A 288,358-nucleotide genomic window follows, 5' to 3' on the forward strand; every position below is an offset into this window, starting at 1 on the left:
CGGCAGGTGCTTAAATGTTTAATGAAACTCAGCACTCTGTTCCTCCCTGCTCATGTGGAGGGCAAGGCTGGTCTTCTGTGACCCGATGGAGCTGAAGTGGAAAGATCTGGCTTCTATAAACTGTCTCATGAGGAACAGAAGACACTTCGGGTTTCTTATGAAGTGCAGAGTCAAGCACACAGTTGGGGACCTGAAAACCACAGCAAGTGACCTTCTCCCGTTTATTGAGTACTTGCTATGTGCCCATGCTCTGCCAAACATTTAAATGACCACCTGTGAGGTAGGAGGTGTCAATATTCCTACAAGGAAACAGGCTCAGAGAAGTCAGGTGACTTGTCCAAAGTCACTTTAAGTGGCAGAGTAGACATTTGATCACAGGTATATTATCTGGAGTCTTCTAAGATGAAAGGGATAGAAATCCAACTCAAACTAGCTTAAGCAAAAAGAGAAATTACTGAATTGAGTCCGGGGTGTGTTTCAGGCACAGATGGAACTAGGTGGGCAAAGTCTCTCTCTATCCCATGGCTCCCTGTGTTGGATACTTCTTACAGTCTCTCTGCGTGGAAAGGTAGATGTTATCAGCTTTAGTCCTTGAGAGTTAGAGTTTATAACTCAAGAGAAAAAGAGTTTTTTCTAATAACCGCAGTAAAAATTCAATTCCACCAGTATGCTTTGTGGCCAAGTTTAACTCACATGCTCAGCCCTGAAGCAATCACAGTTAGCAGGGAAACAGACTTATCAGACCCAAGTCACAAGGCTCCCACTAAAAATAGCGAGGTACTGGGATACCAGCATCCCTCTCTGAATCACACAGGCTGGGCAGAATTACCGCAAAATGGAGAGATGGTTCCACAAAATAAGGAATATTGAGCAAAAACGTCTCTTAAAATCTTGCCCTCAGCTGCCCATCTTTCTTTCCATAAGAGTAATTTCATAAATTCCCCTGTAATGTATGTATATACTGTATCACTGAGACACCTTTTTAGCATCAGGTAAAAGAAAACCTAAACCCAAGTAAACTTGGCTTGATAAAAAAGAACATTTGCACCCAGGTTCGATCTCTGTCAGGGCTCATATGAGAATCAACCAATGAATGCATAAATGGGTGGAGCAACAAATCAGTGTTTCTCTCTCTCAAATCAATAATAATAATAATTAAAAGAGACCTTTCTATCTTACATAATATCCGAGGCTTTTTCCCTCCTTGGTTGGGGATCTGGTAACTTCAGGGACTTGTTGGTTCAGCAGCCTGAGTTAGTGGCCAGGAAAAGGAAGCCGGGCAGGGCCACAGGGGAGATTTCAAACTAAAAAGCCCCTTCCCACAGCTGGGACGAGCCCGCAAGCAGTGGCAGGCCTTCGGGCGGGGCGTCTGCGAGGCCCTGGTCCTCCTGGCCCTTTGGTGAGACAAGGGAGAAAGCTGACGGCCACCGCTGAGGCTGCTGCCTAGGGGACATGGTCTTGCTGAGTAACTCGAGTTTCACGGTGCTTTCCGGACAAAACCCCGCCCCATTTCTTGCCCAAGAAGAGAGGCTCCAGTGGAGATTATACCATCGGCCATCTGGATGCAATGCCTCCCCGTTGGCCCACATGCCCTTGCCCCACATTGGCATATTCACGGCTCCAACGTGTCCCGTCCCTGCCCCCAGACTTCTGCTTGCCCCAGTCCTGTGAGTGCTCTGCCCCGGCTTCCTTTCTCTGTCTTGCTCAGGGCCGGATCCAGGCCCAGCCTCCGCAGTGCAGTCCTCCCCAAGGGCCCAGCCTCCTTGGGTCACTTTCTATTTTAGACGCCAGGGGCATTTGTTGTCTGCTTGTGAGCTGATGGTGGTATTTGCCATACAGTGTCAGCGGGACTTCATTGCCTTTTCAGGCAAGCTATGCCAGAACTCCCGCTCAGAGGACGGGGCAGGCAGGGTAACTTGCCAGGGGTGTCAGGGTCTGGGTGAGAGGTAGTTTGGAACCTGCCTGGGAACACATTCCACACGGCACCGTAACTCATAAAACATCCTCTGAGGATAAACATCAGCATGCAAGCAAGTGCTTGTTTTTTTGCAAGGGCCCTCATGAGACATCTTCCAACTGCAGACTGCCAGGCACTAGGGACCCCAAGAACAGGAGCTGGACAGAGGGAGGAAGGTGAGGGGTTAGAGCTGTCAACGAAACAGGTGACCCTGAGGCAGGGAGGTCAGCTGGGGCTCTGGCCAGCCCAGTGGACGCTGTGTGGACCAGGCGCAATGGTGGCATGCCCCCAACTTCAAACCGTTGCCACACTTTTAGCCCCTAAATTCCTGGTGCCTCATCTCCCATTTTCCTCTCCTCTCTCCCAGTCCGAGTCCCTCCCCTGGGCATCTGCCTGGGCTGCTTCCACTGATGCTGTTGAGTCAGAGGGCCTGGCTGTCCCCCAACCAGCTTCTGGAGGAGACAGTATGGAAAAGCAGGGCTGTGAGGGCCACCAGGGAGGGAAACTGAGGAAGAGGATAATAGCCAATGAGGAGAAAACCAATCCAGCACATAGGCTTTTCATAAGAACTTTATTTCTCAAAAAGGGGGAAGAATCCAAAGTATTAAAATAATCCTCTAATTTTATTTTGGAGGGAAAAGATAGGATGACAATAATTCGTATAAAAATTTCAAGCATAAATGTTGTAGATACATCATCCTGACACTCTGCGCCTCCAGGTCCCAACTGCATCATGGGTACTGCTGAATCTCCTGGGCCCAGAAAGCGTCCGAAAGCTTATTTATATTCATTCCACAAATAAATACAACGATTGCCCTCCCAGGGGAAATGATTTGGTCCATTTTTGTGATTGTTTTTGATGAGAATGCTGAAGAGGCTGCCCCTCTTCTAAGTTCCAGACCTTTCCTTTTCAAAGATGATTACATGTGAAAGAAAAGAAATGTGGAAACAGTAGGTATGGCTGACTCTAGTACCAACCAAATGCCAAGGGAGACTTGACCTCACTGAGGCAATAAAAGGGGAGAAGCGGCCATAATCTTTCCATTGCCTCTTATGTGGGGAAACTGGACCTGTCTGCTTCTATCACTGAAGAAAACTGGACCATGGGAAGCAAAGTCCTGATCTGGAGCCATTAAGCAAAGTCCCTACCCATAACAATCATTTTCTAACTTAACAAAGAAAAAGAAAATAGTGAGCTGGATTTGGAGTCATTAACCAAGACTGATGCTGCCAAACTGAGCCCAGGAGCCCAGGTGTACGTTCCAACAGGAAGACTTTCCGGGGCCTGGCTCACCCGAGATTCTGAAGCCGAGTCTGCCTATGAGGACCTCTGGGAATTTCCCGGCTCTTCTCTGCCTGCTTTCAGTTGGTGTTTCTCTGAGGAACAGGGAGGTTCTCGTGAAGATATTTTAAACTTCCATGCTCTGAGAAATCCGAGACCACGTGGTCCTGCCCTCGCAGCAGCCACTTAGTAGTAAGCAGTCCCTCCAGTCCTACTGGTCCCCGAGCGTGGATCCGCGAGGTACTGATTCCCACTTCAGCTCCTGCAGAGAGGCACAGGTGAGAGTGTGGCTTTTCCTGCCTCTGCTTCCTGTCTGCCCACCAGCCCCCTCCCTCCTCTCACTTGGCACCCTCGCCCTGCACACTCCTGCCCATCCTCCCCATGCCAGCTTGAGTCCCACTGTCTGCACGTGTTCTCTGGTCGCTGTAAATCACACCAAGCCCCTTTCTCATGAAACACAACGTATGGGCCTCCCCTTTATACTTTATCAGAAGTGCTGTGTCCGACAGATATCTGTTTGGTGTCTGGACTGTGCATTTTTTGAGGTGTATAACAATGTTTAGTATGGCGGTTCCATCTCCCTAAATATTTTTCAAATCCTAGAGAGGGATATGTTCTCAGTCCCCCAAAATTCTTAGCACTTGCGCTCTCACTAGACTGAACACATGCAAGAGTGCTGCTCATCTCCCACCCCCTCTTGCTCCAGGCTTACACGTGGGGACATCGGGGGTCTTCCTAGGTCTGGCTCAGTGCTCTGCACCGCACAGGCTGGAGGCAGGACTCTGGTGTCCACCACAACTGTACTGAGCAGAGCATGTACTGTGCAGGAGGCCCTGGGGATAAGGGGGTAACTGCTACAGGTCCTGTTTCTGTGGAGCGTATATTCTTGTGGGCAAGGCAGCCAAGAACATCCTGGGTTATGGGTGAAGGGTGCAGTGACAGACTGCGTGGTGGGTGGGTGGGTGCCTCCCTGAACCCTGAACAATGAGGTGCTGGCGGCGGAGGGGCAAGTGGAGGTGCTGCAGCAGAGGGAGGAGCAAAGGCAGAGACCCAAGGGGGGCTGAGCTGGGGGTAGCAGTTGGCAAGGAGAGTGAGCACCAGATTCAAACCCTGGTTTAATAATGTAGAGACCACATGACTCTGGGTGTGTCACCTAACCATCTTTCGCGCTTTAGTTTTTTTTCATTTAAAAAAATGAGAAAACTAATAGATCCATGATGTAGAACTAAGTGAGATACTGCATGTGATGCACTTAACACAGCGCTGGGGATACAATAAATGCTCAATAAATATTACCTGTCACTACTACTAATGCATTTGGCTCAACCAGAGTCTGAGCTGCTGCTCTGAGCTGGGGGCGGAAAGATGATGGAGGGTCTCTTGCTCTCCCCACACCTTCGCTTTCACTGGAAAGCTGGGTGCCTCAGCCCTTAAAAGTATGCTGCCATTTTTTCTTCAAGGCCATGGACTACAGAGATCATGCAAGTGATGTGATATTAAAGCAAAACCCCAGCATAATAGAGACAGGAAACCAAAAATAAAGTGTCTAATGACTAAGAACTGAGTAAAATTCCCTTTAATAACCTTTAACAATTCAGTGAGAACTATTTCTCTAGGCAGGTCATCTATCCAAAAGTTCGGAGGGATTAAAATGTTTCCAGTGGTTGAACTACTTCTCAGGTATCTTAAGTGCCTGACTGGAGCTCTGTAAAATGGTACCCCTGAAAACCAGACAGGGTCTGAAAAGTCCCTAACTGCTGGGGATGGAGATTCCATTATTAAAGTTGGATGGGGCAGAAGGGTGTCTTTCTGAAGCTTTTTATTTCAGTCTGCTTTAGAAGTAAACCTTGCACCCCTGGGCTTCCCTGCTTGTTTTTGGTGCTAACAAGTAAGCCCAGCATAGTTACTCACACCTTCTTTTGTCCTGTCCTCATGGGGAATTCCTAGCTCTGAGGCAGCCTGGCTGTGTCTCTCTAAAGTAAGTCTGCAATCGCAGTGCTCTCAGGGGACTCTGGTGCATATACCTGTCACACCTGCGTATGGAGACAGGCTGTGGTCTGCTCGCACTGTAGTGGGAGCAACCCCGGTTCTGGGCTCGCACAAATTTGGGTTTGATTGCCAGCTGCGTGACTTTGTGCAGGTTACTTCACTTCCTTGAACCTCAGTCTCCCCAGCTATGGAAAGGAAAATGTAAGTACCTGCCTTCTTAATATGTGAAATGCCCAGAGTACAGGACTTTACCAGCTATTATTTTCTCTCATGTCCCCACCCTCCCACAACTCTCTACTATCTTGATCAAGCATGTGACCACAGAAGAGAGCTGTCTCCTCCACCCTCACCACGCTCCTTAGACTACACAGTGGTTCACAGGGACGCCTTTCTCCTATGACTGGAGTCCTCCTTACCCAGTCCGAAGCGGTAGCCATCCGAGAAGCGGGTGCTGGCATTCCAGAACACACAGGCACTGTCCACGTGCTGGAGGAAGAACTCTGCTGTTTTCTCTGCAGCAGAGAGAGCAGAAACTGAGTTAGGACGACCTGCAGAGAACACCCTGCTTCCAGCCCCTCACCAGGGACTGACTGGGTGGGGTCCAGGACCCAAGGGGCCTCCCATGGGTTAAACATGGATTTTTAAAAAACCTAGAGGAAGAAGGCAAACTGGCCTCACCAGTCACTGCTGTGGAAGGTAGATGCCTGGGAAAGACGGGGATGGACCCCGAGCTCCTCTGCAGACATACCCTCGCTGCTGCAATGGCCTGTCCACACTATTTATTTAGAAGCTCTGGAGCCAGAGTGTCTAAGTCTGAACTCCAACTTCACACCCACTAGCTGGGTTATCTTGGGCAGGTTGCTGAACCTCTCTGTGCCCAAGTAGAATGGGGAGCGACACTATGACCTAGCTCACAAGGCTGTAAAGAGGGTAAACTGACTGACACTGCAGAGCACTCATCGGTGTCTAGCACACAATAGGTGCTCTGTAAATGTTGGCTGTTACTACTGGTAGTGCTGTGATTCCCCAATAAACTGACTGTAAATCCCCTGAAGGGGCCGGACTGGCTTCCTTTATCATTGGGTCCCAGTGCCTGACACCTGGGCATGTGTTCCAGTACATATCTGCACAGTGGATGAACAACCATGGAGCTGATTCTGCCCTTAATCCCAACGCTTGGTTTCCTCAGCTGTAAAATGGGTTTATTCCAATAACATGGAAAGACTGTTGTGTGGATTAAATGGTAACACCTCTAACCCAGAAGAAGTAGTCTTTATTTTTTTTAACCCTCACCCGAAGATATTTCTTCCATTGCTTTTCAGAAAGAGAAGGGAGAGAGAGAAAGAGACAGAGAGAAACATGGATATGAGAGAGACACATGGACTGGTTGCCTCCCGCACCCGCCGCTGGCCAGAATTGAACCCGGGACCCTTCAGTCCACAGGTGGACACTAACCGCTAAGCCAAACTGGCCAGGGCGAAGGCATCATCTCTTCCCTGCCTCCTCCCACGGGGCCACTGTCACTATATAATGAGGTAACAGATGTGAGAGTACTCAGCAAACCAGCAAATGCCACCGACAGCAGGCATCATCACTTGTCTGTTCAGATTATGTTTCCTGCGGGACAAGAGGGACTGAGAGGAGCAGAACCACCTCGGAGGTGTAGGCAGAGAAGGCGGATGCCAGATGCTGAAGCGTCTGCCCACTGACCGTTCTCCGTGACGATGACCTCCGTGTGGGAGCTGCCGTACTTGTGGATGTGGTCAATGGCCTCCTGCACGCTGTCCACCACTTCAATGCACAACTCCAGGTCCCCATACTCAGTTCGGAGGGACTTCACTTCCGAAGGGCTAAAGGTCAGATAGGAGGCGAACTTGGGGCCTGCGTGAATTTTCACCTGGAACAGAGGAAGTCCAGGGGCAACAACAGAAACACAACACGAGGAAACAAGCTCACGCTTCCTCCAGGATCGACAGAGGGAGGGGCCTGCAGCTGAGAAGGCCAAGGCTCCTGTGGCCTGGACACTAAACTAGTCCCTGCCTTCCTCTCAAGGGCAGCCTTCTGACCTCCAGGACGCCCTGCTTTTGAAAGTGCTGAATGACCACTTGCTGGCAACAGGCCCTCAGCAAAACTAGAGCAGGGGTTTAAGGAGGAAGCCTCTGAATGTTAAGATTGTGCCAGGCATTGAACAGGCTATCCACATAAGCCCCTGACTGCTGGCATTTTACTAACACAAACACCTAACTATAAAAACCCCGTTCCCTGCATATGGAGTATACATACATGTTGGAAATTTACTAGCATGGGTTGCTCACAACCTTACTGATATAGTAAGAGAATAATCTCAGAAAAAGAGAATATTATACAAATTGTTAACTCCCAAATACCACTGTATTAAGTGCATTAATATTAGTAATTTGTGCAGGGGTGGATACAATAGATTCTTGGTTTGAGAACATTTCTGCACAATCTTTTCAAATCATATCCAAATATCAATGTGTGTTCAGACACACAAACTTCAAACCAATACCGCCTAAAAAAAAGCTGCCAGAAACAGTCTATTCAGTGGGCTGCCCTGTGATCCATCTTATCTATGAACCCTCTTAGCACTAAACACATTCCACTCTGTAATGAAGCTATTTGTGTGGGTTTCTCCCACCCACTAAGGGGCAGGGGGCATGTCTCCATGTCTTACTCATCTCTGTGTACTTAGCCCAGAACTCTGTATACAGCAGATGCTCAGAAATACTGCTTCTTGAATTGCCTCACATGGTGCGGCAGATGCTCCTGGTCTAATCCCACAGGCTCTCAATCTCCATGTGGAAGGCAGGAAGGGATGTGAACCCTGTGGGCTTGTCTTACCTGTTCCACTCTCAGCATGTCAATGATCTGGTCAAACAGGGGTGTCCTTAGGTGGTCTCGGTGGATTAACAGTGTCTCCAAAGCATTGCAGGCAGCTGGATATTCACATTTAGAGTCTCTGACTAAAGAAGGAGAACAAAGAATTTTTCTATTAACATGATCCAGAGCCACAGAGGATTTGACAAATATTTTGCCCAAAACAGGGGACCCCACCCAGCGCACCTAGTCTGGAGGCTTTGTCGACACTGGCCTCTGAATCCACGTACATGTGGCAGATCCCTTCACTGTGCCCCATCACCGGGATCCCCTTGGCGGCTTTCTGGATGTCTCTGACCAGCTGGGAAGAGCCGCGTGGAATGATCAGATCTATAATTTTGTCTAGTCGGCAAAGGTCTTCCACTTCTTCTCTGGTATTCACCTGAAGAGGAGAAGGAAAAGATGAAGAGGGCATCTTCTAACCCCACAAAGTATAGGAGCAGCAACACCTCCTGTACAGACAAATATCTGCACCTCCTGAGCGCTAAATCCACTGAAAACTTGCTCCAACACAAGATTAGTCCCTGATCACGGGAATTGAAGTTGTCCAGCAAATGCGCACCAAACACTGCACATCAGGTGCTGTGTTCTGCATGACAACATCCAGGACCAGACCCTGCCCTCCAGCAGCTCAGAGTCCAGAAGGAAAGACGGGGCTACGACATGACCAGTCATCCACTGGGCAGATAATTTTTAAAATGCCAGGAGAGGTACAAGTGCTATCTCTGGAAGTTAGAGGAGGAATAGATTATGCCAGGCGATGAGGATCGCAAGAGTAAGTGGCTGCCCTGGTGGTTCTCTACCCAAGGCCTTAATGACATGTTGGGTCTTGCTAGGGAGTCATGGTTCTTCATACCTTCTGCTGACCACCTCAACCCTGGGATGCTGGCTGGACTGATGAAAGAGCTTGTGTTAGGACACTGGTATTATGGGCATCATTTCGTCTTCTTGATTTTTAATTTCCCCCTATATGGTCATGTTACTTAAAAGAGAAATACAAAAGCACGTGTACAAAAATGATCATAGCAGCTTTAATCTGCACAGTCCAAAACTGGAAACCACCCAACTATTCATCAGCAAAGAAAGGCTAACCTGTAGTATGTGCATGTGAATGGAATAGTACATGGCGGTGAAAGAGAAAACTACTGCTAAAGGTGCAGCAATGTGGATGAAGCTCGTCACATAATAATGAGCAAAAGAAATGCAACATAAAAGAGCGCACTGTGTGATTCCATTTATATGATGTTCAAGAACAGGCAAGAGACTGAATGTGAAAGAAGTAAAACAGTGGTTACCTGCTGGTGAGGCAGGGGCATACTGACTGGGAAGGGCACCTGGGAGCCTCTGGGGTGTTGGAACTGTTCTGTATCTAATACGTGTGTGTGTGTGTGTGTGTGTGTACACACACACACACATATATATATATATACATACAGACAATAATCACACAAGGTCTGTATACTTACTGTATGTATGTTGTACATCAATGGGGAGGAGGGAAGGGTGGAAGCCGGCTGAATTAAGCTAGGATGTGGTAGAGCTGCAATTTGAATCCCTAAAATCTGTGGTCTCTCCACCATGAAAAAAACCCAGACTCTCATCAGTGAGCATGTGATGCAGCAGGTTTTGGAGACCCTCCCCCAGCAGCCCAAAGAACCCTGGAATGTTGGGGCGAGTGGGCCTTGATGGAAAAGGGAAGGATTTGGAGCCAGCCTAAGTCCAAATCTAAACTCCACTACGGACTGTGATTTTGGGTGAGTTACTTAACTTCTGAGCCTATTTTCCCCCATCTATAAAATGGGCCTAGTAATTGATATTTTTCTCGTAGAGTTGTTGAGAGGATTAAGTGAGATAAGGAAGAGCCCACAGTAGCGCTCAATAAATTGTAGCTCTTGCTATCTAGTTCAGAAATTCCATTTGACAGTTGAAGAATATAAGACAATGGTTAAAATAATGACCATAATAAGTAATGGTAACAGCATGACCTAATACTTACACGCTCCATGACAGTTTATGACAAATTTCATAAAAATTTATCTCATCTGACTTGGCCTAAATCACTCCGCCAGTGAGCAGAACCGAGGCCTCACACTCTAGCTGTGGTATTCCTGTTGCCTGTGACCTAAAGAATGAAGGGCTAACAGGCATTCCTGTATGTCAATAGTGCCAGGACACAGCTGTGTGAGAGCGGCCTTCCTAAGCCACTGAAGACCCATCTGGCATTATCCAATGTCAGCAGACACACAGGACCTGCTGCCACTTCAGTCAAGCCTGCCCACAGAACTGGATTGGACTTACATGGCCTAAACTTTGTTTCAAACACTCAAAGACCTGACCTGGCTCATCCTCAGGGACCTACCAGCTGTACGGCCTCCTTGACTCCATGGGTTGAGAGGGCCTCCTGGGTCAGGAGGTGAAGAATCCGGTTGCTGTGTGCGGCCTCCTTCCCTCCTTTGAGTAACAAGCCATTACCACTTGCAATAGCCAAGGCTGCCACCTGCAGATCAAAGGGGGAAGCAGTGAACCACAGGGAAAAGATAACAGCAACAGTAGCACTCACTGGGCACTTCTCCTGTGCCAGGCACAGTGTCGATCATTTTATAAGGCCTATCCCTGTTTAATCTTCACAACATTCCAGTGAATTAAGTACTGTATCTATTTTATCTCCCAGTTTACAGATAAGGTCACTGAAGCCCAGAGATGTTGGTGACTCTGCAAGGACACATAGCTTATAAGTGGCAGGGCTGGGAGCCCTAAATGGAGCCAAATCACTTGATCTGGGGAACTAAACTCTTAATTCTTCCTCCACACCATCAGCAAAGTAACCTGAGTTACGTGGCCATGGTCACATGGCCCCCTCCCTACAGTGGTCACGATGATGACCGGGTGCTCAGCTGCCTCCTGCCTCAGGTGCTTGCTCACCTGACTTGAGCCGAGGCTGGGCAGCATTTCTGGCCACATCTTACCCTGTCACTGTTGTGAGAGCTCTAAATGCCTGGTGCTGAGAACCTGGAGAGGACCAGAGCTCCCGCCAGCCCCTGGATAGCTCTGGCAGGAATGCTGAGAATGGAGCACAAGCCTGTCTGGGTAGGAAAAAGCAGGCCATCCAGAGGGGGGATTCAGCCACACTCCTAGAACAAAGAACTCATTACACTGACCTGCTCGCCCAGGGCATGGAGCTTAACTTTCCGAACACTCTAGGAGTAAATAAGAATCTTCCTGTTTTGGTTAAGTAGGGAAAGACACTTGACTAAAAAACCGTGCATGAGTATGTTCATCTCCAGATCAATGGCTTCTAATCTTTTTTTGTTGTTGCTCATGAACCCTTATAAAAGTTATATAAACTTTCTCCAGAAAAATGTACAAACACACTGAATTCTGCATACAGCTTTTAGGATTCAGGATCCTGTGATACTATCCAAGGTAAGACCCCAGGTGAGGAACCACAGCCGTAGTTGGCTAAAGAGGAAACCTTTTACCTTGGGAAGTGTCAGCTAGTGTGGCTAAAAGGGAGCAGAGAAACTTCATGGACAAGGCCTGCATAGAGACTAAGACCCATTTCTACCAGCAGAGGGGACTGTGCAGTTCTCTCTGGGGCATTTCTGAAACAGGTCAGAGGGGCCAGATGGTATGGGAGTGCCTGGGTGAACAGGCTGGTTTTAGGTGGTGTCAGGGAGAATCCTCCACAAAGCATTCTGGATTCCCATGGTCACTTATGCCCTGTAGTAAAGAGTGCTGAATGTTTGTTTTTTAAATAGACTTTGTCTTTGAGACTTAGTGGCTAGGTCAAAAAAAGAGCTGGTATCATCCTACTGGATAGTCCAATGGGCGATAGTCCCAGATTTCTGGGAGAGTTTAAGGCAACAAGAGCATGGCTACTGGCAAGCTCTTTAATACATGGCTTCTCAACATTAGCCTGTGATATGTCAGATTCCTGAAGAGGATTATATTCTAGTTTCCATCACTACTAGATATTCTTTTTCTAAGATGTACCTACAGGAAGCTATCTGTGATGCTGATAATAAAGGGGCCTTTTTCACATGAGCAAAACCAGATCTGAGATGAACGACCTGCAGAAGGCAAGCAGGGGTGAGGGAACAAAGTGCCCAGTGAGCTAAATTATTTGGAAATGTGCTCCCGTGTCATGGTATGGGAGACTCATCCAGGCTCGAGGCCCAGATCCATCCTTGTAAGTTTCACAGTAATTTCTATAAACTTCAGTTTCTTCAATGGCAAAATGCACATATATAAACACCTACTTTGGAATTACTGCAAGAATCAATAACATAAATTACCTTAAGAACAACCTGAGAACAAAGTCTCAAAAATTATTTTTTTTGGGATAAAAAAGATAAAACTTTCTCACTTAAGAAAAAAAAAGAATCTTTGGGAGATTTATCTCAGCATTAGTCACGGACCTGGGGTAGACAGTCAGGGCGAGACTCAAAGATGACCAGTAGGACTCCGATTGGGACAGTCACTTGTTCTAGTTCCAAGTTTTTGGCAATTCGGGTCCGGCGCAAAACACGCCCCACGCTGTCCTGGGAGGAGGCAGCAATCTGCCGCAGACCGATGGCCAGGCTGTTCAACTTAGACGTGGAGAGGCTCAAGCGTTTCAGCAGAGGGGCTGCAAGTCTCCCTGGAGAAGTGCGAAGAATATATGATAAAGGAGCAGATCTGGCATATAAAGGTATGTAAACCCATATCCTTTGTACAAGCCAGTTCAGTTCCAGAAACATCATCTGCGTGAATAAACTTGCATGTAATGAGGATACTTATCACAGCATTTTTATAATGGGAAACTGGATTCCAACTATAAATTCAGTTAACATGAAACAGCCGTATCAAATGATATGCAAAGCTGCTCAGAGTATAGCTTGTGAAAAAGTAAAACTACAAAGCGGCATGTATGACAGGATCCTATTTATCAAACATGACATGGATACATGTCTGGAAGGCATCAGAACAGTGGTGATCACTGTCTATATTTCTGAATTATTTCAATCTTTTATAATAAATGATTTTCATAATCAGAAGCAATGAAGACGTTTGCTTTTGAAATAAAAACTTAAATAGAATTATAAGTTCATATATACAATTTTCTTTAAATTTAAATACGACAGTATGCATGGAGTGATTCTCTGTACATACACATGTACAAGTATATGCATGAATACATACTCAGGGAAACCATACGGAATCACATATCATAAATCATCACTGTAGTTAATGCTGAGAGTATGAAAATGTTCCCTTTCTTTTTTATAGCCACACCCACCTAGATAATAAAAAGATTTCTACTTTGGAGAGGAAGAACCAACCTTATATTAAGAAAAATACTAAAGCATCATTCTACCACACAATATCAAGATCATTTAACTATATCAATTAATTTCCTTCACATTTCCCCATGTGCTAAAAATCAAGTTTTAATTATAATGCATGTTAAATGTTACACTCCAGTTTTTCACCTTTCATTTTCCATGTTGCAAAATTACTTTAATGACTATTAAATATTTCACTGAGTTGATACAGGTTAATGCACTTAACCACACTCACGTTATTAGACATTCAGGTTGTTTCCAGTTTTCAGTGCAATAAAGAATCCTGCTCTAAGAATCTTTACATAGAGCTGTTTTCTCCTCTTGAAGTATTTTCTTGGGGTACATTTCCTGAAATGGGCCTCCTGAATCAAAGGGGATTACCATGTTCACGTCTACCCAGGACTTTGTTCTTAAGCCACTGTGTATCCTCGTGAATTTCCAGACTGAAGTAACTGGTATCTGAAGTCAAGAGTTCTGCCAACCACTAATAGTGTGAAAAACAGCTTTAACCTCTGTGGGTCTTACTTACTTTACTTTAAAGAACTAGATAAGATGTCATCAAAGATTTCTTCCATTTTTGAGAGTTTATTTTATCACCTTCCAATACTGCAAAAATTCAAAAGACTAGATGTAAACTACAAAGGAAGTTCCAAAGCAATGGCTCAAACGTGTATTGAGGAATGAAAATAATGTCGATGAGCCTGCAAGGTTTCTTTGAACAAAGCAACACTACTTTGGATGTTTAATTTACGGTACATTTATTCAAGAGAGAAGAAGATTAAAAAACCCCCAAAATCAACCCCCATTATTTTAGGGTGCCAAAGGCAAGGAATTAGGAAAAGGGTGAGAAAGAGGGAGAGGGCCCACCTGGCTCTACATAGTTAGTTTTCTGCAAAGTGCGTTCAGCCATCTCTCTCCTCTATATTAGCACCTCGAGGGCATTTCTGGTTGGCACCTGTTGCTAACCCTGGTTAATTCACTAGGAAATAAGCTGTCTTTCATTACAGGCTGCATCACCTATTCTACAACTATTTTACAGGCACAGTCCATCTGGGTTTGAATCCGGATCTGTCACTGGCCATATGGTTTTAGGCATGGTGACAACTTCTCTGTGCTTTACTCTTCTATAGTAGCTACCTCATAGTGCTACATTGTAAAGATAAAATGAGACCCTGTCTGTTAAGCCCTTAGCACAATACCTGGCAACACAGAAAAGCAGCAAGAAATGTTAGCTGCTGTTAGCTGAATGTCTACAATAGTGAGGTCCTCAATTTTTTTCTTTTTTGCCTTGAGATTGCCATAACAGTCATGCGGGGAATGAAAAAAGCCCCTGTGGGGGTTGTTTTAGAATATCTGGGAAAGGGGATGGAAGTAGTGTGTATAGTTTGAAAGAACCCAAGGAACACTAACCACCAACCCTCAGTAAGTAGGATGCAAAACATACAATTTCTTCTATAAGGATCGTGACTTTAGGTAGACTATGATGTAAGACTTAAACAAAACCCTCCTTAACATCAACCCCCAAATTGCCTGGTATTTACCCTCTGCCTCCTCCAAGTCTTTCTTATTCGCTGACAGGATTTCATCTCGATGGTCCGTCAACAGATCAGCCAGATGATGGATAATCTCTGCTCTCTAAAACATTAAACAAGCAAACATTATCCAAGGACGCACGCCTGCTCCTTTAAATCTACCCTTCTGAGCATGCCAGGCCTTGCTCCTAAATCCAAAGTCACCAGGGAAATGAGATCTTTTTATTTCCCATCATTCATTTCCCACCACTGCTCCTCTCTGTTTGCCTTCCCTCTCACTGTTAAGCTCCCCCTATTTCTTCTGACTTCTCTTCTTCTCTACCACTCCTGGCCCAAGGTGCGGAAGGGGGAATGATGAATTATACAACTTATCCGTGAGACAGGGCCAGCACTTTGCATCACATCTCCACACATTTAATACCACTTGCTGTATATAGTTCATTTCCCAGGTAAGTTTTTGAATCTAGATTTTCTTTTTTGAAAATTATTTATTTCATTAATTCAAAGGGGGGTCCAGTCTTGAATGTCTGAGGAAACCCCTGCCTTACCCACCTCAATTAGGAAATGTAGGAAGTCAGTGTGGTGATTACTGAAGGAGTAACAGTGGTTTAACAGACAGAAGCTAAGCTAGGCTCTTCCTCTGCTTTCCTTTTTCCATTTGTAGTTATTTTAGATTCTCTTTTCCTTTCTCAGGCCAAAGTACTCCTCAGAGGAAAGCTCTATACATCTCTCAAACCCATCCTGAACAACACAAGCCTTGGGAAGCCAGCCCCCAGCGCCCACCTGACCGTCCCGAATTTCCAGCCTCATGGCATCTGCTACTTCAACTGACATTCACTGTGGACAGGGTGGGGGCTATGACTATAAAGCAGGCCCTTGGGCTTCTATCTTATAGGTCAGTTAGAGGATTTGGATGATTGGATGAGTCATTTTCCTATGTCTGCATGCCCAGTATGTGACAGGATTAGGGAGCCTCCTCGGTCTCATCACTTTCGTGATGTTTTTGATCAAATCATCAGGATGATGAAAAGCTACCTGAGGCCTCAGACACAAAAGACAAAAGGGAAAATAAAATTTAGAAAAAGACAGAAGGCAGAGTGAACCTGAATCAGACTTGTAACTCGGATAACTCTGGGGGACACGAGGAATAAAGGGGGAAACAGCAGGCCTGTGTCCAAACCTCACAGCATGACTCACTCTGAAAATGAACAAAACCATCAGCTAGGGTGGTTATTACCTGCTCTGGTTCCAAAGTGGCCAACATCCGCCCTCCTGATCGAGCCATTTCTCCTTGCTGCTCAACGGTAGGGCCTGCAAGCACATTTGCAAATATCAGATCATGGTTAGCTTAGTTTCCTGTCACTATCTCAGCAGGTACACAGGCTCATCACATGCGTGGGCGATACACTTGGTGTCTTGCTAGTCTTGTTGCATGTACAGAGACCACTCTGACCAATAACATGGCAAAAGGATACACCAGATTAACTCAGGCATGAACACAAGAAACTTGTCTGTATTCCTGGGGTAGACAATGTAACTTCTAGAGTTCAATTCCACTTTGACTTACATTTTCTAATGTGTCTACATTTCTGAGTGCAGATTGTAATGCGAGTATCTCTGTGAACATGTAAGGGCAAATACCGTATCTTAGGCATCTCTAGTGTTTATTAGTGTCTATTAGTGTCTGGCACACCGCATGGGCCTAGTATAATGTTTGTTGATAAAACGGTTGCTAATATTCTTTAACTTAGTGATCTTAGAGAACACTAGGAGGCCTAGTTAGGCTGCTTGGATAAATTTTACAAAAGCAAAGCAAAATCCAGTTTTGCAAACAGTATTCAAAACACCACCACATTTCACAATACCGGCAACATCAATTCCGTGATCTCTGTTCCCAGACTGAGAGCTCAGTCTTCCGTTCCATCTAAGCCATGGTGTCACCAGCTATCTTCCACAGACCACAGGACTCCACAAAGGACTACTTACCTGCAGGCTTGACTTCAGAAAAGAAGGTGCCGACTTTCTTTCCCTCCACGATGTCTGTGATGACATGTCCAGACACTTTGGGGTGGGTTCCATTGGCAATAACGACAGAAGTGCCGCCTTGCAAAGCCCAGAGGGCTGCTTTCACCTAAGAGGAGAGGTCAGTCAGATCCAAAGATGAAATTCAGACCTTTGCAGGGTCTAGTCACCTGCACTATACATTTGCAAAAAGATATAAAATGCAATGTGATGTGCAGCAATTTAAGTATACGAAGGACTGTTTCAGAAGCTCTGAAACACACCCAGCCCATCACTCTTCCCAGCCCAAACGTGGCACATGATGCCTAAAGATGAAGCAATCTACCCTTCGTGCTCAGCATGTTCTGACTCGCAACATCCACATCTGACATACTGTGCCTCAACTCGGTGTCTGTCCCGTCTGGTGTTTGGCCAGAGTGTGAAGCTGAGAACTTTTAGCTTTTGTAAATGGGGCTCTGTCCTCATTTCTGCTATTGCTATGTGTGATGCTGTACCTTAAGAGTATAGCTTCTTAGAACGATTAATGGGAGAGAAGAATTTTTGCAAGATTTCATCAAGAAATATTTGAGCTAATAACATTAGAGGATTTATGAATTATGAAAACAATACAGACCTTGCCCTTAAGGAGTTTACAGTATGAACACACTCTTTATGTAATATTAATAAAAGAATGCATATACAACATGAATACAGGTACACAACATGCATTAAGCCTGTATTTAGATATGTGCATGTGTAATTGTGTATGTGCCTAGTATGTGAACCATTAGCCCACAAACAATTACAAAAGTAAAAATGATGGAACGGCATTTTGGTTTTATAACTGTTAGAGGCAGTAAAGGTGCCAGATTCTTACCTTGGCTTCCATGCCACCCATTCCCACTCTCGACTTGGTTCCAAATGTCACAGACTGCTGATCTCCGGGATAAAATGTATCGATGAGCTTTGCATCATCTGACCCTGGGGGGCTGTCAAAGAGTCCTAAAAAGTGAACAAGGGTCAATAATACTGCTTTAGTGGAAGTAAATGTCCCCCAAGAGAGGCCTCCCAGGCTCTGCCAACCACTCTGTACTTAACCCATCCAGATGGATTCTGCTGTTCCACCAGCTCTACCCAGAAAGGAGAATGCGGGACCGAGGAGTCCACCCCGCTGGGAACAGCTCCAGGACTCGCCTCGCATACTTTATAACCAGCTTAATAAACGCACATCTGCCAGCATCAGAGCATGGCCATATCCTTGGTACAGAATTTATTAGCCCTGCCCACAGTCTACCAGGAAGCTGTCCCCATCTCTGCCATTGCTACTTGTGATGCTGAACCCTAAGGGTGTAGCTGAAAAAGACGAGTGACTACTGCAGAAACAGCGCAGCAGCCTTACGCTGTTCAATGTGACTACTTCCCAGTGGGATGAATGTGAAGCAGGTTCTCATGGACTCGTAGTACCCTAGTCACATGCCCCATGTTATGGGCGTGCCCTGGTGAAGGTCAGGCTGAATCAGCAGAAGAGAGCATGACTCCTGCACTCAGTCTGGACTTATCACCACAGAGCCTGCATCTATTTTACAACTGAGCAGAGTGACATAAAGAGAGTCACATGAAATGTTACATGCATACAATCCAAGATTAAAAATCCTCACAATTTCACCTTGAGCAAGTCGGGGCCTTGGGAGGGGAAAGAGGGGCTTGAGGAGATGGAGTCGGGTCAACGACTGAGGTGGGTGCAGACAGGGAGGACTAGTGCATGGTGGGAGACTGGCTGAAGGACACTTGGGGCAGTGCCACTTCTGGTTTTAACTCACTGCCTTGCTTGTGCTGAAATACACCCCTCCATTCCACTGTTCCAAATCTTTAACACAGCCCTGCAGTGGTAGCAGAAAAAGTCACCTCTCACAGCCTCTGCACCACCACCCAGCACTTCACAGCTCTTAGGACTTAGCGTGAGCTCTTCCCAGAAGACACTGTGTACTGAGGTCCCAGCCTTGGATTCTGAGGCTTTTTGTTTCATACAATAAATGGGATAGGCAAGGTAGGAAAAGTCTAAGCCAAACCTTCTGCAGAGACATCTGAAGAGGTTCCTAGCATTCTGATATTCTGTCCACTCCTCTTTTTCCTTTACAGCAGCCTCTCAAACCACTAAGAGGATATTTAGAATTCTGATACTGTTCTAAAAATCAGCACTCAGTGGATAACCAATTAGTTACGAGCACAAACCTGTGATGAGCAATTTTGGTGTATGGGGCTACATTCACTAGAGTCCAGTTCAAACTGGGTTTTATACATTGATTGCTCACATTTACATCCTTCAGAAGGAAGAGTGCAGATTTTTTATTTTTATTTAGAATTTTTTTTTTTTGGAAAAATGTATCTTTATTGATTTCAGAGAGAGAAAGGGAAAGGGAGAGATGGAAATATCAATGATAAGAGAGTCATTGATCGGCTGCCTCCTGCACGCCCCCTACTGGGGATCGAGCCCACAACCCAGGCATGTGCCCTGACTGGGAATTGAACTGAGATCTCCTGGAACATAGGTTGATGCTCAACTGCTGAGCCACACCAGCTGGGAAAGAGTGCAGATTTTTTTAATTGAAAGGAGTAAGATCTGAAACTGGCCTCTGCCAAGTACTAGCTATGTGACTTTGGATATACCATTTAACTGATGTGAACTTAAATTTTAATTTCTTTACCTGAATAATTGGGCTACCCTACCTACCTCACAGAGCTGTTATAAGGATTGAATAAATTGACATTTATAAAGTACCTAGCATGGTATTTGCGCACAGTAGAAAATTTTAAAAATCTGATTAACTGAAATGCTTTCTTCTCCAGGGTGGCTCACTCTTATCCCAAATTAGCCGTTCCTATCCTGAGATTTCAAATTTACAGTGGATAAACTTGGTACCAAGATTTATTATAGGTAAAGACACAGATGTGTAAGTATGGTATCTCTGACCACCCCCACAGGCGGGGGACTGACCGATCCGCCTGTTTGCCCCTGCTGCCCCTACCCTGACCATACACAGCTGGAGTGCTAATTGGAGAACAAGCCTGGCCACGTTGAGCTACCTGGGGTGAGTGCTGGGAATTAAACAGACTTTTCTGACCTCCTGGGAATGTAATGGGGGACTTTCTGAGATCCTATAGATTTTGCCTATTTCTGACACAGCTATTATACTCCTTATGGGTCAAAAATGTAAATAGGAACAGCTCAGAAAAGTGGGAAGAGTGAAAGGAGAGCCAAACTAGAGTCACGAGGGGCCCCTGCATGAGGGAGGGAGGGAGGACTACAGTAACACATAAGCCAAGGGGGCCACACAGCCTGGATTTTCTGCAGTGGCTCCAATTTAAAATAATCTGTCTCATTAATTACATTAAAACCTGAAAGGGCTCAAAACCATAATGATGTATCACTTCCTACCCACCAGGACGGCTATCATAAAAAAGGCAGATAAGAAGAGGTAAGTGTTGGCCATGATGTGGACAAACAGAAGCCCTCACACATTGTGAGTGGGGATGTAAAATGGGCATTTTATACCATCCTGGAAGTGGTTTGTATGGGAAATGGAGTATGTGGTTTGGAAAAGTCTGGCACTTCTTCCAAAGGCTAAACATGGAGTTATACCACATGATCCAACAATTCTGCTCCTGGGTAAAATAAAAAACATGTCCACATTAAAACGTGTACATGAAAGTTCAAGGCAGCATGGGGGTATGATTTCATTTATATAAAATATCCAGAACAGGAAAATCAATAGAAACCACATAGACTAAGATTGTACAGGGCTGGGAGTTTGTGGGGAAGTGAGCACTGACTGCTAATGGGGATGGGGATTCTTGTGGTGGTGATAAAATGTTCTAAAATTGTGGTGAGGGTTGAAAAACTGTATGAAGACACTAAAAACCACTGAATTGTAAACTTTAAAGAGGTGAACGGTATGGTACGTGAATTATATCTCCATAAAGCTGTTATAAAAAACGCAACTAAAGCGCCTGAAAATGACAACACTTCAGCATTTAAACTGCACCTCCCAGACTCCCCCACCTTCTTCTGAGTCATAAAAACCCTGACAGACCACATGGTTCAGAAAATAATGGTCCACAGTAAAAAAAGATCAGAAGGACTCAAGGAGGAAAACTCGTGCTCACACATGTTGTGTTTAAGACAAAGGCTGGATTAAAGGAAAAGGCGTTACTTTGTACCTTCCACATCTGAAAGTACAATCAAGAGGTCAGTTTTCATTTCCACAGCCAGTCGGGCAGCCAAGCTGTCATTATCTTTAACGCTAATAACCTGGAACGTAGGTAAAAAGTCGTTAGTGAGGTGGAGTTCAAAAGGAAGTTCAGAGGCACTCAGCCAGGCTCCGGCAGGCAAAGCTGATGACCGCGTATGTGGATGACAGCATATGCAGGCCCCTGTCTGCAAAACACCATCCCTCCTGGCAACCCCCCTTTCCAAACATGCACCCTTCCATCCACTGACATACGCAAGCCATGCTCACAGCAGCATCTTCAATCACTATCACACCTCACCCTGCTGAATGAAACCCTCTGACCCCAGAACTCATGTACCACTGCTCATGGTGCCACCTCTCTCCCAATTTCTCCACCTCGTTAGTGCCAGCCCTCCGGTGTTAGTAGTACATGCAGCACAGCGTGGCATTAGTGTCTCCAGCATGCTTGACCCTTAGGAGTACTGTACCCACATTTACCCCCTGGAGATCACTATTGGGCTCAGCTGGGGGGACAACAGCGTCGTTTGTGTTGACAATGGGGACAATGTTCATTCGGAGGAGCTCATGAAGTGTCCCATTGAGGTTCCGGCGCTTCTGCTCATCGTGGAAATCCAAGTTAGTCACCAAAATCTAAGAGGTTTTAATAGATAAAAAATGAGGAGAGAGAAAAATGATGAACTTTCTAGAATAGCATACAAAAGATGCTAGGACTGGAGGAGTTAAACTTTGGGCTTCTGAGATCCCACACATTGGAATGGAACATACATCTTTGGAAGGACATTTAACCCATTTTTCTAGGGATGGGGAAAAGGCTGGAATCACTTGGAAGATTTAGTGATGTTCAGGATTTTTTCTAAAGGCATTCTAAAAGTACTTTAATTCTCAGAGAGCTACCAAATCTCATCCATTTCCAAAATTAAGAAAATTAATGCATCTACTTTGGAGGGATACTGGGGAAAGTAATGACTGCCATTAACTTCTAAAATATCTTTGTATCTTAGCATCTGATTCAGGCACAGAAACATCTGGTGAGCAAATGAATGAATGGTCTTCCCTGCAGGGACGTGTCTGAGATAAAAGGAAACAAGGCTGTGTCATCACTGTTCTTGCTCACTGTCCAGCAGCGACCACTACTGGAGTTTACGAAGACTATGTGAGCATATGGGGCTAATCTAAGAGGTTGATAGAAGTGAATCTTTAGTCACAAACTGAAAGAAGGACTAAACATAACTTAGTTCAGGGGAGGGGATGAGCATACACGGCTCAGAGGTAGAGTGGAGAGCTGGTTGTCGGGCTAGGGGTCAGCTCTGCTTCCCTGCCTGAATCCAAGTTTTCAGCAGGGCTCAGCAGGAGAGAGAGGTAAACAGGGATGATGGGAAGAAAGTAAATGGTAACAAACCCTGAAGCTCATGAATAAATGTTTCACCCCCAAGCCCTCTTGATGTTTACAGATGAGGGTTCCTGTGGTGTAAGGCAGCTGGAGTAGGAATGGCTGGAGGCAGGTGGTCAAGAAGGAAGGGACCAAAACAGTGGGAAAGGCTAAGCCCTGAACTAGGATCTGGCTATGGTAACTAAGGTAACAGCAGCCTGAATGATGTATAAAATGTGAGTGATGTAGACAAAATAGTAACATGTCTAAGAGAACTAAGTCACTCATTCACTTGATAAATTTTTACTGAGTACCTCTGAAATGCCAGGGCCCATACCAGCTGCTGAGATGGAGAGTACAAATGTGGGGAAGATGGAATGGGGCATAATTTTGTAAGGAGAGATCATGAAACTTTTTTTTTGAGAAAAGTTTAGTCCTGTAGGAAACAGGACTGAGTCAAAGGCAAACATACAGATTCTAGTTCTGGTGGTAAAAGGTCAAACAATAAAAGTAAACACGTGTGTGTAGGAGAGGCGAGCAGGAGGTATAAAGGTCCAGGGAAAATACCTACTTGTTGCTCAAACAACTTAACAAACGAGATAGGAGACAAGAGTCCTAAGAGAGAAAAGCATGTGTCTGGAGAAGGACAACCTGTGACCTCAGAAACCAGTATTATGCCTATGAAGAAAAAATAAGCTGCTGTACTTAAGTCTTTAACCTGCCAGACATCTTACTGGAGATTTCCAAAAGCCCCTGGAAATGGTCTTCAAAACAGGATTAGTAAAGAAAATAACGAACCACAGGATAAAGTGCAAAGGGCAAAGGCTTCTGGTAGATAAGATCAGTGGGGAAGGAGAAGGTAAGAGAGAAGGCGCCCAGGGTGGATGCTCGTTAGACAGTGGAGGGGACAGAGCTCTTTCTTCACGCCAACATTAATGGAAACGATGGCTAATGTGCACTGACTTTTAATGTGTCATTCATTAAAAACACACACACCAAAAAAATTTAAAAAAAATCAAACCAGGGAAAAACCAAAACAAAACAAAAACAAAGTTCCTGGACATAAGTTTCCTCACCTGGCTCCAGGCAGTTTTAAAAAATTAAAGACTAAAATTGTCATTGGATTGTAGCAGAGGAGAGAGCTAGCTGATAGTAAAAGATGGCAGAAATAGAGATTTCCATTGAACTTATGCTAACAGAAAACAACACTAAGATGACAGAGAGTGGGGTCTCCAGCCACAGGAAACAGCTCCCTTTTTCAAGGACATTCTGGTATAATTCTAGAACATCAGTGAATAACAACTGTGAAATGATGGGGACACAAAGCAATAAGAAGTAGAAGAGAAAAACCTGAAAGGATGGGTACGTAACATCACCTGTGAAAAAGAACACTTATGTAAGTAGGTCAAGGGCAGCAAGGGAGTCTGAAAATAACAACCTGGGGAGTTAGATTTTTTTCAGTTGTTTTGTGATATTTAGATCTATCAGTATTTAGTTGATGAAAAATGAAATTTAAAAAAATTCTGGAAATTTAGGTAAAAAAAAAATGTAGAAAGAAGGCTCTAGAACATTCAGAGGTAACCACTAAAAATTTTTAAGTTCCATGAGGACTGGAACCATGGCTGATTTGTTCACCACAGAATCCCCAATGCTTAACAGATTCCTTGGTACACCAAAGGTGCTCAAAAAATATTTGCTGAATGAGTGAAAAACTAATCAACCCCCAGCATTTCCTTTTATCTTCAATGCTTACTAGATATCTATAAGGCAACCAGGTGCTAAGTGACACAAGCCACCTGTAGTCTAAGTAGCCAATGAAATAAAGACATCTAACTTTTCTATCTCCAGGAGAATTAGCTGTCGTAGTAGCCCTAAGAGATATTAGCGTAACAACCAGAGCTAACACCTATGGAGAGTACACTGTGTACCAGGCACTGGGTTAAATGCTTTTCATATAGTATTTTCTCATTAAGCCCATCCAAACACCCTCTGAAGTAGGCACTGATATTACCCTCATTTCTCAGATAAAGAGACTGAGGCACAATAGGTTAGACTTAAAGACTCTCTCCAGATCTCCCAACTAGCAAGTGGTGAAGCCGAGACTGTCTCCTGGAGGTCTGGCTCCAGAGCCTTGCTCATAATCTTCTTGCTCCATGGGAATCACCCTCACGGGTCCCACACCCCTTGGCCAAGGCCAGTCTCTCACCTGGGCAGCACAGATGCTGTACTGGGTAAACATGGCTTCATACAAGGCCATCAGTCCACTCTGTCCCGCGGCTGCACAGGCTCGGGCCTCTAAGACAGGAATTGCCTGGAACATACCAACAGACAAGGTGTAGCTGGGAGTGAGGGAAGGAGCCTGAGGAACCCTATTACAGAGGGTGGGAAGCAGCACTCACCATCTCCTTCAGCTGGTTCTGGCCCGAATGCAGAGCCTGCCGCACACTCTGAGATAGAAGAATCTCGTGGCGCAAGCGCTGCTTGCCAAAAGCTACAGCTCCACTGGTTACTAGCATCATCTCTCGGCCTTGATTCTGTAGTACTGACACCTGACATCGAGGGAGAAAACCACACAAGTCACTTGTAACATCTTTTTCCTCTCTTCACAAGAAACCCAGGTAGGATGGACAATTGAGTGGATCCCAAATGCTGGTTTATGAACCAGCACTGGGCTGGCCCTGGGGAGAATCACCCAGGTTGCTTGGTAGAAATAGATTCCTACTTGCTGACCCAAATCTGGTAAGCAGGTGGCAGATAGAAATCAGAAGTTTTTAATAAGGGATTCCGGTGCATAGTCAGGTTTGGCATCTACTGGGCCTGATGGTATCTGTTTTAGTTTGGTACCTGCAGAAGGCCTAGTTGTTACAGAAAAAAAAACCCAGAAGAGAAGTCTGGAGCTCGGAATTGTAACACAAACTCAGCAGATGAGTTCTCAAATTCTAAGGCATGAACTGGAGAGATGAGGCTGTTTCTGGTGCATGTCTGATCCCCATGATCACCACCTCTGACTAGACCAGGGGCAGATGCTCGCCCTGTTCAGCTGTCTGCCCAGGACCTGATCACTTTGCCCCCTACCTTGGACAGAGCCACATGAAAGGATCAAAGATTCAAGATGAAAATAGAGTCAATATTCCTAGCCTGTCCTTTCTTCCTGATGCTTGAACCCGATAACCTGGTTCAGGAACTCACAAAGTTATTTTAAAAAATAACTTTTTATCACTGAGAATCTCATACTTAACCAAAATGCTAAGAACAGTATTATGAATTCCCATGTATTCGTCACCCATCTTCAACAACTCTCTCTCATGGCCAATTTCTCACTTTCCAATACTCCTTGTATAGCTCCACCATTATTTCACTACAAATCCCAAGGCTCCAGACACACGATTTCATCTGTAAATATTTCAGTAATAATCTCTAAAAGACAGGGAATATATATGTATACATCCATAAAACCACTGTCATCTAGAACATTTTAATAACTCCTTAATATCAAATATCAAGTCAGTGTTCACATTTCTCCAATTTTTTCAGCTTGCTCAAACTGAGATGCAAAGTAAGCCCACACATTACAATTAACTGAAATGTCCCTTACATCTCTTTTAACCCATAGGTGTCTCTTCCAGCATTTTATTCCTTTGCTATTTTTTGTTAAATAAACTATGCTGTTTGCCCTTCAGGGTGTCCCAGCCTCAATTTTTCTGCCTGTGTCCCTGTGGTGTAGTTTAATACTGTATTCTATATTCCTGCAAACTGCTATTAGGTATGGAGGCTTGATTTGTTTTGTCAAGAATTTACAGGTTGTGGTGTCCATCAAGGGGATATACAGTTCTTAATTATCTTTCTTTCTGTGATGTTAGCAGCTGTTTATGACTGTCACTAAGACCTATTAATTATTAGGGCTGTAAATGCAGATATTCTAATTCATTCTTTCTTCATTCGTAGGCTAAACACTTCCTTAATGGGAAATTTTCCTTCATTAACTATTTGGTGACCTTAAGGTACATTTTGTTTATGAAAGGCAGGACAGATGTGTCTCTTTCCCTTTATTTACCAGTTTTCAAAATAATCAGTAGGTCCATCCAAAGATGACCAATGAGTTATTTTAAAGTATCATTATGAATTCATGGGTTTAAACATACTCATGTGTTTAAATTCATTGCAGCAATTATCTCCCCATCCTTGGCCAGTGGAAGCCATTTTAAGTTGGCTTCTGTGTCCATCTAACATCAGATGTCTTGGACAACGTATATTAGCACTGCCATGATCTAGAAAGCTCTTCCGTTAGGTCCATGGGTATCTCCAGACAGGGAGCTGGTGACCTAAGAAATCATTACCAGGTTGTCCCCACCATTTTCATCAACTTTCTCATTTGTTCAAAATCTTCAAACTGCTTTTGAGGTTGAACCCCAACTCCTCTACCTTGCCAAAGCCCTGCCTGAGGGAATGATCCGCTTTACTTCCCATCCTCCGCGATGAGATCACTACCACTGCTTACTAGCTCACCCCCTCCCTGGCCCACCAGTGTGCCATACTCAGTGCTGTTTTTGTCCCCCATCTGGAATCCCCTTGTAGAGCCTCCTCTCCTCCAGAAGCACTGGGCTGCACAGCTCCAGGGGCACCCCTCAAGCCATGCACTTAGAAGCATGGAACAGTTCCCCTCTGCTGGTGCAAATCCAGCCAGCCGTAAGGCCCAAGCTGAGTCCCAGCTCTCCCAGGAAGCCCCAAGAATAACCACACTGTCTTACTTTCCCATGTCTGGGCCCATCAGTCCCTGTCATTTGGGCCCACTCACCTAAATACTTTACTGCCTTAAACAATTACCTGTTTTGGGAGTCCCAGTTCTGGCTCCCTCAAAATGTAGCCCTTAGACAAATATTTGTTAAACTGAATTGATCTGATGAACTCAATCTGGGAGACAGATTTGATAATAATTGCTTAGTATAGAAAATATAAGATGCCATCAAGTTTCAGGTTAGCAGTTTCCTAATACCAACTCCTCAGTAAAGTTGTTATAAAAACTGAAAGCACAGTTATAAAGGACAGAGGTGAGTTACAGCCAGAACGGGAAAGCTGGTCTTGGTCAGGCCCCCGCAAATGATGGCCTGCAGGTGAAATCTAACATGCACCAGTTTTTATAAACAAATTTTTACAAGAACACAGCCACGCTCATTCATTTACATATCATCTAAGGCTTTCATGCCACAAGGGCAGAACTGAGAAGTTGAGATACACACTGTATGGTCTACAAAGTGTGAAACATTTACTATCTGCCCTTTACGGAAAAAGTTCACTGATCCTTGCTCTTGGCAAAGAAAGATAAGGGTAGTGGGATTTGTGACATGTTTAAAGTCCAAAACTCCTATTGTCAACCCCCAAGGTCAGTTTCTTTACTGATAATTTGCGGTCAGCCTGGCTTGACTGAATGGCCAGTGGAGCATTAAATCCTCACCGGAAACTTCTGCTTTGAGCTGTTCCAAAGCCAAGATTTCTTACCCCAATCACCTATGACCCTATCTGGAGACAAAGTGTGGTCCCAGTCTCCATATAAGGACCCTGGGGCTTGTGCGTAGGGGCCTGTCTCTCAGGCCACCAGTGTTTGCTTGCACTCTCTCCTGCTGCCTGCATCCTCTGCTTTTAAATGAAAGCCTTACATGGGTATTTTCTGTGGAGTCTGCTGAGTACTCTTAAATATCTGGACTTGGAAAATCTTTGCAATGATAGCTCATACTTATTTCAAGATTACTGGGCTAATTAAAAAAGGAAAAGTCCTGCAAAACAGGAAAAAGTTCAATATTTATACACATCCATCCGAGTTCTCAACCCCAACTATGTATTAAGAGTCATCTGGGAAACTTTAAAAACTTGGTTGCTTGAGCCCCATCCCAGAGATATATATAAATGATTGAGTGTGGAGCCCAGGCACCTCCAGGCTTCCAGATAATTTTAATGTGTAGCCAGGATTAAGAATCACTGACATATTCAGCTCCTTATTATTAAGAGGCCTTGACATCCCCTTTGCTTGCCCTAGGATGCTGTCTCCCACTGGCACCTCCAGATTGGGTTAAATCTATTACACTCAAATCAAGATTATTTGCTCAAGCTGATAAACCTGAACTGACATCTTAAAAACCCTATTTTATTTTAGGTCAGTAGAATTTTCCACCTTAGTAATTACCTGCTCAACAATAGACGCCAGGCGTCCGAGTGCCAGACCACATTCATCCCCTCGGGTCACCACAGCACTTCCGAGTTTCACCACGATTCTCTTGGCATGCTTCAGCTCACTGCGGTGGGCAAAAGATTTGCCGTGTGCACGACTGAGGGGCACAGTGATAAATGGGATGTTGCTCCAAGAACGAACATTTCTGATGGCTGAAGGCTGGATACGATCTGTAGCCCCCAAACAAAGTCAAATGCCACACAAAAAAAGAAAACACAATATACTGTCTCACTGAAGAGATATGTGCACAATATTAACCAGTTTAGCCACCAAAAAATAGCATTAGCATTCTCAACCGCGTAAAAGCAGTACATCAAAAGCCATCTCTAGCATACTCTTATTCTAGTATTGGGTGGAGTTTGCACCCACTACACAGGTCACAGGTACACTCAAAACACTGCTGGTAAAGAGTTTAAACAAAACAATCTTTCATGAAGATATGTTGGCAAAATTATCAAAAGCCTTAAAAATGTTCACATCTTTTCATCCAGCAATTCCAAGTTCATTAATTATAAGAAACTAATCAGAAATCAAGACAAAGAGATTCATTAGAAGGCTGTTCACCAGTGCTATTTATAATAGAAAAAATCAGCAGATAAATGTCCAAAAAAAAAGAGCAGATGGATTAATGAACGTTTTTAGAACTTTTAATAACACAGGAAAATGCTCATGGTATGTTTCATAGATATGTCTAAATGCACAGAAAAGAGATGCAGAAAATAAGTCAAAATATTAATATTTTATCTACTGATGGATTATAGGTGATTTAATTTTCTTCTTTATTCTTGCCTATGTTTTCCAAATTTATGCAGTAAAAATGCATTGCTTTCATAATAATAAAAAACAACAACACAGTATGTGTGCCTTAAAAGCCACGACACTATACAAAGAGAATGAGTCTGATTAGCAAAGACAATTAAGAGCAAAGTAATTAGTATGAGTAACAAAAAATTATAACTAATCTACCCATAAATTTTCTCTCTGATAAGGCAGCGTGAATCCAGATGCTGTAATAACAATAAAAGAAACTGGTCAGCTTTATAAGGGAAAAGTAATGTTGGAATCAGATACTTTTTTTCTATCCCTTTGGACATCTGCCCCTAAGCAATCCCTTCCTGATTCTTATTCTCTTTTTTTGCAAAGCTGTATAACATTTCTAAGGAGGTAAAACAAAACAATAAACAAACAAAATGTGATTAAAAAGCTGAAAATGTATCTACATAAGCCAAAAGCACTAAGACCTGGATGTCAGGCACTGAACCCCTTCACCACTTCTCAAGGGTCCAACTCTTCCTGCTAACTACCTACCAATTACCCACTCGCCCTCTCTCACAAATTACAAGGTTTCCTGTTTTGGCAGGGTACGCTGCCACCAGTCAAAAAGATTACAGTCCCCAGGCTTTCTTGCTCAGCTAGACCGGGCCATGTGGAATAAGTTCTGGTTAATGGAATACATATGAAAATGTTATGTGGGACTTCTAGGAATTTCCTTAAAAAGACAAGTGTTTCCTGAATGAGATCTGAACCCATGGCTGCCTGACTTCAAGCTGCCAACAGCCACATCTATTTATGCCAATTCATGGCAATAAATAGTAATTTATTCCTAGATAAACCAAGGGTCAGCAGCTCAGAGCCCTCCAATTACTCTCTATATGTAGAACTATTCTGCCTCTTAGAATCTCTTCTGACCCAGTGCTGTGTTACCTATTGATGCCTTTTTGACTGAAACTACATTAAATGTGAACAGAAAAAGGAAAAGTGCTTCTAGCTTCCCTTCGTCCATCCTGCTGCTTGGAATGTGGGTATGAAGGCTGGAGCTCAAACATCCACATTAGACCATAAGAAAACATGGTAAGAACCACGAAGCAAAAGACAGGAGTGTGGGAGGTAATGATTTCACATACTGCTCTGCAAGCCCTGGGCTGCCTCCCTTCTTTTAGGACCCCAGGCATCTCTCAGGAGAAAGAGAGAAAACAGACTCTATCCTGTCTGAGCCACTACTATTTTGGGTTTTCTGTTACATGCACCTGACCTAACTGTAAAAGATGCAGAGGAGAACAAGTGCAGAGGCAGCAGGGCAAGGGAGGCCTGCCCGGGGAAGGGAAGCTGTCGTGGTGCGGGTTGTTGGCAAGTGGTCCCACTCGCTGCAAACAGAACTTCACTTGGTGGGATCCCGGATTGTAGGAAGTGAGACAACATGGGCAACAGGCAACATGGGTTCTCAGTGGGACTAAACTTTAGGAATCCCCTCCCCCACCAAGAGTTCTCTATGTATCACTTCAGGCATTAATGAGTTACTAAAAGTAATCATTTCCAAGCCACCTTTTGGACCATTCTTCTATAATTGTACTATTATAGAATAACTTCCTCCACTTGAATCAAATTCTTATTTCTTTAATATATTTTTATGATTTCCGAGAGAGGAAGGGAAAGGGAGGGAGAGAGGGAAACGTCAATGATGAGAGTCACTGACTGGCTGTCTCCTGCACGCCTCCTACTGGGGATTGAGGCCGAAATCTGGGTTTGTGCCCTGACCAGGAATCGAACTGTGACTCCTGGTTCATAGGTTGATGCTCAACCACTGAGCCATGAAAGCCGGGCTGAATCAACCATTACTATCCATGTTTATATTTACAGACAGATTTCTCAGAATTTCCCTAGACCTACCGCCTCTACCTCCTGACCACGGACACTAACTCCTCTAACTGTAACCCAGCTTCTTTCTTTCTCTATGCTGTAACAATGGTGGGCAAGGCAGGCAGAATCTCATTCTTTGGACAGGAAGACCGCTGCGTGTTCTCCTTCCTCTCTGCCTCTTTCACACACGAATCTTCCCTCACTCACATGACCATTTTTTAAAGTGACTATGTTTCAAGTCTGCTGGAGATACCACGGAAGAAACGGTCTTTTTTCACAATAGGCTTTCAGTCCATTTGCTGGCAGGAAGCTGCTCACCTGGATAGACGGGGCGGTTGGCACCCTTGCACGACCCACAGGTGGGCTGTCTCTTCCTGCTGGCAGAGTCCCAAAGACTAAAGGGCTGGTTTGCTGTTTGGCCTAAGTTTCATGGAGAGCTCCCTTTCCTCATTAGGTTCATCAATATAGGTGCCCTGGCTCAGTCTTCAAGGATATTATCTATCCTAAGCAATATATACACCTAAGTCTAAGCATAAAAGTTGTATACATAACAGTTCTGGCCTCGCTGACCTGACAGAGAGGTGGCAGAGGGGAGACTTAGTCCCCTGGGGTTTGGATCTGGGATCTTCAGTGGCTGCAGAGCTCTGAGTTGCGCCCAGTATTCCTTTGACAGCTCTCAGGATGGCTATCTTTCTCTCCTGTCCACTACAGGGCATGTCCTCTCCTGGGAGCATGCTGACATGAGTGGGGCAGCCTGAGAGGGCACCTCAGGGACACAGGTAGTAGCACACATGTCAGTCCAGGTGATTGGATGGCAGAAACCAATCAGAATCTGTCAGGCCCGGTTCGCATGAATGAGACACCTGATGCACAGTGTGTATCAGCAGAGGGTGGCTCAGCTCGGTGCCAGGCAGTCAAAGGTCACTCTGGCTGCTGGCAACTGGGTCATCACAGATCAGTGCTGTGGTGATGGAAATGTTCTTATCCTCACTCTATCAAAGTCAATATCCTGGCTGAGATATTGGAAGAACTGTATTAATTCTTATAACTGCAAGTGAATCTATAATTATCTCAAAATTAAAAATACTTAGTTACAAAAAAAGTAATGAATAAAAATAGCCTGTAAAAAATTTGGGGGGAATGAAAATAGGTAACACTTTATTTAAATTTTTGTTTTGAGTTTTTATTTATTTGACATACAAAAAGTCGTACAAAATTAATGTATACAACTTGATAAGTTTGGAGGTAAGTATATACCTGTGGAACTATCACCGGTTTCTATGCCATAAACCTATCTATTGTGTCCAAAAGTTTCACTTTATTTAAAAACAAACACTTAGAACATTTCACCAGTAGGCTGCTTCCTTGCTTACTGTCTTTGTCCAATTCTGCCATTTTATATTTTCCCCCTCCTGTAAAACCTTGTCTGAAACACACACTGACCAAACTTCTCACATACTTCTAAGTTTCCTATGATACATACAAGATCTGGAGAGAGCTGTGAACTGGGCCCAGGGCAGGAGACGCTGGCTAAATGGCTGGAAGCCAGAGCGGCAGACTTGACTCAACATGGTGCGATGTGGACACTGATCGAAGTACCTGCAGGATGCATTTTTTAAAAAATTGAATAATGAAAAATACTAGACAATTCATTTCCTTTTCCTCTACCTCCCCACACTCTGAGTAAAAACTTGACCCTCCTACTCCAAACTCCTCTGTATTAGGGAAACTCCTACCTCCTCTGTATAGTGTAGAAAAGAGAGAGAGAAAAAAAGGCTCCTACCCATGCTCCAACTCTACCCTTCCTTTCCAAGGCTGCCTTAGTTGTTAAATAAACAAATGGTATTTAAGGATTATGAATATCATGAGTGACAAATGTTTATATATTGATACTAAATCTTCACTACAGTTCCTATACCACTGGGGAGTCTCCAACAGATCAAAAACAGATCCAACAGGCCGTGGGCGGGTAGCTCAGTTGGTTAGAGCATCGTCCTGATACACCAAGGTTGCAGGCTCGATCTCTAGTCAGGGCACATGTAGGAATAAACCAATGAGTGCATCAATGAGGGGAACAACAAATGGATATTTCTCTCTCCCCCCACCTCTAAAATCAATTAAAAAACAAACAAAAAAAGATCCAGTATCCAACAAGAGCCATCTCCACCTTCCTATTATTAACCCCCAACAGAACTCTGAAAATCACATATGTGAAATGTCAGCTTAATCACTGCTGCATGAGGAGGGGGAAAGGGCCAAGAGGCTGCTGCTATGTCTTTGTTGTTTTTTTTTAATATATCTTTATTGATTTTAAAGAGAGGGAGAGAGATAGATACAGAAACATCAATGAGAGAGTCACTGATCAGCTGCCTCCTGCACACCCCTTACTGGAGATAGAGCCTGCACCCTGGGCATGTGCCCTGACCAGGGATTGAACCACAATCTCCTGGATCCTAGGTTGATGCTCAACCGCTGAGCCACCCAGCCGGGCTGCCATGTCTTTCTTCCTGCCAGCCACAGGAATCTAAGGCACACTCTTACATCCCTTGGAGGGAATGGCAATGTCTGCAAATGGCTGGCGTTTTAAAGGACTGTGGGCATATCCCATGGAAGACGAGTACATGCTAGAAACCTCAGAGTTAAGAACATGGTGGTTGTGGGCATTTTCCCACCCTAGGTCAAACTTGAGGCTTTAGACAAAGAATAATTTATTTCACAGAAAGGTAGGGAGCTCCTTCCTATACATATACAGAGAATAAGCCATTTATTATTGTAGCTCGGACACTGCTGCTTTCACAAGATAAGAAAAATACTGCAGCTTCTTTGCTTGCTGGGGCCTCCTTTTAACTTTTGCTGTATGGATTGGTGGACATACTCCAATCCTCTTAAATGTGCCCCAAAGACTAGCATTTAACCCCATGGTGAAGAGAAAAAAGAAGTGGCATGTACTGCTCTTCCATTTTTACTGCACAAAGGCACTGAAAGGAGAGAAGAGACTGGCAGGATACATCTGTTGTAAAAGCTATGGCATCTAATAGGCAATAGAAAGTGCTAAGTGCTGTCTTTGTGGACTTCTGTGTTTGTGACAGTCTGGAAGATCCCAAAAGAAAATTATTTGCATTATACTGAAACATGATATGAGTCCACAGTCTGTTTGCTTCTTGTGTAAATTCCTTCAGTAATTGTTCCTAAACAATTATTTCCATATGAATTCTCCAAAATACTCACAGAAGAGCCAACAGGGTAAAATAATCAAGTAGCGACACTAAAATTCCAGTTCCCCCTTCCTCATGAAGCTTCCCCAGCAACTGCAGCATTCAAAGTTGGCTTTACCTGTTACTGTTGCTTTTCCCAACTAGGTAACAAACTTCCTACTGACAGCATGGTAAAGAGGATGGGAACACAGGCTTTGAAGTTGGACAGATTTGGTTCAAGCTCTGTACTTGCTAGCTGTGCGCCTTTTGGAGGGTTACTTAACCTTTCTAAGCCTCGGGTTCTTCATTTATGAATCAGGGACAATAATAGTAAGGACCTCACAGAATTATCGTAAGAATTAAATGAGACAATGCATGGAATGCCTGGGTACAACAGATGGTGAAAAGATGTCAGTTTTCCTTTTCTTGTCTTTTAGGCACTAATGGTATCTTATATCCATTTCTTTCTTTCTTTCTTTCAGGACCTGTCACAGGCACAAATAATTCCATAAGGTTCTCTGATGGATATAGTCACAATCAGACCTACTGACTCTTTACTCATATCTGAGTGAAAGCTCGGACTGTTTAAGGTCACTAAGTTATTAGGATGAAGACTGACCTAGAAACCAAGCCATCTGGCCTCTGACTGAGCCCTTCCTTATTGCAAGGAATGGTTCATCCTGCCAGAGTTTATTATGCCCTTAAAGAGCAGAGAGCTGATTCCAGGGGGCAAAGGGTATGTGTCTGTGTGTCTAGACTCAACGTCATCAGCTGACAAGAGTTCCCATGTTTTGACTCAGGTCATTTCTCAAGTACCCCTTCATAGGTTCTAAACAGAAAGCCCTTATCTTACTGCCTCGGACGGAGAATGAACTTCAGTCCTAACAGACCTCACGCAGAAACACGGGCTCGGCGTGCGGTTCACTTAAAGACAAAGACCCGACGAAAAACTTCACCGCCTTAGAGAGCCAACAATAACGGCGGCGGCGGCGAGCGGGGCACGTGCGCGCTCCCCGAGGTGCCGGGACCGCGCACACACCGCACGCCACGCTGCAGAAGGCGGTCGGCGCGGGCTCCGCGGGGGCTGGGCTGCGCGGGGGCCCGTGCTGCACGCAGGCCCCGAGGGTCGGCGGCGGCCAGCCACAAGCCGGGGCAAAGCATCGACACGAGGCGGGTGCGCTGGGCCGGGAAGGGGTCCACCCGGGCCAGCTCCTCTACTTCAATGGCCGGGGAGGCCGGTACCCTCAGCCCCCGCAGACCCCAGAGCCGCCGCGTCCGCCTCACGGACCACGCCGGGGCCGCGGGGCGCACCCTGGGCGGCCCGGCCCGAGTGCATCCCTCCGCGCGCGCCCGCGCCCGCGCCCACTGCCACTCGTGGGCCCCGGCCACACGGCTCCTGCTTGGGCGGCGCTCCAGCAGCCCCCACGGGGACGCGCGGCCCGGAGCGCACACCTTCCCCGCCGCGGCGGCAGCGACCCCCGCAGGGACGCAGGCGCCGCGCCCCCCCGCCGTCCGCCGCCTGCCGCGTACCTGCCTCGCCGCCGCCCCGGCCGCAGTGCACGCGGGGCCCACTCCGGCGCCGGCTTACTCCGCTTTCCTTCCGTCCACGTCCCGCAGGATGACGTTACGTCACCGGCGTAGGCGTCAAGCCAGGCCGCGGGGCCTGCGCCGTTCACGTGGGGCGCGGGGCTGGCCCGGCGCCGCGCGGCCGCCTCGGCATTGGCGCCTTCCGACAGCGGGTCCGCGCTCCACGTGGCGGGCCCCGCCCACCGGGGCCGGGGCGGCGCGGGAGGCGGGGCTCGAGTGCTCCCGGGACTGGCCGCGTCGCGCCTGGAGAAGGGGTGGGAGAGTGGCCGAGGGCCTCCCCCTGGGCTTCTGGGGAGGCGGGAGAGAGGTGCGGGGCCCCTCAGCAGCTGGCAGAACCCTTTAGGCGCGTGCTTCACACCAGGAAAACACGGCGAGTCAATGCACGCATATTTAGAGCCCACGGCCCCCGCAAACTTTTGCTGTTTAAATGGGAAGATTTTGCCAGGCGGGCGTGGCTCAGTGGTTGAGCATCGACCTAGGATCCAGGTGATCCGGGTTCGATTCTCAGGGCATGTGCCTGGGTTGTGGGCTTGATCCATGACTCTCTCATCACTGATGTTTCTATCTCTCTCTCCCTCTCCTTTCCTCTCTCTGAAATCAATAAAGGTACATTTTAAATAAGTGGGGAGATTTTGGCACTGCGGCAAAACACGTTGCCCCCTAGCCGTCTGCAGGTTTTCCCAAGGCCCCGGCCTGCCCTGGACCAGTAAGGGTATTTGTGAGGATGTTGCCCTTAAAGGAGCTGTACTTACACCTGGGCGCGGGGGGCGCGCTTGAGGGGAGCTCGCGACTGAGCAGCCCTCCGCCCGTCCGCAGCCGTCCCTGAGGACGTCCCCTCCGCAGCCGTCCCTGAGGACGTCCCGGGCGCGCTCCCGCGTCCCCTCAGTCACTAAGCGTGGCTGCGTCCCGCGTGAAGCAGCCCGTAGGCGCGGAGACAGACGTGCGCGCCCCAGGGTGAGTTCGCAGCCTCCTGGGAGGGCCGGACGTGGGAGCACTGGATGACGAGACGGTGTGGTTAATTCCGGAGGAGGGCCGCCCAGGACGCAGGCAAGGCTTTGAAGAGGGTAGACGTTCGCCGTGCGCCGTGCGAGGTTCGCCTAGAGGTCAGCGGTTCACCTGCGAGCGGGACAGGCGGCCGCGGGAGGAGGGAACGGACGGCCGTCGGAGGCCCGCGTCGCACCGGAGGGAAGAGGCCGCGCGTGCAGCAGGCGGGAGAGGCGGGGCCCCCTTGCAGAAGGATCTCGGACTCAGGCGAAAGGTTTTGAGTTGTCACCTTCAGAGACAGAGGACCATGACCTTTAAAGTCCTGGAATGCGTGATGAGACTCGTATGTGAGCGATCAGAACCGCGGGAGGCTGGACGGCACAGGCCCGAGCAAGAAATGCTGGCTGGAAAAAAGGCTCCCTCGGGCGTCGTGGGGGGCGTAAAGGAGGGGGAGCTGATAGCGCTTATACTGAAGGTGGGGGGGGAGGAGACGAGGGGTCCCCGCAAAGGGTGCGGCTGCAGCCCCCTGAGTGAGGAAACGCCTGGGCGAGCGGCTCTTCTGCGTGAAGAATGACAACAGCAGACACGTGTTGAGCTTTGAGCGCTTTGGGTTTGAAGTAGGGCGGGTGATACAAAAGAAACAGAACTGCCCTCCAGTAGTTTCACCCAGTACCTCGGCTTTTCTTTTGAGATTCTCATCATGAACTTAGAACAAATTAGGCAACTGTGGGTATAGCTAACGCCATTAGGGACAGAGGCTTTCTCCACTGGGGAAGTCCTGTCCTTAATGTGTTTTGAACTCACATGTCACCTTATGGTGATTGCCTGTCTGCCTTCCTGCTGGAATTTAAGCTCCTGAGGGCATCGAAGTATATTCTTAGCACATAATAGACACTCAATATATATTTGATAAATGAAAGAATTTAATTTCTTTGGGCTTAGTTTTCTAAAATAAGAAATGAGCTAATAACACTGTCCTTGTCTATTCTAAATATTTGGCTATAGGGTTATTAAGAGGATCATATATGAAAATCTTTTAACATTGTCCAAACATTTTCTATTTTACTTATTACTGTTAATTTATTTTCATTACAATTTTACTATTAATATTCTACTCCAATATACAGAGAGGAGTGGGCTATGTGATTATGGATTGGGAAAAATCGAATACCAGAATTATCAGCTAGGAAATGATTCAGCCATGATGTTTTTCCTGCATGATTTTTTTTTTAAGTGGCTTTTTTTTTTTTTAATTGCAGGGATTTAACTTTTGTCTCAGCAAATGGTAATCGGGCTGGACAAGACTGGAAAGTCATGGAGGAAGTGAACTGTTTAGAACTGGGCTATAAGAATGCAGGACTGAGGACTGCTTTTTGACATGCCACAGAGCACTAGGTTTAAGTTATTTAAGTCCTGGGTTCTTTAATTGCTAATAACAGAATCTTACTCAACAAGGCAGTTTACTGACGGAGTAACTTAGTCTCCAAGAGCAGGAGGTACAATGGATCTCTTAAGAGGTGGGTACAAGGAACTGGAAGTTGGGAACTAAGACTGTCCTCCATGTCTTGGTCTCTTATTTACCGTTCTCTGCACATCTGCCTATTTTTTCTCCTTTTAAGTAAGCCTCTTCATTAGTGAACATTTGGTGGAGAATGGCTTCCTCAGTCCTAAAATATTCTTAGTTAGTGCCTACTCCTGACTGACTTCTAGACTTGGCCCCAGTTCCAAATTCCTGGAGAGAATATCTTAGTGGCTTAACTTGGTCCAGAAATCCATTTTTGGTCAAGTCAGTGGTGGCAGGGAGAGTAGGGGACACACAGGTTATGTGAACACCAAGCTGAGCACCAAATGATGGGACTTCTTAGAGAAAAGGAAGCAGGCTAGGTTGGTACACATATCACATGAGTTGGCAATGATAGGCCAAACACTTAAATGAACCAGTTTCAGCCACAGTATGCAAAATCACTTTGTAGTTTCGCAAACCACACTGTACATCAGAAGCTCCAGGAGAGCTTTGGAGAAATACAGATTCTTAGAACCCCCCCTTCCCACCAGTGAATTAGAATCTCCAGGGGCAGGGCCCAGGAGTCAGCATTTTTATAAAGCACCCCTGAAGACTATGATGGGACTGGCATTTCATAACCCCTGCTTTATGTTGTTGATTTACTGACCATAGCCATCTGACAGGTGCAAGGTGATTCTTACTGTTTTTTAAAAATTTATCTTTATTGTTGAAAGTGTTACAGATGTCCCCTTTGACACACACACACACACACACATACATACACACCCCAGCCTTCACCTCACTGTCTGTGTCCATGGGTTATGCATATATGCATATAAGTTCTCTGGTTAATCACTGCTCCCACCCCCTTCGTCATGGAACAGACTGATGAATCTCATTTTTTAATTTGAATTTGGTGATTGGTGATGTTGAACATCTTTTTATTTATTTATTTATTTATTTATTTATTTATTTAGAACATCTTTTTATATGTCTGTTGGCCATCTGTATGTCCCCTTTAGAGAAGTGTCTATTCATGACCTTTGCCCATTTTTAAATTGGGTTGTGGGTTTTTCTTGGTGTTGAGTTGTATGAGTTCTTTATAAATTTTGGATATTAACTCATAATATGTCCCATTGGTGAATATATTCTCCCAGTCAGGGAGCTGTCTTTTCATTTTGTTGATGGTTTCCTTTGCTGTGCAAGAACTTTTTAGTTTGATGCAGTCCCACTTATTTTTTGTTTCCCTTGCCTGAGGAGATGTATCAGAAAAAATATTACTAAGAGAAATGTCCAAGATTTTACTGCCCATGTTTTCTTCTAGGAGTTTTATGGTTTTGAGTCTTACATTTAAGTCTTTAATCCATTGAGTTTACTCTTATATATGGCGTAAGAAAATGGTCGTTTCATTTTTTTTGCATGTATCTGTCCAATTTTCCCAACACTGTTTATTGAATAGACTGTCTTTACCCCCACTGTAAGTTCATGCCTTCTTTGTAAAATATTAATTCACCATATAGGCATGTTTATTTCGGGGCTCTCTATATCTGTTTCATTGATGTATATGTATGTCTGATTATGAGGGTGTGGAGAAAAGGGAACCCTTATGCACTGTTGGTGGGAACGCAGATTGGTGCAGCCACCACCATGGAAAACAGTATGAAGGTTCCTCAAAAAATTAAAAATGGAACTCCCTTATGACCCAGCAATTCAACTTCTGGGTATATATCCAAAGAAACCCAAAACACTAATTCGAAAGAATATATGCACCCCTCTGTTCATTGCAGTTATTTACAATAGCCAAGCTATGGAGGCAACTCAAGGGCCGCCCATCAATAGACAAGAATGTAAAGTGGTGGCACATATATACAATGGAATATTACTCGGCCATAAAAAATAAAACAATGAAATCTTTCCATTTGCAACACCATGGATAGAGCTAGAGGGTATTATGCTAAGTGAAATAAGTCACTCAGAGAAAGATAAATGCCATATGATTTCACTCATACGTGAAATCTAAAGAGCAATATAAATGAACAAACAAAATAGAAACAGACTCATAGATACAGAGAACAGACTGATGGCTGCGAGAGGGGAGGGGGCTGGGAGGCTGGGTGAAAAAGGTGAAGAGATTGAAAAGCACAGATTGGTAGTTACAGAATAGTCATGGGGATGTAAAGTACAGCTTAGGAAATATAGTCAACATTTTAATAACTATGTATGGAGGGAGCCAGGTGTACTGGAAATATCAGGGGGAACACTTTGTAAAGTATATGATTGTCTAACCACTGTGCTGTGTACCTTAAACCAATATAAAATAATATTAAGTGTAAACTGTAATTGTAAAAAAACAGGCCAAAAATTAGCATTAAACAAGTATGTCAGTAGAAAAGGTGGGACATGAAATTCAATAAATCTAGGAGCTTTTTTTTTTTTTTTTTTTAAATATATCTTTATTGATTTCAGAGAGAGGAAAGGAGAGGGAGAGAGACAGAAACATCAATGATGAGTCATTGATTGACCCCACAACCCAGGCATGTGCCCTGACCGGGAATCGAACCCCGATCGCCTGGATCCTAGGTCGACGTTCAACTGCTGAGCCATGCCCAGCCGGGCTATAGGAGCTTTTTTCATAGCTAATTTTTAAATTGATAATTTTGTATGGCCCGCGAATGACATTACATATTACCAAATGGTGCTTGGCAGAAAAAAGGTTCCCCACCCCTGTCCTAAATGCTCTCTGGTCATTAGCCAACATAAGTAGGCTGCTGTAGGACTTCCCACAGGGAAAATTAAAATATGATTCTTCTCGCTCTGTTACTTAGTCTCCAGGCTGAGAACTCCAAGTAGTAAGAGAGACAGGACAAGGATGGGAGAGACTGAGCCTTTTTGAGAGTCTGCTCCCTTGCTGAATGCCACTTTGAAAGGAAAGAAGAAGTCGAACGGCAATTTCCAGTCGATTCTGGGTTGGCCCTGTGGAGGCTCTGGCTTCTGGGTAATGTCCACAAAGGTCACAATAGTTGTCAAAGACATTTCTGTTAATTGGGAATCCTGCAGGAAGAAAGTCCAGGTCAGTACTTGATACCAATTCAAATAGCCCTCTACTTGACTTATTATAACTTTCCCTGAAGAAAGACCAAAACTAAATTGCTCTAAACAAGATATACCTTTTTCTCATATTGGTCCTATGTAATTTTCTGAGACATAGGAAAGGAATTTCTTAGCAACAGTCCATGACACCAGAACTGTGAACAGTTACACTTACCTAAAGACTGACTCCAGGTTCTCCCAGCTGGGGAGCTGCCTGATATCAGAGAGGCCAGATGACAAAACTGCTATGATGTGCTTAGTAGCTCTACCTTATCAGGTCCCAGAAGGATCCAGGCTCACAGGGAAAAAAGGCTGAACCTAAAAGCCTCTGGGGAGTAGAAGCTAGCAGAGCTTGGTAGAACCTTGAAAGACTCAGTAACAGGAGATAACAGGGAGGCAGGGACAGAACATGGTACTGAGTGAGACTCCCTCAATGCAAACAAGCAACAACTCCTTCCCCACCTCAAGAAGAGACTGGACAATTCAAGTCAGAGAAATTCTAGATTTAGAGATGCTGGGCATAAAGAAAGGCTGAGTGAGGTACAGAAGTAAAAACAGGGAAATTACTCTGTATAATGAAACCCTTTCCTCATCTAGTTCCAAAATGCTGAGAGATGGTCTTATAACTTCACCGTTCAGCAGGGAGGGTCTTTTTCTGAAGAAAATTACTAGTTCTAGCGAAAAGACACAAAGATACTGACATCTGGCAGTTCTATAACGTTTTGGTCAACAACAACCACACATATGATGGTGGTCCCGTTAGATTAAAATGGAGCTGAAAAATTCCTATTATCTAGTGACATGGCCCTCATAAAGTCATAGCACAAGAAATTACTCGCCATCTGTAGTAATGCCGGTATAAATAAACCTAGTGCACAATTGTACCTAATTGTCCTATAGTAAAGGCCACAAGGCAGTCTGTATCACTCATTAATGACCCAAGAATTTTAGATCTTAATAGCTTACCCCCTCCCCTTTTTAAATTTTATTTTTATTTTAAAAGATATATATCTTTATTGATTTCAGAGAGAGGATGGGAGAGGGGGAGAGAGAGAAACATCAGTGATGAGAGAGTCATCGATCGGCTGCCTCACAACCCTGCATGTGCCCGGACTGGGAATCAAACCTCGATTTCCTGGATCCTAGGTCGATGCTCAACTGCTGAGCCACGCCCGGCCGGGCCCCCTCCCCTTTTTTTAGTAGCATCTGTGTAAGAACCTGAGTTTATTCATACATAAAACAAAGCTGATCTCAAACACACTTGAGAGTATAATACAAAAATTTTAGTCCTATATTTCAGGATAACACAATGAGAATAACTGATTATGAGTGTATCTGTTTTCAGTACCACATAGAGAACGAGGTTTCTGAGTTAAGTTCAGTGTGTGATATTTGAATTCTAAAGTCTAAATTTTTTCTATTTGCATTTTAAAAATTATATATAAGCAAAATTAGAAAATCCACTGTTTAGCATGAGCAGCAAGAACAGTGAAAAAACAAAAAAACAAAGAAAAAGATAACCTCCCTCAAAGTTCAGTCCTCTCATTTCTTTTATCACGACAACAAAAGGCACAGAGCCAAGTCAGCTCATTTCTTTTACCGGGGATTCAGTTGTTATGTATGGTTGATTTATTTCTACCTTAAGATATAATATTTTATGATGTTTACTTCAGAAATTGCCACCAACAATTCTGTTTTATCTTTTTGTGAAGTTTTAGGGGATTTTTTTTTGTTGTTGCTTCAATTCAGTTTACATGCAGCAAAATCCATTGTCCCCCCCAAAAATTTACTTTATAACAACATGGAAAGTTTGGATTAAGTTTTGTTTGGCTTTGGTAATAAAAAGTACATCCTATATATTACTATATTACATTTTTATAATCTCAATTTTTAAACCATTATTTGTAAATCTGCATGTCAAATCATTATAAATGAAAATTATCATTATCAGAGAAAAAGCTGTGGATTCCATCTCTTTTATGTTTTGTAGCTACATATTTCAGACTATGAACTAGGACAAATTCCTCTTTGGCTCGGGTGTGTAAATCATTATTGAGCTGTAAGAGTTCTTTATTCTACACATACAAGAACTCTGTCATGTACATGTATTGCAAATATTTCCCCCTAGTCAGTGGTGCTTTTTTTTGGTCTTTTTGTTTCATTTTAACTTTTTCATTGAAGTATAATTTATATACAATAAAATGTACACATCTTAAATGTTCGGTGTAATGAATTTTGACAGTTGAATGTGCAATTAGACCACCAACTTGCACCACACACAAGAATAAATTCAAAATAGATAAGTCATGAAACCATAAAAATCATAGAAGAAAACAGCAGTAAAATCTCAGTTATCTCTCGGAGCAACAGGTTCAGAGACTCAAGTATGTGACTGGTGTGACTGTCACATTGAATATAGAGTGTGGCTGGAGAATATTTTCTGTGGTTGAATCAACCAGTATAGTAATAGTGATATGATAATTTTTAAAAAAGATTAAAATGGATTTATTTTAATAAAATTTAATATCAAAAGTACACTGGTACAAAATTAGAAATTGGTTTACTCTCATAAAAAAGACAGTTTTCTTAGATTAATGGTCTGCTCTTAATACGTAGCATGATGATTTAAAAGAAATTAACCTATACTGTAGCCTGAGTTCAGAATATTAAGAAAAACGGAGAAAAGGGATATAGATGTATTCACCACGACAACACGCTCATTTCAGTAACCAGGCAGGGGATGGACTTGAAAGTTAATCATGTCAGCCCACTCTAACCAAACACTGGCTGGTAGCATACATAGATGGGCTCTCAGAGGTAAGAATTATCGTCATCAAATGGCTGAAAAGACAACCTCAGTGTTGCAAGGGTTAGTGGTCCTGTATGAGCCATGGCTTACCTTTATGGGCTGACACTGGTACAGGAATCGTGCTCCTGACACATGAGCCTGTGGGTTGGACTGGAGGCCTATATACGCCCACAGTACCTGGATCTGCAGGGACACTGGTATGACACAGCAGGAAGTGCAATGCATAGCCTGCAGAAGGGTAGAGAAGCATCTGCTTGAATTGCTGATGGTGCCTATAATCAGTCACCACGCATTAAACAGCCACGGTTTCCTAAACATTATATAATTAACAGAGAAGGCAATGTGGCTTAGAGAACACAAAAGGTCACAACAGACCATATTACTGCCCTTGACCTTAGGAGAATTAAAATTCTAAAATGGAAATTACTAATATAGAGATTATAAAACGTGAGCCCATTTACAGTGGCTATAAGAAGTGCTCAGTGTGCCTGGCTGCAGCGGCGCAGTTGTTTGGAGCATCGTCACCGTGCACCGTAAGACTGCCGGTTTGATTCCCGGTCAGGGCACATACCTGGGTTGGAGGTTCGATCCCTAGTTAGGGCATATACAGAAGGCAGGCAATCAATGTTGCTTCCCCTCCCCGCTCCCCCTGCCCGGTCTCTCTCCCACAAGCAGCATGTCCTTGGGCAAGGATTAAAAAAAAAAAAAAAAGAAGTGCTCAGTGAGCAGTGCATAGTCAGCATTGTGGAACGCCAGAAGAAACAGCCATTTCTGGCTGAGGATAGAACTGGGATGAGTAATATGTAACTGGAAGAAATGGTGATTTAGTGATTAAAAGAATTCAGGTAGAGAGATGGCACATAAAAAAAAAGTATACAACTAGAACAGAATAGAGGGACATTCATTGATTAATGTGAATCATAGTTACTGAGTGTCTCCTGAGTCCCTGGCATGTACAAGGCACTGGCCTTGAGCAGACGCTTGACTAACACAAAGGACTTGAACACAGGAGCAGTGAAAGGTTAAGGAAGAAGACATTTTAGTAATTATGAAGTCCAACCAAGTAGTCTGACCCTTTGGTCTAGAAATTCTACTTCTAGGATTTATCATATAGGTGTCTTTTTGTTGTTTTTAAAAAAATGCAGCTTTATTGATTTCAGAGAGAAGGAGGGAGAGAGAGAGAGAAACATCAATGATGAGAGTCATTGATCGGCTGCCTCCTGCACAACCCCGACTGGGGATCAAGCTCGAAACCTGGGCATGTGCCCTGACCGGGAATCAAACCAAGATTTCCTGGATCCTAGGTCGATGCTCAACCACTGAGCCACGCCCAGCTGAGCTATCATATAGGTTTATTCTCACATGTATGATATGTACCTGAATAAGGTTATAAAATGCCACATTGTGTATAATAGCGAAAGACTGGAAAATACCTGAATGTCCATCAGTAAAACTGGTTAAATAAATTATGGTTCATCTGTATAATGGAATATTATGCAACTATACTATGCAAAGAATGGGGAGGCTTATTATGTACTGACATGGAACAAACTCTAAGATCAAGTGAAAAAAGCAAAGTGCAGAGCAGTGTTCATGATAACCTATCAGTTGGATTAAAAAAAGAATATAAGAAGGAAAGAAACTCGTAACTTTGGTTGCCTCTGAGGAAGGGAAGAGCTGCCTGGAAGAGAGATTTTTACGGTGTACTTTTTGAATTTTTCAAGTCAAGTGTGTGTATTACTTATACAGAAAAATAAGTAATTTAAAGTTTTAAATAAAAAGAAATAAAATTAAAGGTACAGCCAACTAGAATGAGAAGGTAGGGGTAGGGTATAGGAGGATGAGACAGAAGAGCACAGCAGATTTTATTTTAGACTGGAGTCAGGAGACACCCTGCTGTGCACTGATCTAGTGGGCCACTGACACAGTGAAAACAGAAACAGCTGAATGAGGTAACTTCCGGGGACGGGGTGTTGAGTTTTTTAAAAATTTAATACCATTCTACATGGTATGAATTTTTGACCTGGTAATGTACTTTTAGTAAATATAAAAATAAAAAAATTTATAACAACAGAAAGAACGCAACTTCAACCTCAAAGACAGAATCTGTGCTGACCAAATATTCAGGAAGGTAAGAACAATTGAAATATATATGAAATACATTTTTCTCTTACTATGAGTAAGGTTGGTTTTGAACCACAGAGCAATCTCTGAATTTTCTAACTTTAAGTTTTTCTCCTCGTAAGGAAAGTAAGTATAAACCTAACCTGAAATAATGACATCAGATGGGCATGTTTCTTGTATTCTCATGACAAGCATTATCTTCCTTCTATAATGGCCACATTACTGATGGAACAGGGCTGGTTTTAATTTCAATATTCACAACAAAGGGGGAAGTGAGTCAGAACAGGTACTTCTCTCCTTACTGAAACACTGCAGTTCCTGCTGAGGATCCTGGTCCACTCTCCCTTCTGGGCTGGGTCAGCGTTACCGAAGATGGCAACGTGCTCTGGTCTGGGCCTCCCATGAAGAGTCTGATACATCTCTTGCTGCAAGTGGCTGCAGTCCACCTTTTTCAGTCTGAAATTAAAACATCATGGAGGCTGGAGTCCAAAGCTAACATAATATTGTACCCATATTAGTAAAATAATCCAAATATTAGAAATAATAGCATAAAGTAAATTAAAAGAAAAAACCCTCACTAGATATAGAGAACTGTCAGAAAACTCTTAGCAATGTTAATATTATTTAGATTACAAGACTATTCCTAACTAGAAATCTCTGAACTCTCATTCAAAATATAAAAGTTGCCATATCAACATAATCCCTAGAGAGAGACAAAATTGTGGGAAATGAAGAAGAAGCAATGAATTACCTGAGTCTGCATCCAGACATTGCATTCACTCCAAATTGTACTTCGTGTCTCCTAACAGAGCAAGTTCCATCACCCTTGCTCTGCAAGAGGGTCATCTGAGGTGAAAAGTGATGGTCAAGGAGATAACAGAAAAAAAATGTAGGCAGACTGGAAAATTTATGCTCTTATTGTTTCCTTAACACTATATTTTATTAATATCATGGTATCGTTCAAATCACAATTTGTTTTCTTCTTCTAGTAAATAAAAAAACACAGAGATAGTGTTTTTCCAAAAATGGTTAACCACACACCAGCATATAAATGCCTCATTAAAACAAAAGTCAGTCATGATCTTCACCTTCAGCCAGTCTAATGTAAGTTTGAAAGTCTTTGATCGTAACATTTGAGAACGCAGTGTATTAATGGCTTGGTAAAGGAAATCCTGGACACCTAAAAAATGGGGGACCGCAGAATTGGAAAATCCAAAAGATCAGCAGCTACAGCTTTTCTCATTAGGCTGCAACAGGCCACTTAACTCCAAAAAGGATACTGAGTGACTTACATCACCAGTTAGAGCCAAGAGTGGCTTCCCAACAATATAGCCAGGATTGCCACTTCTAGGACCAGGAAGAGAAGCGGCTGTGCTCTGAGAAGCCTGCAGAAAAAGCAAAAGAAAAGTCAGTTACAGAGAAAAACATACTCTCACACCTCCCACTCCTTGGCTTCACACCCTTCCTTAAGGCAATGCAGGAAGTTAGCTGCACTGGACAATCTGGCTTCTTTCCAGTGTAGGATTCTGCAAAAACTTCTGCTCCAATGACTTTTCCTTTTGTATCCCCTAAAGTAATCCGGAGTGATGTGAATATTGAAATTCACAATATAAATTGACTATATGCTACTTCTACCAAGGGTTACAAACAAGGATCTATCAACCCTGTTTTTAAAAAATTACTATCAATTTAGAGCTATGTTCAGCCTGGCTGAAATGAGAGGAACTTAAATGTAATTTATAAATATATTTTAATTAACAATAGATGCTCCAGAGATGAACTCTGACAGACATGAGGCTTGGTCGATCACTTGAAGGCAGAGCTGAGATGAAACTGGACTCGGCTAGTTTTAAAAAGAAGAAAAGCAGAAGAAATCCAAAGGTAGTGATCAAGATTGGAAACCTAGGTTAAGTGGGGAATAAATAAAACACCGAATGCCATCACATTTTTTACAACTTTCATAAATACAGGCAAATATTCATGCTCACTATAAGTATGTAAGCTCAAATAATAGAGGGAAAAAGTGAAAAAAAGATCTGCTGAATGCCCAGAAATATGAGAAAAGCCTGTTAAAGAATTTCTGTGGGATGATGGCTGAATTTATGACTCAAAATGACTATTTAAAAAGAGTTCGGATTTGAAATTGAAGTCCTGCTTTGCTGGGGCCAGACAGAGAGTCAGAGAAAATGTTAATGAGCAAGCATCGGTGAACCCCTGTCACTTGCAGTTAAATGATGGCATATTAAACGCTGAGGCTTTTTGCACGGTGAACACCAAGTGTGCCATATAGTTAGTTCCCCTGGCTTTGACTCTGGGCTAGAGCAACGTCTACTCCTTCTCTCCGCACTGAAGGGACTATTCATCCTTTTAAGTCTAGTCAGAAAGTCAGCACATTACAAAAAAAAAAAGTTGAGGCCTCAACTGACAGACTGAACTAGGCCTTCACCCTTGTTCTATTTCGCATGTTGCAGATGCCTCCCGCCCCTCCAGGAGAAGGGCCCTAACCCTGAAGCGAATGGTGAAGTGTTGCTGTAAGGAAGCATCTGGCTCAACAGTCAGGCTGGTCTGTCCAAAACTGACAGAGACTTTCTGGATTCCAAAAGTCCCGTTGGTCTCTATGTCATAAATGACCTGAAATACAAAAGTAGAATCAATTAATAAAAATTGTTTAGTGGGCCAATTATGTTTTATGTAAATTTTTGGTCTTTAAGGGTTTTATTATACACTATGGTGACTAGTTAACAATATTGTATATTTGAAAGTTGATATAAAAGTAGATCTTGAAAGTTCTCATAGTAAGAAAAAAATCTGTGTAGTGATGGTTGTTAACTAAACTTATTGTGGTAATTGTTTTGCAATGTATACAGGGTTGGGCAAAAGTAGATTTATGGTTGTGAGTGTGGGAAATAATTTATTCTTGTATTATTATTAATTAATGTATTATTTATTTGTATTACAACTGTAAGCCTACTTTTGCCCACTCCATACGCCTATCAACTCAAGAAACGAATACGATATTATGTATTAATTATACCCCAATTAAAAATACAGCCAATGAGGGAGAATAAACAAACAGCCTTAAAAATGCCAAACACAAATACCATGAGAAGATAAAGCTGACCTCCTCTTACACCCACACATGAGAAAAAGAGACTGGGTAGAGCTCTTTGAAAAGATTCAAGGGAGAGGTGAGTTTTAAGAATTGAAAGGGAAAAAAAGTAAGTTTTGATCGTGTACAGAGGAAGGTGAGAAGCAGCACAGGCAGGTGAGCATGGAGTGGAAACCTGGTTTACTTGGCGGTCCGTGTCTGAGGATGAGCAGGGGTGGCGGCTGGAGATGGAAGTCAGAAGCAATTGAAGGACAGTATCCTTCGATTTTTGAGCATAGTTTAAAAGTATGCTTTAAGATAATTTTTACTTCTGTAGGTTGATTAGAAGAGAGAGAATAGAGGAAAAGTTGATCAGTCTATTTCAGATTATCAGATGATACTGACTCTGTTAACAGAAGAAAATGTGGTAAGAACCATAACAGACTGCATCTGAACAAAGAAAGGAGTCAGAAATACTCTTAATGTTCTCGACATGCAAGACGGTAGCAATGGAAACAACTGAAACATGGTAGGGAGGAAGGGGATGCGCTCAATTCTTGACATGCTAATTTTCAGGTAATGCACAAAAATCCATGTGGGGTTGGTAAGGTACTTAATAGAAGATGGGGCACCTGGAAATGGTGATCAACATACATCAATCCAGAACTTGAGGTCAGCATCCCTACCTGGGAAACAACATTCTCACATGTGTTTCCAGCCAACAGAGGAGAACCAGCCTGTGAGACGAGTGTTACAGGAACCTGGAACTAGCAAGGGAAAGAAGCAAATTAACTAAAATTGAAAGCAGCATTTTCTCTTCTAGCTACATATCATGCCGAAATGAGTATTTTTCATTTTGACCATCAACTTTCTCCTTCCATTGCCAGCCTAGAACTTAAATTCAAGTCATGACAAGTCAGTAAGTCTCAAAACATATTTCTCAAAACGTTAATTCTATTAGTTATAAAATAAAGGTTCCATGGTCAAATAAGTTTTAGAAATACTATATTCGATACCTGCCTCTTAGAGATTAACAAGGACCTCAAGCATATTAAAGAGTCCAAGAAGTCCACCCTAATTATAGTGTTTAACTTTACTTAGCCCAGTGTTTCCCAAACTTACCTAACACCTTTTGAATTCCTAATTCTTACGATGCTTATTAATCATATAGAACACACATGGAAAACATTGTTTTAGATTCACACTTAACATTTTGATACATCACAAATACATTTTCTTTCACCACTACAATCTAGACAGAAATTGCCTTAGATGCAAAGGGACCAAATATTCTCTTGACTTTTTCCTGATGAACAACATCATACCTTCATATTCTGCAGATCAGTCATACCTCTTGGAACCTAGAATAAGAGAAAAGCAAGAAACTGAGTATGCATATACCTTAGAGAAAATTTCCAGGAGCTTGAGGTTTCATATTTGGGGGGGATCAACATATTAGAATAATTTGTTTCCTCTCTTCTACCTGATTCTTCTTTACACTAACATGCCAGGAGTAAAGCTGAGTGGAGGTTGGATGGATTGCAATGCCCACCTACTCGGAGCAGAGCTCTCCTGAATGGCAAAAGCAGAATTTTGGTGAAATAGTAAGATGTCACCCCTCCCAAGCCAATCCCATTAGCTAGGACGTCGAGAATCTCTTATCATGGCTATACAGCCCTCATTCTTTCACCTTCCTTCAGATAATAGGGTTTCCAGGCCCTCTGCCTTTTATGTAGCTCTTGGGCATTTTGACTTTCAGATTAATGCCTTTCCCACAACCCGACAATGGGAAGCGTGTTGATTTTAAGCCCACAGTGGTGACATTGGGGAGACGGGATACCCACCTTCAAGACCGTGAAGTTGTAGTAAGAGGCAGCATTGAGGGCTGGATCCAGGGTGCAGCTGTTTGCCAAGTTCTTGAAGAAACGAGCACAAGTTGTACTTTTACTCTCTAAGAAACCTTAGAACACAAAGAATCAAGGGGGTGGTAAATGAGAAAGCTTACTTTAACTTGAACAAAAACATTGGCATTTCTGCTCTGGACTCACCTGCAGGATTGCTCTCGGTACAGAGTCCCCCAGCTCCAACTGCTGCAGGCTGCCTCAGCAAGCTTATTACGGACCACTTGGAGAAGTAAGTCAAAATGGGGTCCCCGGCCTGAACAAAGCACAGCACAAATTTATTCACAGTAAGATTGGATGAAAGTCTCCAGAAAAAAGAAGTAGAAACAAAAATTAACTCAGCAGCTTGCTAATGTGGACAACTGCCCTCCCAAAGAACAGACAAGGGTTTACTTAACTGCAGCAGGGTATTGCAAAGAACCCAGTCAATTGTCAAGTTATGAGGGAAAAATAAAACCAAATGATTCCAGCCCCTTCCCCAGGCTCACCCTGTAAAAAGGTGGGGGTGCCTGGCTTTGGAATGTTGAAGTGAATGATTTGCCTCCAAACTCTGTAGCCAGGGCCTGGAAGTTGGATGCATTGACTTTTTGGAGCTCCTGGAAATAGTTTAATTTTGCTAAAATGTTTTTAAAAAGAAAAGGGGTTTAGATAAAAGAAAAACATTTTTTAAAAATATCTTGCATGCCAAATAACTAATTTTAAAAATATTTTTATTGAGACATAATATATACACAGTAAGGTTAAGTATACAAATGCACTAATTTTAAGCATAAACTCAAAAATATCTTTACAAATTTATATACGTACTTTTATTACTACTACACAGATTAAGTTATAGAACATTTCCCCAGAAGGTTCCCAATCAGTACTCCATCTTCAGAAATAACAATTCTGATTTCTATCACCTTCTAATTTATTTGTAATCTGTTAAATGGATTATTGTTTTAGTCTTAAGATATGAGATAAGAATATGGCCAATACTATGGAAAATAGTATGGCAGTTTTTCAAAAAATTAAGAATAGAGTTATCACATGACCCAGCAACCTCTCTTCTGGGTATCTATCTGAAAAATTTGAAAACATTTATTCGTAAAGATATACAGGGTGGGGCAAAAATAGTTTGGTTTACATTGTTCATGTGGAAAACAATACAGTAATTAATAAACAATAATACAAGAATAAAGTCTGTGTTTCACATACTCACAGCTGTAAACCTACTTTTGCCCCATCCTGTATGTACCCCTATGTTCATTGCAGCATGATTTATGGTGGCCAACACATGGAAACAACTGAAGTGTTCTTAGATAGATGATTAGACAAAGAGGATGTGGTACATATATAAAATGGAATACTACTCTGCTATAAGAAAAGATGAAATAGCACCAATTTCAACAACATGGATGAATCTTGCAAATATCATGTAAGCAAAATAAGTCAGATAAAAAAAGTAAAGAACTACATGATTTCATTCAGACGTGGGATAAAAAACTGAAAGCAGCCCAGCCGGTGTGGCTCAGTGGCTGAGTGTCGATCCATGAACGAAGAGGTCATGGTTTGATTCCCTGTCAGGGCACATGCCCAGGTTTTGGGCTCAATCCCCAGTAGGGGGAGTGCAGGAGGCAGCCGATCAATGACTCTCTCATTACTGATGTTTCTATCTTTCTCCCTCTCTCCCTCCCTCTCTCTGAAATCAATAAAAACATATTTTAAATAAGTAAATAAATAAATATCTAAAAGTTCTGCCTAAAAACCTCTATCATCATACATGGTATGCATTACACCTAACAGGGCTTAAAGGTATTTAGACTTAGATGGATACAATTCCAGATGTTGAAGAAAGCCTAGAGACCATCTGGCCCAATCCCATGAGGAAATTTGGATCCTGAGAGGTAAATGAGCTGCAAAAGGCCACAGAGACATCTGGCAGAGGTAGGAGTGAATCACAGATCCCAATTCCTGGTCTCCTTTTTCTCACTCCATCATGCAGACTTTGACTAAGAACATCCATTACTGGTGATTATTATCAGCAAATATTAAGCCCTTTGAATAAACAGAGATCTGGTCCATCCTTTCTAGGTGTTGATAGGTGTTATTTTGGGAGACACAATGTTTATATAAACTGAACAATTCTAAGTATCCTATAGTTTCCAAGGGAGTGACTCTCAGGTGTTGTTGGGGCAAGTTCAAAACTACTGGTCCAGAAGCAGTGGCAGGAAGGTATAGGAGGCAAGAGGGGAGATTAAAAGCAAGGAGGACTAGTTGGACGCTCCTACAATAGCTCTGGAGTATAATCTTAAGGCTGGAACTAGAAGGCAGTAGGAGATTTGGAAAGAATGGGGCAGTTGCAGACTTATAATAAGTTCCCCCAAGTCAAAAATTGGTTGTTTTCTAAAACGAATCTAGTTTTGCTATTTCTTTTCTAAGCGAAATCAGGATCAGTCAACTTTCAGGGTGTTAGGGACATTTAAGTCTGTCTATTTTGCTTCTTAGATATTAAAGAGACAGATTAGCTTCCTATCTTTAGAAATGTTATAGTTATAACCAGCAAACTTCTAAGTCTATTTAAAAACCTTAATAATAACAACCACCTCTCATTGCTATTGCACTCAAAAGTTACAGAGCACTTTCTCATCCAGGGCTAGTGTTGTTATTTCTCATTTTGCAGTTGAAGAAATGAGACTGGAAATGCCAAGGGATTTGTCCAAGTCTGTGCAGCTGGTAAGTAAATGGCATGGCTAAGAGCTGACTCTAATGCTCTTTCCCTTACAGTGTTGCTTCATAAAATAAAAACAAGGTTGGTATGTACTCATTTTTCAAAGACATTCATTCAAGTATTATTTACCTGCTATGTCTCACTTACTGGAGATTCAGCGAGTGCCTTCATGGAGGTTGTATCAAGTCAGGGGATAGAATCTATCTGTAATTATCTGGGCTAACAGGGATGATTGAAATTAAAAGTTCTATATGCGTTTTCTGACTGATAGCCAATAGGGGATAAAAAACTGCAAATGTTCACTAACAGGGGGTGGGCAAGTGAAGAGGCAGGATGATAGAAATTCAAAGGACAAGAAAAAAGTTAAAAAACAAAACCAAAGAAAGAAAAGGACAGAGACAAAGCCAGCTTTCAATAAATGTTAGGCAATATACCAAATGCTTCTACTCACAGTTGTTTACATGGACACAAAACTGTCTAACTCCATTTAAATCCACAAAAACTCTTGAAGGAAATGGGGAATTACTCCTGAAGATAAGAGAGTTGTCCACACACACCCAACTTGAAGACCTGTGAGGAAACAGGATGAAGAACAGATACATTTAGATGTGCAGGGTTAGGTCCAAAAAAGGTTGCCCCGTGGGTGTCAGTTGCTGAAGAGAGGACTCCTTGGGCAGCCACAGGACAGCACGAAGGCCCTAGCCTATTGGCCGGCCCTGCTCTAAAGAATCCGAAGAGGAATGCCAATCCTGGGAAAAACCAGTTTAATTACACTTACAGGGTTAGAAGTGGGGGAGGAAGGCAGGAAGGGTAACTTCTTACTTCCAAGTATCACCCATTCCAGGGCTCCAATCCCCTGTAGGGCTCACCCTGCGCAACACAGCTCACCTCACGCTTCCCGGAAGGCAGAAGGAGAAAACTGTTCTCGGATGGAGGAGATAGCAGTCTCTGTCGCAGCAGCAATTTATATCGCAGGTACCAGGAGTCAAGTCACAGACACAGGTCGGTAAGACTATGGAGGTACGACATAAAGCAGAGCGAAAGGGGTGAGGAGCCCTAAATTCTTCCAAGTGCGAATTCCCCTCTTCTGCCGGCCCCAATCCTCACTTCGTAGCAATTCACTTTGCTCGCAGCACTTTAGATCTAAGCCTGTAGTTTCCATCCCCACATCTCCTCCTCTCACCTGGGAAGAGGTCCGTGGTCCCATTGCCAGGCGCTGAAGGGGTCACGACAGTAGGGACGACCGTGGGGGTCCCAGGCACAGCCCAGGGAGTCTCAGTCCCCTCCGAAGAGGACTGAAGGGTCCCGCCCTGCGATCCTGGCCCCAAGTCCCAAGGGGTGGGCACTGCCCCTGACGGGGAGGTGGAGGGCTGAGGACGGACGCCCTCGGGGACCATCAGGAAGAACACCTGCAGCAGCACGCGCGACGCGGTGCACATGGGGCAGTGGAGATCCCCAAGAGTTTACGGTGGGTTTCAGCGGTCGCCACACGCGCCGCTAGAGGGTGGAGGGGAGTAGTCGCACAGCGTCTGACGTCACCCGTTTGCATCTGCTCATTGGTTCACGGAGATGGCTGGGAGCTCCTCAGCCAATAGAAAGCGGTGTTGTTATAGCTCTTTCAGCATCATTTAGCCTGCGCCCTCCTTCTAAGACTTGGCCGGACGCTGCCTCCGTCGCTTGGCAACCGCCAAGCGGGCGAAGGGGCTCTTTCAGCTTCTCTCCGCTAGGGGACCGTCGAGGTTCAGCGGCGGGAGCGGTGCTGCCGGGGCCGCGCGGCCTCGCGGAGCGGAGGACCGAGCCGCCCTTCGACGGAGGGAAACCCCAGCGTCTGGAACTAGAATTGCTCTCTTTTCCACCCGGATTCTAAGTAAGGAGACTCCCAGGAAGGAAAGTACACCAATTGTACATACTTTAAAAAACAGAAAAAGAGTCTCATCTAAATATTGTATTGGGGGGGGGGGGGTGGAGGAACATATTTGGAAGATTCCGCTCCTTAAATTTTAACATTGAGAAATTACAAAAATATTTTAATCTCAATAAGTGTATGAAATCATTAAATGTGGCCGGCACATTTGTTACTACAAAATATAGGGAAGGGGGCTGAAAAATGGAGGCGGGGAAGATGTGAGAAGACAGAGAATGGGTAAGGAGAAGAGAAACTCAGGAATGGGAATAGCCAAACGATGGCGCGGGAAACTTAATTTCTGCTGTGACAACCCGCCGCTCTCCGTAGCCTTGTTTGGCAGTTTGGGGTTCCCGGTGGCGGCGCCCGTCTGGTTTCCGGCCCGGCTCTCCCCGTGGAGCTCCCCGCGGGGCTGGGCCCGCTGGGTCCGCCTGGCAGGGCAGCAGCCGCGGGCTCTGGCCGCGCGCCTGGAATGTGGCCAAGGTGCCTGAGGGGCTGAACTTAAAATTTTTAATTCTAAGTTCAATAACTGCACGTGACTAGTAGCTACCACACTGGACAGCACAAGGTTAGGCGATCGAAATCTTGCTCCAGCTAGACCCAGTGTTTTCCTCAGTCTGCCCAGTGCTTACGTCTGGAGTGGTTTGCGGGTATAGATTAGGATCTGGTAGGAGTTATCTTAGATCTGGTACTCTTCCCTAAAATCTAGCCAGTACCTCCTTTTCCAAGTGAATCGCTTTAGGCAGATAAATTTTTTGGACACCTGACATTGTTCACATTCTCTAACCAGACGTTGATATTCTAATGTACCTTTGTGTTATAAATGTTCTCAAACGTATTTTCATATGATTGTGTGATGCTAAGGAGATATCTATATTTGTTTTGGGCATAAAACATTTATCTATTTTATTAGTAATTTCTGTAGGAAAAGACCCAAGTTCAGATTATCCAAATTATACATATTTATTAGAATATGGGGTCCACAAAATGGGTTTTGTGTGTTCTGTTCACTGTTGTATCACATGCCTAGCTAGAATTGTGCCTAGGTGTGTTATATGCCCATTAAAGATTTTGTTAAAGATTTTGTTGAACTCTTCAGATTTAACTTTTTGGACATTTATAGTTTATATTATTCCATGATTACATTTCTTTATATAAAATTTCTGCTGTATGACCAATCAGAGAGTATTTTAGATTTCAAAGTTTGGAATTTACGTAGTAATTCTCAATCAGTGGTACATTTTTCCTTAATTTATTAGCATTGACAAAAGAATCTGTTGAGTGTAGGGAAATTACATTTCAGGATCTGAATTGCTTTTTCTTATTTTTGAATTTCAGCACTTTACAAATTTTTTAGAATAGTTTTTTCTCTTTTTGTTATAGTTGAACAAAAATATTATTTGTAATATTGCTGTTATATGCTTGTCGAAATCTTTGTACTACAGAACTTGCCATTCTTCTGAGATCTCATATTAAAATCTGAACGATAATTTTGAGGGAGGAGAATTAAATTTACTCACATGTGCCATGCAGATGCCAGTTTCAGGGGACCAAGTCTTCAATCGAAATAGCTTAACATGACATCACCTCAGACGCAGAGGTTTCCAAATTAGATCATATGATACTAGCAGCTGTCTGTGTTTGGTACTGAAAAGTTCAATGTGTGCTTAGAAGTTTAGCCAAGAGACTGAATCAACATGGCAGATGGAGAATAAATGCTGTCCTCTCCTCACTCCTACCCTCTTTCCAAAATCTCGAAAAATTACAGAAAAGTTCGATGGGTACACACACTCATGTACATCCATGCACCTACCTTCATGTGGAAAAACATGAAGGGATGCTCTCAGTGGACTAGACATGAGAATCCTTGAAATATAGAAGGTAGATGGGCTTGGACTGAAAGTGGACAAATAAAAGTTGCATAACAGAAGCTTAATACAGAAGTGGGGGTGGCTCTTGAAAATGTTCTAAGCACACAGTAAGAAGCTATTTGTATCAGTAGGGCCCTTGGACAATTGTGTGAGTTATTGATTGAGGTACCACTGTAGGAAGAGTTAGGTAGGCCAGCCTCTCAGCCTTACTCCCACTTGTGCGTGCAGCGGGTAGCAGAAGAACTTGTTCCTAAAGGGGGCAGGGGCAGTCCATGTAGACACTTTTGCTGAAAAGACAGGACAGTGCCCTGGATGGCTTTTGACATCTGGGACGAAGCAAGAGACCCTACATCTTGAGGACTGGTACTAGTTCACCTTGTCAAGCTGCATGTACAGTTCTCCCTCCTCCACAAGTCCTGAAGGCAGAATGCAAAGAGAACGTCTACAAATAAATGTAGGTTTAAAAGACATTGCTTTCAAAAGATCAACAATAAGACTCACTCCTGATTTTTTAAGAGAAGTAAGGAAAACCATAAAAAGTGGAATAATGTCTTAAAAGAAGCTAACCTAGAATTCTATACCTAGCAAAATATCCTTCAAAAATGACGATGAGATAAAAATGTGTTTAGAAAACAAAAACTGAGAAATCACCACCAACACACTCACATAAAGAATTGCTAAAGGAAGCTATTCAGGCTAAAGGAAACATGACCCCAGTTGGAAGCAAAGAAATACAGGAACAAATTAAGAGCAATGGAAAGGATAACTACAGGTTAAATATGTAAAACTCAATTGTATTCCTATATTATAGCAATAATAAATTAGAAAATAAAATTCTTAGGTGATAAAAAGCAATAATATGCAAAATTAAACACCTAGGAATAAGTCTAAAATAGTGCAAGATTTCTACACAACAAACTGTATACTGTTTATGAGGAATTAAAGAAAACCTAAGTAAATGATGGCTACATCAAATTCATGGCTAGGAGGACTTATGAATGAAAACATGTCAGTTCTTCCCCAATTGATACATAGATTCAGTGCAGTTCCAGTAAAATTTCCAGCATTTTTGGTAAAAATTGACAAACTGATTTAAAATTTATATGTAATTGCAAAACACCAAGAAAAGCCAAGAAAACAGCCAATCTTGAAGAAGAACAAAGTTGGAACAGCCACACCTACTATATATCACCTCTTACTAAGATAAAATAATTGTAAGGATAAAATGATATGGCTTTGGCTTCAAGATACACAAAAAGACCAATAGAAAATAATAGAGTCCATAAACAGACCAATATATGCGTAGTCATTTGATATATGACAAAAGTGATACTGCAATGCAGTGAGAAAAGCGTGACCTTGTCATATATTGTGCTGGGTAAACTGGATATTCATATGGACTACAGTGTATCTTGACTCCTAACTCTACATTCCCAAACATCAATTTTATATAGAGTGTATACTTGGGTAAAATAATAAAGCTAATGGAAGATAACCTGAGAGAATATCCTCATGATCTTGGGGTAGGCAACATTTTTATTTTTTTTTAATTTTTATTTATTTATTTTTAAATATATCTTTATTGATTTCAGACAGAGGAAGGGAGAGAGAGAGATAGAAACATCAGTGATGAGAGAGTCATTGATCGGCTGCAGCCCGCAACCCGGGCATGTGCCCTGACCAGGAATCGAACCTTGATCACCTGGATCCTAGGTCGATGCTCAACCGCTGAGCCACGCCTGGCTGGGCAGGGTAGGCAGTATTTTTAAACTGGACAGAAAAATCATTGCTCATAACAAAAAAGATTGCTAAATTATATCTCATTAAAATTCAGAACTTCTCAATAGAAATATTAGGAGACTAAAAAGGCAAACAGTTATTTTTCTTTCTAAATAAGTTATGAATATATGTTGAATCATTTCATCAACTGATATTTTTTAAATTAAATTTTTAATTTTGTGATAAGTGTGGATTCACATGAAATTATAAGAAATAATACAGAAAGATCTTGTATACTGTTTAAAGGTAACATTTTGCAAAACTATGGTACACACAACCAGAGTATTGACATTTATACAATCCACCTATCTTCTCATTTTCCCAGCTTAACTCTTAGGTGTGCATGCACTCGTGTGTGTGTGTGTGTGTATTTAGTTCTATGCAGTTTTATCACACAAGTGGTTTCATGTATCCACCACCACAGTAAAGATACAGAGCAGTTCTGTTACCACAAAGATCACTCCTATTGTCCCATTATAACTATTTCTACCTCCCTCCTCCTACTCCCTCTCTCCAGGATGCATTTTTTTTAAACCATCATTAATCTTTGTAATAACCATGATTAAAATAACTATGTAATTTAAACAGTGGTTCACATGCAATTATCCAAGTAAATCAAATAAGTGGTGTCTACATGTTTAAAAGAAAATGAAAGTTTAGTAGCTCTGAAAGAATTAATTTCCTTGCTTATTAAGAGATTAATAAACAAAGAATACATTATAGAGGGAAAATATGTTTTCACTTTGAAATCTGTTTAAAATTTTCTTCTTTAGCTATTAGTATTTTTTTTTAGCCATTAGTATTAATAGCAAGCACTATACTAACAATACACCGCCTACCATTTCTAAATTGAAGCTCATTTATGTTATCTTTTTCCTTAATGTAAGAGGGGGTATCTACTCTTTTCTCCCTCCCTTCCCCCCCCCCATTCTTTTTGGCTTTTCTTCATTTCATCCTTTGGCCTCCATGTGTTTGAATAGTTTTGAGTTTTTTTATAGTGGTTGATTTCTAGTTTCATGGCATTGTGACCCGAGAAGATGCTTGATATGATTTCAATCTTCTTGTACTTGTAGAGACTTGCCTTGTGCCCTAACATGTGGTCTATTTTTGAGAATGTTCCATGTGCACTTGAGAAGAATGTGTATTCTGCTGCTTTGGGGTGAAATGTTCTGTAAATGTCAATTAAATCCATTAGGTGTAGTGAGTCATTTAAGGTCTGTGTTTCCCTGTTGATTTTTTGTCTTGATGAGCTGTCCAATGCTGACAGTGGGTCATTTCATCCTTTGGAAACGGTCTTTGGCTCCATCTTTTCTCCAGTTCGAATCTGGGTAAATTTCACTTTGTGGCAGAGACTGCTAGTTGCTTACCACATACCTATTCTCCCTTCTCTCTCAAATAAACAGAACTCCAATTTTAGACTGAGCACAATGTAGCCAAAAGATGGCATTTTCCAGTCTCCTTTGCAGCTAGTTGGGATTACATATGTAGTTTTGACCAATGCGAATTGATGGGGCTTTGGGAAAATCTCTTTTTTTCCTTCCTTTGCCATCCTACTGCTTAAATTTTGAGTGAATTGGCTGGAGCTTGAGTAGTCATTTTTGAACATGAAAAGACACGCTAAACAAAGGTAAGCAGCAAAATGGGAGAAATCTGGATCCCTGACAACCATGGAAACTTCATGCCTGCCCAAGAATTCCTACATATGGACTTTTTTCATATTCAAGCTGCATGGCCTTTTCTGATCTAGCTTTAAAAGCCATGTAGCATATGGCGTCACCTGCACTGTACTCTATTGGTTGAAGCAGTTATAAGCCCATCCAGAGAGTATATGGACCCCTCCACCTCTCTATGGGCGATATGTCAAAAAATTTGAGGCCAGTCTTTAAACTTCCACAAAATTATGCAAACTTTGAATATCTTTTAATACAAAATATATCAATTAAAATAAGTGTAAACGTGTAAAAAACTTGTTGTCTTCAAGAAATTGTTTTTCTTCTAATATAATCAAAATGATCTGCTAGCCCAGCCAGCTTGGCTCAGTGGTTGAGCATCAACCTATGGTCCAGGAGATCACGGTTCAATTCCCGGTCAGGACACATGCCCAGATTTCTGGCTGGATCCCCAGTGGGGGGGAGTGCAGGAGGCAGCCGGTCAAAGACTCTCTTGTCATTGATGTTTCTATTGCTCTCTCCCTCTCCCTTCCTCTTTTTGAAAGAAAAAAAAAAATCTCCTAAATTCAAAGGCAAAACATAAATAATAAAGATAAAAATTTAAATTAAATTTATTTAAATACAATTGAAACTTTTAATTCCATTTTTGAAATTTAATTTGGTCCTATTAAATATTTCTATATGCCTAAAACTATTCAAAGTTGTAGTTGCCAATGTGAAGAATAGGTGTTGTGTTTCATGCATGTTACATCTAGACTTACATACCTAAAAATTTAGGATAGCATTGTTTAATATAGCAAATTGTTCCTTAGCAGCCATGTGCAACTGTTGTGAAAACTGTTAAATTGTGAGTAGTGGATATAAAGTGTTCAAGAAAATGGCCGGGCCGGGCGTGGCTCAGTGGTTAAGCGTCGACCTAGGATCCAGGCGATCAGGGTTCGATTCCCGGTTAAGGCACATGCCCGGGTTGTGGGCTGCAGCGGATCAATGACTTTCTCATCATTGATGTTTCCATCTCTCTCTCTCCCTCTCCTTTCCTCTCTCTGAAATCAATAAAGATATATTTAAAAAAAGAAAAAGAAAAAAAGAAAATGAACACTGTGCTCTATTGGAAGATATTTCACTATTCAAAAATCTGTTCCAGTCATGGTATTTGAGAGGAAATGTATGATGAGCTACTTTTTTTTTCCTTACCTAATTATTTCTCCAACTCAAATCCTCATAACTCTGAGGCAGTGTCCAATTCTGATATCAGCAGTGCCAGAGTTCTCAATTCTTCACTTGGACAGTCACCTTTTCCGTCGCGGACATGGCAAGGGGATGTGGCAGAGCGTTTCTCTGGGGCTTGAATGGTGTCAATCATAGTAGCAGATGCATAGGATTGTGAGTTTGCCCAGTGCCATCACTGAGAACTGTGTTCTGAGTGACAGAAGTGCTCATATGACTGTTACCAAATTCATCACTTGTGGCTTTCTTGTTTGTGGGTCTCTCTAGCAGGACAAGGGCAGGGGCCTCTTGTGTGGGTCTGAAGGTGGTGCCACTTCTCTGGGAGCATGAACTTTCTAACTTTGGTCACACTCACTGCCAGCTCTAATTCAGAATTTATAATCCAGGGAGCTTCCAAGAACATGAAGTTCTTTTAACAGTGGTTCCATAGTAAATTATGCCCAGCTCAGGTTCAGAAGTTGATAGGCTGCCAATTTGTCCCATATAGTGCTTAGTCCATGCAGTCCAGTCAAATTGTAGGGTTTGTTTAGGCAAAACATGGAGCTCTAACATCTGGAGATGTGATCACGCTTGGTACTCACAATATTTCCTGACCTTTAGATTTGAGTCATGGTTTTGGTACATTGAATTCTTTTATTTATTTGATGGGGAAAAAGGACTCATTTAATCAAGAGAAAATTTTGTATCAACAAGCTAGACAACCTACAAAACATTTGTATTTATTCTCTAGAAATTTCTTCTCCGTATCTGAGAGTGGTGATCAGAATTCAATCTAGAGATGACCTCAGTGTCTCTACCTCCTGTTTTCAAGTTGTCTAGGAGTTTCATCCAGGTTACATTCAATTTGTACTTTATAATCCTAAGTTTTACTTTAATTAATAGCACTTTCTTTGTGGAAAGATTCTCTCACTAGTCAATCAGCCATAAGAACTCAAAATACGTTGTGGAGAGGACACAATCTCTCTACCCCCCCTCTCACTATTGGTCAGATCAATACTTATAATTCATTAAGTGCAGGCATTTTCTTCTATTTTAAACCTAGAAATTGTACCCATTATTTTTATTTCTCTCATGGCTATTTACAACTAATTGTGGATAGTAAAATAATTTGTCCACAGTTAAAGAAATCTAAGATATTAGCAGGCAGAAGGTAGAGGTATTTTAATTTTGATTGGGGCTCTCTTAGCACCCTAAAATAACACCAAAATAATATTATCTATTTATTTGATTACTCCTAGTAGTGTGATGCAAAAACCCAAACCAATTAGAATTTTCACATTTGTAGTGACACTTGTGTAAACATCGCAGTATTCACATAAGCGTTTTGTAAAGATTGAACTGAATATACCTTCCTTTAAATATTGTTTTAGCTTTCCAGTCAGGATGGCAGCATAGATAAATGGGGTACTCAGATCCTCCCACAACCACATCAAAATTACAACTAAACTGCAGAACACCGTCGTTCAGAACCACCTGAAATCTAGCGAAATGGAAGTCCTACAGCCAGGGATTTGAAGGAGCCACATCAAGACTGGTAGGAGGGGTCCTAGCCCCACATCAGGCCCCAGCCCCGGGTTCCAGAGCCAGGAAGAGAAGTCCCTATAACTTCCGACTGTAAAAACCAGTGGGGATTGTGGCAGCGCGCGACAAAGGTCTGCTGGAGGCCCAGGCAGCTCCTCTTAGAGTCCGTGCATGGACTGACTTGGACTCAATCAACTCACTCCCTGAAGGAAGTGGCAGGAAATAATCAAAGTGATAAAAAGCAGGAACCTATAATCGAGGTTACTCTACCCAGCAAAACTATAGGAGTTCATCACCATCAAACCAGTGTTATAGGAAGTGATAAAAGGTCTTCCTGAAGAAGAAGGAAAAAAGGTTAAACATATGAACAATAAAATGGCAATAAATACATATCTAACAACAATTGAATCTTTGAAACAAAATAAGTGAATAGATTCATAGATACAGAGAACATTTTGACAGTAGCCAGATGGGAGGGGGGTTGGGGGATTGGGTGAAAAAGGTGAAGGGATTAAGTAGTACAAATTTGTTGTTACAGAAGAGTCACAGGGATGTAAAGTACAGCATAGGGAATACAGTCAATAATATTGTAATAACTGTATGGTATGAGATTTATCCAGATGATCACTTAGTAAGTTATATAGCATCTAATCACTGGGGTGTATACCTGAAACTAATATAATATTGTATGTCAACTGTAATGGAAAAATAAAAAATAACAAAAATGTTTTTAATCCTAATATAAGTTTATTATTATTTTAGATATTACAAATTCAAACAATCTTTAGCAAGTTTAGGAATATAAAAATAAAGGCTATCTAATCACTGGATATATTTCATTTTACTCAAATTCTCAGCTCCAATACCCATTCTCTCTCTCAATACATATCAGACATTCTAGCATTTTAAATGGCGTTCCTACCAATCACATTCAGAGAAACACAAATATAGACAATTAAAATTACCTACATGGGAAATGACTTATCATTTTATAGAGATTTTTTAAAAAGTAGTTTCCTTTAGCTTGACTGGGAGGAGAGCCTATGCAGAACTTTCTTTCCTGGAGTAGTCAGTCCTGAGGTGCTTTATCTGTTATGCCTCTTACCAAAGTTCAGGAGGGCGATATCTGTTTCCTCAAGATGGTGTGATAATGGAGTGTTGCAGCTTTCCTGATGTCACCAGAAAGCTAATTAAATGAGAGTAAACTTGCTTTAAGGAAGAGGGCCAAGCCTTTTCCTTCCTTTACACCTACTTATAAATCACCCTGCTCCCACCCACCACAGACTTAAACAATAGTCAGCAATAAGAATGACGTCTTTATGTTCACTTCTACAAAATGTCTTATTTGTTTCCTTAATGACTTTGTCTTCACCTTCCTCTACCTTGTCATGTGTGGGGAAGAGCTGACAAATGCTTGTTTTCCTAGTCGTGGTACATTTAATACCAAACAATCTCCCCTCCCCAAAAGTGTTTTGGAAAACTTTAGGCCAGCCAAATTCGTGACTACGCTGGTTGAGATCTGAGGGCAGTAACAGCGTGATAGACATAAAAGAAATGTTGCCTTTGTTTCATAAATTTCTCTGGGTTAGTGATATCCTGATTCCTGATTTGCAAGGCAGAAACTCTGAAATCTCCATTTAGAAACAATAATTATAGCCCTTGCCAGTGTGACTCAGTTGGTTGGAGTGTCGTCCTGTGCACCGAGGGGTCACAGGTTCGATTCCTGGTCAGGGCACATACCCAGGTTGCAGGTTCTGTCCTTGGTCAGGGTTCATACAGGAGGCAACTAGTTGATGTTTCCCTCTCACATCGATGTTTCGCTCGCCCGCCCTCCCCCCTCCCTCCTTCCCTCTCTAAAATCAACAAAAACATATCCTTGGGTGAGGATTAAAAAAAAATAGAAACAATAATTATGATTATTATTTCCTTAGATTTGGTGAATACGCATAAAAGATGTTCTGCCCAGTATTTCTTACTATAATCTAGCGGTGCCTCCATCATCAAAATCCTACATTAAAAGGGAAGTGAAAAGAGAACGAATCGTGATCTTGGGCATAATTACTGGATCATGAGAAATGTTGAGGTACATAAGGATAACAGAGGAAGTGGTTAAAAGAGTAAAGCACACTGTCAAAAATAAAAGAAATAACTAGTGAGGAATGAGTGAAGAAAACAAGATGGTGTCAGTTAGGCTAAGCTGATTTAAAAAGGAGCCTGTATGGTCAAGCTGACAAACGGGTTCAGACCAAATATGCTGAAGCATAAGGAATAGATTTTATTTTACTTTAGCCTGAGGACTTAAACACTTGAACTTCTCAGCTGTGTGCCAGTGCCTGGAGGTACAATACGTAAGTCCTACAGATAAGCCTCTGAAGAATTTAGGAAAGACTGATCACATGTCCAGACGATCTGATATCCATCATCCAGACCATCTGACATCCATTACCCAGATCATGGGACAGCTGGAAGATGACTGTCTCAGACCAGTTCAGAGGCTAAGAATGCAGGGCGAGTCTTCTCAAGAATGTACTTTTCACCATAAGAACTCTTCACTTTTCTTTCCTCTTCAGAACACTCTGGGTATTGCCTCATTGTGTTTCTGGTTTGCAAACCCGAAGGCCCCCTGAATAAATCTTTGCCATTTATTTCTAGTCAAAGCCTCCTGATTCTTTGTGCTCAGTGGACATTAGAGAAAAAAAAAAAAAAGACTATTTATTAGAAACTGATGTGTAATTAATTGAATGTAGATCTTTTGGTTGGGGGATTAGTGGTGAGAAAATAATTGTATGTAAATACCTATAATTTATTTATACTCTCATTTAACAAAAAAATTTGTGGAGGTAGATATTTATATGAACATCTTCCTAATTGAAAAAATGCAGTGAAACAAAATAGTGACATTTCCTTCCCCAATGTGGTTAAATGTGACGTTGCTTCTCATCTGTCTGAAACAGTGAAGGTGTACTAACAGCTCACGTTTGCAATTATAAATACCTCTGGAACACAGAGCATTTTCACAATAGTTTTGTTAGGTCAGTAGGATCCTGTCCTATCACAGGAGGAGGAAACCGCATGAGCTGTTAAGCAACTTGCCCCAAGTGGCATCAGTTGTAGTTATTACAGCCAGAACTAGGACTTACGTCTCCTCTCAGGCAGGTAGTGCTCTTTCTACGGCTGGACTCACAGATAAGTTTTCCAGCGTCTTTTCCAGTCACAAGTTTCTTTGGTTTAGTGAACATACAAATGTAGCACAATACTTTCAGAGTCAAACAGTGTGTCCAAGATTTTAAATACAGAAATTTGGAAACAGTGGGAGGCAGATGTACTGGGCCCTCTGTTTGGTCCACAGAGCCACTGTATCTCCTGCACCCTGCTGCATGTCCTGGGAGGTCTTCCAGAGCGAACGGCATTAGTGGGCTTCTGGTTGGGTTCAGCAGGAGATTGCAGGGTGGGCGAAGAGCAAGGCTGGGTATCTAGTTCTCGGTTCCTTTCCGGATGGCAGTAGCTATACACCTTAACTGAAGGTGTAACAGACTCTGGGGCCCCCACCATGTACCATCAGTGCTCACCACTCCTTATAAACGGTGCTGGCTTCTTCCTGTGTAAATACCTACCACTTTCTGCCTGAGCCCTTTTTCTGATCATGAAAGCATGCCCAACCCATGCGCAGGGCAGGCCAGAAATGCTGGACAGTTGATATCCCCAGGGAGCAGCCCTTAATCAGTGATATATGGGAATTGGTGGATGAACAACCCCATTTCCTCTCCCCTAGGTTGCGACAACTCCGAGGTGTGTACTTTACCATCTCCCAGAGGTTCCTATCAAGACCAAGTCTGACTATATTCAGTAGTGATCTGTTGATCAAAGCACCCTGCCCTGGCCTCCTTCCAGGCCTTGTCTCATTTACCTGCCCTCTTCCAGTGCCTCCTGGGATTGCTTCCTAAATAAAACTACTTGTGCTGAAATCTGAGCTTCACGGTCTTCTTCTGACAGACCCCAACCCAATACAGAAGCCACAGTTCTTGTCAGGCGGCTGTCTCCCATAGCCATGGCTTACTCTGTGGGTTCCAGGAACCACTTCCTTCCTCTCCTTGCCCCTTCGGGCCAGGCGTAGTCCAGGATACCCATTGTTGCTAGTCCCAGAGTGACTCACCATCCCATCTACACACAGCTGGGAGACAGGCTGGGCAATGTAGTCTTTATGCCGGGTAGCTGAACAATGGATATTCTTTTGGTTAGAAAATGAGAACAAGAGGAGTGAATATGTAGCAGTCTCTGCCACAGAAACACACTTCAAATTCTAGAATTTTTTGGAGACATATTGTGAGATAATTAAATGATTGAAAGCAACACTAATCAGGCCAGTGATGATTACAAGGCAATTGCCACCACAGTGTCAATGAAAGCATCAGGGCTGTCTACGGGGTGCTCTTCAGGATGGTTGCTGTTTGAGAAGAGCTGGCTGTCCTGGCTGTGCTCTTCTTGGAGGCAGAGCTCTTGTAGTTTCTCTGTAGCGCCGATCTGATGACATGCTAACCTCACACTTCCTAGTTACAGCAAAGCTGCTCCACACCCAGCATCTGATGTGCTTTGTTTTACAGCTCAGGCATTGCTGTCACAATATTTATACTCATTTGTAGCAAAAATAAATGTTCTTTTTACACATCAATAAAAATTTGGAGGGACTGCTGGGAAGGATTTGATTTCATGACTGCGGTGGTTGAGAAACCCCATGTTAGGTACTTTAGAGCATATAAATGAGCAATAAACAGACCTTTCTTCCCAGAACTCCAAGTCTAGCAGTGACGGGGGGTAGGGTGAGGATTGAAGGGAGATTTGGGGTGGGAAGAAATAACACCAGGACTGAAGGGAGATTTGGGGTGGGAAGAAATTGGCTAGATACTTTGCTAAGATGTTACTTATTATGAATTTATTGTTGAAATTACGGAAGGTGCCCTGAAGCAACAGGGTGATAGGGAAGGAATAAAGGGGGTAACTTTGAGGGCCAGGAGAAAGCGTGGAAATTCTGGAGCACTGAGGAGGGAGCCATGGGTTGGGGACCCTCTATTGTTGGTGGAGTTGGTGAGCCATGGGTAGTGGGGACCCTCTACTGTTCTGTGATCCTGTCCTGGTTGGTAATATTTCAGAGGATGGGTGTGTGGTGCCTTAGGGAGATTCCACTCCTGGCTTGGTATTAGCCCCTCCCTACTTAGCATTGGAATAGAAAGCCTGTCGCAATTCAAGGATGGGCAGTGAAAATATCAGAAGGGGTCAAGCTAGGTGAGGGCTTAGCAGTCCTTCCCCATTTCCTGACCCTAACACCTCTCCCAGATTCTGGTGTAAAACAGGGAGATAAGGGGACTCTAGTAATGATTGTGATGGACTTTCTTGCCAGCTCAGAGTTGTAGAGATGGAGTTAAACTGATATAAATAACAAAGATAAGCCCGGCCAGGTGTGGCTCAGCGCTGAGCATCCACCTAGAATCCAGGAGGTCAGGGCACATGTCCAGGTTTCAGGCTCGATCCCCAGTCGGGGGTGTGCAGGAGGCAGCCGATTAATGACTCTCTCTCATCGTTGATGTTTCTCTCTCTCTCTCTCTCTCTCTCTCTCTCTCTCTCTCTCTCCCTTCCTCTGTCTGAAATCAATAAAGATATATTAAAAAAGAAAGAAAGAAAACAAAGATAACAAAACACAGACTCCTAAATGTGGTGGCGTAAGACTGAATCTGCTCTGTGCATCAGTTATGAGACAGCCTAACATGACCCTAAGGGAGGGTTCCGTGGGAGGCCCAGTGGTGTGGCACAGCTGCAATCAATCATGGCATATGACCTGCTGTTGGGGAGCACTGCAGTTTCTTTTTCACAAAGCTTTTCCATCTCAGCAGGCGGAGGACCTAAGAGGGCATCTAAACAGAGAAGGGGAGAAGAATTCTTTTCCTCATGGACTCTCTTCTAACTTGCTCCTATTTTATAACACAAAGCGAGTAACAAATAATTGCACACGTGGTAAATACTTACGTTAGTTGAGCATTAATGAAGCATTTTCTGTAATTCCCTCTCCTTTCCCCTGGTCGGATGGAAGCCATGCTGCTCATCAGCCAGGCTATGGAGGCAGGCGAGCCACCTGGAGCCTGAGAGGCCCGAGGGCACAGGGCGATCCCTCTGCTCCCCAGCGCCCTCCCACAGACACTTCTCCACCTGCAGCTCTCAGAGCACAGACCTCTATGCAATTTCTATTTGTCCTGGAAGAAATTATGGCGAACAGGTGAGTGGGTAGGCTTAGAGACACTTTCTTTATATAGTCTGTGTATCCTTGATTCTCAAACACTTGGTAAAGACAGAATTTTAATGTTTTGGAATTCAGCACGTGTCTTGCAGTCAATGTCAAAAGAAACCTGTCTGTTTCCAAGCGGAGCTGTAAGTTACGCTGTGTGTGTCGTGCAGGAGCATGCTTAGTGTTGCGTGGAAGATAATCTTTTTATCTGGTTGCCAACTCAGATGAGTTATTTGTAAGGGTTCTTAATGCAGGTGGATTTTAATTTAATTTTAGACTCCTAGTTGGCTTTTAAAAGCTTTTAAATATTATAATTCAGTAAACCTAAACTTTTTTTAAAAATGAAGAGTGCCTGTGATATGATGAGCGATTAATTTCAAAACAATAGGGATTATCACATACTTTGAACTAGGTCAGAAAAATCTCAGGGTTGGGAAAGATTTGTGTGACCAGTTCACGTTCTGAGAAAGAACTTCACTTGGGAATGGTCCATCTATTAAAAGTTCCTAACTTTTCCCCCTAAAATTTTTATGAAAATGTTTAATATTTAGTGGAGATAATATAAAAATGTATAAAGAAAAATCAATAAATGCCTTCGCCTCCCTTGCATCCGTTTCCACCCTCCATTCCCTGAGCAGAGGGAGGTCCTCCTATGTCTTTTGCATGCTCATGTGTGAGGTGCATAAGTAGGTTTTTGTTTTAAAATGCTGTGATTTATACTAATCCCAAGATGAACTATAGCAGATTTTTCAGTGCTGCCCTCACACGCCCTCAGATCTCGTCAGTTATTTCTGTGCACACCAGCTCCTAGTATAGCCCTCCCCATAGCCTTTCCTGTGCCTCTATGAGTGGGCCCTCAGGTTGCTGGAACATGCTTTGCTTGTGCTCAAGGGGGCCTAAAGGCACCTTAGCATTTATACCCCACCCTCCAGCCCTGGGCTAGAGACTAATTAGGGCAAAGTATAAACTGTAGCTCTCTTGCTCCCTGATCAATATAATTTAGTCAATCATTCCAGGTAACTTCCTGACTTTGTTTTGTTTTTGACGCTAAAAACAATGCTATAATATACAACTTTGTACCGATTTAGGATGGCGCAAAAGCAATACATATTTAGGAGAAACTGTACTTTGAATTTTGAGTTTTGATCTTTTCTTGGGCTAGCAATATGTAATAGGATACTCTCTCCATGATGCTAGGCAGAGCAGTGAGATGATTTTGCCCAACTGAAGGTTAATGTAAGTGTTCTGAGCACGTTTAAGGCAGGCTAGGCTAAGCTATTGGTAGGTTAGGTGTATTAAATGCATTTTTGACTTACAATATATCCGACTTATGGTGGGTTTACCAGGATGTAACCCCAGGATTGTGAATAGAGGAGCATCTGTACATATGTCCTTATATATTTACCTAGAGTTTCTGGGTAAAAGGCATCCTTTACTTGTGTCTACTGAGACTGAGCTAAGTGGTGACAGGGAGGTCTGAAGAGAGGTCTAAGGGAGGGAACCAAAATAATTTTGGTTCTTCTTTCGAAAGGAGGCTTAGGTACCATCATCTTCCAGCACCCAAACTGGGTGCAGTGGTTAGTCAGCTGGGAGCCAAGAAGTCCTCTGTGACTAGAGCCATGAAAGGAAAATTTGGTTGGGGGAATGCATAACCCTATTGGTGATGGGGGAAGACCTATTTTCACTTCAAACCAAGTCCTACCATAAGTAGGCTGGGCATAACTATGATCTCAAAAGTCTGAAAATCGCTTCTATCTTTTCCTGCTCTCTTGTTTCTTCAGACTCTGCTGGCCCCAGTGGATGAAGGGCCTAAGGTAAAGGAGAACAGGGTGCCTGACTTCAGCATTGCCTCCAGGGCCGGTCATCCCCGCTGATCTCTGAGAGGCAGAGGTATTAACAGTAATACTCACTTTCTGCTATAGACCGGCCTGCTATTGTGGGCTATTATTGTCTTCAAAAACTGGCCGTGTGCCCTCATGCTCTTAAGGCCTTGAACAGAAGATTCTGGAAGCCATGTGTTCTTTAAAATTTCCCCCTGCTTCCTAGGACCAGCAGTGTCTGGAATCAGAAGACAGAAACTGATGCTCTTTGGAATCTTGATTGCTTAGCAAGTACAATCCTGGACATTGAGAGTCGGTTAAGTGGTGTAAACTTTTAACTCCAGCTTCTCTCCTTCTCAGAGCTACTTCAAGTTCTCTGGCAGTGCTCCCATGTAAGGGTGGCCCTCTGGAGAAGCATAGGCATTTTCCTTCCTTTTATTATTTTTTTCAAGTTCTGGAACCAGCCGTTGCGAACTCCTTCCTGCCCAACCCTGGCCCCAGAGTTCTGACTTCTCCCCAGAGACAGTTATTTGGAAACTTTCTGAGCCAGTGAAGAATCAGCTTAGGGGCTTTTTTTTTCTCCCCTTTTAGACCAATGGGAATATTATGTGTCATGGATGGAAAGATTTGAATACTACCATTATCACACTGAGTCTATATAACAAGGCTATTTCCGTGTCTTGGCACACAGCCCGAGTTAACTTTGCTTTGCTGGACGTAGATACAATGAATTCTGTTTGAACAAGAAATCATGTGGAACAAATGCTTTTGCAAGACCATGTCCATTTAGCAGTTACTTTAATAAAGATGTGCTTCAGCAAGGGGTTTTGGTACAACAGCTGCATTTAAACACCTATACAATGCTTAACTTAACATTTTAAAAAATAAACTTTTTATTTTAGAATAGATTTTGATTTACAGAAAAGTTATGAAGTAAAGAAAGATGCCGTATACTCCATACCCAGTTTCCCTTATTATTAGCAACTTAGAGTGGTACATTTGTTGTAATCAATGAACCAATATTGATACATTACTAACTGAAGTCCATACTTTATTCCAATTTCGCTAGTTTTTACCCAATGTCCCTTTTCTGTTCCAGAACACCATCCAGGATTCCACATTACATCAAATCCTCATGTCTCCTCTCTCTCTCTTTTTAATCCTCATGTCCTCTTGGCTGTGACATTTTCTCAGACTTTCCTTGGTTTTGATGACTTTGACAGTTTTGAGAAACACTGGCCAGGTATTTGTAGAAAGACCCTCAGTTGGCATTTGTCTGATATCTTTCCCATGATTATACTGGGGTTACATGTTTCTTTGGAGGAGGACCACAGAGGTAAAGTGCCATTTTCATCATATCATATCAAGGATATGTACGATCAACATGACTTGCACTGTTGATGTAGATCTTGGTCACCTGGCTGAGGTAGTGTTTGTTGGGTTTCTCCACTGTAAAATCATTCTTGCTCCCTCCCTTCCCACGCTCCGGCCTTTGGAAGGTAGTCGCTATGTGCAGCCCACACTTAAGGAGTGTTACGGTCCACCTTCTAGATGGCAAGGTTTCTACGTAACATATTTGTAATTCTTCTGAACAGGAACTTTATTTATTCTCTCTCATGTACTTAAATATTCAATAATTTATATCCATGGATTCATGGATATTTATTTTATACTTTGGGTTATCACTGAATAACTATTTTGTTGTTCAAAGTGTTCTGGTTTTGGCTACTGAGAGCTCGTACAGTTGGCTCCTGTGCCAACTTAATATACTTCATTACTGGGGTGTTTCTTGGTTGCTTCCTTACTTCCTGGCACTACAAGATGCTCTGGGCTCACCTTGTCTAGAATCAGCCATTTCTCCAGGGAGATCTGGTTCCTTTTAATGGAGAATGACTTTAGAACAGAAAGTTCCATGTATGCTCATTGCTACTTGGGTATCATTGTTTCTAATGCTTAGAGCAAGGAAACAAATATTCCAAACCTTGTATACACACAACTATAAATATTTGCTATATTTACCCATCTGCATATTAAATTAGAGTTCATACTGATGCCTCCAACTCTAAATCCATCACAACATGGATCATTCTAGCCACCACCACTCATGTGTCTGAAACCTTTCACTCCGACAGTGAGAACCCTGGCTCCTATTTCCATCCATCTACTAAACTGTTTGCTTCCAGTGTATGTGTTTAGTGCTCTCAGAATTATGAACCCGTATTCCCACGGGAATCAGCTTTACCCAGTAAAGTAATGTGGTTTGGTACAATTCCTTTTCCCTTTAGTCTTACATACTTTGCCTTAGGTCAGCGCTTTTCCCCTGCCAGCTTCAGTGCAGTTGTTTCAACCATTTGTAACACAGTTGGATTCTTTTGTCATAATCTGCATTCCATTCTGGGATCCCTTAACCTCCTGAATGTTTTTTTAAAAATCTGTATACATTAAAGTTCATTGTTGGTCCTTTAGAGTTCCATAAATTTGACAAATGCAGCTATGAGTCCACCACTGTGGTATCATACTGAATAGTGTCAGCACCCTGTGCTTCACCTATCCAACCTCCCCTACCCCAACGAATCTTTGGCAACTGCCGACCTGTTACTGTCTCTATTTAAATTTAGCTCTTAAAAACTTTAAGTTAAAAATACTTTAAAAAAGTTTTGGAGCTTTTATAAATTCATTTGGCTTTTATATAGATAGATGGTGAGTAGTTTCTTTGGAAATGGAAGTCTTTGCCCTTAAAGAAGTTATAGCTGTTATTAGGTATCATACCTGCAACTCATGGATTTTTGGGCAGATCTCTTTAAGTTGCAATAAAATTTTATCACCCTTAAGGAAGTGACATTTCACTCATTACCTCTGCAGACTTTGAGATATTTAGAGGAATCAGGGCATTTGGGGTGGAGTAGTAGGATGAAGAAGGTAAAGAGGATGTTTGGACAGAAAACGTAAGAGATTTCAGCTCATGCAGCTAAGAAGGCAGTAGCTGTAGCTCAGGTAAGAGCTTAGCAGCCATTTCTTCTCAGGAGCCTCTCATGCAAACTGCACTTCAGGGAGAAGCCTGCACTGAACTGCCTGCTTGCACTGTGTTTCTGCATCTGAGCCAGTCCTTATAAATGAGCTCCTGGAATCCTGTTTCATCCAGTAGGATTGAGATTTCCCCATCAGAGCTGCGCAGCTATATGCCCGTCGGCTTCCGCACTGACCAATCAGAACAGCTCCCTTTGGATCAATCAAGACAGTGCCTTTTGGACCAATCAAAATGCAAGGATTTGGAGTCCTCATTTGCATGAGGACAGGCCAATCAGGGACCAGGGACTAGGACTTCTGTCTATATAAGACAGCTCCCCGCTGGTTTTGGGAGCACACTTACCTTTTCCAGTGAAGGCTGAAGATTATATTTTCTCAGCTGGAGCTGAAACACCTAAGCTCTCTCAAGGGAGCGGAGCAGACCAGTACATTCCAGAGAAGACTGGAACAGAATGATGCAGACCTGAGCAGACCAGACTAAGGGAGGGCAAACCAGACGGGAATGGAGCAGAGCAGAGCTCTCTAGCTGGGGAGCCTGACCCCACCCAGGCCACTTTATGGACATGCTGTGTCTCAATTGAGCTATTTGCAGTGAATAAAATTTCTTTTTTTGCTGCACCCCAAATTGGGAATTCCTGTTGGCATTGAATTGGCACCCACTACGATCGGTTGACTGAGTTCTCAATCTTCAGGTGGGGGTGTGCAGTAGTATATTTTAAGTGTCCCAAGTGATTATAATGTGCAGCCAGGGTTGAGAACTGTGGTTCTGCTCTGAGAGACAGTGTCTCCTACTTCTCTCCTAAAAGAAGGGAAGAGGCATTTTTTGAACCAATATGCATTCTAAATATTCTCAGAGCACTTTTAGATCCACCCCACCACCATTTCCTACCCCTCGCGAGGGTTGCTATCATCTGTGAATAGCTTTGGCAATCAGATGGAGTGGGGCAGAGGTTATCATTGGTGGTAAAGAAGTACAAATTCAATTGAGTTCATTTAATCCGTGTTTCTCTCTTGATGTGTGTGTAGTGCTGACAGACTGCCAAAGTACAATGTCAAATAGTACGATATGATTTGCAAAATGTGCTGGCAATTCTGTTTGTTGAGTATATTCATACACCAACACCAGAGCACTGACTTGGTATCTTGGTTTATAGGGTGGTTAAGAAGATGGGACTTGGGTCTATTGCAGGTGGGGGGAAAAATCTATGAATTCCTGAAATTAGATTTGTGAATTGCCATATTATAACATTTTACCTCATGATTCTTGAAGTACTATGATTTAAATGTCTGTGGCATTCTTATCAATTGTAAACCCCCACATTTTATGGTCTTTTTTTAGACTTGAAACCAACCACGAGCTAGGACTGTTAAAAAAATATCAAAAGGTCATAATGGTTTGAACACTGTGTCAAAGATTATGAAGAACATTTTAGTTCAAATATGTTCAAATATAATAAAAGCTGAATGGATAAATAAGTGCATTCTTGGAACTGACAAAACATGTAATTTTGTACAATAGTTTCCCTGGACATTCATTTTAAGACACATTAAACCAGAGTACCCCCTTTCATGAGTTTTATCAATGGACTTCTGTTTTAATGGAGAATTAGAAACATTGTAGAGACCATAATGGACATCCTCCACCCTATCCCACCAGCTACCCAACCCTGACCTCCAGTGATGCAGAAACTACCATCACTATTCTGTCCGATTTATGTAATGTCTGCTTTGGTCACTGTTAGGTGAATGGAGAGTGCCTCAAGTCATCAAACCACACCATGGAAATTGCACACTGGACAGAAAAGCACACTGTGGATTTGGCCCTTCTGTTCTCAAACTCAAGGGTTCACCATTTGGGGCGTTTCCTTTAAGAATGAGACATGGTTGTCATTAGGTAGTTTTATTTACTTACAGCAAGAAAGGACATAGGGGATTCATATCCAAAACTCTCCCCAAAGGGAGGCTTAGTCATTGCACACACACATGCACTCACGCACGCACTGGCATGGGCATGCACGTGCACACACACACACACACACACTCACTACTTGGTTAATTACATGTTGATTTCTTCTTTGCAGTTGGCTACACTTACCCAGTTAGGGTTGGGTTCCTGCAAACTTATCCTGTTTACAGCTTTGTCTGCAAAATACTGCATATACTACATTTTAACATTTTAGCAAGAATAGCATTTAGTAAGACACGCCCGGGCCTTGAGATTCTTGTCCTACCTAACATTTCCTGACTGCCACACCTAACGTTACCAGACCTTGAGACTCTTGTCCTAACTAATACTTCCTGACTTCTACATTTAATGTTATGTCCTACAAAGAAGTTTAAGAATATTTTGATATTGCTGCCTGATTATTGTCCTACAGACACATTGCACAGTGAATATATATTTTTTGGCTTACATTGGTGTAACAGCCTTTTAGCTTTGACCAGTTTGTTGTTCCAATTAATTTTCTTTTTCTTGCAAATAATCTTACCTGACTTTGCTCTTTAAACGAAATGGTCAGCTTATTTTGTGATGATCATCTTGCCAGATTATAGCAATTTTTTAAACTGAACCTTGCCATCCCTCAACCCCCAAGCCAATTTTGCATGTGGCTACTGACTCAGTAAATATGTCTTCAGTTATGTTCCTTAAAACCCTGGGACAATTCCCTCATATAACTATTGCATACCACCAGATTATCTTCCACTTTTTAACGTAAGATACTTTTTCATCTTTTATTGCAGAAAATTTCAAACATAAGAAGTAGAGGAAATAGTAAATCAAATCTCCACATACCTATCATCTGATTTCAACCAAGATCACCTCGTTCCTAATCTTGTTTTATCTACACCTCATCTCTCCTTCTCTCTTAAACTAATCCCAGATTTCTCCTGTACACATTTCAGCAAAAGATAAGGACTTGTGGACAGTGATAGCCCCAATACTATTATCATGCCTTAAAATTAATAGTTCTTTAATATTATAAAATATCCCATCAATGTTCAAATTTTTTCAATTGTCTCAGAGCTTCTTTTAAATTGGTTTGAATCAGAATTTAAGGCCCAGATATTACATTTAGTTGGTGTATCTTTTAAATCTCATTTAGTCATAGGTACCTCACCTTCTTTTGTCTTCTCTGCAATTTACTTGTTAAAAAATTGAGTTGTTTTATAGTGTTTCCTCCAGACTAAATTTTACTGATTGAATTCCTATAGTATCTTTTAACACGGTTTTCTGTGCCTTGTATCCTGTAAACTGGTAGTTACACCTAGATGCTTCAATGTTTTGGTAAGACTGCTTCAGAGGGTGTGGTGTCTGCTTCCACCAGCAGACCTACAATGAATATTTGCACTTCCTTTTGTGACATAAGCAGTCATTGATTACTGCTTCGCTTCATTACTTGCTTAGGTGTTTGTACAATGGTGATGCCCTAATGCTATTAATTTTATTCTTTCATTATCTGGAATACTTTAAGGAAACTTGCCCTCATCAACTATTTGGCTGTTTTGTGGTACAGTTTGTACAGCAAAAGCATGTTGGGTGTTGACATTTATTTTCCCCTTTTACTTACTTGTTTTCAGAATAATTAGTTGATGCAAAGGTGAAATGATTTATTTATAGCATCTTGTATGAACAACTGGGTGTCAACATATCTGATGTGTTTCAATCCATTTCAGTTATTTCTAACTGTTGCTCAAATTTTACTACTTTGGCTAGTTGGCTCCTGAGTCTTTTTGATGCAACCCTAGTAGTTTTAGACAGTGTCCTTGCTTTCTAGTATGACAAAATATTCTAGTCTCATTTTTCACACTTCCTGCCTCAGACTTGGAATCAGCATTTTTCCAAAGAATCTTGGTTTATTTTAGTGGAAAATAGTATTTAGAGATCACAATCTTGTGCTGGACTAGAAGGTAAAGACCTATAGGGAATGAGAAAATGAGCTGTGTGGATATTTGGGAGAACAGCATTCTAGGCAGAAGTAACAGCAGGTACAAAGATGCCGGGGCTGGAACAGAGGAAGCAAGGAGGGGAAAGTAGTAGGAAGGAAAGGCAGAGGTGCAGGGGAGCAGGCCAGTTGGAAGGACTTTGGTTTTGCTTGGAGTGAGATGGAAGCCACTGGAGGGTTTTGAACAGAGAAACGGCATCTTTTGTTTTGTTTTGTTTTGTTTTAATTGAGTCAGTATGGGTTCTGGGTTGAGAACAGACTGAACAGGGTTAAGAGCAGAATCTGGAAGAAGGGTATGACAGTAAACCAGGTGACAGGTGATGTGGCTTGGGAGCAGTGGAGGAAATGAGAAGAGGTCAGGTTCTGGATATATTTTGAAGATGGGAACCAAAGAATTTCCTGAAGAATTGGACCTGGATTGTGAGGACAGAGAATTGAAACGTGACTCTGTGGTTTATGGTCTGAGACACAAATGAAATTGTAACATATCATGGTAATGTGACTACCATCTCTTCTGTGGGTCAGTGCCGTGTTTGTGGAGAGTGGGGAAGGACTGAAGAGGGGTCAGGCAGGGCTTCACAGAGGACTAGATAAACTGAGTCATGAAGGACATGTAGGAGGACCAGATGAATGAGAGGGGAAGAGCATTCTGAGCAGAAGGAACAACTTGTATACAGTAAATGCAAAGTCATGAAAGCACTATGGGTTGGGAATTATAATTTGTTTTTAGGGTATAGGGATCTATGGCAGGAAATGAGTCTAGAGAGGCAGAGAGAGACCTTACGTATTCCATAATAGGAATTTTAATTTTATTTTATGGGTGATAAGGAAACTAGAATTTTTTAAGCCTGGGAATGATATTATCAGGTATACACTTTAGAAAGATCATCTGGGCAGCAGAATGAGAACAAAGGTTTAGAAAAAATGAAACTTTAAACATTCTAAGAATTATCAAAGATCATTTTATCATTAAAAGAAAGATGAATATCTTCACCCCACCCTTTTTTTTAATCCTCACAGAAGATATTTTTTCCATTGCTTTTCAGAGAGAGTGGAAGGGGGAGCACTGATGTGTCTCACATCAATTGGTTGCCTCCCCCACGTGCCCCAGGTGGGGATCAAACCTGCAACTGAGGTATGTACCCTTTGCTGGAATCAAACTCGGGATCCTTCACTCTGAGGGTGGACACTCCAACTACTTAGCCAAACTGGCTAGGGCTTCACCTCTTTATAATAAGCCCCTTTATCTCTGTGAGTGAAGTTTTTATATTCTATTTCCTACTACAAATGATGATAATTTTTTGTTCAGATTTAGAATTTTTTTTTTAAGATAAAGTCTCAAGCTTTTAAAAAGATGCACAAAAACCCCATCTCTTTTGTAATTATCCTTGAGTAAATGAGAAGTAGTATTTACTTAACTATCGTGTTTTCATGATGCCAAGGAGGGTGAGAAGACCAGACACTATGATTAAATTGTAGCACAAAGTATGCTACCATAAAAGCATTAAATGTCAAAAGGCTCACATGAGTTGGGGGCTAAAACTATGCTTCTATTATTGTATATTCAACCTGATGAACTTAAAATTTTCATGAAGTACTGCTAGTTATTATGACTAGCAACCAGAAGTTGGTACTTTACTTGCTAGCTTCTCTATGATGAAATTGAAAGAGACTGAGTCAATTGCCGAAGTAATCTTTAGTCAACGATGCAGTGTCCAGGTAGAACTTGATAGGAGTCTTTGAATTTAAATTTTGTTTGAGAGAGAGAACTGTTGCCCCAGCGCCCAAAGTGGGGCTCTCCTTGACATGTGCAGGTGCTGGTCTGTCTGTTTCTTTCACTTCACTCTGGATCTTCCCCTTGATCACTGTTTTCTCCTTTTAGCTTCGATGGTCTGTTCTCCATTCTGTAGTTCACAGGATGTTCTGTAGACATGCTCTTTTTCAAAATTTTCTCCAAAACAATGATGCCAAGACAGTTATAAACCTATTATAAAAATTGTTGGTTTTCCCATGTATCCCATTATATTACTTAAAAACAATTTTACCACAACAGGACAAATATCAAATGTTCTTTATTAGAGATGGAGTTTAAACTGGCTCTAGAGGAGGCATCCATTATTTCCCCCCCCCATTTACTATAATTAGTTGTTATTATAAATGCAAAGTCCTGTAACTGTAAGCCATTTAGTAAAATAGTCTTGTTGTACAGACCCAGATAAAGACATCAAACATTTATTGAGCACATACATAGAGCAGATGCTGTGCAAGGTTACAACAGAGATGCCTAACCTAAAAAATCAGCCCTGCCCTTATTAAAAAATAAAAGTGATTGAAAGTACAGTCATGCACCAAATAACAATGTTTTGGTCAATAACAGACTGCATGTATGAAGGTGGGCCCATAAGATTATAATGGAGCTAAAAAATTCTTATCACCTACTGATGTCATAACCATGGAAACATCATAGCAAATGCATTACTCAGTTGTTTGTGGTGATGCGGGCATAAACAAATGCACTGAGAATCATATAAAAGCATAGCATGTACCATTACATACAGCGCATAATACTTGACACTGATAACAAACAACTCTGCTACTGGTTTATGTATTTACTATACCATACCTTTGTTGTTATTTTAGAGTGTACGCTTTCTACTTGCATAAAAAAGTTTGCTGTAAAGCAGTACGCTGTGTCATGCCGGCAGCAGCCTCCCATGTCCTGTGTGTAGAGCCTCTCTTGATTGCATCATTTTCTCTTGTGCTTGATTTAATCTCTGTTGTTAGTACAGTAGCATGCTGTATAGGCTTGCGCCTGAAGCAATAGGCTCTACCATATAGCCTAGGTGTGTAGCAGGCCATCCCATCTAGTTGTGTGTACGTGCACAAAATCGCCTGACCTTGCATTTCTCTGAATGAGCCCCATCATTAAGTGGCGTGTGACTGTATAGCTAATATATTTTATATACAGAGTCAAATGCAACCTTCAGTGGTCACAAATTTACTGGTTTATGTGAAAAAAAAATGTGTGATGGTATAATTGGCTTTAGACAGAAATTCTCATGCTGGAGAAGCAATATAGAAAAAACACGAACCGGGAATCAGAAACCAGATCTACGTTTCTGCTTTGCTGCGATTCATTCCTTCATTCAACCATTCGTCAAATATTTACTGAGAGCCTACACCGTGGGAGAAGCTGTATTAGGTGCTGGGGAGCAGGGTAGCAAATAAAGAGAGAGCATCTACCTGCTCTTTATCTTTGTGAACAAGTGTGGCTTAACTTTTTCACATCTCTAACCTTAGTTAGACTAGATGTCTGAGGTTTCTTTCAAACCTAAAATGCTAAGGTTTCTGAGAGCCTCTTGTAGGGAGAAGCTGCCCAGGCAGCCTTGGGACTTGAGGACTTACCTTCCTCTCCGAGGATTAGCTCTTGTCCTGATTTCAAAATAACTTCATATACAGTTTTTAAAATCTTTTGGTCATCCTCTTATCTGTCTTTGGGTCATCTCGCCAAAACCGAGTGTGGCAATTCCTGCTCAGAAGGCTTAAGAGGCAGGAGGTCATAGTTTGGAAAAAAGGTGTACAGCTGGCGTCAGTACAGCTAGAGAGCTGTTCCCAGCCCGCAGCCTCCTCTGCTGTGGCACCTGGCCGCGCGTCCAAAAACACGACTTCGGCCACTGCTGCGTCCATCCCTTGGGTGATCCGTTGCTCTTCTGGTCTAAGTCTTGTGAAGGGATTGCTCCTCAGGGACCAGAAGTGATCAGCCTCCCAGGGCGGGAAGAACTGTTCTTGCGTCCCAGTTTTTCCCAGTGGGTATCAAGTTAACAAGTTTCCTGTTATCGGTTTTTCCCAGTGGGTATCAAGGTAACAAGTTTCCTGTTATCTGGCTTCAAAACTGCAATAAGTAAATAGCATTTTTTGCCTGCAGCCGAGGTACATTTCTCAAGGGGGAAGATGGGTTTCTGTAACAATGCAAGAGGCAAAGAGCGGGAGAGAGGTACGGGAACCCGAATGCACAAAGTTACCACCCTGGGAAGCCTGCTTGAGCTTTACGGAAATGAGCAGCTGGCCTCCTTCACCAAGGCCAATCTGTCGTTTCCAGTCAATGAAAAAGACTGAGTTAGAGGTTCCTTCCTAAACGGGCCAGCGGCTTTAGCCCCTCCCACGAGCCGGAGGGTCTGTTATATCTCTGTTCCTTGAGTACCTCTCTCACTGGGACCGACCACAGCAAGCAGAGGCTGAAAAAGTGAGAGCAAAGAGGAGGAACACAAAAGCTGCCAGTGATGGAAGATGTAAAGGGTAAGAGCAAATCGATTCGATCCGGATCCTTAAGAGCAAAAAAACCGAGGAAGAAAGAAAAAAAAAACAACAACCCCCAAAAACCTAAAGCCCAGACCAAAAGCAAGTACTTGAAAGGCCAGGAGGCAGAAAGCCCTGAATGAACTTTCCCACCCTCTCCTTCTGAGAGGAGGCAGAGGAAGAGCTTTGGGAAACTTTTAAAGAAGCAAAGCCTCGTAGTCCTACTCGGGGGGTGGCTCTTGAGGCAGCTGAAGGGGCTCATGAATATTCATTACCATTTGTATTCAGATCTGGTTTTTTAAGAGGTAAATGACTTCTTCCGTCCCCCTGGCAGTTTAAGAGGCAGCTGCCTCATTTATAGTCCAGAGTCATCTCGCTTCGGTCGGGACCTCAGCGCGTTTGCTTGGAGATGCTGGGCTCAGCTTGTAGATTTGTTTTGTTCTCGAATTTCCTGCGTGCTTTCCTGTTGTGAAATTAGCAAAGGCTTCTCTTCAGGGAGTCTGAGAAGTTAATGTGGCCAGAGGCTGTCACCAGAGGACCCCAGAGTATGTCTTGCAAAAGACTGAAAGTTTCTTGGGAGGAGTGTGGAGTGTGTATGGGGGGGGGGGGAGGGGGGGCAGCAGACAGAGGGGATGGAGGGCTGAAGAACAGTTTTATCTTAAAAAAGCAAGGCGTGTTTGACTGACTATATTTAGATTTTGTCTAAAAACTGCAAGAGCAGCCTGCTTTGCACAAATGGTGTGCAGTCGCTGTCTTTTTACCTCTTTTGGGCATTTTCTGCCAGGACGGAAAGCTAGCTGCTTGCCAGTCCGTGGGAGCCAGGAGGAATCTCTGCAGCAGTGTGAGTGTGTAGGATTGCAAAGCTTCACTATTTCTAATTTCTGATAACCCCACACGCTTTTGTCACATAGAACGCGGAGGAATGACAATGAGCAGCCAACGGATTTCTTAATAAGGATAATAATGTTAGCCGTTAACATTTACTAAGTCTTTACTCTGTGGTTAGAACAGCTCCCGGCACGTTACACGTGTTATTTATTACTCACATCAGTTTATGAAATGAGTGCCAAGTTACCATCCCCATTTTATAGATGATGGAGTTGAGGTGGTGGGAGAGTGGCTTGCCTCGGGATCACAGTAAGTGGTGAGTCTGGAGGCAGGCGATGGGACACAGCCTCCGCTGGCTTTTCCGTTCCCTCACTCTGCTGCTCTACTCCCAAGCCCTCGCTGCTGCCCGGACGCCGTTGGTTCCAGGTTTGCAGAACCTTGAAGCTGCTGGGGTAATGCTACTGATAAAATTGCAAGTCTAGGAAGAAACTTGTGCTTTCCTGTCAAGTTCACATACTTTTTTCTCCTTTGGTACTCATGGCCTCCTCTGTGGCACAGCCCAGCTATTGTCATTATTGCCTCTTAAAAAAGGGAGAGCCTGAGGCCAGGAGGGGTTAGGTGATAAGAATCACACAGCTAGACTAGACCAGAAATCCCCTGCCTCTGGTTTCCCTTCCAGGCTGCGGAGTAAGCCCAGTCGTCACTGAGCTTCTGCCCCCACCCCCAGCCACTTTCAGTTCCCAAAAAGATGTTACTTTTTTCCTCCCTCTTGACTGTCACAAGGAGCTTATCTCTGCCTCGAAAGCCTATCTGACTTCTTTCCCTCAGTCTGGAGCCATGCTGCCTGGGTTTGAACCCCACCTCCACCATTTACTGACTGTGTGTCTCAGTTTCCTCATCTATAAAGTGAAGAGAATATAGTATCTACCTAATAGGGTTGTTGTAAGGACTAAATGAGGGATTCATGCAAGGTTCTCAGAGCAGGGCCTATGCATATAGTATATGCTCAATAAATGTTAGCTGTCGCAATCACTCCTTCAGGCCTCATCTTGGTTGTTAGTTTCCCCTTTGAGCCTTAGATTTAACTCTTTCTTGGATGTTTCTACAACACCTCACCACTTAATGCCTAAGGTGGCTCGTCAGACATCTCCACATTCCTGCCCTCTGCATTGCCTCTCCTTTCCCCCAACTATAATTTCTTTATTTACCTTTGAATCTTCAGTGCCTACATTGCTGTATGCAGCAATGTTTAGCATATAATGGGCACTCAATAAATATTTATAAACTATTATTTTAGTTGATGTTCATCCAAGGGTCCAGAGGCTGGTTTAAAAGGGGACCTTTAAGTTTCCTGTAGAGCTCTTGCTGGCACATACAGCTCTTGTGTAATCTGTAACCACATCCCTCTAAGAGAACACACTGAAAAACAAAATGCATCCCTACTAGGTGGGTGATATTCAAAGCTGATGTGGCCCCACTCCTGGGCACCCAGTTTGGCCAGTCTAGCTCTGGCTGAACTGCAGCTCCCCTTCCCCTTCAGCCAGCGGACAGCTGGAGATTTCAGGTGCCTTAGAGCACAACCTCATACTCTCTGAACAGGACATCTGGGCCCAGAAATAATGTTTCCCCAGCCCCATTTTATATATAGCATAGTCTGAGACAATAGACTCTAGTAATAGAAAAAAAAAAAAACACTATAAAGGTTGGCCCTGGGTAAAATCATGAAGTACATTATATTTGCTTCTAGCACCCTCCCTTTCCTCTTCCTGGCATACCTTCAAACCAATTTGACAAATATTATTGTGTCTACCATTTGTAAGTCCCTATGCCAGATGTGTGGGATATAAACAGTTTGCTTACAGTCTAGTGGGAAAGACAGACATATATACAACCAACTCTAATTGAAGCCAGACTTTGCGAAGTGCTAGTAGTAATAGCTGATGTTGATTCAGTATTTATTATATGCCAGGCACTGTAATTTTTTTATGCATTGTTTCATGTAATCTTCAGAATATACCTATGATTATAAGTTTCTGCATTTCACAGCTGTGAAGGGAAGTTATGTGGCCAAGGTCAGACATCTAGTAATAGGCAGAGGGGGATTTTAGACCTATACAGTTAGGCTGCAAAGCCTGGGTTCCTAGTGCATTAAGTTCTCCTACTTCCCTAAGAGCTGTAATACAAGTCTAAAGAAAATGCCATGGGGAACAGAATAGGGAGTGATGATTTCTGAGAAAAGTTCTCAAAGGATGGGACACTTCAGGGGTTCTAGAAAGATGAGTACAATCTGGTCCCCGCAACAAGCCCCTTCCCAGTCTGAGCAATGCTTAAAGATCTTTTCTCTCTCTTTTACTGAAACCACAGCCCAGATTTTAGAGTAAAATGCTCTTTCACCTTTTTCGAGTTCTGAGCAGAGAACCTATTTACATGTCCATCCTGGAGATTTGAGGCAAAAGTGCAAAGTTTAGCCCTGACTATAAATTTGGGATTGCCAGTCATGTAATCAAATAAACCTTTACAAAGCAATCAGCTGCTGCATATTAAATGATTTCCTTAATCATGATTGTCTTGCATGGTAATTAGACACATGTGGTAAATAGGTTTCACAAATGCCAGTGATTGCACTTGCTTTTACTTGGCTAAACTTCATTTTAAGAGTATTTTCTCCCTTGTGTTGTCTTTTGGGTTGCTTCTGCACTCTTTAACCACCAGGGCATTAGCATGTAACTCCCCTTTGAGTTGGGTGGTGCTGGGCCAGCCCTAAAGAGTGGTGAGCCCTAGGACAGTCACATCAGGTCTGTTCCGTTGTGAGCTCTGCTCCCTGAAACAGTTTGGAGCAAGGCCAGAACTGAGGGCAGCCCCTGTGGTGAGGAATCATCACTCCTCTTGATGGTTTGATGGAAGTACAGAAGAGCAGAGGCACTAGCTTCATCTTGGCGAATATGTGTGTATGCTCCGAGGCAGTATTTCTCAAACTTTAACATGCATGTGTATCATTGGGGATCTTGTTAAAATGCAGATTCTGATCCAGTAGCTCTGGGGTGGGACCTGAGATTCTGCATTTCTAATAGACTCAAGTGGTGGTCATGCCGCCCCTCCATAGGCCACACTTGACTAGCCATGTTATAGGGTCATTGCATGCCTTAATCTCAGGGCTTATTTTGGTACCAAAGCCATCACTTGAGTCACTGATCAGCTATGTCATTGCAGGATAACAAGAAGCCTCATTCATTCGTTCGTTCATTTGTTCATTCAGTCAATATGTGTCCAGAACGGGAAGTTAAGGCCCCCTATTTGCCATACAAGAAACAAGTCTGAGTCTTTATCTCATGAAACTATTATTACACAAGAAAAGGCATTTGTTGGATTTCCTAAACCTCTCCCACATTTTCTCCATGGCCCTCAGTTTCCCTAAGCTGCTTTCATTCCGTGCCTCCTGCCTGAGCCGCACTGGAGCAGGACACTTGGCTGCCTGCCGAACCCTTTGCTGAGTGTTTGGAGTGTCGGGGAAGTGGGGGCAGCAGGGACTCAGGGCTCTGAGACTGGGAGCAGCGTGCCTGAGACACTGTCTCCCCAAAGCACAAGTAAGGCGGGGAACATCCCAGGTGCAAAGGCGGGAAGAGAGGGCTGGTGGGATTTCTTTAGGCTCGGAAAATCAAGGGAATTCCGAGGAAAAAAGAAGTCGGAGAAAAGACGAGGGGGCTTTGCCTGACATGCTTTCACCCTGCAGTTTTTGTCTAAGAGACCCACGAACAATGGCAGTAGCCGCCCTATATAAGAGGTGTTTCCTTTTGATTCATAGCAAGAATGTTGACAATTCCCTCCTGTCTGCGAGGGTGTAAGTAATATGGCACATGTCCGTTAAAGAAAATGTGAAAATGTAGATTAGGGCAGAGAAGGAAAACAGTCATTTGTGATAATACTTCGTGTATTTTCTTGAAAGTCCTTTTACCATGCTGGGTTGTTTCTCTCTGAGCATTTACTTGGCTAGGACCTTGAAAAATTGTGAGGTGGCGTTGTGATCATCAGGCTGTATATAGGTATAATTTTAAAGCCTGGTTTTCAGCGTAGCAGTGAGGCACAAGTACTTTCCATCTTACAGCATAGTCTTTGTTAGCATAATTGTTATAGTTACATCGTTCATTTAAATATTCCCCTGTTGTTGACCATTTAGGTTGTTGCCATTTCCAGTAAACATCTTCGTGCTTGACGCTATTCCATATGCAGGCTTGCATGCAAATGATGGAGTCCCACAAGTAGAATTACTGCATTAAAGCTTGTAAATGTTTTTTAAAGTTACTGATTACTATTGCCAAGTAATATCCCTAAGATATTAATTTCTATCCCTAAGAGTGGATCCTTCATGCTCCCACAAGCAGGTCCTGTTTTGCTGAATTTCTGATTTGGTGTTTTTGATCTTGTTTTTTAAATAATCTTACCTACTTTTATGTTGTTTTAGTTTCTTTAATTTTATTTCTTTAATTACTGGTAACTTAAACATTTTTCACATAACGTGCTTCTTCTTTTGTATTGTGTCTGTTTACATCTTTTACCTGTTTATTATTTATTTGGATTTTATGTTTTTAAATTAATTTAAGTGAGCTCTTTGTAAAATAAAGATATTCAAGTTTTCTTGCCATATTTACATTTGTTTTTCTGAATCCTCTCTTAGTGTTTTTATACGGAGACTTACAGCTAAGAATAGATCCCATACATTTTTTCCTGTGGTGTTGTAGTTTTCAAAGTAGTTTTATACTGCATTTTTATTGTCTCTTTAACCCAAGATAATAATTTTTAAGTTCCAAGTGATTGTTATTTTTAATTAATTTTTTATTTTATTTCATAATAGAATATATAGCTTTATAATTTCTGAGGCTGCTTTGTACCTAAGCATGTAGTGAATTTTTATAAATCTATGAATACTTGTGAATAAGATATATTATGTTTTAAGATATAAAATTAGATATTTATAAATCTATCCAGTCATTTCAATTATATGGCAGTCCCCCCCAACCATAATTTTCTCTTATGTAAAATTATAGTATATATGCGTTTACTTTTGTGTACTTTTATTGATACCTATGAGAATTTCAGTTCCAGGGGTGGGGGAGGAAGATGTGAATCATTTTTATATTGGTTTATTAGAAAGGGGGGTTGATGGAGAGCTGGGAATATAAGAAGAATGTAAAGTAGATGCAGAGAAGGAGTCTTGGGAAATAGTCTTGGGAAAGATAAAAAATAAGATAAAGTTCTCAGATGGCACCTTAGGCAGCTGAGCCTTGGATAGTTACATAACTTTAGGAAGTATGGAATGGATGAGAGGGAAAGTTACCGGCTCTTTCCCTCCCAAATGACCATGGCAGACCCAGGAGGCCAGAGTCAGGAGGTGGGTCTGGTAGGCAGGATTTAGGAGGTGGAGGTCAGAATCTCTGAACCATAAAATCAGAGCAGTATTGCTCAGCGGATAAAGACTCAGACACAGTGCACAAAAAGACATCTCAAGGGATGTGTCATCAGCAAAATAATTTTTTAGGCATTACACTTTTCAGGTAGGGTAGGGACGACAGGAAAAGTTTCCAGTGCACAAGGGCCGCCAAATAGTAATTAATAGTGCGGTACTCTTAATTTCTAATTTAAGTTGTGTACAATGTTGTTGATACCATACTTTGATTAATGCCTTTTTTATTGCTTTATTTTGGTGATCTTAGAAATAATCATAAGGAGTTTTTCATAGATTTACTTTCTTTTTCTTCTTCTTTTGGTCAATATAGTAACTAGTAGGCTGCAAAGATTATAGCCCCCAATTCCTAGAATTTATGAATGCTGCCTTAAGTTTCCTGAGTGTGATTAAATTAAGGATCTTGAATTGGGGAGATTACTCTAGATAATCCAGATGGGCCCTAAATGCAATCACAAATGTCCCTATAAGAGGGAAGAAGAGGGAGACTTTTTAAAAAAAAATTGAGATTATTGGGGTGACATTGGTTAAGAAAACCATACAGGTTCCAAGTGTACAACTCAGCAAAACATCATCTGCACACGGCATCATATGCCCATCGCCCCAAGCAAAGTCTCTTTTTGCCCCCATTTATCATCCCTTTGCCCTCTGCCACCTCCCCCACCCCCCTTTCCCTCTGGCTGTCACTGAATTATTGTCTGTGTCTATGTGATATATACACACACACACACACACAAATTTATATTAATCCCTTTACCTTTTTTTCACCCAGCCCCCCAACCCCCCTCCCCTCTGACAGCCGTCAAGTCTTCTGTGTAGCCCTGCTTCTCTAATTTGTTTGTTAAATTATTTTGTTCAAAAATAAACTGACAAACAAAATAGGTCCAGAGGCATGGATGCATGGAACATACTGACAAATCTCAGAGGGGAGGGGGGCAGAGGGAATGGGAAGAGATTAACCAAAGAACATATATGCATATATAGCCCGTGGACACAGGCAATAGAGTGGTGAAGGCCTAGGGTGGGGCAAGGGCTGGGTGGAGTGGGAGGGAAGGGGGGGAGATGGGGAACATCTGTAATACTATCAACAATTTAAAAAAATAAATGAATAATTATTTTGTTTATTAGATTCTGCATATAAGTGAGATCATACGGTATTTGTCTTTCTTTGACTGCCTTATGTCACTTAGTATAATACTCTCTAGGTCCATCTCTGCTGTAAGGCGAGAAGATAAGATTTCTATCTTTTTTTACGCTGAGTAGTATTCCATTGTGTAAATGTACCACAGGAAGAGGGTGACTTGACACAGAAGGCAATGTAACCACTGAAGCAAGGTGCTGTACTGCTTGCTTTGAATATGGCAGAGGGGGCCGCAAGCCAAGTAATGCATGAAGTACCTTCTAGAAGATGGAAAAGAGTGGCCTTGCAGACACTTTGATTTCAGTTCAGTGAAACTGATTTTAGACTTTGGCCCTCCAGAACATGAGAGTAAATGTGTGTTGTTTTAAGCCACTAGGGCAGCCATAGGAAACTAATACAGTAAGCTTTTAATCAATAGAAGTGGTGGTGGCTTTAGTTAATTAACCTATAGGTTTATGGTGTGTATTGGGCCACACGCTGTTCTAATCACCTTACAGATGTTAACTCAGTTCTCAAACAACTATTTGATGTTAGTACTATTTAACTGTCCCTATCTGACAAATAAGAAACTAAAGAATGAGTAGTTAAGTGAGTTACCTAAAATCTCTCAATTGGTAATTGTTGAAGTTAAGATTCAAACTCATAGTTATTCATCTCATTTCAAGATATAATTCACATACCATATAATCCATTCATTTAAAGTCTACAATTCAGTGTTTTTTAGTATACTCACAGGATTGTGCAACCATCACCACAATCAATTTTAGAACATTTTATCACTCCAAAAAGAAACACTGTACCCATTAGCAGTCACTTCCATTTCCTCCCTACCAATCCCTTCTCTACAGCCCTAGGCAAACACCAATCTACTTTCTGTCTAGTTGTGCCTATTCTGGATATTCCATTTCGCATCTTCCATTGTATGGATATGCCAATTTTATTGAACTGTTCATCAGCTGATGGGCTTTGAGGGTGTGTCCACTTTTTGGCATTATGAATAATGTTGCTATGAACATTCATGTACAAGTTTTTATGTGGATCTATATTTTTGATTTCTCTTGAGTATATACCTACAAGTGGAATTGCTGCATCATATGTTTATATTTAACCATTTGAGGAAATGCTAGACTGTTTTCCAAAGTAGCAGCATCGTTTTACATTCCAAAAGCAGCATATGATAGCTTCAATTTCTCTACATCCTTGCCTATATTTATTATGTATCTTTGATTATAGTCATCCTAATGAGTGTGAAGTGGTATCTGGTGGCTTTGATTGGCATTTCTGTGATGGCTAATGATTCCGAACATCTGTTTACGTGCTTAATGGGCATTTGTATATCTTCTTTGGAGAAATGTTTATTCAGATCCCTTGCCTTTTTAATGGTTTGTTTTTTAAGTTAGTGAGTTGTGGAAGTTATTTATATATTCTAGATACAAGTTCCTATTAGATATATGACTTGCAAAAAAATTTCCCCCATTCTGTGGGTTTTATTTTCACTTTTTCAGGGGTGTTGTTTGCAGTACAAACATTTTTAATTTTGATGACGTCCAATTTATGTATATTTTGCTTGGTTGCTAGCTAAGAAACCATTGCTTAGTCCAGAGTTATGAAGATTTGCACTGGTGTATTCTTCAAAGAATTTTGTAATTCTGGCCATTACATTTAGGTCTTTGATCCACTTTTTTTTTTTTTTTAAATATATCTTTATTGATTTCAGAGAGAGGAAAGGAGAGGGAAGGAGAGAGAGATAGAAACATCAATGATGAGAGAGTCATTGATCGAGCCCGCAACCCAGGCATGTGCCCTGACTGGGAATCGAACCCCGATCGCCTGGATCCTAGGTCGATGCTCAACTGCTGAGCCATGCCTGTCCGGGCTTGATCCACTTTTGAGTAATTTTTGTGTATGGTATGAGGTAGGGGCCCAATTTTATGTGAATATCCAGTTGTCCCAGCACCATTTCTCCCAGTGAATTGTCTTGATGCCATTGTTGAAAATCAATTGACTGTGGACTAACGGTTCTCTTCCACAACCTATCTGTCTATCCTTGTGTCAGTTTCACACCGTCTTGATTACTATAACTTTGTAGTGTTTTGAAATCTGGAAATGTGAGTCTTCCAACTTGTTTTCTTTTTTCAAGATTGTTCTGGCTATTATGGATCCCTTGAATTTCCATATGAATTTTAGGTTTAGCTTGTCAATTTCTACCAAAAGCCAGCTGGGATTTTAATTTTATTTTTTATGTATCCTCTGTAAAACATTGGCTTTTAAAATCCAGCTTGAGTCTTTGTTTTCATGGAGGACTTTAGTTCACATTTATTTTACTTGTCATTCTTGTTTTATTCTCCCTGGTGTTTCATGTTTTCTCATATTATGTTTTTTGCTATAAATTCTAGACTTTGTTTGTTTTTATATGTATTTCTACAAAGCTGTGGATAATAGACATCTCATTTTTATTAAATCTATGGGTATCTTAAATACTGAAAGAAAAACATTCCTGAGCTTAAGTTTATTTTAATATCAAAATAAAGAACATAGTAACTTTTGACCCTGTTATGAAAGAATTCAAGAACTTTTGTTCCCTGTGTCCTCCTTTCTTATTTTAGTTACTCTGGTATTATAAATTCCAATATTGAAAATTCTATTAGTCATTTATTTTACAGGGTTCATTTGCTTACATATTTATTTTATCTTCTTTTTAAAAAAAAGATTTTTAATTGATTTTTTAGAGAGAGAGGAAGGGAGATGGAGAAACATCCATCGGCTGTCTCCTGCAGGCCCCCCACCAGGGATCGAGCCCACAGCCTGGGCATGTGTCCTGACCAGGAATCGAACCAGCAACTTTTTGATGCACAGGACGATGCTCAGCCAACTGAGCCACACCGGCCAGGGCCATTCTTGAAGTCTTAATTTTGGTTTCTTTCATAATGATCTGATAAGAATATCAAAGTAATTTTTCAGAAAATATATCAGTGTGATAAGAGAGTAACAACTTGTCTAAATACAGAAATCTTATCTCCCTCAAGTAACTGGAGATAGTCCTCCATTGTCTTGAGAAGTTTGATGCTATAAAGAAGTTTGAGGACAACTTGCTTTCAGCCTGAATGATTTTTCTGTTCTTTATCCCTGATGTTTATAATTTTCACAATAAGACAACTCAGCATAGACTTCCTTTCATAACTTTTGCCTAGAATATGGTAAACCTGCTTGATTTTCAAAATTAGGACTTCTTTTTAGAGCAAGAAAGATTTCTCTTGTCATAACTTTGATTAATGTTTCTGCTTTGTTTGTTTTTCTTCTTCAGGAACCTATTATTTGGATGTCTTATCTTTGAAGCCAATATTTATTTATTTATTTATTTATTCATTCATTCATTCATTCATTCATTCATTCATTCATTCATTCATTTATCCATTCATTCATTTACTTTTCTTTGTATTCTGAGAATATTTTCCCAAGATTGTACTCTATATTACCGATTCAGTTTTCCTTAATTATCTCCAATGTAAACTTTCATTCAGTTACAATGTTTTTGGTTTCTATGACATCTTTTATCTTAGTTTGTTCTGTTCTCACAGCAACATCCTCTTGTATCTAACTAAAAAATAAACAAAGAAAGATTTCCTATTCTTTCCTGCATCATATCTGTTTGGGAGGGAAGCTTTTCCTCTTTCGTTCTTTCTACTTTATTGCGAAATTTATCTAATCTAAAGCCTTATCCTGGAAAGAAAATAGATTCTTTTTTATGAGTGTACAAATGAATATATGTATCTTTATCTTAATATAAAAGACTTAAGGAAGCATTAGGGGAGATTCCTTGGCATCCAGTGCTAGAGGGTTGGAGGGCGTAGCCTGCACTGGGCTCCCTCAGATGCTCTTTGCTTCCTGGAAGAATGCAACCACCGAATGCTAGATTCCCCTTCTGTGCGCGAGAAGACAGTCTTCTAGCCAAAAAAAGCTCATTCAGATCCAAGAAAGAAAACAAAAGTCCTGTCATCATACAGCTATGTTTCAATGTTTCAGAGGATAGAGAAGCTAGGCCTGTCAGAATTCTATCAGAATTGTTGCGCAGAGACATAAAGATTTTAGGAAGGGCCCATCTTTGGGCCCATTTTCTTGCTTTTGCCCCTTCCCCACTGAGGGCAAACCTCTGTTAAATTGGGGAATGAACTCATTCATTTAGTGCCTTACCCAAGTAATGCCTTTTGTTAGAGATCACTTGGAAAGTCTCTTTATACTCATGGTGAATACATGGCTGCCAGTTCACAGAGGCAACAGCCAACACCCAGACAAATAAAACAAAGAAAAACCAAACAACGAACCCAGGGTTTCCCTAAGAGTTCCCATCCCACTCTGCACACTTTTCTCCCACAGTGCACTTTTGTTGTTCACAAGTTAATGGGTGTTGGGAGGGCCAACTAAATTCTCTACTTACTTGGCCTTGGTCATGCTGCCTTGTCTCAGAAGAGGCAATAGTGGCCATTTCTTAATTCGAATGCATTGGCATTTCATTTGGGGGAAAAAAAACACCATTTCTTTTAGGATAAAGATGAAGATTTTCATAAGAATGTGGGAGGGTGTGGTAAAGTATTTTCTTTTATGCTATCATTATACTCAGTGGTCATAAGATTTGGCTTTGTGAGTCTGGTATTAGTCTAGAGAATGAACCAAGAAGTTAATGAGCAATGGTGGGGAGACTAGTATTGGGCTCCTGCAATAGTCCAGTAGGTGAGAGATGATGGGGACCTACACCTAAGGCTTTAAATGGGGGATGGGTGGGAGGGGCTGGATTTAGACAATATTTTTGAGGTAGAGTCTGAGGTAGAGGCCTGGGTGGTTTGTTGGGAGGGAAAGCGAGAAGATGTCAAGACATCTTCAGGTTTAGATTTGGATGCTGGGTGGATAAATGTTTATATATAAAGGCTGGGAATGGGGGAGGGAGTAGAGTTTACAGGGGAGGAAGGAGATGAATTCATCCTAGCACATGCTAACTATGAGTGCTTATAAGGTATCGAGGAAGAGATATTCTGTAGGTTGCTAGAAATTTGCGTCTAGAGCTTGGAGAAGTCGAGCAGAAATTGAGAGAGAATGGGAGTTGGAGTTGGAGCATGGAGTCAGTGGTTAAAGATATGGGCATGAATAAATCACCTTGGAAAGTGTAGAGAATGAAAACAAAAAGAATGAAGAATGAGACTTAAGGAAACACCAATATTAATAAAAGGGTGAGAAGAGAAAGAATTTAAGAAGAGATTCAGAAAGAATGCCTAGAAAGATAGTTTCTTGAGAAAGCTGAGGAGAGAATCTGAAACTTGTAGCCAAGGGAGAGGGTGTTTTGAGAAAAGTATTGAGACGTGCCAGAGTTGCAGAATAGGCCAGAAAGAAAATGAGAAGAGTTGTCTATTTCCTCCTCTTATAGCGGTATACCCCTTCTGTTGTCTGCCCCTGCCCCACAGTGTAATTAATGTGTTTGGGAATTGGGATGCATTTCATAAAGTTTCCTACCCACAGTCTCTTTATCCCCCCTCGAACAACAACAAAAAAACCCCCAAAACTCTAATGGTACATTTTATAGTGGGAGAAATATGGTGATTGGATTTGAAAATTTGGAGCTTATAAGTGTCCTTGGTGAAAACACATTTAGTAGAATATTTAGCCAAATTAATATGTTAAAGGGCAGAAGTTAACTTGCTGACCGGTCATGAGAATACACGTGTTTCTGTGTTCAAAAGTTACTGACCAGTCATGAGATAACTCGTGTCTGCACTTATATTGATTTAAGTACTTTTAAACACCTTGATGACCAAAGTAGCCTGCCGCAGAGGTGACTTCTGGCTTGAAATAGCTGGTCAGCAAGGTGTTTAAGAAAGTAGAAGCAGTGATTTGGTGGAGAGAAAGAGCGAGCTGACTTGTGGGATGAGTTGGATCAAGGGAAGAATGTTAAGGCTAGAGTGAACTTGCTTATGTTTGATGGACAAGAGCCAGCAGAAGGGAGATGGACGCATTCATTCAACAAAAATTTGTTGAGCAAAGAATATGTGTCAAGCACTTTTCTAGGCACTGAGGATACAGCAGGAAACAAAACAAAATTCTTAACCTCATGGGGCTTATGTTCTGGGTGGAGGGGTGGTGGGAGACAGACAATGAGCCAAAAAAAAGTAAAATGTATGATATATTATGTGATGATAAGAAAATTAAAGCAGGGAAGGGGCAATAAGAAATGTTGGGAGATTACAATTTTAGAAAGGATGGCAAGATGGAAGGTGATTTTGAAGAAAGACCTTAAAGAGGTGAAGACATGACTATCTCTGGGAAGAACATTCCAGGCAAACAAGTACAAAGTCCTGAAGAAAAATTAAGTGTTTAAGGAACAGCAAAGAAGCCAGTGTGGCTGGGTTGGAGAGAGCAGGGAGGTGAGAGCTCAGAGATGATTTGGCCTAACTGACCTTCTGTTTAGCCTTTGCTTTTACACATAGTGAAATAGGAAACCGCTGAGGGTTTTGAGCAGAGGAGTGACTTGATCCAATTTGAATTTTAATAGGATTACTCCAGTTGCTGTATAATGTAGAAACTGAAAGAGGGCAAAGATAGAAGGGGAGAGACCAGTTGAGAGAGAACTTCAATAATAAGGTGAGAGATGACCGTATCCAGCCCTAGGTGGTGGCAGCAGAAGTGGTGAGAAGTGACTGGACATTGGCTCTATCCTAAAGATAGAGCCAATGGTATTTTCTGATGGAATGTGACTGGGAAACAAAGGGCAAGGGAAACTGACTCCAAGGTTTTGAGCCTCACAAGAAACTGGAAGATCACCAAGGGAATGAGTGTACATAGAAAAGAAGTCTCAAGGACTGAGCCTTGAAAGCTGGGGGACAAGAGGAGAAACCTTCCAAGAAGACTGAGAAAGAGTGTGAGTGTGTGTGTTAGGGTGTAGGGAGGGGAGGGGATTAAACTAAGAGTATGGTGTAAATTGGGAACCAACTAAAGAGAATTTCACAAAGAGGAAGTGGTCAGCTGAGTCTAATGCTGCTCATGGGTCAAATCAGGTGAAACTGAGACTTGACCATTGAATTTAGCACATCGGAGGGCCATGGTAGTCTTAACAGGAGCCCTTTTGGTGGAGTGCTGGCAGCAGAATTCTCGCTGGAGTTAATCCTATTGCTTCTCTCTCCCCTTTTCCATGCCCCTCCTCCCTCCCTGCACCAGGAGAAATAAGTGACATGTGAAGAACATGCTTGAGTGTGAGGGAGGCATGGTTCCTCACAGGAAATTCAGAGTCGTGGTACCAGAAGAAGGGGAAATGGACTCTTGGCAGACAATACAGCATGCGTTCACTTCAGCTAGAAATAGCCTGTTTTTGTCCTTGGTAACCTTTTCACAGCTTCTGCCATCAGCTATCTGTGAAGTGTTTGAGGAGTGGAAACTTTTATGGGAAGGTGTGTGACCTGTTGCTGAAAGACCATCCAGATTGCAAACGTTTTCTGTGAAGGAAAAGCCAGAGAGTCCTTAGGGCCAGGAAGTGCGGTCCTTCACAAAGGAGTCTTTCTCAGTGAGCTCACTGCAGGATTTAGACTGTGAAGACCCCCCAAACGCCAGGCCCCTACCTGCTGCTGCATTCCCCAGACTCGCCTGATGGTTTCAGAGGGTAGATCTGTTTGCAAACCCAGTGATTTGGGAGACTGCACTTTAAGGGAGAGCTAGGGTAGGGTAGGAGTAGGAAAGCACAATTTAAATGTGTGGTCTAGGTATCTGCATTTGGCCTTTCAAAAAGACTCAATGATTCTTAGTGCTGGAAGAAACTTGAGTCTTCTCAAATCTCTTCATTAAAGTAAAATTAATTACGTTTGCTGTCTTTTAAAATTACACAAATATTACATTTATTATAGAAAATTTGAAGTATGTAACGAGCAAATAAGAATGTAAAAATCCTCTGTAAGTTCCCTACTCATAACTCTTTACCATGGAACTTCCCAGTCTTTCTCTTACCCTCCTTTTTATCTTATTTTGTATTGTTTATTATTATTTATTTTCTAAAAATTTTGGGCCGAGCCACTCATGTTAGGCTAGTTCTCTGATTCATCTATGGGCATAATTTGAACAATTAGAGAGAAACATTTTTTTTTCCATGAGACAAGATGATGTTCCTCAGATACCCTTCCCCTTTAGGGCTATAAATGTTGCCTGCATTAGTCAAGTGCCACTACCCATTGGACATTCCCTCATACACCTGAAGCATTTCTGAGGTTTCTCTAACTTCCTTTTAACTTACCGGTTATATATTTTCCTCCAAAATCCTACTTCACAGCAGTATTTCTCTATAAGAAGGCCATTTCTCAGTGGACTCCAGTGATTGAGTCCCCATCATATCCCAGTTGTGGTTCACTTTGACTCACCCCAACCCATCCAACCAGGCTGGCAGTGTGTGAGGGGGCATGGAATGAAGGAATTTTCTTCTACCCTTCTAGTTTCTTCTGGCTGGTCTTATAACTAAATCAACATGAGACAGATTAACAAGAGAAAATAACTGAATTTAATTACATACAAACATAAGGGAACCCCACATACATAAGAGTCCGAGACCCCGTATACACAAGAGGTACAGAGACAGAAAGTTAAAATGAGGTACATATGGCATTCTGAGCTAAGGCTGAGGTCAGGCATGTCATGGCTTCAGAGGGGAGGAAGGTCATTCTCAGGACGATAAGAAGAGCAGATGTTCAGTAATTATATGTCTGCCTTGCCCTATTAATAGGTCACAAAAAGTTATTTCTGGTAATAACTCTTATTATGGGAAAGGACCTTAATTTAAATTCTTTAAGAGAGGTACAAGTTTTCCATGAGCCCGCAGGGTCTCCATTGCCTTCAGCTCAAAATAATTCACATGCCAGAAGGGTGCATCTTGAGGAGGCCTGTTTTGAGCTCTTTCAGCAGAAGCACAGCAGGGCCGTCCCATTAGAGCAGGTTGTACTGATAACTTTTCCATAACTGAGAAGCTTTTAGAAGGCAATGGCAATTGGGCCAATTATTAACCTATAATACCTTCCTCAATTTTACAAATATATTTCTTAGTCTTAACCATTTGAAATTGACAGTTTTGTAGGTCAAAAACTGTCAAGTATTGGCAATATCTTATGACTCATCCTAATATATAAAATGATTCTAGATGTCAAGAATATACTATAGAAAATACCCCCGTTTATCCTCAAGATAAATTCTGTAAGGCCTGCCATGATTCCTAAGCACCCAGTCAGGGCTGTATTTCTCACATAATAAGAGGCAAATATTTTTTATTTAAAAATTTCCATTGTTGTTGAAAATATGGGGGAAATGAATATTCCCAAATTGTTGGCAAGAGTGCAATGAGTAAACTTTCTCTGAGGGAAGTTTGGCTATAATTATTTTAAGCCTTAAAAATATCCACACTTGCCCAGCAGGTGTGGCTCAGCGGTTGAGCATCGACCTAGGATCCAAGAGACCGCGGTTCGATTCCCAGTCAGGGCACATGCCCGGGTTGCGGGCTCGATCCCCAGTCGGGGGCTTGCAAGAGGCAGCAGATCAATGACGACACTCTCATCACTGATGTTTCTATCTCTCTCCCTCTTCCTTCCTCTCTCTGAAATCAATAAAGATATATTTAAAAAAAAAGGTCCACACTCTGACCCAGCACATCTATGAGAACCTAAGCAAAGCAGCCTGGATGTGTATATTGATGTACCCACAGGATATTTTTTAGAGCATTGTTTGTAATAGTGAACAACTGGAAATAACCTAAAGTAATGCATATCCATACATGAAACAATAACCAAATAATGTAAAAGAATTTCCAAGAATGAGAGAAATAAGTATTGTTAAGAGAAAACCAAATTATAAAGTTGAACAACCAAGATCCATTTTGTCAAAAAATGTTAGTAAATGTAGACATTAAATATGCACTGGAGGAAGACTAGCAAGATATGCAGTGAAAGACTATGGGTGGTCAAAAGAGTGGATTTTATTTTTCCTCTTTTATGTTTTAATGTATTTTCCAAATTTTTAATAGTAAGCATATAATAGTTTTATAATCATAAAAACAATTTTATTTAGAAAACTGTGTCATGGAAAAATTTTAATGTTAAATGGAAACTAATTGACCAATAAAAAATTAAACACATTTAGAAGGAATATGTGAAACAGTAAATTACCTGTTTACCTTATTTTAAATTTTCAAATAAAATTTGGGTGTAAATTTCCCACAAATCTAGAAATATAAGATGTCTCCTTGCTTTCTGAGAGCCAGTGCTGTAGCAGAATATCTAAAAATGAGGTATGAATAGCCCAGAAAAAAAAAAAAAAAATTAAAAAAAAAAAAAAAGGAAATGCACTTGAATTTGAAATAACAAAAGCAGGTGAAAATAAGAATGAAACTGGAATGAGGAAATTACCTTGGATTAAAAAAAGGGCGTGTTTACAACCTCGAAGACCACTAAACTCAGAATGTCAACTTAGTAAGACTGGCCACCATTCTCCTTTGTCTGCCTTGTAAATGAAGTTTCCCAGCAATGACAACAGCTCCACTAGGGGATGTGAAATCAAACAATAGTCTCAAAGCAGAAGAGACCTTGATAATTACCTAGTTCAGTGGCTCCTGGGTTTTTAAAATTGATGGAGTGGCAGAATTTTTCTTTTTTTCTTTTAAAAAAAAATAATATTAATTTTTACCAAAGTGATACATGTGATACAAGGTGGGGCAAGAGTAGGTTTACAGTTGTTTGTATGGAAAATAATACAATAATTAATAAATAATAATATAAGAATAAACTGTTTCACTTACAACTGTAAACCTACTTTTGCCCTGCTCTGTAATTAAAAGTCAAGTTTAATAAAGAACTGCCTTCTCCTATCCCATTACTTTCTGCCTTATGTCTACCCTTAAATCCTGTTCTCCAGAGTAGCCACTTTTAATCTTTTTAGGATTTCTTCTGGTATTTGCACTTAACTGCTAATTTAGATGTTACTTGTTGCTTTCATATTGTGGTAGCTGCGTACTTTGCTTTCTTACATTCCCTCAGGGGTTGCCCTCTCTACACCATCCCTCTATAGCGATATCACAATTTTTAGTTAAATCAATATCCCGTGTTTACCTTAACATGTCTAGGTAATATTGCTTGTGTCTTAGATTTCCTTTCCTGCATGACTTTCTATTTTTACTGGCATTATTAATAAGGCCTCATTTATTCATCTGCTTAGTTTTCCATGTCTCTGTTAGTATTTCTTTTTGCAAATCCTTCAATATAATTTCTTGCATAGTCAGCAACCTTTCCTTTTTTATCCTTCTTTTCCTGTCTATTCTTTTTTAAAACCGCCTTTCTAAATATGTTGCCCTGCTCTGATCGCTTTCCTGGTGCGCCCCATAGTTGCCTTCCTGAGCTTCCCTTGATCTTTCTTCTGTGTTGATTCTCAGTTTATCAACATCTCTTCCTCTTTCTAGGTTCACTACCTCATTTGGGTGGAACACATCCTGTAGTAACTTCCTGAGAAAAGGTGCACCAGAGTAAAAATGAAGAGGACTTTGTGTCTTAGAATTTTCAAGTCCAATGCTATTCTTAGTCCCAATTACTTGTTTGTTAACTTGTTTCTCCCACTATATGTTGTTTCCAGGAAGAGGTTAGAATTTTTTTTCTTTATCCCTTACTAAAAATTTATGGAGATGTACTTTGGGGTGTGTTTATTTTCATCTGTTGTGTTGAGTCTTCAGTGCCTTCCATCTGGCGACCCAGATCTTTCAGTTCTGAGAAGTTTTCTCATATGGTTTCTTTGATAATTTCCTTCCCCTAGTTTTCTCTGATCTCTCTTTCTGGAAGGCATATTAGTCAGATGTTGTCCCTCTTGTATTAAAATTTTAATTTATTTTGTTTTCTCTCCATACTCTCTGATAGTTGGTTCTGTCTTCTAGGATATTTCCTCAACTTTATCTTTCACCTCATTTATTAAAATTTATTTCAGATATTACAGTTTAAATTTCCAAACACTTGTCTTTATTTTCTGCTAGTTTCTTTAAACAAAACTGTAGGCTCTCTTGGTCTCATAGACATAGCATTTTCTCATCTTTCTGAGAAGAGTAATTGAAGTTTTCTGTTTCCTCTGTTTCACTGTTGTTGTTGCTGTTGTTTTCATTTCTGTCATGTTAAAGACTTTTTCACATAATATGATCTTCACACAATTGTCAGGTCAATATTACTATTTTCCTCATTTTATAGTTAATGGATTTTAGAGAATATATCGTTGTATTTTTCTTACCATGGATGCCTAAAAAAGTTATCGTGTACCAACCAAATCCATAGTCCAGCTTCTTCACCAAATTGGATTCTCTATTGAATCCTTAAAGCCTCTTCTTACCCTCCTGTACTTTACCTCCCCTAACCCCCCGAGAGAGTTGTCTTCCTACATGAGACAGTTCTGTTAAAGGAAATCTGATCTTTTTAATGTTTTAAATGAATTATTTCTCCTTCCCTACATCTTCTCCTTGCCATTAGCACTACTAGTTCTGCCTTCTGGGCCATAGAGATGGACCAAATCTAAGTCCCCTTCCATAAGATAATCCCTCAGATGTTTGAAAGGATGTTGTCATGACTCTCCCATGTCTGCCGTCCCCCAGCCTGAAGAAGCCTAGGCTCTCCTGCTGTATTTCACTCTTGTCAAGCTCTGCTCATTTAACATTTTGGAATGCTTAAAGTCAGCTCCTGGCTATCAAGCTCTCCCTTTAAATATGGTGTCTATAACTCAATACAGAGACCAGATGAGCTTTGAAGGCTGAGCCCTGAATGCTGTCATTGTATCAGTGTGTCCCGTATTAGTTTAGTTTTAAACTGGGAAGTTTCATGGGCTCTAACATCTTTTCTAATAGGTGATAGTTTTGATAAGTTTCTCACAAATTTTAATTCCAGGACTGTGGGCCATTTACTTTTACTTCCTTCCTTTTTAATTAGCGTTACAGGTGTGTTGTCTTTGTTGGTTACTGCTTTTACTTTTAATCTCGTTTTCAAGACCAAATGCAGTTGACCTTAGATAGTAACTCCAAACAGAGGGGCAAAGGTGATATCAAAAAATGGAATGATCTTGTTAATGTAATGTGCATAAATAAAAACATAGCATATGAATATTTAGAAAGGAAAATACAATGTAAAAAACGCAGGGGTTTTCCAGGCACCGTATTAAGTATTTTGTACACATTACATTTGACCTTTACAACAATTTTATGAGCTGTGAAATACTGTTATTCCCGTTTTAGAAGTGAGGAAGTGAGGCCAATGCCATATAACTAGGAGAGCCAAAGGTGTGATGCAGACCTAGACATGCCAGACTCAAGGCTTATAGAGATGAAGCTCACACATTACATCCTGTGCTAATTATAGCTGATAGTGTTGAATGTAATTATCTTACACATTGACCCTTGAACAACATGGCAGGTAGCGGCACTGACCCCCTTCGTGGGGTAGAAAATTCACGTGTAATTTTTAACTCCCTCAGAACTTAACTTGTCCCTCGATATCTGTGAGGGATTGGTTCCAGGGTCCCCCGTGGATAGGAAAATCCGAGGATGCTCAAGTCACTTATGTGAAATCGCGTAGAACAATGCATACATATGATCTACTGAGGCGTGCTGCATCTTTCTCCTTTCTTTAACAGAGCATAGCATAGCAGACATAAAAACTTTCACTTGCTAGATCAAGGTGATGACATTGACATCCTGAATACTAATTTTTATGGTTCTTTAAGGGCAAGGATTAGGTCTTATTCATATTTATATATCCAGTACCAAGCGCACTCCAGGCAATCTGTGATTCATATCATTGCAAGCATGAATATATGAACAAGTACATAATGAATGAATTAATGAAAGAAATGATAAGACAGCAATAACTATTAAAGTTTTTAAGTCTATTAAAGTTATTAGACCTATTTGCCCCTACACTAAATCCTCAGTAGACTGCTTTGTTTTATGAGCTCATATATCTGCTCTTTGTAATTTTTTCCTTCCTCACTGTCAGTGTTCTAAATGGAACATCTGTAGACATGAGACATGCCTGAAACTCTTTGCAGATGGGAGAGAGTAAAAGGAAGTTGTCCTGGATAGATCATTGCTGCCAAAGGCGAGGAATAAACTCATGTTTGATCCAGGCTATGGCTGCATTCAAGGGCTTTGATCCGAGGTGTGGGTCCAGCTGCAGGGGCATCTGGGGAGTACATTCTTGGTCTCTGACCAAGTCATTGGACAGGGAGGTTTGTCTGAGTGAGCACCAGGAAGACACTGGAAACAGACCAGATCCTACATGAAAGGAGTGGACTGAAACCAGTAGAGGGAGTCAGCCCCCTACCAATTTGGTCAACATTTGTGGTCAGGCTCTAGTGCTAGGGTGGAAATGAAATGAGGGCGAGGACCTCGGTGGCCAGACAGACTGTTCCATACTCTGGAATGGATTTAGCTAAGGAGGTTTGCCCAGATTCTCCCAAAGGGTGGGTTAAATTTCTTCTAGGACGCTTGCCCTCAGGCATGGGAGCAATCATAGGTTTTCTGATGCTCTCCCACTAGAGTGAAGAATTTCTAATATACCCCAGAAATTAGGCAAAGCTGATATTCAGGAGACAAATGTATTTTGTCTTCATCAGGGCAGGGCAGAGCTGGACAGGGGCAAAAAGAGGACAAGTTGCTGATGGAAATTCTGTGAGTAGGAGCTTCCTTTTCTTATTTCGACCTTCTACCCTCCAGTTTGTTAATGTCTCTCTCAAAATACACTGCTCTGGACTGCAGATAATACTGCAGAGGTAGTGCTACGAACGCACTGATTTGCAGGGATCCATAAAGGACTTATGTTGTACCAGGCTTTGTGCTAAGTGCTAGGCTTTTACTACTTCATTTACCCTTAAAACAACCCTTTTGCCCCCATCAAGATATAGAGCATTTTCATTACCCCACAAAGGTCCCTCCTGATTTGGGACATATTTATTTATTTGTTGGTTGATTTATTGAATGAAAAACTGAAAATCACTTCATGGGTGGTACATTTTCTTTCTGTATTACATTGGAAGAGAGATTTCGACAAGCTGGGTGGGTATGTCCAGAATGAGGAAAGATACAGAGAGCATGTCAAATAAGAAACGTGTCAAAAGAGATCGTGATATGAATGTGATTGGTACAAATATGATAGTTCCAAGAAAAATGGGAAACTTGCTCTTGGTCAATCAGGAAGTTTAGCCAAAGTATTTTAAAGACTCTCCAGTGTTGGAGGAAGGGGTTATTATAGGGCCACTTGGGGAAGTACAGTCATGAGCTGGAAGGATGTGAGGGAGGAAGAGAGAATATTCTGCTCTTTCTGTTGCCTTAGTGACTCTTGTCTTGCATTAGTTAATCTCAGTTCTTCCTGTGTGTTTTTTGCCATTATTTTTTTAAAGGTATTTATTGATTGATTGATTCTAGAGAGAGAGAAAGAGAGGGGGGAGAGAGAGAGAAACATGGATTTGTTGTCCCACATATTTATGCATCACTGGTTGCTTTGGTTGATTCTTGTATGTGCCCTGACCAGGGAATTCAGTTGATTTCTTGGCCTATGGGGATGATGCTCTAACCAACTGAGCTAGCTGGCCAGGGCAGGCTTGCCATTATTTTATCTATTTCTGAGTTTATTCTCTAAAAGCTCTAAGGATGCTCTTTAAATGCCTGGTCCTCTGTATCACCAATCCTATTGGTTTCAGGATTCGTGGATGTTAGTGGGGATGGTGAGGTGGAGACATAGAAAACGTCTAAGATAAAAAGACACGGGCTGGAAGTGGAAGCCTTGGCTGAATTGTATACCCAGCCACATATAGGTTAGGCAAGTTCCCTTGCTCTTTAGTCTCAGCTTTCACATACCTTCAAAATGGGATTGTGTATATGTGTGCATGTGTGTGTGTGTGTGTGTATCCTCTGTTGTCCTAGAGAGTTTCTCTGAGTATCAAAAAAGAGAGTGGACATAAATGTGTTTGCAAACTATTGTTGAGACTATCAAAATGTAAAGTTTTATGAGCATCACTACTGCTATTGTAACACTGCCATTTGGTAGCCCCCATTTAATTTGGAAGCTCCCTAATTCACAGTGACTTGTGTAGAGGGGTCATTACTGTGTTGGAGCCTTAAATGGAGACTTTATCCGGGATTTCTGAAAGGTCATTCAGCCCAGAGTCACATGAGAACAGAAAGCAAATCTTGTTTGTTAATTGGTTTCAAGTACTGTCAGCTTCAAATGGAGGTCTCTGAGGGTCCTTGGTTGGCACATCAAGGGGGCGTTCCAAAGGAAAAAGGCAACATTTGACGAGACCTCAGAGCAAATGTGTACTCTTCTCTTTGCTACTCCCTTTCTGAAAAAGAAAACAAATCCTACTGTTAGCGTGCATGTGAGCCTATGTGTATCAGCTCGTTTTAATCCATTTTCCTAAAGCTTTCCTTTGCTTGTTCCATTTTAAGGATAAAATAATCTAACACCGCCATTTTTACATTATTTTTTATTTTAGGACTTTCACAGTGTTCCTAGAAATTTTGCCCAAGTAGCATTACACCTTCTCTATTTCACAAGTATGCATAAAAAGCCAATATCCATTTATATTCTTCCTGGCATTTTGATGGTAGGAAAAATATCTGAGCTTATTTTTAGGATAAGTTACATGGCAGGAAGAATAACAAATATTTGTGGTTGCCTTGGGGACTCAGCTTCTAGATACTACTGATTATGGAAAGGAGGGACAAATTTGGAGATGAAACAGTTTGGTGACTAAGTAATAGAACAGCAGGAGGCCCCGAAAGAAGGGTGGAGAGAGGTAGATCTATGTAAAATACAAGTTCCTAGTCAAATGTTTTCTTTTTGTCCGTTTCGATTATGCTATCCTGCCTTCCTGAGGGAGGAAGACGCTGGGATGCTTTATATAACCATGTGATTTTCTTCAGCTTTTTTTGTTGTAGTAAAGATCAGGGTAGTAGTTTGATCATTTGCTAAATTATTCATAAGATAGAAGTTATTGAAGGGAGGAGACACTGAAGCCAGGAAATCCAGCTTTTTGTATTCCTGGGTCTTTCTTGGAATAGCCCATCATGTGTGACACCTAAAGATATAGTACCAGCTGCTCACAAATACAAGCTCCTTAGAAGACACAGACTTTATGGGAGCACTAAAAAGGTGTTTGTGGCTTGCTGCTAGCATCCCCAGCAGGCTCTCGCCAGCAGCTCTTTGCTCTGGTCAGTCTCAGAGACGTGGGGACTCTTATGAGCTCTGCTATTTTGTGTAGAGATTAGGGCTAACTGCAGGGTTTAGAGGCCTGGAGAAGATTCTTTCTTTGTTCCCCAGCCACCCTAAAACCTTGGTGGACCTGGAAAGTGGAGGTTCTGGAGGTCAATATTTGTATGGTCTTCTGAGTTGCACACTGCATCCAACTTGCTGTTCCCCCAGGAAACATTTGATGTCACCGGGGACACTCAGGGCCTGCTGGAAAGCACCCCTAGGCCTCTGTGCTCCTTTTCTTCTGGGGCTGACTGACAATGAAGAAGGAAGTTACTCGCTGGAGGGGGAAGTCAGGCTGGAGACGGGTTGGGAGTAGGATGAAGCCTCAGGGTCTGTGAGGCTCCACAGCTCTCCCCACTCCATTGCATCCGGCCAAGGTCATGATGGGGTGTGTTGCAGGGAGTTTCAGCCTAAGGGAGTGTATATGTGTGAGGCACAGATGACAAGGACTGGGTTTGGTTACCTGAGGTGATAAGGGTTGACAGGCTCACATAGAAAAGTTAGGAAGCACAGATAACAGGCTCTACTGCGCAAATCAGCTGGGAGCCCCTTTGATGAGGGCATAGTGCCAGGTCACGTGACTGGACAGCCACTGCAGAAGCCACCTATCTGGTCACTTTTCCACTGTAAAACTCAGCTCTTTCCTGACTGTACTCTATCTGCATCTCCTGCTGCAGTGGCTGGACAATTCCCCTCTGTCATCACAGACTGCATTCAAGAGGCTCTCTTGACTTCCCAAAAAAAGGAAGTAGAGCAGAATGTTCAAGTGTTTAGATGAACTAACCTTTGAATCCTAGTTCTGCCTCTTACTAGTTGTACGACCTCAGGCAGGTAACTTCTCTGAGTGTCAGTTTTCCTACTCCTACCATGGAATTCATATTAGTACTTAGTTTACAGCTTTGTTGTGAGGATTAAATGAGGTAAGGCAAGTCTAGCCCAGGCTTTGGCTCAAACAGCAGTTGCTGGAACAATCTGTGGTGGCCAACATCATAAGGTCACAGGACATGAAGGTCAGCCGCAAAACCCAGCCTAGCAATTTGAGGCAGAAACCACCTATAGCAACTTTTCTCAGAAGATGACTATGTAAGCTGGCCACACTTGGCTGAAGGAAGTGGGCAGGGGGCAAAGAAGACAGAAGAGTTAAGTGTGTGTCAGTTAATTAAGAGCATAGAATTCCCAGAGTCAGACAGGTTTGTGTTCAGATTCCAGCTCTGCACTTCCTGTGTGACCATGAGCACATTACTGAACTTTCTGACCCCTGGTTTCCTCAAGTGCGAATGGGTTAATGATGTCCAGTGTTGTGAGGATTTCATGAATAATGCATGTAAAGTGACTGGCACCCAGCAAGCACCCAACAGATGAGGAGGAGGGAGGGTTGTGAGAATGAAATGAGTGTTTCTGGTCTAGAGTCTTGCAGTGCTGCTCTTCATCTGAGGAGGCGGGAAGGAGACAGGGTGGGTAGTTGGTCAACGGGGTGCTGGTGAAATAGACGTGTCGTCTAGGGCCTCATTTCTGAGCCTCTCTCCTGACTATCCTGTTGCCCTAAAGCCCTTTGCTCCCCAACCATCCCAAGGAGTGGTTTGCCCTTCCCCTTCCCATTCTGCCTCCAAACTCCTGTTATCTTTGTCTAGCTTTGTCACAGCCAGGTTTTGGGAACACAGTACATCTCAACACTTCAGTCTGAGGTGCGAAGGACCACGCAACTCCTTTTCACTTTTAAGGTCACCAGAGGTATTTCTTCTTTAACTCCCCCAAATGGGAAATTAATAGAGTGAGAAGCAATGGAGGATAGGGTACTTAGCACCCAAGGACTTCCATGTTGCCCTGAAAGGATCCTGCAAGGCGAGCCTGGAGGAACAGGCAAGATCAGCAGGGGAGGAAGAAGGTGTGGGTTTTCCCTGCCTCCCTACTGCATCTGCCTTCTTTGCCTGAGAAAGTGAACCCTGATTCTAGAATTTGAGGTTAATGCTGCTCCCCAAGGAAGAGGGCAACTCAGGACCAGTACCCACCAAGCCAAGCTTAGTCCTGGATTCAGGCTCCCCAGTACCCACAGCCAGCAGCCAAAGCTGGCAAATGCTGAAGTGACAGGAATCTTCTCATCCACCCTAGACTTTCCTATCATGAGAAAAAGAGGAACCCTGGAAATTTGGGAAATTTAAAATTTTCAACATCATTTAAAAAGCTTCTGGTTACTTGGGTATTGCACATTCACATACTTGATTTTATATATTGGTTACAAATGAAGTTAGGGCCTTGTGAACTATAATCATCAGTATAAGCACCATAATCACTGAATTTATAGTTCACATGGCAGCTTCTTATACATGATTCAATTCAATTTAATCCTCTTAACAGCCTTGTCAAGTAGGTATTACCATTAACCCTCATTTTACAGTTGAGGAAACAAAGGCTGAGATGTGACTTACTCAAGATCCCAGATCTAGTAACCTCTAGGTTTGTTTTACTTTGGTTTTTCCCCTTAGGTGCATCATTCAGTGTGATGCATAATAAATGATTAATTTCCAGGAAAAGAACTGAGAGAGAAAAAAGGAGAGTACATCTGTGATTCATTGGTACAACTTTTAGGGAATTTGATCAATTTAGTATTTCAAGTTTATTTTGACCATCTCTTTTTTTTTTCTTCAAATCAAAGTTTAACTTACTGAAATTGATATGCTGCTTCTCTACAAAACAGGAAGCCCTACCTGTCACAAAAGGCTTGGAAGGATGGGCCTCCTAATTGATCAAGGGCAATGAAGTCTATATCTTATTCAAAGACATAAATGTTTTAGGAGAGGGAGGGAATGTTAAAGATATTGTTTGTCTGTATAAATATACAGAAACATAAGATTGGCAGCTCCATGCAAGGCTTTGGGTAATAACACAAAAGGGAGTGTGAAAAGGACATTGTTGTATGAGTATAAGATATAAAATACCCCAGTCAAGTAGAGGCTTTGGGTGAAGTATTTTTATTACAAATTACAAAGCAAGGACAGAAGCAAAACAGACTGTCAATGGAATATTGCAACTAAAGGATGGTTTTGCATGTTGGATATGCAAATTATTACTATTTTGAAGATATTCTACCACCTTGGTCTTGAGGAAATTGCTTAACCTATCTAATGGGCATTTTTCTGATCTGTAAAACAGGGACTAACATAGTACTTAACTTATAGGACCAGATCAATGGGGGAAAAAAGGGGACATCTGTAATACTCTCAACAATAAAGATAAAATTTTAAAAAAGAGTATTAAATGAAAAAAAAATTATGTGAAGTGTCTAGTATAAAGGCCACAACAGATATTGGAAACACTTTCCTCCACTACCCCTCACCCCAGCCCCTTTCAGTTATGAAATTCTGAAACACTGTACTTCATCTAGATACATACTGGAAATCTAACTTTCCAAAAATAGAACAAGTAAAAAATTTCTGATTTTCTTTGTAGATACTTTTTAAAAAATCCTCACCCAAGGATATTTTTTTAATTGATATTAGAGAGAGAGGAAGAGAGAGAGAGAAACATCGATGTGTGAGAGAAACATCAATTGGTTGCCTCCAGCCGGCGCCTGACTGGGATTAAACCTGCAGCCTAAGTATGTGTCTCGACAGGGAATTGAACCGGTAACCTTCTGGTGCACCGGTGACACTCCAACCAACTGAGCCACCTGCCCAGAGCCCTTGCACTGTTCTCGAAGATATTAGTATCCTTCTTCCTTGATTTATTTCTGATTCAGAAGAAAGTTGTGGTTAAGAAGGTAGCTCATTTGGCATTAATAATCCTGAAGGAGGAAAGCATAAGGCAACCAGACACATGGCCTCCATTTTTAATCAGGAAGATAAAAAAAATAAAAATATCAGAAAGATGATAGGTGAGGTCTCATAGTCAGATATGCTAAAGAATATGGCTCACTGTCCTGGCCGGTTTGGCTCAGTGGTTATTGCATTCGCTCATGGTCTGAAGGGTCCTGGGTTTGATTTCGGCCAAGGGCACATACCTCGGTTGCAGGCTCCATCCCGGCCCCTGTCAGGCCCATGTGGGGAGGCAACCAGCCCATGTTCCTCTCTCTGTCTCGCTCTCTCTGTCTCTCTCTCCCTTCCATTCTCTCTGAAAAGCAATGGAAAAAATATCCTCTGGTGAGGATTAAAAAAAAAAAAAGACTATGGCTCAAAAAATAAGAGCCTAAAGATGAAATAATCAACTAAATGAGTTATCTGACTATGTAATCATAAGTATTTTTATTGGGAAGAAAAGTGAAAGACATTTAAAACATTTATTTGACCAGAGGGACTTTGATAAGAAACTCAGAAATCATGGGTGAGTTTCATTTTCTTTGATGTATTTCTTTATTTTCTAAAGATTTCTATGATGACCATCACTTTTATGAAATGAAAATGTTTTCCATAAGGATTTGTACAACAGAGAAAAAAGATGGCAAGTAACTGAGAAGAATGTTTAGACACTTGGAGATGAGGCATGCAGGAAAAAATGCTAAAGATAACAAAAAATGTTATTTTAGTTACGGTTCAGTGCTAGAACATGAACAGGAAGAGGGATGCACGATGTAATGGATTATGCAAAGGAACTGGAACCTCTGAACTGCTCTTTTGCTTCAATCTAGAAAAATGTAGCTCAATCAATTCAAAGTAAAACATGCATCAAGAAGTCACTGAAACAGGTGGGAAGTTATTGAGAGCCTTAAGTTTTCTAAATGACTTCAAAGAGCTTTACAAAGATGATGTTCTTTAAATTCTCAGAGTTAGTCACCTAAATCATAAAGAATGGAAAAGGAGGGATTCAGGAAACTCCACATGAAGTTGATTCTTGGCCAAATCTTGAAATAAATATGGAAAATGTGTTAGTATCACTTGAAACTGGCATGGATTCGCTAAATCAAGGCATATCAAATTACCCCGATTTGGAAGATGTGTAGGAGGGTGCTAGAGTTAATAAATTCGTAAGAATAGTGCATTTTACGTTAGCAAGAGGTTCTCAAAATATTTTTACTTACAGAAAATTTCAAACAAAGAGAAGCGTGTAATAAACCTCTACCCACTACCCGTCTTCAACAATTAGCAATATCCTGAGATTTTTGTTTTCTCTGTTACTCTCCCCTCTACCAAGTTTTTGTTGTTGTTGGTACTGGAATATTTTAAAGCAAATCACAGATATTTTATCATTTTACTTATAAGTTCTTAGGTACGAGAAGATATATAACAAAGTCTTTCATGACCTGCTTGAAGATGAGTTGGAGAAATAGGAACTGGATAAGAGTCAACCAAGAGAATGGTATTAGCATAAATCTTGACTAAATCATGTTGGCCAACGGTTTGCAATTGACCTTGAAGATGGGTTATAAGGGGACTGTCCCATGAGGTTTTGTTCTTTTCCCAGTCTTATGAGGCACGTTCTATCAATGATTTGGATGAATATATGTAAAGCATGTTTAGCAAATTTGCCAACAATACGTAGTTTTTAGTGAGTATACAACGTATTACATAAATGAATCAAGTATCATCAAGCAGGAAGGACAGGCTGGGGCCATGAGGTTGACATTTAAATGATACACACACAGGGTGAGGATCCTGACATAGAGGTAGTTCATGTGAAAATGATCTCTGGGTTTTACCAGACCACAATTCTCAACATGAGTACCTAAAATATTAGGCGGTGCCAATTAAAGTTAAGTTTCCAGATCAAGGACCTAATAACTCCACTATATCTGTAGGATTCTCCTCAGTTTAGAGCAGTGTGTTTTGAGAGGGGCATTAACAAACCAGAGGGCTTATAGCAGAGGGTAATTAGGGGGACATGAAACCTGGCAGTCGTGATAGGTAAAGAACGGTAATGGGAGCTGGGGTTATTTAACCTCAAGAAAAGGAAATTTGAGGATGATGGGATTTATATATTGGCTATCATTGAGGATTTGGAAAAAAACTTTTTTAATTGAAGAAGTAAACACACTCTGTGTTTCTTCATAGCTTAAAGCTGGATCAATGAGTGGAAGTTGGAATGAAACAAAATCTTGGGTCAAGATAAGAGCTTCCTAGCAATTACAGATGTTTGGCAATGGCCCCTACTACATGGACATGCTCTTCTGTCCCCATTAGAAAAGTTTACTACAGAAGTTAAATACCTAAGAATTCTGTAGAAATGGATTGGCCACTTGGAAGAAGTTTGAAAGCTTGGCTATACATTGGAATCACATGAAGGACTTTAAAAGTGACCAGTGCCTGGGCCCAGTCCCCAGAGATTCTAATGCAATTGCTCTGGATAGGGCTGGAAAAAGTCCCAGGCAATTTCCCTGTGCAGTCAGGGCTGGGAACCTTGGAGTGCATGGACTCTAAGAATCCTTTCAACTTTGAGATTATTTTTCATCTGAAAAAGATATGTCACTTTCATGGGGTATTTAAAAAGTTAGAATGGTAGAAAGCTTGAAGATGACAGTGAAGTCAGAGACAAAACTGAGCTCAGGGTAGAAAACATTATTGTTTAAGTGACACTAAAATTGCCAGAGGTCACCAGTATTAGGGGTGGTGAGAACAGCACCAGGTGTTAGACCAGTGGGGTCAGACCAGACCTTGGTTCAGCAACCTTGGTACTTGAGTTCTGGCTAGGAAAGAATTTAGAGCCAAGTCTCATACTACAAGAGAAAGTTTATTTAGAATGCCACAGAGGTAGAAGAAGTGAGCAGTAGAAGAAATGGGCTCATGCCCGACCTGAGTGGCTCAGTGGTTGAGCATTGACCTATGGTCCAGGAGATCGAGATTCGATTGCTGGTCAGGGCACGTGCCTGGGTTTCGGGCTTGATTCCCAGTGGGGGGCATGCAGGAGGCAGCCAATCAATGACTCTCTCATCATTGATGTTTCTATCTTTCTCCCTCTCTCCCTTCCTCTCTCTGAAATCAACAAAGATATATTTAAAAAGAAAAAATAGAAAGAAATGGGCTCAGGAAACCAGTTATAGAGGCAAAAGAAGGGTCCTTGGAGCTTAGGAGAGAGAAAGGTAAAGTTAACTTCCTTGGGGGAAGAAATGAGGGAGGGGAAAGGCGGGAAAGTGCCCTGGGTTCTCCATCCTAAGGGCTCTTAAGGGTGGAGATTTTAGGGGAAGTCTCAGGGGAGGATCTCAATAGAATATTCATCAGCTTTCCAGGTGAGTCCTTTCAAGGTCATGGTCTCTGCTGATTGGTTGGCAACAGGACAGGGGATCATTAGTCACTGCAGCTGGTCCTGGTATCACCTGCCCGGTTTTGCTGCTTTTCTGGGCCTGGAGCTGAAATATAACTGAGACCTAGATGTTAACTCTAGAGAGGAAAGGTCAAGGGGTCTAAACTGCATGACCAGTGGTATAAAAGGTCAGGGGATCTAAACCACATGACCAGTGATATACTAGAGGAGGAAAGGTCACCCTGGGGGGGGGAGGTCCTTGTTTTCCTAGTTTTTCCTGTTGCTAGGCACCCAGAGCTTTGTGCCCTGGTGACCTTCTGTACCTGGCCCATCATCCTGGCTCTGCTCATATCTGTCTAACTGCCTACTACACCAGGAGAGAGTTCAACTTGGAGGAGAAGGATTCCTGTATAGTTGCAAAGAAGGTAGTAATGAGGTTGAGTGGGAATGGTACAATGGGAGAGAGGGTGACTGAAGAAGATGGGGGTCTGAAGAAAATGCTAAAGCCAGGATGGTCCTGGACAAACTGGGGCAGGTTGTCACTCTAAGAGTGCCCCGCAAGCTCCTAAATGAGGCGGCACAGGAAACCTAGTTATCCCACTCACTCCCCTTGCAGAGTGAAGATGTGTTGTGTATGCATCTGAATGCATCACATTGGCATAGTGAGCAACTGCAAAGGTTAAAATCCTGTTCACTAGTTGTTTATTCCAGGGATAGTGCCTTGCTTGCTTGCCTGGTATCTTGCCAGGGTGCTGGCGTTGGGCTTAGTAGCTTCCTTTGGGGCGACTTGGAATTCCTTACCCTACTCCTCCCTCCCAACCCCTACTGAAACCTCCAAAATGATTTGAAGCTTGTTTCTTTGAAGAACTTTTAAGAAATTCCCTGGCAGCTATTTCAGTCCTCCTCCCACCATTGTGTTAAACAATCCTGAAGGTGACTTCACAAAGTTGGCTGGTTTCAGGGTGATAAACGAGGGCGGCTGAGGGAACTGTCCATTAGGAACTGATGGGAGACATGCTACCCCCACATACCTTCATAATCTCTTTCTTATAAAAACAGAGAATTATGGGTGGGATATGTTGAGTTGTTTACAAAAATAGCATGTAGAAAATTCTTCTGAAATCATGGGGAAAAGGCTAATGGTCGTGCTTTAAATATAAAGAATAAACTGGGAAGTCTTCACCCCACTGTACCCCTAAGGGGCCTCACAACTGCTCTTCTCTCTGTTTTTTCTTAAATTATCAGTCATTTCCTTGGGGGTAGCTACAGTGAATTATGAGTTAAAGCAGTGGTTTTCAAAGTGTGGTCTGTGGACCAGCAGCAGCATCACCTGGCAACTTGTTAGACATGCAAATTCTCTGGCCTCACCCCAGACAGACTGAATCAGAAACTTTGAGGTTGGGGCCCAGCAGTTTTTGTTTTAAGCCTTCCAGGTGATTCTGAGCAGGTTTACGGTTGAAAACTGGATTACAGAAACTACATTTTTAGAAGAAATGTAGAAAACAAAACTATGAGCCAAAGAAACTTCAGTCTTAACCACTAAGCCAGTGTGGGGAGTGGGGTTGACCTTTGCTTAGTAAAATAGGTCAAGTTACAGGAGAGAAAATCTGTAAGAGAAAAGAGTAAAATTAAACAGAATCAGAATGAGCAGGCAGTAGCCAATCTAATTAACTCATGTCATTACAAAATTAGAAAGACACTAGTCAAATGATTATGATTACTGATACAGACCTACATAAAAAGAAGTTGTATGATATAAATTGAATTTCTTAATATGCTGTATTTTGTTCCACCTTGGAGATGTGCCTTGTTGTGAAAATATTATGTCTAGTGGGCTCTGGCCAGTCCTAATTGAAGCTCTATGTTGACAGGAAAATAGAAACTTGCTGAATTTTAAGAAGATGATTTGGCTGTTACAATTTTATTTTTTTGGAATAACAGATGCCAAAAATGTGAAAAAAGTTATGATCTTAATCATAGCAAATCAACCACAACAACAACAACAACAGTAATTGTAACTACAGTTACCGGTTATTGAGTGCCTATGAAGAGCCGACACCGCTGTGTGTCGGCTAGGGATAAAGTTGTGGATAAGCAGACATGGTCCTTGCCCTCTAAACCAGTGGTTCTCAACCTTGGCTGCATACCAGATGCACCAGGAAACCATTAAAGAATAGCAGTGCTGAGGCTCCATCTCAGTTATTTGGATTTAATTAGTTTGGGGTGAGACTCTGGAGTAGGTACTTTCACAAAGTTCTCTAGTGAATCTAATGTGCCACCAGAATTGAGAATGACTGGTGTGGTGGAACACTGAAACACGTAGATAATTAATTACAATAGCCTTAAGTGATATGAAAAATGAGCTTAGAGTGATACGAGGAGTGCCGGCTAGTGTGGAATTCATGGGAAGGGGTCTCTGAGGCATCCTTGAGGAAGTAACTTTTTAGCTGGAACCTGAAGGCTGAGTAGAAAATAGCTAAGCAAAGGGAGTGGGAGAAGAATATTCCAGGCAGAGTAAAAAAATTGCTCTAGGGCCCTGTGGCAGGGGAGGAATGGTGAATTGAGGGCTAAAGGGAGACCCTTCTTTAAAAAGATTATTTAGCTGCTACAATTTTATTTTCTTGGAGTTATATGGTAAAGAATCACAGATACCAAAAATGGGAAAAAAGTTGTGAAATGTGAAAAGAGTGAAGGGGCAGAACATGTAGGGTCTATGGTTTACATGAAGGATTTTTATCTTTATTCTAAAGTAATTGGGAACTATGAAGTGTTTTAAGGAACTAGTGGGTGACGTGATCAGGTAGACACTTTGAAAGGATTGCTTTGGCTGCAGTGTGGAAAGCACTGTCAAGAGGCAAGAGTGGATGCAGGGATGTTAGGGGTGTGCTGTAGGAGGTGGTAGTGGTTGGAATAAGAAGGGGGCACTGTGGCCTGGCCGGGTGTGGCTCAGTGGTTGAGCATCGACCTAGGATCCAGGAGATCGTGGTTCCATTCCTGGTCAGGGCACATGCCTGGGTTGCAGGCTGGATCCCCAGTCAGGGAAGTGCAGGAGGCAGCCGATCAATGACAACTCTCACATCATTGATGTTTCTATGTCTCTCCCGCTCTTTGTTCCTCTCTCTGAAATCAATAAAGATATATTTTTAAAAAAAAGAAAAAGAAGAAGGGGGCAGTGTGATGGAGGGGGATGGGTAGGCATCAGAGTCTTTGGGAGGTAGAATCTCAGGACTGGATACAAGATCTCAGTAACATTTGCTGACTGAGTGGGTTGCCTGGATGTGAAGGGCCAGGGTGTGGAGGGAAAGGAGGAGGGATGCCATTGTTCTTGGTATCACAACTGGATGATTAGTAGAGATGTTCACTGAGCTATGGATATTAAGATATGGAAAGCTATAGGAGGAACAGGTTTTGTGGGGAGGGGGAAAGCATGAATTCTGTTTGGGTAAAATAGGTTTGAGGTGCCTATGAGTCATCTAAGCTAAAAGGTCGAGGAGGCAGTTGAAAGGACAAGAACACATAAGTCTGTACTAAATATGTTAGAGTATTTCCCACATATGGACAGTAGTAACTGAGGCCATGGGGCTGGTTGGGATCATTCTAATTACTCTTTTCATAGAGAACTTATGTCCTCACATCAACTTCCCAAAGTAAGTGATGGAATTTTAGCCTAGAAAATGAAGATTTAGAAAGGTTAAGTAATTTGCCCAAGTCACACAGCTAGTAAAAGTCAAGGTTGTGATGCCATCCTATTGGGTCATTACATAGTCATAAATAAGAAGATGCATTATTACCCAAGTGTAATGCCTCTCTTTAATCACAGTGACTGATTCTCTGAAACAATGCAGTTAACCATGCTTGCTTAGAAAGAACTAAATGTGTAGTTCCTTCTATTATAAACATATCATTTGAGTCTATTATTTTTGGTAATTCAGTGAGAAAATATTCCATGGAGTTTATGACTAAGCTCTGGGATCCAGGTTTGGGATTTACTGCCCAAACATCTGTCTTCTTGCTTCTACAACACATGCAAACTGAAGTTGAGGTTGCCTGGCAGCTCACTAAAAATAGAACCATGGAGTTAAGAAGTTAAAACACATTTGTAATAATCAAATAAACCTCCCCCCTTTTCTTGATGGAAACCATTGTGTACTAAAAATTCAAATCAATCTTATCCATTCATTTATTCAACTGACATATGGAATACTGACATAAGCCAGACCCTTTGATGGTTTCTGGAGATCTAAAAGGTACACTCTGTTCTCAAGATCTTCTCCGCTATGAGTATGACACGGGTGAAGCGCCATTATAGTACTGTGGGCGGGGTGTTGAGACAGATGCAAAGGAGGGTATTTAATTCATCATTAGAGGAGGGGCAAGAGACTTTCAGGAAGACTTCCTGGAAGTGGTGACACATAAACTGATGATCCTCAGCCTCAATTTCCTCATAAGTTGGAGTTAGCTAGATAAAGAAGAGAGGAAAGAAGAGTGTTTTAAGCAAAAGAAAGAAACAGGAACATCGTAGAAGTCATGAGGATGTGAAAAAGAAGGGCCAATTTGGAGACTTATACCTTGAACTATACCTGGATTGTGTGGGGAAATGGCCTTAAAATTGTTGTTAAAGAGTTTGAATTTTATTTTGAGACACATGGGAATCACTGAAGAAGCTGACACTGGTAGGTAGCATAATCACATCTTCATTGTTGTATTGATCATGTTAGCTTCAAAACTGAGGATGGGTTGGAAGGGGAAGAGCCTAAATGTGGGCAGGCCTCTACAGACATTGTAGGAGTTCAGCCAGAAATAAAGAGTGAACAAATGGATTTGAGAGATATTTAGTGGGTATAATCAATAAAACTTGGAGTCTGATTGAAGGAAGGAGTCGAGAGAAACTGGGGGCATGTTAGTGACTTTCACTGAGACGACAATGCAGAAAAATTAGAGAAAGAACATTAGTTTTAGACATGGTGAGTTTGGCTGTAGAACATCAAAACAGAGATGTCCAGTGGGTGACTAGAATTATAGAATGGGAGTCCAGAGAAAGCCCTGGGCTGGAGGTATACATCAGAGTCATCACTATAGCGATGAGGGAGTCATCCCCATAAGGATTAGGAAGTCATCACCATTCAGTTGGGTGTATGTATATGAAGTGAGATGAGCCAAGGTTCCAAGATGGAGCTCTGGGGTGCATCCCTATTTACAGGATATGAGGAGAAAGAGGAGCCAGCCAAGTAGAGGTCAGAGAAATAGGAGGACTACTAGCAGAACCCAGTATCATGGGAGCCAAGAAAGGAGAGAGTTTTTACTTTTATTTGATTTTAAAAATATATCTTTATTGATTTCAGAGAGAGGAAGGAAGAGAGAGAGAGAGACAGAAACATCAATGATGAGAGAGTCATTGATCGGCTGCCTCCTGCACGCCCCCAACTGGGGATCGAGCGACAACCTGGGCACGTGCCCTGACCGGGAATCGAACCGTGATCTCCTGGATCCTAGGCCAACACTCAACCGCTGAGCCAAGCCCGGCTAGGCAAGAGAGTTTTTACTTTTAGTTTTTTTGTTAATCTTCACCTGAGGATATTTTTTCCCACTGCTTTTTAGAGAGGGTGGAAGGGAGGAAGGGAGGGAGGGAGGGAAAGAGAGAGAAAAAACACACATAGTTGTGAGAGAGACACATTCCCTGGTTGCCTCCCACATGCACCTGACTGGGGAGGGGGAGAACCCGCAACCCAGGTACATGCACTTGACCGGGAATTGAACCTGCGACCCTTTGGCAGGCTGGTGTTATAACCACTGAGCCACACCTACCAGGGCAGGAGTTTTTGTAGTCAGAAGTTAACAGCATCAAATTCTATAGGAAGTGTAAATACTATAAAGCGTCCATTGGATATTTGTGTGAGTGGCTTTAGGGAAATAGTGGAGCAGAAGTCAAGTGTGGTGGATCAAAGAGTGAGTGGGCTGTGGGGAGGTGGAGTTAGGAGTGCGCGGAGTACAAGGAGAAAATAAAACCCAAGTTAAAGGAATTCAAATGATTAGAACTGATGTGGCATGGATCAGCTCATTGGGGATGCTGAGGGAGAGAGCTGAAGGTAAGAAGAGTGGAATGAACATACCAGCACCACATAAAGCTCTAAGAAGAGAGGAGGTAGCCTTTTCCCCACTCAGTCCTGAGAGAATAGGTGGAGGGTGGGCCCAACAGTGTCTTTGTAATTCAAGTTAACTATCTTGTCCCTAAATATGGGTCTACCAATGTGTCATTCTCAGAGGTCAGTTGTAGGCAACGAAGACTTTCCCAGAAGATGGAGTAAAATTTTCCTCTTCAAGTCATATGTTCCCCAGAGTTTTTGGGTTTGCAGGAATTTCTAGAAAGAATTTTAAATATTTTAGCCATCATTTCCAAGAACCATAATATATGCTTCCTTTTGTTGGGTATCCTGAGCTTTAGCTGAGGTGAATAAATAGTTTCCCCTCCATTAAGAACATTATTGTAATTCCAAAGAAGAAAAGGCATATGGAATCACTCTCATCTGCTTTGGCCCTCCAAGTCTGCTTCCTTGTCTGCTGCACTCCTACCTTGGGGAGTCTGTGCAAATGAGAAAGCAGACCACCTGGTTGTGAGCAAGAAGTGCACAGATTGTGCTGTACATACGGTTCCTGTGTCTCTACATTGCATCTGTATTCTACAGGCAGCCTGGGTCTTATAGGGAAAGACAATCTATTTCACCTTGTGGAATAAAAAGAATGAGAATCCTGTGAAACCAAACATGCAAAAGATGGATATAGAAGGCACAACCCCCACTTTTTGTTTAACAGTTTTTTACCCTGTAGAAAAATCATGGCAGGATAGCTTGGTGAACATCAAGTAACAATGGGGGCAGTTAGTTTTATTGTTTTAGGGGGGTCATCTTTCATCATTATGGGGAAAGAACTTTCTGGGAAATGGTGTACTTGAGTCGTGGGCTCCAGACCACGGGGACACACCACACTGACCAATTCTTTTGGTTGTCTTTTCACTCCATGCATATGACCCCAACTCACCAAATTTACACATTCTTTCCTCATTCAAAATTGAGAAGGACACCACTTTCTTAGTTGTATTCTGGATTTGAGGAAATACTCAGGTCAAAAGATTGAACACTTTTTTTTTTAAATTCTCACTGGAGACTATTTTTTCCACTGTTCCTTCAGAGAGAGTGGAAGGGAGAGAGAGAAGGAGAAACATTGATGTGCGAGAGACACATCAATTGGTTGCCTCCCACACATGCCCTGGGGCCGGGGATTGAGCATGTAACCAAGGCATGTGCCTTTGGCTGGAATAGAACCCGGGACCCTTCAGTCCACCAACTGACACTCCAACCACTGAGCCAAACCGGTCAGGGCTTAAACGTACTTTTTAAAGTGTGGGCAGTTTTGGTAGGAGCTGCTCTCATCTGTCATGTGTTGGTCTTACTAGTGTTGCTCAAGGAGGACTCTCCTTTCTCCAAGGTCCAGGGACCTTTCTCTAACCCCTCCCGCCTTCCACCTTATTAAATGAGTACAGAAAATATGCTCTAAAAATATCTAGGGGATTCTTGAACTGCCCCTTCCAAATATTAGTTGTATCTGTCACACCCTTGGTAGGAACTAGATATTAATTTAAGATTGAGTTTCCACATTAGTATCTGAAGTGCCCATACTTAGTGTTGATGGCTGAAGACAGCTGCTGCTTAGATACCAGATATCTGTGACAAAATTACCATGGACATTCAGAAACTTGATCATATCTTATCCAGACAGTGGCCCCTCTTGTACTGATATATATAACAGCAGAGGTGCCTAGGAGGAGGTGCCAAATCTTCCTCAAGATAAAGCTTTGAATCTACCTAAAGCCTGACCAAGTGAGACCTGATGATTCTACCTCAAAATATACAAAAGAGATTACATTGATCTGGAAAGAATGAATGAATGGGGACCCAGAGGTGGCTGCTTGGAAGTAAGAAAGGTCATGTGGTAAAATATTTTAAGAATTGTTCGTGCAGAAGGGAATGAACATGCAGGCCTGAGACTGCTATCCTTGGGGGACCTGCCTGCAGGGTTGGTCCATGGCTAATGTTTGGGAGCTAGTATTTCAGTAGGGTTTTGACCATTCTGAGAACTGATGGGGTTGGCTTGCTGAGCCTGGACTATTTGTGCTGGGCACCTGCTTTCCTTTTGGGAATTTGGAATATTGGTGTATGCTGGGTGGAAGGTGCCTGTGTGACTGGCCCCTAAAGAAAGACCTGGGAACTGGGTCTCTGGTGTGCTTCCTTGATAGACAACATTTCACATGTGTTGTCAAAACTCATTCCCTGGAGAATTAAGTGTGTCCTATGGTCTCTACTGGGGAAAGACCCTTGGAAACTTGCATCTGGTTTCCCCCAGACTTTTTCCTGTACTTTTTTTTTTTCTCTTTGCTGATTTTGCTTCATACCCTTTCACTGTAATGAATGTTAGCCACAAGTATAACTATATGCTGAGTGCCATGAGTCCTCCTAGTGAATCTATAATCTTCTAGAGATGTCTATGCCTTTACCCAATGAGAACACACTGCACACATTATTCTATATCTTGCTCTTAACAAATAAAATGTTTGAAGACAGTTTGCATCAACATTCATGGATCTCAATCTTTTCCATGCCTGCATAGTATTATGTATAGCTGTACCAGAATTTATATAACCAGACCTCAATTAATGAACTTTTAGTTATTTTTAGTCTTGCTATTACAAATAATGCTGCATTGACCACCCCTATATGTACATCTTTTAATACATTCATAAGTATTATCAGCAGGTTAAATTCCCAGAAGTAGAATTCTTGGATCAAAGGATATATGTATTTGACCCTTTGATAGATACTGCAAAATTACCCCCCACCACAGAGATAGTATGAATTTTTACTCTCGTCAACATGTAAGACGTGCCTGTTTCCCCACATCCTCATTGATATATACAATTTCTTTATTGAGTTTTCAGTAAAATTCACTCTTTCAGGTGTACAGTTTATGAATTTTAATAAATATATATAGTCATTTAACCACCACTACAATCAAGAGTATTCTGTCATCTCAAAAAGTTCCCTTGTGACCCTGTGCAGCTAATTCTCTGTCTCTGCACATTTGCACACTGATTTAATTTTTTGTCCTTAGTTATGCCTTTTCCAGAATAGCATATAAATGAAATCATACAGTATACATAGTCTTTTGAGTCTGACTTCTTTCACTTAGCATAATGCTTTTGAGATTCATCCATATTGTTGCATTTATCAGTAGTTTATGCCCTTTTAATTGCTGAGTAGAATTCCATTATATGGTTTTATTACAGTTTGGGTACATTCACTCACTAGTTGATGGGCATTTGGGTTGTTTTGAGTTTTTGGTGATGAATAAAGCCTTTAGAAATATTTAAGTACAGGTTTTTGTGTAGACATATGTTTTTACTCTCCTTGGGTAAATACCTAAGAGTGGTCATAGGATAAGTATATGTTTGATTTCATAAGAAACTGATAAACTCTTTCAAAAGTGTCTGTGCTATTTTACATTCTTAGCAGCAATGTATAAGAGTTCCAGTTGCTCTGCGTACTTGTCAACGTTTTGTAATGTCAATATTTTTATTTTGGCCATGTCAATAAGTATATAATATTATTATATATTTATCAAACTTTTAAAATCTGCTATTCTGATAAGTGGTAAAGGTATCTCATTGTTTTTTATTGACACTTCTTTAATTAAGGGTAATTAGAATATATTTAATATACTGAGATTATATATTTCTTTTTTTGAATTGTCTATTCAAATGCTTTGCCCATCTTTTTATTAGGTGGGCTGATCATTTTCCTAATGATTTTAAATGACTACATATATTAAGGAAACCAACTATTTCATGGTTGTTGTAAACATTTTCCCCAGTATGTCATTTTTTACTTTGTTTATGGCATATTTTGCTGCAGAAATATTTTTGTTGCTCCTGACTTTTGTACCTCATGAGTACAAAAATGAGCAGGTATAAATGAGAGAATTTATGAATGTAAGGTACAGAACACAGAGGACTGTAAGGCTAGTTTACCTGGGTGGGTTCACCCCCACCCCGTCATTACCCCCACACTAGTGATATATGTATGGCCAGTACAGATTTTCTCAGTCTTTCTCATTGGCTACAAATAACCAAGGCTTGTTGAGAAATGCAGCTGCTTTGAGAAACTGTAGAGTCCCCAGGGCATAATTCTTCAATTTCAGACATGGAAGAGGATTCATTTAGTGGAAGCAATGTGCTTACTGCAGAGGCCATCAATACACTAGATTGTTACGCTTGCTGGCTGGGACACAGGGAATTCCTGTCTGCAGTCTCAGTGATATCACTTTGATGGAAACAACCCTCCTCCTTGCCAACCTTATATTTGAATATGGGATTCCACAATGTCCACAAAGACCTATTGTGCTCCATGCAATCTATGGGCAAAATAATTTAGGAGAGGCCAGAGGGGTGTGGGTGAGGAGGTAGACAGTATGGTGGGAGGAAGTGAGGAGAGGGGAGCGAGGGAAGGAGACCCTTACTTCCTTATTTCCCACACACAGAGTCCATGTTGGCATGTGATTTTTGCAGTCATTTAACATTTTTAGAGTCAGGCACACCAAGTGCAAAGTCAGTTACTTGCTGTTAATCTGAGAAGAGCACAACACACAGCAAGAACTGTGGGGTGGAGATCGTGGGGCTGGCAGAATCTGATTGGCAGGAAGAGCTTGTTCCTCCATCCCCCAACCCACGTCTCCACTGCCTGTATGTCACTGGATGGGCCCTTCCCAACCAAAGCAGACCCTCTGAGGCATCCACCCAGGATCAGCCAGGCTTGTTTAAGATAAATGCACTCCTTTTCTTACTAAAGATAGCTGTGAACTGAGAATACAAAGAGGAGAAATAAAAGAGCACAAAAAAAGCAAATAACTTCCTCTGAAGTTGGTGGTTCAAAAAAAACCCAGTAGACTAGGACATGAGTTATTTACTTAATTACTTGTCTCTCTACCTCTCTTTTCATTCGCCCTCATTACCATCACCATCTTTCTTCTGCTCTCATTCTCTGTCTTTCCTGTGTCCATCTTGTTTTCCTTCAGTCTCCTTTGCCACTTGCCCTTTAACCAGCTGGTCATCATCAAAGGAAGTTCATTTTTAGCATTTGTGTGTTTATTGACATTGTATTGACTTCCTTGATTTAAATACAGGCAGGAAAAAAACAACAACCAAATTAAACTCCCTTATCTTCAAACTTGACTCTCGATTCATTAATTGGGAAAATATGGGGGTAAGGGGAACATGTGTGAAATAGACTAAGATCTTTCCCTTTCCATTTGGGTGAGCTCTTTTGCACTGGGTCAACTGAGAAGAAATGAACCTGAGTAATTCTACACGTCTCTAATGCAGGGCCGTGGTTGAAGCAGTAGAGTGGAGTGGAGAGACTAGGACCAAATTCTTCCACTGCTCTTTGCAAGAGTTATGACTTTGAGCAAGTCATCCTGTCTGAGAATAACAATCTCAGCCTCTGACATTTAGCTGTAAGATTCTGACTGTCAGGGACTGAAGATTATTTATTTATTTATTTATTTATTTATTTATTTATTTGGAGGCTTAGAGATGGTGTATTTTAAAAGGTACAACATTGTCTGGTGTCATTAGTGACAACAGTCCAGATAGCTCCCCCAGGCAAGTCATGAGTCATTTTTCATTTCTGGATGATGGGATTGGTTCCCACACACAGCACTCGTACCATGTACCAGGCACTGTATTAAGCCTCAGTCATGTGGTACAGGGTAGGGCGGTGGTGAAAAGCCTAGCCTCTGGGCCCAGGATGCTTGTGCTTAATTCTTGATCCCAACATTTACATCAGTGTAACTTGGAGGAAGTTACTTACCTCTGCGACTCAGTTTCCTCATCGTAAAGTGACAATGATGATGACAACGGTAACTATAACTATGACCTTCTTTAGAAGTAGCGTCTTTGCAAATGTAAATAATTATCTCAAGATGAGATGATTCTGGATTTAAAGTGGGCCCTAAATCCAATGACTGATGTCCTGATAAATGAAAGGAGAAGGAAAAGGCCATGTGCAAACAGAGGCAGAGATTGAGGTGATGCAGTCACAAGCCAAGGAACCCCAGGAGCCAGTAGAAGCTGGAATAGGCAAGAAAGAAATCTTCTCCAGAGCCTTTGGCTCTGTTGACATCTTGATTCTGGACTTCTGGCCTCCAAATTGTGAGAGGATAAATTTCTGTTGTTTTAAGTCACCAAGTTTGTGGTAATTTGTAGTTGATAGTCCTAGGAAACTGATATAGATGATATAGTACATTTACCTCATAGGATTGTAGTGAGGGCTAAATTAGTTGCTATGTTTCAAGTGCTAAGAGCAGAATCTGGAATCCAGTGAGGGCTCTAAGTGTAGACTGTTTGTTACGTTTTGTTAGATCATCGTATCTTACCTAGCAACCCTATGATGTAGGTACTATTATGACTTCCATTTTCCACATGGCAAAATGGAGCTTAGAGAGACTGAGTGAAGATGAGCTTGTCTGGACTCTGCTTTCATTTGAACCACCCCTCAGAAGTCTGTGGAGTTTGGCTTTCTGCTGATGGATCCTGGTGACCTTGGCTCGGCAATCCCTCAGGGTGATGACCTCTCAGCCAATGTTCCTTAGTTTTGTGTCACCAAGACCAGAAGATGTAGAGAAGACCTCCCATGTGATGGTGTTTACTCTTCCTTGATGTGTCTTTGTAGCCCAGGTCTTGGCACAAGCTGCACTCCAACCGAGTCAGGGCCTCTTCTGGCTGTGTGGTTGGCCCATGTTGTGAGCTCACTGGGGTAGCCTCAGTACTTCCTCACAAGAGGCAGGGGTGTGCTGTCTAAAAGTCCACACCCTCCCTGTCCAAGGACTTCAAAAGCCCCCCATGGTGGTGCTGAGTATAGATTATACAAATGACTAGAAATAAGATTGCTTTAGGTAAGGGGAATCTCTCACTGGAACGTGCAAGGCCCTACAAGACATGCAATTGGTTATCCCCCAGATCATCTCTTACTATTCTCCCCCTCATCATTCTCCACGCCACACTGGCCTCCTGGTCAGGCACTGTCCCATCTCAGGGCCTTTGCACATGCAGTTCTGGTTGTCTTAAATGCTCTCGACCTGGAGGTATGCATGCATTCTCCTTATACTCAGTACTCAGTATCACCATCTCAGAGAGGCCTTTCCTAATCACCCTATCCTTCCTCTTCACTCTTCCTTTTCTTTCCTTCCTTAGCAGTTATAATTATGTAATGTACTATAAATTTTACTTAGTTATCTTGTTCATTGTCTTTTCCTCCAAACTAGAATATAGCACCATGAGGATGGGGTCATTTCTCTGTTTTGTTCACTGCTGTAGCTCAGAGCCCAGGGCTGGTCCAGTGTATAGTATAACACATTCAATAAATAACTGTTGAATGACTAATTTAAAGAATTAATGAAGCACAGTCCCTCCCCAACAACAACTGTAGCACTCTCAAACTGAAGTGGGTCAACCCATTAAATATTTAGAGGAAGCCCATGAAGAGAGGACTACGGAACAGCTGAGCTCTGAAGCATATGGAAGGGAGCACAGCCTCTGATTGAGCTTGATTTGGAAGGAAACAAGGAAAAAGACTTGGTAGAGAAAGGAGAATTGAATTCCAAGTGAAGGAAATCTCAGAAATTTCTCAGGTAGTCAGAATCCAAACTCATTTATTCGTCCAGCTGGGAAGACAGCAATGAGCAAGCCAGGCAAAAGAAAACAAGAGAACTTACATTCTAATGGTCGTAATGTTTACTGGAATGGTGAGGTGGGCAGGGCTGAAATTTTGGAAGGGCTGAGAGGTTCAGGTAGACCAGTGTGGCTTTCACCTGGCAGTAGGAAAGTACCTTAGATGCTCGATCAGGAAGTGCTCTGGGAATGTTAACTATGGAAGGTTTCTGTAGCCACACGAAGGATGGATTCTGCTAGGGAAGGGGACAGAAAGGGCGGAGATACCAGAAAGGGCTGTTGTAGAAAAGGTGAGGGTGACTGGAACAGGGGGGCAGATAGTGCCTAGAAGAGGGTGGATCTAAGGCAGCTGGAATGAAGCAACCAAGAAAGGATCTTAAAGCCTGAGTGTGAGGAGTACTTAAATATACCACCAAGAAGAATCTCTGATGGAGAGGAAGGGAGATGGCAGAGATGGTGTGGAGACTTTGGGAATTGAGGGAATGGCAAAGGCAGATTAGGGCCAGTTCCCTGAGCTTCAGTGATTGTTCTGTCCCTGGGCTGCCCAGGAAGGACCATAGCCCTGCACTGTTTGTTCGCCAGTGCTCAGCCATGTTCGCTGTTTTGTGCTCTATAGATGAGCCAAGCTTAGTCCGGATGTGACCCATCAGAAATTGGAAACAATTTGAATCTAGTGAGTCACACTAGATCTACAGAGCAAAACTTTTGTTTTTGCCTGAAACCCACCACATCTGCCAACACCTCAAACCTTTTCATTAATGGAGTAAAATTGTAAGATACTACATCTTTGGTATCATGAAGCTGATATGCTGGGGTTTCTCTGTACAGCAGAATTTTGACAAAGGACAAAATTAAATAAATCTGAGCTTCACTTTAATAGGATACTAATTTTGCTTTAATAAGATGGCATGATGACTGTTTCTGTAAAAATCAAAAACTTTTATTTTTTGCCTCCGACATAGCTAATTTGGCTTGAAATCAGTCTGTCTCTACTCAAAGCTTAGGTTTCCTTCAGTCTTGTTTCTCTGTTGAATGAAGAGCTGAAGTTTCTACCTGCTCTTTCACCTTAAACAGAAAAGCCTTCTCACTTGTCACATGAAAAGAAAAAAAAAGGGGGGGGGGGGAGGAAGTGATAGTCTTAAGTTCTCCAGAATAATAAGACAATTCAAAGGAAAACACAAAACTTTGCCATTAGATATTTTTGGTAAAAATGCTTCTTGAAATTTTTTCCCATTGTATGATAGAAACCACATTTCTGTGATTGTGGCAAATGAAGGGCTTCTCAGGGGAGAGACAGTCACTGTGAATTTCCTGTAGCAGAACTTGACTGCAACAGTCATGGCATATGAAAGAGCTCGGGGGTCCAAGAAGAGGGGGCAGTCATCAAAGTGGTTCCCTTTTTATGAGCACGTCCTGGATGAATCCATCTGGACCCCCATGTCTAGAACCACTTCCTAAGAACAGTCTGGCTTCCTGCATGTGATGATGGCTTTTGAAAACTATCTGCCATAGGCCATAGGAAACATAGTATTTTAATTACTCCTCTCTGGGTAAAATGTAGTCAGTTACAAGAAAAACCAACATAGCCATTATTTTTTTGTTAATAAAACTTTTGAAAATTGTGTATGGAAAATTCCTAAACTTTCTCTCTGATCTAAGTTCTTATCATTTCTTTAATAAGAATATGAAGGAAGGCTTGAGCAAAAGGTTGGGAGATGTGGAAAACGATACTTTCAACTGCTTAGGGATACTAACGAGTTAGTAAATGATCTCAGTAGGAAAAAGAAGAAACAATTAGAGTCACACCCAGCTGATTCCCACCTCAGGACGTTCACAGTTGCTGCTCCCTCTTCCTGAACCTTCTTACTCCTTCCCGTAGCTGGTGTTTAGTCAGCATCGCCGTCTCAGCTCAAATGCCACCTTCTCAGAGGGGCGTTCCTGACCCTCGTTCCTCATCCTCAATTGAATCCTCCACCCCAACTCTACTGCAAGTCACTGTATATAACATTCGCTGGTTTTAATTTCTTCTTAGCACTTATAATGACCCGAAGTCACTTATGTACTACTTTCCTGATTGATCTATCTCGCCAACTAGATTGTGAATTCCAAAGAGTAGGGACCTTGTTGCTGTTTTTTTCATTGGATGCTAAGATTAGTGTCCGGATAGATGTGGAAGGGAAATGAGACGGCAAAATTGTCATACTTATGAAAACAGAAGAACTAAATAGGTAGACCATGTTGAACAGCTTAAGCATTCAGAATTCCACTACAGTAGAAACACTGCTGCAGTGTGCCGCCACTGGGTATTAAAGTTGTAATTGTTCATCCAAAGCGTGTGCTTCGTATGAGATGTGTTTGTCAATATCACAACTTTGGGAACCCTGAGGTAGGTAGTATTGAGGGGTCTCTTCCAGATTCCAGGGCCCTGGCATCAACCAGGACATTTCTGCCACACCAGTTGTATTATAATGTTTGGCTTCAAGGTATTAAAATCCTGACTCTAACTGAGTCTAAGCATAAGTTTTGTGGAAGGACTGGGTCAGGGCTGATTGTTTTAGCAGCTCAAAATGCCATCAAGAACTCATTCTCTCCATCTCTGCTCTGCCATCATTTGATGTCATTTCATCCTAGCAGGACAACGTCTGAGGAAGAAGAATGCTTCCTTTCTTTTCCTAGACTTGCCCCAGCAGACTTCCTTCAGGGTCTCATGGGCCATTTTGGGGTATATACCCATTTCTGAGCCAATCACTGGTGAGGGAGTGAGATTATGCAGAGCAGTCAGGCTTGTCCCTGAGCTGGGGGTTGTATTCCATTCCCCTGACGTGTGTGGGTTGCTTGGAGTAGCAGTCATATGAACATAACTGAGGTTCTGTGGGAAGTGGAGAAGGTGGGCAGTGCTGTATACTTCATCTGTTGTTCCTTTGTTTGGAAGTAGGTAATGGTGGTGTTAAAAGTTCCCCCCAAAGTTCTATGCTGTTTTATCTGATGGGTAAGGACTGGTTCAAGATTCTAGAGGTTGACCTTGTGCACTGTTGGTGGGATTGCAAATTGGTGCAGCCACTATGGAAAATAGTATGGAGGTTCCTCAAAAAATTAAAAATAGAATTACTTTATGACCCAGCAATTCCACTTCTAGGTATTTATTGGAAGAAACCCAAAACATTAATTTGAAAAGATATGTGCACTCCCATGTTCATTGAAGCATTAATTACAATAGCCAAGATGTAGAGGCAACTTAAGTGCCCATCAATAGATGATTAGATAAAGATGTGGTACATAATACACGATGGAATATTGCTCGGCCATAAAAAGAGTGAAATCGTACCATTTGCCACAACACGGATGGACCTAGAGGGTATTATGCTAAGTGAAATAAGTCAGACAGAGACAAGACAAATACCATGTGATTTTACTTATACGTGAAATCTAATGAATAAAATAAATGAAAGAACAAAATGGAAACAGACAGATACAATGAACTGATGGATGAGAAGGGTGAAGGAATTAAGAAGTATAAATTGGTAGTTACAAAATAGTCACAGAGATGTAAAGTACAGCTTAGGGAATATAGTCAATATATTGTAGTGACTATGTATGGTGCCAGGTGGGTACCTGAAATACTGGGGGGATCACTTTGTAAATTATATAGATGACTGACCACTAAGCTGTACACCTGAAACTAACATAAAATAATATTTAATGTCAATTGTATGGAAAGAAATGATTCTAGAGGTCGATGCAGACTGGAGACCCATGCAGTTATAATCCTTTGGGTTAAGTCCACGCCCCTGCTCAAGAGTTTGAGGAAGAGCGCCCATTTCAGTGCACCGAGGCTGCTGACCAAGAGGGGAAGAGGGTGAGGAGACTCAGACTCTGTTTTCAGCTGTTTTAGTCCCATGCCCTGTCCTTAGGAACATGCGATCTATTCTGGAGATCCCATCTCAGTTCCGCATGTATCTTTATTACTTGATCCTAGCCTTCTTCCTAAAACCTAAGAAAAAAGTTTGGGGGTAGTAGGGGATTTGAGAGAGGAAGAGAGAGAGATGTCAGAGTGGAGGGAATGGGACAACCATTCTATTTCCTGTTCACCTGCACTACATGCTGTTCGTTCCAATCAAAGTACCTTTTGCCTTTTATAGAATTCTTCTGGAGCTTTTTCATGTCCCTTAACAAGGTGAGACTAAGAACAGAATAGGTAAGATAATGTGAATGATGAAATAATCAAAACCCCACAGCCCCTATACTATTACCAGTTAATATATAAATGTGTTGAAATGCAAGGGGTATGTCAAGCCAGGAAATGACCTGGGGTTGTGGGACTTAGATGTTTGATGATGTATTCTAAGTACTTTTTCACATCTTAAACATTTGGTGGTAGATTTTAAAAGTGAAGAGGGCTCTCCTTGCTTTTTGTTATTTGTTACTTGTACCTTGATAGACTTACATGACCTACTAAACAATCTGCCAACTTGGGATTCTTCCCTCTCCTCATTCCACATCTGATTACAGAGCTAATTCTGCCCATTTTCCTTATGACAGCCACTGTCTCAGTCTTGGCCCTCATCATATCACAGACAAGTCCTTTTGTGCTTGAATTATTACTCAATTACTTTGCAAGTGCTTCATGAAGATTCTTCTATCATCTTTGATGTCTCAAGATAGCTCTCACTAGACCATACAGAAAAAGGAGAAAAAAATCGATGTTTGCTGATTTCTTGTTGATATTTTCTGTTCTGCTTTTGGTTTTAGGTCCTGGACTGAAGAGATTTTGTTCCAAAAATATACTGGTCATTGTTGGCTTCTCCTGTGTCATGGCTGTGATTGCTTTGATTGCTGTGGGGCTGACCCAGAACAAAGCATTGTCAAAAAATATTAAGGTAACTCAAATCTGTGTGTGTGTGTGTGTGTGTGTGTGTGTGTGTGTGTGTGTGTGTTTATGAGGGGCTCTGGGCAGGGTGAAAAGGTATATGACAGCATACAGGAGGAGATGAGGTTCTGGTAGCCCCAGAGCAAGCCACTTATTGGATTAGGAAAGTAAAATGGAAATGCATGCTCATCTGGAAGAGGGAATGCTATGAATAAATTGACGATGGAAAGATAACTGTCTTTATGATTGTTCGGCAAATTAGTTAAATAAATAACAGAAACAAAGACTTAATTCACCACACCCATATCTGTTTTATACTGTGCTGATATTCTGCTGTCTAGTGCTATCTCTACTTCTTACTCATTGTTTCATTGTGGATGTGACACAACACTGTACCCTTTGTTCTTCTTACTCCATCAATATCACTGTCACCAAAATAATTGGAAAGCTCTGTATAAAGCACTTTGGAAGTCAAAGATTGTGGAGAAGACTTGTTTTTCATCTCCAAAATATCAAAGAACAGAGCAAAATAAAGTTTTTAAAAAAACCCAGAAAAACAAGTATCAGATATAGTAATTTCAAATGAATTGATGGATAGACAAATTTCTTGTGAAATTCCTACATTTGAAGAACTAATGTCATTAAAAATAATTAGGGTCATTAACTCTGCTGCAATTTATTTCTCCTTTTCAAATTCATCAAAGTTAAATTTCAAAAACATGAATATCTCACAAGTACCTTGCAATATGGTCAATATTTTGTTTAATCCATTAATTAGAAAGCATGTGGTAAATATAAATTTTCATTGTAAATACACCATTTTAATCTTTCATTGAAATTACAGTAAGTAAATCTATAAGGATATACCCAGAATATACTGATATTCTAATGAACATGTATGTTCATGTGGGTGGTGACACATCCAGAAATTAACTTGACCATGGAGGCCTTGGAATACATGTACAGAAATATGTTTTCTTGTGTTTGAAGATATTAAACTGTGAGCCTGGGAATATGGATGTATATGCCAGGCTGCTGAGACTTTTGCCACCTACCCAAATCACTTGCTGTAGAGCAGAGGCCTACATGTTAGGTTGGCATCTGTTTGCCACACAAATTCAACTCAACTGGGACTGTGCACAGCAGCTCCTTTGTCAGCACAGAAGTCTGATACTATCTCATTGGCCATGGTCTCTTGCCTTTTAATGTTGAATGATCTTGGCTCTCTTGGCAAAACTTCACTCACAGTTGAAGCCTCATGGCATCTCAGTTCTGTTTTTTGTTTACCAGTTCCAAAAGTACATGATTGCCTTCTTGATTTGACCTTTTTACATGTTCTTTATTGCATCATTGTAGAGGGTTACTGCCTAGGAGGCAAAATCCATGACAGACTTGAGCTCTGTGTTCCTAATGAATACTTGTCATGGATGACCTTCTCTCATTCTCAGTGGTCATCTTAAAGTCTGTTATGATTCATGTTGTTGTGTTGGCCTGGCAAAATGGGGAAAGGTCTTTGGCATTCTTTGAATAAAATGTATAAGTATTTGAAGAGCTGACACTGGCATCTGAAGTGAATCTTTATAGCAATATAACTGGTTTATTTTGCTCAAAGATAATTTTATATATGCAAACTAGCCATTTGTTGATGTTATACAGTAATTTTAATAAGATTCCTGGCATATATTGAGGGCAAAAATATTTTAGGAACTTGTCTTTAGTGATCTCTTTAAGCCATGTATGCTGTCTAATTTGATAGCCACATGGAGCTCTTTTAATCCAAGTTAATTAAAATGAAATCAGATGAAAAATTTTGTTCTTCATTTGCACTAGCCACATTTCCAGTGCTCAACAGCCTCATGTGGCTGGTGACTACTGAACTAGACAACACAGACACAACATTCCCATTGTCGCAGGAAGTTCTATTGGACATTGCCGCTTTAGAACACTCTCTTTGATAGTATCTCTGAAATCATTCAAAACTAAGTTGGATGAAGAAGGTGCATGATAAACATGTTTAAAACCTAAAATTAGGAACAATAAATGAGACTGTTTCCTTGTGTCATTGGTAGATTAATACCAAATATCATGAGCTACTAAATTGTTTTGAGTAGTTTTTTGGAATAAATGCATTTCCTTCCAAAAATGATGAATTAATGATAACACATTTAGATAGTTGTACCAGGTATATTTGTTTTAAAACACATCATCTCTTTAGCATCTCTTGATTCATTTGTTCACAAATTTATATATCAATAATTATTATTTAAATATTGAAGTATCTATGTCAGGCACTGGCTACATAATTGGGAAGCCAATAGAGCTACAACTGAGTTTACCATCTGGGAAAGGAAACACATTTAATAGATGACACAAATTATTAATTACAATTGTGATGAGTGCCGCCAAATGAAAGTTTTGGGGACGAGGGAAATCTTCCCTGAAAAAAAATGACATTAATAATATCTGAAGGATGATTAGAAGTTAGCTGGGAAAGAAACCGGTAAAGAGCGTTCTAGGAAGAAAGAAAGCAAGCGCAAGAATCTCACAGCAGGAAAGTTGGATACCTACCAGAATTTAGTTGGAGAGCAAGAGTGGGTCATGTGTTGGATAAAGACGGTGAGGGAGGAGGTGTGGGCAGGGCCTTGCAAGTCAGGTTGAGTCTTTTAGTTTTAATCCTAAACCAATGGGAAGTCAATGACATGATCAGATTTGTGTTTTGAAAAGATCATTCTGGCTGCAGTGAATTAGGGGGAGGCCAAAGATCCTGGTTCCCCATTCTCACAGAACCTCCTCAGTTTCAACCTCCAGGTTGCAGAGTCTGGGAACTGACACTTTTGACAGGTATCCTCAGGCCATTAAAGTCTAGGGACCACTGTCCTGTAGCTAGCAGTGACCACTTAAAAAACAACAACATAGCCTTAATGAAGAATCATTAGCTGTACCACAGTGTCCCCTGAGAGAGTGCTTTTGTCCTGGTGAACCTGGGTGGGGAGGTAGCTTTGAGGTCTGCTTGGTTCACCACTTCCTTAAGTGCCTGCTCATCACAGAATCCTGGCAGTTAGCAAGTTGCCAGACATTCCTTTTAGCACAAACATTCCATACTCTGCCACACACGGAGTGCCGCAGGCTTCTCTCAGAGGCACCAGAAGGACCCAATACCAAACCACACGCCTTCATTAAAAGCTGCTCACTTCTATGGAATGCGGGCTCAGGGACCAGAGGGCTTTGGTTTCAGTCCCAGATCTGCTGCTTTCTAGCTATGAGACTTTGGGCAAGAAAATTCCTCTCTCTATACCTCAGTTTCCTGTGTGTAAAACGGAGACAGTACCTACTTTGAGGATGGCTGTGAGAAACAGTACCTGTGACTCACTTATCAGAGTGCCCAGCACATCAGAGGCCTTCGGGGGAGAGCAGCTGTCCACACTGCTTTGAGGGAGATGAGCTCTAGGCAAGGCCCTTACCTGTTAGTGTGTGATGGTCACTGAGTCAGCAGCCCCAGATGGCCAACTGCTGCTAAAGGGCGGTGGCCTGACCCCATGCATCTGCTTTTTTCACAAGTAACTAAGGTACTATTCTTAATAGATATTTGTGGTTTTACCTTTTTTTGGAAAATTTGGAAGGATTTGCTCCAATTTCAATCTCAGATACTCCTGGAGAACATTATTTTCACTCCCCTGGATTTAATGTCTCACTTGAGAAACACCACCTGGAGATGGGGGTGGTGATGGCTTCACAACAATATGAATGCACCTAATGCCACAGAAGTGTACACCTGTATGCTTTGAGTAGTTAAAACAGTACATTTTATGGTGTATTTTCCTACAATTAAAAAAATTTAAAAAGCCCTGGCTGAGTGGCTAAGTTGGCTGAGCATTGTCCTGTGCACTGAAAGGCTGCGGGTTTGAGTCCCAGTCAGGGCACATGCCCAGGTTTGGTTGGATCCCCCATCGGGGTGCATACAGGAGGCAGCCGATCGATTCTCTTTCTCTCTCTCTCCCTCTCCGCCTCCTCTAAAATCAGTAAAAACATATCCTGGGGTGAGAATCAAAAAGCAAAACAAAAGTGTGGTTTGTAGAGAAGGTCCAGTAGCTCCAGTTAAGGACAGAAGAGAGGAAGCAAACTCTGGTCTCTCCTCGCTCACAGGCCCGCCAGCACCGCTGCAGCTCGGGGACACCTGGTTTGTTTTAGAGCGTCCTAGAGTCACAGTCAAAAGGAGCAGTTTTGTTTCTTCAAAAAGACTCACTGGGACAGACTGATGAGGTTTCTGAAGTAACCATTAAAGCTACAGGAACTTTTAACAAAGATTCAGAAGAACCAATTTTGTCTGAAGGGATCAAGGGTAGTTAGTTACCACACTGTTGTCTGTGTTACCTGGCTTATGGTTTTGGGGGGTTTGTTTTAGTCTCACCCGAGGATATCTTTGATTTTAGAGGGGCGGGGGTGGGAGAGGGAGAGAGAGAGAGAAACATCCATGTGAAAGAGAAACACTGACAGGTTGCCTTCCACACGTGCCCCGGTTGGGGATCGAGCCCGAAACCGAGGTATGTGCCCTGACTGCGAATTGAACCCGAAACCGTCTTGATGTGTGGGACTTTGCTCCAGCCAACTGAGCCACCTGGCTGAGGCTGGCTTATGGGTTTTTTGGGAGTGGTGGTGGAACTCAACCCTAATGGCACTGCTTTTTGTTAGACTGTGAATATTAACTTCTTTCAGGACTGAAGAAATTTAGGAGCCCTGCAGTTCTAACCCCCTTCAATCATTCGTTTGATTCAACCGTTTTTGTTGAACTCCTCCTTTGTGCCCACAGAGAGGAGCATATACCGTGTGGGTGCTGCATATACCATGGTAAGCGAAGCAGACCCACCCTAATGTAGCTTCCAGCCTGCAGGGAAGACGGCACTAATCAAATAGCCACATGAGTATGTAATTACGGTAAGCTCTGGCTTCCGAGGAAAACTACAGGCACTCTGAGACATGGATTCGGAGGGTGGAATCTAATCTGAGAAGGTCGGAGAAGGTGGGGATTTCAGGGCGAAGGCTCTGGAAGAGAAGCCACGTGGCGCATGTGGAACTGAGAGTGGCCAGTGTGAGGCTGGCCGTTTTCTGAATGAGCAGATGCAGAAGAGACGGTTAACTATCCCACTTCTGCAAAGCCAGGAATAGAAGTAGGTCATCTGATGCTCCAGTTTTCTCTTTATCCCCACATCTAGGGAGATGTACCCAGAAGCCTGGGCCTATGATGTTAGCACGGGTAGAATTATTTCCATCCTAAGGAGGGGTCTGCCCCACCTCCATATGGCCTCCAGGCTCTGTGAGCTCAGGGTCTGTTGCCACCCACTTCTCCAGGTCTTCACCAAGCTCCCTACATTGGTGTCTCTCTGGACCAAGCAACGTCATTTCGACACTTTTTTCTCCCTAGACTACTGCTTCTGTTCACTCAGCAGAGCTTGTGAAGATCAGTTGTCATGGCTAAAATTATGTGCCTGATCAAAAACTAACTTAGGACAAAGTTGTATGCATAGTAAGAATGCAATGCTATAAAAATCACCATGCACTTTTAAAAGCCTGGAAGGAGCCCTGGCTTTTTGCTCAGTGGTTAGAGCACTGGCTGGTGGACCGAAGGATTCTGCGTTTGATTCTGGCCAAGGGCACATCCCTGGGTTGCAGGCTCGATCCCAGCCCTGGGAGGCAGCCAATCGATGTGTCTCTCTCATACTGATGTTCCTCTCTCTCTCAATCTCCCCCCGCCCACTCTCTCTGAAAAGCGATGGAAAAAATATCCTCAGGTGAGGATTAAAATAATAATAAAAAGCCTGGAAGGAAATAAAAATAACAATGATGTCTAGTTGGTGGAATCTTAAATGTCTTTTTCCTTTTCACTTCATTTTCTAGATGCTATTTGACAAACTTCTGTAGTCTTAAAATAGAAATGACATTGAAACAATAATATTAAGGAAATGTCAGATATCTTCCTCATTACTCAAGTCTTAGATTTTTCTTTAATGTGAAGGATATAGTCATAGAAGCTTTTAGAAATGTTTTAAATAGGAACTACAGAGAAACACTGGGTAGGGGTGAGAGCCTGGCAAGGCACAGCATTTCTCAAAGCATTTCTGTAGGGTAGAGATTATATTTGAAACAGAATTCTGCTGTCATTGAGTCTGGGGGATGCTGGCTTAGACAAAGTTAAGGCGGTTTCTCCGCTGTCAGACTTCCCTGAAGCATTCACTGCCTCTCAGGCTCTCTCCCGGGAAGGGGAGAGTGCATGCAGCACGCCCCAAACTTCTGGGAAGGTTTATTTGCCCAGATCCTTGCCAGCTTGGTGCTCTCTGGGATATGTGTTGGAAAATGCTGGAGTGGTGAAAGAGAAGAAAAGGTGGTGGCTCCCTGGGTTCTAGGTGGATCTGTTCAGGCATTAATTATCTGCATCTGTTAGGCAAGTCTTTGAAGATTTCTGGACACAAGTTCTCATCTATAAAATAAGAAGATAGATGGAATGAACATCTAGCTCTTAAATGGACCAGGTGTGAAAAATGAGTGGATGTGCTGACAGTTTTGTAACCATGAGAGGAAAACTCCTAAAATGCTCAAACTGAGAATTGTCCATCAAACTTTACCTGTCCCGCAAGCAGCAAGCAATGTCAGTTTTTCACTGTGCAAAACATTTTAGAAAACAAAAACATTTGGCACAGTTCAGCAGGTCAGCATTCCAGTCTGCTGTAGACACAAGATGAAATGTCTTTAATTCCTGCTTTTAAAAAGTATGCCCTACCCTGTTCTCAAACACTTGCCAAACAGAATGGAGTAAAAGCTTTCATTTCTCAACCACCTCGCTGTAATAGGCCTGGAGAAACAGCAGAGAAGCAAGACTGGTTCCTTTTTTCTACTGGAAGAGTGAAGTCAGACAGAAAGTCCTGATTCCAGATAAAGGCTGCTTGCTGCTGCTGCCTCGCTAACTTTTATCATAATGCTGCTGTGGTTGGAACATTTTCTGGCAGGAAGAATTCGGGGGCCCTGCTGGGAACAACAGAACTCTGTCCTGTGTAACCCCTGGTCCTCCTCCTCCACCCCAGGAGGTTTCTCACAGATCTAAAGGCCCCAGGCGGCTCCGTCAGACCCCTCTCAGCCCACAGAGGTCACTGCCTAAGCAAGCTCTTGGTTTCCTCTTGCTGCAAGCCTAGCCGCAGGGGAGCCTGTCCAGCTTGCTGCCTTGCAATGCCCCAAGCAAGTACTGCACAGGCCCTTTCTTTATAAGGGCATAATGCTAACTGCCACAGGGAACCCTGTGTGTAACAAGGCAGAGAGTGTTGTGCAGGTTATGGAGGTCAAGGACCCTCACTCTCACAGCGAGGATACTCCCTGGTCTGGGGTTAAACAGAGTAAAACTTGACATCTCAATAGACTCTACTGTTAGCTATTCTCAGTGGTCCAGGGAGGTCCTGAGCCCGCATTCTTGTATTTTTTTTCTCCCTGGAACTTCTTAGGGTTTTAGCATGTGATAAGATAGTATTAGGTGATATATATATATAAAACTGCTGAATTAAGCATTCTTTTTTTTTTTGGTCACCTGGATACCTCAGAGATTTCAGGCTAACTGGAAAGCACAAAGAAGTATGAGCTTATATAGAACAAAAATGCCCAACCTTAATTTTTAAAGAGCTTCCTATGAAAGCCCTTTAAATATAACCTTGAAAGGATGGCATCAAGCACATGGAAGCTGAAAGATAAAGGAACACTGGGATGCTATAAGGTGGTTTGCAACTGTCACAGCGCTATTCTCAGCATGACTTGTACTTAGGACTCCGTAGAATTGTTACTACAAACCGGGACTGGAGAGGGTCTGCCTCAGGCCGGCCGGCAGTGTGTGGGTTCTTCCTGCAGGAAAGATTTCACAGCACAAGCCCTGCTGATTTTGAGAGGATGTTTGTTAAAGCTGGGACAGTGAAACAAGAAGGGCCCAGGATAGAAGAAGCCACAGGAGGGAGCCTAAGCGGGGCTGCTTTGGCTCCCTAGAAATGTTATGGGAGAGAAGTGAGCCAAGGGGGCTGCTGTCAGCTCAGTGGAGAGTCAGAGAAAAGGGGGCCTTGGAGACAGGTGCAGGGGGCTTAGCCCGGGATGAGCTGCTCCCCTGCTTGCAAGCCTTGTGGGAACCGTTAGAGTTCAGGAGATGCACGCCTGGGAGGGAAGAAGGGGGGCTGCTCCCAGGAGGGAGAAGCAGGATTCAGCATCATGGGGGGGGGTGCAGCCACACTTGGAGGTGCTCAGCTCAAATGAGCAGCAAAGTGTGATGAGGGCAGTTAGCTCAAGCGTGAGGCGCGCTTCCTCCGTTTCTCTTCCTTTTGCCCCCCCTCCCCCGTTTACTTTCCTCCATTTTTCTCTCCGGGGGAGGGATGGTGAATGAAAAGTACTTGTGCCCCTCAAAAGCCTATGGCACACATCATTATTCAATCAGGGCATTTTTTCCTGATTAACCCCAGGGGTGTAACCAGAGGTGAATATTAATTGACGAGAAGGGGCATTCCTCAGTCTAGTCCTGGGCAAACGCCCCGGAGCAATGAGCGCTCACTCCGCAAAGCGAAATGTGCAAGAATGCTCCTGGCAGCATATTCCCAACAGTCCCAAGCTGGCAACAACCCAAATGCCCGTCAACAGGAGAGTGGATAAAAGACATAGGATATGCGGATAATGGAAAACTCTGCAAAATGAAAAGGGAACCACTGATACGCACAGTTTGAGTGAATCTTAGAGACAGTGTAGAGTGAAAGAAATTGGACATAAGGCAGGCACACTATGTAAGTCCATTTACTGCAGGTCGAAAAACAGGCAAAACTCACCCCTGGTGACGAAGTCAAAGACAGTGGTTACCCGTGGGACACTGACAGGGGCACCAGGAAGCCTTCTGGGGACTAGGAAAGGTTCTGTATCCTGACCTTGATGGTGGTTTACGTGGATGTGCACAGATGCAGACATTCACTGGGATTCACAGCTGGGATTCGCATACTTTGCTATAGTTTCCTTCATTAGAGGTTCTTAAAAGGGGGCACTGATACGGAAGCTGCTGTCCAGCCCTTGCTCCTGTATTTCTCTGTCTACAGAACATAAGCTCTTGACTGATTCGAATCCAAGCTCTGTCACCCGTTAGCTGTGTCTCTTGAGTAAATTACGTAACCTCTTTGCACTTTAGTTTTTCACCTTTGCAAAGGGGATAAAAATAGTACCTAATTTACTACTAGGGTTAAGTCAGGTAATTCTTATAAAATGCTTCATGCAACACCTGCTGGTGCATTGAACATACTCGTGAAACGTGCGGTGGGACTTCGTTCTCCCCATTCTCTGACCGTCTAGTCCTTACTCATGCTGTCTCCCCGACATCCTTTCTTCCTTTCATCTCCCCCAACTCTTAAGAGCCCCAAACATGAAGTTAAAGTACATATCTCTTAAAATGTATCAAATACAGCTTATAGTTAATTTGTAATAAAAAAGCAAGCACATTTAGTATTTTCCATGTCTCTCTTCCAAAGGCCGGACCACATACCAGAACCCTTAAATTACACATCTGGGTGGTGGGACATCCGCGGCCTTTGAAGCTCGCCAGGTGATTCTGATCATTTTGCTATGCATACAAGGTTGGGAACTGCTGAATCAGTGGCTTTCTATTTCCTCCCTGTTGTCTCCACACTTTGGCATATGGTTCAGGATCTTGGCTGCACATTAGAACCACCCGAGAAGCTTCTAGACAATCCTGACGCTCAGGCCCCACCCTGGTCAGGCCTGGGTATGTCTAATGTGCAGCCAGCAGTGAGAGCCACTGTGCTGGAGCGACGCGAGTTCTGGTAGGTCTTGTGATCGGGGCAACTCCAGGCAATGCCCCACTCTTGAATTAAAGTACTTTCTCCTCATGTGTTCGAAAACTCTTGTCTTTGTCTTTTTTCTGTGGCAAGCTGAATACGGAGGACGCTGTGATGCTGATAAATTCTCGGTTTGTTTCCCCCTCAGTATGGGATTGTGCTGGACGCCGGCTCTTCTCACACGACTCTGTATACCTATATGTGGCCGGCAGAAAAGGAGAACGACACAGGGGTGGTGAATCAGATAGGACAGTGCCAGGTAAAAGGTAAGATGAAGAAGGGGGGCGCGGTGGGACATGAGGCGTACGTGGCAAGGGGAACACATGAAGAGAGGCAAGTCAAGTGAAGAACACAGTGGGGCTGCTGCTGCTATTTTATCACTGTCATGGAAATAATACTGAAATCAGTCCTTGATGATTGAGCCCTTGCAGCATAAACAAACCTAAAAATAAATGAGTAGTACTTCCGGCCATCAACAGGACACTTCTGTGTGCCACGCACCAACCTAAGTACTGAAAATGTGATTTCACCTTCAAGCTCTCTCGGTGAGGTATGCACCCTTACTCCCAGTTTTAAAAACGAGGGCACTGAGGTTTATAGATGTCATGCCACGTGTTCCAGGTTACTTGCACTAGTAAGTGATGGAACTGGGATGCAGATGGAGGTCTGCCCGACTTCAAACCCATGTCTCAGCCACTGGTTCTTAAATGTGAACCACCCGGAGGGTTTGTTAAAGCTCAGTTGCTGGGCCCCACCCATTCTTGAAGGCCAGACTTTTTGTATTAAAACAATTAGCTGATAACTTAGAGCTGATTTTCTGATGACAGCTAAGTAACCAGGCTGTTTAAAAACCTGTGAATGATATGGATAGCGTATCTGGATACTTATCTTTAAACCAAATTTTATAATCTCTAGGAAGCACTGACAGTGTTGATGTTTATCTTAAAGTGAACTGAAATTGCCAACTTCAAGAAGCTTAAAGAATCTTGGCTCTAATCCTGTCCATAGCAACAATTAATTTTGCTCTACAACTGGAAAAACAGTATTATCATGGAGGCAGGGTATCAGAGTGGAAAATCACTGAGGAGACATGGATGCTATTCCTGTTTCTCCTAACAGAAAGAAACTCTGCTTCAGAAATTTTAGGGGTATAGTTATGATCACAAACTAGCTATGATTACGTAGCTAGTTAGTAGCAGTTCCTATCTTTTCAGTAAAAGCCAATGTGTCTGGTGCTTGTTTTAATTTTTGTTTTAAATGTCATCTTTATCCTTTTAAATCTTCTAGAATTAGTGTTGTTAATTACAGTTTCGTGGAAGAAACGTGAAAAAGTAGCTGTATAGAGTAGCTATCTATAAGATTCCCATTAAAATCAACCTGTTAGGAAGGCTATGCAATTGAATGTGAAAGTTGCACCACCCAGTGGCAAAAATTTTGAACAGCAGACAGACCCAGCCAGAGGTCTGAAAACAAGTCCCTACCAAGGCTGGGCTGGTTCAATGAGTTAACCCCTCTCGGTAAAGCAAACTAATATATATCACACCAAGAAATTCTCTTCTTGAATTTTATCAGAAAACACCAGTATTTTGCTCTAATATTGTCAAGGTATGTTCTATACTTAAAAAAAAAAAATGTCATCTGCTTCTACATCTTTTCCTAGGTCCTGGAATCTCAAAATATGCTTATAAACCACATGAATTAAGCATTTATTTGACTGAATGCATGGAAAAAGCCAGGCAAATGATTCCAATCTCCCGGTACCACGAGACACCCCTTTACCTGGGAGCTACGGCAGGCATGCGGCTGCTCAGGTATAGCAACACATAGGGACCAAGAGCAGGGGGAGTTAGGTTTGCAGAGCAAGGAGCCTCTGAAATTACGGGAGACTGCCACACTTCCCTAACGCCTACGGTTCTAAATATCCCGAATCTCAGTAAGTGGGGAAAACTCCCAGACTCTTAGGATGTGTAACTTTGGAGGTTTAAGTATGATGTTTGTTTTAAAAAATTTTTTTTTTTTAATCCTCACCTGAGGATATTTTTTCCATTGCTTTTCAGAGAGAGTGGAAGGGGGGGGGAGAGAGAGAGAGAGAGAAACATCAGGGTGAGAGGGACACACCGATTGGCTGCCTCCAGCACGTGCCCTGACCAAGCTGGGGATCAAGCCTGCAACCTGGGTGCGTGCCCTCGGCTGGAATCGAATGGGGACCCATCAGTCTGCAGGCTAATGCTCTAACCACTGAGTCAAACCAGCCAGGGCTAAGTGTGTTTCTAAAAAATCCCTCTTGCTCTTCTCCCCACAGGAAATTCAAGAGGGTGGGGGCACAAAGAGGCACAGATTGAGCCTATATACTCTGGGATTTGGGGCTACAGATTTAGCCATTCAGTCTCCGGGAGGGGGAAGACCCAAGGAGAGTCACATGTCCCAACACACAAATAATCACAACTAGCACATCTTCATTGGTCACCACTTAGTATTTGTGTGCATTATTTTTTTGTTCGTTCATTCATTCATTCACTCATTCATTCACTCATTTATTCACTCATGCAGCATGTATTGACTGCCTACTCTGTCCCAGGATATGGAGGGAAGTAGGTAACTTCAGCCCTCAAGGAGATCAGAGTTTCCATACAGGGTGATCAGTTCTTTACTAGAAGGCTGCTCAGAGCTGCTACAGGAGCACCCTTTGCCCTGTGCAGAACGGGAGCAGGTCAGGCGGATTTACCAGAGGAGAGGGCATGTGCGCTGAATCATGAAGGATGAGTTGGGGGGGGGGCAAGGGCACCACAGGCAGAGCAGACGTTGTACATTCCATAACCTATGTTTATTTGGTATCTATTATGGGTCAGGCACTATTCTAAGTGCTGGGGATACAGATACTCCTTTCTGGAGCTTGTGTTCTCATAGATGTGCGAAGGCAGAAACGTGTGAGAGACCAGGGCATGTTCAGAGGACTATAAATAGACAGAACATAGGGTGCAGATAGTAAAATAATAATAGTAGTAATAATATTAGCAGCTTATGTTTATTGAGCCCTTTCTATGTTCTTATCACTGTGCTTTAATCATAATAACTCTATGAAGTTATTAACTATTCTTAACCAGATAAGGAAGCTGTGACTTACAGATGTTAAGTAAGTTACCCAGGGTCACACCTGATAAATGGTAGAGCCAGGATTCTGGTGGGATTCTGAGAAGGCAGGGTCCACACCAGATAGTGCCTTGTAGGGCAAGCTGGGGGGTTGGAGTTTATTTGGGAGATAATGGGAAGCCATTAAGCAATGTTACACAACTGGTGCCACTGGCAGAGAAGGTGGGCCGGAGGGAAGGAAAACTAGAGACATGGGGGCTGTTGGTAGGGTATGGAAGTCATACAGGTGAGAGATTACAGGATGCCAGCTGGAAGGCAGCATCCTCTGACCCAGAGGCTCTCAATGTTGAACAGTCTACATCTTGGAAGCAATTGCATCCCATCTTCATTATGACAATCCTGGAAGATTCCTCCTTTAGGTCTCAAGGTCTCAGACAGACCCAGGAACTGAGGCACAATATAAGGAAGATTTTTTCCCTCAGTCTGGCACCAGTGGGGGTTGGGTATCTGTCCCAGGACACTGGCCACCTGGTATCTACTACAGCCCTATTAAGAATCTCAAGCAGGGCCTGAGTATGTGACCGGCTAGCAGCCACCAGCAATAATAATGTGGCAACTTTAGCTCCAGGAGTGGTGATCAAACAATACCCAGCTACCACCACCACAGTAATTAAAATTACTTTGATAAGTTTTTGGAGCCAGGAAACAACAAACATGGTATTTTAGGAAGATGAACCTATTCAGGGATTGGAAGGATTTGGATTTAGAGATGGGACAAAAGGTAGTTCTGCCTCACCCAAAAGGAGGGCCCCTCAGGCAGCCATGTGTGAGTATTTCCATCTCTTTGCTTATTCCAGTGAGTTATCATTCACTTCCTGGGAGAACTGACTGGAAGCTGTGGCTGAAATGGGTAGTTGCAGTTACTAAAACAAAACCGGTAACCACAGCTCTTCCTTTGTGTAGACTTAAAAACCCAAATTTGGCGGAGAAGGTCCTGACTAAGGTGACAGAGATCCTCGAAAACTACCCCTTTGACTTCAAGGGTGCCAGAATCATCACGGGCATAGAGGAAGGCGCCTATGGCTGGATTACTATCAACTACCTGCTGGGGAAATTCACGAAGGTGATTATGTCACAGCACCCATGGAGTGGCTCCCTAGGGGCCAAGGCCATTGCTGTCTCAGGCAGTACTTGGATTGCCTGCCAGAGTGAATGATGGATGAATGAACAATTAATTTACCCCCACATTTACAAGGGTGGCCGGAAGTACAATTCTCTTACAAGAACTTTTACTATTAGAGAGTAAGGAAGCCATCGCTCACTGTAGAGAGACATAACAATCTACCATTAAAAATAAGAATAACTAATATTTGCCCAGTGCTGTGCATCTTGTGCTATGTTAAGCACTTTCCATGCACTTACTGTATGATTTAATCTTCGAAACAACCATATAAGGTGCTCTCTCATTTTAGAGCCCCAAATTGAGGCCTAGAGGAGGTTAATTATTCTGCTCGAGGTTACACAGCTAATGAGCAAATAAGCGAGGACTTGTCCTTGAGTCTTTCCAGCCCCACATCCCTCGTTCATAAACACTGACTGTACTTACTGCTTCTACACTGCTGCGCCTGAGCTCTGTCCTTGAAACCCCTCTTTCCTTGCTGTTGATCTGATGTGGACTCGGGAACCTCCAGTGAGCTTTGTGCCACCCTTCTGCCCCTGTTCCTTCACTTTAGGAAGTTCCTGAGTCCAAGAAATAGTGTGAAAGAGGGGGTGCCCACAGATTTCTACCACTGGTAACTGTATACTCTCTTTCAGACAATAACGTGGTTCAGCCTGTTGCCAAATGAAAGCACTAGCCAGGAAACTTATGGGGCTTTGGACCTGGGGGGAGCCTCGACACAAATCACTTTTGTGCCCGAAAACCAGACGATTGAGTCTCCAGACAATGCTCTGTTCTTCCGCCTGTATGGCAGGGACTACAACGTGTACACACACAGCTTCTTGTGCTACGGGAAGGACCAAGCGCTCTTGAGAAAACTCGCCAAGGACTTTTGGGCAAGTATAACTCGATCCACACCTGTCTTCCCCACCTCTGCGCCCGGCCCCCACATCCTGTTTCCCTTTCCACTTCTGCAGTGGATCTGAAGTGGGTCACTCTCCTTTCCACACCTCTTCAGGCAGGACATCTAAGTCCATCCGGTAGACTAGACATGTGAACCGTTCCCTCCAGACATCACCTCCTATATTTGTTTACTACACTATCTCCAAGGACACAACTCAGATCCTTTCTTGGGAAATAACTTCTCAGCCCTGTGGGGTTGACAATAAAAACTACATGCTAGGGTATCAGAGTCGGGGAGGGCTGTGCAGTTTCTAACCTCTTTACCACTTTTTAACTTCCATCTCCTATACACCGAAGAAAACAGGGTTGTTGGAAATAACCCGGAGAGGAGGAGGGAAAAATGCTTCAGGGAAAACACAAGAGTTTCTGGATCAACACTTCCTATCTTGTCCCCAGACACTTTCTGCATTTTGAAGGCAAGGAAAATGAAACATCCTTGCAATTATGCGAGTACCAGGCACACCCTGATAAACAAACACAGAGCAAGGACGTCATATCCAGCTGTTCCCTGTCTCCACTAAAACAGTTTCTGCTTGCCTCCGAAGTTCACTCTCAGGTTCTCAGGAGCACTGCCCATAAGACGACTTCCACAGGAGTAGGGGCTGAGAGAGACGCCTGCTGAGCACCAAAGCTCCATTCAGCCTCTGATCCACAGCAGTCCCCTTCTCTTGTGGGTTAAAGGCCATTCTGATACCCCTGCCTTAAATAATCTGAGGCACCCCCGGCTCTTGGAGCTTCTGATTCTTTGCTTGGGGGTGGGGGCGGGGGTGGGGGGGTGTAGGCTGGCTCCTGGAGTCCTACCCCAGGCTCAGAACTTTGAGTCTCTGCTTCTGACCTATGTGATTAGAACCGAGTACAAGTAGACATTCCAAATCAATGGCACTTCTGGGCCCAGCGTGGACTATATTTGCTTTCTATGAACAGAGAAAGTTTATTTGCAACTGATACCACTTCTGGTGCCTGTGATACAAATCTGACTATTCCCAAAGCTGAAAAAGGCAGGACAGAGGCGCACTGATGCCAGTGCTGAGTGCTGGGATATTGTCCAGTTCCCAACATTAATGAAGTCAGACTGGTGCTTTTGTACCCAAAGCATTTGCACATGACCCGTTCAAGTGATTTTTCCATTCAGGGTACAAACGGAATCATCAGTGACTCATGTTTTAACCGTGGATACAGCAGGGTAGTGAACATAAGTGACCTTTACAACAGCCCCTGCACCAAGGAAAAACAGCCGGTTCTCCCATCCCAAAAGTTGCAAATCCACGGCGCTGGAAACTATCAGGAATGTCAGAAAAGTGTCCTTAGACTCTTCAACATCAGTTACTGCTCTTACTCCAGCTGTGCCTTCAATAATGTTTTCTTGCCGAAACTTCAAGGACATTTTGGGGTAAGTCTGTGAAATGATAAGGTAAATTGGTTAGGATGATTTTGGCTGCAAGTTATAGAATATGTGACCACAGAGAGTGGCCGGATAACATGAGGGCTGGGGATCAGCTTTTCCATGATCTGTGGAGTTCGGGTGGCAGCCACTGCTGGCAGCATCATGTCTTCACGTGTAAAGCCAAAGCAGGAAAGAAGGAAGTTCCTCCTGCATACACCTTCAATTTGCAGAAGTGCCAACAAACATCTTTAGAGTTGCCATTGGCCAGAATTTAGTGAAATACACACCTCTAAGCCAATCTACGGTAAAGGGGAACGGGTGACCATGGTGGGTTTAGACGGATCCGTTCTCCTCCTCTGGAACCGGGGAGTCTTTCCTGAGCACACTGCTTTCCGCTTGCTGGCTAAAACTAGGAACCTGTCAGCCAGGAGGAGGGAGCTGGCTGCTGGGCAGGCCCCCATTAGGATCTGCCGTAGGTGCCTTCTCGGATGTCACAGAAGGAGCAGCGGCAGTCGGATGTCTTGGCTAAGGTTTTCCTCTGTAAAGACATTTAGGAAGTAGAAACTCAGAAAACCCCAAGGAAACACTGAAGGTAATAGATTCATTTTCATTACATTTTGAGGACTCAGGGGACTATTTGAATCCCAACTCCAAATTCCTTCTTTTCTTAACTACTCCCAAATAAGATAAAATATTTGAGCAGAGGTAGAGGAGGTGCCCCCTGATCTACTCATTATTCAAATGTCATATTTTGGTCCTGGAGACCAAACATAATCAGGGTACAGTCCTATATTGCAAAATTGCTGCCATCAATCACGTGACAGCCATTGGCCAGGCACTATGTACGCAATATCTCACTCACACTTAAGATATCACTCACAGAAGCAGGGGCTTTTGTCTGCTTTCACACTCTTTCTAACTTTTCCAGAAAAACAGATCAACATGTGAGGAGGGAGGTTTAACTCTCCTCCAGGACCCCAGCAGGAGAATTTCTCCCAAGGTCTCTTGGCCCAGCCCAGTGTCGGAGAAAGAGCTCTCTGGAGAGAGCACAGGCCCTATAGTAGTCACACCTGGCTTTAATCCCGGCTTTGCCACTTGTGAACTCTGAGCGCTTCATCCTTTGGCCCTTGGGAAAACGACCATGGGCAAGGTAATCTGCGCTTCCCTTCACCAGGGCCCAGACCACAGCTCCCCCTCCCCTCAAGGTTCCCGAGGGGGATGCGGGACAGGACAATGACTGGCAGAGTAAAACTTGGTTATGAGCTGGCTCCAAACCCAAATTCAGAACAAACTGGAACCTCACCTGGATGCGCTGTGGCTGAGTGGGCACCGGCTGCCCGTGTTGGGCTTTTTTTAGGCCAAGGCCCTTGTCTTGGATGCAACCACTAGAAGAGAAAGGAGGGAGCCACAAAGGGGGGAAGGTGGCCAGGGGTGCTGGGGACAGCCAAGGGCCTTTTCTATTCCAGGCACTGCCAGAAAGTACATCTGAAGGGAAAGGAATATACTCTGGTGTGTTGACATTTTAACTTTGAAAGCTTTGCCTCCTGGGAAACATGGTCCAGTTCTTGCCTCGGAGCTTGAGTAAATGCTTCCTATGGCAGGGCGGAGGGAGGCTGGTGTTGGTAGAATTTCCTGCCTTTAAATGTGATGCCTCCAACCGAGGTAGGGAGACTTGGAGTTGGAAAAGGGTGGAAGAGCCTGAACTCCCCCTCTAGTCTTTTTTGTTTGGCCCCTTAGACTCATTGAAACTGTCCTCACAGCCTTCTGAACCTCAGTTTGGCAGTCTCCCTAGATTGCTTCCTCTGAGTAGGGTCTTTCTTCTCTGACTATAGCTCTTAGGGTGAGTACTGTACCTGCACCTGTTCCTGTTCTGGCAGCTGGTTTCTGTTTCTGGATTTTTTAAAAATCCTCACCGGAGGATATGTTTTTCATTGATTCAGAGAGAGAGGAAGGGAGAGGGCAAGAGAGAGAGAGAAACGTCGATGTAAGACAGAAACATCGATCGGTCGCCTCACGTACACACCCCGACTGGGGCAAACCTGCAACCCTGGCATGTGCCCTGACCAGGAATGAACCCGTGATCCTTCAGTGCCTGAGACAATACTCTGACCACTGAGCCACACCGGCCAGGGCGTTGTTTTGGGATATTTTTTGCACCCTCTGTAATTTCTCCCTAAATCCTAAACATTTTAAAAATCTGTTGCTTCACTTATAAAATGAGGACAGAAATACCTGACTGCTAGTTGTGAGTGATACAAGCCAGACAAACAGAGATGGACTGATTAATGTCTTACAACCAGTTCTCTGGGGATGGAGGGGCTGATCTGTAGCATTTGCCAATTTGCATCGTGTAAATACTCCCACCATGGCCTATTTTAAGCTATCTACATGGCATCAACTGGCTCGCAAAACTCCTGAACTTTTAACAATTAGCTCCCATTAGTGGGTAAGTGCCAGCTCCACCTTACCACTGCAAATAGCAAAAAGCTAACATACTATAGCACCAGGTGAACCCTCAAAAAGGTTTCTCCTAACAGACCTCATTCTAGGCCTTCACTCCTGCAGGAAGTTACCATTGCCAAGTCCTGCATCTTGAAGTGTAACTATTTATAATACAAAATTTAGTTGTATTTTAATTAATTCCAAAACCTGTTAGCCTGGGTATTCTCAAGCCTCAGGGAGTTTCCAGGGAGGTGATTTTTGCCACAATTGCATTTAGCACTGATGAGCTAATTCTTAGTTTTAAGAAGGAAATATTAAGAACTGTCAGTACTCTTTTCAGTTTGGCTACACTGTTGCCTTGGTTGCTAGACAGAATCCAATTTGTAGGCAAATAAGAAACACCAAAAAGGAAGAGGGAACATCTGTGAGGAATTACTTATGTGGTAATTTAGGAATCTTTAAAAGGATCACATTGTATCATTTATATAAACAAGAAAGGGTGTAAACAAATTCAATAGGGAACCGGAACTGACGAACATTAAAAATGTGTTTCTTTACATATGTATACATACACGTGTGTATCTGTGTGTGTGTGTGTGTGTGTTTAGCTCTGAGCTTCATAGTAGCCAAGGGGAAAAATAAGACATAATCAGATACATAATTTTCATTATACCCAGCATATCCAGTCTTAGGCCAAAGCAGGGCTATTCCAAAATTGAATCCCAAGGATATTTTACAAAGGACATTTTGCTAGACAATGTCTTTGACAATATTTTTTAAAATTGCAATTAAAATTTTTTTATGGAAACTTTAACCCAGAAGCATAGTATTAAAAACCCAACTCAGTGATAGCAATTCTGTGATAGACTGAGGCAATATAGGTTTTTGATACTCATCTTGATAAAAGAAAAGAATTCAGAGTAGGTGGAAGAGGAGAGAGACATATATTCTTCAAATCACCTTCCATAAATACTGGCTGTCTAAGGTAGCAAATGAAAAAAGATGAGGAGCTGACCTGTAGATGCTATGATCTCTGAAGATGTCCTATTCTGAGTTGTTCCTTAAATATGGACCTATAGGTAATAGACACCAAGTAAAGATTTATAAAGTAAGGTTGACTCCTAATATGGAAATCAGGGAGCTGGTCACAGAGTCTGACCTCAATGGGAGGGCATCCCACCTGCATCTAAAGGTGAAGTCAGGAATTCCTAGAGCTAAGTCAGCATTCTCCCCCCCCCCCCCATTACCCTTGGGTCCATTCTGGGAAAAGAAGATCTGATGGATTGATCTTCAAAGTGTTACCCCAAGAGTAGGATCAGGATGATTTTTTTCCCCTTAAAGACATTTAAGAAGTCACCGACCACAACCATAGGAAGAAACCTGAGCCATCTAATGTGTACTCGAACCACCTGACTTCGAGCAGTGTATCTTCCTGGGGGTATTAAAAGAAGAAAGTGGGTTTTGTCATTCAACATAATTCTTGGGATTAAAAATGGAAGCATTGTAAATAAGGACAAGGTTCCTTTTGTTTATACACTATGCATAAATCAAGGGGGAAAAAAATTCACCCTAAACTCTATCACTCCATTCCATTAACACTTTATTTTTCTGGGTTCCATTCCAATGCATGTCAGCATAAGCAACATTCCACTTTAGAAGAGACTTTTCCAAGGGATTTAAGAGGCCATCTTAGATAGTAAACCCAATAAAGTGGATTTCTGAAGAACACATACAGACACGAAAACTAGCATGTAGGCATGTAGGAAGAATATAATATGAATGAACTGGTCCTGGAGCAGGGGAGGAAAATAGATGACCTCATTCTGGACACAACTGTCTAAGGAAGAAGGATGAATAGATACATCCCCAGTTCAGAAGAGCAGGTTTTGCACTTGATTCTAAGACTTGGTTTCTGCTGTGCTACAGAGAAATATGTACATATGTGTGTGTGCGCACGTGGGTGTGTAAAAGTAACATGGTTATCTTGGAAACTTTAAAAAACATAAAGGAGAGGGGATTTAAAACATTACTTCACTTTTGATTCAGGTGTTTCTAAAAGAAGGCCCTATTTGTTTTATTTTCCGTACCTTATATAATAACATTATTCTATGATTGCATATTGCTTAGTTGATTCTGTTTTGAGAGAGGACTCTAAATCATAACCTGCAAAGGGAAGACAACAGCTAAAAGCAAAATATTTAGGCTGCCCAGACCAGTCATTCTGTGTGTGTGTGTGTGTGTGTGTGTGTGTGTGTGTGTGTGTGTGGTAAAATACACATAAAAGAAAATTTACCATTTTAACTACTTTGAGGTGTACAGTTCTGTGAAATTAAGTATATTTATGTTATTGTACGGCCGTCACCACCATCTATCTCCAGAACTTTTTCATCTTCCCAAACGGAAACGCCACCCCTTAAACTACACATTAGCTCCTCTTTTCTCCTTAATTCCCCTCAGTCCCTGGCAACTGCCACTCTTTCTGTTGCTATGAATCTGACTATTCCAGGTACCTCCTAGAAGGGGAATTGTAGGATATTTGCCCCTTGTGAGTGGCTTTTTCACTTAGCATAATGTCTTAACTCTTTAAGGGATCACAAGGCTCTTTGGAGAATGTGAGGAAAGCTAAGGGTCTTCTAAGCAGAAATGCCAAAATCTTTGCCTACAATTTAAAAGACATCATGATCCCTTGAGGTGTGGACCTATGAACTCCACATTAGAGCCCTTACTCTAAAACAAAAAGTACATGAAAGCTAGAGATTAAAGTAGAACCATGAGCCAAGGCAGGGTAGGGGCTGGGAGCGAATGCCACCCAGGGGTCAGAGGTCAGGTCTGCCTGGCCGTGTGGAAAGCATACACAGACACATATGCCAGAGACAAATGACCCTGCAACTGACGCCACCTCTGCCTCTAAAATGCTTCCTGCCAGGCAGAGACAACCTGATACTTAGTAATACAAGTTAGAGAAGCAAGTTAGGCGGAGCGACCAAGTTAGAATGGGGGTTAAGGGAACAGCGTCACGTGGTTGGTTTGGGGCAGAGTCCTGAGGCTGGACTGTGATGCCAGTTCCTCCTGTGACTACAATGCTTCGTTTAATCCCCCCCCCCCCAGAGTACTATCAATATGTTTTCGATCGGGCCTTTGGAAAATGATTTAAGAAATCCTTTTTCTTCCTTTATGGACAAATTTGACTTTAGGTAAACGTTCTGGATTTGTTTCCCTGGAAACGTGATAAAGGTGGAATGTCGGTTACGTTAACAGGCAACAGTTCTCATGATAAAAATGTCCCCTGAAATACATTGCGTCGGGTCTGGAAGAAATTACAAATGAACTGTGCCTCCCCTGTGGGCTTCTCCGCACAAAGGCTCTATGTCTGTGGGGCATGCACCAAAAGTTACCTCCATCCATCCTGCACCATCTGTTATTTGTTGGAGTTCGGCTGCCTTCCGCTAGAGGGCAGGACGTCCTTCCATCTGCTTCCGCCACCGCTTAGAACACAGTTGGTACCCAGTGAATGTTGAATGAGCAGATGAATGAATGAATGAATGAATGAATGAATGAATGAATGAATGATAGGCAGCCAAAAGTCCAGGAAGAGATGGAAATGAAAAAAAAAAGACTATTGATTTTGGTAATGAGGTTACTGATGATTTTAATGAGCACAGTTTCAGAAGCCATGTCTGAGTGGACAAAGGGCTCCCTGGGAGATTCTCCAAAGTTGGGAGAGCAGGGAGGAAGTTGGGTAATAAGAAAAAAAATTGAGAGAGGGTATACTGCTGTACTGAAATCGACTGACTTAAACTGAACAGAAATTGCATTTCTAAGTAGGTAAAAATTGCACAAATTTTGGCTGACATGAATGAGTATTGTCTTTATAGGTTGACATGTCTGTCTTCCCTGTATGTCCTAAGGCCCTGGAAGGCAGGGACGGTGTATTTTTTCATCTTCTCATTTCTGGCCTGCCAGAGTGCCTGGAATATTGTATATTCACAGGAAAAGAACTTTAGTATTTGGAATGTTCTAGGGAGAGGACCAGCATGCACAGAACCCTGGTGGTGGGAAGGAATAAAGTGTGTTCAGAGACCTGAAAGTAGTTCAGTGGGTTCCCATGTAAACCAGGCAGGAGACTTGCCTCTGGTATTCAAGAAGCATTTTCCCCAAGCTTAAAGATCATCTTTTTTATCTTTATATGCTTTTGTTTGAGGTTTATGATCCATAACCTCATACTTCTATAGTACAGGAAAGTGGTGATCATTTTAGGAAGATTGAAGATGAAAATCTGGTTCAGGAATTTGGGAAGAAAATAATTGCAGGCTTTGGAAGAAATGAATAACCCTGTTGGATGGGCATATAAAGGACCACTTCTGGGACTCATAGTAAAAGAACATATTTTAAGCTCTAGGGTAAAAAAAAGTTATCTCCTACAGTTGTAAAGTAATCCAACTGTTTTGAAAGAGGATCTGACAAGATATGTATGGATATTTAAAATATGCTCACCTCCATTTTTAAAATTGAAGCCTAACATACCTGCAATAAAGTGCGCACATTTTAAGGCCACAGCTTGATAGTTTTAAGGGACTCACCTATGAGCCCTTCATCTAGATGAAGATACAGAACATTCCCAGCACCCTAAAAGGCTGCCTTGTCCACTCTCCCAGTTGATAACCACCCCCTTCCGAAGCCAACCACTACTCTGACACCTGTTGCCATAGATTAGCACTGCCAATTCTTGTAATCAGTGTGTATTCTTTTTTTCTGACTTCTTTTACTCAGTATTGTCTGAGATTTATCTATGTCGTTACATGTAGCAATGGTTCATTCTTTCATTGAATGTATCCCTTTGCATGAATACACTAAAACTTATCTAGGCCTTCTATAGTTAATGGATATTTGAGTTGTTTCCAATTGGGACTATTATGAACTGCTGTATGAACTTTTTTTTTTTTTCATGTACTTTAGTGGATACTTCTACTAAAACATTTTACCCCAAGAAAATTATCCCAAGGCAAAGGTACAAAGATGCAAGTATATTGTAGCATATTTATAACAGTGAAATATTAGAAAGCCTAAATACTCATGAAAGGAGATTATTTAAGTAAATTCCATCCATACATAGTAACCTTTTATAGTCATTTAAATGGATAAAGTAAATCTACATAGAAACTTGCCCATGATGTATTATTATCAAGTGAAACAAAGCAGGATTATAAAATATATCTAGAATGATCACATTTATGTAAAAATGTATACATGTATTTTAATATTTTAACATATATATTCTACAGGTATTAAACAGTAAATTGTTAAGTATATTTTCCTCTAGGGAATGGTTAGATTAAGAAGAGACTTTCATTTTTAACTTGTAATAATAATGTGTTACCTGTTTTGAAGAAAAGAAACGAAGAGGGCAACATTCATATTTTGAGGAGTGAATAAGAACAGGATTCTGAGATGCTAAGGGCAGGCTTCTGAATGTCAGGAGAAAATTTTCAAGAGCCCATGACACACAGAGCTTTGGGGGTAGGGGGGGACATGGACCAGGAGGCCCTGCTGACTCAATTGCTATTTATTGCACTGAAGGCTCAATATTTTGCTAAATTCACCTATAGAAAATTTCTGTTTGTTCATGTTTTAAAAATAATTTTTACTTATTTAAAAAGCAAATATCACACCTTAGCAAAAGGAAGAGAATTTCTTAACTCTTCAATGAGGTGCTTAACTCATTAAGCCTTTTGCTGGTAGAATTAGCTCTAGGACTAATTTCAGAAAGTCTTTTGAAATTATTAATAATAATTTAAGGAAATATTTATTATAAAAATTAATAATGCTAATTATAAAGACTAAAACTATACAGAAAGTTTAAGGATTCAACTCTGTTGTCTACAAGACCCAACTATATGCTGTCTATATCATATTTAATACTAGTTGTCACTAAGTGATAAAATTTAGGTGATTTTAATCAAATGTCTCCCTTTTACTCATTTGTACTCATAACTTTTGTAGTTCTCATTTTTGATGATAATAGTTTTTAAAAACTTTTCAGTTGTGCCTAGCTCATGATAAATCTGCAGTAAATATTTGTTAAAGATTGACTATTTGAGGAAAGCAGTACAAAAAACATCTTATAATTGCCATTCAGAGGTAAGACTTAATACCCTTGTATAGAATTTTCCAGGTTTTATTCATTAAAAAATTCATATAAAATAGTTTTTCGAAGATGGGATTTTTGTAACCTCTTCCTCTTTTCGTATCTTTTCTTTTCCCATCTTTCTTTCTCCCTGACTCTCCCATTAAAATTATAGAGACGATTAGCTACCAGCTGGCTCAGAAATGCATGTCAGCCGCAAAGTGACCCCTCTACTAGGGTCTGAAATATCAAAAATCCTGTGAATCGATTCAAGAGAGATTTCCAGGCAGCTTCACTAAGGGTACGGCCTTTTGGAAAGTGAGTCATCGCCCCTCTGTGCTGGACACTGCAAAACTCTGCATTTTCTCTTGCAGGCATTTTCAGCTTATTACTATGTGATGAAGTTTTTAAATGTCACATCACAGGAACCCCACTCTCTGAAACAGATGACTGACATGATGGAAGAGTTCTGCTCTCGGTCTTGGGAAGAGGTAAGACTAGAAACAGCAGCTGTTACTGTTGTTCTGTGCCCTTGACAGCATGGAGGAGGTGAGTCTTGCCCTTCAAGTCGTGCTGATTTGACCAAGATACAGCAAACATGTTAGGGAAGCCCGAAGGGGGCACTCAGAAATGAGTTCATTGGCATTTCTTGATGACTTGGCTTTCAGTGGCTTCAACAAAAAAGGTCTAGTTTTCCTCACCTGACGGGAAGTCTGGCAGCAGGCAGCTGCTGGCATGGGGTCAGCGGCTTGACTCTCTCAGCCATTACTTCTTCCGTTCTGTTGTTGTGCCTATTTTCTGATGGACACAAGACCTAGCTTCAGGGTTCACAGCTATGTTCAAGGTCAGAAGAAAGGTGGAGCCAGACATATCCATTCCTTTTTACAGGAAAGCAAAAACTATCCCAGAAGCTCCTTAGCAGTTTCTCTTATATCTCATTGGCCAGGACTGGCTGGGAGAACAGGGTGCAGGATTTTATGACTGGCTTAGAGCCTTAGATCCATCATGAGCTGCTTTTTGGAGCCGGGCACCTTGTCACCCACTCCCCTACCCAAACACCAAAATCAGTTTTATTAACAAGAAAGAGGGGCAATTCACAGAACCTGCCACAGATACCACTGCCCGGGTCCAAGATATCTCCTACTTAGTCATAAATCTGAAGTACAAACTTTTTCTTGTCTGAGGCACTGAGTCATTCAAGATTTGGCACTATTTGCTGAAAGTTTCCGGGAAGAAGAGAGCTATGGGGTCTACTATGATTAAAAAAGAAAAAAGAAAAAAAAGGCAGATAGAGGGGTTTGCTGTTTTAAAACAGCAAAACAGCAGCTGTTTTAAGTTGACACAGTTGCAAAAGGGAATGGTGCTTTCATTCTGAAAAAATGCAATTAATTAAAAATGGATGCTATTCTCATCTGCACTGACAAACGGGGAAGGAAGGTTGTGCAAGAGCCTGGAGGTTTGGAATTCTCCCTAAGTATTTAGTCTGAGTTAAAAAAAGAAAGGGTATTCAGGACTTTTTGAAAGACCTGCTCAAATATGCCCCAGCACCTTATGGTTCACAAAACAGTCAGGGGAGGCATTTTGCTGTTGGTGGTGGTCCGTGGAGGAAGATGAACACCTTGGAGTCGAGGAAATTTGACATCAGGCTGCCAAGAAAGCAGATTTAAGCTGCTCTTTGAAAAAATTATTTCTTATTCCGAGTGAAAGCTTTGTCAGGTTTTTCTTTCCTTACTCTCATCTACTGTTTATTTCCTCAGATTACATTAGGCTGGGAATCTTACAGTAAGCAGGCCTGTAGGTCTGCTCAGATAAGTCACATGAGGAATTGCTTAGAGGCTGAGACCCTGGAAGAAAGCTCAGAAAGGCCGGTATTTGGGAGAAATTCTGAAACATTTGGTGAGGGAGGGATGTGGGAATACAGGATAGATGGAGATGGAGTTGCCCATGGGTGAGACCCAGACCCTCACCCAGAGCCTAGAATGTTGAGATGGGTGTCATAACCCAGTGCTTTTTCTAACTGCGTTGCCCATCTGTATGGAAAGCATAGTTTTTTGTATGTCAGAGATTCTGTTACAGGGTAACTCTTTTCTTCTTTGCCTTCTAACTTCAACTTGAGGAAGGACCACTACCCCAGTGTGACTTTAGTTTGGGAATGTTCCTTCTATACAGCTCTGGCAGACAGAGAACTAACAATTGTTAAGCATATATTATGTGCTGAAAAGTGGGCTAGGTGCTCTATACATACTATAATAATGCTGTCTGGCCTTGTTTTGGCAGGGGAAGTAAAATGCAAAGGAGGGCAAACCATTGCTCCATTTGGAGAGCACATAGTATTGAGTCCACAAGCATTAACATGACCAATTCTGGGATGTAAAAGGTGAAGGGAATTAAGAAATACAACCTGTCTTAATGTAAAGTTCAGCACAGGTGATATAATCAATAATAATGTATGGTGTCACATGGGTGCTAGACTTGTTGGGGTGATCACTTTGTAAATTACATAAATGTATAATCACTATGTTGTACACCTGAAACTAATATAATATTTTATGTCAATTTTAACATTAAAAAGAATCCACCCATGATCAATTCTGGATGAACCAGGTAGACGCCTTTGGCTTCAATATTGCTGGCTAGTACCGTAATTAATCCTCAGCAAGTTAGACTGCATAGCCAATGTACGGTTTCCCAGAACGAGGAGGGGGATGGGAATGTTAAAGAATTAAGGGAAATTAGGCCAAAATGACATTCCCCCAAGGGATGGGCAAGGCAAGCCTTCAAGAACCTATCAGGTTGCAACAGTGGATTCTGGGAATTTTGTATCCCACGGGGGTTTTTTGACAGGCCTGCCAAGACTGCATCAAATGGGAGAAGAGGTATTTTGACAGAAGAAAAGTATAGTGTAGAAAGAAAGGGGTAGGGACCTGGACAGGCAAAGTCAATTGATGTCACACCAAGGTCTCAGGAGAACGTCATATGCAGAGGAGTTGATCAAAGAGTAATTTCAAAAACCGTAATAAAAAGGTTACAAGCTTGGTCACTTGAAGAATTCCATCAGATCAGGACAAGGCTGTCATGGAACTAGGTGTGGAATTTTTATTTTCCAGGGGTTGAGGGCTGGCAAGAGCCAAGTGAGAAACAGACTCCAGCCAGCAGTTAGGGCTTAGACATGGGATGTTCCTTGTGAAGGGAGAGAAATCTGAGCAAAAGCAGGGCAGGCAGGCAGCCAGGAGGTCCTACTTATAAAACTTCTGGCATAATTATTAGGATGTGCTTAACAAATGTTAGTTCTCTCTTCCTAGGGCTTGCAGGATGGAAGCCTAGCTCAGGGGCTGGGGAGCAGGGCAGAACTCAAGCTGAGCGAGGCCATAGAGGGGAGAAGGGGAGGGGAGCAAGCCGTGGGCATCTGGGTGTAAGCTCACAACAGCTAGGCAAGGTAACGGCCAGGGTTGGCAGGCAGTGCTAATAGCTTCCTCCAGGAGCTGGGTAAGTAAACACATGAAGGGCTCAACCCCTTTGCGTAACTCAGATGCAAAAAAAAAGAGGTCAGGTGAGGACAGAGGACAGGTGAGATGCTGGCACTTGTAGCGATCCTGAATAACATGCTTCCTAAACTGCGTTCCAAAGCTTTCAGACTTTACCATGTGCGTGACCACATTCTGTGTTGGCCATTCTCGCTGAGGATCAACAAGCTCACGGGAAGCTGATGCTGCTGGTCCAGAGATTAAACTGAGTGGCTCCTTGTGACACTATTTCCTTAAGATGCTTATGGAGGCCCTGAATCAGAGTCTGGTCAAGAGTGTCTAGAAAACTCAGATTAAACAAAGATTAATGGATTCCTTTCATGCAGTATTTTTCACACCTTTAATATGCTAATCTGATTGCAAAACTCAAGTTTTACAAGGGATGAAAGTGTTTCTGACCCACTAGACAACATAAGTGACTTTTTCCCTGGAGTACTTATTACAGAGGAAAAGTCCCCTAAGCAGACCCTAAACTACAAACCCCTGCACCCACTGAAGGAGCGCAGCACTGTTCCCAAAGCCCTCTGGAGAGGCCAGCTTTCGGGTCTGCATGAGCTGGGGCTTTTCCTCTCTTGATCAACTGGAAAAGAGCTTGGAGAGGTGCCTGTTGTACAAGTGTGATATTTCCTCCCCTTCACTTCTAGCTGAAGGAACATTTTGGTAACGTGAAGGAGAAGTACCTGAGTGAATACTGCTTTGCTGGAACCTACATTGTCGCTCTCCTTCAGAGCGGCTATCATTTCACGCCTGATTCCTGGGAGAAAATTCATTTCATGGACACGGTAATTTGGGAACTTGCTGGATTGGGGGAAGATTGGGTTGTTGTGACTGAAGCAGCTTTGGGCTTGAAAGAAGTAGGAGTCAACCTTCTTTTAGGTTTTGGCCTGAAGTCCTGTTATACACTTCACCTCTAACCCAAGCTGGCATTTTGTGCCAAACCCTCCTGGGTTTGTGGACCAGCCAGTTGTGGATATCCTATCTAAGGAGAGCTACCTGCACTTTTGGCTCTCCTTTCTGCTTACATAACAGTGACAAATTCCTTATAAAACAAAAAAGTGAGATATTAAAGTAACAATTTTAGTAGCCACGGTGATTCTGTGTGCGGACCTCAGCATCCATCCTCAAGGCCCCTTCCATGAATCTGGAAACGATGATCATGGTTTCTCATAAGGGGTGAAGGCTCTGTTGTCTGTAGCTTCAAGGTTGACCAATCTGAAAACTCAGCGTGAAGAAGGGGATGAGTGGCTGTGAATGGAGGTTTTTGCTTAGAAGCCAGGCTTAGTGTGAGCTTTGAAGAAAAAAGAAAGAAAAAGCAGCAGCAGCATCACTGCTGTGCTTTACCATAGCGCCACCTGCAGGTACCCAGGCACAGAGAAACATTTACATCCCCTGCATGGCTCCTGGGTGACTCATGTTTGAAAAATATCAACAGTATTTCTCTGCTTATGCCCATATTCAGTAATGGCAAAACAACTTACCCCCTTTATTAAATACAAAACAAAACATTGAGGCAGAGGACTGGAGCAGCCTTGAGGATACTAGTTTCATTACACTCTTGCCAAGACTGACCTTGCTAATTCAAATGCAAAATCTTCCCTCATTCTAATATCCCAGGCTTTCTTCCATTCCATCAGTTTATTTTGTCTGTTTGAGAGATGTGTCTATGTCAAATTTACAAGTGATTTATATTCTCTGAACTCCAATGAATGAGCCAGTACTTCTAAACCCTAAGTGATACCTCTAACTCTGGAGTCTTCCTTGACACACACATTTCCCCATAAGGGGAAATGGGCTTTTCACAAATTATGAATTCCCAGTATTGGTTAGGGGTTCAGAGAAAGGTACATTTCCACACGATATTGGCTGGAATATAAATTGGCACGACCTGCCTTGGCTGGTTTGGCTCAGTGGTTAGAGTGTCGGCCTGAGGTCCAAAGGATCATGGGTTTGATTCCTGGTCAAGGGCATGTACCTCGGTTGCAGGCCCAATCCCTGCCTCAATTGGGGAGCATGCAGGAGGCAATCAGTCGATGTGGATGTGTCTCTCTCACATTGATGTTTCTCTCTCACACCCCGTCCTTCCTCCCCTCTACTCTCTCTAAGGAAAGTCAATGGGAAAAATATCCTCGGGTGAGGATTACCTAAATCAATCAATCAATCAATCAGCACAACCTTTGGGGAGACTGTATTGGCAATATGTGTTAAGAGCCCTAAAATATGCACCTTATTTTATACAATTACTCCACTTCTAGGATTTATTAAGTAATGGATAAAGTGAGTAAAAATGAACATATAGGGCAGTTCATGCCAGTGATGATGTTACAGAAATTCCTTGAGACACAAGATGATTTTACAAGGTATTGTTAAGTGAGTAATTCTACATACAACTTAATTCCATTTTTTGGTAAGAAAAAAACCTCACAGAGAGGACTGGAAGAATGTGTCACAAAATGATAATAGCAACTTCTGAGTGGTGGATAGGTGGTTTTTATTCTTTTTAGGGTTATCCATACTTTCTAACTTTTCCACCATGACTGTGCACAACTCGTGTAATAAAAACATTTCCAAAATTATTTATTATTCATAGACTACTTGTATTCCAATAAGTTTTGAGGCAACTGGAAAATGTTCCTAGGAAGATGGCAGGGTCAGAGCATGTTTTGTCATTTAATAAAAATCCTTTCTCACGCATATGCAGTCTTCCAACTTTTGTAAAGACTGACTTGCTGGGATTATTCCCCATTTTTCCCTAGTTGAATAATAAAGTCTGGGTTTTATATGGGTGAAATTCCTGGTCCAGACACAGATGTAAAAGGCCAGGGACAATCATTCTTCTCTTACCTTCTGCCTGCCTTCTGTCACCTCCCACCTCCCTTTCCCACCCTGGACCCCTGACATTCACACATATAACAAAAGAATATAAATCTCCAAAGGCCTATTTAAATTCTTCTATTTAAGTTCTGCAGGAGAATAGGGCACGCTGTCATTAAGGTCCTCTCTGAATTTTGGAATATAGTAGTTAGGCTCCAAACTATCCTTCTTCATCACTTGCCCCTGCTCCATTCCCCCTACAACCAAATTCCCAGTTTAGAACGTAGAAGCAATCCCTGTAGAGAGCCAAATGTGGTGCTCTCCCCTTTCTGTTGCTCAGCGTTATGGGTGGGGTTGCATGAAAGCTCCCTTAATCCTCAGACCAGAATCAACAGATTTTCCTCACTGTTCGCAGATCCGGAATGCTGATGTGGGATGGACTTTGGGCTACATGCTGAACCTGACCAACATGATCCCAGCTGAGCAGCCGACGTCCACACCTCTCCCCCATTCCACCTATGTCTCCCTCATGGTCCTCTTCTCCCTGATCCTGGTCGCGCTGATGATCTTAGCCTTGATTATCTTTCACAATCCTTCATATTTCCGGAAAGACTTGGTATAGCAGGAGCAGCTGAAATCTGCTGGCTGGAGTGAGGAAAAAACTTGTCCAGGGAGCACTTTCCTTTACAGTAGTGTACAAGGTCATCTTCCTTGCTCACCAAGGCCAGTCTTGACCTGTATGAAGCTTCCTTGGCTTTGCTGAAGTCTTTCCTTGGAAAGTATTCACCACCTTCTGCCTCAAGAACTTCCTCGGCAGATGCTGTCTCTTGTGTCCCACTCTGACCCTTTCTTTTTTGTACTCTGTGCTCCTGTTGGTCTTAAAAACCTGCCATCTTTCATGATCTTTGCTTTAGAAAAGAACAATATTGGCTTTGTCCAGAAGAACAGAATCCTGACTCCTATGCTGGGAGGTTGTGCTGGCTAAAAGAAGAATCTCAGCTGTATTCTTAGACCCTTTCTCGTTTCCCATTTATTAAAGCCATACAATGCCTTTGGAGAGGGCAGACACATATCCCGTTTCCAGCCTGCCCTTGGCAGAGAATTTTCTAGACTGGGCAAATATGTCCTAGGACCAAAGAGTCTTGCAAGGGAATTTATATGCTTGTGCAGTTAATACAATACTCAATCCAATGTAAAACAGTACTGTGGATAAGTCACATATTCCTGGGTAATGCCAAAATGCTACAGAGTGGAACACCCAGGCCAGAGATTTTTAAAAAGCTGATGTACATATAGGCATTCAGATATCAGGGCATATACTACATGGTAGGTGTATACATATCAGGAAGAAAAACATAGTTACAATGCAGGGTTGGAAAAAGCATCCTCCACTGAATTTACTGGGGTTTTGTTTTTATTATAGTAAAATACATACAACATAAAATTCACCATTTTAACAGGTACAACTCAGTGGCACTGCATTCACAATGTTGTGCAACCAGCACCACTACCTAACTCCAGAATGTTTTCATCACCAAGAAATTGGCTGGAGACAAGACCATTCCTGGGTAGACTCAAACCACCAACCTTTCAAATAATAGGCAAATATATAACTAACTGCATCGCATGGATGCTACTGAGTTTCAAAACCATGCCATATCTTGTCCCAGGGTTTACTTTAGTGAGAGTTGCATTAGTGTAGTGTGACATGCCTTTTCCCTGTCATGGTATTTACACATCAAAATGTGCCAGGAACCAGATCTGAAAGTGATGCCACTCCTGTCACACAGGTATGTGTTCTGTTTACTTATTCCATGGAGTATTTTGTGGGAGAAGAGGCAGCTATGGACCTTGTCACGGAAATATGAAGAGGCCCGTACCTCCTTTCTTTAATGACTGGTCTGAGAGTTACCTTTTGAGCAGGATGGAGTGGTGAAGTGTTACTCTGACCTTGCCCCAGGGTCTCCATTTATGGCTCTGGGAAATGACTGTTGAGCTGATGTGGTGCAGGGTGGAGGGGAGGAGGAAAAGCTCTGCACAAACTAGAAGCCAAATATCCCTACATCTCTTGAGTAATCAAGTCATTTTTGACAACATGCAGGTGAATATAAGTGTAATAAAGCTGTGGTGTGTGACAGGAACATTTTCTTTCCTGACACCCACAGCTGAACTTGTTGTACCTTGACCAGGAATGAGAAGCCAAACTGGACATGTTTAACCTCTTTCTAGTTGTAGTTAGCTATACTGTTATAGCTAGTATTTACTGAGCATTTGTTGTGTACTATGCTCTGTGCCCAAGTGCATTACATTCGTTTTCTCATTTAATGATCACAGTAATCTGAAGGTAGGTACTACCATTCCACTTCATAGAAACAGCGAGGCTCAGAGAAGTTAAGTCACTTGCTCAAATGGCTGAGCTAAAGCCTGGCATGCACTTAACCATTATTTTCTCTCCCAAATATACTACTAGATGGTCTCCTTATAACTTCAAAGCATGCACTTAACTCTGCATGAGTACAGGGCTTATTGGCATGGTGGAAAGGGAAGTAGACAGATGAACTGTTTCCTGATGGACTGGGCATTTAATGTTGCTTTAAGTCCACAAAGGCTGCCATGGCAACACTGATACTGTTTATGTACTTTGTGTACATATGTGACATGTGATGCTTATCAATGATTCCCATACTCCTGGTTTCTTAATTATACTGCTTGCTCACTGCAAAGCAGTCAGAATCAAATAAATAGTTGATGATAATAATGAAAATAAAAGGCCATAAAAATAGAGCCAATAGCATTTCTTTTCTTCCTTATGTCTGAATATACAAAGCACTGTATATTGACCAGACACATGATCAATTCTGGTCCTACAAAAACCCACAATGGTGTTAAGTATTATTTCTATTTTACAAAAAAGGGTCACACAGACTAGTACATGGCAGAGCTGATACTCAAACTCATGTCTCTGCTCCAAGTTTATTGCTTTTTCTTTTCTAAACACTGCCCCTCAGCAAGTTGGAGTTAGAAGTCACAAATTTCCCTCTGTAAGCACTGACATCTTTTCTTATTCCATTTCTGTCTTATTGCCTGGATCAGAGAAAAAAATTTGTAAGGTATCTGGGAGCCAAACTCCACTTATTATAAATCTCAAATCATGGAGATGATCAGAAGGCACAACCTAATCTGTTGCAGGGAAAGAAGGTTTTTAGGCAGATCTAGGAATCTGCTTTTCACCATTCTGAATGAGGAAGGCCAAATAGATTACTATCAAATTATTTTAATGTTGGGTAACCCACTGGTTATTAATCATTACCATTCCTTCTTGCACCTTCACCCAAACTTGGTTCTGGTGACCCCATTCCGTTAGAAGGTGGGAAACTTTTTATTTTTATGAACCCAAAGGAGGAAAAATCAGAAGTGGTTACTTCTGTAGACAGAAGAATTGAATTAGGGTGTGTGTGTGTGGGGGGGGAGAGACAGAGAGAGAAAGGGAAATATAAAATGTTCACCTTAATAAGAAATATAAATTGTGATATAAATAAAAGTTTTTAAAAAGTATACTTTATTTTAATGTATCAGTCTAGACCTCTGTAAGAAAAATATGGTACAATCGAACTGAGTAACTATGGATGGCTTAATAAAATGACTACTATATCCAAAATATTAACATTTCAACATGTAGTTAATATAAAAATTATTAATGTTTATTTTTTCATATTAAGCTTTTGAAATATGTTGTGTGTATATTATACTTACCATACATCTTAGTCAAGACTAACTACATTTCAAGTACTCAACAGTCACATGTGACTAGCAGCTACCATACTGGACAGCACAGTTCTAAAAATACATTCAAAGCCAACAGGACATAGGTAATAGTCCTTTGACTTTGTCTTGAGGGTGTTTTGTTTCTTTTTAAAAAAACAGCTATAGTTACTATAACTTTCTTGCTATTATTTATTATATATGAAGTTTAACATTGTTCTTAAATTCTAGTCCTGTATTTCACTTTATTTTTCAGGTTTTGTTGCCTTTTTTGTGAAGGCAGAGATGCCTGCTATTCAGGCAAACATGCCTGACCTTTGGAAAATTCAATCTGGATTCAAAATTAATACAACTAATTCTGATGTTTATATTTTAGTCAAAATGTATATTTGAATATTAAAATAAAGTAAATCTCTTAATAGTTCACAAAGTTTACCATAAAATAGTAAAATCACTATTAAAATATATTCTCCTTTATTGTCAGTTTAAAAGATGAGCCAAATTTCATCCAAATTGGTCTGGTCCCTGTCTGATTCAGATTCTAATCGGTGTTATCTTGTTAAAACATGACAGCTGCTCCTAGTTAGCTGTGCTCATTAACCATATGTTTCAGTTTGTTAGTTTTAGTTTTAAAATTAATGATAACAACCTCAAAGTTTTAGTGGCTTACCATAATAAACATTGATTTTCTTGTTTATGGGTCTGCACGTCAGCTGGGTAGCTCTGTTATTAGGTGGTAGGTTCAGGCCTGCTACATGTGTCTCAGTGTCCTTGCCTGGTGGTTTCCTGAGCCATGTTCTCATGCTGAATGGCAGGGGCACAAAAGACTGAGAGAAAACATAGAATACCTCTTAAGGCCTTGGCCAGGATGGCCCGTCACTTCCATCCACATTCTACAGACCAAAATAAGTCATATGACCAAGCCCAACATTAGCAAGTTGGAAAAAGACTGGGAAGAATGGCCAAGTCATATGGCAAAGGACATGGATGATTAATTCTAACGCAGAGGAGTGAAGCACAGGGCCCAGGTTTCAATCTACCACAGTGTCTCATTAACTAAAATGTAAAGTGTGTTTTCTGTAAATTAATCTACTTATCTTCCCAAGGAATAATATTTTAAAAACATGTCATTACTTCCAAAACGTCATGGACCTACAGCTTCTTTCCACTGCCTTAGTCTGGGTGCTCTGGAAGCTCCCACGTTAGCCTCACATTCTAAAATGGCAGATTTTCTGAGAGACCATGCATCTATTTATTGTCCTTAGTTTATATGTTTAGGACCATGTATAGTTAAATACCCAAGTTTTTATTTACACATGAATCTAATACAACGAAACACAACTGGTTTTATTACAAGTATAATGGATTTTTAAAAAATGGGGACAGGGGTAACTTCACAAGCCTTCTCTTTAGAAAAGTGGCATTTAAGACTACATGTGATAAAAGCATTGCTATACCTTTTGCATTTCTCTATTTTAAATAAATTTATAAATTTAAATCAATGATACAATGATGGCATTATCAGCATCTGAGTTGACTTTTTGTTTTTATGCCCCTTTTGTGTGTATGTTGAATAGCAGTGCTCACCAGTGAACATGACAAGTGTGATACAGTGACCTAAGAAACAACATAACTCCTTATAATCTAAGAAGAAGGGAAGAAAGTCTTGGGAGCTAGGTAGGGAATAGAGTGTAGTTAGGATGACCTAAACTGAACTCTACTTTTCCTCCTAAACCTGTCCCTCCTCCTGCATTTTATCATAATTAATACTACCACTGCCTCAAGTAACCAGGATCAGAATCAACTTAATAGGACCTACCCATTTTGCCTTTGCAACATTTTTCATTTTGACTCCCCTTCCCAATCTTGTTATCACCCCAGTAAAGACCTGTTACCAGGAATGATGGTCTTGTTGCCAATCTATCACCGCCACATTAATCTTTATAAAAAGCAGACCTAATCACACTGCTCCCCAACTCAAACTGTTGGTGGTTTTCCGCTCCGCCATCCCAGTCTTTTGATCCGTGCCCGATTCTCCACCCACCACTGTTCAGGTGCTATTTTTTCAACTTGGAATACTTTGTCCCACCCTACCTTCAAAGTTCAGCTCAGATGCTCCTGCAGTGACGTCTTCTCCAAATCTCCAAGTCAGAACAAATTGCTTCTTCCCTTTGCTCCCACAGCCCTTTGTCTAGGTCCCCAGTAGAACACTGAGACCATTCAGTGTCTGGGTTATGCTCCCTGAGGGTGAGATATGTGACTCATTTCATTCGGAACAGTTGGGCTCAGGGGCATTTTAGGAGGAACCAGGTAACAGTCCTAGTTCATCTCCCTGTTTGCTGCTAGAGGGCTGGTCCATACCACTATTTGTGCATCAGTATCCTTATTTATGTTCTCTCTTGATAGGTCCACCCTCTTCTTCCAGCTTTTAAATTGTAATTTTTGCTTTTCATAAGTTTAAACCTACAACCTCTCTTTTAATAAATCTCTACTAAAATATACATTTGTGAGATAATTCTAGTAGGTTTTTAATGTAAATATTCAATAGTGTCTAGAAATAACTGTTTTTTGTGCTAAGGACCCCTCTTATCCAAATTGCTAATATGCCTGTTCTTAGGCCTGTTACTAGTGGGTAAGTTAAAAGGAAGAGGGCAGGAGGAATCCTGTGTTGGCTGTCATCTGCCTCTCCGCCTGCCCCCCCCCCCAACCCAAGGTCTCTTGGGTCTATCTAAATTTTTCTTCTAGGCCTCTCCAAGTGATCTGTATACCTCAGAGCTGTTGTAACACTGTCTACAGTAGCTGAAGAAGTTGGGGAAGTAAGAAAAACTAGGTAATTTAAAACAAAACTCCAACCTGAATTCTACTGAGTAGTTCAATGTAAGTCAATATTACCCTTTTATACTAAAAAGCATACTCCAGTTTCTCATAGGGTACTTGTAACCTTTACCCCACATTTGGTACCGAGTGACAAGATGGGAGAAAAAGGAAACCAATAAGGGGCCTTTTCTTTTACATTTCCTCTTCTGAATACTATAATTCTCCTAACCCAGACCATCATCAGTAAGAGAGAGACAGTCCTGAGGGGAGTGAGAGATTTTTATTGACCAACCTTGTCTCTTATGTTGTCCAACGGAAGACAGTGAGCTGGGGTTAGGATGTAGACTCATAATCATGGAATAGAGCTAAGTTAATCATGAACGAAATGAAACTTAAATTTCTGGCTTAACTGTTACCGACTGTTAGCCCCTGGAAACCCAGGTGCAGATGGACCAACTTTTCAACCTCAAACCATAAGGGAGAATTGAGTAATTTCAAAAGGTTATGACCAGGACCTGCAGAGATTGTATATAAACCCCGAATGCACGTGAATTCCGGAAACACTTGTTTTCTAGCACTGGAGATTAGCCAAAAATGAACACCTTGGTCCTGGTCCTTTGTTACCCAAATCCCAATTTCTTCTGGCGGCTGTCACTTATACTGGTGTTTATAAAAAATCCCTATGCTGCTGGGAAGGTCCACTGTTGACATAATTATAATCCTTTCTCTGTACATCATTTTGAAGATGCTGAGGTCTGGCATTCCCTATTTTAAGACTTTGAAAGTATTAAATTGGTTACACTAAGAGCAAGCCTCGGAAGGAAGAACTCTTATAACGCGACTCTTGGGGCACTCTTGGGAATGCCCCACGCGACGCACCTGAAATCAAAGAACCCCTCTGCCCGCCGAAGGGCAGAGACGGCGGGGGGCAGGGGCAGGGGGCGGGGTGCCCCGCGCGCCGGCGCCCCGCAGCTCCGCGCCCGCCCGCCGCTCGCCCTCCACGCGCGCCTCCCCGCGCGAGCGCCCGCTCCCCGTCGGCGGGCCGGGCGCGTCCTCCCCCGGGATGCCGGCGCACCCAGCGGCCCCGGGCCCGCCGGGACTCACCCCTTGGGGATAATGAACCCCAAGCGTGACGCGAGAGGTGCGAGGCCGCCACGCCTCCGGCCACCCCGCGCTCAGGCCTTTTCCAGAACAGACCCCCGGGGCGGCTGTGGCCGCTGGGGCACACACCCCGGTGGCGGGGGATCCAAGCCGGAGGCTCCCGCCCGGCTCCTCACCTCGAGGCGAGGCCCGGAGCGACCAAACCTGGCGCTTCCACTCCAGCCGCAAACCCAGGCGGCGTGTCAACCGGACCGAGCGCGGGGATTTGCTAAGGCGCACGCTCTGCGCACGCGCCGGACCGGGCTGGCGGCGGGGCCGCACCGCGCATGCTCCTTGACCGCCTTGGGGTCAAGCCGCGGGGGGCGAGCGCGGAAGGGGCGGTGGACGTCGGGGGAGCGGGTCCGCGGCCGTGAGGGGGCGGTTGGTGACCCCTAGTCTGCATTGGAAGGTCCGTTCTCCTTTCGCCGCCCAGACAAAGAAAAAGTGCGCTGGCCGTTCAGGTGGACGTCGTACTGCCGGTTAAAGCCCCCAACCCTTTTCTGTTAGACTCACCAGTATTTTGTGTGTTCTATGGAAGAAAACAAACAAACAAACAAACAAACACCCGGCAGGGGGCCCGCGTAACCAGGGCCGGGCCCGCACGGGCCTCTGGGACTTGTAGTCTCCAGAGCCTGGCCGTTCGCTGGCCGCGCTGGATCTGCATCAAGTCCTGGGCCCTTTACCTTGCGGGGGCCTGCTGTGCGTGGGACACCTAGTTAGGGTTGGTGGGGGGTAGGTGAGTGCTCGCCCAGCTCTCGCCCTGTCTTTAGGGTAAGCAGAAAGATGAACTTTGAAGATGGGATGTAATGAACAAAAATTACGAATGCGAAGGGCTTTTGGAGGTCACGGAGGTCGAGGGGGGAAAAAAACTTCCTGGAAGATGTGGGGTTTGAATCAGGCTTTTAAACGTATAATGCTGTATGTGAAGGGGTGGTTGGGAAAGTCAGAGGATGTAGGTGGCAAAGGTGAAGAAAGAGGTTGATCTGGCCGTAGTCGGAGGTTTACGTTGAAGACTCGGGCAGGGCTTGCTCGGGTGGGGCCGTGCGCGCGGGGCCTTTGGGCCTCACTTGCGGAAAGGGCCTCCGTTTTCAGTTTCTCTCCAAGGGAGACTAAGTACAGGCAAGGAGATGTATGTTCAGGATTAAATAAAAGGCCATCATAGGCCTTACCTGTGTCCAGGTTTCTGGACCTCATGGCTGGTGTTGCGCTATGAATTAGTAGTTTTAGAAATCCTGTAAAATAACTTGTGAGAGCAGCAAAATTACATTGCATTGTGTGTTATATGTCAACTTTTAAAAGATACTACGGTTTTTGTAACCTGTTTTGGCATTTATTTAATTTTCATGTACCAGAAGTCTCAAGAGAAGTGGATCCAAATCTTTCTTGACCTATAGGAGCTGGTATGGGGATTTAGGGCTTAGTACTGAGAGCAGGGGATGGTTTTAGTGCCTTTAGCTTTTAATTTAGTTTACATTGACTTATATATAAATTCACACATCAGAAAATCCTTTGTCGGGCCACTTGTTCCTAGTTTTTGATTTTAGAAAATAGGATCACTGTTAACAAAAGTATTAATTTTTAATCTTGTCAGGTAATGGAACACCTGGAAGTAATGATACTGTGAAATACTGCTGTGTTACACTTAACTAATTGTAGATTTTTTGTTTTGTTAAATTTCACGTTTTCCATATCCTAATACCAGTAAAGGGTAACTGATGCCATATATTTAATAAATTTTGATTTTGACAAAGTGTTATCCATTGCCTTAACTTCATCATAACTTTGTGTGGGACTTTCATTTTTTGGCATAGCTTCCCAATTCAAAAGAAGTCTGGAAAGGACATGATTTGAGAGACACTGCTATAACGGAGTTCAGAAAGGATTCACGTGCTAAAATAAAGATAAAATTGGATTTTGGACTGAATTCAGTTCTACCAAGGAAGGAAAGTAGATTAACACATTTGGAACAATTTCCAGTAGCAGCTGGGGGAAAACTAAAAAACAACAACAAATTTCTAGTTAGTTCATAATTAACCAAAGAAATACTACTCTATACCAGAATATGCATTTTATGACATTTCACACACTAGAGATTTTTCTGTAATTTTATTCTAACGCTCCTGAGACCAAATGGCATGTGACTGAAGTAATCAAGGTGACTGAATACTAAATTTACACACAACGTAAAGTAGACCTGAGGAATTTTCATTTGGGGAATCACCATAGTGATAAAGGCACTGCTGGATTTCTAAATGCTAAGCAAGAAAGGGCTGAATGAACTACTTGACTTTAATTCTCAGCCTTTCACTATGGACTGTTAGGTGGTCTGATACAAAAATAGTGAATCTTCAATTTTCTTATCTTTTAGAAAGAGCTTAAACTGCAAGAATTGTGAATTAGCAATATCCTTGAAGCGAAGATTGGGTTTCACTGTTGGAGGGAGTTTTCTAACATAGAAAGTTGAATTGCTGTAACAAGGTAAAAGTGTGAGTCATAATTCTTTCTTAATTTCACATGAGATTTTCAGTTTTCATCTACATCTTCAATTTTATCCTATATTTTGTTTATAATCATTTATCTTTTATCATTTATGGAATGATAAATGAACCAGTTTAGAAACATCTCCAGGTATGTAAAATTTTTTTTGATTAATAATTTTTTCTATAATAAGCTTTTCATTCGATAATTTATTATAATTTAACTATAGGCTTACCACTGCTAATGTTTTTCATAGATTAGCAGATAAAATTTGCAGGTGTAGGCATCAATAAACCAGGTATTGATTTTAAGTTCCTTTTAGAAGTCCTTGAAGAATGGAAAGTAAGTTCAAAATTTCTTTTCCCAACATCCTATTCCTGTTGTGTCTAATCTTTGTGTGTTGGTAGGAAGAATCTTAAAGGTGTTGATTCTTTTAAAAGAGTCATTAAATCAGTCTCTTAAATACCTTTTTTTACTGATTAAACAAAGAATTTAGCTAACTTAGACATGATCCTCTTCTATTCAGTATTTTTATTTATTTATTTTTTCCATTCAGTATTTATTTTTCTTTTGTTTTGTTAATTCTCACCCAAGAATATTTTTTCCATTTATTTTTTTAGAGAGAGTGAAAGGGAGGAAGGGGGACAGAGAGAGAGAGAGAGAGCTCGATGCAAGAGAGAGACATCGATCAGTTGCCTCCTGCATGTGCCAACAAGTAATCGAACCCAAGACCCTTTGGTACTCGGGGCCCATGCTCCAACCACTGAGCCACACTGGCCAGTGCTGTTCAGTATTTTTAATCACCTCTGGATCTCTCATCTGAACATCTCATAAGCATCCATAAGCAACACTGGAAAACTGAACTCATTAATCCTACCCCAACTACTTTCCTACTTTGACAATATTGAAATGTGGCTACTACCTCTCAGTTACTCAAGCCAAAAACCCGGGAATCCTTGGTTCTTTCCTTTGTTTTACACACGTAATTGCTCACCAAATCCTGTGAATTCTACCTCTTTTTTTCTTTGGTAATTCAAGAAATTACAAAATTAATGTATTAAAAATAGATTAATAGCATTTTAAGTGGATTATAAAATATATGAATATATATTTAATTTAAGTATAGATAGTATGCAATATTAGTTTCAGGTGTACACTATAGTGATTTGACATTTTTATATCTTTCAAAAAAGATTTTTTTAAATCCTCACCCCAGGATATATATTTTTTATTTTTAGAGAGAGAAAGGGATAGAGAGAGAGAGAGAGAGAGAGGGAGAGAGAGAGAAACATCAGTGTGAGAGAGAAACATCAATCAGTTGCCTCCCGTACATTCCCGGAACAGGGATCAAACCTGCAACCAGGTATGTGCCTTGACTGGAAATCAAACTCGCAACCTTTCGGTGTGTGGAACAGTGCTCCAACCAACTGAGCCACCCATCCAGAGTGACATTTTTATATCTTACAATGTGATCACCTCACTAATTCTAGTAATAAACAAATCTTTCTCCACTTTTCATTCCAATTTCCATTTTTTGATTCAGATCTCTAGCATCTCTCATCAGGACTCATAATAGCTTCTTAACCAATCTCCCTGCCTCCTGGGAATATGTTTTAATTAGATCTTGAGTAGGTTCCCACATATTTTAATTGAAGTTATTCCTAGTTATTTTGAAATATGTTTTATATTGCAATTATGAAGTGATCTTTTTCTGTTAGCATATAGGAAAGCTATTAACTTTGACATACTTTCTTTTATTCTGCCACTTAACAACTTTCTAATTATGTCTAAGCTTTTTTCAATGAGTGTCTTGGGTTTTCTATATATTAAAACCTATTTTCTACAGACAAGGATAATTTTGTCTTCTCCTTTCCAATAGTTATACCGCTCCTTTTACATGTCTTATTGCATTAAACAGAATTTCTATTAAATACTTAGGGTGATCAACTACTGTATACCAAAGGTGAGAGCATATTTCTTTCCTTAATTTTCAGTTAAATTAAAAAATTTAAATAACATACTTTTATCTCAAGTATCATAATAGTTACTTTCTTTCAGTAATATGATAGATCATTCTTTTTTAAAATTTATCTTTATTGTTGAAACTATTACAGATGTCCCCTTTTTTCCCCATTGACCCCTCCTACCCTGTACCCACCCCCTGCCCCAGGCCTTCACCATAATATATCTTTCTTAAGATTATTTATTATTTATACAGAAAGTGGAAATGAAAGAACCATCATCATGAAAAAGATATCAAAGAGAAAAGAAGACATTAAAAAAAAAGTAAGGTGTTAATGGAGTTTATAAGGATTTTGATTATACTAAATAGCCCAATTATCAATGTAGTATATAATCCTGAAAAATGTGATGTATTTGGTTCTATATATAAATCATACAGTACATACGTTAAAAAATAAGCAATAAGAGATATTAGGGATGCATTGTTTGATCTGTAAGTTATGTAATAAAGAGCATTAGAGGTGAGTTATTTATATATTTATTTATTTATTTATTCCCTTGCTTAAATATTAATTTATCTTTTCTCAGCCAGTCAGCAATCCATTTCCTGCTTTGCTCAAAATAAAATGTTTTTCTTTTTGAATCAGTGAGTGAAACATATATAGGACTGATATCTACATGTCTTTTAGAGTAACTGCACTTAAGATTCACATTATTTTATTTTATTTTTTAAATAGGTCTTTGTTGATTTCAGAGAGAGAAAGGGAGAGAGAGAGAGAGAGAGAGAGAGAAACATCAGTGATGAGAGAGAGCCATTGATTGGCTTCCTCCTGCAAGCCCCCTGCTGGGGATGGAGCCTGAAACCCAGGCATGTGCCCTGACTGGGATTGAACTGAGATCCCAGGTCGATCCTCCTGGATCATAGGTCGATGCTCAACTGCTGAGCCTCGCCGCCTGGGCACATTATTTTATTTTTTCCATCACCATTTATCCTTTCTATGCCATCTTCCACCTCCACCCACCCACCATCCCCACTACAAAACCACACTGTTGTCCATGTCCATGAAGGTTCACATTAAAAAAATATATATATCTTTATTGATTTCAGAGAAAGGATGGGAGAGGGAGAAAGAGATAGAAACATCAATGATGAGAGAGTCATTGATCAGCTGCCTCCTGCACTCCCCTGACTGGGGATCGAGCCCGCAGCCTGGGCATGTGCCCTGACCAGGAATCGATCCTCGATCTCCTGGTTTCTAGGTCGATGCTCAACTGCTGAGCCATGCCTGGCTGGGCGAAGGCTAACATTTTATTAGTGCCTTCTGGGTGGCAAGGGGAAGTTATAAATCCTGGGAATGCTGGATGAGATTATTGGCAGTTAAATCACTAGCAATCACTTCCAGGGTTGATGTCTCACCATACCTTCAAGGGTTCCTGTCCCTTGGTCAGGAGTAGAATTAGGTGTTTTTAATTGTATTGAGGACAATACTGAAGGTTTAATAAGAACAGAACATCTTAGTTCATGTTGACTTTATTCAGTAGTTCTTAAGGATGGTACAGGAACCACTGGTGGATTTTGAAGTTCTTTCAGAAAGTCTGTAGACAATGCTCTTACTGTGATAATAATGTCTTTACTAGAATTGTGTCAATACCCTGCTTTGGCTTTTGAGACAAATCCATGTCTTTACTGTGATGGGAAAGCTGATGTGTGTCTGCTTGCTCTTTCCACTCCAACTGTACATTAGTTTGGTTAGCATGTACAGTTGTTATTTAAGGAGTCTTTTACTATTCTATTTCTTAAACTTAACATGAAAAACAAACTTATCCTTATCATCCTAAAAAAGGATTTAACATTGCTAGTATGGTTTAATTTTAGAATATTGAGGTTTAAAAAAGCAATAAATGCTCATTTTAGCATATTGGTAATGACATTCAATTACAAATACTAGTACGCAGCTAGAAATATGGTGTTCAGGAGAATGGTCAAGGTTGGAGACAGATTTGAGAAGCCATGGGAATACCTGCACTCTCCAAAGCCTTGGAATAAGCCCACATTTAAGCTGTGAGGAGGTGTGTGACCACTGAAGGATAAAGGAAGTAAGTGCCAGAGGGGTAAAAGGGTAGAAGTCAAGAATATAGAAAGTTTGCAGAAAATAAAGGTGCCCAACATTATCAGATGCTACAGTGTAATCAGGTAGAAGTTAACACTGATACAGTGTTGAGTTTCATACCTCATTTAAACCTCCTAAAACATATATGAAGTAGGCAGTATATGACCACAAGAACTAACCATTGGATTTGATCATTAAAAGGTCCTTTTTGAGCCCTGGCCAGGTGGCTCAGTTGGTTGGAGGGTCCTGCCATACACCAAAAGGCTGTGGATTCAATCCCCACTTGGGGCATGTACAGGAGGCCACTGATCAATGTTTCTCTCTCACATCAATGCCCCTCCCTCCCTCCCTCCCTCCCTCTCTCTCTCTCTCTCTCTCTCTCTCTCCCCCCCTTTCTAAATCAATAAACATGTCCTCAGGTGAGGATGAAAATTTTTTTTAAAAAAGGTCCTTTTTGATATCACAGAGAGCAATTTCTTAGTGAAAAGTTCACCATATCAACTGATAAAAAGTTGAAATTTAAGAAAACAGGCAAAAGCTATGAATTGGCATTTTAAAGGAGTTGACTTTCAAAAAGGTGATGAAATTTGAAAAGCTGTTCAATGCTGAAACAAAAAGATGCTAGGTAACCTTCACCCCCCCCCTTTTTTTTTGGCAGATGTCTGAAGAAATAGATAACATTGCAGTAGAAGAAAATGTAGACAAGCGTCTCCAAAAAGGTCCTCAACTCTGATATCACAACTCTGATGCTGTTGGTTTTTTATTTTTAAAATATGTAAATGACTAATTCTATCATAGAGTTTCAGCTGGGAACACAAGTTTATTAAGAGATGAGTTGAAACAGAAACTAAACTTCCTAGATAACACAAGATGGGCATAAGGAAATAAAGTCTATAAAGCTTTTATTTTCTCTCTCTGTAAACATGGAGAATCTACTAGTGTTTGAGACTGTGTTGTTAGACCATAAAGATATATAGATGCAAAACTTACTTCAGGAAGCTCTAGATCTCAAGAAAAATACATAAGTAATGGTTGAACCCTGGTTCATCCATCATTATTGAGCACATACTATATGCCACCTGCCATTCTAAGTTCTGGGAATAGAATATAAACAAACCAACTAGTAGTTTTTGAATTATACCAAGATATATTGCAGTTAAAAATGAAGATTGTCATGACCTATAGTGATTTAGCTTTTACTTACCCTTTATTCCCACCATCCTCTATGCAGCCTTTAAGTAGTCAGAAGAAAAAGAAAAATGCAAGCCAAAATGATCAAAAGGCCCTCCACTTTCTACTATACTAGGACTGCTCAACCCCTGTCTTTCTCAGTCCATCCAGTGGGTCATCTGGCGGACGAGCAGAAAATAACATGGCTTGGAGTGCAAACAACAGCTGGAGTCTTCTTTATACCCCACAAGACTGTTTCATTCTAAGAGCTGGCAGAGCTAGGGCTCAGCAAATTTTACAAAACTGACTAATTGGTACCGAGAGACTTATCTCTTCCTTTTATATTCCTTTCATCAAGTTGAAGTAACCTGGCCTTGATATTTGTATATTCTGTAGAGAATATACATTCTGTTTGTATGTTCTATATAGAATGTAACTCTTCTTATGGATTTTTTTTCCCAAAAGGAAAACGATAAAGGTTTCCTTTTCTGAGTGTGGTTATTTTTATTTTTTTATTTTTTGCCCAACAACAAAGAAAAGGACTATAGCCAATAGCTGAGGACGCACAGGGTAGGGGAAACAAAATTCAGTCCTGACTGTGGATAAATTTATTTATTTCAGATGGAAAAGGGGGAAGGGACATCTAGTAGATGTTCTAATCTCTTATGGGGCAATGTCCCAGTCTTCATATTTGTCATGATCCTTAAAAGTGTATGCAATTTAGCTATTTCATAAGTACTTTTGCTGCTATTGCTGTTTAGTTATTTTAAAAAGTGTCATGAACTCTATACTATGTTGGCTTCTTGATAGGTTTAGATGCAGAAGAAGAAAGTCAAAACATAACAGAAATGTTGAGAAGCAAAGTAAGAGAAAAGCTAAAAAATGCTAAGGTAATGTTTTTTTCTTTCCAGTTTTTAAATTTAGTGTTTAAATGCAACATGTATCAGATTAATTTTTCTTTGTTAAAAAAGAACCAAAATTCTCAAACATTGAGAAATCTTGGTTTTTATCCATTTTAAACAAAAGACTTATGCATACAATTATGTCTGTGTCTGTGAAGATTCAGTTTTCTATGCCATTTATGTTGTTTCAGATTAATCAAAGTGAAAAATCTTCAACTCACCTGCTCATTGGTGATGAGATAAATCAGTGGTCTAAGGTGAATAACTTTTTTTAACCTTTAAAAACAGATTATAGAGATTTACTTTATATAGCAAAAATTCACCCATTTTGAGTATAAGACTCAATAATTTTTAGTAAATTTACATACACAGTCAATACTATAATCCAGTTTTAGACAGCTAGATACAAATAGGGCATAAAATAAGCTTTTGTATTTTAAACATTTTTTACTCCTAGTAACTGAGTTTTACTTTTTCTTATAGAATCAATTTCTCTCTTAAACCTCCCTAAAAACAGATCATTTTAATATGTGTGTGAGAAAGAAGTGATAAATGCTTTACATTTAAAAGATTCAGGCTTTACAGTATTGAAAAAGGAGAGCTTATTTACCAGAAAGTTTATAACTATGAATATGCCACTTTTAATACTTTTAACTACCTCTCACTCTACAAAAGATTGTAGAGGGGTGGAGTGGTACTTGTGTGTGAGCACACACATACGTGAGAGCCCTTGACAACAAGGAGAGAGAAAAAAGAATTTCCCCAGAGCCTACATTTTGATCAAAGTGTAAGGTGATGCTCTTAAAACTCTGACTAGAGTGAAGAGGTAGTTTGAGAAGATGGAGAACATTTGGACTCCATTCTGTTTCTTCTTGCAGTTACCAGAACGTCAAAAACAGAAATTCATAAACCGGACTCGAAGTTAAATATAACTTGATACTGTCTCTCTTGCTGCTCCTTGCTCATGAATAATATAATAGTTACTACTTACTTAATTGCAGAAAAGTATTTCTTTCAATTCTAAGCAGAAAGGGCACTCATTTCCCCGCTGAGTGCCTGTTTACCACTGTTTAACCCACAGGCTGAAGTCTCGTTGGACGCAGGCCTTTCGTTTTTCACGCTGGGCGGTGAAGGCGGCTCAGCGTTGGGCCAGGCTTCAGAGCAGGTTGGACATGCTCCCCTTCCTCCCACATCCTCCTTCTCAGGAAAAGTAACTCTTATGAGACTCTTGGGTGGGAGATGAGTTTCGTTACTGAGCCGCCTTCTCTCTGAATTGAGCTGCTCATAACAGTTCCTGAAGTTTATTAAGTGCTTCCTGGATGCCCAGGGATACACTGAGTCGTTAATGGGGATTGCACCACTCTGCACATAGAAACCCTGAGAGGCAGGCAGCGTTACCGCCTCTGACTTACAGGCGAGGAGACGGAGGTACGGAGGGTCAACATCCATAGGTCTGGGGAGGGGAGGCCGCCAGCCTCAAAGCCTGTGCTGCTCCTGTCCTCTCCAAGTGCTCCACATTGTTCTCAGTCATCTCTGTTACTCTCTGTAGAGTCCCCATGTCCATCCCTTTGAGTCCAGTCCCAGAGCCTTCCAATATTTCTCACTTCTTCCCAGCTCCTCTCCAACTCCTCAGCCTCCTGTTACTCCTGGTGGTCCTTCCCCAGCCTCGCTAGCTTTTCCCCACTGACTCCTGAGTTGTCCGGCTCTCACTGGGCATGCTATCTGCTCGTGTTCCTCTGCATTTTTACTCTAATTCCTCTCTATCTTCAGATCTCTCCAGTTTCCTGAGCCCCCTCCCCCAGTACCTCCTGTTCCCCAGAGTTCTTTCTATCGTCGTCATTTCCAGATCCCTCAGGTCCTCCTTTGGAGTCCCTCTTGGACCCCCACTTGCCCTCCTACATCTCCCCAGTCCCTTCCTTCCATTCCTTTCTTTACATCGTGCCCAGTTCTTTCATTCCTCCTTTGTTATTGTTGTTTTTTCCACAAAAATGTCTTTTAAAAAGTTAAACGAAGTGTATACATTACAAAAACTTAGTGCAGAAAACCATGAGGAAGAAAATGAAAATCATGTGAAATCCCACTGTCCTGAGATAAACCACTGTTTTTATTTTTCATGCTTTTCTCTGTGCTTACACCAGTACATGCACACACAGAGACTTTTATAGAAATAGAATCAGAGTAGTAAATGGCAGTTCCGTTCTTCCAGTTGCTCAGCCAAACTTTGGTGTTATTCTTGGATCCTCTTTTACTCGCATGCCTCAGATCCAATTCATCACAAGTCTTGTTGGTTCTACCTTCAAGTATTCCAGAATCTGGTCCACTTTTCACCACGTCCATGGGACAACCCCAGTTGAGGCCACCATAACTTCTCACCTGGATCACTGCCATAGTCTCCCTTTGTTTTCACTATTGCTCAAACAGTCTGTGTTCTATACCGTACAGTAGTCAGAGTAATCCTGTTAAAATCTAAGACAGGCTATTCTTCTGCTTACATCGAAGGGTTTTCTATCTCACTCATAGCAAAAGCCAGAGTCCTTACAGGGCCCTCCAAGGCCTACATGACTCACCCCTTTGGTACCTCTCTGACTTAATTTCTTACTGCTTTCCCCTTCTCCCACCCAACTCCAGCCACGTTGGCCTTTTACCTGCTCTTCATGGCATGATCTTGCCTCAGAGACTTTGTACTTTTTATCTGTCTAGAAAACGCCTCCCTTATCCTCATGCTCTCTCTCTCACTACCTTGGGTCTATGTTGAAATGACACATAATTAAAGATACTGTGCCTAAAAATTCTATAAAAAACAGAACCCCCCCAAACCCACCCATCTCAGCATTCTCTATTCCCTTACTTGCTTCCCCCGCCCCCCCAAACACTTATCACCACCTAGCACATATTTCTATGTCTATTTGCTTATTTTCTTCCTGGAACTCAGTGAATATTGAATAAGTGAGTACCAAACATATGCATGTTCTGCCAAGTCACACAGCCTCCCGGACTTCCATGATAAGGGTTAAGGAATGAGCTTCCCTGGGGAAAAAAAGAGAGGTTCCACCCAGTGGAGTACACCAGGGCCAAACACTGTGGTTGTGGCTGCTTTTCTTTCTCACAGGGCAGACATGAGAGAAATTGGTCAGTGGGAAAAATGGGCTGCTTGGGCATGAGGAAGTCCCACTTTAGATGCAGGTTGTTTAGAGCTGTCTGGAAAAGTCATCTGCCCTGCACCTGGTGACTTTGGGGCCCATAGGAAACTGCTGTCCTCATCACAGGGTGGAGAAAGCTACTCCTTTGTGGGAGGCTGAGTTTGATTGTGATCCCTTCCTGGGAGAAAGCAGAGTTCTGGTCCCAAATATGTTGCCTAGGAAACCCAGAGTAAGGTCCAAGGTTACTTTTAGACAATTCTACTAACAGTTAACAAGGCATGTTTCTGTGAGATGGGGGATTATCTCTTGTTTACCACACCATATGCAGGTGTATCCATCTAGACTTCTGACCTCATACTCCCTGTCACACAACAAACTACGAGTACAGGCGCTGCTCTGCTGGGAGCTGCATAGTAAAGACCAAAAAGGTGATCTGGGATAGCAGCTAGCGTTAGATTAAGGGAGAAATAGTTGGTCAGATGGGGCTTATATTGACTGAGATCACAACTTGTCTCAGGCTAAATTGAATAGGGTAGGGTCCATGAAAGAGACCCATGTGGTCATTAAAAAAAAGGTGGCGTCTAAGATGAGAGCATGACATAATTGGGCATCAGGGCAGACCTTAGCTCTGAAGGCAAGTTGAAAGCCCTGGCACACATCTGGGATGCTGTAAAGGAAGATTGATAATGGGGGCTCCAGCTGGAACAAAGAGAGTCCTTTTTGTCTATGATTGGAATCTTCAAAGAGATCCCCTATGTGGGGATCCCCCAAATCTTGCTTCTAGATGTCAGTGCCATACTTGGTTTGAATTCTGAAAAAGGTACCATAAAAAATTATGATGATGCATATATGTCATTATACATTTGTCCAAATCGATAGAATGTTTAACATCAAGAGTGAGCCCTATTGTAAACTATGACTTTGGATGATTATGATGTGTTAATGTATGTTCATTTGTAGTTAAATGAAATTACTATTCCGGTTAGATAAAAAAAGATTTCTGGATATAAAATATTTTCTTGATTTCATGACAGGGGTAGGAGACAGCGTATGATGATGTGGTGACTCGATATGAACCTAGGTGATGCTTAACTATGTTACTTAATTTTGTCAGACCCGATCAGGGACATGTGAGGTCCTCTATTCAAAGACATTGTGTGACTGATTTTCTTTTATTTAATTATTTACCCCTAAATATATGTTTTTGAAATTGAGGGGTTTTTATTTGCATGACTCACACACTCTGTCTCCTGTTTTTCAATATGTGTGGATTTCAAATTACACAATAAAATCATTCAAAATGTTGATTTTTGTGTGTGAAAAGATTCAAAATTTCTGATCATGATATAAAAGTATGCATTTTTATATTTAGTAACATATCTTTCAATACCTATATTCAGATTGTAACTTTTATATATAGCATGTTTTTGAATTTCACTATAACCACTCTGTCATAGACTTTACATTGAATCTTTACTTTTCTCCCCCCCCCCCCCCCCCTTAAATACCATCCAGGTAACATCAGGGATGTTCCACAATCACTTTAGGTCCTACTGCTTTCTGAATAGTGAAAAAAATGGGGCTTAAGACCACATGGCCTGATGTCTCTGGACTTTGCCCTACACTGTGAAGTCTCAGTGACTGATATATATCAATCATAGTCTAATACCTCAGAATATCTTCATAGTCCAATATCTCAGAATATTTTCCATAGGAGAGGAAGGGCTTGAATTATAACTCTATTTTAATAATCTTTCATTGAGAATTGCAAGGAAGTGTGATAGAAAAATCAAACTGTAAAACATTAAGCCTTCAATGAGTCCCTCCGTGTTCAGTGACAGTTCATTGGAACAGTTTCAGCTTGACCTTGAACTTGGCGGCATGGGTCAGAAAGACAATCCTGTATACTTATTTTTCTTTCTGGTATTTGACAGAGATCAGGAAATGATAGTTGCCCCAAACGTTTTTCACTTGATGATAATTTACAAGATTTTGCTGAAAGCGAAGATAAAGATTGTGTGGAAGAAGAAATTTTCCCAGATTTACTTGAAGTAAACGCTGCTGAATATGAAGATGACGAAGAACAAATAAAAAAACAACAGGCAAATATTTTTGTGCCAAGTAGCTCTCCAGGTAAAGTTCTTTTACAATAAAATATTTAAGTCATTAATGAATCATATTAAAGGATAATAGCTTCTTTGTATGCTGGACAGATAAAAAGTACTGATCTAGCCCCAGCCATCGCAGCTTAATTGGTGGGGGCATCATCCTGCACACCAAAAGGTTGTGGGTTCAATTCCTGGTCAGGGCACATACCTGGGTTGCTGGTTCGCTACCCGGTTGGAGTGCATGCGGAAGGTAACTGATCCACGTTGTCTCTTACATCGATGTTTCTCTCTCTCTTTCCCTCCCTCTCCCTTCACCTCTCTCTTAAATCAATAAGTATATCCTTGGGTGAGGATTTGAAAAAAGTGCTGATCTTAAATTCTAGAATATTAATATTTTCCATGTTTGTTCTTCATCGGTTAAAAGACCTTATTTAGTGTGTGTGTGTGTGTGTGTGTGTGTGTGTGTGTATTTAGGCCTGCCTGCTAGACTTCAGTGGTAGGTACATGAGAGTTCCCTTTTGCTTTTTGTTTGGTCAATACCAGTTTAATATTTTGGACTTTAAAGTAATATATAGGTTTTGTTATTAAGTGCTCAACCAGCATAAGCTGCCAAAAGATAGGATGCCACGCATTTTAGAAGAAGAAGGATTCTATATGCAAAGAAAGCCAAAAATACCTAAAAAGACCTGCAACAAAATGGAAAATCGCTTGCTTCAGCTGGAAGAGGCAAGTGCACCAGCTAACAAGTTAAACCCCTCACTGACAGAATGTGGTATTTGTTTTTGATGAAATATTTAATTACTATGTTTCTTAAATATTTTTGATAGGGAATGTGTTGGTTTGAAGAAAGTGCTGAAATCATGTCACTGCCTTCACCTGTTAGACATTCATGGAAATTCAGACTAAACATAAGCAAGGAATCTTTAAATCCAGCACTAAAGACCACGTACAGGAAGGTAACCAACAACAGTTGATTTGTAATTATGGTTAGAATTCTTGTAATATCAAGTATAACTTATGTTTTTGTGGTATTAATTCACCCTTTAAATATATTAATGTCTAGTAATCTAATGGCAAAACTATGATGAAATGTTAAGTATCCATTAAAATTATGTTTTTGAGGAATATTTAATGTTATGGGTAAATGCTCAAAATAAAATGTGAAGTGAGAAAAAGCAGAATGAAAAATTGTATATAATCCTAATTTTATAAAAATAGGTAATGGGTGAATTTATCAGTGAATGGACAAGTAATACACATATGTGTACATGGATTAAGACTGGAAATTATATCAAAGTTAATTCTCTCTAGGTAGCTAGACATAGGATTATTTTTTATTTTCCTCAAGATATAGCACAGATATTTTAACATAATTATCAGAGGCCGTTGCTGTTGGGGAGAGAGGTCCTTGAAACAGTGGAAGCCTGTTTAACGAGTAAGTACGTGAGTGAATGAATGAACGAACGAACGAACGAACGAATGAATGAATGAATGAATGATGGTAAGTGAATGCAAAACATACACTTTTTGGAGAAATATTAACTACCATCCAAATTAACCTTTGTAACATTCTGATGTTGGAAACCACTGTACTGAACAAGTAACTTTTCCTCCAGTGCATCATCCAAGCACAATTTCAGTATTTAATAGACTCTTAGAGTTGGTAGTAAATGTGTATATCCCTTCACTAAACTGAGTATTAAAATTCATTCTCCAGCATCCTTAGCAGGTTTGCTAGAAGTTGTGTCAGACAAATGTTTCTGCCAGCTTTTCCTTTCTAATTTCTCTACTGTTTTTACTCTGCCCAGCCAGCCTTGGAGGCAATGCTCATTTGGGATTTCTCAGCAGAATAAATAAATACAAGGGTACTGAAGGAGAGATAATAGCTGTCTGAAGTCCTCTCTCTGCTGTTGCCGTCACCAGGAACTTTAATGCCTTGTTGTGCCTCTCCTATCCCCAGGTCTAATTTGCTTGTTATTTGTACATTAGTTTTGCCTATTCCCTTTACCCCCTCTGCTAGCACTCGTCTTACACATTTACCGAGATTTTACACATGCCACCAGCTTGGATGTTTTTGTGCTTTTACCTGGCCTTTGAATCATCGTTGCCTAGGTATTTGTGCTTTGTTCTAACACACTTACCTCGATCTAGAAATTTACTTAATACCCTTGGTCAGTTGCTGCTTATAACCAGTGTCAGGGAGCTTACCACCTCCCAAGAGAATTTATTCCAGTATTAGCCAGTTCTAATTGTTTATTGTTTTCTGTGTTGAATTAAAACCTGCCTCCTGGATCACTCATGCTCATTTGACCTTATTTGGTCATAAGGAACTCATAACGCACTTCACTTATGCAATAGCGCTTCAAATATCTGAAGCCTATGGTCACTTCCAAACTTTAGCTTTTGTTCTCCAGGCTAAACTCACTTCCTTTGGCTGCTGCTAGGTACCCACCGTCTAAGTTACCTTTCTGTAGCTTCTGAACACCACTGTCAGTAGTCCTGAATAGGTCAGGACCAAGGGCCGGGGCCTGTTGTCACTCCAGTAGAACCCAAAGAGAGTAAGCAACACAGTTATTTGACTAGTGCTGAATCCGCTTAAGAAGACAGGATTTCTGGCTTAGCAACTTTAATTTCCAAAAGTTCATTATACTTTGGTTGTCTAAAACTGAAAGTTTATTTTCCTGGTGGTTTTGCCTGGTTGATGACCAATTTACCAAACCTTATAGGTAGAATCAAGAGCAGGCTTCCCCCTCGGAGTTGGCTCTTGCACAGAGAATAGAGACAGGCTAAGGGTAAAAGAAAAGGGAAAAATCCTTGTGGTGGTTCTCTTGCCTCCTTCAACCCAGCGAGGGAAAAGGGGAGGATTTCTAGTGCAGGAGAAAGTAGGGAGGAGAGATGTAGGCTTCCTACTGGGGACCACAGCCCTCAAGAACTGCTGGAGCTGCCACACCAGGTCAGGGGTGGGACAGCAGTCGTTTCAGTTTAACAGCAGGTGTCATAGCAACGGCACAGACTGGAGGGCCTGTCCTGTTACACCAGGCTGATCCAGAAGGGGAGCTCATGCTCATCTTTTTAGGTGGGTGAGCCTTGGCTCCTGTTGGAAGGGATTAGGCTCCTGAATTAGGCTAAGTAACCTACTATCCTTCTCAAATTACATCACTAAAAACCAATCACATGCCTATTCAAACACACGTGCTTAAAGTAGTGTACTAAAATATAGTTGAAGCATTTTGCATATAATCTAAGGCTTACAGACGTCAGCTAATGTAGGGACAGCCTGGTACCCAAATGAAGACAGCCTCCTGTGCGAGGAAAGATGGTCTCCTTATAAGGTAGCATTTGCTTAGAAGGTCCAGGCCCCTCCAGGGAATTTCCCGGGGGATTTGACCAACACACTCACTCCAGAACAGTGTTTTAATAAGGGTTTACCATTTAACTGGCCCACGGATGACTACTGTATCCTCATAGGGTCGGACTATTGACTCAGCAGTTCGGAGCACCATTGGTCATCATGTTCCTACAGCAAATTATTTGGGAGCTTGCAACTTGAAAGTCCAGCCTCTACCAGCACACAACAGTATCACAAACAATAATTTATAGGGAGGTTATTAAAATGCTGCGCGATAAGTGTATGAAATCAAGGCGTAGTCAGCTTCAAGGAAGAAAGATCAAATCACTAGTGTTTGCTTTTCGGTGTCTCAGTTTTCTTACAATTAACATGCTCCTTTTTATAAGGAAAAGTTACTTACAATTTCAAAAGAAATAGAATCAAGTTAACTGTGTATACGTTTTTCTTTAAAAGGCAGTGACACCTGATCTGGAAAGCTCTGTTAGGACCAAAATGGAAGGTCAAAGGAGAAGGTATCAGTTAGACCTCAACATTGTGGGTCTGCAGTTTAGCCATCACCCTGTCTTCAATCAGGAGCAAGTGCTGTGCGCTCGGCTGCTCCAGCTTTATGAGTGCTTTCAGGACAGGCAGCAACAGAACTTATCTCAGCTGCTTTTGGAGAAGGTGAGAATGGATTTTATTAAATTATTGGGCTGAACATTTAATATTGAAGAGTAAACGAACCTCTTAGGACAGAGCAAGTTATCATAGAATATTTTCCCTTAGCACTTTAATTATTTCACCAATTAGAACAATGGATGATTTCAGTTTTTCTGAAAAGAAACTGTAGGAGTTGACTGGCCAGGGAGGCAGCCTGCAAAATATGTAGCACTTATAAATGGTTTACTGACCATTGGTATTATTCTTGGTCCTATGACTCAAGAAGAGCCTTTGAAAATGATTACTATTTAAAGGAGCCACATGGCTATTTGGATCTCATATCAAATGTGAGGAGTCTCGGTTCAAGAACAATCAATTCAAATATCATCTAATAACATAAAGGGTACATAAAGTCTGAAGAGAAATCAGAGGAGGAGTACCTACCGACAAAGACAAATAAACCCATCTTTTGTGTAACCATGGGATTTTAAGTGGAAAAAGGTAGATTCCTCTGCTCAATCTGCCATCTTGATTGATTGTCATTTCTCTGTATTGATCGATGAACTGATTATCTAGAAGGTTTAAGTTATAATGTTTATATCTTAGACAGATATTGAGGTTCTTCTCAGTTTTGCCCAAAGGTGCTTATATGAAATAAATTTTGGGAGACAAGACAGTAATCACAAAAAGAATCACACACTTGTGCTTCTACTACACACACTTAGACCTATCTACAGGGGAATTGGAATGATGGTAACAGTTGAATGAAATGTACCAAAAAAGCTCTTTTCTTCATTGTAGCTTAAAGCACTGACACATGCTACCAAATTAGCAAGTGATAATTTGGAAATAAGGCAGCTGACTGGAAAATCTTTGCAAGATTATTCTTGGCAGATAAGGTAGGTTTGGGGTCATTCATGTATTCAGTAAGCATTTATTAAATAACTTCTTTAGACAGAGTGCTGCACTTGCTATGGAAAATACAAAAGAAAAAGAAAAGATCCCTACTCTTTAGGCATTTACAGAAATGCTTCCAGCCTTTCCTTAAGACCCACTTTTTTGTGTAAAAGTATTTCCCAGAAGTGTCACATGAAAGTGGTTGTAGTTTTAATATCCATTGATTAAAAAAACATACTCATGTTCATTGAAACTATGAGTTTATGAATACTTTTCAATTGACTTGGATTATATTAATCTCAAGTGTTTGTATATACTTGAGAATTATTCTATATATACATATATGCAAGATATATTATGAATTCATTCTAAAGACAGTACTGAAAGAGCTTACAGATTTAAGGACCCCTGTAAAAAAATATATGGCCTACAAGTTGGGAACCATTAGATTTTGGACTAGTTGGGAAGAGAAGTTAGGAGGAAGTATGAAGTAACTGGAAAAATGATTTCAAAAGAAAACTTAATTATGTGTCAAGGAATCTTCAATATCAGGAAAGCTTATTGGAGGTACTTACTGAGTAGACAGTTCCACTATGCACAAAGACATAACAGTTGTCTATACATGAGAGGGATCTGAAGAATTTCCTTGACTCCCTGCCCATTGACCTGACACAGTACTACAAAACTCTTACCCACTAGGGGCAAACAGTTTATTTAAATAATTGGTTTCCTAGAATAACCTAGTTAAATGCAAACAATATTACTCGAGAAGGTTGAAATATACCTCATACAGGGTCTGGCATATAGTGAGTGTTCAATAAATAGTTAAATGACTGAATGAAAACGAATAGAAGACATCAGTATTTACAAAACGATAAACTAGTGTTATAAGGTAAGCAAAAACTGAAAGCAAAGAACAAACATTGGCATAATGAACACAACAAGTAAACTATAATATAGAAAAAAGAAAAGTAGGCTTTAGATGGGATCCAATAGTGATGGATAGGAGTCTACTACTGTGTGCCTGTGTGTGTGTGTGCATGTGTGTGTGCACGTGCGTGCGTGCGTGCGTGTGTATGGGACAGTCACTTTTATTAAAGCAGGAAAAAAAAGCAGTGTAATAGATTTACACTCAGAAAAAATTTCAGAGTGGTGTTGAAATTCTGCAAAGGTGAGTCTGTGGACATTTGAAAAACAATGTTTCTATTAGGAAAGCTGTGGGCATGAAATACAATTAAATAAGAATGACACATATGTATTCAGCCTTTAATGACTGTATACTATATGCCTAGTAACCACAATCACCTGGTACCCAGGAAAGACATCTGCGAGTCATTTGTGACCCATCTCCTTGCCTCATTCCTCACATCCAGCCAGTAACCATTCCCACTGATTCTGGTTTATTTCAGGTGCTTATCTCACAGCCTGACTACTCAGATAGTCTCCTAAAATACTTATCTTTAGACCATGCTCCATATTGAAATCAGAGTGATTTTTCTAAATAAATAAAGCCACATGAGTGGCTTTCTGTTACCTTTAAGATAATTTTCAGTTGCTTTAGCATGATTTGTAAGGCCCTGCATAATTGGACTCCTGCTGACTTTTCCAGCCTCGTGTTAGGGGTTCTCTGCCTTGGAACTGTACAGTCCAGTGCACTAAATGGACTATGCTCTCTAATATCTATATATCTTTGTTTTAATGCCTCTTGATTTTAGAAGATTCTTTCATCGTTCTCTGCCAACAGTCAACATAAACATTTTATTCAATTTCATGTTACTTTCTCAGGGAGGCTCTTAGTTTGCCCATTAAATTAGATTATATTCACATAGCATTTACATATTTCCCTTTTCATAATACTCATCACATTTGTAATTTGTTTTTGTTTTGTTTTTAAAAAATAGATCTTTACTGATTTCAGAGACAGGAAGAGTGAAGGAGAGAGAAAGACAGAAACATCACTGATGAGAGAGTCATGGATTGGTTGCCTCCTACAAGCCCCATACTGGGGATCAAGCCTGGAACTCAGGCATGTGCCCTGACCGGGAATTGAACCACGATCCCCTGGATCCTAGGTTGATGCTCAGCTGCTGAGCCACACCAGCCGGGCACATTTGTAATTTGCTTTGTCTTTTTCCCTGCTGGGATATTAATTACCAGCACCTAAAATACTTTCTGCTACCCTGGCTGGTGTGGCTAAGTGGTTAGAATGTTTGCCTGTGCACCCAAGGGTCGCAGGTTGGATTCCTGGTCAAGGGCACTTACCTGGATTGCAGGTTCGATCCCTAGCCCCGGTTGAGAGGGAACCAATTCACGTGTCTGTCTGTCTGTCTGTCTGTCTGTCTCTCTCTCTCTCTCTCTCTCTCGCATAGATGTTTCTCTCTTTCTCTCTCTCTCCCTCTCCCTCCCTCCCTCCCTCCCTAAAAAAATCAAAGGAAAAAAAAATCCTCAGGTGAAGATTAACCAAAAAAAAAAAAATTTCCTGCCACATAATATTATGTGTTTATTGATTTGAATTGAATGTCACATACTCTATGAAGTCTTTCCCTACTGTTGCCTACCATTCTCTTATTTATGCCCATACTCTAGCTTGTGTGAACTTCTATCATAACACCTATAGCACTTTATTGCATTGATTAATTTACATGTATAAAAGCTTCTCTGACCCAAGGAGCATGTCTTTTTATCTTTGTATCCCCCTTAACCAGCACGGTGCCTGACATGTAGTAAGCACCCAATAAATATTTAGTGGATGACTTAATGAGTGACAGTAGACTTCTCTTTCTATCAGTATGATAGACTAGAGTCCCTGGATAGCCCATCTAATGAAAACAACTAAAAAGATAAAATACAAATATTATCTTTATAAACATATTGCTGAAATGGCAAAAAGGTAAGGAATCTGTAAAAGCCAAAAACTAAGTAAAAGAAGAAATCCTAAAAATTAAGGGTAAAGCCACTTTTACACTGAGGTGCATTTGTTAAGCACTAGTAACCCTGACTATTGTTCAGATGGCTTCATGGAGTGCCAAAGGCAGGAGATAAATCCAAGTTCTTCTTAACTGGAAAGTCTAATAAGAGATCCTATAGAAACAGGTATTAAACTTCATAAAAGGGAGAGTGTAAAGGGGATGACAAAGAAAATAAGCATCTTTTAAAACAACACATTACTTCAATATCTAAATAATATGCTCACTGCCCAATCAGGAAGAGAATCTCTAAATTTGAAGCAATGGTTAATTTTTAACCTGAAACAAGTATAATAAATATACTACAGAATGTCTAGAAACTCTGGAAATACATGCATTTTATCAGTGCACTTTTTCACAGTGAAGAAATCTTTAAGCCATAAGGGAATGAATCAGTAAATGGAATTTCAGGCTCTGTATCAACATACGGGTAAAATGAAAGAAAAAAAAATTAGGTGGGTGGGGGGAGGGGGTCAAGAAGAATTGTGTAATATGTTCTGTCAGGCTGACCTAATGACTTAAATAGTCCTAATCTGCTGTGTTTTCTATCTACCATTCTTGTTGTAGTAATACAAAGCAGCTCTATGACTTAGAAAGGGAAAAAGACTTCTCCCTACTCCACAGCATATTACAGACTTGGAAACGGATAAAATCCCTTCGACAGCAGCAGGGGTTTATAAGCACCCCGATAAAGTTACAGTTTCAGAGGTGAGTGGTAGTTCTGTTTGTTCTTATAATGTTCCGAGGAACTGCACATGAACAACTGGGAATTCACAGTAACGGGGAGGAAACCAAGAAGCTAGATACCTATTTGATGTAGTTGACAGAGGACTGACTTGTATCTTGAATGTATATACAGTTCTTACAACTTACTAAGACAACTCAATTAAAAAGGAGTCAAAAGATTTGAATAGACATTTCACTAAAGCGGGTACGTGGATGGCAAATGAACATGAGATGCTCAACATTCTTTCATGTCAATAGAGAAATGTGAATTGAAACCACAACGGAATATACTGCACAGCTATTAGAATGGTATTAGAATGGCTAAAATAAAATAAAAAAGAAAGAAAGAAACAGAAAAGAAAAAGACAATAACAAATACTGACAAAAATGCTGAGCAATAGGAACTCTCACTGATTGTTGGTGGGAATGTAAAATTGTGTTTGGTACTTTAATACAAAGTTAAACACAGACTCAGCAATCATACTCCTAGGCAAAACATGTAAGACATGAAAGCATGTCTAGCAGAGGAGGAGTTATAATTAAAAACTGTATTGTTACTCACTGAAGCTGCTTGTGAACTCACAGTGAAAGGACTGCTTCCCTTCCTATAACCCACTGTCCCTGGGTCCTTTTTTTTCCTCTCAAAACTATAAAAGATTAGTGTAATTTCATTCCATTAAGAAAGATGTTGCCCAGCTGGCGTGGCTCAGCGGTTGAGCATCGACCTAAGATCCAGGAGATCACGGTTCGATTCCCGGTCAGGGCACATGCCCGGGTTGCCAGCTCCATCCCCAGTAGGGGGCGTGCAGGAGGCTGCAGGAGGTGGCAGATCAATGACTTTCTCATCATTGTTTCTCTCTCTCTCCTTTCCCTTCCTCTCTCTGAAATCAATAAAGACATATTTAAAAAAAAATGTTTACTTTGTTGATTTTTTTTCCCTGCTACAGTGTTTATAATGAGTGTTTCATGATCACCTTTATTAAAACAATTTATAATTTAATTTAATGATGACCTTTATTGAAATAATTCCTAACATTTTCAGCAGTTTATAAAAAAAAGAACTTTAAAAAAGCTCCCCAGTGATTCTAATGTGACAAAGTTTGACAGCCATTAAAGAACAGTAAGTTAATTGATGTTCATATTGATTACCCTGAACTAGAGGAAAACAGTAATATTTATTCAAGCACTAGACTGAGCACTTTGCATGAATTAATGCATATAATCCTTATAACAACACAATTTTCAGATGAGAAAAGTAAGGCATAGAATACTTTAGTAACTTGCCCAAATTCCGTAGTGCCGGTAATGGGCCTAGGTATTCAGTACAGGTAGTCTGGTCTCAAGCCCCTACAGGTAGTATCTACACTAGGTTCACTATATTTTATTTCAGAAGGCAAAAAGTACATATTATCAAACAGTTTTAATGAGATATCGTTCACATACCATACAGTTCACCCATTTAAAGTGTACAGTTCAGTGGTTTTTAGTATATTCACAGAGTTGTGCAACCACAATTACAACTCTCCAATACTTTATTTCTGCTTTAAATAATTCTATTTATTATTAATTAGGATAAAAATAGATAAATTTGATGAACAAAACCAAGGAGAAATGTCTGAGACTGAGAAGAAAACTGAAGGAAAAGCATATAAGAAAACTGAAGGAAAAGCATATAAGAATGGAGAAAAACAGGAGGTATTTATATTGAAAAATAATATTCAATTCAACTAGTTATAATAGTTAATTGTTAGATAGAATAGGAAATCTTGGTATTTGTAACACTTGCCCAACAAAATGACAAATATAAGAAATAAAAGTTTAATTTTAAGTATAATTGTCCTAAGCATGAAGTTACATTGTAAATTATACATTTATTTTTGGGTTTCTAGAGCCTCATATACTTAGCTTCCGAACTTGAAGAAACAGATATTGAAAGAATGAAGCCAATTACTTTGATGCCACAACTTTCTTTTGTTGCAGAATTAACAAACTTATCCAAGTGTTCACTGTAAGCATTTTTACAGGATTATTTCTTATATATTATTAATTTTGTTTTTAATAATATTAGGTTTCTTAAGTACATATCTTATGCGAAGCACTTTGTTACTTTATTTTATACATTTGCATATTTAATTGCTACTATAGCTCTATTGTATTATCCTCATCTTAAAGATGGGGGGATTTATGCTTATAAAAGGTTAAGTAGCCCAGGGTCACATCTCTAATTAATTCATCAGTGAGGTAGGACATAAACCAGTTTGGTTTGGTGATTGTTTTTTGTTTTCGCTATGGTAGCAATTTTTGTTCACCTATAAATAGGTGGGATATAAAGCCACTGTAAAAAAATAAGATTGTATGGTAGCCCTTGCTTGTTAAGGGATCCCTTGCTTTCATAAAATGTATTCTGTATCACGAGGCCCCTCCGGGGAATTTTCTACTTTGCATAAACTTCTTTCCTTCTTTCTTGTAATATAACTTCTTCCTTGAGCTATAATGTTTCTCCCTATTCCTGGGACATATCTTGCAAAAACAGGTATCGCACAGATCCCCATTTCTCTCATCTGGATCTCATCTCCCTTAAAGAGAGTATGTCAACTTAGAGCACCGAACTCAGTCCAACTTTCAACATTTCTGTCCTATGGAACACTTTATACCCATTCATCTTTGAGTATTGTGAATGTGCATCATTTAGCACAGTGTTGGAAGATAGTGGGTGTCCAATAAATATTCATACACATTAAATGAATGAATGGATAGTTGCATTTTTAAGATGAACATAAATAGCAGCAGATGCAAAGGCATAATTATCACTTCTGTCTTGCCAGAGAAGAGCAGTGGTGAAGGAATGCCTTATTTGTTCTACACCTGTTTCTCAAAAGGGCCTGAGATAATCTATTATGTAAGACACACATACAAAAAGACCCATCTAAATGAGGACAGAAGAACAGGAGCCAGAAATCAAAAGTTGAAAGTAAAGAGGAGAAAGAGAAGGAGGAAGGTACCTGTGCTGGAGAGCCTGGGCTAAAGCTTAGTGGAAGTCAAGGCAAAAGGAAATAGGATGCTTTCTATCTTTTCAAAGCTATTGCTTTGCTTTTGCAAGGCTTTTGGATCAAGTCTTAAACATTAGGTTAGTTCCTTTGCAGCTAAAATGATTTTCAATAAATGTTGGTTGAGTGAAGGAATAAATGAATGGATTGAAGACTCTCTTTAGGACTTTCGTATCACTCAAGGGGTCAATTTATTCCCCAACAAGTGTTTTCATAAAAGCCCCAGAGAACTAACCTCTCTAGCTTGCCTCTCAAATCTTTGGGTTCAGGGAAAGAATGTCCTGGAGAAAAAGGGTGTACAACCTAAAGGAATTTACAAAGGCCTTTAATGGGACACAGCAAGCCTAATGACTTAGAGCCACCTCCATGAGGTTATTGAAAACATGATGTGTGTGTGTATGTGTGTGTGAGCCTCTCTTATTTTTATATATTTTGATGTCCCCTTTTTACCCCATTCACCCCTCCTGTCACGCACCCTCCTTGCTCCAGGCCTTCACCACACTATTGTCAGTGTCCACAAATTATGCACTTATGCATTTAAGTTCTTTAGTTAATCTCTTCCCACCCACACCCCCGCCTTCCCTCTGAGACTCTTCAATCAGTTCCATGCTTCTACTGTCTCGGGATCTATTTTGTTCATCAGTTTATTTTGTTCTTTAGATTCTACATATCAGTGAGATCATAAGCCAGTCAGAGAAAGATAAGTGTCTGATGATCTCACGCACATCTCTTTTAAGAGTTAGAAAATATTTCTGAATTCTTGATTTAAGCTTCACAACCCCTATTACTAAGTCCTTCAGTTTCCTCCTCTCATAAGACATGATAGGTAAGTACTATAATATCTTTAAGTTATAATTTAGTAAAATAAATAGCTGAATGATTTACAGAACATTAATTTTAGTTCTTTTTCTATTTTTGAGTAATTTTTTTTTAAAGCATTTTACTGGATAGGAGAGGCTTTTACCTACGTATTGACAAGTGTTATAAGGCTTAAAGATACTATTTCCCCTCTAAAATGATCATATTTTAACATGCTAAGGTACATTTTGAAATGAACATTTTATATCCATTTTGCTTTTCAAGGGTCTTTTAAAGGTTTATTTAATTTTTAGGCACGAACAAAAAAGGAGAGCCAAAATTCAGAAGTTTAAGTATTTTATTAAAATATTATACAACGATAAACAGGTTTCTTGCAGTTCAGTATCTCCTCTACAGTTTGATTTTAAAGTCATGTTTCAGCAAATTTTCAACATCCAGTTAATATATTGGCCTGAAACAATTTGCTTGGAGGTATGTCATTGTCATTTACTTTGTATCTTTTTTAATGCCATGCATAATTAAAAATTTCTTGTTAGCTGTTGTTATATGTGATGTCACTTCTTTTATATCAAGAGATAACAGATCTATATGGGTAAGCAAGATATTTATAAATAATATATTTGTGATTTATCATTAGTTTTTTATGCTATGAGTACAAAATTATTTCATTAATGGTTCTTCTAAATACTTCTCTTCTTTCCTGCTAAAATTTCCTCCAACCCTTGATGTGCAGTATCACTCCTCATTTGCTAGTGAAGTGGCACAGGGTTGTTTAAGCTACAATGAGTGGTGGAGCTGTTACAATGGCACTGAAGGATGTCTCCACATTGCCTCGGCCCTGGCTTGATTTCAGTTTCTTGCTGTATTTGTTCTTCATCTGTTTTTGAATTTGGGATCTTTTTAAGAATCTGATGAAAGAACATACACACAGCAGACCCCTCATCTCTCTCCAAAGACCCCACTATGAAAACCCCTGTGCTACTGAATGGAGAAGAAAATAGGACAATGGAGAAACATTAGGGACCTTGAAGGAGTCTAGACAAGAAGTTTTGATGGCTAATAGGGGCTAAACTTGCATCCACACCCGAAAGAAGGGTTTTGAGGGCCTGAAGGTTTGTGTATGTGAGGGTAGGATGGAGCTTGGGGAGTGGAGAGGGGATTGTAATTACAAATCTAAATCAAGTATTTTTACAGTGCCTAAATAATTTTGTGCCAGCCCTGATCAGAGGCTGTATTTATTTTGTTTATCTGTACTACCAAGTGCCTGCCATCTTAAAATGTGCCTCTGTTGAAATTCTTATTTTAAAAATATACCCACTGTGCTTTCCTTCTCTTGTACCTAAAATTGTGACATAATAACCCAACTACTGGAGCCTGAAATATGCCCCAATATAGATAAATGCACATTTTGATTCTTTCATTATCCCACTAGAGGCAAGGGAAACTAACCTAGCTAGGGATAAATTACACCATTAGCAGCTGTAAAAATTGAAAAATAAAATTTTATGCCCTGGCCTAAGAGTTTCTAACCTACATTTCTAACTTACTTCTTACCATCCCTCTTTACTGACCCTTCACTTCAGCCAAACGAACTGCTTGTTTTCCCCATACACCCTTTCAGTTTCCTACTTCTGAACTATTGCACATTCTAGCTCCTCCGTTATAATGCCTTTCATTCTTGACACTCCATCTCTGCCATTCGGTGGTGTCGATAGCTGCCATCAGGGACAAGGCTGCCTCCTGGGGGACTTCACCAGGTGGAATTCTCTACCTCTACATTTAGTTCTACCCAGGATCTGACCTCCATTCCTGCATTCCCAGAAACTGGATGTGACAGTCCCCTGAGAACGCAGCTGTATACCCTAAACACATTTAGAAGGCTGGCATGTCAAATCAGAATGTCAGTTCATCACTTGAATATATTTATCAGTTTATTGTTCCTCTTTAGTTAGCCCATAAGCAGGTGTACAGTAAGAAATTTCTTTCACTGGCCTGAATACTTTAATTCCATTAGCTGTAACCCCTACAAACCTTTCAACATTAGGGATACCTTTGTCAAAGAGACCAGCGTGTTGGCTTAAATTAACTTTTACAAGGGGCAGTTTTTAGATGACCAGAAAAAAATATTTGCCTCTTTGACTTTCCTATTTTCTCTGCTTTCTTGGTTAACCAACTATCCTTTTGATTGACACATTTTTTTTCCTTATCTTTCAAGGGGCACTTCGCCCACCTCCCTGATTTCCTTTCTCTTAGGTACATATCACTGTTTACCCGAACACCGGCAACACAGTGTAGGTCAAATTAAGATTTTGCTGTTGAAAAAAACTTAAAGTTCGTAGTTATGGTGGTGATGGAATTGCAGTGAGAGCACAGCATGCCCAGTGGACATCTGGGGAACTGTCCACTGAGCTCCCGGCTACTCCTCCTCCTGGGACTTTTCTGCCCTCCCATCCCTATAGCGTGTTTAATCTGTCCTTAGGCTCCATGAGCTAATGGATCTCCCTTTTTTCATAAGCAATTCAACCTGGGTTCCTATCACTAATAATAAAAGCTAATATATTTCAGATAGAGACTCCATTTCCTCATAAAATGGGAAGAATAATACAGTTTCCTATCATTTTCATCAGGTTTAAATGAGATAAGGGACTTTAAAAGTGCTACACAAAGTAAGTTATTGGGGTCTTGTGTTATATATACATATATTCTCAGAACTGTATTTATAATCCTTTTATTCAATTTATTTTCTTTGAAACCAGTGAAAGGCATTCTACTTTCAGGGGCACACACTTATCTATTTTCCTCACAATCACATGAATGAAATGCTATATAGAACAATACCTATTTTATATTCTAGCATTTTAAAAAAAGAATACAAATGTGTTGAGCGTCCTTATTTTAGTTTTTAAATTTTTGTACTTTCAATGAGTTGTCAATCATTTCTTTTACATTTAGGTTTATGAAATAAATAAAAGGACAAGCTTACTGGCAAAACTATATATACCTTTACCTAACAACACAGAGCTGAAAAGCAAGACTGCTTTGGAATATGTCGAATTTAGCTCCGATAAGCTGGTCATACCTGAGTATGGAGAAGTAGGAAGCAGTAAGTTTATTGGTTTTTTTTTTGTTTGTTGTTATTAATTCTCACCCGAGGGTATTTTTTCCATTGATTTTCAGAAAGAGTGGAAGGGAGGGAGGGAAGGAGGAAGAGAAGGAGAGAGAGACATTGATGTGACAGAGATGCACTGATTGGTTGCCTCCTGCACTTGCCCCAAGCGGTGGACTGGGGATCAACCTGCACCTCAAGTACATGCCTTGACTGGGAATTGAACCGGAGACCCTTCAGTCTGTGGGCCGACACCCTAACCACTGAACCACACTGGCCAGGGCTGAAGCAGTAAGTTTATTAAAAATGCTTCTTCCCCCTATTTTCTTCACGAATTTCATATCCTATATGACCCTGGCTCATTCATGTGAGTAAAGAATTCCGTATTTATAGTTATAGGTTTAAAATGTATAAAGTTCTCCTTTCAGATGTTAAACTAAAATTTTAAGAACTTTGTCTTGAATCAGATCTTTGGGAAATCTAAAATTTGGAATGCACACCAGTGGGTTTTGCTAGGTCATCTTGAGATAAGAGCTCCGCTCCTGAGTGGACAGACTGCTCTGCCCCTGCCCACACCCCTGCCCCTGCCCCTGCCTCTTTTTTCCTGAAGCCTAAAGGTGCTCCAGGATGTGTTTGTCTGTTTTTTAACTGAATAGGGAAGTGAGGAGGAAGGGGAAGGGGGAAAGAGAGAGAAGGGAAGAGAGAAAAGGAGAGAGGAAAAGAAGGGCTGTTTCTGTTCACTCCTTTGTCAATTGAGTGTACTCCTCAAGCAGTTAAATTGGTAACACATCTGTGAGAACAGTGACCTCCCTCTCCCACTCCCCTCCCCCAGGACTCCTCTCTCTCACCTTCCTAGGAGCTTTGCAACTGCCCGCCTCCAGGAGAAGGGAAGACTATGAACTTGTGTCTACAAAGGGAAACTCTAGCAGCAGTGGGAACAGTTTCATTTTTGTGGATGTTGGTTTATTTTTTAAATTTATGTTTATAAGTATTTAAAATATTTTATTTATAATTACTCTACTAAGACAATAATTGTCTTTATATGTAACAGAGAAGAAAATGAGACAGAATGAGGGAGGGTGTGTCTGTCTAGAGTTCAGATGAAGCAGAAAAACAGGGCTGTGGAGACCCAGAAGAAAAGACTCAAGGTGAAAAATTTAGGGAGCACTAAGAACTCAGCCAAAGTTTCAAGGAGAGTTGTTAAGCTCTCTGGAGATAGAAGGGAAAAAATGGGGGAAGATGAACACTCAGGAATGTAGGAAAGGAGACAAAGAGTACCTTGTCTGCCTCTTTCTGCTGCCTGTGGTCCTTTCTTGCTGGAAGCCACTCCCAGAAAGAATGGTTTAAAAGCTTCTAGCCATAAGAAGAGGAAAGTAGAGCTTGTCCATCTCTGTGTAATCAGGTCAGTATTTCGCTCTCTCTGTAGTCTGTCTGAAGCAATCTGCCTGGAGGTATCCTAGATGGATGAGGACAGAGAGCTCTAAGATTGGGGCCTGGCCTCAGCAAAGAGCTTCCTTTGTGTTCCACAAGTAAAAGTCGGCGGGCATCTACAATGTATTCAAATTGCATGCTTTTAAAACTATTTGTTTTTAATGTCTTTTATAAACAGATGTGCCTTTTCTTCTTGAGGGAAATGAAACTGAAGAACTTTGTCTTTTCACATCGGGAAAACTAAGCTATTCTGTATCATGGGCCTTAGATGAAAATGGCATTCCTCTGACACCTCTGTCACAGTCATTAAGATCTGCTTACTGCAGGTAGTAAACTTTTATGTTTGAAAAATAATTCCAGTCCTCAGCAAAGCATCACAGGAAACCTGTGTCTATAAGAGAAAACTAACAGCAGTAGTTTAGTTTATTTAGATGTTGATTAATTTTTTTCATGTATTTATATATATCAAATATTAATATATATATTTATAATTATTCTACTGACACTGAGTGTCTTTATATGTAGCAGACCGTATCTCTTCAATGCTTAGACTTATAGCCACATGGAGGGTGAGAGGCAGTTCCATAGTCCTTAACTTCTAAGCAAAGACCAAGACCCCCAAGGATTTTATTTCTGGGGCCTTTATATCTCCCAGTCATTCTGGATTATAAAATAATAAGTTATGCATTATCAATTTGCTGAAAAGAAAATCCTAGAAATTTTGTGCTAGTCCCAGGACTTCCTAGAAGAATTGGAATTAATTTCTAAATCACACCCACAGATAGGATTACTAGAAATAAGTACAATAAAGTTCTATAGAAATGAGGATAACGCTGGCTCATATATTGTGCTGTGTTTGAGTGAAATGAGTGTCTTTATAGGGCCACGCAGATTCCATCATTTGAAAATTAATGAGTGATGATAACAGAATGATGGGCTTTCCTCTCTCAATCTATACACCTTTTAAAAAATCTTTGCTATATGACATTATTGAAAAGAACCACAGAGACAGTAAAAATATTGGGGGTTGTTTTATTTATTTTAAATTTATCTTTATTGTTGAAAGTATTAGAGGTGTCCCATTTTTCCCCCCCAATTGACCCCCTCCACCTCTTTCCCACCCCCTCCCCAGGCCTTCACCCCATTATTGACTGTGTACATGGGTTATGCATATATGTGTATAACTTCTTTGGTTAATCTCCTCCCACTTTCCACCTCCCTTCCCTCTTTCTCTGAAATATGAACATCTGTTGCCTGTGTCAATGTCTCTGGATCTATTTAGTTCATCAGATTCTTTTGTTCATTAGCTTCTTCTTAAAGAAGACCCTTTAACATTTCCTATAGTGCTGGTCTGGTGGTGATGAACTCCTTTAGCTTTTTTTTTTTTTAATCTGTGAAGTTCTTTATCTGACTTTCAGTTCTAAATGATAGTTTTGCTGGGTAGAGCAATCTTGGTTATAGTTCCATGTTTTTCATCACTTTGAATATTTCTTGCCACTCTCTTCTGGCCTGCAAAGTTTCTGTTGAGAAATCAGCTGACAGTCGTATAGGTGCTCCCTTGTAGGTAACTAACTGCTTTTCTCTTGCTGCTTTTAAGATTCTCTCTTTGTCTTTAACCTATGGCATTTTAATGATGATGTGTCTTGCTGTGGGCCTCTTTGTGCTTCCTGGACTTGTAAGTCTATTTCTTTCCCCAGGTAGGGGAAGTTTTCTGTAATTATTTTTTCAAATAGTTTTTCAATTTCTTGCTCTCTTTCTTCTCCTCCTGGAATCACAATAATAGGAATGTTGGGCCTCTTGAAGTTGTCCCAGAGGCTCCTTACACTATCTTCATATTTCTGGATTCTTTTTTCTTTTTGCTCTTCTGGTTGGGTGTTTTTTGTTTCCTCATGTTCCTAATTGCTGATTTGATTCTCAGCGTCCTCTACTCTACTGTTGATTACCTGTAAATTATTCTGCATTTCAGTTCATGTAGCCTTGATTTCAAATTGGTACTTTATTATGTCATCGATTTTCTCAGTTATTTTTGTCATACTCTTACTAATATGGTTTATAAACAAAATTCTGAACTCTGTATCTGTTAGCTTGCTTGGATCTGTTTCATTTAGTTCCTCTTCTAGAGATTTCTTCTGTTCTTTCCTTTGTGACATGTTTCTTTGCCTCCACATTTTGGCTGCTCCTGGTGTTTGTTTCTATGTATTAAGTAGAGCTGCTGTGTCTCCTGGAATTTGTAGAGTGGCTTTGTGTAGTAGGTGTCCTGTAGGGTCCAATGGCTCAGCCTCCCCAGTCACCTGAGCTGGGCCTTCTAGGTGCTCCCCTGTGTGGGCTGTGTGCACTGTCCTGTTGTAGTTGAGCCTTGGTTGCTGTTGGTGTCACTGGGAGGAATTGACCCCCAGGCCAATCGTCTGTGAGGAACTGCTGCAACTACAGCCAAAGAGCTGCTGTGCTGGAGACACCTCTATGGAGCAGAATTTACTTCAGTGGAGCTTTGGTGTTCACCAAGTGCGCCCCTTGAGAGTGTCACTCGTGGATGTGGTAGGGTTGTAATCCAGCGTGGTCGAGTCTGACCATCAGGTGCACTGTCTCTGGGGCCTCCCGGGAGATGCAAAGTCAGCCTCTGCCTGTGCCTTGCCCAGGGCCACCCAGCATGAGCTACTCAGCAAACTGTAGTTGGCTGCTACTTGTGCTGGGCTTGGCGGTGTCCAGGAGAGGCCAAGCTATGAGCCAATGCAGGCCGCCACTAGTGCCAGGCCTGGGGCCGCTTATCAAGCCGTATGGGGCACACTGCTTCTTGTTTGAGAGATTTTAGGAAAGTCCTAAGCATGAGGCTCGAGAGGCCACTTGCACAGAAAAGCCCCTGGGAATGGCCTGGATGAGCTTGCAGGTGGGGAGGGACGGGGCCTCCAGGAATCACAGGGCGGTGCCAAAGGTGTGAGTCAGATGTTGGCGATTCAAATATGGCACCTGCCTGCCGGCTGTGTGTGGGGAAGACTCGCCAAAGGAGCAATGGCCTCTGCCAGCTCTTCTGCCTGGGAGGAAGCCGCCCCTCCACCCCCCCACCCCCACCCCCCGATTTCAGGCAGGTTAGTTCCTCCCCAAGTGTCCCAGGTCCTTTCAAGCTGCTGCCTGGCGCTGGGCTCAGAGGGAGCGCATCTGAGTGAGTCCGTGCACGGCCCTTTAAGAGGAGCTGCCTGGGGCTCCCACAGCCTCTGAGACCCTCAGCAACAGTCCCCGATTGTTTTCACAGCCCGAAGCTGTGGAGACTTCTCTTCCCGGCCGTGGAGCTGGGGGCCTGCTGTGGGGCTGGGACCCCTCGCTCCTCTGGGAAACCTCCACCACCGAGATTCCCTCCTGAGTTTAACCCACTGCACCGGGTGTGGGCCCGCGGCCGAGTCTCCACAGTCCAGCCCCGATCCGCCCGCGTTTCCGCCCCTCCTACCGGTCTCGGTGCTTCTTCAGTTGCCTGGTTGTAGGGCTTCTGTTCAGCTAGATTCCAGGAGGTTCTGAGTGATGGTTGTTCTGTATTTTAGTTGTAATTTTGATATCGTTGCGGGAGGCAGCGGGCACAGCTACTACCTACACCGCCATCTTGTTTTCTCCTCCTGGGGGTTGTTTTTTAAACAAAGAAAAACCCAATCATCTGATTAAACCCTGAAACACTTTTTGGCTGTTCTTCCTGTCTACCTAAGCCCTCACATGTGTGGTCACTGGTCTGCATACACTGCTTTTTATTCACATATTTCTTCTGTAACCCAACCCACTGGTTCCTGTGTTGATTGGCATCCGGTGGAGGAGAGAGTGCAGATGACAGGGATTTTGCCACAGCCCACAGATGAACACTTATAGGGACAGCTGGAGGAATCCTTACAGCAAGGGCAGGAGGTGTTCTGAGGTTTTCATTACTTTTCCTAAGGTACAAATCATGGGATTTTGTTGAAATCCAATTGTAACTTTTTTTAAGACTATGATGGGGTAAGTTTCACTCCCTAATCTATTCTTTAACATTTATGCTTTGCCTCAGGCTTTGTTTTCTAAGGAACCTGGGCTAAGACTGTTCCCATGAGAAGGAAAATTTGTTACATGATAATGTCAAGGATGTCAGGCCCTAGAGATCTCTTATGACAAAGACATCAAAACAGTTCCAATATGAGGGCAGAAATGGGAACTAAGGAAAGGAAGAATACTAAAACTTCATATATATATAAAAAATTTTAATATCCTATTATACCAGGAATTGGCTTTGTTGGCAATAGTTTCCAAAGATTCATCATAGAAATATGAATCAATGTTAATGGAAAGTAGACAGTGCAAAATCTGTGCTCATGTTTGGACTAAAGCATTATTGAATCTGAGTCAGAACTGTATTTTGGGCATCCAGTTGATAGGCTGGAATTGTTCTTAAGTGTTTTATAGGAAGGATCTTTAGAAGTCTTCTAGTCCAAAATCCCTCTAATTACCCATGATTAGACAGATTATCTATGAAGGCAGAGATTAAATAACTGAAGTAATTGACGGCTCTGAAGAAATTGTTACTATTCAGAGTTGAATTCCTTCTGCAGTGAGCCTATAGCTGAGGTCACCAAGGATGTGTTATGAGTCTACCCTATCTTTTATAGCTCTCCCACTTCTGAAGATGGCCTCATATGACCAAACAAAGATACTCCTTTGGCAGTACTTCCCAGTTAATTGATACTCTATGTTGTGTTTCAACTGTAAAGATATACCCTAAAGATTTTTATATATTGTGGATTTTATTAATTTTGCTTAAGCAAACATCTTGGTTAAATTTCAATACTGTGCAGCCTATGGAAAGAAAACATTTAATAAGTTACTGTTCTCAGGGTTTACAGAATACATCCGATGAGGATTATTCGCTATTCAACATCCACTATGTTTTAGCTGCAACATGGAGAGTGGAGATGACAAAGATGAATGTTTACAGACTTTACCCTCCTCAGGAAGTTTACCGTCTCTCAAGGGGGTGGACATTTATCTAAACGTGATATTACAAATTAGAATATTCTGAGAAGAGTCAGAAGAGGTCTCAAATCTACACCTATTTTATCCTTAACTGTAGGTGATGGATGGGCATTATCTTTACCTGAAATGGGTAGGTTTTGCCTATGTAACAAATGCATAACCTGTATATTGGATGCAAATTCATAAATATTTTTCTCTATGTTAGTGTGTTAAGGAATGTAGATGCGAGAGGCGTTCCTGGAATTCCATGGCTCATTAATACGCAGAAGCTTTTTGAATGGGCAGATGAAGTCAGAATTGACCCAAATAATCCAGAATATTCTGATTTAATAGAATTTATTATGGTAAGTTGTAGCAAATATCCATTCTGGAAATATATTCTATTTCCTAAGCTCGGCCCTCTTTATTCCTCCATAGAGTGCTGCACATTTTTCTAGGCCATAGGAGGCTTATAAATGTAAATCCGAGGACGGACACAGTTTACAACCAGTTTACAGTATTATAAAGGCAATTAGAAATCCAGCAAGTGAAATACTTACTACTTGAGGCCTGATGGTTTGTTCTCTGCCACTACTTAGCAGCCCACAGCACATCCTACAGGCTAACCTTCAGGCTAGCAGCTGTTGTACGTCTAGTGCCAGCCATTATATTAGATGCTGGATATTTAAAGAAAACTTACAGACACATTCCTTCCCTCAAAGACTCCATTATCTATTCGCTTCTGTTCTTCCTTATAGCCAACAGAACTGTTCATAGAAATATGAGTAGATGCGCCCAAAACATGCTCTCCTCTCACCTTTATTCATGTTAACCCCTCGTCCCAGAAGGCCACCCATAGAGGCTACCTTAACCATCCCACAAATCTGATCGTTTCTTTGGTAACCTCAGTTAAATATGTGCTCTTCTTTTCTTGCCCTCCTGTTAACTTTTTTCCCTTTTTGTAAACTTTTATGGTTCTAATTTCATTCTGCCTTATGCTGTAGTTATTCATTAATGTGTTTTATCCTGCCTTGTGGAACTACAGCTGATAAGTCTTTGTCTCTCTTATGACAACTAACACTCTTCCTTGCAGGCACCCTGTAATCCCATTTGCATTTCTTGAATAAAGCAGTACTTAAATGGATGATTGCAATTAAGTTTCCCTAGATCAGAGCCTCTCAACTGATGTATTGAATTGGTTATAGGTGTACAGAAATACTGATTTTTCTCTCAACTCTTAGGGTAACCAAATACATCTTTCAGCCAGTGTGCAATGCAAATCTTTTTTAATGTGTGATTTTAAAAATTTTGTTTGTTTTTAATATTTTTATTTTTAAGTTACAATTGACATACAATATTATATTAGTTTCAGGATACAACCCTGTGATCAGATGTTTATATAACTTACAAAGTGATCACCCTAATAAATCTAGTATCCACTGACACCATATATAGTTATTAACTATTATTAACTATGTTCCCTATGCTGTACTTTATATCCCACGACCATTCTGTAACTACCAATTTGTAATTCTGAATCCCTTCACCTTTTTCACACACCCCCACCCCCTCCTATCTGACAATGGTCAAAATGATCTCTCTGTCTATGAGTCTGTTTCTGTTCCGTTTGTTCGTTTATTGTGTTTTTTAGATTCCCCATAAAAGTGAAATCATCTGGCATTTGTCTTTCTCTGTCTGACTTCGCTCAGCACAGTGCCCTCTAGGTCCATCCATGCTGTTGCAGATGTATGATTTCATTCTTTTTTATGGCTGAGTCATGTTCTATTGTGTATATGCACCACTTCTTCTTTACCCACTCATCCATTGATGGGCACTTAGGTTGCTTCCAGATCTGGGCTACTGTAAGTAATGCTGCAGTAAACATATGGATGTATATGTCTTTTCGACTTAGGGTTTTGGGCTTCTTTGGATAAATACCCAAAAGTGGAATTGCTGGGTCCTTCTTTGTCTGTTGTTATAGCCTTTGTTTTAAAGTCTATTTTGTCTGGTATAAGTATTGTAACCCTTGCTTTTCTTTTCCATTTCCATTTTCATTTTCATGAAATATCTTTTTTCCATTCCTTTATTTTCAGTCTGTGCATGTTTTTCAATCTGAAGTGAGTCTCTTGTAGACAGCATATGTAAGGTCTTGTTTTGTTATACATTCAGCCACCATATGTCTTTTGATTGGAGCATTTAATCCATTTGCATTTAAAGTAATTGTTGATAGATAGGTATTTATTGTCACTTTATTATCATATTTTTTATCTGCAATACAAATAATTTAATTTTCTATATAAGTCATGACCAGGGAAAGGTTCAGAAGCCATGTATGCTGGATTCTGTATTTTTTTCTCTGATTCTATCTTTTTAAAAATTAAAAAAATATATATATCTTTATTGATTTCAGAGAGGGGGAGAGAGATAGAAGCATCAATGATGAGAGAGTCATTGATCGGCTGCCTCCTGCAAGCCCCTTACTGGGGATCGAGCCCGCAACCAGGGCATGTACCCTGACCGGGAATTGAACCTCGATCTCCTGGATCCTATATTTTCTTCCATGTATTTTATTGTTTCAGGTCCTATATTCAAGTCTTAAATCCATTTTGAGTTAATTTTTGTGTATGGTGTCAGATAGCAGTTTAGTTTTATTCTTTTGCATGTGGTTTTCCAATTTTCCCAACAAAATTTATTGAAGAGGCTTTCCTTTCTCCATTGTTTAATATTTTAAAATTTAATTATAGTTGCGATACAATATTATATTAACTTCAGGTGTACAATATAGTGATTTGACATTTTTATACCTTAAAATGTGTTTTGAAATAATTTTTGAATTTTAAAAAACTAATATATTAAGTCAGGACTTCACATTATTTATGTTTTACAGTACATGAAACATAAAGGAAAGGATATTCCAAAGTATTTTCGTCTTGAACAGTTGCAAGATGAATTTAATTTTGTTTCTGAAGAGGAAATGAATAAAAGTAAACGTTTCCAGCTCTTGCAACTTAGAAATGCAGGTCAATTAGATATTTTCCCTCTGCAACAAATGCCCCTTTATGACGAAGAGATTCCAGATTCAGTCTTCCAGGTACTTGGTTTCTATTTGAGTATGACTTATATGATGTTAATATTTTGATGCTTTCAATCTGTATTAATTTCTTTTTTTAACTGATAATCAGTAGACAGACTCCCCTTCCCCCTTCTTTAAGCACTAAAAATGTACAGATCTCCTAATTCCAGAAAGTCCTTAGCTTGACTTTGCAACTTAGTTGTCCAAACTACCTGTTTCATAGCTGAAATCCTTTAGTTATATTCTAAATTTAGGTAAATACTATATTTTTGCTATTGTAAAATGTATCACCAATTTAAAAGAAACCTTGGATATAAAGGAAAGAAACTACCACATTAAATTTGCACACTGATTATAAAGCACACCTCAATTTCAGGAACTTTAAAATGGAGGTGAGGGAAGAAAAATTAGTTTTATGCTGTGTGGCGGTGGTATGCTGGAACCTGCTATCACCCGCCATGAGAGTCTAATGTGCACCTCTCCAACTCCACCTTCAGTGACTTCATGGTGGTTGCTTTAAATTTGATGCTGGGGGAATATTTACACCATAAATCAGCAAATGCTACAAATTGGGACTTCCTCTCCCACTTCCAGAGAAGTGATTGTTAAACATTTAATGGTACTTCACTAGTCTTAAAATAGTGAATTGTAAGAGCTATTTCCTGTAGGAATAACCAACTGCAGTAATCGCAGCACTTAAGCTTGCTAAGAGATGGTTCAGGTAGAAAGGAATTAGTGTTTCATCTCTGAAGGTGCCCACCTTCCCAGGGAACACACACCATTTCCCATCACCCTATGGAGATCTGAAAAGCTAGAGAAGTTCAAGAGAGCTAAAACACTTGTGATTCAATGCCACCTACTGGAAAACAATAGAAAGACTTCTTATCAATCTACTAAAAATGCTGCTCATACATAGATGCCTAGACAAAGAAGGAATCCATCAAATACCATGAATAAGCAAGGTAATGAGGCAGCTCAGAAAGAAAATTTAAAATCTCCAGAAAATAAACTTAAAGAAATGCAAATATGTGATTTAAATGACAGAATTCAAGATAGCAGTTCTGTCTCTCTGTCCCTCTTCCTTCCTCTCTGAAATCAATGAAAAAAACCCATATTTTAAAAAAACGGTATGGAGACAAACACAACAATGTTCATTACAGAATTGCTTGAAATAGGAAAAAAAGAAAAAAAAAAAGGAAACAATTCATCAACCAGAAAATTGATACATGAATTGTGAAGTAATAATACTATGAAAACTAGACAGTAAAAAAAAAGTATGAACCAATTTACAATAGTTCGCAACTTGACCGTACTGTTATCACATCAGAATCTCTGAGGGTAGAACCCACATATCAGTAGTACCTAAAGCTCCGCAAGTGATTCCAATGTGCGGCTAAGGTTGAGAACCACTGATCTAGAGCCATGCATATCAACATGAATGAATATTAAAAAAATACCAAATTTAGGTTAAAGGTTACATTTGGGTGGTGGACACACAATGCAATATAAAATCATATATCATAGAAATATACACTTGAAACCTATATAATCTTATTAATGTCACCCCAATAAATTTAATTTAGAAATGTATAAATTATAAAGAAGGTGAATAATTTTATAATAATAAAATTAAACCCCCAAAGATTTGGAAAATATATTTGCAGTACACATAACAAAAATTAATAAGAAATGCCTATAAATTAATACTTTAAAAGTAAATAAAGTAATATGAAATATTAATATACTATTAGGTAAAATTCATTACTTGCCAACATAATTAATTTCAAGATTTCTTGTGGATAATTAGAAGAACAAAATAAATAGCTTTCCAATAATAGTGTTCACTGTAATATGGCTGAAAGTTCTAAAGTAGCTACTTCATTATTTTTGTGTGGTCTTTAAAGATACCTATAATGTAAAATGATTTCCATGTGAATTAGGGATGTATCCCACAAGCGTAGATATAACAGATGCAAATTTATTTTAAATTATGTAGATGAAGCATCCTGACAAATAATCTTTAAAAAAAAATTTTTTTATTGATTTTTAGAGAGAGAGGAAAGCAGAGGGGGAGAGAGAGAGAAACATTGACATGAGAGTGTCACATCAATTGTCTGCCTCCGCACACCCCTACTGGGGGTTGAGCCCACAACCCAGGCATGTGCCCTGACCTGGAATCGAACCAGCAACCCCCAGGTGCATGGGATGATACCCAACCAACTGAGCCACATTGACCAGGGGCTAACAAATAATCTTATACCAACTACTGAATGTAAAATTAAAGTTACTGATTTATAGTCAACATATATTGACTTCTTACTATATGCCATGCACTTTACAGATATTGTTTCAGTTAAGTCTCACAATCCTGTGACATAAGTGGTATCATTATTACTAGTAGTAGTATTAGTAGTAGTAGTGTTACAAAAGAGGAAACTGAGGTCTGCAGCAGTTTATCAACTTTCTCCTAAACCACACTGTTTCTGAACCCAGGACTGTATGCCTCCAAAGCCCACTCTCTTGACTGTTATACTGCTTCCCACTGCTTTTGTTTTTAGTGATTGCAATGTACACATGAAGAATATTCATCAATCATCTTCACATGTTCATAATCGCAAATTTTTCTCAATCATTACTCTATTTTAAAACATGACTAGACCTCATCCTAGAAACAAACAAAATATAAATTGTCTTTAGCTAATTCTCAGTGGGGGAATCTCAAAGAAATGTTTTCTTCTGTCAATGCCAGAAATAAATATTTAACATTTTATTGCAGTATGTTATATCTGAACTCTGTTACATTCAAGAAATGAAACTAACAATTTTCTGTTTAGGAATGTGAAAGTCAGATAGAAAAGGATATGCCCTTTTCAGATGTGAATTCTATTACTGCACAAAGGATTAGTTCTGCCAATTTTCTGAAAAAGGTAACGACAACAAAATAATATTATCAATATGCTTGCATTTACTCCTGTGAAAACTGGCCTGCTGGATGTTGGGGTACTACACTCTTCCCAGAGAGTCAGACAGGCAAGTCTACTGGCTCACCCCCTCTTTCTGATCACGGAGAGATTTTCTGTTCTCTTCACTTCCTTTTCAGAGTTAGCTACTTACCATCTGTAATGTACACTGTCGATCTACATTGTTGATGCAGAGGTTACTTCAGCAGACAGCGAACTCATTAGTGCACATCCCAACTTTTCCTGCTTAAACACAAACATTAACAACTTTGTACTCTTCACCCTAAAAGTTCACTTTGAGAAATACACCAGCATTTTGCCAGGATCCTTACTTTCACTTACTAGTAATGTAGAAGACCCCAGCAGTTCAGGGCATGAAGGGATGAAGCAGCTTAAGTTGGGATAGGGTAGGTGTAAAAAGAGATAAGAACAGAGTTTAAGATGACATGAAAGGTTATGGAAGAACAAAAAAGTAGAAAAAAAACGTGCTTTGGTGTGACATGAATGTGAGAGTGAGGAATGGTTTTAATAATGGGAGCAAACAAAGCCATATTTTCACTTATCTAATCCCCCTTTCCACTCATTGTTTGCAAAAATTAGGGGTGAAAAAATAGTGACACCAGTAGCATTGTAAATAATTGACTTAAAATATAAACTTTGCATTTCTTAAATTCTAAATTTCTTTTGTAGATGAGAAAGTTGATAATGAAAAGACTTGTCAAAGTTAGCAAATTTAATTTATCAGATATTGTGGCTGATTATGAAGAAATTGTATCTGCAAGGTACATACTAAAATTATCAAGTATGAAATATAAAGTTTTAAGCTAATACCTTCAAAATCCTCTAATAAGTTCTCTATATTTATATTAATTAAGTTACATGTCAAAAGGTGCAGTTACAAAGCATGAAGTGAAATATGGTCACTTAAAATATATTTGGTCATTTTAATATTGCATTTTTGACATATCGATATAATATGTATTTTCAATTATATAGTATTTTAGTTTTTAATGCTCTCCTTATTGATAGGTTTTAGGGCAAGAAAGAAAAGAAACTTGTCTCAAACTAGTTTTGCCCTAAGATTTTCCTGTCCTGAGATTGCTAGTGGAAAAGTCATTGCTGGTAGCACCACACACTAAGCTTGTCATCTATCCCTTTCAAAACTGTGAATCATTAGCCCTAGAGGGGCAAGGTGATCCCTCAGGAGGGCGGGGGAGCTTTGGCTAGAGTATCTCAATTCTCATACTGTCCCATCTGTGAAATTCAGGGGTAGCAACAGGAGTAGGGGTGCTTCCGAGGAAACTGCCCTGGGGCCACTTGCAGGTTTGTGGTGTTATCAATAAGTGTTAATTAGTTTAGGATGCTGAAATCTGTTGTGTTTTATTTTCAGTCTTTGCGGGGAGATGGATGTGACCATAGAGCTCTAATTTCATGGACTTATGTTACCAGGGTTGGCAGCATGTGTAACTAACTCCTATTTCAGATTCATGTAGAAAAGTTGAGTTTCTAATCACTTTTAAGAAAATTATTCCCACCCCCCAAAAAAAATATTCTGAAAGAATATCATGTTTTATGAAATTACCTTTCCTGCCCTTGTCTCTTGCTGGGCTATGCACCCAAAGGGTGTGGAGCAATCACATTCCCTCTTAACATAAGGGTGAACATAGCACACAGAAAATGATTCCGTTCTTGGGTTTAAAACAACTGTCTCCCCACAGCCGAGAGAATGTGGCTCAAAATAATGACCTTATCTACAATAATTAATTTTAGAATTGGTATCTTTAAAAACTAAGTTATCTTGTCTATATGTGTGGCTGATCACTTTTACTCTTTAGCCAGTTGACACATGCAGTTTGTAAGCTTGTTGAACAACAAAGAAAGTTAAAGCCTCAGAGGAAAGAGAGGAAAAAAGTGTCAGCACAGACTATTTGTGATGGAGATATTAAGATTCTTGTCAGAATCCTGAGGGCTTACAATATTCCTAGCAGGAAAACAACAGTTAATAGGTAAGGTAATATGCACCAATTTTGAGAATTACAAAAGCTCTATTTTAAATGTAAATTTCCACACTGTCCAATTTGTGCATCTTTGCACTTTATTAATGCTCCATATACAGAAACTGAGTGAAAGTTTAAAACTTCATTTGGATAGGCGAGTTTACTGTCATTGCTGTGTATTAAGAGTTTTCAGAAGTTTGACACGCCCGAAGGAACTTTGACATGTGTATTTTGGGGTGCTATATCAAAGAAATGCCTGTTGTCCCCATTCCCTACTGTGGAAACTTGTGAAGCCGCTTGCCAACTGCACTATTCTCTGCCACTGGGACTAATACTCTGGAGAGAGTAGACTCTGTTTTAGACTTGTCATTTTAGATGACTTCTGCAAAAATCAGATCTTACTCTTACCCATCTTACCCATCTCTTCTGCAGGCACACAGGGGTTTTATTTGTGTTTCTTGCACAGAGGACGTGTGGGGCCAGAATGGGTATCACAGTTGGGTGATACCAAATTAAGGCATCATGAATATTAAATACTCATGTATATTTAATGTATCCTGAATATCCAGTGTTTCTTACCTATTTAGTCTTGTGTGTGGTGCATATATGGCTATTTAGTACCCAGGTACCTCGGGAATATTAAGTGTACCTCTCTATCAATGTTTAACACACATGTGCTCTATTTGCTTATCTTACGTTTACCACATCCTGTGAATTCTGCATATAAAAAACAAGTAGTTTGCTTACTAGCTACTAATCTATACTTAAAAATTTTTAATGTTAAGCCTGTTTTTATATCCAGCCTTATTTATTTAGTAGAATTGAGATTCTCAAAACAAATGCACATTTCAAAGGCTGCTTGTAAAACGACATCATAAAATCACCACCATTTCCTATAATCATCCATTTGTAAAAGAAAGAATGTTGCAAGACCCAAAATAGGAAGCACATTACCTTAAAGTATCATTTGCCTCATTTTTCTCCTTTTGCTGAGGAAAACTTTATCATAGACTGGATCCAATACATATTTCAGCATTTAGGAGCCACTCTTCCAGAGCAGTCATTGTCATCTGGTTAGCTCTAGCCACCTGTGATATGAAGATCTAAAGCAAACTCTAAAATCCAGGGTAACTGGATTATATATGTCCATAAGCATAGGCAAAAATCTGCTACTTCCACCAAAACTAGTATTAAAACTAATTAAAGTGTGTATCTCTCTGTTGTTTTTCCTGAAGAGCCTTGGATATGCCTACTTCTTTCATATCATCCACATCTCGCTTCAGATATAAAGAAACAATAAAATCAGTAGCCTCAGAAGAGATCTTAAATGAGTTAAGTATTTAGCACTTTTATCAAGTGCAGTTTCGATTGTTTGCCCTGAATTGCAACTGGTCTCTCCATCTCTAATCTGTTGGGCTGCCAGTTTACTTTCCATAACACAATGAAGGCGCTCGTTATAAAATGTAATTCTAACCATTTCATTCCCTGCTCCCCTGCCCTCAGGGTCTATAGAATATGGCATAAGCTCCTTAGAATGCTACAAAAATCTGTGATGACCTGGCCCTTATCCACCAGTCAGCCACATCACATCTCTTTCCACCCAGCAGCAGCATCATATACTGCTACTTGTTCTAGAAAACCTACATGCTTTCCCTTTCCTTTGCCTGCAATGGCCTCCACACAGCTTGGTATTATTGGCCACATTACTGCTCAATGTTTCTAAGCTCAAGCTCAAAGCAGTGTTTTCTCTGTGAGGCTCTTCTTGTCCTCACCCCCCAGGAAATTAATCACTTCCTCTCCTGAGTAACTGTGATACCTAGAATATATTTTTATTTTATTTCTCACATTTCATTTCAATTATTTATTTACCTGTTTATTTTCCCCTAATAAACAATAAAATCCATAAGGCAAAGTTCCATTTATCTTTAGATCCTAAAAAGGTACCTAATATTAAATAGAACCAATAAATGGTTATTAAATGAATGAGTGAATAATGGTTGTTTGAAATTCTGGAAAAAATAATCCATCCAGTTGTCAACCAGTAACCAAGTAATTTCTTAGCCTTCTATCTTTTGTCAACTATATAAAATATTACAACAATCTAGTCAGTGTTTATTATGTGTTTCAGGATACTGTACACCCTTTTGTGGAAGTTTCCTTTCAACACACTGCATACCAAACCAGTATTGCAAGTGGATCTCATCCATGCTGGAATGAGGAAATTAAAGTAGATTTTATGTAAGTTGAAGTCCATTTTTCCTTAGCTTCTAAAAAAAAAAACCAAATGATTTTTGAGCCATTTATTAAAAATAATGCTTGATATACGCTTTGCTTTTTAAGCTTTTAAATTATGAAATCTTTCTTACATAGATAATAATATATATAATGTATATATAAATGTAAATTCTGAGGAAAAATGATAAAATGAATACCTGTATACATACCTTCCAGGTTAAAAAGTAGATGTTACCAATACCTTTGAAGACACTTCTGTGCCAATTCCTAATTATATCCCTCCTCTTCCCCCAGAGGTAACAACCTTGAATTTCTGCTTATCATTGCCTCTCTTCCCTGATGACTTTAGATCATAAGTATTATCCCTGACTATGTATTATTTACTTGTGGATGTTTTTCAACTTTATATAAATTGAATCATCTTTTGCAATCTTGTTTCTTTTTATTTAATTGTTCTGAGAGGTTCATCCATGTTTTTATATTTATAGTCCTCCCTCCCTCCCTTCCTTTATTTTCACATCTACATAGTATTCCACTGTAGTAAAATGACATTGTTTATTTATACTTTCTCCTGTTGATAAACATTTGGCTTGTTTTAATGTTTTGCTGTTGCAGTAGTGTTGCTCTGAACATTCTTGTGCTGTCTTCTGGAGCACAAATGCAAGAGTTTATTTATAAGACAGTAGCTCTCAAACTATTTTGTGATTTATAAATCACCTGTACAGCTTCTTAAAACATTTCTGGGCCCACCCCCCCATAGTTCCTAATTCAATAGGTCTAGGGTAGGGCCTGATCATTCCATTTCTAACAAGTTCCCGAGTGTTACTGAAAACCTTTGCTCTAGAACATATGTTTAGGTGTGGAATTGCCAGGTTGTAGTTGAATTCTACTTCAACTTGCTTTTCTGTACCAGTGGTCTTTATAGCTGTCTTTGTGCCAGTACCATACTGTTTTGACTACTATAGCTTGGTAGTATAGTTTGAAACCAGGAACTGTGATGTCTCCAGCTTTGATCTTCTTTCTCAAGATTCATATTTTATGCAATAGCTATATAAATAGGTTTTTGTTATAGGAAATAAAGTACACTGGTCAAGGCAAATTTAAAACATAGAGCTTAAAATTATTCTCTAAACTCAGTTAGCAATTTTCAGTTGTCATTTTCTATATATTTTTGCTCTCACTGGGGTGAAAGGTATATAAGGGACTATCAACCATATCCATTATCAAAGTCCTTTCCCCCTTCTCCAAATCTTTTCTGTAGATCATTTGGTTCTTGACTATTTGCATGGTTCTATGATGGCATTGTTTTGACTTCTTAACTCCAGAATTTTTTCTGGTTCTTTTGAATGCCAGCCTCATGGCCTCCTGGACCTTGGGCTTCTGGTGTTGCTTTCCCTCCAGCATCTGTGTTCTTGACCTTGGTTCTTTGTGAGTGGGTCCTTATTCCCAGGATGAAACAATCTGTCTATTCCTTTCAACTTCCAGCCACTCTCTTTCCTAGAAGATTATACAAATGAGGTCCTGGCTATAGGCTCTAACCAGGAAACTATAGTCATTCGGTCATTTTCCAAACAAACAAACAAACAAACAAACAAACAAACAGCCTTGAGGGCCCTGATGCAAGCTGTGGGAACACAGAATCAATCACCAACCACCAGTCCTTCCTTGCTAAAGAGCTTTGACTGAATCCCCCTACCTATCTCACTGAAGAAAATTGTCTGTACTATATGAATATTCACATCCCAGCCACCACTCCTCAAAGTGAAAACCTCTGGACTTGAACCAGGATTTGCAAGAAGAGAAAGATCCTGTTGATGCCATTATTTCAACTGGGAGAAAAAAAATCAAGTATATCAGTATACCTTGGAATTTCACTAGCTCAGAGGCTATGGTACTTCTTATGGTATTAGCAGAAATCAAGCCTGTTCTTCCAGATTGAACACAGGTGTGATGGTATTTTCAGTCTTTGGCCAGAGTTCTTACAGAGATACTCTTGTTATTTGGGTGTTTATCTGGACCTTGTACTTCTTGCTTTGCCTTGTTCTCTGATATCTGCTTACCTGACTTTTTAAAAACTCTTTGTATGTGAAGGGGAGTATTGATTGAAGAGGAAATCAGTTATATTATATTGTATAATATGAAGTTAAGTAATTATATATAAAAGTATATTTGGTTAAAAAGTTTGTAAAAGTATAAAATGTGTTATATTGTGGAAATATTTGGTATATTAATTTAGACAGAAGAAATATACTATATTAAATAAATGGACTTACTATAACATAAAATAGTCAATAAGATAAAGAAACTTATAAGTGAACTACAGAGAAGGAGGCTGTAGAGTATTTGCATTCTTGAGATTACAGCAGTGAAATAAGCCAGGAACACATTAGAGAATGACCAGGTGGGTCAGAGGGTTCGGCTAAGGCAAAGCCATTCAGCTACCACTTTTCATCGCCTCAGATACAAAAGCTCTATTCCCTTCCCCACATGACATTTTAATGAATACAAAACACGTACAAATGGGGTAGGTAGTAATAAAAAATAGTAAATAGTAATTAGCCTTGTGAGCTCTACTTTGGAGGAGAAATTATGAAATTTGAGGAAAGTTTGAGTAGAATACAAAATGCAAGATAATATAGGACTTGAGTGATTTAAAGGATATACTAAGTTGACATGCTCAAAAATGTCTTGAGGGTGACAGTTATCATCTCTCCTGCTAGCATAGTGTAGTAAAGACACATTGCCTCCCCTGTCCTGTCTTGGACATTACAACATGAAAGGGAACTCTTGAAAGGAGCAGGGTAAGGAAGTCAGCTTATCACTTGGAATCAGTGGCAGTTGGTACAGTGAAAAGAGCTTGGCCTTGGAGGCAGTTAAAATTGGGTTCAGATTAGGCCTTTGTCACTTGCTGGTGGCATTAGATTGAGCAAGTTATTTAACTTCTCTGAGCTGTTGGAAGTTTGATTGAGATTCAATACACAGGCTGGAGCTGAGAGTGAAAGTTCATTGCTTGTGATATACATTGTTCTTTCAGCTACCTCCAAAAATGTATCCAGTCAGGTAATCCATTAGCAAACAGCTTGCAAAATTAAATGTACCCCATTGTCCCAGTGTTTGGTTTGAGAGAACAAATGTGGAAAAGAGAATAAGGTTTTAGCTGAGAGCAAAAGAGCAGTTTAACTATATATGTGTGAACTAGCAGAAACTAGCAGAATTTAAGACAGTTGGAAAATCTTTGTTTTTTAAATCTTCACCCAAGGATGTGCTTTTCATTGCTTTGGGGAGGGGTGGGGGGAGACATCAATGTGAGAGAGAAACATCAATCAGTTGCCTCCCATACACTCCTGGACCCGGGATGAAACCCACAACCTAGGTATGTGTCCTGACTGGGAATCAAACCCACAAACTTTTTGGTGCACGGGTTCATGAGCCAACCAACTGAGCCACCTGGCCAGGGCTAGTTGGTAAATCTTAATGCACCATCCTGCAGATCATTTGTTTGCAATGGATGCCGGTAGTAGAAAGTCTTTCTGCTTGGCATTTAAACATTTTTATTCTTCATGCAAGTTAGCTTAAGAGATAAATAAGATAAATTACAAAGCATATACTAGCTTTAATGAAAGATAGTTGTCTTAAAAGCACTTAGTTTTTTCTTAGCTTACATGTTAAAACAGAAAAGAACACAGGTAATTTTATAGTCCTTTATAAATAATGCTCTTATAAAATAAATTAGGCATTTAAATAAGTTTTTCTTATTTACAGCTCACCAGGACATGATTATAGCTTCTCAAGTTTATCTAAAATAAAAGATAATATATATATCAACATTTTTGATGAAATGATTATAGAAAAACATGAGGTAAAGTACAATTATTATTATAATGCTGAAATAATTCTAAGGTCCAACTGAGTGAAGTCTAGTAACATATTTGTAAATTTGCTCTTAGATTCAATATATATTTCTAACATGTTCTAAAAAGCATTTGGGCAACTTGAAATGAAGCCAGACATATGAAAAGTCAGTTAAAAAATAACAAGAGATCATAAACCATATGTGGAAGGAAGAGGGGTAAATATACCAAGAATTTGGGAGAAGTGGGTTTCTGCAATTGAATGGTACATTGAAATGTGAGCTTCCTGATAGCCAACATAGAAAGATAAGCGAAAAAGGGTTATATATTTTCCACTGTCTGATCAAAGGAAATATACCACTTCTACACAAAAGACCAAATGATTTCTAAATGCCAGTTCTATTAGATCAAATGTTAAAAGTTACTGAATGTGGCCCGGCCAGCATGGCTCAGTGGTTGAGTGGCGACCCATGAACCAACCAGGAGGTCACAGTTCTATTCCCAGTCAGGGCACATGCCTGGGTTTCTGGCTGGATCCCCAGTGGAGGGCATGCAGAAGGCAGACAATCAATGACTCTCTCATTGATGTTTCTATGTGTCTTTCCCTCTTCCTTTCTCTCTCTGAAATCAATAAAAACATATTTGAAAAAAACAATGAAAAAGAAATTGAAAGCCTATTTGAAAAAATGACATAAACTTCCCTAACGTGGTAAAGGAAACAGATATACAAGTCCAGGAGACCCAGAAAGCCCAAACAAGATGAACCCAAAGAGGCCCACACCAAGACATCATAATTTAAATGCAAAAGGTTTAAGACAAAGAAAGGACCTTAAAAGCAGCAAGAGAAAAGCAGTTAGTTACCCTTAAGGGAGCTCCCATAAGACAGTCAGCTGATTTCTCAACAGAAACCTTGCAGGTCAGAAGGGATTGGCAAGAAATATTCAAAACAATGAAAAGGACCTACAACCAAGATCATTCTACCCAGCAAAGCTATCATTTGGAATCCAAGGGCAGATAAAGGGCTTCTCAGACAAGAAAAATCTAAAGGAGTTCATCACCACCAAACCAGTGTTACAGGAAATGTTAAAGGCTCTTCTTTAAGGAGAAAAAATCAAAATAAGAAATGTGAACATAAAATGGCAATAAATACATATCAACAACTGAATCTAAAAAACAAAATAAATAAGCAGAACAGAAACAGACTCATAGATACAGAGAGCATTTTGATGGTTGCCAGATGGGAGGGGTGTTGGGGATGGGTGAAAAAGGTGAAGGGATTAAGAAGTACAAATTGGTTGTTATAGTATAGTCATGAGGATGTAAAGTACAGCGTAGGGAATATAGTCAGATGAATGTGGGAGTGGTAGAAGACTTCTTCCTTTTCTTAGCACCACCATGAAGTCTCAACACAAGATGAAGAGTGGACTCCTTCTGAATGCTATAGTCAGACAAAGTATGTCCATCTTCCAGTTGCTTGCCAGCAAAGATCAGTCTTTGCTGATTGGGAGAAATTCCTTCCTTATCCTGGATCTTGACCTTTACATTTTCTTTTATATCTGAGGGTTCAGCCTCGAGAGTCATGGCCTTCTGCATAAAGGTTTTCACGAAAATCTGCATCTTGGGGGTGGCTCCTCCACAGATGGCGAATGGGAAAGGAAGAGCACCTTGGGAGCCAACAGGGTTTCCTGGTGCCCCTGCCAGAGCTTTCTTCTATATTCTTTAGAGTATTTTTTAAGTTTCTTGCACTGAGCATATCTACTATAATAAAGGTATTACATTAAAAATGTAAATAGCCATACATGTGTCACAAGCTCCACAACAGGTCATTATTTTGCTTTAGTCAGTTATTTTTTTATAAAAATTAAAAAGGGAGAAAAAAATTTCTATTTACCCTTCAGTTTCTTTTTAAAAGAAAGAGAAGGATTTTTTAATATTTCCCTACAAGTTTGTGAAATTATTCATCACATGATATAAAGTAAATAGTAGAAAATCTATTTATTTTAACAGGATCACTGTTTCAGGAGCTGCAGCGGTCATTCATATGTAAGAAAGAATTGGCTTGGATCCATTGTCTTCCCCTTCTCTGCTCTTCTGCAACAATCTGAGGTAATAGAAAATGATTCTTTGCTGATTGTTCTTTTTACCTCTGGCCAATAGAAGCATTTACTGATGTCTCTGAATCAGATTCTGTGATTGGCAGATTGTTAGGTCAGTTAAAGTGATCTTGTATTTGAGAGCCATTGGGGTGTTGGAGTATTTGAAGGTTTTAGCTGTCTCTAGAACAGAAGGCACCCACAAATTTATTTCCTAAAACTTTAAAGTATATATTGGTAAAGACTGGAACATCTAGCCTTACATCTTAAAGCAACATTTATATTTGAATATAACAATTTTTTAGGACCAAATTCACAAATGTTCTGATTAATGATGTTGCTTTCTAAGCATGGGTTCTGGGTGGGAGCTTTGGCTCCTCAGCACTGTTTATCATTATGGTGAGACTGATGATTAGTACCTGTCTCTGTTATACCCCCAGAGGGCCCTGCTGTTGGGTTATGTAGCAAGAATATGTCTACATGACCAGAAAAATATAAAAACTACAGTCTAGACTCCATTTGGGGCTCTGTTACTTACAGAGCTGTGCCAGATATAGAAGATTCGGAAATGAATTTTCTACCTCCATGGAGTTCACTGTCTATAGAAGAAAACGAATTTCAGTACAACCTGATGATGCTGTAGAGCTTTGACAGGGGTATGAGATAGGTGCAGTGATACAGGAGGGAGTACCTTACTCTTCCTGGTTTGGGGGGAAGAAAGGGGTGGTTCCGAGGGGTTGGGAGTGGGTAAGAGGGGAATGAGGAGGGGAATGAAAGACCAGGGAATTATTAACAGATAAGACAACTTTTGAATCAAGTCCTAAAGATGAGTTTGTCAAGCAAACGAGGGCATTTGACTCAGCAGGATTTATGTATTAGTAAATACTGCATTTGGCCATATGCCACAGAAAACCTAACCGTGGCTAACGTAAAGGGTCCATTTATTTAATCTAAAAAGAAGTCTAGATGCCAGTGCAGCAGCTCAAGAATATCTTCAGAAACTGCTTTTGTGTTTCTGTTCCACTGTCCTTGTCATGTGGCTTTCATCCTCAAAATTGCAAATCATTCGCTGCACCTCCAGCCTCATATTCCTGTTGCAGAGAGGAGTCAGGGTGAAGCATGAAGTGGCAGGGCCTGTATTAGAAACACAGACACTTCACTGGATAATCCCAGCAGACTTCTTATATTTTGTTGATGTGACTTGACCACTACATGGCTGTCATGTTGCCACCTAAAACTGTTGATAAGAATGGAGAAGAGAATGGATATTAAGGAGGAGAGTATAAATGTCTGCATAATATGCAGTCACAGGATGTCATGAAGGAGCATGTCGCAAATATGAGTGCTACAAATAAAGAGCAATAGAGATTTAAGTTGTTGGAAGGGACAGGGCTTCCTACGTTCATAAACCCCTTCATATGATTCTCAGTCTCAGGCCAGACTCTCGGATAGAGAGGCAGCTCAGAATGTGAGCTTCAGAGGCAGACAAACCTGGGTTGTAATCTGGCTCTACTACTCATCAGTTGTGTTGTGATCTTTCACAAGTGACTTAAATTCTCTGAGTCCCAGTTTCCTTATCTACAAAATGGAGAGAAGAGCAGTGTCTATCTCATTGAATGATGTGATCTATATCAAGCACTTGGCACAGTGCCTTGTACATAGTAAGTGCTCAATAACTATTAAGCTAATGATTATTAGTTATTAAGATTGTAAATTAGCTCCTCTCTACACACACACACACACACACACACACACACACACACACACACACACACACACACATGATCCCTCCTCCTGTGGACCTATAGGTTGTCCTTCCTGCTGTTGCAGTTTTTTCTCTTTTTAGACCCAATGAAAAATGTAATGTTGTCTTTTAACATTTTCTCTGAGCCTGAATTAGATTTTTTTTAGAGTTTTTATCTCTGTTACAGTAACTTCCTCATTTCATACCTTCTTACTCCTGCCTTCTTTACACAATACGTATCAGGCAGGCACCCAGCACGTCAAGGGTGCCTGGGAACAGATCACCGTGGAGGATCTGATCACCCTTGCACAAGTACACGTCCGCAGGGCAGCACGTACCCCTGCAGGCCTGCTTCCCCCTGTGGAGAAGACTGAGCGGGGCTATGCTGTATTTGACTGGTGTTTATTTTCATCATGCAGAATCGATTATATTGATATATTCTTTCAGATTAATGGAACATTCCAAGTAAACATTCCACCAGTTTTGCTTGGGTATACTTGGAGTAAGACTTACATGTCTCCTAAAGAAGATTATAATGGGCAAAATTTAAAAGAATGTACCTTTTTAAATATTTTTGCTACCATTGAACCTCAAATATCATATGTCACCTGTAATCCAGAACTAGACAAGGTATGTTTTACATTGAATTATTTTTATATATACTATCAAAGAAGTGTAAGCTATCTTAAAAACCAAGAACAATAATTTCAGAGCTGGCAAAACACACACACACACATTGGTGCTTGATATTTCCCTGTGGGAACAATATGTATGGTACAATGTTGAAGTATTTTAAACTTGATTTTAGTTTTCAGATCATATAGATGTTTTGGAGAGAGCACACATTTTTACAAAAAATTGTAAGGCGGTATTTCCCAACCGAAGAATCATAACAACTGTTTTTAATGATGACGGGATGCAGATCTTAGTAACAAGATACATCAAGGCATTAAATCCACCTCAGCAGCTCCTGGATATATTTCTTCATGATTCTAATGCAACACTTGTAAGTTATATTTATGTTACTAGCTTTGTTAAGATATAATTCACATACCACATAATTAACCCATCTAAAGTGTACAATCCAATGATTTTTCATAGAATTGTGCCACCATCTCCAGAGTAAATTTCAGAACATTTCATCACTCCAAATTGACATTTTTAAACTTATTTTTTAATATTAATTTCGAGTATAAGTTTCTCACTGAAATTGTTTTTCCTTCAAAGACAGTTTCATGAGAGAAAGACCATCTGTGTTGTAGTGAGTCCTCTCAAGCCCCAGAGGGAAGATCTTTCTGATCCCCTTTATTTCCACCCACTTGCACTGGAGGCTCACTGTTGCTGCACCGGCTTATGTGACCTTACTGGCTTCACAGCTTATCTATCAAACTTTGAAAAATGATGCAAAACTTTCTTTGACTTCCAGGCAAAATAAAAAGTGATGTGCCTACAGGGGTTGTGTTCTTCCAAGGATTGCTTCTCACAGGATTGCTTCTCATTGTTCGTGGGAGTGAAGAAAACAGTGTCATATTTTTCTGTGTAAACTGCCAACATGACACTTCCCACCCCATCCCTATGTGACTTTATGCCTATCTATTTACCAGCTGACAAAAGAGACACATACTCAAAATTTAATTTCATATAAAATGAAGATTTATTCATTATAGACTCAAAAGAGGATATAGCTCCTTCCACTTTGAGAAAGGAAAATATGAAATCATAAGTATAAACCTTCCCCTTAAAAGAATGTTTTGATTAAAGGGCATCTATGAAAAATCATGTGTACCTTATATTTATTCAGGTTTGACTGAGTCAGTTGGCTCTCCTCAGGATGTTTGTCCACTATAAAGCTCCCTTAGCTGGACTCGACGCTAAAATCAAAACTCCTAATTCAGGTGCCTTCTGCTACCCTACCCTCCGCTCTTCCATCCTGCGTTTCCTCCCGCCTATGTTTCCTGACACCCAAAGTCCAGGGAGATAATAGGGCTCTTAGATTTATTTCAAAGACAATATTTGTGTGTGTGTTTTTGAAAATATAAATCCTAGCTCCTTTGCTTGTCAAGGGCTGTGAGCCATGACAATGTAGGAGGTCATAATAGCTGATAAATGGTGGCTATTGCAAATCAGTGACAGTGTCAGTGCACTTTGTGTTAACTCATTATTTATTTGTATCCCTTTCTCCTTTCCTACTTTAGCCTGAGTTCTTGTCTCTAGTCCTAGAGAGGGAACAATTAATGGTATAGTTTCTGTTGCTTGAGAAAGCAGGCTCTACCAGCATCTTCCTGCTGCAGCAGTTCATACAGTTTATATTAATACAAGTCGTTCTGATTTTGAACCTTAAAGCAATTCAAACTTATACTATTCTTCAACATCTCTTTTCAATTTTAACAGTTTTATTTTAAAGTTTATGTGTGATGTATCATGTTTAAAATGTTAATAATTTATTACAGTGAAATGTAATGGTTAACAGGCACACTCTGGAGTCAGGCTACCTTGGGCTTATTCCTGGAGACCCCATATATTATGTTAGCTGTGTGATTATCCTAGCACTCTAAGCTTGTTGCCTCTTCTGAAAAACAAAATAATACTAGTAGGTACTGCATAGGATACACTAAATGTAATAATAAGCATATAAAGCATTGTGATGGGCATATAGTATGTACTCAATAAGTGTTACTTACTATTATTCTAGGACCTCATAGCTCATTTTGTATCTTTGATTCCTGTTATGCCTGATACACTGGATGAAAATGATGGTTTTGATATATGGATGACATCAGAGGTAACAAATTACATTTTATAATTAAAATGTATAGTATTTCTTACTTGCTTTTCTTTTAAAGAAACCTGTCTTTATAATATGTAGTACTTTTGCCTGTGAAATTTGAAATCATTTGATAATTTAATTAATCATTTTCATTTCTATTAACAATCCATAGAAATAATTCTGAAAGACCAAAAATCTTACTCAATGTTGTAATTGGTTGCTCATGAATGTTTTGATTCAATAGAAACTTCTGGAGTACAATACAGTATTCTGACAGGCTCCAGAGAGAAATATGGCTTGTCACTATGGAGCTGGTCAGACCCTGAAGTCTAAGGCAAATGCTCCCACTTCCCAGGTCTCCCAGTCTCCCCACATCTGAATGAAGAGCCTGTAGAACAGTGCTCTTTCTTAGCACTTGGATTAAAGTTCTCTTTAGATTCAACGCCAACTAAAATACAGACACCATGCAATATTTGGGACATATTTATAATAAATATTTGTTTATCCAAAATTCAAATTTACTTGGGCATTCTACTTCCCCTCCAAATCTGGCAACCCTAATTAGAGCCCTTCTACCATCCACCTTACATAATATTTAGTTGCTTATAGATTGACCCAACACCCATACTCTGTACATATATATCCCAAGTTTAATCTCCTTGAATAAATAGGAAGACTAGATTCTTATTTACTTTTATCTTTATCACTTATGCACTGCTTTAAATTTCATAAGCATTCCATAAATATTTTTAATTGGAAAATATTAGTATGATGGGAGCCTAAGAGAGAGGCACTTTACATCTGGAACTGATAGTCCTAGAACTTATCTGGAATGTTTTAGAGGCTAGATTTGAGCTGAATTGGATTTAAGGGGCCCAGGGTTAACTTCATAGGTAGGTTACCCAGCCTTCTGCTCAGTGAGAACAAAGAAGACACAAGCATGTGGTCCTAGTAATTCAGTAGAACTCAAAGAGGTGTCATTAACTTTAGACTCCAAAAACACTGTGATTTCCTATCAGATGAGGTTCCCTAAAATACCAATCCATATGTCCCTGTTTGCCCAGAGCAGTTTAATATTTGTCCTAAACAAAAATGTCCCATTTTGGATGGTACATTATTTGGTGACTTACACAGTATTCACATTAACTGTCCCACAGTAAAGGTAACCCCTGTGTTCCAAGCTAATGCTCTCTCCTCCTAATGCTGAAGTGTTTTATCAGGCAAATGGTGCCAGAGCTTTCTGCTTTGGACTAATCCTACTATTAACTGCATGACTCACCTTTCTCTCCACCACCACTTTATTGTTGTTCCTGTTGGTTTTGTTTTCCTTAGCACTGCATCAGTTTGGCTATTGGAAATAAGGAGGAGCATGCCATACTTCTCTGTAATTTCTTTTTGTATTTCGGAAAGAAAGCTTTGGTCCTCCTGGGAACCTCAATGTTAGAAGTAAGTGCTGGAGTTAATATTGAAATAGTGTAAACAAAAATAATCAGCTATCAGCTGCAAGTTTAAAAGACTTCAACCCCAAGTTTCCATCTTTTCACAAGCTAATTAAGGAATTTTGTGGGCAGTTATTTAGTCAAGAAGATGATGTTGGTTCATCAAAAGTTATACGATGTAAAGAATGACATCCTTTTGTTTTTCTTCTCTGTCAAAGAATACTAATAGTACTATTTCATGGGGTTACTAGAAATATTATATTACATAGTAAATATATGGCATTGAGAAGAGCAGCTAGTTGGTGGTAGATACTCATAATGGTGGTGGTGGTGGAGGTTGGTGGTGTAGTAATAGTTACAGTAGTAGTTGTGGTTGTTAACCACTATTGCCACCATCATCTTTATATGTTTCTAATACTATATTTTAAGATCCTTAAGAAATACTTCTACCTATTCTCCATTGCTCAGTTTTTACCTATACAAGAAGTGGGCCAGAAATTCATGTTTACTTACCCGAAATTTTTACAAGTTAATTATATATGTACTCCTGTATTCATACCTCCAGAAAGCTGTCTTCTTTTGAACTGTTTCTGTTTCAACCTGAATATTTTGATCAGTGTCAAAATTTCCAGTCTTGTTTCATGAGGGTTTTTTCATGATCACTTATTTCTCTATATTCCCTTGACGTAGTTTATTATTTCTGTTTCAGGATTGTGTTAGCTAAAAGCCTATGGTTAATTTCCCCCTATGATCTCTGTTGTAGTTTTAAGTACCGCTAGATGGCAGCAAACAGTTAACAATATTTCAACAAACAGTTGCTTTTGGACCTGTGAATCAGTATCATGGGTGGCACCCCTCAGCTGTGTGTTTGACCTCAGCTCTGTGGCTGAGGTGGAGTCTCCTCTTCACTGTAAAGGAGGTGAACACAGTGATAAGGAACTAGAGCTTTGGATTAGGGAAACCAGGCTACACAGTACGGTGTTAAGAGTAGGGGCTTGGGGGTCAGTGAGAGAAGGTTTTAAAACCCAGCAATGCCATTTACTAACTGTGTGATCCTTTTTTACTTCTCTGAGCTTCTACTATCTCCTCCCAAAACAGGAATAATATCATTTACAGTTACCCTAGACAAGCTCCTTAACCTCTGATTTTTCATCTGAAAAATTAGCATAATATTCCTACCTCACAGAATTTGGAGTGAATCAAAGCAAGAAAATTAGTGTGAATTCTGAGCAGATTACTTGATGCACATAAATACTCAATAAATGGCAGTCATTTTTGTTACCTGAAATTTTTATTCTTTGCTAAGAAAGGTTTGCACTTCAAAAGGTATGTGCAGAGAAAAATTGTAACATAATGATGACTTTTATTCCTCAAATGGTTTCCCGATCTTGTTCTTAATTTAATGGCTTTTTAACTTCACTTGGCTTTTTCGGAGACTTAGGCCAGTCTCTATTCCCTAACTGTGTGGTGCTCACCCCCAGTTTCCAGAGTATGTTCTATGCAAAGCAAGGCTGGTCCATATAGCACCATAGTGTGAATTAGCAACAATGCCCCTACCTCAGAACACTTCAGGACTAGCTGTGGGGAAACTGTCATAATGCACTGATTTTGTTAGAACACATGTCTTATTGCCACGAGGGAACACCTGCAGGGCCACACATGGTAGCACTGGCTCAAGTTCTCTCATTTGCCGCCTCATGCTAGCCTGGGCCTAAGGATTTCTGGAGCTCTGGCTTTTTTCTTCTCCAAAAAACTTGAAAGGCTCTAGAAAAGACTTTTAGAAATCAAAGATGTCACATGCTTACATTGTAATTTTCACATTAAAAAATGTATTAAGTCAGTTACCTTCCCCAAATGACTCAACTTCTGTTCCTCATACAGGGGCATGTGGCTTATGTATTAACTCATGAAAATGATGAATATTTGCTTTGGAATCCACTAACTGGACAGTGTCATAAGCAGTTTGACCCATTTTGTCCTTTACAAAGTGTAGACTGTTTGTTTGATGATAGAAATGTAAGTATATGGGGGTGGGTGGGGGAGGAGCTTACTGTGAGCTCTCTCCTCAAGAGTCAAATCTGTGGCCCTCACCCTGGCTATACCTCACCATGGCTACAGAATCACATGAGGAACTCTGAAGAAAATATAAATGTTCAATTAGAATCCTTGGGATGTGGGGCCAGGGAAATCTTTTATCCCTAAAGCCCCCGCCCCCAGATGATTCTGCAGTGCCTCCAAGGTTAATGCTCCTGAAAGTCTGGAATGTCTTTACCTCCTACCTCAGAACTTCCCTGGGCTTCTGCCACTTCATGGGATAGCAGGACTATAAAATTTTGCTTCATCCTAACCAGCTATGGGCTTTAGGCTCCCATGGGCCTGTACTGATTTTATGTTAACGTTTTAATAGGTCTGGTTTAATATTCAACAAAATAATACACCAATGGCTGTATATTTTGACTGTTCAAAGGAAAGTTTCTGGAAACAGTTGCTTCCAAAAAATGTTCAAGGGACACACGCACAAAGCATACAGGTAAATCATAGTTTTCCAGGTGTGTCAGCATGAAAGTTACCCTTGGCTCTCATCTTTACTAGTTGTGACAGCTCTTGTTATGTTTATACAGCTGATTGCTTATTGAATTATTTGGCAATGGTAATAACATCGAGTCTTCTCTGCCATCTAGCCTGAGTTTGGGCTAGTATTGAAAGAAGATGGGGAGGAAGAGAGGCAGACCCGCTGGCTGACCTAGGAGGCAGACCAAAGCACAGCCCTGAGATCAGGAACCAACTCAATCACCAGACGGGCCAGTCAGTGCCCCTGCGACATACCCAGTTCGCTTTGTACTCGGTTTCCCAGAATCCATTTCAACAGCTGTTACAGGATTGAGGGCCATGGTATGGCAGGCCGCAGGCAATTGCAAAATCCAAAACCTAGGAGCTATGAGCCCAGGGGGAGAGAGGGAGGAGGCGAGATAAAGACAAAAGAACAATAGAAAAATAGGCAGGAGACAATTTATAGAAGGTGCTTGTCTGTATATTTGAGGCCAGTTACAATATCAGAATGAATGCATGGTGGTTTGGGGGAAGAGATCAGGAACATCAAGTGAGGGGGCGTCTCTCCTCTTCTATTTCTTACCCCCAAGCATCCTTCTAAACATGCTCCATGCAGCTGCAAGCATACATTTATATGCTTTATACATGTGCGTTTTCCTGTTTGTAAAGTTATTTTAAAGAGAGGAAATGTGCTTATCTCTCCTGAGCAAACCACATTTACAGCATCCACGGGCCATATCTTGCCTTTCCCATCCCAAAGTTGTGAGTGAAGCATTGCTGTCTTCCAGGGAGGGGAGGCTATATTTAGAGATGAGGTTTCTGGGTTACTGTTCATCATGGCATCATTCATCCAGGTAATGTTTATTGAGTGAGCTATGAGCCAGCGCTGGTGGGTATAGGTACCCCCAGGAGGAACGTGTCTCAGTATTCTTGGGACTCATGTTCTAGAGGAAGGAACAGCAGGAAACAAGCACTTGCGGTGCAGAGAGATAAGTGTTCTTACAGGAGAAGTGAATGTGCTTTGCAGGGTACACAGCAGGGGGGACCTGACGGGAAGGAGAGCTGCATGCAGGGGCTTCCTGGAGAAACAGTGATGCAGCAGGACGAGGAAGGGTGAGCAGGAGCTGGCCCAGCGAGAGCAGGAGCAGCAGGCGTGAAGACAGGCGGTAGCTGGGAGCTGTCTCTCGAGGAGCTGAGAGGCCAGCTTTGCTGCCCCAGGGACTGGGCAGAGATGAGCTCAGGGATGAGCCGCGTCCTGGTAGGATTTGGGCCTTTATCCTCAGGGCAATCAGAAACTAACCTTACCAAGGCAACGGCTGCCATGATCAAAATTGTGTTTTAAAAGCCACCCTCTGCCTGAGGGTGGAATCTAAACCCTTTGCCAAATTGAATTGATAAATATAAAACTCATTGTTGCTTTTGACTTGTATCTCTACTGATTTTTTTCCTGTAGGTTAATGGCCCTTGATCTTCCGCCTTACCACACTTACACCACAATAACCACTATCTATAGGGAACACTGTGTTTGTTACCACAATTGAGAACACAAATTTGAGTGTGCATAATGACAGTGTGGGGATTCAGAGATAACTTAACAGGGAAGTCCTCTTGAAGCGTTAAAGGATATGAATTCCCTGAAAGAAAGGGGTCTTTGCCAGAAAAGGAAATTGGATTAACATCCATAAATTTATCAAGTCACTGTAACCCAGGCCTCTTTCTCAGGCCTGAAGGGGACCTAACTAATCCACAAGAGTTGCCTGGATTGGGGGGTTGAGGGATAGGGAGAAAGGTGTGGGGGAGGGACACGGCTTGGAGGGACAGCAGTCAGGGAATTAGTTACCTGTCCTGTCTGGAATAGTTGGTGGCCCCTTCAAGATGATGCTGGATTTCATATTTCCTTTCTCCGGTATCTCCCATCTCCTGCCATGTTCTATTGCAGGAAACTCCCAGTCTTGACCCTGTTACCTAATCTAGTGGTTCTCCAACCATGGCAGGCATCAGAACCACCTGGAGGGCTTGTTGAAACATGAATTGCTGGGCCTTACCCTCAGAGTTTCTGATGCAGTGGATCTTAGGTGGGGGTGGAGAATCTGAATCTCTAACAAGTTTCCAGGCCACACTTTGGGAACCACTGGTTTAGATCACCACCTGACAGACTTCTCAAATCACTCCTGAAATTTTCTGGGACCTAGAGGCCTGACAAGTGTTGCCCCCTTTTTAAATCATAACCCTCATTCCACTCATGAGGGAGAAACATCTGTTCCCTTCTCTCCATCTGCCTCCATTTCTCAGCTCAGAAATTCCCAAAGTAAAAACTGTAACTTTAGCTCCTCACTCTTGTCTGTGTGAGCCCTGCAAGGAGGGGAGGGCTAAGTTTGGGATGGGGCCGGGGGTGGACTTGAGAAGTCCTGGCCTCCTCCCAGCACATTCTGCTGGTGGGGGGAACATGGTCGAGCACTGCTCCCTGCTGTTGGTGGGGTGCTAGAGCAAAGGCCTGGGGACAGAGGACTGTGTGTGAGCACATGTGTGTGTGCATACAAGTGCAAAAACCTGGCTCCTGCCAGCTGAAAGAAACAAATACCAAAGAATAAAGAGGATAAGCCGTGTTAGGAGAGTGGTAACAACAATAATATCAGATGTTTATTGAGCAATATGTGCCAGGTTTTACATGTATTATATTATTTTAAAATTTTCACAAATCCCCAGAGACGTGGGTACTATTATTGTCCCTCTTGTAAAGGTGTGGTAACTGAGACAGGTTAAGTAACTTCACCAAGGTCACAGTAAGTGGAAGAGACCTGTGCAGCTGCCAAAGATTATCTGGTAGAACCAGTAAGCGTATCAAATGCTTGTTGGAATAAATGAATTGGAGGCAGCAAACTTGTCTTACCCATAGAAAATACCTTTTGTGAATCCATTCCCCCTACCTGTTCAGTGAAGTGGTTTTAAAATCAAAGAAAACACTGTTACCTGTGTTTTACCTTTGTGCCTCTGTGATTCAATGTTTTCACCATGAGACAGGTTTGGGTTCCCCCTCATTATAGTTAGCACTCCAGGGGTGACCGTGATGTAAAAATGGTCTCCCTAGAATCTTTTCTAACTTTCAGTTGTCTGTATTTCAGCCTGAAGAAATAATTTATTCTGATACTAATAAAAGCATGGTAGATGATCTAAAGAACAGGTATGATTTGTAAAATTTCATTATGATTAGCATGTTTTCTCCCTAATCTCCCAATAAGCCACCTTTTAGTCCTCTTGTTACTGGTCCAAAGTTCAAGTACTCAACACTTATAAAGGCCAAAACTCAAAATGTCAGAGTTTGGAGTAAGGAAAGGTTTATAGATCAAGAAGATGCCAACTGAGAAGATGGGAGCCCTCCTAAGTAGTTTCTCAAATTCGTCTTAAGAAAGTACAGAGTTAGGCTTCTTTTATGTCAAGGGAAGGGGAAATGGGAGGGGCAAGAGGTAAATGATGACTGCAGATATCTGGGTACCAGCAGGGATTTGAGGAAGACCAAAAAATTTCTAAATCTCTTTGTTCCTGGTCTGTTGACCCCAGCTGATGATCTGGTCTTGAGGCTCCTGCAAATCTTTGATAAACAATCATTGTTTTTGTACACATTCCCCTTCTCCTCTGGAGAATCACCTTCCAGCAAAGGGCTGTTTTTGTAAAAACTCAGGCCTTAACCAGAATCCCTCTAATGATTAGCATGTCTATATGCAAGAACACAGCAGGCTTGAACAAGATGTGGTTGGGGGGGTGGTCAAGCATTTCACTCCATTACACTCTAAACTAGTCTCTCAAATCACCTATTAGATTCAGAAACAGAAGCATGAAATGGAGATTATAATAGTTACTTCCATTGAGTCATCTGTCTCTTGGTACATGCATTGAAGCATTCCCTGCCATCCTGGATGCTGCTTTTCTTTTTTTTTCTGGATGCTTCTTGAAATGACAGGCCAAGTTAAAAATGGTTGCCTTTGGAAAACAGTGTGGGCTACTGTTGGGAAGTTCTCAACACAAACACCTGTTGAGCCTATAGTAATAATGCAGTAGCTAACACTTCTTGAAAGGACATGAAGGTAAATGGCCCACTAATTGGTTAAAAACATCCAAGTTGGGTGGTGGAAACATCAATACTGTCCCTCCGAGGCTCTTGCCTTTCCCCAAACACACACACACACACACACACACACACACACACACACACACACACATCCCAAGTTGTTGTTCAGTCAAGCCCAAAGAGTCACAATCTTTGCAGCAGGCCTTTCCTACTCCAGATGTGTCAGACACTTCTAGATCTGACTGTCTCCAGTGACTCATGTTGACATAGCAGACTGGCACGTGAGCTACTGCCAACTAATCAAAGCCAAGCAAGACATAAACCATTTGCCACTCCCTTCTTTCACTAGCACATAACACCCACCTCTTATTCCCTGCCTTCTTTTCCAGTTCTTAACAAAAAAGGGAAGAAATGCAGTTGGGAAATGGTTCCCAACTTCTGGTTTTCATCAGAATTGCTTCCTGAACTATTTAAATATACAGGTGCCTGGGTCCCAGACCAGACTTGTTGAATCAATATCTGGAGATGAAACATTTTGATTAAGTTCTACCTGTGATTCTGATGTCCAGCCACTACTGAGACTTTTTGCAAACTCCAAACTACTTAGTTACACTACAGACTCAGCCAAGAGGGACTCCAGCAGCTTCGTCTGAAGCACACACTGATTCTGCCCAGAGGACAAGCTTTCCAGGAGGGTCCCATCAACCAACCCACACTGTGCTCCACCTCTCTCTCTCCCTGGTACAGTTCATCACCAGGCACTGTTTTGGGGACTGGGCACACAGGCAAAAATCCCCGCCCTTATGGAGTGTACACTGTTGTAGGGGAAACTGATCATCATACTTAGCAGTCCAGTGCCTTGTTTCCTCCCAACCCTGCTTACTGAATTAACTGATCTAATAAACCCATACCTGCTAACAGTTTCCCAGACCAGATATCTGAATTTTCGTAAAGGCAGTCTGTCTTAGAAACCCAGTGTCCTATGTCAAAGGAGAGTCTTGGAGAATAGGAATGTCAACCCAGTAATCTGACAGTAGGTGTCACATCACACCCAGTAGGTAGGAGCCTACACATAGTTAACTGAAAAAGAGATGTGCCTTTGACACCTAATGGCTGGCTACCCCAGGAAGCTTCTTGCTTCCCCAAGCCAAGAAAGAACCTGCTTCTCCCAAATGTGATTCATGTGAATGACGGCAGATATCCCTAGCCAGAGGTCTTGTTTCCTCCTAAATAAAAAATGTATCATCCTCATGCTTGAGTAAAAGTGACAAAGCTCTTTTCACATTTTTTATTAAATGAGTTGTAATTTGTCATAAATATAATCATTGTAGGATTGAAAGGACTCTGAAATGTAAAATTATGGAATGGCGACCTAAGCAGCCAACACGTTGGAATCGACAATGCACTTTTATTTTGCGACAAATTCTTCCTAAGCTAGAACTTGGCCTTGGAAGCTTTGTTTCCTCTGAAGAAGAGAGTGAATTTGAAAGACTACTACAATTTTATTGGGTTTGTATATGATTTGATGCATTAATGACACGTTTTTCTATTTTGTTAATTGTCAGGTAATAGTACTCTTATATATCTCTGAAATACCTTTTATCTTGATCCTAGGTGATAGATACTATGGCATTAAAATGCATTTATTTATAGACCAAAAAATTTAAAATGTAGTGAACAGCTATTACCATGACCACATTGCATGACATTTTCTTGAATCAGTCTTATGTTTTATGATGTGTTAACCACAAACTTTGGAAAAAGATGCCCAAAGGAAACCCCCTGCAACTAAGAAACTAAAAAAAAGGTCTCTAGATGGTAGTAATAGAGTGGATTTCCTGTCCTTGGTTCTGGGCAAGAGGACTCCAGGCAAGCTTTAATTTCTCCTGTATGCAAATTACCCTCAAATTTATACATCCATCCTCAGCTTCTCTCCTGACTTCTTCTTTTATGTATTTGCCAACACATCTGACATCATCCTGGATGATAAAAAAGCATCTCAAACTCATCAAGTCCATAACCAGCATGGTGGGCATTTGGCACAGTGTTCGGGTCCTCCTTTCTTTCCCCTGCCAAAGCCCCAGTCCTGGGAATCCTCTTACCTCTTCCTCCCTATGAACTGGTCCAGCGAGTTTTTGAAGCCTCGCCTCCCAGGAGTGGGATTCCTACCCCGTCATCTCCTAGACTAGAAGATGACTCCTCTGAGAGTAGACAGGAAGGAATCTGTCGGGAGTTGAGTACCTAGGTTGCCAGGGAGGGATCTGCAGTCACTTTCCATGAATAGGGGGGCAGTTCTTTTGTGTTGCTTTCTTTTTAATAGGCTTGGGGGTAAACAGATAAGACAGTTAAATCCATGCCAAGGTTTAAAACTTGGAGCTCCTTTGTAAAATTTTGACTACTTAATAAACAATAATAATCATAAACCTGCACTAAATCCTGTAGGTAGGGTTCAAATTCTGCCTCAACCACTCTCTAGCTTTAACCAAGTTATCTAACTTGTCTACATTTTCTACTCTATTGGGCAAGATAAATAGGGATAGAACTACTTACATGTTTTATGGTTGTGGTGGTGAGGATAAGTGGAGGTAATATTTACTGTAGCACCCAGCAAGTGTTTAGTAAATGCTAACCATTATTTGTATTCTCTGTGCCAGGCATTGTTCTAGGCACTGGGTTTGTGCATTCACAGAGACTAAGGGCTAGTTAGACTGACCAGAAAACATGTAATTGCAACACAGTATTTTATTATATAAGCTAAGGAAGGACAGTGTACTATGCAACCATATGGAGAGAGCATGTGAGCAGATTTGAGGATCAGGGAAAGCCTCCAGAAGTAAACAGTCAAAGGCCTGGAGGAGGTTTATGGTTTGTCTTAGGTAATTTTGCATAACCTATGTTCCATAACCCTTTAATCCTGTCTCACAGTTATCACTTAATGAATATAAACAACCTATGTTAATACATTCTTCCTAAATTCTCACTTAAGTCCCTCATTTGTAAGACCAAGTGATTTTCTTGTTGGCAGCTTGCTGTTCTAGAAAGGGTGCAAGTATGTGGAATGTTAAGTGTGCAGGCTCTGGCATCACCCTGGCCCTGCTCCTGTCTGTAGAGTAGGGATTATAACAGAACCTACCATATAAGGTTGTTTGAGGATTAAATATGTATATGAAGCATTTAGCACTGACCTAGGACAGAGTAAGCAACCACAAAGTAACCATTATTATTTTATGACTATGGTTTCTTTGAGGCTTCTGTAATCTTTTTGCATACAATTACTTACATGACTGTAATGTGGGTTTACATGTCATTGTGTCTTTTGGTCCAGATTGCAGGATTTCCCATCCAGATGTCATACACTGATGTGCAGTCAGTGGTTGACGCCGTGTATCAAACTGGAACCCACTCCTCGGAATTTCCCCAGACAGAATTTGCTCTCGCTGTATACATTCACCCATACCCAAACAACATATTATCTGTGTGGGTCTACTTGGCCTCCTTAGCTCGACAACAGTGAAAAGGAAGAAGGGAAAGGAAGAATTGTACCATGGGCCCCCTGACCAGAGCAACCAGAACTTTCCCCGGTACTTTGGGATTTTGCTTCTTAACCTCAAGTCCAGCCAAGTGTGAACCCACTTTTTGGTTCACTTATAGAGTTGGGCACCATGGAAACTCACTCCCTGAGTTTTTGAGGATGAGTCTAGATGACCTCCTCACCAGACGCCTCTTCAAGGAAGAACCTTTGAGAAGTCTTGGTGGCCTTGGGTTTTATTCTGGGAAGGAAGAAATTCTGGCCTCTCCCTCTAAAGCCAGTGTTACTCAAATTGTGGGCCTCACACCACCTCCATCAAAACCACCTGGGAACCCCTGTTGAAAATGCGGATTTCCACACCCCACTCAAGGCCTATTGAATCAAAACCTCTGGGAGTGGAGCTCTCGAACCTACAGTATTTTAAACAAGCTCCCCAGATAATTCTGATGACCTATTAAGGGTTCTCTGCCTTATAGAATGTTATAACTAAAGTGAGGCTGGTATGTTTGAGGCTGCTTCTGATGCAATTCCAGGTAGAAGTTATTCAAATAGAAACCCTAAGGTCATTGCCTCTCATCAGATAAAAGATGATTTCACTGATGATGAATAATAGGAAAACCTGCTGTGTTGTGTTGAGGGCTGAGGTCAGCTTCTGGGGGCTTCTCAACAGCTTTTACTTGAGATGCTACTAATGTGAAGTCCTTTCAGCTCCACGTATTTGTAAGGGACTTCCAGGAAACTAATGTGCTCTCCTGATCCTGTGAAAACAGGAGAAAATGGTTGCACCAAATCTCAGGATTTCTTTTTTCCTTCGTGAACAGCTCCCCATTCTGCCTCTGGCACTTCCCTGTTGCTTTCCTTTCCCAGTGTAGCCCCAAGGAGGCCCATCGAGATCCTAGGAGCCCCTCAAGAAAGAGTGGACAGGGATCTAAGTAGGAAGCACTGTACTTTCTTATATGTAGTTTTTTATTGTTCTGTGCTTCCTTGAGAAACGGATTTATACTTGTTATATAACAACTTATTTGTTTAAAAAAAATCAAAGGATACAGATTTTCAAGTGTGACGAGAGTAGTTTTATATGAAGTAAGGATAAGAGAAAGAAATGTCACCTCTTGCATTGCAGGAGCGCTGGGGCTTCTTGGGTCACTCCAACAGGCAGAAAGCAGGGACCCCAAATTCATCCTCAGGGCCCCTCAGTCTGTAACCTCTTCACAGTGCACCTGCAGAGGCTGGTGCCAGAGAAGACCTTATTTATTTGCAGTGATGTTAGTCTTAGACCAAACTTGGGATTGCTAGAAAAGTTTAAAAAGTAGGGATATGGGGGAAAGAATGTGTTATTCTCCAATGTTAAAACATAATTGTGCATAAGAAAACTCATCAAAATTTTTGTTTTTATTTGAACAGTTGTGTTCAAATGATATATGAGTTTCATTGTAACAAGTCTCTGACATTGATTGGGGTAGCACAAGATGTTATCTATGGAAAGATGAGGTTGCCAAAGAAATGCCGCATGCATGAAGTTTATTTCTGTGGCACTTTGAATGTTTACATAGCTGTTTGTTAGTTGTTTATAGTTTTAGAATTGATGAGCCACTTAAGAGTAAGTCAGAAAGTGTTCATAGACAAGCACGGAGGACTTTTCTGTGTTACACACACTTTTTTTACGTGTGTACTGTACATGTTTCTTAACTAAATTTTTTTCCTGAAAATTGTGTAATTTTCTGCAATGAACTGTTTTTCATTTGAATGTTTAAAAATACATTATTTTAAATGTAACATAAAATTTTAAAGTTCTTTAAATCATTCCACAAATAATTACAAAGTGTAAAGGTCAAAAAAGATCTGTGTGCTACCTTAAAGCAATCAGGCAGGAGGAGTCCCCTCTTACTCACAGGGGGGTGAGCCTTTTTGTTGCATAAAGGCCTTCGACTGATTGAATGAGGGACACTCACGTTAGGGAGGTATGCTATTGTGATATAATAAATATATCTTTGATCTTTGTCCCCAGTTCCTGACATGAGAATTGTCCCAGTTCCTGACACAGGGTTCTCAAACACTTGGAATTTTTTGAGTGATAGGGCTGAGAGGTGTTATCTTTTGATATTCATAAGAAGCCTCCTTAAGCACACCTGAGTTTATGCTAATAAGGTGACTCTTGGTGGATCTTGGTGGACCCCTAGATAGCTTCAGAATGGGGGCTTCTCCATGTAGCCTCTGGACATTATCAGCCAGTCTGATACCACCTCCTGTTCCCTTGGCAGAAAATTAGATGTTTCTGCTTGGAGAAAATGACCTAACAAAGAGAAAAGATTTGGGATGGGGGCCTCAATCTAGGGATTCCTGAGAATCCATGGATTCTTACTCTGAATCCTGTCATTCAATAAGCCCTATTCTTGCACTCAGAGATTCTGATAATCTTTTTAATGCCTCACTTGTAAATTTGAACTGAGAGCCAAGGATCACCACATACCTGAGGAAATCCTCTAATATGTGAATCAAAGATTAAAACCAAAGAAACCATGGTGAAACAGACAATGAATGCAGAGAGAATAAAAATTTATTTAAAAGAGAACTTTAATATCCTTAGAGTAATGAGAAATATTGTACCTGTAACACAAGAACAGAATGCTATATATAAAAAAATCTGAGACCATGAAAGAGCCATTGGAAAAAGTAGAAAATTTAAAATCCAATTAAAAAACCCAGAAGAAGGGTTTGCACTGAAAGTTGTGGAAATTTGCCCCAAAAGAGAACAAAAGGACAAAGAAAGGGATAATAGGCAAGAAAAAATAAGAAATTTAGATCAGCTGAGCACATCCAAGGTATGAATCATCTGAGTTCCAGACAGTGAGAAATGAGAAAATGGAAGAGAGCAAATTATGAAAGAAATTTCAGATAATATCCAGAAAACAAGTATGTAAGTCTCAGAATAAAAGGTCCTACTGAATACCCAGAATTATGAATGAAAAATGACCCACACCAAAATACATCATTGTAAAACCAGATCACCGAGAGCACAGAGGAATCCAGACAGAATAGGTTTCAGGTTTCTTATAAAATAAGGATCAGAGCAGCATCAGATTTCCCAATAACAACGCTGGCATTTAGAAGACATTAGAGTATGCCTTCAAAATTATGAAGGGAAATGGTTTCCAGGTTAGAATTTCATACCTAGCCAAACAACCCAGGGTGAGGGTAAATTAAAGATATTCTCAGATATATAAGGTCTCAAAAGTTTTGCCTCCTAGACACCCTTTCTCAAAAGGCTACTGGTGCTTGTAAACCAAGGAAGAGAGACATAGGTTTCTGGAAATAGGCGTCTAACCCAAGATAGGCAGCTGTCTATCAACTCTAGAGAGAACCTTATTGGAGCTGTAGGGCCAGGGTAGATGGGTCCAGGAAGATAAATCAAGAGGGGAAAGATACAATTAATAGTTTATCTGATAGGTGTGGCTGTTTTGAAAGTTGAATTGAGGCGTTTTACAGAGCTAATTGGATGTGTAGAAAACTTAGATATACTTGACAAAAGCTAAGAAGAAAATTCCAGGAAAACAAAGAGGAAAGTAATAATTATAGGACACCATTTGGCTCTACAGTGAACAATGTTTATGTAGTCATAACAATGAAAACAATTTAAAATGGATGTAACAAAAAATGTGTTAAAATTATGTACTAGGGACAGCACTTGTGCTCTCTGAGAGAGCTTTTCTTAAAAGAAAAATATATACTAGGGAGATGAAGGAAGAAGGAAATGTATGTGTGTGTGAAAGGTGATTGTAAAGCAACTAAATCTTCATTTTTCAGGACAATATGTAAATATACCTAAAAATAACATCAAAAGTATATAAACGTCATTTAAAAAGATGATAGCAAATACTGTGAGAAATCGCTAAGGAGTTCAATGGTTACCTGTTTGGAATTGGACTTGGGAGTGGGGAGGGAGTAGAACAAGGAACTGTTGCTTTTCATTCTATGCCTTTTAGAAATATTTGGCTTCTTAATGGGTATACATGAATTACCTTGATGCATTTAAAATTTGAAACTTTAAAAACTGGATAATGATCAGAGCTTTCTGGGGAGTGTTGGGCCTCTTTCCCTACAGAACACTTTGCAACATGTGTGTGGCAAGAGCAAAGAAACTACAATGTTAAAGTCGAGCAATCGCAGCCATCGCCCACCTCCCTTTATGGATGATGAACCTGAGTCTCATTGGAGGGAAATGACATTCTAAGCCACTCCACTAGGAAGCAACAAATCAAGAACCAAGAACCAGAGCCCAGGGCTTCTGGCTCATAGTCCTTTGCACCCAATGGAACACAAGTTAGCCATTGAAAGGAATCTTGAAATTCTGTTATGGAATATTCAGCAGAATATACAGTATCACAAAAGTTGGGTGCATGATAGTGTAAAGTGCTACCAATTGTGCAAAAATGGGACAAGGGCATTATGTACATGCACGGTGATAAATATCTGGATATCCCTAGAAGAGTACAAAAGAAAATAGTAATAATGTTTCTGGAAAGAACTGGGATCAGCAGAGGGAAGGGGGCTTGCCTTTCACTGTTTCAATGTTTTACCTTTTGCATGCATTTATTTAAAAAATCACCAACTTAAAATGAGTGGCTTTTCACTGCTTAAAGTTGAGTTAGAAAAGCTCTCCAGAGAATCTAGTCCCACCCTCATCTCTTGCCAAACCTGTCTCATGCCTTATGCTGCAGGCACACTGCACTCTTTGCAGTTTCCTTACTATGTAGTTCTGCTTTTTTAACTTCCATCCTTTCCTGATCACTGCCTCTGAGGCTCGGAACGTCTTTCCTAACTCCTCTTCACTCCAGGCATACACTGGCCTCCATACTCATTCCCAACGTGAGCTCTCCTTAGGGCCTTTACATTTGCTGTTCCCTCTGCCTGGAACACTCAGCCACCAGATGTCTACATGTTCCCTCGCCTCCCTCAGGCCTTTGTCCACCTCACCTTATCTCAATACAATGTCCACTCAGTTTCACTTTCTGTTCTCTTTTTCTGTTTATTTTTTCATATTACTTGTCATATCACTTTGCTGTTTATTTAGAAATTAGAATATTACTTTATGACAACAGACTTCATTTAGGAATTAAGTAAATACCTAATTGTGTTCACCTTGCCCTAAGGGAATTAATGAAGTCATAATAAACCAAAATTTTGCATTTTAGGGACTTATAATCTAAGACACATTGGGCAATTATATATATTCACACACATGTATTAACCTATGAAATGAATGAACATTAAAGTCCTTTCATCATATGAGGCAAATCCAAAAAATAGGAAAATTTCTAAACAAGTATCTCCCAGTGAATAACCCTTTCAAAGTACAAACTGTGAGAAACAACCTATTGATTACACTGATGATTATAGTTTGTGGCCCATTTTCCTGAAAGGGTTCTTAAATAAGCCCTGGACATCTAAGTTATTGGGAAGCCAAATTATTGTCATAAAGTTGCTTAGGGCACATGAATTGGAACCCGAGGCGGTAGGTACCATTTAACTGCCGTTATAAATAGCATGGAGCTTTTAGCCCGTGTCCGTCTCCTCTCTAGGGAAGTCCTGCAGCCGAGATAGGCCAGGGCAGCCCCCGGACGATGCGGGGCTGGACTGGGACGATGCGGGGCTGGACTGGGACGATGCGGGGCTGGACTGGGACGATGCGGGGCTGGACCGGGCGTCCGCCGCGTCCGCGCCGTTCCCGCAGCTCCACCCTTCTCTGCAGAGCGTTGTCTCACCTGAGTGCATGGCCATGAGAATGTCAAGTTCATGTAACATTCAGCACTTTATCATAGCTCTTTCTCATGTAACTTTTGGGACAAAGGAGTCTATTAGAAGGCGCAGGGTTCTATATTTTTTATTAAAAGAGAGTGCTTACGTTCTCAGGAAACGAGGCTCCCTGTCCCGCGCCGACGAGCGCCTTCGGTTGTGATATTCCACCCGCCAGGTTACAACGCGGCTGAGGCGGTGTCTGCTCAGCACACGCCAGGTCCCACGTTACCTTAATTGATGTTGGAGTGTTTCCACACTTTTGTAGTTTTAGGACCACAGATGGCTAATTACATCCACGATGGAATCGACAAACTAGGTTACTGAAAGTAATCTTAACTCCTTTCAAAGCTTTTGGGGATCTCTAAAGCAAAGGAAATAAGGGGAGGAGATTGATTAGGTTTCTAGACGGGGTAGGTTTTCAGATAGAATTTAAAAGCAGAATTTCACGAGAGAAAGCGCTTTAAGGGCTTTGAAATGACCAAAGCCCATCTGCAGGAACTGATAATCCCCTCAGCAGCCATAGGACGCAGGGGCTGCTGTAACGTGAGATGAGCGCGCTGCACCCACGCCGCGGGGGTTAAACGCGCAGCCGAGCCGCAGGCCCTGACCCTGCTGGCGGCGGGGAGCCATCGAAGGTTCTCGGCAGGTGAGCGGCACGACCGGACTGGTCACCGGAAGGATGACCAGCGTTATCATTTTCCGGCGCTCCCTTCCGATCTCTGCCCACCCCTCGGGCAGGCTTCGCGGTTGGTGTGGTTGGGGCTCCGACTGCACGAAGTGCGGGGTCGCGCGGGTCGCGGGGGCCGCCGCGGGCCCGACCCGGGCAGGCGAGCCCTCGCCCGGCGTTGCACCTGGGCCCGGCCCGGCCTCCGATTGGACGGCTCGGCGGTGACCCCGCTGTATCGCGAGACGAGATTGGCAGCGGCGGGGCCGCATGTGCCCGGGCGCTGGCTTTGTACGCGGAGCCGCCTGCCGGTCCTTTAACAATGGGCGGCGCGAGCGCCCGGGCGCTGGGTCCGAGCTGAGGCCGGCGCTTCGCGGCCGACTGTCTGCAGCATGAGCGGGGCCGGCGTCCCCCGCATGCCCGCGGGGCTGGGGCTGTGAGGGCCTCGGTTCCGGTAAGCGAGGCCGCCGCGGGGCCGGCGGGCCTGGGCTGGGCGCCGGACGGCAGACGCGCCCGGCCCGGCCTTTTGTTCGCCTTTCTGGGGCCGCGCGACACCGTGCGCTCCTCAGGACGAGGCGGCGGCCTGGTGCGGGCCGGGCCGCGGGGGCTCCCGGGGAGCGGCGGGCGCCCGACCCTCTGCAGCGGTGACTGGGCGCCGGGCGGGCGTCGGTCCCGGGTTTCTCCGCGGGAGGTTTTCACCTCAGGGGGCTGTGACGGGTGTCAGGTCTCCCCGGTCCTCAGGGCGGGCGGGCGAACTCGAACCCCGGGCGCGGGGAGCCGGAAGGCGGGCCCCCCCAGCGCTCCCGAGTTCCGCGCGGTGGGAACTCGGGCTCGTTGGCCCCTTTTCCCCGGCCCCCGGCCCGGCAGTTTTCGGAGTAAGCCGGCGCCTGCTGCCTGGGTAGCCCCGGCCCTCCGCGCGGCGTCGGGGAGTTGGGTTGATCCTGCTGGTTTTAGGGAGTCAGGCGAAGGTGAAGTCAGTCAGGGCGGCCCGAGGTCACACCCCTCAGGGAGGGGGCGCGGAGGGTCGTCTGCGGGCCGGCGGTGACCGCGTCTGGGGTGTGTCTTGCAGACTGAAGTTGCGGCGTCCGGCCAGACGCGCCGCCGGGTCCCATGGAGCTGGAGGGGCAGTGGTGGCGAGGACAGCTGGCTGCCGATATTCACCAAGCCCTTCGGTACAAGGTAACCTTGATGCCCGGCCTTTCCACTTGGTACTTGGTGTCTGCTGCCAGCTAGTACGAATCTCGGCCCCCTGGAAAGTAAGGTTCTTGAACCACTAGCTTCCAGACCAGAAATGGCGAGTTTGCTTATTTGCTCAAGGTTAATTATCTCCTTGGCTTCTTCCCTGGGATGTCAGAAGAACTTGCAATTTAAATGAGGGGCTGGGGTGGGGCGTGGTAGTTGGGAGAGAGAAGGTGTGAAGAGACATTCTGATGTTGTTTCCAGGGGGAGCAGGGATTTGATACTGTACTTAAAAAGCCAGCGGACATCATTTTGTTGGGCAGAGCAGCCCTGCTTGTTCTGTAGTTGCTGTTGCATGCAGCTGTGTGTAGTGTCACATTTGTACATAAACAAATTCCCCAGCCTTTCTACTAACTTGCTGTGAGACTTTGGACAATTTACTTAATTTTCTGTTTCCCAATTTTCTCATCTGTAAAACGAATAATAATAGAATGTGCCTCATTGGATGATTGTTAAGATTAAATAAGTTGTTACTGTACATGTGCTTAGAACAGTGATTGGCATATAGTAAGCACTAAGAAAGTGATAACTGTTACTCTCTACCCTCCACCCCCGCCCCCAAGATTGGAGGCTGTTCAAAAAGCCTTAAGGTAGAAGCAGTTGCTGTTTCCAGGTAATATCTAAGACAGAAAGTAGACCTTGTATACCTAATAGATATTGGGGGGAAAGAAGATACTTTTCTGGCACAATGCAAAGTGTTTTGTTGCTTTTAAGTAACAATTTTACTATGTATGTCACATGTTAGTTTAATGGGTCAACTCTGCCACTTTGATAACCAGAAGAGAGCAGATCCAATACTATCTCTAACTTGACTCAGTTTCACCATGGATAGAGAGCCATTCATTAGGTATAGAAAATTAGAAAGAAGCAAAACAGCTGACTCTTCAATAAAAAGGTTGCTCACAATTGGGAGATCCAGGGATGATAATGATTTTATATCTTAATTTTTTATTCAGGTTAAGTAGAATTAGAAAACCTAATTTTGACTTAAATTGTTATGATTGTACCCCTTTTAAGATCTGAGATTACTAAAAGCTACTTATTAATTCTGACATTCAGTCTCTTAGACACACTAAATATACCACAGTCCCCTAAGACGTCCTTTATACCACAGGAAAGTCTCAACTATGGAATGGCTGTCTGGAATGTTGAGTTGCAGGTTCCAGATAACTTTCGTTTGTTTGTTTGTTTTAAATATTCTTTTCTAAGTGTTAGCTCTTTTTCCCCCAAGGTTTTTGATTCTTATGTTTTATGCATAGTTTTAATTCTGAGTGATTACCTGCATTAATTTTATCAGTTTACATTGGAAGTGGATCTCCCCCCCCCCCCCAGTAGATTTGTTGAATGCTTCTGTGTATTAGGCTCTAGGGAGGATCCAAGGAATAAGACATAACTGTACTAAAGTTGCTTATGAACTATCAAAGGACAAGATAGTGCAGGAATGCCATTGAAAGTTATCTTAAGCCACTTGTGTCATGGCTACCCTGGATTAGCTTTATTTTTATCTTTAGGCATTTTGTAAGCCACATGTGATTTCAAAGAATTTGTTAATCAGTTAAAACTTGATCGTGTGGAACTGAAGAGACCACTGTTTGTAATACACTAAAGTCAAGAAAGTTAAAATGAACTTTTCATATTAAAAAGATGCATGTTAATTCCAGGCTGTTAATTAAATGATTTAGTTGGATGCTTATATGCTTATTTATTTATAGTATTTGAGTGCCTACAATATACAAGGTGCTATGCCAGGTGTTAGAGTGGTAACAGTGAATGAAACAAACATGATCTCTGTCTTTATGGAGTCTCATGTAATTCAGAGTAACTGAATTTAGATCTTCCTTTGGGCAGTTGTCATTTGGACACTATGGAAGGTGTTCTGTATTCACACCCAAGGTTTGTGGAGGAATAACTGGTGTGACTGGCATTATAACTACTGGGGAAGAGTAACAGTGACAACAAATGGAAATATTCTTCAACCATGAATGCCAACTATACTGTTTTTGTAAAATATAATTACCTTCCCTCATGTACTCCCCTGCCCCCCCCCCCAAAAAAACCCTACAAAGCAGCTGTCCTCTTATACCCTATGTCATCTTCTTTTCCTTCTCATTGTTTTGCTTTGCATACTAGTGTCTTAGGATGCTTGGGGGAGTATTTTTAGGATCCTTTATGACAGATGGAAGCAATGCTAGCTTTGTAAGAAACCTTAAGAAAATATCCCACAGAATTGTACTTACCTTGTGAATATTCCTTCTATGCCTTTATTTCCATCCTGGCTGGACAGTTAACCCATTCTAGGAAGGGAATGGTACTTGGGATGGTGAGCTGATGAGGACTGGAGACTGGAGATGGAGATGACAGGTGGTCCTGTGGGACCCTGAGAAGCAGACAGAAACAAGAGTGTTCAATTCTAGGGAATCAGGAATAGACAGAAAAAACTTATAAGCTGAGAGAAGCATAGGTTATTTTCTCATGCTTGTATAACTGCAGTACCTGGAAAAAGAGAACCAAATCTGATAGCCATCTGGTAAGCACTTGTACTTTACCATTTAAAACCATAAAAAGAGAATGTATTGGGCACATTGTTTAAAATTTCCAATTGATGGCCCTTGGGGTTCTTTGCCTTTGCTTTGCCTTCATTTAGTAAAGTTAACATGGTTAAAGATAAAGTCCACCAGTGTTTTTCAGCTGTTTCCCAATGAGTCTTTAAGACTTTGTTCAGGACTCTTATAGAAAGCCTACTCTGGCTTTGCTTTTTCCCCCAACAACCCACCTCCTGAGTTGAGTTAGATCTCCCATCTCAGTGTTCCTATAGTACCCTTTGATTACTATATTCTAATAATCTCTGTATTTTGTTTCACTTGCTAGCTAGGCTTGAGACTGTTTTCCAGCTCCTATCCATGGGATTAGCACAGTGTCTGCTACATGAATAATGCTCAATAAATGTCATCTGATGACACAAAGAAAGGTGGAGTTTGGAATTGTAACTCATTTACACCATTGTGAAGATCTACAAAAATGGTAAAGGAGAAAAAAACCTTAGGGGCTGCAATAAGAAATTGGCATGTTCCCTTTATTTGGAGAAATTAAATTTTTTATTTTTATCTGCGAAGAGCCAAGCCAGCCTAAGCCAGTGTTTTTTCTTTCCCCAGTAGCATTTGTTTGTACTTTTCTCACTTATACAAAAATTAAAAACATAAAATGGCCCATTGGTCCATATCATCTAAGTTGTTGAATTTGAGCATAGTTATGCATAGTATTTCCTTATTTTTCTTTATGTCTTCAGAATCTATGGTAATAGCCCCTATTTCATTCCTTTTTTTAAAATTTAGTTTTTGTTGAATTTATTGGGGTAACATTGATTGATGGAATTCTGTGGGTTTCAGGTGTACAATTCTATGGTAAAAAAAATTTAAATAAATGAATAAAATGGCCCATTAGTCTGTGTCCCAAGTAACTACTATTAATATTTTTTAAAAATTTAAAATGATATATACATATGGTTAAAAAATTTTTTGGATAGTATAAGGATTAAATTGAGCTTTCCCTAACCCTCACTATTTCCTGATCCCCGAAGATTACCATTATTGTTTTTTATTCTTGAAAAGATACTATGTAAATTATTATATCTGCAAATTAATTACTTTTGTTGTTGATACAACAGGTCAAATATATAGTCATTGTTCTATACCTTCCTCCCACCTAACCTCACTTAGTTTATCAAATTTTTCCTTATCAACATATACAGGTCTACTGTCCTTTAGTTTAATGTTTGCATTGAATTGATGTTCCATAGTTTATTTAATCAGTTTCCTGTTGATGGACTTCAAGCGTTTTTCTTTTTTTTAAGATTTTTTTTTTATTTTTTATTTTTACTGGTTTTTAGAGAGAGGAAGGGAGAGGAAGATAGAGAAACCTTGATGCGAGAGCGAAACATTGATAGGTTGCCTCCTGCACGCCCCCTATTAGGGATTGAGCCCGCAACCCAGGCATGTGCCCTGACCGTGAATTCAACTGGCAACCTTTCAGTGCATGGGATGATGCCCAACCAATTGAGCCACACTGGCCAGGGCAAGCTTTTTTCTAACTACACTTTTTATTTTGGGATAATTGTAGACTCACATGCAGTTGTAAGAAATAGTGCAGAGAGATCCTCTATACCCTTTACTCATTTCCTCCAGTGGTAACATCTTGTAAAACTACAATACAGTTATCACAGGCATATTGACATTGATATAGTTGAGATACAGAATGTTTTCTATTACCACAGTGATCTCTTTCTTGTGTTACCCTTTTATAGCCATACCCTTTTCCTTGCCACCCTCATTTCCCCCTCCCCTTAACCTCTGGCAACCACTAATCTTTTCTTCATTTCTATAATTTTATCATGTCAAGAATGTTTGTTACATAAATGGAATTATATAGTATGTGACCTTTTGGAATTGGCTTTATTCATTCAGCATAATTCTCTGGAGATCCATCCAGGTTGTTGGACATAAAGCTTTTTATTCCACTATCTTGCTATTAAATAGTGCTACAAAGGACCTCTATATGTATAGGATAAATTCCTAAGCCTAGTATTGCTAGGTATCTGCAATTTGCATTTCAAAAAATTTATATTACCTACTTGTCCTCCAAAAGGTTATATTGTCAAGCTGACCAATAATATTTGGGAATTCCTATTTCCACTTTTGATATCATAAACAAAAATTAATAAAGTATAATGTGGTAAGTGAAAAACTATAACTTTTTAATTATTATTATTTTTTAATCCTCACCCGAGGATATTTTTTCTGTTGCTTCTTTAGAGAGAGTGGAAGTGGGGGAGAGAGAGAGATCACTGTGAGAGAGACACATCAACTGGCTGCCTCCTGCACGTGCCCCAACCTGCAACCAGGGATTGAGCCTGCAACCGAGATACGTGCCCTTGCCTCGAATCAAACCTGGGACCCTTTAGTCCGCAGGCTGACACACTAACCACTGAGCCAAAATGGCTAGGGTGAGGCATCATTTTATATGTATATATAAAAGAGTTCTTTATATAATCTGGATATTAATCCCTTATCAAATGTATGATTTGGAAATAATTTTTCTCCCATTCTGTGGGTTGCTGTCTCACTTTTTTGATAATGTCCTTTGATGCACAAAAGGCTTTAATTTTGATGAAGTGTAATTTATCTTTTTTTTCCTCCCTTGCTTTCCGGGTCATATCCATGTTACTTCTATTATAGTACTTGTTGTATTTAGTATTGGTATTATGCTCATCTCATAAAATGAACTTAAAACCTTTTTATCTTTCTCTGTGCTCTAGAAATACTTCAGTAGTTCAGAAATTTTCTAATTTTTAAAAAACAAGTTAATTTAATTCTGAGATTGAACAGTGATAATGGGAAAAAATTTAGGTGTATGAGAGGATGATCGCAAAGGATAGATCATAAAACTGCTAAAAGGGAAACGTAATTAGAAGAGACTAGTGGATGAATACTAGTCCTACCTTTCACATCCCTGCAGGTATAATAATAGTATGTGACATACTAGGAGTATATTCACTTATCTATTACCTTGTAACCAAAAGCTTTGAGCTTCTTGGAGGGGATGTGTATGTGTGGTATGTGTATGTTGGGTTTTGGGTAAGGATGTTTTTCTGAAAACACTTGGTTGGGAAAACAATTCCCTTATTAAAAAATTTGCTTGAATACCTCTATTTCATAATCTAAGAAACACCTATAATTAGTCATGTCAGAGGTGATTAAGGATAAGGAGGAAAGTTTGGTTTAAATTTTAAATGCCATTCATTTTCCTTCCATTCAACTTTTTCATTTTTGTGTTTCACTCAAGAAAAGTGTGCTTTAGGCACTTGTAATACTAATATGTTGGGGGAAAAGTCACCTTTGCATTGTGGGGATACTTCTACAGGCTATGTTAACTACATGTTGTTGCTCTTGATTTAGGAGCTGAAGTTGCCTTCCTACAAAGGCCAGTCCCCTCAACTAAGTCTCAGAAGGTATTTTGCTGACTTGATTGCCATTGTGAGCAATCGCTTCACACTCTGCCCTTCTGCCCGACATCTTGCTGTCTATTTGCTGGACCTGTTTATGGATCGGTATGACATCTCTATCCAGCAGCTGCATTTAGTTGCACTTTCCTGTCTGCTTCTAGCAAGTAAGTATGACTCTGATCTATGTCATTGGAAATTTCTATTGTTTATAATGAAATAAATTTTTGTAGAACTCAGTAAAATACCACCAAATTCCATTCGCTGCAGTTTATGAGTATCAGAAAGTTTGTGTTGAGAGTTCTCTTTGGCACAGTGATTCTTTTTTTTTTTTTTTTAATATATCTTTATTGACTTCAGAGAGAGGAAAGGAGAGGAAGAGAGAGAGATAGAAGGATCAATGATGAGAGAGTCATTGATCAAGCCCACAACCCAGGCATGTGCCCTGACCAGGAATCGAACCCCGATCGCCTGGATCCTAGGTCGACGCTCAACCGCTGAGCCACGCCCGGCCGGGCGGCAGAATGATTCTTAACCAGACATTAAAATGTGGCTCTGTAGTCTTTTAAAAACATATGTGCCTAAGTCATACATCCTGCAGATTCTGACAAAAATGTCTGGACCACTCCAGATCTACTGACTCAGATTCTATATCATAGGGCCTGGGTATTTTTTTAACTTTCCAGAAGTTCCAATGGTGATTCTGATGTACTTTCCAATTGAGAACCATTGCTTTAAAGCAGTGGTTTTCATCCGGGAGCTATTGTGCTCCCCAGGGGATTCTTGACAATGTGTGGAGATGGATTTGGTGGTTGTCACAACCTGGAAGGATGCTACTAACAGCCAGTGAGTAAAGGTGGGACAGTCCCCTAAAACAAAGAATCGTCTGGCCCAAAATGTCAGTGAGGAAACTGTCAAAAAGGTACCATACTCTTGTATTGTTAGAATACCTTCTACTGACTATATAATGAGTAGCTTAAAGAACTGAAGGTTCACATGCAGCTGCTACACATGTGAAAACCTTTGCTTACATCATAGACACAACTATGTGGGAGGCTGCACGGTAGAATCTGATATAACCATACTTGTTACCCAATGCAGAATGTACTCATGGGCCTTTTGGTACCTCTTTCTCTTAACATCTTCTTGTAACTCATTTCATTGTTTGTTAGTACCCCAACTGAAGTGAAAGAGGGGTGAGTAAAGTGATTAAAATTGAGTTTTTCTACTTTTAGTAATGTGAAAAGATTGTATTTGATATTAAGGGTGAATCCATTATGTAGTTTTTATATTATTCATGTCATTACAATAGAATTTTAAGCCTGACTTCCAAGCAGTATTTAGAAATATCTGCTGCCTTCACCTCTAACCCCCACTTGAGGGTTTGGGATCCACTGTGGCTACTCTCTCAAAAACATTCCCCATACACCCTGCCACCAGAGTTCTTTCTAAAACATCTTTGTGCTTTTACTGCATTTAAACTTAAAACCAAATGAGGCCTCTGTGGTATTCATTTCTGGTACTAATATTTTCTCAGGCTTTCTTTTCCTACCTTTCTTCTTCCTTTGATGACCTCAACAACTTATTTTTTCTCCTTGAAAGTCTTTTTATAAGTTATTTCAAATCCTTTGTGGACCAGGCTGAATATAAATAAACTTAGCCCTAGTGAAGACTTCCCATTGCCTGTTGATTAAGGTAGAAACTCCTTAATGTAATATTTTGAATTTTTCATCAGGACCTGGCCACCTTTTCAGTCTCATCTTCCAAACTTATCCCCATGTACTTTGAGCCAAATTCTACCAGAACACTATTTCCTGAAAAATCTATGTTCTCCTTTAACCTGTTGTCCTCTAAGATCCAAACACATCACCTGCTACTCCTCACCCAGAAAGCCAGTGAAGTAATGCTTGTATATTTATGATTAACCTTTAATTTAACCTTTAATTAAGGTTGCATCTTCATAAGCAGTCATATGTACAATTCTGTATGTTTCATCACTGGCTGTGAAGCCCTTTGTGGTTTAATATTTGCATAGGATTAGAAAAACCCATACTTGGCACATCAGATATGTGAGAATCCACAGACAGAATGGTTTCTTGTTATGCTACCAATGTTAGTTTATTAGAGGCTCAGTTTATAGAAGAGAGACACTAGAAATCAGATATGCAAGTCAGGTTATTTTTAAAATTTGGGATCATTAATGAAAAATAACTTTTGCCTGCTATGGCCATCACTACTATCCTTTAACAGTACAAAGCCCCACCTTCTCTGTGCCTGCAGTTCTTAAAGTGTGGTGTGGGCCAAGTAGGAGACTCCTCTTGGTGGACTGTGAAATTATGAATGATGCATAGTCAGTTCATAGATCAACTTACATTTGTGACTAAAGTTTACTTTACCGGTAACTTACTAAATGAATTAGGGATTACTAAACTAGATATTCATAAACAAGATGTTACTACCAAAGTTTACTGAGGATACTAGTTGAATAGTAATAATTCTGGCCACCATGCAATGCTTCGGATTAGTTTCAAGTTCCTGCAATTTTCACAATTTGGGGAAAGTATACTTTATTTGTGCACCATGTAGGTTGGTTGGAATGGAGTTTTCAAATTGTTCCTCTTTTTAAATGATCTGTTACTGTTAGTTTTAGGTGTCATGATCAATTTATTTTATTGAAGATTATTTGATTTAATTTATGTGCTAATATGTAGTTACTTTTTGCTTGTTTTCAAGGAGCTAGGCTTTAGGATTTGTATTTGCTGTGGTTCAGATATGAATTGTTTTTCATCTATTGTTGAAAGAGTTGGCTACCTCCTCCCTCTCTTTTATTAATACCCCTAGCCCCTCTTTCCCTGAGAGAGAATTGCTTTTACATTATTCTTCCCCACTGGAGAGTGAGAAAGTGTGAGACAGGTATCTCCAGAGTCTTAGCCTGTCCCAAGTAGGCAGTGCTCAAAAGAGTTCAAGCTGTCAGTTCTATACAAGGAATCAGAGAAGCTGCAGTCTCTCTTTACTCCAGTCTGTAACTTTACTACAACAGAAGTGCTTAGGATGTTTATAAACTAGTAGCCTATTTTCAGTACCTGATATCTGTTTTATATTTGTGGAGTTCATTCTGGTATTTCTTAAATTCTTACACTCTATCGTCTTACATTTGGATACCAGTTGCAGCTCTCCAATTAATTATCATAAACTTTACTCAAATAATGCTTTTCTCCTTGAGGACATGATGATGGAATTCTGTGTGTCCTCCCCAGCTGCTCCTTGCTTTGGGATGGGCAGCCTGATATGTAAAAGTGAAGAACAATTTGCAGCTCACAGTTGGATTCTAGTTATTAAAATAGGTTGGGAGGCAGGCAGTAGTTTGGTCAAAGGATAGAGCACAGCTTATAAGTTCTAGGTACTAATTCGTATCCAGCTACCTGAGTGTCTACACTATTAGAGATAGGAAGAAAGGGCCTACAGATGACCTGATTGGAGGGTGGTGTGTAGTGTTGTAGACTGGGGATTATAGTGATGGATTGCCTGGGTTTTAATCTCTTGTCAGCAAGATGAATTTCAACAACCTTTGAGTCTCGGGTTATTTCTCTATAAAATGAAAATAGATATTTATAAACTGGTCTTGAGAATCAAGTGGGGTAATATGTTTAAAAACAGGTAGGAATTTAAAAAAAAAAGGCAGGTAGGAAATTGAAACATAAAAGTTAGCATTGCAGCCCTGGCCAGGTGGCTCAGTTGGTTGGAGCATTGTCCCAAACACCAAAGGGTTGCGGGTTTGATTCCCAGTTGGGGCACATACTGATGTTGCAGGTTCTTACCCAGGTCAGGTCCTTACGGGAGGTAGCCAATGATGTTTCTCACATCAATGTTTCTCTCTCAGAATCATTAAAAGCATATCCTTGGGTGGGATTTAAAAAAAAGCATCTCATTAATTACCCTTCCATAAACTGTTTTGTGGTCTTTAGTCTAGGTCCTTATCCCTATGGTTCTGGCACATTCCAGAAAAGACTGATTTATCCTGGGAAATTCTCGAAGTCTAACTCTTTAACACATATACTCTGGCTTTCCTTGGCTTCTGTGATCAGCACTGAACTTGTGAAGAACATGGAAGCTGGCTCGGCAATGATAATTTGCTCAAGATCTTGGGTAACTCAGAAATGATCTTGGAGTCAAGATGAAGCAAAAAGTGAGATTATAGGCTTTTAGTAGTAAAAATTTGTTACAAGTGTTTGTTTCTCCTTGCTCATCAATACTGGGCTGACAGAGCTTTTTTACTTTACTATCTGATAGGTGAAAAATTGTATCTCACAGTTGATTTGATTTACATCTTAATTTTTATTTTATTTTAAATATATCTTTATTGATTTCAGAGAGAGGAAAGGAGAGAGGGAGAGAGAGATAGAAACATCAATGATGAGAGAGTCATTGATCGAGCCTGCAAGCCGGGTATGTGCCCTGACCGGGAATCGAACCCCGATCGCCTGGATCCTAGGTCGATGCTCAACCACTGAGCCACGCCTAGCTGGGCTACATCTTAATTTTTAATGAGAATAGAACCTTCTGTTTTCCATGAACTGCCTCTTTCTATTTTTTATATTGTTCTACAGTCTTACAAATTTGTGAGAATTCTTATGTATATTATGGGTGACTTTTCTTAAAATTACTTCATAATAAAAGAACACAATGTAGGTTGGAAGAGCTCATGGTGACATCTGATCCTTGCCCTACGACCACATACCTGCCATTCACTGCTGGCTTTGAAAATATGCTGGTTTCCAGGGCTGATTTGAACAATTCCTATAAAGGAAAGACAATCTGATGTTTTGTTTCTGTGTCCTCTAATTCTTTATTTTCTGGGAAGCAGACATGAATTTCCTGTGCCCTTATTTCCTGTTTGGGGCCTTTATCAATATAATCACATGGCTTCTGGTATTTCCTTTCAATTGAAGAAACTGAGCTTTGTGATCTGTATGTGGTATTGTGGATAAGTAAATTTAAAATACCCAGGCACATAGCATTCAGCACAACAAAAACTATGGCTATGAATGCAGGTATTCATTGTTGCTTTCACACACTTTGAAATCCTTTAATATCCATGTATCTGAGTATTTATATCCTAGATATAATTTTAAAAAGTTCAAAAAACTTAAACCTGAATTAAAATCCCAAGTATGGTTATTTATGCAGTATGCAGTTTATTTTTAACATTGTGAATCAAGATACAAAGGCTTTCACACTTGTAATAGCCAAGTACTTTATAAATACAGAAACCCCATAGATGCTTAATAATATAGAAATCTGTCTATTCTGGTAGTTGTTGTCCCCATATAACCCAGTGCAATAGTTTGTTCTAGCAGTACAGATTTGGGAATTCAAACATATATCTTCCTTTTGGCTTCCATTTTTAGTTTGGCTGAATTTATCTGACCTTAAATGAATTGGCCAACCTCACTACCTTGGTTTCTTGAGCTGTGAAATTGGCCATACACAATTTTGTTTTCAGTGTTGAAAGTTTCAAGGAGATAATAGAAAACATTCTTGACCCTTGAATTAAACAGTGAATTATGGTATATTAATTCCTTCAAAGGAACTTTAAGCATGATATAAATAAACTCATTAATTTTTACTGTATTCTTCTGAGGTAATACAGCCAATGTTGTTGCTGTTGCACAAATGGCAGGGCACTTTGAAAGCCTTAATGATTCATCCAGAGGGACTGAACTAAATTCGTAGGTCATTCTGCTCTGAAGAATTCCACTCTGTTATTCTGAGAACAGTGGTTTCCTCTCCTATATCTTTATGCAGTGATGATGCTAGATGACTATGTCAAAAAGACCATTTTTAGAGCTTTGAGCTGTACTAAGTATATGCTATTGGGAAAACTTGTGAGATTTACCTTTATGTAAAGGTATGGGAAGGGCTATCTAAATTTATGAAAAGTCTGAATTATGTAAGTTTTCTTTGGATTAACTCCTACTTGCAACAATATTTAGTTGAGTAGGTTAGATCTAAAGTTCAAATTTTCTGGAGCAGAAGAGAAATTATATGCTTCTTTAGGCTTTCTTCTTTTTTTTTTTTAAATATATCTTTATTGATTTCAGAGAGAGGAAAGGAGAGGGGGAGAGAGAGATAGAAACATCAATGATGAGAGAGTCATTGATCGAGCCCACAACCAGGGCATGTGCCCTGACGGGGAATCGAACCCTGATCGCCTGGATCCTAGGTCAACACTCAACCGCTGAGCCATGCCCGGCTGTGCTAGGCTTTCTTCTTAAAGTTATGATCTTAGAATCTCCTGCCATAGGAGACAAAACCTTCTATGCCAGTTTCCCCTCCCTAAGCAAAGAGCAAGGTAGTCAGCAGTGCTTCTTCCCTAGCCCTAAGGCAGGCTGACTTGAACAAACCCCACAGGCTCCAATACACTGAGCACCTGAGCTGAGTGACCCTGGCCACTACCATTTGTTGTAGCAACTTCTATGTGTGGTGTAAACCCATTTCTTCTGGAAGAGAAACTTCACAGGGAAACTCGTCTAGTTTCTACTGCTTTGGCAGTCATTCTGGCTCTTCAAAACATGTTTTTAAGTGGATAAAATAAAATTGTAATATTTCCAAGGAAACCAAATGTATTGGAACAATTATAATAGTAGAACAAAAATTTTTATATATTAATATATGTAACATCCTAACAGCTATTATTTTGAACAAGTGTTAGGGTAAAGCTATTGTGAGAAATCTATAATTGTAATATAATATGACTGTTTTAAACCTTATCATAAAATAGAACATAATTCTAGGAAGGTAGAAGGCTTTAGTTATAATCTCCCTTTTCTATGGACCATCATGGAACAAAGACCCAAAGAAACTTGAAGACAACTCTTTGATTCTATTGGTGCATCTGGAAAATCTTAATAGTCCTTGATAGTTTGAATTCTCTCCAGCCATGGGCTCTAGAAATATCTAAAACAAATGATATATATTAAAACACTTGCTTGGAAATTAAAGTGGAAGATGGTATGTATTCCATAAAAATATTATTCTGGGGCTGGAGAGGGAATTATATTCCTTACCTTGTACATATGGATGAGTGTTTCCTGAAAAAAGGTGACTGCCTTCAAATGATGAAGTTCTGTCATTCAGATTGTTTTTGCTCCTATTCTGCTTTGAGTAAGGGCATATAAAAGTATATATAAAGTATCCCCCCCCCTTTTTTTTATAGCAGACTTAGCTAGGTTTTTGTTTTGAATTCAGAAGAAATGGGATAGTTTTTGTTTGTGTGTGTGTGGAATGAGAATGCTTGTGTTATATATTTATCTAGTTTTCCCCCCTCTACTGTGGAATTGAGATTGTGCTGAAAATATGCTGATAAACAGCACTTGAAACTTAACTACTTTTGATTTCAGATAACTTTATGGCATTAAGTCCTTTAAACTTTCCTCTGTTCAAATAAAATAATTCTCTTCCACCAACTACTTCCTGTCCCCTCCCCCCAGAGAAATTGCCCCAAAAGATTAAACTGATGAGATTTGAGTTATTTTTTTCATTGGCACATATGACTGTTTTTGTTACACTATAGGACTTAGATAAAAATGTTTACATGTTCTAGTTTTTTTAGGGGAGGGTGAAGGGAGGACAGAGGCAGGGGGAGAGAAAACATGCAAATATGACAACCACAGAGTTCTGGCATAGTTCTATCTGCCTAGAGTAGGGGAAAGAATGTCTTGAGATCTAAATCTTTGCAATAAAAGGCAGAAAATTCCATTTAATTGACTAGACCTAAAATGATCATTTGCCTAATATTTTCTCAATTTTCCCCCCTTTTCTTATAAGGTAAATTTGAAGAAAAAGAAGATAGTGTGCCTAAGCTAGAGCAGCTCAACAGCCTGGGTTGTATGACTAATATGAATCTAGTACTGACAAAACAAAATTTGCTACACATGGAACTATTATTATTAGAAACCTTTCAGTGGAACCTCTGCCTTCCAACAGCCGCCCATTTCATCGAGTATTATCTCTCTGAAGCAGTACACGAAACGGATCTTCATGATGGCTGGCCAATGATTTGCTTGGAAAAAACTAAACTCTACATGGCCAAGTATGCTGATTACTTCCTGGAAGTGTCTTTGCAAGGTGAGTAATTTGTATGCCAGTGAGTGACTTGTGAGCTTGTGACTTGTGTATTCTGTTGCTTAAGTTTTAAGTTCATTTTTGATGTCTCCACAGATTATGCCTTTCTAAATTATGCACCTTCTTTAGTAGCTGCTGCATGTGTGGCTTCTTCAAGGATTATACTTCGTCTTTCTCCAACGTGGCCTACAAGACTGCATCGTCTTACTGCTTACTCCTGGGATTTCTTAGTGCAGTGCATTGAACGGCTATTGATGTAAGCCTCTTTGTTCTTGTGTTTGTAATTTCTCATTAATATTTTCTTCATGTATAGGGGCCCTAAAAGCAACTTTTCAAAAGCACAGAGCTTTTAGGGTATTTGCTCTGACAGCTTTTGCTGCCATGAACAAGCTGTTGTAAGAGCAACACTCGGTGGAAGGGGAGCCCCCTTTGGTGGTTATCTAGGTAGAGGTTGTCATTGCTAGTATGATTCTGAGTACATAGTTTAGCATGAATCCAGGACCATAAGATCAGTCCAGGCAGAAAGCTGCCTTGTTCTTCATTTCCACAGCTTTGAATTATTGGGCCCCAGGATGTCACCACTGAAGTAGCAATCACATTTAAGTGCTTATTGTAGATATATCTCCTAAGCTGGACATAACCTTTAAAGCTACCAGCAGCCAGTTCCCTAGGTTTGTACCAAGGGAAGGAGCTTTTAGGGATAAGTGAGATCTCACTGTTGTTGAAATTATGGTCACAGTGACAGCTATCTAAATATAGTGGCACAGTCCCTGGAGTCAAGTGTGGAGGAGTTGGGGCTGGTGCATGACTTTCTTACAGATTCTTCTCAAGTAACATTAGCAGTTTACTTTCAATCCATGTTGCAGTGCTCATGATAACGATGTGAAAGAAGCAAACAAACAAAGAGGACAAGCAGTGCCTCAGCCAGCACAACTAAGTGTGTTCCAGACAACCTCCCAGCCCTCTCGGCCAGTTCACTTTCAGCAACCTCAGTATCTCCATCAGACGCATCAGACCTCATTGCAATATCGCCATCCTGTATCAGAACAACCAAGCTGTCAGCAGATTGTATCTACCACACACACCTCATCTTACACACTACAGACATGTCCTGCTGGCTTCCAGACTAGTGTTCAGGGCCTTGGGCACGTGCAGACTGGTGTTGGGATGTCACTGGCAATACCAGTGGAAGTGAAGCCCTGTCTGAATGTTTCTTATAACCGGAGTTATCAGATAAATGAACATTACCCTTGCATTACTCCATGTTTTGAAAGGTGATTTTATGTGGTGGTAACACCTGATCCAGACTGTTTTGTGACTTGAAGCTCTGGCACAAGCTTTTTGTAAACGTCTCTAAAGGGATTCAAATTGCATTGGAACTCTTCAAATAGCAGCACCAGGAAGAGTGACTATCCCTTTGAATGCACCATGAGTACTTGGGAGGACTAAGCAAACACTGCAAACACTTTAACAGTATGTATGTCAAATTCTGTTAAAAACCTACATGACAAAAGTTTCAAGCCCCAGCTGATGGTCCAAATATTTCAAAAAAAAATTTCAATACAACAGAAAATTTGGACAAATTCCATCCATTTTGCTGTTTCGAGAATTGACCTGTGGTGGGCTCTGGGCCTAATATTGGCTTATATGTCAGAGATTAATGTTTGTCTGTGGACTTGCCAAACAGTCTTTTTATGAAGGAAAGTTACAGTATTAATTTTTGAAGAGGTCCTTTTTTTTTATTCTGCAGTTTTGAGTTATACTCTTGATTTACAAGTGGATTTTTGACTAAGTTTAAACACATGAATTGCTATGCTATACCCATCTGTACAGTAAAAAAAAATTTTTTTTTTTTAGATGATTCTTTATAACTTCCTATTACAAGATAACATAGGTACCCGGATTTATGTACTAAAATTAAGGGTGGAGTAGATCTCTTAAAATCATGGCCATAAACTTTTGCTGTTTTTTCCCTAAGTGATCAACCTCAAATCTTTAGAATTAAAACACATTTAACTCAGGGAATTTGTACTACTTGGAAACACTTAACTGTAATGCAACATGTTTTGAGAATGTTATAGTATGAACTACCTTTATAACATAGGTTAAAATACTCCTGCGAGGATGTATTTTCAAATGAGAACATAATTGTAGCTTAGAATGAATGAAATGGTGGTTTCTATCGTTCATAATACATAGATTTTGCATTTCTCAGTGCAATCAATGATTTATACTCAGATTTGATTTTACTCTAAAAAAGTTTTTTCAAGGGAAGGCATACCTGTAAAATAACAGTACTAGAATAAAGTCCTGTAGGTTTATTTTTAAGTGGAATATGGCCAGGGTAGTTCTCAGGTTGTGCTAGAACAGCACTTTGTTACATGGACGACAGGTTTTATAGGCAACCTTTGTATCCAGCTAGTCAATACTAGTCAATATAAACAGGCAAAGGTGTTGATTACTAAATTTCAGTAGCCATTTTCAGTAGGTTGGCCCCAGAAACTGCCCTGGGACATTTCACTGTATTGGTAATGAGTGAAGACAGCAATAATAAGTTGTTACAGCAAGGGCAATTTGGGGGTAAAGAGTTTGGAAGGAGTAAACTTAAAAAGGAAAAAATCATTGTAATAACTGAAACTATATACATTGTGCTCTTATCTGTGGGAGAAGAGAGAGTTGGTGGAGGGAAACTTTCTGATTTAAAAATTAGTAAGGTGTGTCTTTTTGTTTGTGTTTTTTTAAAGATAGCACTTGAATAGAAGGGAAACTGCATGGCAGGTATTTGGCTGCCACAATGTGCATTGAAGACAAACTTACTAAAAGATATTGTGGGTATGCAGCAGGAGTCTCAGTAATCAAGCCAGATGGCTTCTGTTAGGAAGGGAAGGGACTCAAAAAACCGATCCAGATGGCTCCAGTGGGTAAGTGTGGGTGAGTGGCTTCTGCCAGTGTGAATTCTTAGAGAATGTCCTTTCCTTACAACAAAGGTAACTTTTATAATTAGAGTACATAGGGAATGATGTGGATTTATTAGTCTGGTAGATAAAAATGAAAAAAAACCCACTCAGGTAGGAACACTCACATGGCAGTTTTCAAGCATGAAAATTGTTTTCTGAAAGTATCATTTTTCCTCTTTGTAAAAGGCTGCTAATTGGATTTTGGTAGTTCTTACCTCAAGAGAACTTGAATTATTTTGGGGAAAGTGGGTTCAGTAGAATATATCTTTCATATTCACATTCAGAACCCAGCAACCTGGAGTCCAATTTTCAGTATTTTAACTACCTCAATAATACTATGAATGTAAGATACTGGGATAGAGATCCCAACTTGAAACAACAACTGGTGCCTATGGTAATTTAATGTATTGTCAAATGCTTTTATTGATTGGTTTAAATGTCATTCTTGTTATAGAATATGCCTTTTTAAAAAGCTTGTAACACTTTCCCAGTTTATATTTAAAAAAGCTAAAGAACACTGGATTAAGTTTTTGGGGGGTAGAATAAAGTAATTGGTTACTATTGCTGCATACCCAGGGTGGGGTGGGGGGTTGTTGGAGAACCAGAACTATTTTTAAAACATTAGGTTTCAGTATAAATTCAACTCACAACTGCTAGCTTTGGGGGATGTGGGTGGGGAGGGAGTTATGTGGGTTTCCTTTTGTTTAATTTATTGATTAGTCTTTAAAGTAGGTCTTTTTTTTTTTTTTTTTTTGAGATTACCGGACCATCATTAAATGTGTACTGTGAAGAGTTTAATGATATGTATAAAGGGCTTTACCAAAGTCCACTAAATAAACACTACTCAAATACAGACTGCAAACCAAAATGTATCTGTTATAACATTAATTGCAAATGGTGAATATGGTGCTAAAGTCTACACCAATGGAATTAGATGAGTGCTATGCACTTAATTTTAAAATAAAACTAGTTTTCAGTAAAATGGTTTTGGTGTTTTGTTTTTGAAATATAAATTTGATGTATAGTTGCAGCTTCATTGAACCATGTCATCTTATAAGTCAGATTTGCAATCACAATTATACTTACTTAGAGCCATCCAGGTGTAGAATGTAATTGTAGGGGTGGGAAACATTTGTCCGTTAATTATGAGTTCCATACTAAGAGTCAAAGCTCACAAAAGTATATTGGATGCAGCTTTGGGCCTTTTGAGCCTAAAATTAGTCGTTAGTACATTAGCAGTGTAATTTATTAAACACCACGAGCTTCAGAAAATTTGAAGTCTGATTCAAAGAAAACTAGGGACACAAAGTAGTCAGGGGTGTGAGGGAAGAGGATCAACAGTGATAACGGGCTGTTCACCTAAGTATAAATATCATTTGCTACGTAATTCAACTTAAAACTTAGATATAATTTGTTTTGAAGAGTAAAATTTCAACAGGTGTGTATGTGTGGGTTAGGAATTCACACTCCTAAAAAGCATTTCTTAAATAAGTACTGTGTATTATCAGTTGCTCTGGCACCGTGGCAGGTTTAGCAACAGCCCTTAGAGAATCAGTTAGTATACAGTGATCTTTAACACCGAATTTAAGAAAAAGCAACAAACATCCCAAATCAGGACAGGTAGCTTTACTTTGAGGTAATTCTGAACTGGAGTGACAAGTTTTTAATCATCAACTGTCCTTTTCAAGCACGTGATAAAAGACTTACCTCCTTAGCTATAAGCAGCTTATATTAAGCTTGGCCTGACTAGTATCTTGACGCAATTGGAATGGACAGTCTGGAACTCTGATTGTCATCTTGTTTTTGCGGTCACTCAATATCCATTTTTGTTGTTGTTAATCCTCATCTGAGAATATTTGTCCCACTGATTTCCAGAGAGCGTGGAATGGATGTGGGAGGGGGAGAGAGGGAGAGAGAAACACCGATGGGAGAGATCGAGCCTGCAACCCAGGTATGTTCCCTTGCTGGGAGTCAAACCTGGGACCCTTCAGTGTGCGGGCCGATGCTCTAAGCGCTGAGCCGCGCTGGCCAGGGCTCAGTGTTCATTTTAAATCCCTGCCATGCTGTCCCCACATGCCACCACCTCCCAACCCTTGGCAACCACTGATCTTTTGTCTCCATAATTTTGCCTTTTCCAGAATGTCGTACAGTTGGGATCGTATAGTATATAGGCTTTTCAGATTGGCTTTTTTCACTTAGTAATATGCATTTGAGGTTCCTTCATGTCTTCTCAGGCTTGATAGCTCTTTCCATTGTCTGGGTGGATCACAGTTTCATTTATCCAGTCACCTACTGAGGGCCATCTTGGTTCCTTCCAAGTTTCAGCAATTATGAATAAAGCTGCTATAAACATCTGTGTCCAGGTTCTATTGTGGGCGTAAGTTTCATCTTCTTTGGGTAGATACCAAGGAGCAATACCGCTGGGTCACAGGGTAAGAGTACATTTAGTTTGATAAGAAACTGCCAAACTACCTTACAAAGTGGCGGTATCATTCTGCATTCCCACCAACACGGAGTTCCTGTCGCTCCACATCCTCACCAGCATTTGGTGGTCAGTGGTCCAGACTTTGGTCATTCTAATAGGTGTGTAGTGGTATCTCATTTTAATTTGCATTTCCCTGATGACAAATGATGTGGAGCAACTTTCCATCTGCTTACTTGCTATCTGTATATCTTATTTGGTGAGTTGTGTATTAAGGTCTTTAGCTCACTTTTAAATCAGGTTGTTTGTTTTCTTACTAGTTTTTAAGAGTTCTTTGTATATTTTGGATAACAATCCTTTATTAAAGGTGTCTTTTGCAAATATTTTCTCCCAGTCTGTGGCTTGTCTCCTCATTCTCTTGACATTGTCTTTTGCAGAGCAGAAGTTTTTAATTTTATTGAAGTCCAGCTTGTCAATTATTACTTATAGAAGGACATTACAGATACTAAAAGTCTGACTAGAGAATTGAGAGTATTACACAGGGCATTACAAAAGTAACTATTGGAATAAAAATTAAACCTTCCTAATTATCAAAAGAAATACAGCAAACAAAGCAAGCAGTCTATATAGTAGTAAAATATTTTTTAAAGGTATAAATACAAAGCATAGCAAAATATTGAGACAGAACTAAGACCAACCATATCAAATAAAAAAAAAAAAGTAAATGGGCTAAGCTCAAGCTACTAAGAGAAAAAGAATTTCAGACTAAATCACAAAGCAAAACTCAAATTTGTGCTATATAAAAGACCAACAAAAATAAAATTATTCGGAAGGGTTGAAGACAGAAGGATGAGTAGAGATACTACACAAACAAACAAAAAGCAACATCTTAATAACAGAAAAGGCCGAAAGCAGGCCCAAATGTGTTAAACCAGACCAAAGGAAGGTAGGGGGCACTCTATAATGTTAAAGGTTACAATTCATGATAAAGGTGAACAGTTGTGAATATCTATGGGTCAAATAACTTTGCAACAATATTAAGTAAAAACTATAGAGGATATAAAGAACTAAAAGAGAAACATGGGTAATAAGAAACTAATTTATCTTAGTCCATGATAGATCAGTAATTAAAAAAATTAAGTAAAGATATAGAAAATCTTAACATATTATGGAGATCTAATTGGCATATATTGAGAAATTTTGAGAAGGGAAGTGGTACAGACCTGTCATAACTAAGATGGACAAGATAACAAAGGACATGACAGATCCTGTCACCCATGCCAACAGCAACACTGTCAAGGTCTTCTGAAGAGTCCTCAGACAACTAGAATTGCTCTTGCTGTTTACCCATCTAGATGCATAAGCTCAGAATGCACTAACCAGTCTCTGCCAGCTGCCAGCTAAGCCTGAAGCTCACCCACCGAAAACAAAATCTTTCCAAACTGCAAAAGTATTTCCATTTTGCCTTCATTAGATGAAATTAACCCATTACTGGTTTTCCTTGTGCACAATAGTGTACTAATAATTAACTATATCTGTTTTATAACGTTAAACTCTAAGGTGAACTTTCACATAACTTGACTATGCATTAATCCATAAAGAAAACAGCAATTAATCCCCCAAAATACAATTAACATAGAAAACATACTCTTATGAAAATGCAATGAATAAAATATAGAGAATAGGACTCAAAAAATTCCCCACAATCCTTCAGTCTAAGAAATCCAAACCAAAGTTTCGGAGTATCTATAAAACTACTATAATGAAAGTTCTACACACCAAGAACTTGGGGATAAAAGTAAAACAGTGCTCAGAAGAAAACTAAGGTGCAACTGAAAAAGTCTAAGAAGAACAAGTAAACCAAACAAAAAACAGGAGGACAGGAATAACACAGAAACAATGAGTTATAAAAGAGAAAACAAGAAAGAACGTGTGCATGCAATGCAGCTAGACAAAAGAAAAGAGAGTTTAAAAACTGGAAAGGAAGAGGTAAAATTACCAGTATTTTTGCAGATATGAGTGTAAACCTGGAAACTCCAAGGTAATCAATGGAAAAACTATTACAGACAAGTGAATTCAGTAAAGTGGCTGGCTACATAATTAAAATAGCTTTCATACATACACACAACTACCAGTTTGACTTAATAAGAGAGATACTCAACTAGAATGGCCACCAAAAGAACATAATGCCTAGCAATAAATATAAGAAATGTGCAAAATCAGTATGAAGAAAACTTTAAAATACTTGTGAGTTACACAAAATACTACTTGAACAAGATGTACCATATTCTTAGATAGGAAGCATCAACATAAAAAATATATCAATTCTCCTTAAATTTATAAATTTGAATCAAGATAATTTTAAAAAAATGAGCAAGAATAACCAGGACATATTAAAAAATAGTATAAACTTGCAATAAATAAAACACTGTGGTACTACTGGCAAATGAGTTTACAGAGTTCAATAAAACAGAATAGAGATTCCAAAAATAAACCTGAACATGTGGAATTTAATATGTGATAAAGATGGTATCTCAAATCAGTGGAGGAAAATAAATTGTGTTGGGAATCTTCCCATCTCATGAAATCCTTTGGAGATGATCAAACAAGGCTTCATCCACTCAAAATGTCACCACTATCAATTTCCTAAAAGTCTAGGTGCTGTGGAGACAAGTATGGGGTGGGGGTGGGGGGAGACTCAAATCAAAATATTTAAAATAATATCTATTTTTAATTTTTACCAAACAGGGTAGAAAAGTCAGCACTGTCATCACCAAAAATGGAATTAACCTCAGAACATGATACAGAATATGAAAGAGCATCACAAAAGATCTGAAATGGCAATATTCTAAAAAGATTTGGGGAATGACACTTTTGTAGTTAGTAACAAAAAAGTTTCCACTGATGTACTAAGATTCCTTGGACTTTAAAATCTGTTTTCTTTCATTGTAACTTAATAATCATTGGTAGATAAGGCACTTTTCAAGCAGGCAGATGCAACTGAGCTTAGCATCTAGTTTAATTCCAGAGCCTGTTCTAGGGCTCAGAGAGCGTCTGGACAGGGCGGTGGACAAGCAGCGCGTGGCACAGGCTGTGTTAACTGCCCGAACACCCGTGCTCTCATTCAGCCTCAGTAACAGCACCCAAGTTTTCAGCTGGGCGCATGGTCACACATAAATGACTTTCTCCACCTCTCTTTCAGTTAGGTATAGTCCTGTGACTACATTTCAGCCGATGAAATATAACTGGAATCATTGCTTGAGAGTTCCAGAAAGTCTCCTTTAAAAGGGAGTAGAGAAATAAATATGCCCAAAGCCTCAGGACTGGTAAATACAGGAGGTGAGATTTAAACTCATTAACTGTGTGATTACCCTGTACCCTAGGGGCCTTGTGAAATCTTGTGAACCATCTAGAGGAGAGTTTGGCAAGCTTAGACCTGCGAGCTAAGAAAGATTTTTAGCTTTTTAAATAGTTGAAAACAAATCTAAAAAAGAATATTTTTGTGAGAATTTCAGAGTCCATAAATAAAATTTCATTGGAACACAACCACACTGATTCATTTATATATTATCTATGGCTGCCTTTCCAATGACAGAGTTGAAGAGTTGTGACAAAGTTTCTATAGTTCACAAAGAACAAAATATTATTTTGCTCTTAACAAAATGTTACTGATCTCTGACCTAGAGAAAGGGAATGGATTTGGTGTAAAGGAGGATGTGTGGCTGGGTAGGGACAGCGTAATTCTGGTGGCCATTCTAGAAGTCCAAGTGGGCCAGGATATATATGCCTAGCAAATATCAGTTGCTTACAAATTTTTTTTCCACTTCACAAAAGCATGACCAATAAGCACATAAAAAGATCCTCAGCATCAGTAGCCATCCAAGCAGTGTAAATTAAAACCACAATGAGATACCACTACATGCCTGCTAGAATGGCTACACAGTGTGGGTGAGAATGTGGAGCAGAGGAACCCTGAAACACTGCTGGTGGAAATGTAAAATAGTACAACCACTCCGGAAAAGTCTGGCAGTTTCTTATAAAGTTAAGCACCCACTTACTATGTGACCCAAGTCATTCCACTCTTAAGTATTTACCCCAAAGAAATGAAAACATACGTTCAAACGAAGGCCAAAGAACTGGAAACAACCCAATTGTCTATCCATAGGTGAATGGACAGACAAACCATGGTGTGTCCATACAATGGAATAACACTAAGCAATAAAAACCAACAAACTACTGATACATAAACAACACGGGTGAATTTCAAAAATATGCTGCTGAATGAAAGAAGCCAGACCCAAAGCAGAACATACTGTATAAATCTTTGTTTGAAATTCTAGGAAAGACAAGTTTACTTCACAATGTTAGATCCTTATCTCATGGGTGTCACCTCCATGGGTGCCTGGGATCAGGACTTGAGTGCTGGAGGGCTGGGTGGAAGGGGCACAAGGAAACCTTTTAGGGTAAAGGAAATGTTCTGTATCTTGACTGTGGTGATGGCTACACTAGGTGTGCATATATTTGCCTAAATTTATTGAGTGCATGTTATTGAATGTAAATCATACCTTAATAAATTTGATTTTAAAAAGGGGCCCACTTCTTCAGGGCCCAGTGATGGGGAGGGCAATGATGCCGAGTATGGCTGTGAATTCATGCAGCCATAGACATCCCCACAGGCCTCAGACAAAGTCCCTTTTGTAGGTTCCTTGCCAAGCGGCCTATTTGAGCCATGGAAGCCCCAAATTTTATCCTGTATCAAGGGTTACCAATCTTCTGCATGTGAAGCCTTTAATACTTGTACCTCTGGAATTTCTTTAAACTGAATAAAAAGTAATTATATTTTCTTATTCAATTCCTCTGAAGGCATGAATCAGCAAGCTTCCCACTTTGAGTCTTCATCTAGCTTAGCTAACATTTCCTTTAAATGTTTCTGTTAATTAGAAAATAACAGAGACGGCAAAAGTAGCACATTCACCAGCACTAAAACTGAAGTCAGTTGGTTCAATATAAGTCCCTGTGGAAAACTTGACTCACTAAGGTAATTGGACCTAATTAAACGGATATCATGTCGTTGCTGACAATTAAGTTTGGTTTAATCTCAGCTAAATCAAAATGGTCATCCTTCCTCATAAAAACAACAAAAAACAAAACAAAACAAACAAACAAAAAACCCCCCACATACACTAGCTATTTGGAAGTAAAAGGGTAACACTTTAGCCAATCTGAGAGGGACAAAATTCAATAGAATCGGCATCTGAATTCCCCTTTTGGGTAAAATTTGGACAATGGGGAAGGTTGTGCCCTGGCTGCTGAACGTAGGCAGAGGTGGAGGCAGACTGGACTAATTGGGGGATGGCCAGATGGAACAGATAGTGCCAGAAGAGTAAGAGTAGAGCTCTGAGGCTCCTCCCACAGGAAGCCTGTAGTAACACCTAGGAGATAAGGGTTGTGAACACAGCCAAAAAGGGATTTAGGTTAACAGGGTGGTCTCTCTTTGCAAGGCTTTTCAGAGTACAGAGAGGAAAGGCCACTTTATTTTGCCTCTCAATTGGGTTAGAATTAAATTTTTTTTTTTTTAAATACCAGTTTCAAATACAACCATGACAAATCTCTGAGAAAATTTGCAATAGAATATGATGATTCTAGTCCTAAGACAATTAGACAAGTAGGAAAACGTCTTCAAAGAAAGGTACTTGGGATAATGGGAAACAACAGAGAAATATGTGTGTGATCTGGGTTCTTTGAATCAACTGTGCAATTCCAGGATAAAAGTTGGGACTCTGATCAGTGGCAGGAAAGGGGACTTAATGTAAGGAGACTCACACAACTTCAGGAGAGAATGGGATTTATAAAGCTGTAATTTGAATGTATTCAGACTAGAATTCAACTGAGGGTTTCAGGTGCTAGGACAAGTCTTCAAAAGAAGCCAACAAAGAATGAAGAATTAGTTCATAAAAGAGCTTATGAAGACCCCTGGCAGTAAGAAACAGTGCCAGAGCAGGAACCTCAAAAGTAGTGTCAAAGATAATTTCAAAGGAGAAAGTGTAAAGCTTGTAAGAAGCCAAATAAATTTGCAGAATGTTGCAAATTATGGAAGAAGCAGTAGTGTAGCAATTGAGAGCACAGGCTTCAATTTACAAAGTGAATCAAAACTGGGTTCTAACCCAACTTCATTATTTATCAGCTGTCTAGCTTTGGGCAAATTACTTAATCTCTTTGAGACTGGATTTCCTTTTTTGTAAAGGGAGAATAATATCCATCACACAAGGTTGTTACAAGGATTAAATGTACTGTTGTAGAAAAAGCACTTAGCATTGTGCCTGACACATTAAATGTGCAATGAACAGTATCTATTAGCATTAGTAACAACTAGCATCTCATAGTCTGGGAGGGCAGCAATACTATACCAGTATCACGAAGAAATCTTAGTGCTATTTGCTTGAGGAATAATGAAACATCATATTAGGAATTAATAAGAAATGGTATTTGGGCTCATTAGTGTCTTCATCACTTACCCATCTTTGATTGTTCGTTTTTACTTCATTCAACAAATATTTTTCTAGGGCATTTTATGTATCAGGCAATATATCAGCCACTGGTTATGTGTAAGCTGCACACTTGATTCAAGTTGTAGAAGGCCCATATTTTGAGAGCCATTGCTATAGAGACTAAACAGACTTTATTAACTACACCAAATCTCAGATTCTTCTCATGGACAATTGGTTTTTAATTATTTTTTAAAATAGTTTTTATTGATTTCAGAGAGAGGAAGAGAAAGGGAGACAGACAGAAATACCAATGATGAGAAGAATCATCGATCTTCTGCCTCCTGCATCCCCCCTCTTGTCTGGGAAGCCCAGCTTGGAGTTTAGACCTCAGAGTTCTCATGGATCGAGGCGCAACCCAGGCATGTGCCCTGACCAGGAATCAAACCATTACCTCTTGGTTCCTACGCACCACGCAACCACTGAGCCACACCATCTGGGAGACAGTTGGTGTTTACATAGTGTGTTAATCTCTTTTGAGGTTGGAAGTATTCAATAACTTCATTTTTAATGACAGTCTCCCCCTATATTGCTTTTACACCTATTTATCAGGAACTCCACTATTCATTCTATTCATCCTCACTCTCAGTTTCCATATTTTTGTTACCCAGAAGATTAACTTATTTCAACTCCCAAACAGCTGGAATTTCTTCTATTAGTAACCAATTTATCAATGTTTCTTTAATCTTCTTTATTTGAAGTTATTCAAATATTTTTAAAAATGCTGACAGATTCCAAGATGGTGGCGATTAAGTGGAAGGTACACTGACACTATCCCAGGACCAAATTGGACAATTAAAATACAGAAAAACCATCCTGAATAATGAAGACTAGCTGGAGAAAACCCTCATAACCAAGGAGGTAAAGTGGAGACTGCATAGAGGCTGGTAGGAAGTGCAGAGGTGTGATGGGGCTGGCTGGGCTCCCATAGGCAGCAGCTAAAGGTCTAGAGGGAGATCTCAGCTGAGAGGGGTTCTCACTGAGAACTCTGAGGTCTAAACCCAAAGCTGGGCTTCCCAGACAAGAGCACCAGAACTGAGAAAGTTGCCCAGATGACATCTGGCTATGAAAAGCAGCAGGCTTTCTGTCTGCCAGAGAGAGAGATAGCCAGAAATGCAGGCATCCTCTTAAAGGGTCAAAGCACAAAGTTTCATGTGTAGCGACTCACCTTGGGCTGCAGCAGAGGGAGGGCAGAGCGGACTAGAGCTGTGTGAGGAAAATTCAGTAGTGCTGGCTCTGGGGACAGAGATTGGGGGGTAGCCATCTGGATTCCTGTGCTGAGTCATTCCCCTGAACTGCAAAGGACATATTTCTCAGGCAAACCTTTACCATCACCATCCAGGCAGCTTTTGCCTGAGGGGTAAGCAGTTGCCCCACCCTGTTGGAAAACTACTCACCCCACCCTGTGGAGTTTACGCTTTGCTGTGGCCTACAACCTGAGGCTCATTAAGATAACAAGCAGCCTGCAATCAAAGGTGGATCTCTGGATGCTTTGAGTCTTTGTGTGATCTGCTTCTGGACCAGGGGCTAGGAAAAGCAGACCTTGGTGCAGCACTTGGTCCTTTCCAAACACACCAAGCCTCAGCAGAGGGAGCTGTAAGCTGTGGATTGTTGATAGCTCCAAACAGGGTACTCAGGGCCAGTCACAAACAACATCTGACATTGTCCTGCACCAGAGTCCCTCCAAAAAGACTGGGAATTGTAGCAGATCTACCTAATACACAGAAACAAACCCAAACAGGAAGCCAAAATGGGGAGACAAAAAAGAAGCCCCAAATGAAAGAACAAGAGAATTCTCCAGAAGAAGAGATAAATGAAATGAAGATAAATGATCTATTACATATAGAGTTCAGAATAATGATTGTAAGGATACTGAGAAAAGACAGGGAAACTATGAAGGAAATTAAGAATAACATAGTAGAAATAAAAAATACATTGGAAGAAATAAACAGCAGATTAGGGGATGCTGAGGACTGGATCAGCAAATTCGAAGACAGGGTAGAATAAAATCACTCAATCAGGGAACCAAAATGAAAAAACAATGAAAAAAGAACAGCTTAAGGGAGCTGTGAGACAACATGAAATATAACAATATTAGCATCACAGGAGTACCAGAAGGGGAAGAAAGTACACAAGGGATAGAGGACCTGTTTGAAGAAATAATGGCAGAAAACTTCCCTAACCTGGTAAGGAAACATTCATACAAGTTCTGGAGGCACAGAGAGTCCCAAGCAAGAAGAACCAAAGAGACCTATGCCCAGACACATCATAATTAAAATGCTGAAAATTCAAGACAAAGAGAGAATCTTAAAGGCAGCAACAGAAACACAATCTGTTATCTACAAAGGAGCTCCCATAAAGCTGTCAGCTGACTTCTCATCAGAAACTCTACAGGCCAGAAGGGAATCGCATGAAGTATTCAAGGAAATGAAAAGCAAGTACCTGAAACCAAGACCACTCTACCCAGCAAGGCTATCATTAAAAATAGATGGTGAAATAAAGAGTTTCCAAGACAAAAAAAGGCTAAAGGAGTTCATCACCACCAAACTGGCATTGCAAGAAATATTAAAGGGACTGCTGTAATAAGAAGTAGGAACAGAGAGAGCGAGCGAGCATAGGCATAAAGAAATAAAATGGCAATAGATAAGTACCTATCAATAATAACCTTAAATGTAAATGGATTAAATGCTCCAATCAATAGACATAGGGTAGCTGAATGGATAAGAAAACATGATCCAACTATATGCTATCTACAAAAGATCCACCTCAGAACAGAAGACTCACACAGGCTAAAAAAACTTCTGGAGGACTTCAGGGAGAGATCAACAGCACTACAGTCATAGTAGGGGACTTGAACACCCCACTGACTTCACTGAATAGATCTTCCAGACAAAAAATCTACAAGGAAACAGTGACTCTAAATGACACACTAGATCAGATGGATTTAATTGACATTTACAGAACATTTCACCCTAAAGCCACAGAGTATACATTCTTCTCAAGTGCACATGGGACATTCTCAAAGGTAGACCACATGTTAGGACACAAGTCTCTACAAGTTCAAGAAGATTGAAATCATATCAAGAATCTTCTTGGATACACTGCTGGTGGGAATGCAGACTAGTGCAGCCACTATGGAAAACAGTATGGAGTTTCCTCAAAAAATTAAATATGGAACTGCCATTTGACCCAGTGACCCCTCTTCTTGGAATAGATCCTAAGAAACCTGAAACGCCAATCAGAAAGAATTTATGCACCCCTGTGTTTACAGCAGTGCAATTTATAATAGCTAAGATCTGGAAACAGCCCATGTGCCCATCAATAGATGAGTGGATAAAAAAGCTGTGATACATTTACACCATGGAATATTATGCAGCTGTAAAAAAGAAGGATGTTTTACCCTTTGGGATAGCATGAATGGAACTAGAGAGTATTATGCTAAGCAAAATAAGCCAGTCAGAGAAAGACAAGTACCACATGATTTCACTCATATGTGGAATCTAAAGAACAAAATAAACCAATGAACAAAATAGATCCAGAGACATAGAAGCATGGAACAGACTGATGAATCTCAGAGGGAAGGTGGGGGGGTGTGGGTGGGTAGGAAGGTAGGGGTGGGGGGTGGATGGCGAGAGATTAACCAAAGAACTTATATGCATATATGCATAACCCATGGACACAGACAATAGTGTGGTGAAGGCTTGGGAATGGAGGGGGGGTGTGGGGTAGAAGGGATCAATGGGGAAAAGAAGGGACATCTGTAATACTTTCAACAATAAAGATAAATTTTAAAAAATAAAAATAAAATGCTATCTGACAAGAGTCACTTTTTAATGAATCTATTAGATCATGAGCTTTAAAAATGTGTGGTCCATTTATAGAACATGATAATTATTTTTTTATTACTTTCTCATAATCTCCCCCTGCTTTTGGTGTCCACTGCTCTGATCCAAGGATTGTTAGCAGACAATAAAGGCATTATAAAGAATTCTGTTTTTGCCTATTCTAGCTTCCATTTCCTCCTTCCTCCCAACAGAAACTTGATTTCTTATGTGCCCCTCCTCCACCAAACATTTGAAGCTGACCCTCAACTACAGAAATGGGACTTAGGAGTCTAAGAGTGATTCATTCTCTTTGCCAGTGCTTGGTTCAGAAATGTGCATAGACCATTGTGCTGTCTGATTAATACCTCACATTATTGGCTTTTCTAGCCACAGAAGAACACTTTACTGATTATCCCCAGAGAACAGTCTAGAACTTTATAATAATTCCTATGCCCCCCTCCTGGTTCTAACCAAAAGTACAAACCTCATCAGACAAAATATAAATATTGCTGAGATTTCTTTAGTTACATTATCTTACACTTGCCCACCCCAAAATTTGAACACTTTTTTGCCCATTCACACACTTTCAAAACATCTTTAAATTATAGTTTGTTTTCATCATTCATAACTCAGATACATTTAGTAGTATTTGCATATTTGGAAGGATGGTATGCTTAATCACCTCAAGAATACTCATAAAAATTTAATACAAATATCAAGTAACATTTTTCCAACTTTTGTTAAAATGAACACCTCTATATGTGAAATAGTGTTCCTATACTTCAACCAGTTTAAAAAATAAAACCAGTTCAATTCCTTGTTAAGTCTATATGCCAGTATTTCAATTTTTACTCTACCTCTCCAGGGACAAAATATACTGTATAACTGATGATCATCAACATAATGAGCAGAAAAGATGTTGGAAAGAACCACTACTGTTCTTGCATTTCTGAATGCAAAAAATATTAGCAAACAAGTTTTGCACTGTTGATGCTATTATACTTTATGTCAAATTCAAGTCAAACACAATTTTTTAAAATGTTGTATTTGTAATATGAAATGAAGATTTTATTCATCAAATATTTACAGAGCATTTATTACATGTTGACATTGTTCTGGGTATTGGGATTCAGAGGTGAAAAAGACAGACATGGTTCTTACTTTTCCACTACCATGAAGCTTATGTCTTATCTTGAATCATTTACATTAAAAATACATAAACCAGCAATAAAATGTTATAAAGTTACAGATATCATAGAGTTGAGGTTGAAAAGAAGATGAGAGATCACCTACTACCTGACATCAGTTCCAAGATGCACATTATTTTGTATTTTGACACCTGAAATCAGCCGTATCTCACAATGTGGCCAGACCAAACAGCAACAGATATGGAGTTGTCATGGCCTGCATATGTGCATCAAAACTTATATGGAATGAGTGTCAAGGGCTTGGAAGAAAGGGAGACAATGGTGAAGACACCCTTTTAAGGATTCATGATGATTCAAGAATCAATAAAATATAATAGTTTGAAGTGTTCATTTCTCACAGGAGAGGAAAATGAAATTCAGAGAAGTTGAATGACTTGCCCTAATTCACAAAGCAAGGTCTGAGTTCACTCTCACACTTCTTCTACCAAAGCCTTTAGTTATACCGAAGGAGAGGCTCTAGCATGTGGCTCTAGTTTTGGGACTATGGGCAAGGAACTTAATCCCTCTTTGCCTCAGTTTCTCCATCTGTAAAACAGCGAGTTTAAGAGACCTAACTGATGATGTTATTAGACTAAAATACTGGAAAACGAAATAGTCAAACATTTGAACTGATTGATAAAAATTTCCACCTTAACAAGTTGTGTCCACATCCGTACGGTGTTGTGCCAAGACCTACCTGCAAGAAAACATATAAAAGTAAGAATAAAGGCTATCTATGGCCATCAAGTTACTAAGTACTCTTATTTGTACAAATGCATTTATAAACACAATCTCAATTAACACATCAAGAAAAAATATTTAAAATGTATAAACAGATCATTTATATTTACTTTCTTTAAAATATTATCACAACCTGTATATATTAATGCTAGTACAAGAACCACAAGTTTTGGAGGTTAAAATGTACAACAGGGAGACATGATTTGGCCAGAACAGTAACAGTACTGTTAGTGATATATTACTTTATATATCATAAAGCACTTCTTCACTCATTAACAATACATTACCATAGTATGTAGTTGTATAAGCAAATCCCAGGTGCTTTCTAATGTCATTTTATTTTCTGTTCTATTGATGGAATGTTCTCAGAAGGGATGTCTAGATTTATTTTCTTTTTTTAGCCTTTCTAGGTGAGCTCTTCTACTTTTGAGGGCTTAAAATCCAAATTATAGCACTATATTATGTGGAGCCAACCTGCTTTAGTTTCCTTATTTTTATTTCTGTAAAAGAGTAACATTCTGTATGTTTATTACACACTATTACACTTACAAAGTAATTTTAACTACCAGGACATGTTAAAGAATCAGCTCACATTTTTCTCGTTTTACCCAATGACAAAACTTACAGGGTATCCTGCAGTGAGGAAAACTAACTCAAATTAACATACCTCTATCTAGAATTATTGCATTTTCAGGCGCTTCTGGCAATTAAAGCCTTATCATATGAGGTACGCTTCTGGCGCCTTCAAGTTTCAACCTAAAGCCCGCACCGCAGCTAAGTTCAACACTTTCCTGAGTGTTTTAAATATGAGCCTATTTCCTCAGACCAGCTAATTTTAAAATGCTTTTGGTAAAAATCTCATCATTATCCAAATTTAAACCTTACAAGGAAACCCACCACATGACTGAAAATGTGAACTTTCCTAATTACGTCTGACACTTAAAACTAACATGATGCTTGTTTGGGATTTTTAAAAACCACCCCACACTGCACTATACAACTCCTCGATGTTTTCCAGGATCAGAGTCTACTGTTGAGCACAGTCTGGTGGAAGGGAAGAGCCCACGGCCAAGCCCGCGGCCCAGGGCGAGGCGCACTCGTTGGGAAGGACCAGGGACCAGGCTCCGCTGCGGCGGCGGGTGGGGCGGCACTTGGAGGGGCGTCCCGGACACTGCGCCGCCCGGTGCTTCCCAGCGCCCCCACCTCTCTCCGTCCTCGCTGCCCGCCCCTTCCTCCGAGGCCAGCCACGGAACGCCCGGCCATCTCCAGGGCTGAGGGGAGTGACCGGAACAAGAACCTGGCGCACCGGGAAGGTCCGGGTAGGAAGCGAGCCCCACCCTGCCAAGAGGAGCGACAGCTCTAGAAAAACTTGGCTGCAAGTTAACAGGAAGCGCGGGGATGCGGTCCTAGGACCATTGAGGGCACCTTGATGCCCAGCAATCCCATCCTTCGTGCTTGGGAGAGGCCCCCCTGAAGCCCCAAACTCTGAGGGTTTTCCGGCCAACTCTTGGCTCTGTCTTCACTGCTTCCGCTCACTGATGGCAGCCATGATAAGTGCATCCGGGTATCTCGCAGCGGCGACCGGATCCTCCCGGAAGTGACGCGAGCGCGGAGGGATCCGCGTTCGGCTGAGGGAAACGGAAGGGAAGGCACTCCCGGAAGCAGGGCCGGTAGGGATGCTGGCGGTGGCCGGGCTGGCTGGGGTTTTATGACTGGCGGTTGTTACAGTACGTTTTTACGTGTCGGGCGTTGTGCTTAACACAAGCACCGCCTTTGCCATTTAGCCCTTTCTTCACGACAATCCCAGGAGAGAGAAATATTATCATTTCCGCGTTCTATACGGAGCAACTAAGGCTGAGAGAGAGCCGGTGATTTGTCCAAGATTATTGAGTCAGTGTTTGGAACTGGTCCAACCCCGTCAGTTTAGATGCGGGACCTGTGCTGTAAACCTCCTCCGTGGTGCTTCCATTTGGGAAAATCCAAACCCCTGGTGCTTGGCGTGCTGGTAACCGCTTCTGCAAGGGCTTTTCACCTTCAGCTGGCACCCGGCTGCCCGCGGAGCGGCCGGGCCACGGGCCCTGTGCCCTCTGTGCTTTACGGACCAGACTCTGGGCCTGGGGCGCCTTCCTGACACGATGACCTGGAATTTCACTTGGTCTCCTGCCCCTTGACTTGCACATGCAGGGCTTTCTCGCTGCCGTCGCAGCGCAGGTTAACCAGGGAAACTGGCGCTGGCTGTTGGGCTCTGGAAAAGAGCTTTAAACTCCTGTTAGGTAGACACGTGTAAATTCAGGACTGTTCAGACTGTTCGAGGCTCCCTTAACTAAGAACTGACAATTATCTTGGGCTTTATACTAAATCGATTGTTTCTTGTTACCATTTCTGCAAAATATGACTGAGAACCAATCCTTTGATCTTATGTCTGCATTAACCAGCCCTCAAATAACGTGTGAATAGCTACTAAGGTCATAGTTTTGTAAAAACAAATTATGCATAGAAAAAAGCACCAACAAATATATCAAAATTAACAGTGATGATATTTAAAGAGGGGCCATTTAATCTTTTAATTTATTCTATTGTCCATATTTGCTATATTTTTAATATGGAAAAATAAGTTGACCATGATAAAACATTTTTTTTTTAAATATCTTTATTGATTTCAGAGAGAGGAAAGGAGAGGGAGAGAGAGAGATAGAAACATCAATGATGAGAGAGTCATTGATCAGCTGCCTGCTGCACGCCCCCGACAATCGCCTGGATCCTAGGTCGTTGCTCAACCACTGAGCCACCACCCGCGGGGTAAAACATTCTTTATTGCCTGCCATTATAACGAAGACAAAGGCATGTTGTCACATTTTGACAAATGGCAGTCCTTGATACAACTCACATAGAGGAATCCCGTTTGTTTGGAAAAGTACTGGGTTTTTTGTTGGTGTTATCAAAATACAGTTTAGGGTCAACAATCCTCATAGGAAAAATGAAACAAATGAGTAAATCTTGATGTTTTTCTCTTCTGAAAATTTCGATATCTCTGTTTCTGGGAGTTTCTGAGACCCAGTATCATCCCTGCCCTTTCAGTAGTTGTTTCCTTCTTTTCATTACAAAATATGCCATATCTTAGTATTATTCAAATAAATATTTTTCAGATGAGTTTGCTTCTTTGAAACAGAAAGAAAGATTCGAGCATACATGACTGTTGCAAAAAAAACCCCAAAAAACAAAAAATTATTAAGCAACAAGTGGGGAGGTTTTTCCCCATTATACTGAGTTAACTACTCTTAAAAATTTGCTTAGTATCTTCTCATATTTTTTCTAGGTATATTACACATATCACATCACCTTATAACATACTTTCATTTACATTTCACTGTTTCACTAAGCAATGTATTGTGGAATTCTTTCTATATTAAGACATATAAAATGTACTTCACCTTTTTAGTAGTTGCATAATATTCTATTTCATGGTTATGCCATTTATTTAACTAATTTCCTGTTGATGGATATTTGAAGGATGTTCCCAGTTTCATGGCATTACAAAACAAAGATAAAATTCTTTCATTTACTAATTCAGCAAAAATATGTGCCAGGCACTTTTCTAGGCAGGGTAATTTCTGCATTTTTTTATTTCTGGGGAAGGGACGACATAAACAAGAAAACAAATAATTGTGAACTAAATAATTTCACCTAGTGATAAGTTCTGTGAAAACATGAAGATTTGATAAAATGTGAATGTAGAACTCCTTTTGATTGGTCATCTGGACAACTATCCAGTCTCACCATCTTCTGTAGTAATAGAGCTCTCAAATTTGGTGGGGCAAAGGGCTGCCAAAAATAAAGATTCAACCTCCTTGTAGTTAGGACATGTGACTTAGTTGTAGACAGTGGGACATGAGCAGAAGAGATGTGTGCAAATATTGTCATGCCCTTAAAAGGAAAAGTTGTGCCTTTTCCTTCTCCCTCTCCCTCCCTTACTGACTGGAATGAAGATACAGTGGTGCATCACCTTTGGCAATAAGCCAAGGGTAGCAAGCTAGAAATGACTGAGCAATGAAATGGAAAGAGTTTGGTCCCCTGACACTGTAAATCTCCATACAAATCCTACATTGCTTAAACCTAGATTGTTACGAGAGAGAAATAAATTCCTATCAACTACAGGCTGCTATATTTTTGGGGTCTCTATAACAGTAGCAGAACTTATACCCTAATGAATACAGCCTACTTCATTGAATTGTGGTAAATATTAAATGAGATAATGTATGTAAAAGAACCTAATAGAGCCCAACTGTTTTGGCTCAGTGGTTGAGCATTGACCTGTGAACCAGGCGGTCATGGTTCAATTCCCGGTCAAGGTACATGCCTGGGTTTCAGGCTCTATCCCCAGTAAGGGGCATGCAAGAGAAGGCCAATCGATGACTCTCATTCATTCTTGATGTTTCTATCTCCCCCTCTCTCCCTCTCCCTTCCTCTCTCTGAAGTCAATAAAACAGTTTAAAAAAACAAAACAAACCTAGTAGAGGGATGTAATAAATGTGTATGGAAGTAACTTACCTTAACTTCTCAAAACAAGCCATAGAAAATTTTAAAACTTAATTTCCTTTTCTCCTTCATGCATCCAATAAACACTTTTTGAGCATCTACTGTGTGCCAACTACTGTGGTTGACCCAAGGTACAGAATGGGGAACATACACAATAATATATAGTAATAAAATACTCACAATGAAAAGTACAGGTGTTTACTCCCCAGGAGCAGGTATTGAGATAGAGGATTATGTTTGATGTGACTGGGTAGCAGTGAGGAGCAGCCAGAAGATAAGAAACTCAGGTACCCAGATTGGCAGCCCATCTTTGCCCCACCGCCCTGTGTAAACACAGACCATAACCCTGAACAACTTGTTTGCATCTCCCTACCAAGAAGGCTGCTCTGAGGACTAGTAGGAAATCACAGCTACGAAGATGAGTTCACAATTATCACCAGCCATTTAAGGATTGCAAACTCTGAAAAAAAGAAAACAAATAGGAAAACACACACTCAAACAACTTAGAACTAATTTGCAGATAAGAGGGTATTTGATATATAAAGCAAGAACAATAATTAAAATTTTAGTAATAAAAAATATAATAGTTGAAAAGAAAACCTCAGTGCATGGGCTGAAGAACAGAGCAGACATAGCTGAAGATTGGTGTGTTGGTAGCTAAATTGGTGTGTTGAGCAGCAAAAAGAGAAGAAGAAGGAAGAATAGCTAACCTTGTGTAGTGCATACTGTGTTCAAGGCATTGTTCTAAGCTCTTTACAGATTGAAAACTTGTATAATTCTCATAACAAGCCTGACAGGAATGTGCTATTGTCATTCATATTGTATTGATGAGAAAAATAAGGCATGAAAATAACTCACCCAAGGTCACACATCTAGTAAACAGGAGAGGCAGGATTTGAATTCAGGGTTTGGTTCCACAGTCCATCTTTTAAACACTAGGCTATACTGGAATACCAGAATGTTTAAATGAAGTATTGAGAGACATACAGAATCAATCCAGTAGCATTTAGCATCCATGAAGAATTCCAGGAGGAGAGAATACAAAGATGGAGGAGAAGAAATAACAAATGAAAGACATGAATTCCTGGCCAGGCAGCTCAGCTGGCTAGAGCGTCGTCCTGATAGGCCAAAGTTGTGGGTTCAATCTTCCGTCAGGGCACATACAAGAAACAACCAACGAATGCATTAAATAAAATAAATAGAACAACAAATTGAAGTCTCTCTCTTTCTCCTCTCTCTCTCTCCCCTTCTCCCCCTTCCTCTCATCAATAAAAAAATTTAAAAAGAGACAAGAATTCTTAAGTTGAAAGTATCCTTCCTAGTAGGATAAATAACACACATCAAACATATTATAGTGAAGCTTGGACAAATTGTAGGAAATTTTAGAAAAACAAAGATGAAGAGACAATCCTAAGAAACTGGATCTTAGTTGTACCCACTCCACCCCAGAGTACTTTGTGAGGTGATAAATATGTTACTTAGCTTCATTGTGGTAAACATTTCATAATGCATGCATATATCAAAATATCATGCTGTATACCTTAAATATGAACAATTTTTAGTTGCCAATTATACCTCAGTAAAGCTTGAAAAAAAAAAGAGGTCATCCAAAAAGTTATTGGAGACAACCTACAAAAGGAGTGAGAATCATTGAAGTCAAATTCTCATCAGCAAGATAGGATGCGAGAAAAAAATGCAGCAATATCTTCAAAATGTTAAGAAAAGAACTTTCAACCCAGAAAGCAATTGTTAGCCAAAGCACCGTTCAAATTAAAAGGTGAAAAAAAGAATATTTTAAGACATCCCAAAGGCTCAAAAATTTTATCAGTCACGGATCTCCTCTGAGCAAGTTGTCAAAGGAGCACTTCTGGAAAGAAGCAGCAGTGAAATACACGAAAAAAGGTGGATGTGCAATTAGTAGGACTTATCGTTTAAGTAAATGTTGTTTACAAAGTGCTTCTTCATAGTGTTCTGGCATAGATATTATAAATAATACTCATGTCAGATTGTAGTTTCCAAAAATGGACATAGGAATATTTTCAGTCCTGTATGCTTTCCCAGAAACATGTCGCTCTCCATCAAGATGTGTAATCTCTTTCTTTCCCTTTGAAGCTGGGTAGGCTTGCGACTGCTCTGACCAATAGAGTGTGCAGATGTGGTGCTTGCTGTGTGACTTTTGAGGATAGGTCACAGGGATACAGTGTCAGCCTGGCTCTCGCTTACTGGGAAATTTGCTCTGGCAAAACCAGCCACCATGCTGTGAGGAAGCCCAAACTAGTTTACAAAGAGAGGCCAGATGGAGAGGTCCATATGAAAAGGAAATGCGCCTGCCAGTCAGCATCCACCGCTAGACTTCTCATCAGATGATTTCAGAACCCAGCCTTTGAGTCTTCCAACTGAGATGCCAAACATAGAGTAGAGACAAGTCATCCCCTTTATGCTCTGTTTGATTTTCTGACCCACAAAATCCATAAGCATAAAATTTGGTGGTTTTACAATATTAAGTTCTGAGGTAATTTTTTTCACAGTCATAGCAACTAAAACAGATATCAGTATTGTAAGTAGTATATGCAGGAGAAGATCGAAGGGAAGTAAAGCATAATAAGGTTTTTGTCATGTTTGGGGAATGAAATAAATACTGATTAACTCTAGACATGATAGAAAACAGAGGAAGTGCCCTGGCAGGGAGGCTCGGTTGGTTGGAGCATCCTTCCATACACCAAAGGGTCACAGGTTCAAGTCCCAGCCAGGGCACATACCCAGGTTGTGGGTTTGATCCCTGGTCAGGGCATGTACAGGAGGCAACTGATCCATGTGTCTTTCCCTCCCTCACCTTCTCCTTTCCTCG

At 40.9% G+C, this 288,358-nt stretch overlaps 6 protein-coding genes and 1 long non-coding RNA gene across 14 annotated transcripts; 4 read left to right on the forward strand and 3 right to left on the reverse strand.

Moving 5' to 3' along the window:
• Nucleotides 1-2,509: 2,509 nt before the first annotated feature.
• On the reverse strand, nucleotides 2,510-36,412 carry ALDH18A1 (aldehyde dehydrogenase 18 family member A1). 2 transcript variants are annotated; one of them, XM_081158646.1, is made up of 18 exons: nucleotides 36,187-36,412; nucleotides 32,946-33,061; nucleotides 28,781-28,995; nucleotides 25,002-25,151; nucleotides 24,809-24,913; nucleotides 21,705-21,863; nucleotides 21,202-21,292; nucleotides 17,861-17,985; nucleotides 16,969-17,113; nucleotides 16,220-16,293; nucleotides 14,992-15,085; nucleotides 12,545-12,765; nucleotides 10,486-10,623; nucleotides 8,313-8,508; nucleotides 8,091-8,212; nucleotides 6,939-7,125; nucleotides 5,645-5,740; nucleotides 2,510-3,501 (listed from the first exon to the last, which is right to left on the reverse strand). In XM_081158646.1, the coding sequence occupies exons 2-18, from the start codon at nucleotides 33,031-33,033 to the stop codon at nucleotides 3,320-3,322; spliced, it is 2,388 nt and encodes a 795-aa protein (XP_081014772.1). In that variant the 5' UTR covers nucleotides 33,034-33,061; nucleotides 36,187-36,412; the 3' UTR covers nucleotides 2,510-3,319. The 2 variants fall into 2 exon arrangements, with proteins under 2 accessions (XP_081014772.1, XP_081014773.1); XM_081158647.1 differs by having other exon boundaries at nucleotides 21,711-21,863; nucleotides 36,187-36,387.
• Nucleotides 36,413-41,174: 4,762 nt separating this feature from the next.
• On the reverse strand, nucleotides 41,175-55,993 carry TCTN3 (tectonic family member 3). 3 transcript variants are annotated; one of them, XM_081158020.1, is made up of 14 exons: nucleotides 55,640-55,993; nucleotides 55,345-55,468; nucleotides 54,908-55,026; nucleotides 52,232-52,359; nucleotides 51,891-51,999; nucleotides 51,687-51,802; nucleotides 51,168-51,203; nucleotides 50,529-50,609; nucleotides 49,260-49,385; nucleotides 48,035-48,139; nucleotides 47,506-47,600; nucleotides 47,057-47,210; nucleotides 44,721-44,858; nucleotides 41,175-41,782 (listed from the first exon to the last, which is right to left on the reverse strand). In XM_081158020.1, exons 1-14 carry the CDS (start codon nucleotides 55,893-55,895, stop codon nucleotides 41,549-41,551), a joined length of 1,821 nt encoding a protein of 606 aa, XP_081014146.1. In that variant the 5' UTR covers nucleotides 55,896-55,993; the 3' UTR covers nucleotides 41,175-41,548. The 3 variants fall into 3 exon arrangements, with proteins under 3 accessions (XP_081014146.1, XP_081014147.1, XP_081014148.1); XM_081158021.1 differs by lacking the exon at nucleotides 49,260-49,385 and having other exon boundaries at nucleotides 55,640-55,968; XM_081158022.1 differs by lacking the exon at nucleotides 44,721-44,858 and having other exon boundaries at nucleotides 41,181-41,782; nucleotides 55,640-55,968.
• Nucleotides 55,994-83,649: 27,656 nt separating this feature from the next.
• On the forward strand, nucleotides 83,650-170,083 carry ENTPD1 (ectonucleoside triphosphate diphosphohydrolase 1). Its single transcript, XM_081158449.1, has 10 exons — nucleotides 83,650-83,788; nucleotides 134,185-134,312; nucleotides 144,299-144,416; nucleotides 145,811-145,961; nucleotides 148,204-148,363; nucleotides 149,056-149,295; nucleotides 150,495-150,752; nucleotides 159,687-159,803; nucleotides 163,481-163,618; nucleotides 166,063-170,083. Exons 1-10 carry the CDS (start codon nucleotides 83,773-83,775, stop codon nucleotides 166,267-166,269), a joined length of 1,533 nt encoding a protein of 510 aa, XP_081014575.1. The 5' UTR covers nucleotides 83,650-83,772; the 3' UTR covers nucleotides 166,270-170,083.
• On the reverse strand, nucleotides 143,160-173,582 carry LOC308567141. 3 transcript variants are annotated; one of them, XR_014000269.1, is made up of 3 exons: nucleotides 173,504-173,582; nucleotides 170,080-170,236; nucleotides 143,160-144,345 (listed from the first exon to the last, which is right to left on the reverse strand). It is a non-coding gene; the product is annotated as an uncharacterized lncRNA (long non-coding RNA). The 3 variants fall into 3 exon arrangements; XR_014000270.1 differs by lacking the exon at nucleotides 143,160-144,345 and adding an exon at nucleotides 150,670-150,758; XR_014000271.1 differs by lacking the exon at nucleotides 143,160-144,345 and adding an exon at nucleotides 163,944-164,124.
• Nucleotides 173,583-178,066: 4,484 nt separating this feature from the next.
• Nucleotides 178,067-203,401, forward strand: LOC308567320 (protein CC2D2B-like; the record flags this gene model as incomplete). The annotated part of the gene is made up of 14 exons (XM_081158687.1): nucleotides 178,067-178,130; nucleotides 180,576-180,636; nucleotides 181,898-181,977; nucleotides 182,181-182,246; nucleotides 183,071-183,154; nucleotides 187,064-187,262; nucleotides 187,827-187,963; nucleotides 188,065-188,193; nucleotides 191,040-191,249; nucleotides 192,027-192,124; nucleotides 195,656-195,796; nucleotides 197,386-197,509; nucleotides 202,633-202,783; nucleotides 203,397-203,401. Exons 1-14 carry the CDS (start codon nucleotides 178,089-178,091, stop codon nucleotides 203,399-203,401), a joined length of 1,527 nt encoding a protein of 508 aa, XP_081014813.1. The 5' UTR covers nucleotides 178,067-178,088.
• A 19,878-nt stretch (nucleotides 203,402-223,279) lies between these two features.
• On the forward strand, nucleotides 223,280-243,253 carry CC2D2B (coiled-coil and C2 domain containing 2B; the record flags this gene model as incomplete). Of its 2 annotated transcripts, XM_081158470.1 has the most annotated exons (10): nucleotides 223,280-223,300; nucleotides 225,300-225,398; nucleotides 227,938-228,135; nucleotides 229,822-229,911; nucleotides 231,229-231,342; nucleotides 233,217-233,351; nucleotides 233,743-233,865; nucleotides 237,008-237,066; nucleotides 239,283-239,460; nucleotides 241,277-243,253. In XM_081158470.1, the coding sequence occupies 10 exons, from the start codon at nucleotides 223,280-223,282 to the stop codon at nucleotides 241,463-241,465; spliced, it is 1,206 nt and encodes a 401-aa protein (XP_081014596.1). In that variant the 3' UTR covers nucleotides 241,466-243,253. The 2 variants fall into 2 exon arrangements, with proteins under 2 accessions (XP_081014596.1, XP_081014597.1); XM_081158471.1 differs by lacking the exons at nucleotides 237,008-237,066; nucleotides 239,283-239,460 and having other exon boundaries at nucleotides 241,277-241,523.
• Nucleotides 243,254-248,182: 4,929 nt separating this feature from the next.
• CCNJ (cyclin J) lies at nucleotides 248,183-269,049 on the forward strand. 2 transcript variants are annotated; one of them, XM_081159052.1, is made up of 6 exons: nucleotides 248,183-248,394; nucleotides 249,010-249,119; nucleotides 255,131-255,341; nucleotides 263,002-263,301; nucleotides 263,395-263,554; nucleotides 264,165-269,049. In XM_081159052.1, exons 2-6 carry the CDS (start codon nucleotides 249,051-249,053, stop codon nucleotides 264,574-264,576), a joined length of 1,152 nt encoding a protein of 383 aa, XP_081015178.1. In that variant the 5' UTR covers nucleotides 248,183-248,394; nucleotides 249,010-249,050; the 3' UTR covers nucleotides 264,577-269,049. The 2 variants fall into 2 exon arrangements, with proteins under 2 accessions (XP_081015178.1, XP_081015179.1); XM_081159053.1 differs by having other exon boundaries at nucleotides 248,305-248,394; nucleotides 249,009-249,119; nucleotides 263,431-263,554.
• Nucleotides 269,050-288,358: the final 19,309 nt, after the last annotated feature.

Source organism: Miniopterus schreibersii (assembly GCF_964146895.1).
Source record: "Miniopterus schreibersii genome assembly, chromosome: 14".
NCBI lineage: Eukaryota > Metazoa > Chordata > Mammalia > Chiroptera > Miniopteridae > Miniopterus > Miniopterus schreibersii.

Bases quoted from the DNA above. Each gene is read 5' to 3' on its own strand.
- ALDH18A1 (XM_081158646.1), bottom strand. From the start codon at position 33,033: ATGTTGAGTCAAGTCTGCCGCTCTGGCTTCCAGCCATTTAGCCAGCGT. The intron at 15,086-16,219 runs GTAATAACCACC...TTAATGTTTTAG, and splicing joins CCACTTTGGAACCAGAGCAG to AGAGCAGAGATTATCCATCA. The intron at 10,624-12,544 runs GTCCGTGACTAA...TTTGATCTGCAG, and splicing joins GCCCTGACTGTCTACCCCAG to GTGGCAGCCTTGGCTATTGC.
- ENTPD1 (XM_081158449.1), top strand. The intron at 145,962-148,203 runs GTATAGCAACAC...TCCTTTGTGTAG, and splicing joins GCAGGCATGCGGCTGCTCAG to ACTTAAAAACCCAAATTTGG. The intron at 163,619-166,062 runs GTAATTTGGGAA...CACTGTTCGCAG, and splicing joins AAATTCATTTCATGGACACG to ATCCGGAATGCTGATGTGGG.
- TCTN3 (XM_081158020.1), bottom strand. From the start codon at position 55,895: ATGTGCACCGCGTCGCGCGTGCTGCTGCAGGTGTTCTTCCTGATGGTC. The intron at 51,204-51,686 runs GTGGGTATCCCG...CTCTTATTCTAG, and splicing joins ACAACTTCACGGTCTTGAAG to GTTCCAAGAGGTATGACTGA. The intron at 47,211-47,505 runs GTAATTCATTGC...TTTTAATTTCAG, and splicing joins ATGTCTGGATGCAGACTCAG to ACTGAAAAAGGTGGACTGCA.
- CCNJ (XM_081159052.1), top strand. From the start codon at position 249,051: ATGGAGCTGGAGGGGCAGTGGTGGCGAGGACAGCTGGCTGCCGATATT. The intron at 255,342-263,001 runs GTAAGTATGACT...TTTTCTTATAAG, and splicing joins TTCCTGTCTGCTTCTAGCAA to GTAAATTTGAAGAAAAAGAA. The intron at 263,302-263,394 runs GTGAGTAATTTG...ATGTCTCCACAG, and splicing joins CCTGGAAGTGTCTTTGCAAG to ATTATGCCTTTCTAAATTAT.